A 288,358-nucleotide genomic window follows, 5' to 3' on the forward strand; every position below is an offset into this window, starting at 1 on the left:
TTAAAATTTTTACATTCTCTCTGTGGCGCCAAGAATGACCATTTCTTGCCTCCAGCTCAATGGTAGGTGAGGTTCATAACGCCAAAAGACTCCAGAAGCTGTGGCTTTGAAAGAAAGCCAACATGTCTGCCTTCTGCCATGCAAAACCTAAATGCTGCATATAGAATGGACTTTATATTATATAATCTTGACAATGAATATGTTTGTGCATTGTATCAAATGGTGTTTGACTTCCTTATGCCACGTGGTGCAGTTTTATTAATAGCACTGATTTTCATCTAATTTACCTGAAAGCTTTCAAACCTCTTGCTTGAGACACCGACCTATAGCTCAATCCAGATCGTACCTGTTTTAAACACTCCACGTGAATTTCTATCCAATTTCTATCTACTCCAAGCTTGCTGGGACCTGTCAGTGTTTCTACTTTGTTCTTTGCTGGCAAAGCATTGATATGACATTTGTAAACGTTGCCAGATGGATTGGTGGCCTGGGTTTGGTATATAATTCAGAACTTCAGTGTTTCAAGCCCTCTGAAGCAGCAGCCAGCACTGGAGCCAAGGTTTAATATCATTAGTGTATTAATTTATGTCAGCACTTGAGTCCCTTTTTTTTTTTTTTTTCCGCCCCGCATTTCACAGAAAATCTCCTTCTACCAGCAACTGATCAAACATGACAAGCTCCCTCTTGGCTATAGCCTGTGATATGGGCTACTTAACTCCTGTACTCCTTCCCAGAATGGAAACTGTGGCTTTTGGTGAAATAAAGAAGCTTCTGTTTCTCTGCCGCTGTCAGAAATGGAAATTCAGTGCAATCTTTTCATCAGCTTGAAATGCCAGATCAGATTAAAAACCCTTATGCCAAGAGGAGGGCATCTGATGCACTGCTTTGAACCGCAATTCTTAATGCTCTTTGGTCCACCACTTTGTAGGAGCACCCCAACCTTCCTGTTACTCCCATCATCAGAGCTGCCCTAAAGTGTTAATCATTAACAGAGGTTGAGGTCTTCTGGAAATAAGCCCCACTAGGGTGAATTCAATCCTGCTACTGGGCTGCCAGGCTAAGAGGGTTACCTACCTCAAGGAGGAAAGCACAGCAGTGAAGACTTAAACTCACAGGGTGCATGCAGAACACTGAATGGTCACATAAATTGGATGTTGTGACTTCACTGCTGGGGAGAGTGAGTAGCATGGGCTATAAAAGGAGCTAGGATCTGGCAGCCCCAGAGAGCAGTGTCTTTGAGTCACTTACTGATCTCCTGATCTTTGACATCTTAAGGTTGTGATAACTAATCTGCGTGCAAGTAACAGAGCCCACCACACCCGGTAACCTAAGAAATCATCTGCCATCTCCCTTAGACATTGTCTTGTTACAAAACTTTCCCTGCATTTCACACACATGGGGTGCCTGGTATGGAGTGTGGTGTTGTCATAATGAAATCATGAGGAATGGGATGGAAAAATGTGTGTTTGAGCACTCAGAGCTGGACTTGTAGACCACAAAACAGACTTCACAAGTAGAGGTCAAGGTGGCACCAATTAAGACAAGATTATATTTAATGGAGAGTCACCTGGATTGAATTAAGTGTATTTTCTTGGACCTAGCAGGCTGGAATCAGGATAAACAAACTGCTCCAGAATTCCTAGGTGACCTTCTAATAATTATGACCAAGTTTGAGTTTCAAGTCTTCCAATCCCCCAAATTATCTTTTATATAAGAACACACATTGCTACTCGGGAGGTCTGTTTGTTGTGATGAACAGAACATAAAATAAATCCCTCACACACAATACTGCAGGTGGAGGCTGCAAAGCAGTTTCTCCGACCAATAGAGCTAATGGGCCTCCAGTGTAAACCACATTTTTGTAACTCCCTTTCTTCAGACCTTCTTTTGTTGTGAAAAACACAATGCCAAAAGAACTTAATGGCTTTGTTTTCCAGTCCATAAACTGCTGACATGTCACCCGTGTGGTGGTCAAACATACATGGTAAGTCCACCAGAGTTCAAGCTTGTGATACAGCCAAGCACCCAGGGCCATTGCTTTTGTTTTTGTTGCCAGATTTATTGTTGTTGCACATTTTAAATGTGATAATGGACCTCTACATGGAAACACAGAAGAAAAATATGATGCATACACCTCTCGGTCTTGTGGGTTCAGTCTGTGGCATCTTTGCCCTTTGTGTAGACAGGATGCCCAGGAGGTAGGTGGAAAGTCAAACAATTAGGTGGACTCTAATTCCAGTATTTTTGCCAGTTTTGTGCTGTATGATCTACCTGTTCACATTAAGATAAGCACTGGTCAACAGTTTTTCACCACAAGAGTTTCTTTCGAAAACGTGTTTGTTTGGTGAGCTCCACTGATCTAGCCAAGATGTTTCAGTATCTACTTTAATGAGCCCAGAGAGAGGGCCACGAAGATGATCAGAGGGCTGGAACACCTCCCCAATGGGGTCAGGCTGCAAGTGTTGGAGCTGTTCAGCCTGGAGAAAAGAAGGCTCCCGGGAGAACTTATAGTGGCCTTCCAGCACCCGAAAAGGGCCTACAAGAAAGCTGGGAAGGGAAATTTTACAAGGGCTTGCAGTGATAGGATGAGGGGGAATGGCTTTAAGCTTGAAAAGTGTAGATTTAGACTGCATATTAGGAAGAAATTCTTTAGAGTGAGGGTGGGGAGACACCGAAACAGGTTGTCTTGGAAGGTTGTGGAGGTGTTCAAGGCCAGGTTGGATGAGGCCTTGAACAATCTGGTCCAGTGGAAAGTGTCCCTGCCCATGGTGAGGAGATTGGAACTAGATGGTCTTTAAGATCCCTTCCATCCCAAACCATTCTATGAATCTGTGTAGGTTTTTAGATCCACAAGGGGCATCGATTATTTGGATCCTACGAACCTGTGTCAGCTTCTTATTGAATATGCACTCTTGTCAATTTTCATCACTTTCTGTGAGCAGTGAAAAAGAGGAAAGCTTAAGTATCTCCAGCCAGATGCAGAGGAAGCTTCTTTAAAATACACTAGAAATACATGGTTTGAATTAAAAACGGACTGCAACATAATTTCAACTAAGTGAACCTTCATTGTGGACTTAAAGTCTTTTCATACAGGCTTAGCCCAACTTCCGACTTCTTAATAAACTTAAAACTATTGTCATAACAACATAAATACCACTCTCATAATATTTGTTTCAGTTGATGTTGATGTGAGCCTTTAAGCCTGAGGATCATGGTTTTGCCCACTAGGATTAGAAATACTGGTTTTATGCTACAAAAGAATGGGAAAACTGAGGTTCCCACATAGGATACAAAAGGTTTGGTCTTTCTCCTATAAAGCTGGCAATAAATCTAATACAACTCAGACAGGTTTGTACACATTTTTTCAATACGTCATTTCTGTATTTGTTCAGTTGGAATCCAGGGAGGTAGGGAAGCATATTTTAAAAGAGTAGTAATACACCAACATCAATAATGCTTAGAAAGTTTGCAATTTCTAAAAACGTTTAAGTGTGATGTACAGCTAAAGGTGTAATGAGGGTATATATGGTCATGTTTGGCACCAACTGAGTGTTTTGCAGCCTAATAATTTTTAAGTCTTTTAAATCCTCTTTCCCCTTAACTATGACCCCTAGGATTACTGTCTAATCACACTCCACCCTCATCTTAGCTCCAGGGCTATTGATACTCTCCTATGTCCTTTCATCATTTTTCCTTGCTTCATATCCTACTTCTTTCTTAGTCCTTGGTTCATGCTACAAGTGTCTTACCACTTCTTTCATACTGTTGTTACCTCGTTCCTCTCCCTTCAGCCCCACCACCCTCTGCTAGGTAGGAATTAAAGACAGCAACCAGATGAATCTCTGTAACACTAGGTCTGCATGAAGGCCAGAAAACCTGTGGGCTTGGGCTAACAAGCATGGTGTGAGATTTGCCTTTCCAAGTGGGAACCCATGACTTGCATCATCTGGTCATATTTTTGTGGTTGTGAGTAATGTAGCTGCTGCAAAAGGATGCTGAGAAACCCTGAGTTCTGCACCCTGTGCTCCTCCCCCAAGTAAAAAATGCATCTCATGCTCTAGCTACTGTATTATTATCAACGTAACTAAATATATTTTATGAGAATTATTAAATACTTCCCATCCTACTCCTTTGTCAATTTTAATTAATCTTATAGTGTCTTGTGGAGTTGTCACTGCAGTAGGCATATCATGTGCAAGGTAAGAGATGTGTTAGACATTATGCACAAGGAACAAGATATGTTTGGTGACCTTTGACATGAACTGAGTGAAATGGCTCCAAATCAGCTATTTCATAAAAAACTGACTGTGATAGTAAATCATATCAGATTCTGAGGTGGATTTGGGACAACGATCTGGGACAAGGATTTCCTTCATGAGTGACAGGGAACAAACTGGAAACATGTAGGAACATGAAGCAGTGACTGATGTTTTAGAAGAGACTCATCTTGAGAGTGCATCACAAAATTACAGTTTCTGTTTGTGCTGCCTCCTGCCACTCTTGCTCATTATTTCTGCCCTGAACTGATTAGTAACTCTTGTACCCTCTCCATCGAGAGTGTCTGGAGGACTGAGGATTCACATGGAGGGGCAGGCACCACAGAGCCCAGAGTCTGCCTGACTCCACCACTTGGTTTCATATATTTATTAAGAATTTCCAGCCTCCTACAGCACAGTGGCCCCTTCCACTGCATCTTTCATGACTCTACTGGGCACCACCACCACTCCTGCAAGTTATGGCCTGTGAACTAACATTTGGTCACTACCACTCTGAACTGAATTCAAGCTCGAAATTGCTGGCAATGCCAACCCGACTTCCTACCAGTAACCTTCCTGCTAGGACAGTCAAGTTAAATACTTTGAGCCCTCCTTAAGGTTTATGGGTGTGTGGCCATCAGCGTGAATCAAACTAAAGCCGACAGTCCCAAAGGGCCATATTAGCCTTCCCATGAAAAAAAAAAACAACAAAAACAACAAAAAACCCAAACCAAAACAAAAAAACCCCACAAAACACCATGAATGTAGCACTTCTGTCCCACACTTGGCAGGTTATTCATTTATTTTAATTTGCAGTAACCGTGACTGAGTTACATTCATCTTCCCAGATGCTGTTAGTGATGAAAGCTCAAGGAATAAGCTTTTTCTGCTGTTGATGTAGTGTGTGCCAAACCTCATCTTGAGCCCCTGGCTCCCGCTGTACTTTTCTTGTGTCTGTACTGCTGCTTTGTGATAAATGAGACTTGCAGAATCACACGTACTGTGGTACAGGAACAAGCATCTTGTCTGGGGAGTGGTCAGTGCCAGAGGCTAGAAACTTGGGTTATGTGTACATCTGTGGAGGCTCATGTAATAACTACAGCAAAGTTATTATAGCTAAAGCAAAGGTGCTGAGGCTTTGATTACAGATGTCAAACAAAATAGGAAACAAAGCAAGGCTGAGGAAGGAAAAGGGCCCTGTCCCTGTGTTCTCCCCCCACCTCATCACAACGAGATACTTTTCTGCCTTTGCTTCATTTGTCCTAAAAGCCTTTGCAGCCTTCCTTTCTTGGCACATTCATAGAATCTTGGGAAGCTCAGAGTTTACTCTCAGTTACACTGAAAAGCTCCAGATGGTATAAATGATCATTTGTAAGTAAATGAATAATCAGGACCAAAAAGCTCCGCAGAAACTCTCCACTGGCCTTTTCTAATTTTCCATAGAACGCCTCAGAAACAGATTGTATACTTCACCAGCTGACTGAAACAGCTATGCTACCAATTTATGCATGCTGAGATCAATTTAATTTCAGGTTTTTATTTCCATAGAGCTCCTTACCCCATCTTCTTAATCCTGCTGGAAGCAGAGCTGTGAGAGATCTCTGCTTCCAAGAGGAGACAGAAGGCATCAAATGAGCAGCCCCAGGTTTCCCACTCAAATAAATTTACCTGTGAAACTATCTATCTGTCACCCTGAATGTAAGACAAGCCTCCTGTATGGGTGACACTAGAACCTCTGCCTTGTCCCTGCTGTACCTTGGGGCTCTGTGTCTTCATCACCTACCTTTGTCCATGCCTGGGTGCTGTGGTGATGGTAGTGTTGTGTGCACGAATCAGGTCTCTTTGAGCGACCTTTGGCCCCTCTAAAGTGGGCCTATACTGTCCCCTACCAGGTGCACTTTGCAGTCAGGGCTCAGGTTGAACCCCTGCTACCTGTGGTGGGAGGTGAGAACACATCAGGTCCAGGGGCCACCATGGGCTTTGGGGCACCTCTTGAAGCACCAGCTCATGTGTGGGGCAGGCATAAAAGGAGTTTGAGCATTCATTTCCTCCCCTTGGCCTTGGCCTTGGCCTTGGCCTTCAGCATCTTAAAATAAAGGGCTTCAAAACTGCTATGCAGTTTTTGCATAAAACCTTGTGGACACCTGGCTCCTAAGGTTATCCCAGTAATGCTTCTAGTGCCCACAGGCATGAATTCATAGAGGCATCCCAACTATCTTTAGAAGGAGTTGGTCAGTACATACGTGCACATACACATACAGTGCAGGCGTGTGTGTGTGCATGTACAAATACATACGCACTGAGCAGGTTCGCATTTGTACTGCATGCCTATACATGATACCAGTTAGGCCTCTGACATCAGAGCAAATGAGAAGTCAGTTTTATCTGTTGGATAAAGTGATAGCTGAGGAACAGCTGTACCCTGCTCCTGCAGCTCCTGGCCCTCTCTTTCGGTGGTTCTGACACATCTCCACCTGCAGGCTGCAGGGGCAGGAGAGGAAGCCATTTTGCAGGAAATACTCTGTCCCAGCCTCAGCCACATGCAGATGGGCTCTGTGCCATGATGGCAATGAGGCAGTTTTGGACTGTTCCCTCTCCCAGTTCCTTGGACATGTGACATGTGATTGCATCAGCCATGATGGCTGCAGGTTTCAGCAGAGTGGCCACGTTTATCCTGGTGGAAAGGGCTGAGATTTTTCTGCCTCAAAATCAGACCCAGTGTGTCATCTAAAGTGCTACAATGGTTATTTTATTTATGCTACTTGCAGTAGTCTCTTTTCTACATATATGACATATTTAAAGAATGTATTTAACTATGCTTTTTTTCCAGAGACTACTGGCTGGAGGCAGAAAACACCTTTCCAGGGCAGCAAGCTTCCTTGTTTTCATTCAGTACCCAATGACAGCATTCAGCTATCAGCAGAGCCATGAACGCTATGCCAGAAGTGTCACATTTACGAACCTGTTGATCACAGGAAAAGGCAATTTAATAACTCCTCACAGACTGCATACCAGGGCCTCTTCAGAGCATTACATTAGTAAGAAACACAGAGGGGAGCCCATAATAAATGTTACAAGGGGAAATACCTTTGACTGATAAGAAGCTGAGCAGATGACAAATCACAAAAACCTCCAGTGAACCCCTCAGGAGCAGATAACCTTGAGACGTACCTGCATATAAAGATTAAACAGCAACCCGAGCTCAGCAGAGATTTATAGAGCTTTGCAAGCGTCTTGGTTTCACTGTTTGCTTTTGTAGCACTTTCTGGACTTTATTGTTAGTTTCTGTCTGTTAATATTCTGTACAAGCTCAAAAATACAGGCATAGAGAAGTCACCTTAAAAAAAAAAAAAAGTGAAATATTTTACAAGAAGATTTTATAAATCAATATCTCCAGTAAATGAGAAAGGTAACCAGGAAAGGGCACAGTACACCTGTGAGCAAGGCTGTGCAAAGATACAAACAAAAAACATGAAGGATAAAATATATTGACATGTTTGAGCTTACTGGCTAAATCTGGTTATTCATTCCTCTGTAAGTGGCAGTTCTAGTTATTATGGACTATATATTTTTGGTAAGACAAATACATGAGGCAGTAAATGCCTTCGTTAGTATGCTTCAAACAGGAAGGGCCATGGCTACTGCTGCTATTCAGGGCCTCTTAGGGAAAATACCCCTGGGTGGAAGAAAAACATGGCCAGTTATGGACTGGATCAAAACCTTAACCAGAGTGATTGTTCTGCCTAATGGATGAAGCCAGGGGATAGGGATCTGAAATGGTTAGGTACTCTTCTGAACACTAGGAAATACTTTGTACTGTGAGAGTGACTGGACTCCTGGCTATGGTTGACCAGAGAGGCTTTGGAGCCTACATCCTTGGAGATACTCAAGCCATGTGGACACAGTCCTGACCACTGGCCATATGTGACCCTGCTTGAGCAGGGGGGTTGGACAAGTTGACCTCTAGAAGTCCCTTCTAACCTCAACCATTTTGTGATTCTGTCATGTCTTGCTCACCTACTGAGTCCCTCCAGCCGATTGCCTTTGGTTCTTTGTCTATTAAAGGGGTATAACTTTGACTAATTTACAAGGATTAAAGGGTTGGTAAGGGATGTTTCCACAGTGTGCACCTCAGGCATTGTGTTTTTGTCCTTTGTCCTTTTCCTTTGGTAAGGACAAATAGTCAGTGACAACCAAAATTTGGCTCCTTTAGCCTCACCCTTTCAACTCAATCCAATCAAAACCTCATGCCACCAGGTCAGAGTACACCAGGATGGAATATAGCAAGTTCAGCCTATTGCAAGCTGGCAAGGAGGAACAGCAGACAGGCAAAAGTCTGCATGGGCAGAGGTCTGTCAGGGAGGCTGGCAGTTTCCTCAGGTTCAAGGATGATGCTGGTTGAATTGTTTACTGCATGTAGAGAGAAGACCATGCTTATCTGATCCAGCAACTCAGTGTGCAAAACCGAAGGTCGTTACCAGAACTGCTTCTTGCCACACTTGCAGAGAGACAGATGTGCCCTGCATGGTGTACAAAACACCATGCATCAACTTTACACTCCAAACAGACGATTCAGTGACAAAGGAAATAAAAGGGAGGGAGGGATTACATGACAATTGAGCTGTTGTTTGTGCAAGTGGAAGAAATAACTTTTCAGGAACAGACCACAGGTCAGGGCAGTGGACAGTGTGGGTGTTCATTGGAGAAGTCAGACTAAACAGGCAATGATGCATTTTATGCTTATTGCACTGCTGGGAGCAAACATGCTATTAAACACACACAGGACACTGAGGAAGAACAAACAAGTTATTGTGTGGAAAGCAAAAGTGCTTTGGAAGGGACAGTAGGACTATCTGAGTTTTAAATTCATCAGCAGTTTGAGAGCTTAAAGATCTATTCTAGCATGGCTTTGGTCTAGACACATCTCTTGATGAGGCTTACATGTCTCTAAAGCATATAACTTTACTTGCTTCTTCTCTGCCTGCAACCACGTAGCACTAGGATTTTAAAATAAATGCTCATATTGGTTAAAAGCAAATGATGTATGGAAATGCATCCCTTGGATGGAAACGCAAAGGAAAGGGAAAAATCACATTTAAGAACAAATTCTGACAATAAAGGTAAAAAAGCAGCTACAAGACTGACTTGATATCCCCATTTGTCCTGGCTCAAACACAAAGGAGGCTTCTTTGCAGAATGTTCAGGGGAGAAGCCCAGAGACCCTGACATATCCCTAGGAGCAATCACAAATACCAACCCTTTTCATTAAGTCTGAAGCCAGGGTTTTCAGTGTGCCATTGCCCTCCCTCAATAACTGTTCCCTTTCTTCATGTGCACACAGTGAACAAACCTTCTCTTGGCTGTGCTGGCACCTCAAGCACATTAACTGTGCCAGCTCCCCTACACTCAAGGAAAAGAAACAGAGACAGGCAGACATAAAACTCCATTTTGAAGCACTTAGGGAAGTCAGATTATGTAGTAATGCAAAATATTTTTATATCATCCCAGGACATCTTTTTTTTTTTTTTTTATAATACTGCTGAGTGCTATTTTATTTGTTCCAGCTTTTCCACAGATGCACAAACACTGTGAAAGGAGAAAGACTGTCTACTCTATATGCTGGCTTTCAAAAAAATCAGAAAAGCAAGTAAAATCAATTTCTTAAGCAAACATTCGATTTTAAAAAATCACTATATGTTTATAGAAAAGATTTTTTTAAACAAAGGTTTAATTCAAAAAAGTTAATAACTGTGTATTCCAGGAGCTTTGAGTCATCCACAGTAATAATTAGGGGGTTTGTTCCATACAAAATGCTTTATTTAACCTTCATGCCTCCATTCAGATAATTATACAAATGCATACATTTAAAGGTTTAAACTCTATTTCAATTCACAGCTCAATTCATAGGAAAGTTGAATACAGAAAAGCAATGCACCAACAAAATATGTCTGAGACACCATTAAAAACGATAACACTTGTTCATTTAAATCTTTGAGAATAGAGTGGAATAATCACCCTCTGACAGAATTTCATTAGGGGACTCCCTTTACATTATCATAGGGCAAAAATCACCATTTTACAGTAAGGAAAAAAAGCTCTGAGTATATTTACAATACATACACTATACATAAATACAAGAACAACACTTACATAATATTAATAAACTTATAACATAGGTGTTGCCTAAACACTACATAGTATATAAATGCAGAGGAAACTATTGGGAAATTAGATCTTCAGGTGTTTACTTTTAATTTCGAAGAAAGTAATTTTTGCATTTAAAAGCTGTTGAAAAGAAGGCGAAAGAAAGACTTAAACTAATATGCTTGCTGGCTAGCACTGGTATTTTTATTCCTTCTACGTGTAGGACCTCTATTGACACTATTATCTCTATGGGGTTACTGATAATGACCCTCCCTTTTGCATCTTATCTAGGAACCAGATTGAGGTGCCATACATGCTAATTCCATTGCTGTGAAGCTTCAGTTCCAAATTAATCACTTTGTAAACTAAGGGATGTTTTTGTATTTTTACACAGGAGGATCAAATGAACACTCATCAGTACATAAGAGAATGGTGTGATTAGAAGGAACAATTACCGGCCAAAGGCAAACCCATCCTTAGGGTTTCACTCAACTAAAGCCATAGGGGAATTTGCTTCTTCCATAAGTGACTTGGCCAAGAATGATATTTTTTCATTATTGTTGTTTCTTCCTAAACACAGCTGAAAGAACGTCCTGATTTAATGGTATTTTTGACCCCACATGTTGATAGCATTGTCCAATTCTCCATTTAAAGTGTATGAATGTGTGTCTGCTATGAATGTGTGTGTCAGTCTGTGTGGGATGAAGGTCTTAAGGCTGATGGTGCATGGAACTTAAGTAATTCATTACTAGCTCTCTGTATGTTCTATTGGAAGTGCAAATGGGAGGTTATTATTTTTCAGGAACAGACAGCAGGTCAAGAGAGCATACTCTGTAGGTGTTCAGTGGAGAACTTACATTACCAAGGAAGCAATGTATAGGGTGATAATGGAAGAAATAAACTGTAGGGATTTTTTAAAATTAAAAATAAAATGCAAATGTATCAGTGAAAAATACTTTTAAACCAGAATGCTCAAGATGAACTCTGAATTGTGAATAAGATTAGTTCAGCTATGAAGGTTATGGCTCATACTGTCTTTCGAAAGAGGATCTTTACATCTAGAAAGGTAAGGGAAGGAATAAAAGCAGTTTCTGAAGCTGTTTCTGTATTTCACAGTTCATGCTTATGACAATCCATCAAAGCCATTACCTGTGGTCCCCTACCAGACACTGAACTATTGTTTTTTAGATGCAGAGGTCACAGCATGGAGCAAGGTTTAGCAAGTCAATGTGTGAACCACCATTCACCTTTTATAACCGTCAGCATCTTGGCTCACTGCAACTAATGGGGAACTGAGGAAGATGCTGCAGGTCACACGTATGGACAACAGGATCTCAAACATTTTTTGTCTTAATTCACATGCCCAGTTTTGCTTGTCTGGAGGACTGAACAACTGTTTAATGAATGAGCACCTTAGTTTATCACATAATTTAAAATCAGTAAGCATAAGCTGCTATAGAAGTATGCTGGCAAATCAATAAAATCAAGAAAAAAACCCTATGTTTTTCAGAAAGAAGGGGGAAAAAGCCTGTCTTATTTTGGGATGGTGAAGTCAAGGTATTTTTTCCTATGCAAGAACTTAAATGCAAGGCTGGAGTCAGCCAAACTTCCTAACTCTGCAACTTTCTAAGGGTGCTTCCTTGTAGTGTTGCTGCTCCAGAACAAAGAACCAAACCCTTCTCTCCAGAAAACAGCTCAGGTACAAGGTAAGAAACTAATGCTTCCTTCTCCTACTGACAATACATTCCCTGGTGCCCTCCTAAAAGGCACACCATGAATTGTGTGATGTGCTTAGTACCTGGAGATGAAGCTCAGGATGACAGAATAAATATATGCGTATTCTGATGGGATTAATTCCGCTGGTGGCTAATGCTTAAAAATAAGTTGTTACTAAACTAGTGCTCTTGTCACAACTACCTGACATGCATAAAGGTCCAGTTTTTACATGCAAGTCCATGTGCCTTTTTTATTTGCACCTGCACTGTCTTCAGCATCTCTGTGCTACACACAATCCTGCCGCAGTGAATATAAAAACCAAACCTCCACCTTCCCAATCCAGCAGCAACTCACCAGTGGCAGTGAAAGTCTAGGCAAAACGTGGAATTTTTCAAGTCCAAAATGCTGCATGGATAAATTTAGAGAACAGAAAGCAATCTTCCTTGGCAAAGGTATTAGGTCAACCAGTTACGTTTTGATCTTCAATAAATTCATTCTTAGAAGCAGAAGAAGCAGGAGGGGTGGCATTACACTGCTATTTTAAGAACCCATTAGCAGCAGTTAATATTTTCTCTTTTACAGAGACCTAACAGATTAAAATAATAATTGTGAAAAAAAAGAAAAGATTGCAAGTCATAGGTGGCCGTTTTCTTGTAAGACCAATAAGTCTATCGACGAAAATCTCTTCACTCCATTTGAAGAATATTGACTTCTTGTTTGCTGTTCAAACAGTCTCTAGACTGACAGTCCCCAATTTTTCACTCATTTGTCCCCCCCCAAAAAAGTGATATATTTTGTCCGTTCCTGAAGTCCACCAGTTCTAAGATGATATTAAATACCATAAGCATTACATGACGACTATAAAGGAGACACAAGGTGTACTCTGTGTTTCCAGAGTTCAATGCAGAGGATTTTTCAAAAGAATCCCTATTCTACCATACACCCTAAAAATACTTCCACTGGGCTTATTGCTGGTTTTCAGATTATTTCACTAGAGAATACCCTGGACACGTGAGCACAACAGACATAAATTAGGAAGAAATTCCCTAAAACACTGCTTGACGACCTCCATACACACCTACCAAGAATCGATATGGATATGAGTAAGTTGTAAACTAAGAGTAATTTTCTTCTTACAAGTACATGACAGATGATATCTGAGAAAAAAACCTAAAACCTCTAACACAGTGTCTCAACATGTGAAAATACAAATGGCACTTTGTGTTTTGTTTCTGTGCTGCATTATTGTTCTCGGAGTAAAATGTCATTTTTGCCTTATCGTTAGCAGAATCCCGTTAAGTTATTGCTGTGTAAAAGTATAGGAACATCCCATCAGTTCTAATTACAGGCACTTTCAGTTTCTGTTTCATCTTTTAAAATAGATTTCAGGCTATCTTGCTGAAGTGTTATGTGCATTTTAAACATCACAACTGTCCTGCTACAATTTTGTCCACGTGTAACTGCACCTAGAAGACTAAACTACCCTGGAATCAGCAAAGAGCAGCTGCCTTGCAGCTCTGCAACCTTTATTCAAGACGCATTGCATTCAGGGAAATACAAGAAATAAAATCAAATGAGAATTTGCCGTTACTGTATCTGCAGTTCACTGTAAAATGCCAGGAGGGAAAAAACCCACACAACCCTCCCAAAACCTTTCATATGGTTCTCATTGTGATTGTTTTTTTTTTTCCTTTATACAAAGACATTCTGAGGGTTGACTTACTCGACTTCACTATATCGCACGCCATCTGCAAAACAGCAAAGAAGCGGCCGCTCCGTTTTGCAGAGGAAACATGCTCTGACAAAAGAGAACAATTTGCTTCTTATGTTTTGCGTTTAAGCTTTGCAAGGCATTATCTTACCAGTTTTTCTGGTAAGAAAGGATTTTTAAACCTGTACTTCATTTAACCTATTTACACCCCATGTAAAACTGTGAGTTTGAAAATACTTCTCCACTATCACATATATTACAGAATATTTAAACTGTTACAAGTGTAGTAAAATACTTTCAAAGTATTTTGATTTCTAAAGATGCAGTATCCTTATAGCTACATTTTTGTACTAAAACCTGATTTACTGTGAAAATTGATCAGAATGTAAGCCTTTTTAAGGTACCAAACAGCATGACTTCATAAGCATACATTACACAGCAACTGTTATGCTATAGCAGAACTGTGAAAATATAACAATCTTTAAATTTCTTGGTGCACTTCTCCAGCTATAAATCACAGGCAAAAGCATAATACAATAGCATCAGCTGGTTTAAGAAGGTAGCAATTTCTTTTACAGAGTTTATTTCTAATTCTTCCTTTTCAGATTTTTTTTTTAACAAATTTTTGTTACCTGCACATGGATGGAGGCACGTGAGAGTGTTGGGATATATATGGATGAGTGTATGGATGAGCAAGAGGGAGCAGGGTAGATTTACTGAATGATCTTAAGACTTTTCTGCTGTGGAAGATGCAATTTCGCACACTGACCTTTCCTAACCAAAGTTCAAAGTAAAAAAAAAAAAGAAGAGCAGGATATTAATAGTGAAATTTATTCCAGTTTTGATGTCCCCACCTTCAATAAAGGAGAAAGAGATTTTTTCCATTAAACAGCATTTATTATCAGAAGATAATTTTATAAATGGCAGCTAGAATACATTTTCAATGTGGCTAATGGAAATTGAGACTCATGATCACTGTTATTCCCACTACTAAAGGGGAGAAAGGTTGCCCAGCAATTTGTCCATGCTCTGCACTGTGATTTTGCCCCAGATATCAACATCACTGATGTAATCTTCAACACTGTTAATTCTGTTATACATTACTCCAGCAAATAATCATATATACAAGTCAGCCTAAATCTATTTAATTAATTGTGTAAGCGTGATAGAGAATAAGGAATACTGCATCTTCATCTCCAAGTATAAACTGCTGTTGCAATGAGCCAGTTTTACAGTGCTGAATAAAACAGGTGCTCAAAAATAATGATAATTTGAAATTTAAAAAGTTCTGTATCAAAGCTGCTTGCTCATTGCATTTTCCTTTAATGCTGGCTACTGAGATTACCTGCCAAATCCATTGGATCCTTTTGAAAACATATGAAATCTAACACTCTGTGGCACAGTTTCCCTTGTAAGTTATAACAGGCACAGTGGAATTACTCATACTTTACTCACATTTAAAAGCATAAAACTCTGTCTTCCTGAAAGAATGGGACGCTGTGTATTTGTCTCTCCCAACTGCTTAATTAACATAGCCTTGCTGTGTTGTGGCAAGATGAGATCTGGTATTTCTGCATGCTACATGTGATGTAAGCCTTTGCTGTGATTGTGACATGCCACTGATCTGCGGTGGGATACCAGGATTTTCAGGGAAACTATGCTGGAGCAATCACACAAACACGGAAGTTTGCTGGGTCTGAACTGCAGCCACTGAGGGAAGGACACCCTTAAAACCTGGGGCACATATGCTCCACATCCAGACACCCCTCTCTCACAGGGTAATTTATCTTAAAATTCTTCTGAAGGGAAAAAAAAAATAAAAGTCAAAGCAAAAACAACCTTGTAGAGTATTTGGAGTCAAAGCCTGTGTGTGTTGGTATAAATAAGAAAACTTGCCAAGAACCGTACTGGGTACTTGAAACCCAGTGGTGGACTGCTGCTGGTTGTGCAAGTGCTCTAGGAGTAACAGCAGCACAAAAAAGCCCTTATATGTGTCCTGGAAAAGTTGAGGATATACTTCCTGCTTGCGAAATAAGAAAAATTAGTGTACGCTCCTTCACCTTTGGCTTCACTCCGTTACCATCGACATGATCTGTGCCTACAGACCTTGATGTGAGAGCTGCTTTAACTCTGTACCGCTTTGGGGCTCCTTGAACGAAAGCAGACCCTCTTTCTGTTGCAGTATTTCCTAGGCATAAAGTAATAGGCAACCAGCTGGACACAAGGGACTCACACAGACTAACCCTGGCCTTGGGAGATGAGTCCCCAGACATATACTCCTTCTCGAGGCAGATCAGAGCTGAATATTGAAATTTAAGGCCTCTCAACTTCTCTCAGAGGAGCCTTCCCCTCTTTATTGACTGCAGGAGGAGCCTAAAGAGGACATTGGGTTCTCCCAGTTATACTCTGCCTTTGTGAATAACATCAGAAATGACCTCTTTCACTGCTCCTCTTCTGTGCTAACAGCCTTAAGAATTTCTGGTCAAACCAATTTAATTTTCTATGGGGAAAAAAAAAAATCACACAGTCTGAAAGGAATTCTATATGCAACTGATTCTTGAACCGAATTACTGCTATTCAAGTAACCAGTCAGTAAAAAGTTTTTGGGCAGGAAAATAATTTTATCGATTGACCAGACTTCTTTCCCTAAATGCTGAGTATGACAGATCCATTTAAGGGGATGATAAAAAACAGACCTCAGATGTAATCCATGAGCCATCTCATGCACAACATTGACAACCGATTTTTAAACCAACAGCAGCAACACTGATGGCAAAGACCCAGATCTGCTGTCCCTCAAAGCGTTGTGGCCTATCCAGGAGCCCTGATCCATGGCAGCCTTTTCACATACTGCACAGATGCTCAGCACCTCTGTTTCATTCCTGATTTGGTGCCAGATACCAAAGTACTGCCAAATTTGGTGGAAGTCGATTAGCAATGCAGCCAATGGGAATTGATAGAGGCATTTTTCTCACATGGCCTGCAAATAATTTGTCCTGGGTTTTCCTGATCACCTGGCAGAGGGGAACCTGAGCTCTTACAGTACTGAAGTTCTCTGAGAGAGTTGATAATCTGACTGGTACTGGGGAATACTGAATGCATTTAAAGACAAACTCTAGGGCCTGTGAAAGCAGTTATAAAGTATTACTCCAGTCATATTAATCCTCAATTAACTGTAACTGTTTTCAGCATCTGTATGGGTGTGCTGTTATTTCTTAAAAGATCACTTCAATTTCATAATTCTCCCAACATTACCACAGTTACTTCAGGATCAGAAATTAATTCAGACTGGTCAAACATTCAAAAATCGACAAGTGACATCACAAGTTTAATCTGTGCAATTCCTGGAACCAAATATTCATAATTAAATACATTGCAAAAGACTTTTACGTATACATCTTTCACCTCTAAGCTATAAAAATCTCAACACTTAAAAAAATCTTGCCAAGCCTCTTTGTCAAATCTAGCTGAACGGACAGATCCTTGTGAGGAAAGAGAGCAGAAATACACTATTCCTTTTGCATGAACAACTGATGACTAAGAGTTTCTCTCTTTCCTACATAATTCAATTAATACAAATTGGTTCACAATTAGAGGGCTGTATGGGAATGATCAAGAATTTCCTTTTATTTAATCTGAAAAGCCTTGGATTGAAAATCCCAGCAGAGGCTGCCACTGGTACCCATATAAAGGGCCATTTATATCATACTAGACAGCTGGCAAAATCTTTTTATTCCCTAATTCCCAGGGAGAAACCTAATGTCTTGCAGAGCACCACTACAGAAACATTTCTCCTTTCTACTTACAGTTCATCCACTGACTCCTCAACAATCAGCTCTTTCCTTTATCATTCTTGCTTTCCAGACACAAGTATTATGTTAAAGGAAATGAAAGTATTTAATTGTGGTACCTAGCAGGTCAGTGAAACCATCAGAAAGATTAACTCAAATGATCTTATGTGCTATTTCTGCATACCTCCCCCCACCTCCACCCCCTCTGTTGGTGTGGAATAAATTATTGTCTTGAGAGCCATTTTATTCATTATTGCTTTTTCCTCTGCAAGAGATGCAGCTGTTTCTTCTCTGTTTTGTTTTGTTGGTACATTCAGTTCTATTTTATGAATGGCTACACCACTAATCTTGGTACCAGTGAGTGTAAGATCTATTTCTTCGTGTTCAAATAATGGTCATGGGGAAGTGGATTAACTGCATGAAAGAAAACTGCATGTTGAGAATGGAGTAGTAGTTTTTAGATGAGCTCTTTCTATATGAATCAGGAAACAGTTCTGAATAAGCCCATGGTAAAATACAGATACTTAATATTGTACTTTCAGCAGAGATGCTGCTAAGCCTTGTTTATTTTACAGACTTCAACAATAAAAGGAAAGAAAGAAAGAAAAAAAAAAAAAAGATACAAGGTTAAATGGCTGGTGTCCTCCAGGGCATAATGACAAATTGTGGTACAATATTAAAATGCCACCATTGTTAATGCAAAAGTCTGCTCAAGCAACCCTTCAATTCCACAGTGGGACCCCTCCAGCAGAATCTTCTTGCTTACTCACATGCAGCTTGTCTGCAGCACAGCTTGGTCGTAATGCTGACACCGGCCAGATGGTATTCAAAAAAGGGGAAAAGATGGGACAATAAAGGTCTAGAGGTCTTGCTTTCATCATCATCGTTGGTTTGTGGTATCTAATCCTCCAATCAGCAGTGATTTTTCATGAACAAAATGTCTGACAGCTGAGAAAACATACAAGCTATAAACATTTTTTGTCAAAGGATGCAGCATGTAAAATAATGCCCATTCCTGTAGCATTTCGGCTGCTATTTCCCAGGTGATTGTGATGACACTTTCAGGGGGTAGCCATGCTAAGGGGCAGACGGCGTTAACTTCAGATGGTGAGGAGAAGAGTGGCACTTCTTTTCCTGCCTTTTTTTTTTCCCTCCAAATTTCTGTCATTTTTGTTTGTTTGTTTCGTTACGGACATCAAGGAAAGCCCTGCCTGTTAACACTGTAGAGGGGGATTCAGCCCTGCTGAATTCACTCCAGATAGTTAAGAGACCCAGCTCTTAAACTCAGCTGGAACAGGTAGCGTTTCTCAAACCAGCATGTGCCTGCGGCGGTGGAGCGCCAAGTGATCTGAGCGGGAAAAGCTGCGGTCACAGTCTGCACACTTGAATGGCTTCACTCCCGTGTGCTTGCGGTAATGCCTCGTCAGTTCGTCGGAGCGAGCAAACTTCCAGGTGCAGCCTTCCCAGGTACATTTGTAGGGTTTTTCTCCTGGGAGAGACAAAAGAAAGAGGGAAGGGGGGGGAAAAAAACAGGTGGTGATTTTCCCCTTGTTGCTTTTAATCCCTGCAACCCCTTCTGCATGCTTGCCATGAACACCCACCGCCTAGGGGTTGCTTTAGACCAAATTACACAATTACGAGGTACTGAATCTGCTGAATATAAGCAAAGGGCCTTGAGATTTACCGTTCCTGCAGCACTCACACAACTAAGAAAATCAACAGGATTAAGGCAACAATATAGATCCTACCTCGCAGGGGTGATGCAAGGATTAAAATCAGGACAAAGGGCTGTGTAATTATTCTCATGATTACCACAGAAGTTTGCTACTCTCATCTTGCTAGGCTACGCTTTTTTCAGAAATGGACAGATTACCTAATATTTCAGCAACTTATCACAGGCTGCTACAGTTTTCTAATTGTTTTAATGACGTTTGTGAAGGTTTCTAATTATTTGCATAAACAACACTGCAGGACACAGCAAGTGGGTAAAAAACGAACTACGATTTCCCAGTTAAACATAAACATTCGATCTGTGAAGTGTCCTCTTTATTTATTGCACTTACGTTCAGTAAAATTAATTTTGCATGTAAGACATTACCAGGAGTGGTGTTCAGTTTTTAAATGAATTCAGCTCTGGGACTTGTGCTGCACTGTGGATAAATACGCATTTACTTCAATGAGATCAGTCTTGGGCTAAGTGTTTGCCATGTTTGTAGGGTATCACATTTCTATCACCAGCCCTCAATGTCTACATGTTATATCGTCTTGGCAGTTACCTTGATCCCAGAGTCAAGCATGCACCAGAACTGAGGACGGGAAACTGCGTGAGGTGATTTTTCACCTCCCCTTCTGCAACCAACTAATCACAACCAGGACAGCCAAAGAGCTGCAACAACCATTTCCTTCATCACACACAATCGTTCTTCAGTTATTTATTATCTCTTTTGAATCATGAGCAGTTTGCAAAATACTATTTCAATTACGTGAACCAGTGATGCAACACTTGCTTTGTCGTAGGCAGCACCTCCCTCCGTGTGTCTCTTCAAAAGTCTTTAAATATTTTGCTGAAACCCCTTGGTTTCAAAAGAAAATTCCTGAGTAAGAATACCATCACAAAGTTCAAACAGCCTAGAAAAGTCCATCTGAAATGGCCAGAGGTACCTCTGTAAGGAAACTGGAAGCTATACCCACATGCTGGCAGGGCTGTCAGCAACATTTGACCCCCTTGGAGTTGGTACCTTCTGTGAACCATCTGGGCTGTGCTGCAGTTTTGATGTCAGATGCGGGTTAGAAACAGTTGCTGTGAGGAGAACCCAACAAGCCAGACTCTCAGGTGACCACAGCCTATAGCTGCAACAGCAGCATCTTAGCCTAGATAATTTTACAGTCCTCACCCAAGCACAAAGCACCAAATAGTGTTCATTGCTCTGGGTTCCCTGCATAGCTGCAGCATTAGGCACCTGGAATCTGGCAGCTGCTAGAAGCTGAATGGGCGCAAGCGACATGGTAGATGGAGGGTTGCACACTCTTGCCAATGAAACAGTACTACAAAATGTGCTCAGACTCACCACTGATCTGTCTTAGATACATATCCTTGCCACAAACAGTTGATGCAGAGTACCCATCAAATATAGCAGTACCCTGGCCCAACTTGTCAGGCCTACCCCAATGTCTCATCACACTACATCAACAGTTTCCAACTGGAGAGCTTGCCTCGTCCATCCTCAACATACTTCTAAACTCTCATTTTGTTTAGACTCTGGATACTTCCACAGTTGGTTTCTTCGACCACGGAGACTTCCAGAACAAAGTGTAGGGCTATTTCTTAAGCTTTGGATTCTTTTTTTAAAAGCATTTGAAATTCCAAGTCTCCCCAACCATGAGATCCTTCCCTTGCAATAGCCTGTTCAGCACAGAAAATCTCAGCTCTTTCCTTTGGTAGAAGGCAAATGGAGAACCTGATGCAGGAAGGGAGAGCTGATGAAAGACAAATACCAAAAACAGTGTGCTAATCCATTAAAACATCATCCCTTTGAGTAAGAAATGAAAGCCATCTGATGGAAGGACATATGTGCAGATCACTTGGTTGGAACTCCCAGGTGTTGCTTCCTTGCTCTTCGAGGAGCCCTGCTAACTCAGCCCCTATTGAGTTATGTGAAAGAGACAGGACTAACCACATTCCTCTCAAGTTATTTACACCACTGAAGGAATATCACTCTTAGGAGCTCAACCTAAGAAGACTTTTCATTATTTTCAATTGAACATACATATATAGCAAAAGGAGGCAAAAAAACAGGCTAAGCAGCATTGCTCTGAAGATGTTGACTCATATGCACCTTAAAAAAGGAAAATTCTCAAAGATACAATTTTTCGTTAGGATTAAACAAGAACTTTTACACAAACTTCATTTTTAATGAAAGAATAATACTATTACTTTTCTGTTTAACACCTACATTATCTGTGGATGGACAGGTGCTAGAAAAATAAATGTTATTCATAAGCAATACTATACTAAATCCTAACCTTTTGTTTGGTAACATCCAAGGCATAAAGACTAACTACTGAGTTTGTAAAAAACAGATCTAGGAAGTTGAAAGGATGGAGAAACGACCAGCAGGAGCAGAATTCCTAGAGCATAGGAAGTTGGTGCAGGGTATCACACATTAGCTTTGGCTGATGAGCTTGAGCACCCAATAGCAGAAATTTTCAGTACAATCAACAGAGAGGAGCAGCACCTCAGCAGCGTAGCCTAGAAAGTAGTTAGTGAGGAGGTGGACAAAACTAGTTTGTTATCTGGAAGAAACCAGCCCCAGCACTTGCATATCTCTCTCTCTCTCTTTCTCTCTCTCTCTCCCTCCCTCCCTATCTATCTAATCAATCAATCAATTTCCATTTCAAGATTGGATTGCAGCGAAGTTCAAGTCAAATAGCCATTTTGGCTCAGCCACTTCTGCCTCTGTGTGATCTCTTGAGCTTAAGTGTTTAACTTGGGTTCAATGCGTGGGCACATTTCAGCTCCTTCGATGGCTTGGCAGCCACTGGAGCAAGGGTGTGGAGTTACTGTCATGCACCCAGACACTGAAATTCTCTTTCAGCTCTAAGGAGAGAAAGCAGGTGATGGGTCTTGCTCAGAGTAGTGGAAATATGGGTATGAAAGTAAAAACAAAACAGCGCACAGTTTTTGGGAAATAGTAGTAAAGAGAGCTGCAGAAAGAGACTAAGAACCTGCAGTAATTAATGCAAGGAGAAAAACCTGGAAAACCCTGTTAGTACAGTCTTCTGAATCTGTGAAGTTTTAGACTTAAAGAAGCTACACAATTAAAAACAAATACCTGAAGCTGTGAACATTTTCACAGGAGCTGAACCTCTACTTTTGAACCTGTCTTTGAAAGCTCTGTTGTTTTGACCCCAAACCTGACTAAAAAAACTCCCAAAACAATGTCCCAAAATACAGATAAATTGTGTTCTGATGCTATTCTGTTGCTTTGTCTTGCAACACATGGATAGCAAACAGTATGCCACAAGAGGCATGATCCAGTGAGACTCTGTAGCATGAAGAAGTTCTTCTAGACAGTTCCCTGTAGAGCAAAAAAGTATTTTCTATTGTCTGGGGAAGTTAATTACGAAGTTTTGAAGGTATGACTCAATGCCCCAAATGAAACTAGTCATTTTTTTAATCTGTTAACAAAACATCTATTTCTAAGAGCCCTCCAAAACCTTGCCTTTTGTAGTCTAAATGCCACAATCCAAATTAGTTTAATTACTTTTACCATATAATTTTTCCTACCTTACTATAACTCCTTTCACTTAAGCACTTAAGAACACAGTTCAACAGTTACTCATTAAATCTCCCTGAAGACAAGCAAATAATGAATCAATAATGCTGAATAATGACCACTGTTCAACCAGTTCTTCCAAAATTTTCCACCTTCCTCAGTACCCAACATCTGTCCCCCCATGTTCTTATTAATGTACTTTAGCATCTGGAAGACCATTCACCTATGGAAATAAATCTTTGTCAGACTTCTACTTTACAACCCAATGACATTCATATATTCCTTAAAAAAAATCCAAACCTGTGCAGGTACCAGCAGGAGACCATGCCATGTAACAGAGGAAGGGACCACAGTCTCAAGTTTCCCATGCAGTACGTTCCCATCAGCTAGCTAGTATCACGGTATTTGATGCCAAACACTTCAAAGATGAGTACCACAAAACCACCATGTAAATAGTTATGGCTTTTTCTGCCAGTGGGGAAACTGCTCTGGAGCTCCAGGAAACAGAGCTGGGCTTATGTTCCCTGGGCAAGGAACTTTATTTACTGCAATTGCAGATACCCTGTGTACTCCTTGTGTACTTGCAGTTCCTTTTATTTGTGTATTATTTAAGCTTCCTTTATTCATCAGTTTAGCAGGCTCTTAGCAACCATGCCATTAAGTAATGATGAGCTAACGCAGTCTACTATCAGGACAAAATACAGCTCTGTGATCAAGTTCTAAGCTGATTTCATTCTCTGGCCTAAACTCACCTCTCCCTCTGGTACTGCAGGAGAGTTCCATCTCCCTTCTTACCTTGTGTCCTCTTCAGACACTCCCATCTATCCAATTTTTACGCACATGGAATTGTCACAGTGACTTTAAGTCACCACCACTTCTCCGTAGCGCCCCTTGCTGCAATGGTACTCAGCATTTTGAAACTGGTAACATTTTTATTCCAAGTAAGAGTCAGCTAGGGACTGTTCAGGGGCACAGGCTTGGCCATCTACTCAGAATTTTCTGTATTTAACCTTTCATCATTTTGTGAAAGCGGCACATGCTGGAATTCTGCTTTTGAGAAGGACAAGCTTATAAAAGCATATGGAAATGAAACTTGGTTTAGAGGTTTGTGTAGTGTTTCCAGAATGTGAGGGAGGGAACGTACGGCAGATGCTCTCCCTCGCTCTGTTCACAAAATACAATGGGTTTGAGTCAAACCTTCATGGTTTAGTAAGTGGCACCTGCCCAGCTCTGCTATCTACAGTCACATCTTTATACACTCTGTTTCTACTACCAGTACTCTTGGTGGAGTATTCCCCACATAAAACCAGAATGAGGTCCTAAAGATTTAGCCCATAACAAGTAGAAAGAAAATAAACAATCCAGCAAGCATGGTCCTGCCTAGTTTTTGATGATGTTAATTTTTCCAGTCCAGGTCAACAGATCTGCAGCTTTCCAGGCTTGAACACATCTGGTGAATCCATATATCTATATATGTATATCTACGGTGTAGCATCTAAGCCAGCTGGTGTTGGCTCCCATGTAAACACCAGAATTGTTCTGAAACATATAGAACAGTCACTCTGCATCCATACTAATGGGACTCTGCAAGGGGAAATCATAAACTGAAAAGCACCAATGACGGTAAACTAGATTTTGCATTTCTACTAAAAACAAGCAATTTCAGGCAGAAAAGAATCTTTCTACAGCAAAACCACTATCTGATAATGAGCATCCTCAGGCACTCCCAGAGGAAGAGGGCAGCTTAGCTTTCAGACACAGGGGAAAGGGAAAAAAGACAACTCTTACTTTTTCTGTGATATTTTTACTAGTATAATGTTTTAATGAAAATACATCAGAGCACTTATAAAGCACTTTCCAACTTCAAAGTGCCTTATAAAGCGCTTAAAAAAAAAAGTAATCCTTCATAAAAGTCTGTCTTTGTAGTAGCACTGCGTAACAATTATCATGTCCATTCTGCAGGTAGGAAAACCAACACAGTGAGGATCAGCAGCTTTCCCAAAACTGCAGAGAAAACAGTCACATGGAAAAAGTCACAGAGCAATGCTATGACTCACACATTAGGAACACCTTACTTTCTGTAATGAAACTGCTAGACCTCAGTTTCATCCCTTTAAAAATCTGAAATATTTTCAATCAGTTTGATGCAAAAATCCAATTCGATTATTTTGATCTCTGTTTCCAAGTTACTGCTTCACTGCGTCTCTTTGGTGAATGCAGTGAGTTTGACTTTTGTGTTTCAGAATTGTCAAGATATGCAAATAAAGTATCTGCCTGGGAAGAGATTAAAGTTTCGTATCAACTGAGCAAGCCTGGGAAAACAATTTCTATGAGTAAAACAGGAACATACTGTGCTGCCTGTGACACATCTTGAAATTCAGGTTTTTTATTCCTTGTTCTCAGCCTGACTTAGGGAAAGCACAGGAACATAGTTTCTTCATGTGAAATCGGGGAACAAAACAATTTCTTCAGTGACAATCTCTACTCTAAAATAACCTCCCAAAGAAACAAACAAACAAAAGTTCTAAGGGATAAGCTTTGTCTCGCTCAGTTGTCACAACTGACCATTTGTTGTTTGCACTGTGCTAGAAGGCAAGCCGAAGCAGAGACTGGAACCCTGGTGTGCTGGGCTGTCTGCAGAAACAGAGCACTGAAACCTCCTCCTCTTGTCATTAAAGTAAATGAGTTATGACTAGAATTAAACTTCCTAAATGAAGAGACGCTGATTTTTATTACCATAAAAAGCAGAATAAATATATATGTTATTAAAGAACAACTGACAAAAACACACATGACAAGAGAAAATACCATTAATGTGACCAAGATAGTGCTACATTTCATATCCTATGTGGAGAAAACACTGAAGTGCAGAAAATAACCCTTGTCCTACACAGGTGTCACCTAATTTTTCTCCTTTCCCAGGAAACAAGAATTTTTTTGTAAAATTTCCCCAACTTTCTACCTACTCACTTGCAAACAGTGAAGACTGAAAACACTAGCTTTCAGCCACTGCCTCTTGCTTCCTTTTAGCCGTGGAAAAATAGAGACAAAGAAAACCTGAATAAAGCACTAAAAAAAGAGGCGTTGTGAAGTTTACTTGCAGTTTTGAGTATGTTCCACTCTCAAAGACCATGTTTATAATCGAAGGCTGCCCTTAAAAGGACAGGGTGGGCACAAGCATCTGCAGACACACTTCCCAAAAGACACAGGGTATCAACCAGCAACAGGCATTTCAGTAGCAAGTTGCTATTCCTGTTCTCTCTGTAGAGAATTGAGTGAGCTGCAAGAGTTAACGTCCTTGGAAGCCCTGTACTGTGTATGTATTTACTCCTCCAGGTCTGGGTGCAACATCTGGGAAAGTATTTTGGAGGGAATGAGAGTAAAGAGGTCTTTCTTGCCTTCATGCCACTGCAAGGCTACATATGGTAGACCACAATCATGCCTGAGACCTTAGATGAACTACAGTTCTTTGGAGGTAGAATGTTAAGTACTAAAAGGTTTGCTCAGTGAAAATTTTACTCTGTGTAATGAAATTCTCATTATTCCCTTGTGCCACACACAGACAAAACACATATGCACCCCATATTTACAAAGTCAAGGAGCACTGTTGCAAATATTTTTCATAACCTGGAGACTGAAAGCAATCACAGACGCAATTAGACTTGCTTTCCCATCAAAGTGCCTTGGAATAACCACATGGGCACTCTTCCATATCGGCACAACATCAGACCTACAATGCAGAGGAATGATTCCCTGTGTGTAAGGTGAATTTGGAGCTCACAAAACGTGCCAGAAATGAAATAATTCAACTTTCCACGGAGCAGCTATTGGAAGAGAACTGGACGTACAAGCTCCTTGTGGTATGGACACCTGCCCGTAAGTAGCTGGACACAGACAACTTTCTCATTACACTCAGAGGTTCCCATTTCTGAACATCAGTTTACTAGGCTGTGGTGACACTGGTAAGCCTGCTTTTATACCCTGGTACATATTGCACCAGCAGACATCTACTTGTAAATATAGTTTTGTCCTAAAATGTGAACCCCATCACATCAATGGGAATAGGCTGAGGCTTCAGCTGAGGCTTCTACAGCCCCATTTATTAAATAATCTGTTTATATTCTAAATAGAAACTGCGTGAAGAAAGAGCAGAAAAGCTAGAAGTGAAAACTTCCATGAAATATACTGTTTTCCACATTGGAAAGCTCTACTGTTTATTTAAACTGGCAGTATATTTTAAACACTGAGAGAAAGTATTTCTTAAAAAATAAAAGCAGCACCCAATACAAATAGAACCTCCTATTTTACCTAAAGCAAATTAATTTTTAAATTGGCTTTGTTTATTTAAATTCCCAGATTCTGGAACACAGCATGTGAACCTGCTGTTGCAGCTTTTTTCACCAGACAGATTTACGTGGAGGAGGGAGAGCTCTGGGTCAAGAGCCTAAGGAGCACATGAGACATGAGAAAGAAAAGCTGGGTTTTTGGAGGGTGAGTCTAGAGGGTAGTTGACAAAGAGGTGTTAATGTTAAAGTAGGCCAAAGATCTACACAGTTCAAGTCAAAGCCAGAAGAATTATTTGAAAAATGTTGCTTCCTCCCAATATTTGCCTAAGAAGGGATTACAAATCTGTAAATATTTCACTGGAACTTATAGCTAGCAAAATGCATTAAACAAACCTTAAGAAAACAACAGGTAATGAATGGAGGTTTCAAACACAGAGCAAAAACAATTTTTTTTTTTTTTGGTGCCTGCATCTTCTTAAGTTCACTCTGAAACTGCTCAAAGGAAAATGTGAACAAAGACTAATGACAGGGGCCCTTTCATATTAAAATAATATATAGAGCAACAGTGAGTGAGAGGAATGTAATGTTTGAAAAAGCACAGACTAAATAAAACACTCATGTACTTGCTAGTCTTCTCTCTTCTAGGGTGGTGTCTGAACCCAGCTATAAAGGAACATCTTAGGGAGGAAATGCTGTCATTTTCTCTGGTACAAAATCGTATTTCACAGTATCACAGTCTATCAGAGGTTGGAAGGGACCTCAAGAGATCATCAGGTCCAACCCCCCTGCCAGAGCAGGATCACCTAGGATAGTCTGCACAGGAATGCATCCAGGTGGGTTTTGAAAGTCTCCAGGGAAGGAAGACTCCACAACCCCCTTGGGGAGCCTGTTCCAGTGCTTTGTCACCCTCACTGTAAAGAAGTTTCCCCTCATGTTGAGGTGAAATCTTCTGTGTTCAAGTTTGAACCCATTGTTCCTTGTCCTATCACTGTGTACCACTGAAAAGAGCCTGGCCCCCTCCTCCTGACACCCACCCCTCAGATATTTATAGACACTGATCAGATCCTCTCTCAGTCTTCTCTTCTCAAGATGTAACACCACTGAAGACCCCCAACACTGACAAAGAGGTTTCATTACCTATGTGGCAAAGGTATCTCATCTCTCAGGAATGATACTGGTGTTAATCAGGGACAAAGCACCAAACACGAAAAAATGCATTTGGCCCAGGGGCTGTATTCAGCTTGCCTCTGTAAATACCTAGTGAAGTAGCTGCAGCTTCTGCAGCAGTGGCACTGAGAAAAGTGATTCAGACCTGGTGCTAATTGGGGTTCACAGATGAAAAGCAGCAGTAGCAGCCCAGTATCTGAGCCCCACAGAGGGTGTTCTGGTTACAGCCCTTGACCTTCTTTTCCCTTTTGAGGCAGGAAGAAAGCTATGGCTGTGGCTGTATGATGCCCTACACTCATGGACTAAGTCCATTACCACTTCACGCCAACTGGGAAATGCCAAGTTTTTACTGCCATTGACCCCAGAATGCCACTGCCACGTTCCTCCAGAAATTTGTAACTAAAAACTGAAAAAAAAGTTTCAATAAATATGGAGTGCATATTACTCCTACAATAAAAGAAAATCCTATGGAAGTGAGAGATAGGCAACAACCTCTTCTGTTTCAGATGTTGTAAAATTATGTCCCACATAACCTTAAAGCAGGCATCTTCTTTCTTTATTACTTCTTCAGAACAACTCACACATTTTGAGCTCCATGGGCTTCTCTATATGGTAAGAGGACAGCCACAATGAGCAAGAACTGGATTTAGCTGTCAGCAACGTTAGATTTAAAATACAAGACTAACTGTGTAGTTGGTTAGATTTCTCAGGTCACTCTACATGCCAGTCATCACGTTGGGACACATTCACACCACTCAGCATGTACTCTGCATAGTCAGAAAAAAGGGAAGAGATTTAAATCTCCCTCACATATACTACCCAATATACGTGTTTCTAGACTCTGTGGCCTCCTAACAAACACCATAGTTTGCCTCTTCGTTTTGCATAGTATGCCTCAAATTTACATGCTCTTCCTATTTAAGAGGAGACAGATGATGTCTATGCAAACACGATCCAGGTTAACACAGAATATTAAATGCTAGGATTTGCAGACTAAGTAGCCTGTGGATGAAAAGTGAAAATAGCTTTCAGCCACCTGGTCAGCCATTGGGACAGTTTGCATCACCACATGTGTGCCCCAGGACATCACCCACAGACAGCAGCCACTGCCCCGCAGTGTCTCTGTTGGCAGCCAGAATCTGTTGTCTTTTGATGATCAGGCTTTTCATTCTTTAATAAATTAATAAGGCAATGGAAATTAGTATGAATGACAAAGGGTTTGTGTGTTTTTATATGATCACTGTCATCTATGCAAAAGGTATTTTCACTTTCTAATGTCTCCTTTGCACTGTTATGGCAACTAGCCCAGAGGGTACTGGATGTTTGTTCTTGTTTTCCCTCCTCAATTTCCCCAACACAGACTCCCCCATCCTCTCATGTTTCCATACACACACTTTATACACAACTAATATGTTGACTGTGACTATAATGAAATGCATTATTTCACTTTAGTGCCTTCCATTTGACCTCATAAATGACATGACCACAAGGCTTTACCCTGCTTACCATTTCTAGCTTACAAAACTTAGTTTATTATAGTGACAAATGACTAATAATGAAAAATAACGACTAGTCAAGTGAAATTTTGCAGAGAAATTTTCAAACACTTTTGATTTTTTTGCAGCTTTCCATTGATATTTCAGTAATGCCCGGGCAGCTAAAGAGGAAGTCAAGATGTATGTCCTCAATTTTATGGCAAGAAAATTTCTGTCTGCTTTTTGCCAAAATAATTGAAGTATTTAATGCATTTTACAGTTTCACAGACCTGTGATTCCCAGTTTCACCAGCTTCACTGATTAGTTACTAAAGTCTCATTTTAATAACCCATACCAGTCTCTCAATCTCTCAATGGTGTGATTTAACTCTTTGATTTGCATAAAACATACCAGATTTTCATCATCTCTCTTCAAAGAGAACTGAGTCTGTAGGTCTTTCACAAACTAGGGCTAGTGGAAAAGGAAACAGCAGTTCACTGAAATAAATATTTTTAAAATGAAATTTTCATTGGGGTGAAAAATCCATGACAGAGGGAACCATTATTATTTACTCTACAATGCTCAGCTGCCTTACTGGAAGTGTCAACGACAACTTCGGTATTGCCTAAAAGGCTTGAAATAGCCATTACACATCATTAAAAAATGCTACAGCTGCTTCTGTCTCCATCTTCAAAGTAAAAGCAGCAAACTGAAGAAGGCAAGTCCCACCAGGGCTGCACAGGCGCAGACCTCAATGGGAACCGCAGACACAGCTCTCACCACTCCTGGGTCTGACACCAGCACCTATACTGAGCACAGTGCAGACTGGGAATGCAACCCAGGGCTGCTGTTTTTTCTATTTTTAAAGATTATTCATTTGTAGAATCACACATTAGTAATTTTCTTTAAGTTCACTGAAGCAGAAACTAACTCAACACAACTCCAGCAAGCCTATTTCTCACAGTTACTCCTTGCAGGAAGAGTCGATCAACGTGAGCTGTGAGATCGCCTGTAAGCCCTGAAGGCTCTCCATCACACTTGATACCTCCTGATAGCTTTGTTTCATGATTTGGCAAAACAACAAGAAGCTGGTACTAGAAAGAGAAATTTAATACCAGTGCTTGTGATTTATGAAGTGCTCTAACTACTACTTGCAGTTTTTCTAGCTGGAGACAATACGTAATTCAAGCTCGCCCCCCAGTGGACTCCATGCCCACACCAGTACACTAAGCCTTGAGGATGCTGGTGAGAAGTACTGGGGAGCTAGATGATAGCATACTTTACACAACGTAGGAGTACTGGTAGAAGAATCAAATGCAACTGTTAACAGTTTATAATATGTTGCTTATATTTTTAATTAAGATAAAAGAAGTATACCTTCCAACCATGCTGTTTGCCCTGTCAAAATGCCACATTGTTTTTCCTCCTATATCCAATAGACTGCAAACTTTTTAGTGGCTATTAATATATATTAAATTAAAAGAATTTTTTTTTTTTTACTCTCAATCACATCCTGCTTAGGTAAACAACTGTCAGCAAGAACAGCCTGCTGAAAAAAAAAAGTCCAGATTATGCAATGCTGAGTTTCTGTGATCTTTTCTCAGAAAGTTTCCGACTGAAACTTGCTCACCTTTGCGTGCATAGCTGTCATACTTCATTTATACTTATCCAAAGCTGCACTAATTACTGTGGGTCATAGGTAAATAAGTAACTTCTTTTGCCTGAAGCAAAAGCAAAGGCCAAGATTAAAAAAATGAGATTAATACAGGGAGTACACTTGTGGCTGATACTATGTGCACATCTGAATATACCAACTTCTTACCAAGGTCTGAGAAATGTTCTGTGACAAATATGTTTATTTTTAACAACAGGACACAGATTTACACAGTGGAGCCACTGGCTAGGTTCAGTGCTCACCTTCTCTCTGGACTATACTTAAACTTCTTAATTTGCAGCAGGCATGAAGACACGACAATATAAAGTTAACAGCTGACCATTTAATGAAGATTTTTGATGTGATGTTATTTTTCTTTTCTAAAGGAATAAAGCAACACTCAACACGACTGCAAAATACTTCAGGCAGCTGCCTTTTTCAGCCAGATAACAGGCTTGCTCTGTATTCAGTAGCAAAAGAGAAGCACCTTCACAAGCCAATCCCTGGGTCTACCTGAAAAGGGAATAATATGCCCCAGAGGTGCCAATCCCTCTACTCTGACTGCCCAAAGATCCCAGACAGATAGCATAGCCTAGACACCCAGCTGCCAGAGAACCAAGGCTGGGGAGATGGATCCTATGATTACAGTAGGTAGAGGAACTCCCTTCATGCTTCTGGAGAGTTACAGCTGCAAAATCTGTAATTACCACTTCAAGCCTTCATCACCTAGCTTTGAGCACCCTAAGTGCACAGCCTGAGATTCAGCAGTGCAGACTATCTAACACTGATTTGGGTGTGTCACCCACAAGCACAGGTCTGCTGATCAGATCACTAATGAATTACAGACTTAGGACAAATGTAATTCTCAGAAACGTCACAGCAGAGAAAACCCTTCTGTATTTCTGGGCTAACTTGGGTGTGACATTTCTGAGGTTGTTCACATCTAGTTTCGTAACTGAGATCTTTACATGGTGCTTGCTTATACTCCTGGGCTGGCTGCCAGTCTTGCAGGCTAGAAAAGAGTGACCTCCCTGTGGCATAAGGACATAAAATAGTCTTCTGCTTTCTGCTGAGCTCTCTGCCATCTAAGGTGCTGCAGCCGTATAATGCTGAAAGGGTGATGCAGGCAAAAATAGGGACACAACTCAGAAATTAGGGCAGGGAGAAAGAAAGGGACCAAGTAGGGTTAGATTGACATAAAACATAACAAGAATTACAGAGAACAAGGTGGTAGGGTAAGGGTATATAAAATATATTGGAAGGACAGGGATGAAAGACCACACTGAAGACCAGAAAGAACAGGGGAAATGGAAAAAAAAATAATTAGGACAAGATATGGTAAGAGAAACGAGAAGGCACAAACACTAATGGGAAGATATAAAGAAACTACAGTAACTGACCTGGAGGGAAATTTAATGAAACCCCCAGACTGCTGTTTAAGGAAGGGGCTCTTACCTTACAGAAACTGGTTTAGTAGTAGGGTATTAGGATGAAGCCTTGTTCAGTATTCCTCTCAAAAAAAGTCCTACATATTGGAAAGAGTGATGGAGACATGGCCTTGTTTGAAATGGAGAAGCCATCACTTAATTTTTTTAAATAGTATCTCGTACCTTAGAGTACATCTCACCACAGAAAATGCCAGTAGATTCTCAGCAAAGAACAACATTGTGCTACATGCTGGACAAACACCATCTTTTCTCCAAGGAGTTACAAGAACGTTGAAGTACATTAAGAGGACAAAGATCAATGAAATCAAATTAAGCAAATCAGCAGCAGTTACGAACAGCACTGAAATGCTGAGCATTCTCTCCACTGCCTTTCTAATCATCCCAACGATCCACTTTTAAATTGTTCTTGATTTCAAATTGCTGCTCCACAATAAAATCAAAACAATTACACATCATTGCTTCAGCTACCCTTGCATGCTTGTCATATTGACCTGTAGCAGCCTGTGATACTAATGACACCAGCTATTGACTTAAGTGTTAAGGATTATCATCACTGAATGTGACGCAGCTCACCTAGGCACCACTCTTGCACCTCTGTTACAGAGAACTAGTGCAGCCTATTCTTATAAAGTGACCCCCTGCAACATGTGGTAGGTGCCTCTGAAAGCTTCCAGAAATACTTATGTCTTGAGATTACACTTGAACTGAAGGCATTTACTGGCACCTAGCATGCAAAGGCTACATCTGTAACAGCAAACAGTAGATCAATACAAGTAGGTCTGCAGAATGAAAAAAAAAAAAAAGGTGCTGAAGATTCATGTCCACGCTATATGCAATTATTGACCACGTTCTTTGGAATAGCTCTGGTTGGTCTCAAGCAATGACCACCCTTTGCTCATTGAAGCACAGTAGGTGTATCCCTGCAGGTCACTTTTCTGTCTAGTTTCATCTGAAAGGAGTGTGGTATGTGTTGACACCATTGTGATGTGAAGTGGGGATAAGAAGTGGGGATAAGCTCACTTCAAAAGCTTGCCCTTGATCTGCACCAGAATGCCAGTGCTGATACACCTCAGACATCTGTTATTTAGGTGCAGGACTTTGGCTCTTAGTTTAGGATGGTAAGATCAGTATGTCCAATACCACAGTACCTAAATCAGGCAAAAAGGAACCAGTTTGTCTTAAGTACACAGTACCAGCAAAGTCTTACCTGTGTGTGTCCTCCGGTGAGCCTTCAGGTGGGAACTTTTTGTGTATACTTTGTTGCATCCCTCAAAGTCACACCGATGGATGCGCCGCTTCCTGGAGTCTGGAGACTCAGACCTTCTCTGACGCCTTGTGCTCTCAATACTGAATGGTGAAATGGAACTAAAAAGCAGAACAGAAGCAAGAAAATTAAGAGAGAGCATGGTGTATATCCTGGGCCCCAAAAGATCGGTGTTAGAAGTGATCTTCATGATTAGCTAAATATTTTCTTTTTGACAATGTACTCTATAGCACATATTTGAAACAATTTGTGCTTGAACCACAGCAACCTCTGCAGTATGAAATACTTTAAAGTCTTGACTTAAAAGTGCTTATTGCCAGAGAAACCACCATGATACCTGAAATACTGCTCCAATAACGGAAATCGGACTTACCTGAGCTTTATTTCTATTTTACTCATGTCCACATCTAAGCTTTTTTAACGCTGCTTTCTAAACAACTTCACTATAGCCTCCACAATTTCTCTTTGACAAGTTTAAATAGATAACAATCCTGAAATCTTTTATGAAAAAATGTTTCCAATACCCAGATCTGGACTATGGATCCTCACACTTGGCCAAACATCTGTTGTTTGCTTGCATACAGATTGCTAACAGATCCATATCACCTGCAGCAGTGGTTTTTCCATTTCCTCATTTAACAATTCTCAATCTATCTTCTGCAAGTCAATGAATTTTACTTCCACTGATAAATAGAAAGATTAGCACAGAGGCAGCAAACAACCACCACCGAAACACGAATGCTCATCAAAGACAATTCATTTACAGCAGTGCTCTAAGGCCTATAAGTTATCCCAATTTTAAGGAATTACGAAATATAACATTGAAGTCGTGTTGCTTGAGTTTCTAAATACAGTGTGTTGTGAGTCCAACACCTGAGTAAAACTTGCTACAATATTGCAGTTGCCTTGGTTAGATAAACTTGTGTCATTAACCATTACCAAGCTGGTATGCCAAGATCCAAACCCTCACTGACTTCCATTAATTATATTACCCAGCTATAAATCATCATTAATTGATTGTCTTATCAATCTCATTATGGTTATACTACACAGCAGTCACGTCCACCTATGCTTATACTCCCCTGTTTAACTACTTTCAGTACTGGAAGAACATTGTCCTTCATCAAGTTTCTGGGGCTTCCCCCACATTCTTGGGTTTATTGACATTCAAGGTAAAAGATCTAGAGATTTGTCAGCCAGCTCTTTTAAACGCTTCAGATGAATGCTCCTGGTTCATCTGAAAGAATTAGTAACTGTCAAATAAAAATGAATTGCAGGAAAGGGCCATGAGGCTGATCAGAGGGCTGGAGCACCTCTCCTATGAGGACAGGCTGAGAGAGTTGGGGTTGTTCAGTCTGGAGAAGAGAAGGCTGTGAGGAGACCTTATTGTGGTCTTCCAGTATTTGAAGGTGGGAAGAAAGCTGGGGAGGGACATTTTAGGGTGTTGGGTGTTGAGAGGACTAGTGGGAATGGATTCAAGCTACAGGGTAGATTTAGATTAGACATCAGGAAGACGTTCTTCACCATAAGGGTGGTGAGACACGGGAACAGTGGCCAGGCTGGATGTGGCTCTGGGCAACCTGATCTAGTGGAGGATGTCCCTGCCCATGGCAGGGGGGAATGGAACTAGATGATCTTAGGGGTCCCTTCCAATTGTAACAATTTTGTGATTCTGTGAAAAGAAAATGAATCTGATCATGAAAAGAAGTAAACACAAACCTTGGGAGAAGCTAAGACACTAACAAAGGCATTTGAAAAAGAAAAACAAACACTGATACTGATGTATTTGCTGAGAAGCTCCTGTGTCAACATAAAATCATAAAATCAACCAGGTTGGAAGAGACCTCCAAGATCACCCAGTCCAACCTATCACCCAGCCCTATAACATCAGTTTGCAACCTTCTATTACAACAACCACTGCTGTCACAGCGATAGCTTCCCTTTTTAGAGATTTCCAGAACTTGCTGAGCACTATTTTTACTGGGTTGAAATTTTCCATAAGCACCTTGTACTGTTAGCATGTGATTTCATTGATGCTCCAATTCTTTGCACTACAGATCTTTAAGCCTTGAATGAATGACAAAACACTGGAATGGCTGCCCAGAGAGGTTGAGGAGTCTGCTTCTCTGGAAATATTCAAGACCTGCCTGGATATGTTCCTGTGTAACCTACTCCAGGTGATTCTTATCTGGCAGCGTGGTTGGACTAGATACTCTTTTGAGGTCCCTTCCAACTCCTAATGTTCTGTGATTCTGTGAATGGTAGTACAAATTATGCATTTTTCTTTTGTTTAAATATTTTTATGGTACAATTCTAAATTATATATAACTTTTTAAAATGAAGCACTTTCTGACAGACCTCTTTTTCTCCTAACACTTGAGATATAGAGATATAAATATTTCACCCTCAGGCAAGGAGATTTTCCAGATTAATTATTTTTGCCTATAATATGCAAATGAGCATGGAGGGAATTTCTGAAATGGAGAAAGAAATGGACAGAGGACTGTAACATCAATATTAACTAGAAAAAAGTAGTCCACAGGAGAGTAAGACACATCAGCACTTTAACTATGTGGCAGCTGCTTGCTCTCTCCTCCCCTCTTCCAGTAGAGTACAACTCATGGGTTGAGATAAGAACAGTTTAATAACTAAATTAAATTACAATAATAACAACAATAAAATATAATAGTAAGAATAGTAATGAAAAGGAGGATAACTACAAGAGAGAGAAAAGAAGGCAAGTGATGCATGCTGCAATTGCTAACCACCTGCTGATCAGTGCTTGAGTAGAGATTTGGCCTCCCTATCATCCAATTCCCCCAGTTTATATACTAGGCGTGACATTCTATGGTATGGAATATCTCTTTGGCTAGTTCAGGGTAGTTGTCTTGGACACACTCCCTCCCAGATTCTTGTGCACTGGCTTGCTAGCAGAGCATAGGAAACTCAAAAATCCTTAACATAGGATAAGTGCTACTTAGCAACAACTGAAACATCAGTGTCTTATCAATACTATCCCCACATTAAATACAAATCACAGCACTGCACCAGCCACTAGGAAGACAACTCTATCCAAGCTGAAACTGGGACACAGGAATACAGGTACATTTAGCTATCACAGAAATGGCTTAGGAATTGCATTTAAGCATCTGCATCTCAGGGCATATAAAAATCTTGGATTAGTTGATTCATTGAGAACAGTCTCACTCTTCCAGCTTGGTTTTTTTAACCTCCCCCCCAGTTAACATAAAAAGCAAACATGCAAATCAAATCTTAAAGGTCATTACTGAAGGTACAAAATCAAGCACTCAGGATCAGAAGATTTTTATCTTTCAAAATAAATCTGTGCATCGTTTTTTGCTGTATGTGGCTTATGAGCCATCTTAAAGGCCTGTTTTGTAATAGGGCATTCTGAACCTGGATAGTAGAGCTCATTTAAATGGGAGGAGGATCAGACACATAATGTTGCTGCAATTTCCAGTCTCGAGGCAAAATGACCCTTGAGCAGAGTCAGCATATCATAAAAAGCTATTTATCATGCACAAGAAAGTGACCTCACTTCTGGAAATGACTCTGTGCATTCCTGGGTATTTACACAGGAGAGGCTGGCATAACACAGTGCCATAAAGGTGGCACATGAGTGATGCTCCTGCTTCTTCTGACTGTGCTCTTTCTAAAAGATGGAAGCATCCCCCCTATTCCTATTCCATGCCAGGGAGAACCACTGAATAAGCCACAGAAGGCAGTGTGCATTGCCACCATTGCCTGAGATCTTCATAGCCAGCTCAGTGTACTAAAGAGGAAGGTTCCCACCAGCTGGAACCAGCAAATGTAACCTCATGCCTTCCTTCACAGCAGTGCAGGCTAAATGACTAACCAGCAGAAGAGATTCATGTGACAAGGAGAGCACACCTCCAAGGTGGTCTTCTTCTGACAGTTCAACTCCCATGGCACAGAAGGATCCAGAGTGCAGACACACTTACTGGTGGAAAAGGGAGTCAGATCCTACCAGGTGTCACCAGCTTTGTTTTAACCTTACAGAAGCTGTCTGATTTTTAAAAATGGGGATACCACAAGAAGCACTAAAAAGAGAACGAGTTGCCTTTTGATGTTTCTAAGGTTAGTCACAGTAACTTTCAGGTGATTTGCTTATGTTCTTTCCCTTGGCCATGCAGCAGTAAAGGGGCACCCTCCTCTTTCTGGAGCATTTCTATAAAATACCCTCACTGACCACAGAGACATTAGAAAACGTGCCCTAAACCATGTTTTGTGCTTTTTGAATGCCACAGAGGCTCTGCCAGGTAGCTCTGGTCATCAGCACAGGGCCTCAGAAACTGCTGTTTGATGGCACTGCAGTGGGCAATGACTTTGAGAATGGACATGACGGGAAACTCACAGATTTGGGGGTTTTTACTGAGCTTGTTTTCTTTTTGTTTACAATGCATCTTAAAACTATGTAAAATGAATAAATTAAAGCCAAATCAAACCCCTTCAAGTGTCTACCATAGACTGCCCAGAGTGAAGACTTGGAAACAGGTCAACAATCCAGAGGTACCAGGTCTCCAGAAGAGAAGCTGCCAGTTCTGTTAACGGCCAAGATCTCATGCAACCTTTAAGGCTCAAGGTGGAATTTAGCAATAGGACTGACACCATACCTAACACCCCAGTGAAACTGCAGGGTGTATCAAATTACCACTGATACATCAAGTTTGATAGAGAGATTAAATAAGAAGAAAACTCGGTTCTGACCAGTCAGCTTGAAGCTTATTTATTTGCAGTTCGTTATTTCTAAAACCAGTGCAATTTATATATTAATGTAGAAACTGTTAGACTAACAGAAAGCCTGGGAGGCTGCTGGTTGTCACCATGAGCAGCTGCAACACTTGTTGTCAGTACTGCTCATAGGGTGAATGAAACCAATATGAGCACTTAGGATGATTTACAAAACTTCATCTGCACTTTTTCCAGATAGAAGAGAAAACATGCAACTCCCACACAGCCAACGGCTTGCCTGTTACGATGCAGAAAAGTCTGCACAGTAAAATAAAGACTGGGGCTTCACCAGTAGATGGCCATCAAGTTCTGCTGAACGGGATCTGCGCTGGACATGGCAGGGATTAGAACAACCCTGATAATGCAGGATTATTTTTCCTTTCTGCAAATGCTGCCTGCAACTGCCTTGGTGCTTACCTCTGTTCTACAACAGACTGTGAAAGGCCCCTGGCATATGCAGCAACACAGTTAAAAGCACAGGTAGCAGGGCTTTTTGTACGGATCCTGTGTTTTCTGAGTGACATGCGGAGCAGAGCTGCCTGGGGACATGCTACATTCAGTGCTGTGACACACCAACAATGTGCCATGTGGTGACAAGTCACTGCACACTGGCTGCTACCCACAAACAGCCTGCTCACGTGCTCTCACTCTGTGCCAAACATGCAATGTTACCTTTGGTCACCAAAGTGCAAGCTTCCTGGTGCTGCCAGATTCCCAGCAAGCCAGGCAACAGTTAGCTGACACGGCCAGCATGGAGCCAGTGATGTGCAATGAGCTGTGCTTTGCTCTCTGCTGCACAAACCGAAGCAGTGTCCCAGTGCCGTGTATTTGTCCTCGTGACTGCTAGTTTTACTCTTCTTTGGCCACGCCACTGTGAGCTCAGGCTCTTTGGCTATGTCTCCCACCTGCCTGAAAAAGACCTTATGGAACACACAGTGACCCAGGGCTAACAGCTACACACCAGGTCGTGTCCCAGGTGCCCCTGATTTTACCATGCATTTCTCTGTGCAGCACTCAGGCTGTTATTTCCTCCCTAGCTGTAGATAAACAAAAGACTTGTGGCTGCACCTTAAACAACAGTACCTGGCTGCTAAAACAGACACTAACTTCACTTTGGGGTGAGACCCAGGCATGTATCAGCTGTGTCCTCTCCACCCTTCCTACCATGGAAGGACCAACAGACTGAACTCAGCACCATGCCACAACTGCTCAGCCCAGATAAGGAGCTTGGCAAGCCAGAGTCTGCCCCGCAAGATTGGCATAATGCAAGCCATGGTCCTCTTGTGTTTCTCAGGACATGGGCTGTTGATGGATGTGGTTTGGCCAAGGTGGCATACCAGGACAGTCCTGCTCCAGTTGTTTTCTCTTGTGTGGGCATGGCACTTGTCCGAGTCTGCAGTGAGCCAGCTCAGGGACCCACAATGATGAAAAATCAATTCTGAAAAAAACCACCCTGACCAACGTGCTTGCTTTTGCTGATTTTACTCCCCAAACAGTGCAGTCTGCCAAAAAACTGCACTGACACATAGTAGAGGATAGGAATCTGTGGCCAAGGGTTATGCGAGTGTCATCATCCATTTCAGTGGCAACTAACTGTGATTATCAACAATGCCACAACTTAAGATGGCAAGACAGATGTTCCAGACCCTTAAAATCATCCTCACAGTCCTCCACTTGATTCCCTCTAGTATTTCCCTGTCTCCCTTGAACTGGGAAGCTCAGAACTGGACACAATACTCCAGATGTGGTCTCACCAGAGTGGAGTAGAGGGGAAGGAATCAATACAAGGAACAACTGGAAAAATCTACCTTTCAGTCCACAATAAAGCTTCTTCTTGTGATACTTGTGCATGTAAGATGTGAAAATACTTAGCACACAAAACATTTGCAGATGACACCAAGCTGTGTGGCGTAGTTGATACATCAGAGGGACAGGATGTTATCCAGAGGGACCTGGACAAGCTGGAGACGTGGGCCCAGGTGAACATCATGAAGTTCAACAAGAGCAAGTGCAGGGTTCTGTACCTGGGCTGGAACAATTCTCACTATCAAGAGAGACTGGGAGATGAGGTGACAGAAAGAAGCCCTGAGGAAAAGGACTTGGGGGTGCTGACGGATGAGAAGCTGGACATGAGCAGGCAGTGTGCACTTGCAGCCCAGAAGACCAATCACATCCTGGGCTGCATCAAAAGAAGCATTGCCAGCAGATCCAGAGAGGTGATTCTAACACTTTGCTCTGGTAAGACCTCACCTGGAGCACTCTGTACATGTCTGGAATCCTCAATATAGGAAGAACATGGACCTGATGGAGAGCGTCCAGAGGAGGGCCATGAAAATGATCAGGGGGTTGGAGCCCTGTGGAGAGGGACCTGGGAGTCCTGGTGGACAAGAAGCTATCCATGAGATGGCAATGTGCCCTTGTGGCCAAGAAGGCCGATGGGATCCTGAGGTGTATTAAGAAGAGTGTGTCCAGATGATCCAGGGAGGCTCTCCTCCTCCTCTACTCTGCCCTGATGACACCTCATCTTGCATACTGCATTCAGTTTTGGGCTCCCCGGTTTAGGAGGGACAGGGACCTGCTGGAGAGGGTCCAGCGGAAGGCTACAAGGATGATTAAGGGACTGGAGCACGTGCCTCATGAGGGGAAGCTGAGGGACCTGGGGCTTTTTAGTCTGGAAAAGGGAAGACTGAGAGGGGATTTAATAAATGTTTATAAATAACTAAGGGCTGGGTGTCAGGAGGGAGGGTCAGGCTCCTCTCACTTGCTCCCTGTGATAGGACAAGGAGCAATGGATGTAAGCTGCAGCACAGGAGGTTTCACCTCAACACAAGGGGTAACTTCTTTACTGTAAGGGTCACAGAGCACTGGAGCAGGCTCCCCAGAGAGGTTGTGGTCTCCTTCTCTGGAGACTTTCAAGGCTCGTCTGGAAGTGTTCCTCTGTGACCTGAGCTAGATTGTATGGTCCTGCTCTGGCAGGGGGGTTTGGACTCGATGCTCTGTTTGGGCCCCTTCCAACCCCTGACATCCTGTGATCCTGTGAACTGCATTTCCTAGTTTCCAGCTCTCAACTACCTTCTTTTGTAGAGCTTTTCATGTAACATAATATCCTTTTCTGACATCCTGTATAATGTTACCTCTCCTCTCAGGACACTGGTGGAAGTATCCTTGTAAAAACACTACATATTAATATGTGAAGAATTATGTTATGGATTATTTTTTATTTCCATTTATAAAATTTCACCTAATAGTGATATGCCAAAATCATACTATATAACAACATAGTAGGTTGGGGTTTTTTTGCTGTTTTGTTTTGGGTTTTTTTTGCTTTAATATGCTTAAATATCAGTGTAATCTCCTGGTAAAGTCTTCCTCTCAAATATTTACTTACTGTTTGTTCTTTTGTTTTAATACAAAGTTTCTACTGTCTCTAATTCACAAACAGATGCACATGCATATATACATTTTTTTTCCTCCTCTTTGATTCTTAGATTCTAATTAATGTTTCATGAAAGGCAAACATCTGCCTTAGGAATGTTAGACATCAAAACATATCAAGCAGTACTTATGGCGATCATAAAAGGAAAATATGCACTACTCTTTTATAAGCAGTAGTTACTTCAATCAGTGCACTTTAAGGTGATGTTATATTGAAAATTATACTTTTTGTCAAGAAAGAAAGGAGGAATTAATCAGCATACACAAACACTACATGTATGAAATAGGAAAATCACATGGGTAAACAAGACACAGGTAAGAGATGATTTGAATACATCTGGTTCAGAAAGTGCCTGAGATGATGGTGGTGGGAAATTGTACTGGGGACAGACGGGATCAGAAGCATGGCAAATTTGCCCTAGTATGCTCTGTCCTAGGTGTCTGCTTCTGGCTGCTGCTCTGGCTCTGTATGACCATTCCTGTGCTCATACATTGCTCTCTTAGGTGGTCAGCAAACAAAATACCCTGCAAATGTCTGATCATGAAGCATTTATTCCCACCAAGACCAGCTAAAGTTACCTGAACTGTTGACCTGCCTTGCAATACCCAAATGCATTACAACACCATTCTGGTTGTGGTGAGACTGAAAGCATGAACAACACTTGACAATCTTCTGGCAGAGGGAAGGAGCTTTGAGGTTGTGGTAGTTTTAGGCTATGCCTTTAAAATTTTTCACAGATCTTGAACAGAAAGTAGTAAAATGTAAATAAATCACTACTGGGTGTAAAAAGGAAAATAATGATTATTCTAAGCAATCCCACTGGAGAGATAACTAACATAAGATTTGGTTCCCAAGACAATTTCTCTCTCTTCTCGCTTCTTCGCTCCGGGAGATACTAACTGCCTTTACTGACCTTGTGTGATGGTTTTAAAATCTGTCTTTTTAATTTTTCTTCTCAAAGTTCAAGCAGACAAAGTGAAAGAATGTAAATAAATCACTATTTAGTGTAAGAAAGCAAAAGAAAGCAAAAAGGGCAGTGCTGTCCTGGTGTCCTGGTATCCCAGCTCCACACTGGGCTGAGACCTGAGTACATACCATGTTCTCCTCTTTCACACTATTCCTCTGTTCCAAGTTTCTAAGGAGGTGAAGCTGGACCAGAAAGTACCTGAAACATGTTCCAGCATGTCCCCCAGATCTAATGACTGGAGAGACAGAACTGATAAAGAAAACTTGTAAAGCAAGCCTAGGATGAACTCTGAAATGCCACTAAAATATAACACACCAGAACTTTCTACCTACTTTACCGTTATCATTAAACCAGAAAATTTTACTTTAGAGAGTTATAGCGTAAAAGAACAGAGGAATTCACATGTTAACTGTCTTACACATAAGCATAGCCTACAGAGTTAAATGTTTATTCCTGGTTTTGGGAAAGTTCATGGTCACACAGTAACTTGCACCACATGCAGATCCTGCTGTAGAAAACAGAACTTGGGCAAGTCTCTAAGCAGAGACAAACTTATTCCTGAGCAATTACAACCAGCCATAGCCAGGCATGGGCAACAGCAGCTCCTGGACCACTGACACCCAACTGAAGGCTGCTACTAAACCAAGACAAACGTCACATTTCTCCTAACAAGGCAGGACATACAGAGCTTGTTTCTACCTGTAAAAGTTTTAGAAACTTTTGACAATAAGGCTATGATGTTTTACAGAGAGAGAAAATATTTCCAGTCCTTTAAAACACAATTCCTCTTCGCTGCCCCCTGTACTTCCCTTGGTTTGCATAGATGGACTCACATTAGGCAAGACACTTGACCTTAGATTTTGCCATAGATTTTGATGTAAGAAATGATGGGAGTTGTTTAAATATGTTTAGGAGAAATTATTATTTTTTCCTAATACATTCAAAACATGGCTGCATCACTGACAATCCCAGCTTGTCAGGATGGCTGAAGACAATGCAAAGACTACTCTGGATCCTAGAGCTCATGTTAACACAGCTTTTTGTATTGTGTCATATTGCTGTGGAATAAAAAGTAATAGATAAAGCTCAGCTGAGGAGAGACCACCTTTCTGCTCAGCAAGGTTAACTTTGGAGCTATATCAGACTGCTCAAGGCCTTGTGCTATTGAAACCTGAAGATGTTCAAAGACATAAAAAAATACATCTCTGAGGCAATATGTTCCAGTGTTCAGCCACACTCATGTTTTAAAGGGAGTTTCTAACGAATGCCTGTTTTTTCTAAAGAGCTCCTACATAAATATTTATAAATACAACTATCTACACATTACAATGAAAGATAACTGGCAGATCATGAGCTAAGGTAAGCTTGAATTTCTTTCTTAAGAAAAACAACACCTTACTTTACTTTAGCACAATATTCTTCTGCTGAAGTGGAAATCTGTGAAAATAAGGAAACCTCAAGCAGTGGGGAAAATATAACTTCACAGTGAACTTGCAGGTGAAATAAAGAGTATGAGCAAAGGTCTGCTCTTTGGATTTGAAAATAAAATGTATGTCTTCCTGAAAAAAGCAGGAATATTTCCTGAAATCCTGTATGCCAAACGTGCTTGATGCATGCTAGTTCAGGTCTGGGAGCTGAACCTGGACTAGCAGACAGAATGCATCTTACTTCATCCCTTGCTTTCAGACCTGGTAGAACAGTAGTGATCATTCACAGGATCACTAATGCACCAACTGTTCTAACACTCCTTCCAGACAGAGGCTGCATCAATACCAAGCTTGTTCTTTCTTTTTTGTCCTCTAGTTCTAAACAGAGCAGAAAAATGGGAAACTGAGCACCTCCAATTTGGCTTTGAGAGCACAGGGCCCTGCTTCTTACCTTTCTGTTCCTTTCTGATTCATACTTTTCTTTCGTATTTTTCTGGCAACACACACGCAAACAAACTATGGCAATGCTGGTATTCTCAGCAGAAGAAACTGAAAAAGGGAAATAAAGACTACTCTCCTGGAGCCATGGACTGAGCTGAAATTTCCAGCAAGGAAATTAGATTAGTATGTACATATTCATGTCTTTTACTTTTGTTCTGGTTACTTGGAGAAACAGCACAGACTCTCCACTTTCTAGCACAGGACTCACTACACATTTTACTTTGCTCTTCAGATTTCACTCTCTCCTCATATCTCTAACTATGATTTCTCACATCTGTACAGCATTGTTGTCAGTCCCAACTTCTGGACAATGATGACTCTCACCACCTCCTCTTGTTGGTCACATTAACAAATGTGGAACTGGTCACCACAGTGGTGATTAAAAATTCTTTTGTATCATCTGCTGAAAAATTTGCCATGTAACATCTTGCCATATCTGTAACGTTAAACGATGCTGTGTCCACTGGGACTGAAGCATGTGTCAAAGATCTTTTCTTCCTTAACGGTTCAGAAAGCTTATTATTGATAAATTAAATTATTGGTTATCCTGGAAACCAATGTGTAACACACTTATGGATAGTCATCTGTCATACTCTGTGTCATCAAGTAGATTTGGTAACTATTAAATAGTTGACTCCATTGAAGTGTACACCTTGGTACATATATATGTACATATATGTAAAGATAATCTGTCATCTCCAACAGAATGTCATCTCAAAATCCCCAGTTTTGCATGCCTCATAGACCTCTACAAGCTCCTGTCTGTGAATAAGCATTACAAAGAATTCATCTGTTGCAGAGATAAAGTAAGCATCATGCCTTTTTAATCTGTGTAGGGAAGCAGGGACTAAATAATTTAATTCATTTGGTCAAAAGCATTACTGAGCACAGGATCGTACTTCAAGGATCTAGGTTTGTTTTTCTAAAACAACTGATCAATAAAGTTTGAGATTTATGGCTTTTTTTTTCCTTCCAGAGCACCCTGTCCTAACGAATTTTTTATTAAAAAAACCCACAAGAGATATTCTATAAATCAAAATTGCTACTATACCCCAGAAGCCATATGGATTGTGTTACCAAGCATTTCCATTAACAGCAAGGAACCCTGATGTATTTGTTTTACAAGAATCTATCTTTTCTACTCAATATGCTAACTTGGCTTTACAGTCATGCATGCTGATGAAGTACCTCTTCATTTAGGTTACCGGAGCCTTGGTATGTGTTTTTTGTTGTTTTGTGTTTGCAAAACAAAATAAGTACAGCAAAGCCCAACACCATGAACAGAGTACTAATACACTACTGCAATGTGAAGAAGCTCCTCCCTGCATCTGTGGTTTACCACATATATTTATAATACAGTCTCAGCTAAAAACCAAGCAACATTCTGGACTCCACTAGGTCCAGCTCCTCAGCCTTTATTTTCCTTTATTTCCTTTACCTCTTCCCTCAGGCTTGTTGCCACCTCCTCAGCTCGAAACTGCCTCTCTAGAAAATCACAGGGCCATGTTTTGCCACTGAGTAAAACATTTACACGGGCTAGAATTTATATAGTTGCAGTTTCACCATAGTTGCTAGTACCTGAAACATTTTTAGTGGCTTTATCTGCACACTTGGATAGAAAGCATCCCTAGAAGTGGTAGGGAATCTCTCAGTCATGTAATTTCTGGCAATGAAACCCAGGACTACCATCGATGAGCTGGAAGAGTTATTGCACCTTTTTACTTGCCTTGCACAGATTGGTTGGACCATATGGCAACCCCTTCTTTATCACTGAAATCAACATAATTTTCATCCAACAAATACTCAGTCTGCACTCTGAATAATTGCAGGTAGGTAGAGTCTTTCCACTTCTCTTTCCACTTTTCTCCACTTAAGTCTTGCCATCAATTAGGCAAGAAGTGTGCACACACTTCTCACACATACCAAAAAAGCAAATCTCAACAATTCCTTCTCTCTCATTACACCAGTTCAGCAGTTAGATATTCAGCTTGGAAGCTAGCCTTGGAAAACTCTGTCAAAGCTGCCATTGTCTTCAGTGGAGTCAGATACAGGCTCTCCCAACAGAAAGAGGAAATCAGGGTACTGTGTTGTAATGAATTGGTTCTCTGAACACTTTCTAACCAAGGCAGCACTGCATTTACCATTTCAAGTGCTCATGGGCAGGGCAAGGTTTGATTAAGAGCTTAACTAATTCTGCAGGCAGACTGCATACAGCCACAAGGTATGTTTTGTACTAAGAAATCATAGAATGGTCTGAGCCAGAAGGGACCTCCAAAGGTCATCTTGTCCGACCTCCCCACCTTCAGCAGGGACATCCCCAACTAGATCAGGCTGCCCAGGGCCTCCTCGAGCCTCACCTTGAATATCTCCAGGGAAGGGGCCTCAGCCACCTCCCTGGGCCATCTGTTCCACCACACTCATAGTAAAGAACTTCTTCTTGATATCCAACCTAAATCTGCTCTTCTCTAGTTTGAAGCCATTGCTCCTCGTCCTGTCACTGCAGGCCTTTGTAAACAGTCTCTCTCCATCCTTCATGTAGGCCCTCTTCAGGTACTGGAAGGCTCCCGAGAGCCTCCTCTTCTCCATGATGAACAACCCCAGCTCCCTCAGCCTGCCCTCGCAGCAGAGCTGCTCCAACCCCTTGATCATTTTTTGTGGCCCTCCTCTGGAAACTCTCCATCAGGTCTATGTCCTTCCTATATTGAGGGCTCCACAGTACTCAGGTGAGGTCTCACCAGAGCAGAGCAAAGTGGCAGAATCACCTCTCTGGATCTGCTGGCAATGCCTCTTTTGATGCAGCCCAGGATGTGATTTGCCTTCTGGGCTGCAAGTGCACACTGCCTGCTCATGTCCAGCTTCTCATCCATCAGTATCCAGAAGTCCTTTACCACAGGGCTGCTTTCTATCACCTCCTCCCCCAGTCTGTATTGATAGTGAGGATTGTACCAGCCCAGGTGCAGAACCTTGCACTTGCTCCTGCTGAACTTCATGAGGTTCACCTAGGCCCACATCTCCAGCTTGTCCAGGTCCCTCTGCATGACATCCTGTCCTCTGCTGTATTGACAGCACCACTCAGCTTGGCGTCATCTGCAAACTCACTGATGGTGCACTTAATCTCACTGTCTATGTCATTGATAAAAATATTAAACAGCACAGGTCCCAGTACAGACCCCTGAAGGACACCACTTGTCACTGCTCTCCATCTGGCCTTCAAGCCATTAAGCACCACCCTCCTCATGTGAACCATCCAGCCAATTCCTTATCCAGCAAACTGTCCAGCTGTCAAATCCATATCTCTCCAATTTGTCAAGCAGGATGTTGTGGGGGACTGTGTCAAAGTCCCTGCAGAAGTTCAAGTCTAAGGAAACCCATCTCTAACAAACCTGCTTGTCAATTCAGAAATTCCTCCATTTGCACTCTTATTGCAAAGTCTCTATTCTTCATGATAAATGCCCTGTAACACCTTTTCAAGAGCATTGATCAGGCTGGTGACCACACAGGAACGAGGTGGCTGTTTGGGCTTGATCTCATGCTCCTGCACTTGAATAACTAGGTGATCCTCACTGTGGCTATTCCCTAGCCATGAAATACTACAGATGCCTTTAGGATGACAATACTCTGCCATCAAAGTGGAGGGCCAAGATTTCACCCTATGCTTGCTCCAGCCCCACTAAGGAAAAATTGGACCAAAGACTTGGCTTGTTATGTTAAGTATCATTTTATATGTGGGTTTATAGGAAAGCTCACATGTGAGGATTTAAATCAGGTAAGATTAAAGTCAAGTTGCCCCTTCAGGTTTTCTGGAAGGTAACACAACAATGTGTACTCCTGCTGCCTCAAGGATTTATGTCTCCCTTTGGGACATCACGTATTTCAAGTATTTGAGGAAAATTATTCTGCTATTTCCAACAGACATTGAATGTTTTTTTTCAGAAGAGGATAAAATCATGTGAACAAGCTTTACAATGGACGGATTTTTGATCCAGCCCTTCCCTGAATGCTATCAACAGGAAAAACAGCATGTTTGCAGGATTTATGGGATAAATTTTACTTAGCTTAATCCCACAAGAATTATTGAGATAAATATTTAGAAACAACATTGCCCAACAAAAGAAAGACAATTACTAGTAGATTTGTAATTGAATGGACACTTTTTTCATAGCGGGCTGACTAGCCACCGTTTTCAGATTAGCAGACTTTTTCCATTGATTTGAAAATGTCTCAGGAATGAGGAAACTCCATTTCCATCCAGTCAGAAACATCACCCAGACACCAATAGGACTTCTTGCAGATGCCTTAGGAATGTGTATCAGACCTCCTTCATCTACATGACACTCCTTGTCCTGTTTAGTGCTAAAGAATACTCCTACGGCCTTGATACTACTTGGTGTATTTATCTTTTACACTACTGTCACTATAGTTTCTTTTCACACTTGGAAGCACACTCACATTACAAAAGAAACCTTGCAAAGAAGTGGATCTGTCTAGCTGCTCTCTCTGAAGCTAGCACATCCCTCCTGACTGTGTCTCCTAGAACACTGAGAATCAAGGGACGATAATAAAGGCCACTCTGCTCACCTTGCTAATTTATGCATGTTGCTCATTAGTGCTCTGCCAAGTGTAGTTTTTAAGTCCCAAAGATAGGTCAACAGATCTGAGTGGTGAGAAGAGAGTGCTCTGAATTTCAAGCACCTTAAATGTGTGGTCAGGAGCACCAGTTTAGGACCAAATGATCCCTTGGTGTGTCCCTTGGTTTCCTGCATAAATTAGCCCAATCCAATTGTGCTGACCCAGGATCCAGTTCATCTCTGGAATTTCTATTGCTTTCCTGAAACAGTCTTTCAAATCTTCACCAGCAGGATGTCTGGCTTAATGACATAAATTCGCATCAGGCCTACTTCAGTTGTACATTTTAAATTTCCTTTTCAGAAAAAAAAATCTTCAACACCCACTCCTGGATTTGTTTCCCTTCTTAATCTGTTAAAATCTCTTGATTGTTTACTATCTGAGATCTTACAAACAGTCTCAGTCATGAAATAAAGCACCAACTAGTACTGCCAATACAGTAATTAAGAGCAATCGGCGTGCTTACGCTCAAGCTTGTACTGAAGAAATCAGAGTCTGTTAAAATCAAGCAAAACTCAACCCTGCACATATGCTGTTTTGTTTTGTTAAATGGGATGGAACATACCAGAACTTTAAAGATCTAAAAAAACCCCCATAATTTCTTAAAACATTTGGAGCTTTTGCATGCAGTTAAAAGGGATAATTATCAAAACATTTTGCAGTCACAATTTTTTGTTTGGAAGAAGTACAGAAAAGAAAACCACTAAACCAAATCCAGATCTCCCAGCATGCCAGAATGATGTAACTATAACTATGGTAAATAACAAACACTGTTAGGCAGGTGGAGGGAGACATCAGTGCAGCATTTGGCATAAGATCTGAAAAGACAGCCACGACCATCACCCGTGACTGCCCTGGGTAAGACAAGCTAGACCTCTCACTGTGGAAATGGGGTTTCATGTACAACATGCACTGTGGATCTGCTCACTGCTTTGGGCAGGCATCCTTGCTGACACCTCCTGGGAGGTGAGGAGAGATGGAAGAAAAACAACTGTCATCACAAGACTGAAATCAAGTTCGGCACAAGATCACAACTTAGACCCACAATATCTAACTTGATGTGCCTGTATCCCCTTCTTTGAGATGTACTGCTGTAGGAAAGCAATCCACTTCACCTACACCCCTGAATCTTTGCTCTTTGGAAACTGCCATTTCCACGACCACCTCCTCTCCCTTTGCCTGGGTAAATGGAGGTCCATCATGAATTTCATATTAACTGAACAGCAACAGCAAAATTCATTTTTTATTTAAGCTTCACATTTGGCCACTCAAATGCAACTCAACTTGTCACAGAAATGGAGGCAGAGAAGTCTTGAATACTGATACAATGGATTTTGTAATAACAAAAATGTTACGTGTGATGTGTGAGCATCTTGTGGCACAACAATCCACAAAAATCCCTCTCCTGTTGTACAGGAGCTGGGTGGAAGATGTGGACCCTAGTGCTTACCCTGCAGAAGGCACAGAATAAATAAGTAGTGCTTCTGCCAATGCATTCTTTCAAGGTAGCATTACAAGGCCATATTTGATGGCCAGTCCTTTCTTTCTCTTGTTCTGGTCTTTCCTATGAACATGGGATGTCAGCACTTCAATATGTTTTCTGTCCAGTAAATTACAATTATTTTCAAAACATTTTTAACCTTTTCATCAGCCAGAGGCCTCTTGTATCTTTCCATACTACAAGTCTGACAAATATCCTCCAGAAAAAAGCAACACAGGTAGGGAGATGGTATGGAAAATTATAGGATATCAACCAAAGCAGGAGTGCACATTGTACTGCTCTCTGTTGAATATGAAGATGGTAAATTCCACTATCTCATTTCTGCAACAACAACAAAAAAATGAGCAACAACAAAAAACAGCCCAGTACTCATCTGTTTTTTTGGCAGGTAGCTTTAATTTTAATTTCTGCACTTCAAAGAGCAGAGACATGGTTTCAGATGGATGGGCTCTGGGTGAGCTTGATTTTCTGAAGGGCTGAAGACCAACTCTACCCATCTGAAAGCATTGAATTTAAAAGCTGTTTTGAAGGATGACTCTGTTATGAAGTCTAACATTAATTCATAGCTTATCTGACTCAACAATACTATTTGAAAATACACCCAAATTAAATGTTTCTCCTTAAATCAATGTGTTACATTCAAACAGTAGTAACTATCAAGAAACGAAAATAACATGGCTTGGGTCTCCAGAGTGCTGCAGCTGATTTCCTGGGTATCCTTTGTCTTGTCCCTTATTATTTTTGTGGTTTAGTTCCTGATTAGAAAAGTGTGACAATACTATCCTTCCTCCTTTTCTCCCTCAACCTTCCACTACCTTAGGTAGACACTTCACTTGTAATGAAATAGGTGGATGGCTGGGCCCAAAGAGTGCTGGTGAATGGAGTTAAATCCAGTTGGTGGCTGTCACAAGTGGTGTTCCCCAGGGCTCAGTGTTGAGTCCAGTCTTGTTTAATATCCTTATCAATGATGTGGAAGAGGGGATTGAGTGTTCCCTTAGTAAGTTTGCAGATGACACCAAATTGGGCAGGAGTGTTAATCTGATCAAAGATAGGAGGGCTCTGCAGAGGGATCTGGACAGGCTGGACTGATGGGCCAAGGTCAGTTGGATGAGATTTAACAAGGCCAAGTCCCAAGTCCTGCATTTGGGTCACAACAACCCCAGGTAACACCACAGGCTTGGGGCAGAGTGTCTGGAAAGCTGCCTGGCAGAAAAGGACCTGGGGGTGCTGGTTGACAGCTGCCTGAACATGAGCCAGCAATGTGCTCAGGAGGTCAAGAGAAGGCCAACAGCATCTTGGCTTGTATCAGGAACAGTGTGGCCAGCAGAGGTAGGGAAGTGATCATGCTCCTGTACTCAGCACTGGTGAGGCCATGCTTTGAGTACTGTGATCAGTTTGGGGCCCCTCACTCCAAGGACATTGAGATGCTGGAGCATGTCCAGAGAAGGGCACGGATGTGATGAAGGGCCTGCAGAACAAGACTGCAGCTGAGGGAACTGGGATTGTTTAGTGTGGAGGAGAGGAGTCTAAGGGGAGACCTCATTGCTCTTTATAGCTACCTGAAAGGAGGATGTAGTAAGGTGGGTGTTTGTCTTTCCCACCTAGTATCGAGTGATAGAATGAGAGAAAATGGCCTCAAATTGCACCAGGGGAGGTTTAAATTAGACATTAGGGAAAAATTCTTTACTGAAAGAGTGGTCAGGCATTGGAATAGGCTGCCCAGGGAGGTGGTGGAGGCACCATCCCTGGAGGTATTCAAAAAATATGCAGACATGGCTCTTCAGGACATGGTTTTAGTGGCCATGGTGGTGTTAGGTTGAAGGTTGGATTTGTGATGATCTTAGAGGTCTCTTCCAAACAAAACAATTTTACAATTCTATGATCTTTTTGGAAATTGGTTGAATCACACTTGGATGAACACAGACATTTTCCAAGCAGAAGTGTGAATGCTAGCACTAGACACAACTAACAGATTTTGAAAATATGCATTACAGAGGATCAAAATATAATCTCTCCTCACTTTCCAAACCTGCTAACAGTCAGCAAATGCTACTTATGATTTGCCTCCTTACTGTAGGTGTGTATTTTAGATGAATATGGTCAGGGAGATATAAATGCTATGTGTTGATCTGGTCTATGGTCATAGCCCGCCCTTTCCTGCCACATGCACATTGCCAGACAAAATGCAAGCCAAATACTGGTATGGGATTTTCCAAAGATCTCAGAATAAAATGTTTGGTTTTCTTTTCCTAAAGCAAAAATCACTGAGTAAAGCAAGTTTGTGATCAGGCTGCTCCTGCCCTGCTGGCAAACCTGCCGGTAACTACAGCCTCCCAGTTCAGGGACAAGAGAGCCATTATTGACCAAATGATCACAGGAACACAAAGCTGCCTGCTTCATGTTTTGGCAAACGTCCCTGCAAAAGGTGGTGGTGCTGTGATTTATGTGCCATTCAGTGTTGTTTTCAAGACATTCACTGAACTGAAGAAGCACCATTAGAATACGTCAAGTACACGTCAAAACCCATCTAAATCAACAGGAGTTGAAAATACATCATGTGCTTGATGTACAACAATTGACATGCCATATTATGTTTGACATTTCAAGGACAGTTGTGCTTATTCAAATGGATACATGCTAATATAAATATTTTTTAATGTGAGCTAACTAAAATCTAATAGGACATCTCGGTGAAGAGCTGTTCAGTATCTGGAGGAAATAAAAGAATTTTTTTAAACAGTAAAATCTCTAGTGGCTCTAATTATGCATTGCAGAAGAGCCAACTTACAAGATAACTCTATTAACACATCACTGTCTTCGGGGGGAATTCTGGTCACACTGGCTAGAAGCTTCCCACTGATTTACATGGAGCCATAATTTTACCCATCTCTCCCTGCTCCATTTGCATCTCTGCCTGGGTTTAGGCCTACAACTAACACTGTCCAGATTATCCACATGACAACTGATATAGAAATATGGATTATCATGATAGGAGTAGGCATGCACACAGCATGGGACAGAAAGACAAACTGCAACAGAGCAGAATTTTGAATTACATGTGCTTCACCTGACACCTCATCCTCCCTCCTGGAGGCAACTACATGGGGACATCAACAGTAATAAGAAAGGTCCTACAGGACATGTTGACAGGAGACAGGTAGTATAAACCATCCAAAGACGCAGCAGCCATGCAAACTACTCCTTACAGTAGCATTAGGAGATTCTCCCACATTTAACACTTCTTTTGCTTAACTTAGATATTCTCAAGGGCTTCTTCTACTATATGTTGTGATGCACTAGAAAGGTACAGGCAGAAAGATTTAAAACTGAGTGTTAAACAGATTAAAATAATCTGTTGCTGCTGCTTTTATCTAATACTTTCATATACAGTTTTAATTGATTCTTTCTTGTTCCACCTCTCCTTTACATTTCCAAGACATGATCCTACACTACAGCCAAGCTATAGGTATTTAACTCCTTCACTCTCTACTTTTAGCTATCCCCTCCAGCAATCTAAACTGGTTGCTGCTCCTCTCAGGTCTTGTTCAGATTTGTAAATGTACTGAATGCAGCACAGTCCCCTGAAATAATCTTATGTTTTCAATGAAGAAGCATGACAATAGCATTTGCAGGATGAAAACTACATGCTGTATGTGTGATCTAATGATATTTTACTATGTGGATGTCATGTACAAAAAGCCATTGTAAATAAGGGTGAGTGGAACTGCTGGCAAAGAGAATGAACCAAGCATGCAAAAATCTAAACAGCAGGTAAATACCTCCTGTGCAGATCATTCTTCTCCTCCACGCTTTCTTCATGTAAAACTCTGCTTTGAAGACTGCAAGGATTTTTTTTAACGACTAAATGCTCAATCTGGCAGAGAATACAAACAAACTAATCTACCTTCCTTTCTTTTTTTTAAACCCAGATCCTGCTCATAAATTCAGAGATGGTTATGCCCAAATAAGAAAGTAAACAGAAATGTTGTGTTAGTTTAAAGCTCTATTAAACCAGAAGAGGGAAAAGAAGATTGGAAGAGGTAATCATGTTAGACCAGTAGCAGAGAATTTTAATCCTTCCCAAAAACCCTCAAAAAGTTTTTTGGTGAATCTTCTTAATTGCAACAACTACAAAGAAAGCTAGTATGAGTAATCTGTCGTAAGTCTCATCCTACTTTCAGAGCTAAGGAGAATTTTGCAAGGTAAAGCGAAAGATACGGTGCCAAGGTTTCATTTTAGACCTCAAATTAAATACAGAGATCAAGTATTTCAAAGGAGATGAAGGAAAAAAGAGTTCACATACTTTCTGAATTTAACTTCTTAATAGTTGTGTCTAGGCTGCAATAATAAGACAAGAGGATACTGGGAGAAAATGGAAAAAGACAAAACTACTATCAAATGTGAAGTTATTTTCAGGACTCAGAATAGGATAATTCAAAGAAATGAGAACAAAAAGGAAGAGTAAAACCACAAAGTGCCTTTTGATAGCCTTCTTTTTAAAAAGGGGCTGAACAGATTTATCAAAGTGTATGAAATGTTTGATCCTAAGCTGAACTTCCATGAAAACAGAATCAGATTCCTTTCTCCTTGGAGGTCAGAGAAAAGCTACCAAAGCCAAAGGAAAGGACAAAGAGCATTTTCTAATTTTAAATTAGGAAGTGCTGAATGTACAGACACAAATGTCTCTCTATATATAGCTAAAAGGTAGTTGCCAAACACAAAGTGTGTTTATACACTTAATTAACTAAACCACAGAGATCAAAATCTGAGTAACTGAAAATTAAAATACTATCAAATTATGCAAGTGAGAAGGAATCTAATTGAAACATTGTTTCTGTACAGAGAATGGAAATATGTAAACTTACTCAAAATGGTTTTGCTAATTAACAGCTACATCTAGGCTCTGGAAGTAGGATGCACCAGTGATGAAAAGACATAAGGATGCTGTAATGGCAGTAAGTATCCATTCTGAAAGCACATCCGTCACAAAGTACTAGAGCACAACATTGTGAGCTTGTGCATGTCATGCTGAGTCCAGCCTTGCCCTGTTCCACCTGATGGCTGTCCTCCTTCCCCTGCCCTATCTGCAACTCACCAAGGGGAATGAGGCTGTTCCATCATCCTGCAAGCCACACATATTAGGGGTAAGTATTCAAATTGGGACAGTCTGTTACCCTTTCAGCATCAAATACCATACTTCTACCCCTTCAAGCACACAGAGAAGGAGCATCTGCTTGCCCCTGAGCAGGTGATCAAAGGTAGGTACCTGGTCTCATCAGCAGTGTTTGCTTGTTCCAGAAACTCAGACTTTGGTGAGGTACTGCCTTGCTGGGAGAGAAGAGACTGGTCTTGGCAAAAGAAGGTTATCCTCCCAGAAGGACCCATTGCTGGCTCTTTGCTCAGGACTGTGAAATTGGACAACCAAGCACAGAAGGACCAGCGAAGAAGAACCTGACAAGTGAGGGCACCAAATGTGATACAGGAGAAAATGTGTCTGCCTTTGTCCCAGTTCAAGGTCCTACAAGCCTTCAAGTAATCCAGACTAAAGTCACTAATTCTGATTCCTACTTGCAATTACAAAGGGAAAAAGTTTACATCAAACCAATAAGTAAGGAGCTCTTATTTGTGATTTCCAAGTATTAAGTCACAGCCTTACTCCAATCTGCTTTGCACTGGATCTTCTCCACACATCCTCCCTCATATGCTTTCACCTGCTCTGAGTGTTAACTCCCCAGTACAAAGTTACACAGAGGACTAAGAGGCTGGAGCTGGAGAAATATCTGAGGGAGACAAGGGGGATGAGAGAAGCCCACAGTGGCAACAGCCCCTCTGTATATGCTCCTTTACACACAGGTTGCTTTTCCAACCATACTCCTAGGATACTCCGCAAGCTTTTGCAAAGATGAATGCAATCAACTTGGAAAACATGGAGAAGACTTTTAAAAGCAAGTTAAAAGAAACAGAAAGATGCCTGTCAGTTAAAAAGTCCTAATACAGACCACAATTCTGATAGCACCTTTACATGTACTTTTCTAAATCTAAATTGCTTTCAATGCAACTACTTTCAGGAATACAGCCAGAAATGGCATAGAAGGGTTTAAAATTCAGGTCAGATGTCAAGCTGGTCAGAAACTCAAGGAGAGCCATGTCACTTCAACAACGTAATTTATTTTTGAAGTCTAAAAGCAAAGCAGGATGCCACAGTAACTTGTTCACATTTGGAAATTATCTTTAAAAAAGTATGTGCTTATTCTATAAAAATGGAGAATTTAAAAAATTAAACACATTTTTATTCAATTAGTAGCTGCTTGTCTTCCTAAATCTCTCCAGGCTTTGAACTCATGAAACCCAAGTAATCTGTTTTCTTCCTCTCTGGAGATAAAGCTTAGCTTCTAACCAACTTGGCTGGATGCTACACATAACTTTTTTCAGGCTGATCTTCATGTTGCACAGCTTGTGTTCTGAATTAATATTTTAAAGAAAGCTCAAAACCCCTCTATGACTTGAGGGTCAGGTGAAGTTTGGGATTTAACAACAGTATATTACAAAATTAAACATTTTTAAAAGATGAAAAAGAACCCCAACACACCCTTACACCTTGCTGCTAAATATTCCAGCATATGCTAGTGATATTGTGAAGAGGAATGAAAATTGTGTTGTATTGAGCACAACATCAAAGAAAACGTTTTCAGTCTCATCTATCTGTACCCAGCTTGGTTGCAACCTTTTGTGCCTCCTCTAAACATCTACATGTAAACTGTCATTCTCCTTTTAGCACTATGTGATTTCTTAGTTTTTATACTTTAATCACGTTATACCTAATTACCTGCAGACAAAAACCCCAACAAAACAAAACCAAAAAACCCACCCAAAAAACACTTTACTAAAAACCAAAAATACTTTTAGAAGTTCCTATTATTCCCACTGAAATGAAAAGCAAAGAAAGCAATTCTATTGCTCTGAGGTGTTTTCCTCTACTATTGTTTTCACATATGTACTAGTGAACGCTGCTCTTGGAAATGCAATCAAACATTAAGTATCGACTCTAGATGGCAGCAGCCTCCTTTAGCTTTTAGTTTTCTCCTCAGCATCCTGGTCTTTGTTCCTGAGCCCCCAAAACAATTCTGTTCTCCCATTTCTTCCCCCAAAATAAAGACTTCAGTGCTCCAAGCTGCACAGTTTGGAGAAGATGACTGGAAGGTGTTTTCTCTAGAAAAAATCAGGCCATTTCTGCAGTTAAGCTACACGATTCTTCAAAGCATACTGAATTGAGGCCTGAAGTAGGGAAAAAAAAAAAAAAAAAAAAAGGAAGATTCTTCCCCTCCCCCTATCAGTCACCTGGAGAAATGTTAGAAAAATAGTCTTTTTGTCTAACAACAGCCCTTTAGATAGAAAGGGAGGGGGCAAAGGACAAAGAAAAGAAAGAATCACAGAAGAAAGAGAACAAAAAGGAGCCATTTCATAATGGCTTTGTACTGGGAAAAAAAGTCTACCTAAGAATGGCTTTAAAGCACTGACCAATTTTACAAGTTTCTCTCTTTGGGCACACTGTACAGATACAGTGCTGGCAGAGTTTATTAGGTGAGCCAAGACTACTTTATGTATCATAAACTTAACACATAAAGAAAGGTATTGCTCAAGCTAAAACTACTTGCCTGAACCCCTTTCTTTTTAACCTTGCATTTAGTTTCGCCACTCAGCTACCACCAGTTTTAGCAAGTCTCTATTATACTCTATTATTCTGCATATGTACTTGCTCCACTCTGTTGCTACTGCCTTCTGCCACGTGTATTAGGTAGGGTACTGTACCTCCTCCAACTCTGGCATTTCTCACATGCTCTTTGACACAATCCTATCTGACATTCACATGAATCAAATGGAAATACAGAAATATCTTACACAGAGATTTCTAAAAGTCCATGCATGCCACCATTCCTTAACATCTGTGAACTGTTGCAATTAGAGGCTGATTCTGGAAGCTCTCAAGCACTTATCAATGTTATTTAGGCAAACAATTCTAGTTCAGCTGGATCAGTCTCCTCTGCACTTTCTCATAAATGTGTTTTCAAAACCAAGCTATTAAACTTCAAGTTGACATTTATTATCAACATTTTCAGGATTTCTACATACATGTTGTCATGGTGTTATTTCTACATATGGTCTTATGTCCCCCTTCTAAAGGGACACACAGCGTCATAGGAGACAAGTTAGGAAACTGCCTTTTGGAATAGTTACCGCTGAGGGGTACTTAATGAAATCCTCTAATACATCAACGTGTTTGCCTTGTATTCAAGGGTTATGTTTGTGCTCTCTTCCCAACTTTTATATGTATAAACCCCACACAGTTCAATCCCCAACATGCCAATGACCCCCAAATATCCAAAGGCTTGTGAAGCTGAAGTTAAGAAGCATGGACATAGCTGTCTTGCTGCAAGACATACACATGGTCTTGTGGAATGATAAGGGCTATACAAATCAGAAAACTAACAGGTATCTTCATTTTCACCTTCACGTTTCTCCAGCTGCAGTCAGAAAATGCATTTTTCTGTGATAGGCATAGAAACAAGAGAAATAAGGATTCTGAGAACCACGGATTTAAGACTAATAGACTGACTATAAGACTAATAAGTACTGTAAAAAACACATAAACACTTAAGAAACCAAAAATGTCGAGTTCAACTTCTGAATTAATCTCTGAATCACTCTACTACAAGAGGGAATTATAAGACATCTGAATATAGACCAGGCCTGTTACTAGATTCTACTTGACCACTGTTACTAATTATATGCTCATTATATGCCTCACAGTGTGGCTTTACCATACACCTGAAATTATATAACCACAGGCATCTAATAAAGGCAGCAGTTTTGCTTTCTTCCCTCTCCATCCCAAGCTATAGGCACCTCTAAGCCTATGGGAGAGCAGGTTAGAAAGCTAATGTGTCACTGCCCTCGGCAGCAGGATTCACTATCACTTGTCTGAACTTTGGTACCAACAGAATAGAAGCGACAAAAACCTTGGGTGGGAGCAAGGATTTGAATCTGCCTATTAGATTTGTCCACTCTTCTGTGCAATAAAGTTATCCCTGCTACCTTTCTTGATGTAACTAATATCACCATTGCTAAATATTTCAAACACCAAGTCAACAAGTGAAGACTTCCACTAATACACACTTCAAAACTTATCTTCCTTGTCACATCACAGCTGAAGCATCCCAGACAAAGTGTATTCTAGAAGACCACACAAACACTACACCAATTTTAAAGAGATTTTAAAGAGAAATCCTTGACTACTTAACACTGATGTATGTATTTCAGGGTTGTGTTGGGAGGTACAAAACTGAAATTGGTGGATCTAAATGATAAATCCCACAACTGGATCCAGATGATTGAATCTGTGTCCATATGGGGTCCTGCAGACGATAAAGACATTCCCTGATGGTGCAAGGGGTTGCTTACATAAATGTACTTGCACCACTGGGATGAAAGTCCTACATTTGAGTCTAACAAAGTCATGATTGAGAAATAACATATGAAACATAAGAACTTTAAAAATTGTATCTCAAGGGCCCAAAACAATTTACGAGAACATCAGAAGTCACCAGTGGTCTCACCTGTAGGACTACAGTAATGAACAATTCATTTTCATGCTACTAGAGGGAACGAAAAGAGAGCAAACAAAGCAGTAAACCTTCCTCTTCCCTTCTTCTCAATTGTTACTGGATTTATCTATAATTCATAGGTTTTATTATGAGAATCAACATAAAACTGAACAGAGCTTAGATTTATGAATTTATTGTCTCAATATCCAAGTGAGGCTGATGGATGTTTTTACTGCCATTTTTCAGACAAAGGAATGACACAGAGTAATTAGCTGCCTTTTTTTTTTCCCCTTCTTATTTTTATAAAAGGAATAGAAAATATGGGTGACTGAGTCCTCCTTAAAAAATCAGGGCATAAGAAATCCAGGGTATAAGAAATCCAGAAATAACAAGGGTGGCATATGGCAGATAAGAAATCCTGAGTCATGGTCCCATATACCTACTGAATGCAAAGGTGTATGTGATTCTAGATAACTCATCTTTCATTTCATGAAGTCTGTTTCATGGCATTTTCCTCCAGGATGGTATTTTTACCTTACACCTCCTTTACATTTATGCCCACTTGAAAACTTCTTCTCTTTCTCTGTCCTTAGTTAAATGGTTTGCTTAGACTTCTTCGATGATTAAAGGAAAGTCAAATGTAGGGAGCAACTGACAATTCTTGTGATAATTCACCTTACATACCTTAGATGTATCGGTTTTTAAATGGGATGGAGATGTTCACCTCTTTCCACTGAATGCAGAAAGAACTCCTATCTGTTTTACTGGTGAAAGGTGTCATACCACGAGAAACACTGAATATCTATTTATCTAAGGTAGTACCTTTAGCTGTCATACTGAAGGTGACAGATGACACTGAGAAATCAAAGCAACTATTTCCACAGCTGATAAAAAAGGGTGCTCATTTGTGAAAGGTGTTTAAGAGCACAGAAAAAAAAAGGGGGTGGGGGAAAGACTAATTTGTTTTACAAGTTGTTTAACTGCCCAACAAATTGCTTAGTCGTTTGTCTACTCATATTTGCCCTATGCATACATTTCTGAAAATGCAGCCTGAGCAAGGGACCACGGAGGTTGTCTGGAGGCAACATAGGGCACACTAATACACCCTTGACTTTAATGCATCAGACTTGTAATGAGGGACTAATTTGGTTCTAAGCACTAGCTTGGCAGAAACAAAATACTTATAGACTATTAATAGAGAAACTTTTCACAGAAGCTGTGACCTTTATGACTTAGCATGGTTTACAGCCCTACCTCTGTTACAATTAAGCAGATCCTTGCTGCAAAGTGACATGTTTGAGTGTTTTTCTCCCAGTTTTAAGTAAGGGACTCTTAGAGCAACTGTTTAGTATACATACTGATGCAAAGCCTTTCTGCAGCACAAAGGTGCACTGAAATAAAGTAGGGGGAAATACAGGGTTTACAGTGCTCTGAACAATAATGTCCCCTAAAAACTTGCCCTCAGCATCAGCAGCCACTCTAATTTAATACCTGCGGAGATTTGAAGACAGGGATCTCTATAGTGTGATAATAAACTAATTAATAGGAGAAAATATGATCAGCCACAATGTTGCTGTGGAATGGGGGGCAGGGGCAGAAGTATATTGAAATGGTTACTTCTCTCCCTTCAAAGACAGACATACGCAATAGATTTCTAATGACTTTGGACTATAATTAAACATTTAAAAACAATATTGCACATGCCTGATGGAAAACAGTTACGAAATACATCAAAGAGGACAGTCCATTTACTATTTCAGCCTTTATTTGTCAAGCTCTGTGTCAACAAAAATACTGGTTGTTAAGGTCACTGAGACTAGAAAACCAGGGAAATAACTGTATCAGTCTCATTTTTAACACAAGTGGTTCAAGTCTAAAAATCACTAAAATATGTAATGCAAAATGTACATTTGCATTTTTAGAGCCATTAAATCAACTTTTTTTTTAACCATAAAAGATACTCATCCATCTGACTCCATCTGCTCATTGCTGTAACTCACAGCAGCACACAGAACATTAGAGAAAGGCCATATAGTCTAAAAGTAGCAGGTGCATGGGATTAAACAAAGACATAAACCAACGTAAAAATACAAAAAATTAGCTGCAAAAATACAAGTTAGACAAAGAAATTTGGAAATAATTAGCACAATTGGTACACTAATCCTAGTTCTTCCTGGCAATGCAGAAATGAGCAGCTCTACAGGGATATGTCAATAGCTCGAACAGCAGAACAGCAACCAGCAGCATTTTGTCACACTTTAACAACAGAGTTGAACAAGCTACCAACTCATTAGAAGCAAATGATGAAAGCAGCTAAATGATTGGCAGTTCATCGTTGCACACTTTGTAACTATTTGTGCCACAAGAAATGAATTGTAGTGATGTTCCAAATGTGAAAAGTGATAGAACAGTGCAAGGGAAGCCTGTTTCTTTCATTTACCCTATTCTTAGTAACAGATTCTAACTACGGCAGATCTAGGATTAATTTGATCTCAAGGAGAGAGCACAGAGTGAAAACTCTCCCTGTGAAAATTATTTTAGCCACATCTTTGACAGCTGGCCCACAGCCACGCTACCCTGGGAATGCCAAATTTGTGAGGTAACTGAGGGGAGATAGTGGAGCTCTGCACAGCCAAGAATGTAATGATAGGAAGTGATTATTCACATTTTTTTTTTAAGAACTGGAAGTTTAAATTGAAGAGAGGAAAGAACTTCTGTATTTTTTTGTTTTGTTTTGTTTTATTTTTCTTGTAACACATACTTGGAACTCATTGCCCCTGCATACTGCAGAGTCCAAGAGAATAAATGGTCTCAAAGGAGGACTAGACAAGTTTACAAAGGGCAAGGCCATATATGGATATTAAACATTAAGACCAAGCAACAGCCTCAGAGGCTGAAAGGTCATAAACGACTGACTTTTTAAAGCTACAAAGTAGAAGATGGAGGGAATGTAAGTATTCCAGAGGAAGAATCATTCTATACCAACCTTGTTTTTCTGCTGTTCTTGTAAACACCAGCCAGGTTACTGGGTTCACTTGGACTGACTCAATAGGAAGGATTTTAAACTTTGGTCAGTTCTTTCTACACACATGCTAGTGAAACATGCCCTTTTGAAACCAAATGCCAGCTTTCATGAAGGACTCCTATATCAGAGGAATAGGTAGGCTAGTTCTTATGCTAGCAGGACTAGGATGACCTTCAAACTACACATTGATTGGGGCATTTACAAACACATGGCATGTGCAACAAATGACAACTTTAAAAGCAGCAGATCCAAGGAATCACATTCATCAGAAAAGATTCAGAATTGTAATATACAGGCTATCTTTCAGCCTAATATGGGAGAGTTCTTTGCTGTACATTAATCATCGTTTGGTTAAGGCTGAATCCAGATGACAAACTGATCAGTTGATAGTACCATTTCCTATTCAAGGCTATTTTACAGTCCCGTAAAAGACATGCCATCTTCTCAGTATCATCTAGCCCAGGACGCAGGTGTAGGAGAGCATGATGAAATATTTAAGGGTATGTAAGGTGATGGGAGGGCTTCCTGGTCTTGGTGTGAGAGGCTGGAGGAAAGGTGAAGTGCCACTGCCAAGGCAAATGGGGAAAGGACAACACAAAAGAACATGACATGCAGGCTGCTGAAGTGACTGAGGCATGCTGGAAGCAGCAATGGGCCGTCTGAAAGGTTAAGAAGTGGTGGAGATTTCAACAGCTAGCTCAACTAAACAAGACTCCTTGATCTAAAAACAGTCCTACTCTTGGAGCAGGGTATCTTAACTTTTGCTCATCAGATCTGGTGGTAGAAGTACCAATACCATGGAAAGCACTTTAATTTTCCCCACTGAAGTCATTGTAGCGCGTAGTGCTTGCACCAAGATCATACTCAACAATATTTAATGATATTACCGTGACACAGTGAAGGAGAGGGTGGCTAGGAAAGGGGAATCTAAAAAAACCCAAAACACAGCAAAAAAATCCTCCACAAAATTGCCTGACGAGTCATTTTTGTCAAAAGTAATTTACACAACAGTTTTATAGAAAAGAGAATTATGCAGTTAATCGACACTGCTGGATAATTACACTGTACATGAGGCCTTGCTTTTAGGGGAAAATATAAGCTAATAAAGAGAGTCAGACAATCAGTAATGGCAGGGCTTTTGGGAGATACAAGACACACAAAGCTAAATAATTTAAAGCTACAACTATAATGACTATGAAACTGAATTATTTTAAGTTTACGTTACTTCTCCATCCAATTACATATCTAACATTAAGTCCACAAGCTAGAGAATTCCCTTTGGCTGCAAACAACCACAGCAACAATGAGAAAGCTGAGAGGATGTGATCCCGAACATGACCAGACTTTGAATGTGTTCTTCCAACTGCTGTGTACATCTTTAATATTCAGAGGTCTGCTAGAGAACTAAAGCCAGTTCACACTTCCCTCCAGTTACTGCTGGTTCAAGTAAGGTCTCTCCCTAATACAGTCAACTGCAGTCAATCAATTTTCTTTGTGGTGCCCTTTTTGTACCTTTCAATCGCCAGCAGCAGATGGCTCAGCCTGGCTGCCTCACTGCCACATTCATAACGGAGAAACCAGTGAGAAGTCAAACAACACTGAATCAAGAATGAAAATGATGACTGGTGTAATGAGAGCATTTCATTATTTTTGCTTTGTAAGCAATTTAGCCCTGATTATTACTGACCTTTGACGGTAACTGCATTTTACCCCGCAAAATGTGCCATCCTAAAGAAGTGTGGGCATACTGTACGGCAGACACTGCTTCTGAGTGTGTTCATACATAAACCAGACCATTTCCCTTCCTGTGTTAGACGTTTACCTAACAGCTGAGTTACCAGCATTCAGTGGTCACCCTTATTTTGTGTCTGTGCAATAAACAACACAAGAACAACTCAATACCGTATACCTGGCAAATAATAATAATAATAATTACTATTACTTCTATGGCACCCAAAAGAGCACTAGGTACTCCACAAAGTACTTAAAAAGACAAACTATGTGCTGCTGTGAGCTAACACTTAGTGAAACAGTAGAACTACACGAGGTGGAAAAACAGGAGGAGGTGGTGTAACAAGAGGAAGTATATGGTTACAGGAATAATATTAACCAGTTACTAATCTGGGAGACATGAGGTTCCTGCACACTGCCTATTCTTATTCTACATGGAGTGGAATCCCTGTGACTGGACATTTTGTTAGCACACTTTCCAAATCTATTGGTTTTTCCAAAAGTGCTGTTTGATTGCATGCTAATCTGCATCTTTCTTCACTTTTAGATTTTGGAGCCTGAAAGCAGATACAATGGAAAGTTTTGTCAGTTCCAAACTAAATATTAAGGAATTATAGTACAATGAATGTCAGCCAGAAATTTTGAAGTTTCCACTGATTTCGCAGTGATGGCACGATATGGTCTGTGACTTTGGGCCAAGGCACACCTGACCAAAACCAACTCACTTCCCTCAAACTACATAATGCACCAACCAACAAACCACACTGAAGGACTCTGCACACTCATGGTACATGTTAAAACTTGTGACTGACTCGCTGCTTTCGCTCACTCTTCATCTCTATCTGATTTTTAGGGCTCACTTGTCAGGGGAACCATTCAGCCCACTAGGTCTAGCCAATGTACTCCAACTAAAGTGCTACAATGCCCCCTAAGCCTGCCGCTCCCATGCACCTCCATGTCTTCACAGCACTGCCTTCCTGTCTGCCAGAGTGATTACAGCATCCTTCACCTGCTCAGTGCTCAGTGGGACAGCCCAGGGAGGGAAGGGGAAGAGAAAAACTGCAGTGCTTGTTACCGAATCCATCTACCAGTACAAAAACAATTGCCACACAGTCCCCCGCTCGCTGGGCAGCTGCATACCAGCCAGAACAAAGCACGCTGTTGGCGCCTCCACATTATTAATAATAGTAAGGTATGTGCTGCAGCAGGAGGGGAGCTGCGAGGGGTGGTGCTCCACAGGGCTGGCATAAGGAATGGATCTGCTCCAGGCTGCCTGCCAAAGGCACTGGAAAACTTGACTTTCTGGGGGCCACCAGAGGATGCTTTTGTCCCGCCTGCAGTACCCTTTTGGAGGGTTTCAACTTCAGGCTGCACTGAGCCAAATGCAGGCGGGAAGTATTCCTGCTTGTTCTCCAGCCTCCCCAGTAACTGGCACTGCTGCCTCATGATAAAATGGAGTCACTGCTCCCTGACCAACTGACAGATAAAAGCTTCAGGCTGCCATGCTCATGGGAGTTTATAGAGATCACTGGAGCCAGTGGTGAGCATCCTCGAAAGCATTCCCACTAGCCCCTCAATCCAAGGGGAAGCAAGAGGGACAGCAGAGCCTGCCAGAGGGAACATTCAGGTTTGTTGAGGACCCACAGCAAATGTAGGGATTTGGACAGTCTCACAAGACACGGAGGAGAGAAGGGAAAAATCTGTAATGTTTTGGTGGAAACCCCCCACTCTCTGCCAACAGCCTCATATGCTATAGGTATTGTAAGGGTAGAAAGGCAGCAAACCAGCACTGAGAAAGGAAGGGGCACAATGGAGAAAAAAATAACTGAGATGCTAGTGTCCATCGGTGCACCATTTAGCATTGGGACACATGTCCAAGGGAAGTAAAGTGTGTGTTCATGAATAATCTGTTGCCAGTTCCAGCCTTGGATCACCTTTAGGTTTTCACACATCTGACACACCCCTGAGATGCAATGTATCCTCACTATGGCCATTTCTTCCCACTCAGAGGGCTGACAAACTGTAGAACAATGCACAGAGAAATGATTGCTGGCTTAGTTAAAAGGACTGCAGTCAGCTAGCTGCTAGAAGCATTACTAAATATGTTGATGTTTCATAACTGAGTTTACTCTCATCGCTGTGTTTCTGGTTTGCATATGGCAGGAAGGCTCTGGCAGGGTGAATGCTCTGCTGTGCAGATCTGCTGCAATACCTCATTTTCACCGGCAGAGATGATCGAGGCTTCCCAGCTCGTTTCTCCCGGCTGCCTATCCTTGCTGCGGAGATGAGCTGTGACGCATTGTGAGAGTCCAGCTCTCTACAGAGGTGCATGCAGAAAATCTACACCTTGTCTATACAGAACCTTCAGCTTTCAAACCACTAGCACCGACTCCACAGGAAGGAGAGGCAATTTGGCTTTCATGTGTACTGAGCAGAAACAATTTGAGATATCATCTATTTTGCAGAGGATTAAAGCTACCAAGTGTCTATCTTAAAAAAATCAGCCTGCCTCACAAATACAAACATGCAGTTAGGGTTTCCAGGGACACATTATCTCATATTATGGTATATGCCTGAAGGTTAACCTAAGCCTGAAGCTGGATTTGTTAAGCCACTGTAATCACCTAAAGATAACTTTGTTTTCATTAAAAAAAAAAAAAAAAAAAGAAAGGAAAGAAAAGAAAAACAAAAAGAAAGAAGTCTTTAGGGGTTTCCTCTGGGGGAAAAAAAAAAAAAAAAAGTTCTTTGAGGCTGTCTTGAGGATTCCTGGAAGTTTTTTTTATGTGTTCTAAAAATTACCCCTGTGAAGCCCTGCAGTCATGCCTTCGTGGTACAGATGCCCAGAGAATGCAGACCCTGCACATCTCCTGCACTGCCTGCCCTCAGCTCTACAGCTCAAGATGGTGCTTCCTGCCCAGAGCTAACTCTCTGCCCAAATATTTTCCACCTGACTTCACAAGCTACTTCTTGTAGAGAAAAACTTAACTGAATTATCACCTCATTCCAGACTAGTTCCTATACAAATAAGAAAGCCCATGAGCACAGTAAGGAAATCTATTGCAATGCTTATTTTCCTACAATGGCTGACAGAGGGTACCTCACTTTTCAGCAGCTAATACAATTTTGCTCCTGTTGCTATAAAGGACCAACCACAGTTTCTAAGGCAGAGCACACCTATCGCACACCTATCGCACACCTATCGCACAGACGATATTATTCCAGGACTCTTTATTAACGTTTTGCCACAGCTGAACTGTTCTGCACAGATTTTCTGCTCAGTATGGGGGACTGGGGAGGGGGGCATTAATTATACAGAAAGATGGAGCAGGGCCAGGCAGCCCCTCTGGTGCACTGTCTCCTACATGCACAGCCTCCTTCCTGCTGTTTTGCAGCTACGAGGATCACCTGTTGGTCTTGGCGCTTGCCCAAGCTGGGGCCTAGCGGAAATGACAGAATCAGCTAGAAATGAGAGCCAGCTCCTATTCCAGCCACCCAAATGAGGGAAATACAAAAACAGATGATGGCAATGTGATCTAGCTGCTGAACCTGGGAGCCAAGAGGGGGTGGGGTAGAGGGGAATGGAGAAAGAAGTGGTATACACTGAAAAAAAACAAGAAGAAAAAAACCTAAAACCACTAAAAAGAAGCTTTTCTCCTCTTTTCATATTCAGCACAGCAAAACCAGGAGAGTTTTTCTCCACATGAACACCTGCCAATAGGGAGACGTACCTTGTTTTTGCTCCTGCTGGGTATGTTGGATGCTTCCGTCTCCCACATGAGAGATGTCAAAGGCATACCCAGGTATGTGGCAGAAACAATCTGCCTTTTTCAGACTGGTTCCTCTCAGCACTGCACGGTGACACACAAACTGTTCAAAGATCTGTGTCAGCAATTCCCTTCTCCCATAACAACAGTGCTCAGCAAAGCTTCCTACTTGGTATTTGGGTGCGATGCAATGCTGTGCAGCACGGTTAACTATCACTTGCCGCTGATTTCATTCTTCTGGGCAGAAAAGCAGCTAAGTGCCCCAGCAGAAAAGGCAATCATCACTAGCAGTATTTAAAAGAAAGGAATGCTGCCTTTAAATGGCAAAAATAAATGCTAAAAGTAAAATCTTGCATTTCTAGATATAACTAGTTTAATACAAGACCTTGGAATCCATGCATACTTGAAGAAGTAAGTACCCTAACGTCTGAAATGTCTTGTGAAATTTCTCTGGAACCCTTGAGTTTAGTAACCCAATAAATGCATACTCTTTCATACAGCTTAATTGGCTTTAAATGATCTTTCTAGAGATTATTTTTTTAAAACAATTTTTAGAAACAATAACAATAAAAGCAAGAAAAACCTAATTCTTAAAAGGAAGTTTAACCCTCTTAAAGAGCAATAGAATGGGTCCCCAAAGCTTACTTGTTCCTGAGAAAACACTTCATGAATAATCAATGCACAGGCCAACCTCTCAGCAAGCACCCAGGCTTCAAACACACCCAGTATTCAGCAGTCTCTATGACTCTGGCCTTTAGACTGTAACACTTCTTGCCTTGCCCTCCCCAGTTTCCCAAGCTGCCTTTATTTCTATTCTTTCTATCAACTAGGTAGGTAAGCAGAAGCAAAATTTGAGCAGTGGGAACAGGCTGGGGATAATTTGCACCTTATGAATTATTCAGGCCCTCCTGATTCCTGCACCTGCACCAAGGCAGGAAGCTTATGAGGAACAGTCATTACTCTTCTCTTGGGTCTGCACAAGCTCAGTTACTGCTCAGGCACTTTGTTCTGTAACCAAGAGCTTCAGGTCTTGTATTAAGCAGGGGAAGTAGGGGGAAAAAATAGACTTACATTGTAAATCCCTTCCCCTGTCCCCTGCTGCCCCAAACCCAGGATAATCACTCAACCCCTTCTGAGACAAATGAATTGCAGTTTGTATCAGACTGCTGAATTCATCTCACATATGCTAATCCAGATCAGAGCATCAGCAGAGAAAAAACTGATGTGTGCATGAGCTACTCTCATCAGATATTTACTCAGCTGTATTAGACCACATGTTTAACTTTTCTTTAGCTCAGTAGGGAATATTTCACCTGCATCTACAGTTTTACATCCTAACTTGATCGTTAAGGCATCCTTCTCCACAGATGCAGCACAAAAAAATCCTCACTCTGTCACTGTGGCTAACATCAGGAATACTAGCAGTTTAACAGAAGAGTCTACACCATGCTTTCAACATGATGGATTTAATGAACAATTTGATCTTTGCCATCCTCATCTACTATTATCTCGGTAAACAGAACGTGACACCTAACTGCAAATCCAGATATGAACCATGAATCTAGAAGCCATTAAGAACATTTGCAGAGAGCAGATACAAACCAATTAGCACTATGAACATTTTAAGATAACAGTATGTTATTGAGCTAATATGCTAACGCAAAAAGATCTAAAAGTATTATGCACATCCAAAGCAGCAAACACAAATCAATCTTTACTGTATCTTATGTCCACAGTTGCACTGAGTATCTTTGGATCGTGTCCTTTATTACCATGACGTCACCAAGAAGTTCTCCACTTATAAGATCATCTCATTAATCCCAAGCAGCTAAGCATCATGCTTTGATTGATTCAGTAAAACAGATCTGCAGCAACTGATAATGAAACCTCCTTAATCTCCTCTTCCAAAATAATGAGTCAAACACAAGGTTAAGCATTCAGGAAACTACAGTCAGTCCTTATCAAATCTTTGCTCTTCTTCTTTCTATGCTTAAAGAAGTTAATTCATTTTCCTTTCAATACAGAATGGACAATTGGTCCTAGCTGCTCATATCTCATTCCTATCCAATAACAGGTACTCTGGCTCTTTTCTTAAGGTATTTTAATCGGGCATGTAAGCACATTTTATTCTTTGATGCTCTTTCATTCAGCATCATTAATCCCCAGCATGAAATCAATAGACTTAAAACATTTAACATGTCAAAATGCTACATACTAATCTACAAATAACTTCAGCTCATCACGCACTGAATAAATAGCTTGCAAGATGGAAACTCTGCCATCCTTTTGCCTTGGGAATCAGCAAACTCTAAGCCAGTCTTTCACTGAAGTAAACAGATTCTCAATTCTCTCTCCGAGTATCTGCCATTAGAGGCCAAAAAAAAAATAAATATGTTGATAAACAAAACTTGGTGTTTTCCATTTGCTCTGTCACCTTTTCTTCATCCCTTGTGGTCACATTGTCCTTATGAGAAACACTTGTTTTACCACAACCTCTTGACTGCAAGCATGCTCAAAAAAACCTTAAAAACAATTACAGTAACTGGGTTACAGATTGTACTGGATGGTAAGGGAAGGGAAAAACATCTTTGCAGTTGTTTATTTTCCCTGTTGAAGAGCACACATTGTTTCTCTGCTTGAAAGGAATGTGTAAGAGACAACAACCACAGTTGCTTAAAAAAAAAAAAAAAGAGCAAGAAAGAAAGAGAGAGAATTTGCTGGACTTTATGTATGATTTACAAAGCCACTCAGGTATAGAAAGTGACAAGAATCTCTTTAATGGCAGAAACTGTGTCAGAGATACAAAAATTAAGGACAGCCAAGCACATCCTTTGATAGGCAGAAGGGTAGAAACAGGTAAACAGGAAAAAGTAGTACTCTAGCTAATGGAAACACATCTTAAATTCTATTACATTAAAAAGCACCGAAAGCTTTCTCATTTGAAAGGACAAAATGTAGCTTGGGAGGTGAAATGCATGGATAAAGTGTGAGAACTGGCATGCTGAAACCTTGATTTGGGAGGAAGGTATTATATGTGCATGACTGCATTTCCATCCGCTGCCCCATGAACAGCATGTCCCTAAATTCATGAGGTCCTCCACATACTCATTCTGGTAGGTGCCCATTTCCCACCTACAGCAAGGCAATGTCCTGAACTTTGCCTATGTCTTGTGAAAAGTCCTAAAAGGCAGACAGAGTTTTGATGGCACTAGCAAGGTGCTCTGTTGTATCATTGCAGTCAGGACAATCTGCCCAGTGTGGTGGGTTGAAAATTCCCCCAACATTAAATTGCCAGACCAGCCCAGCTGGAAGTAAATGAAGTTGTATGTACAAGCAAAACTACAATCTACAATGAAATGCGATGAATATGTACAAAATACAAACAATATTTACAGATATTTACAATTTATAAACAGCACAAGAACCCCTCTGGCCAAAAACCAGGGGAGCTGATAATAGCTTTCCATTACCTGCCCCCTCCTTCCACTCTCCCCCCAACCCCTGGACCCAAAGAGACAAGAGAAAAGAGCAGAGGGTTGTTTCGTTAGGATACTCAGCCAAAACAAAGAACACAGCCAAGGTCAAGCAGAAGCAAGTTAGTGTCTCCCAGAATGAAGAAGTCAAAAGAGAGAGAAAGTTTACATATCTAAGTTTTATGGAAGGTATCTGTCCAATGGGATTTGTTTAGAACTTATCATTATTGTTCAGTTTTCGGCTCCCCAGTTCAAGAAAGACAGAGAACTGCAGGAGAGAATCAAACAAAGAGCCACGAAGATGATCTGGGGACTTGAGCATCTCCTCTATGAAGAGAGACTGAGAGACCTGGGGCTGTTTAGTCTTGAGAAGACTGAGAGCAGATCTCATAAATGTGTATAAATATCTGAGGGGTGGGTGTCAAGTGGACGGGGCAAATCTCTTTTTGGTGGTGCACAGTAATAAGACAAGGAACAATGGATTCAAACTTGAACATATAAGACCTCACCTCAACATGAGGAGAAACTTCTTTACAGTGGGGGTGACAGAGCACTGGAACGGGCTCCCAAAGAGGTTGTGGAGTCTCCTTCTCTGGAGACTTTCAAAACCCACCTGGATGCGTTCCTGTGCAGACTATCCTAGGTGATCCTGCTTTGGCAGGGGGGTTGGACCTGATGATCTCTGGAGGTCTCTTCCAACCTCTAATATACTGTGATACTATGATTTTCCTTTTTACACCCAATGGTAATTTATTTACATTCTACCATGTTCTTTTCAAGATCTGTGGAAAATTTTAAAGGTACAGCCTAAAACTACCACACCCAGGGAAGGAAGGACTTTGGTTGTAGGTCCTTCTCAAACTGAAGTTTGGATTCAGCATCTCCGCTATCTCAGGAACAACCTAGCTATAAGGACTCACGGTCTCCATATAAGTGTCCATGGAAGTAAGGCAACTCTGCAAGCAGGAACACTCTTTTTACACAGTCTACTTCCAATTCTGTGACTTCTGTGTTCCTGTCCACACAATGGCCTGTCAGCAAGAAGGGAGAAGACAGACTCCACTGATCCACTGTCAAGGATCCCAATTATTAAAACACCCCTGCAGTGCTTGTGCTGAGAACTTAAACCTCAGGTTCCCGAGTTTGTGGAGAAGCTAGTTAATGAAGCTCTCCTGCAAAAGATGGGAATACTCCGGTTGCTGTTTCCAGCTTGTTTTTCAAAAGAATCATCTCTGCTCTGCTATCATCTACAAAGAGCTATGCAGACTGCCTCTGAGTAAATCAGAAGCTTTATTTCCTGCTGGTTCCTGATACAGTCTGTAATGACTTACCTAATGCAACTGGGCTGTGTTCCTATGGCACCACCTACGTTCCACAGGCCGACAGTGAAGAGGTAGATGGGTAAGATCTCCTTTTTGGTTGCTTCTGAGACATACAGTTCTCTCTAGTGATTATAATGGGGAATTCAGGTGCTTTTCCTCAGATGTCAGACCACCTTGCAAAGCTTAATCTTAACATACAGGCAGAGAGGTTCATGTCCAAGTGAGGCACAAATTCTATTTGCTTAAGTATGCAAAATTTTTTTTCTGAGTGTGTAACAGATTCTAGTGCCTCCCGTGTACTACAACATACTCTCACTACAGCTGAGTGAAGGAATGAAAATTTCATAGCAGGTACGACTAATCTGTACTTTTCTGTAAATATCCATAGTCTTAGTGACTTCCTGTTTCTGCAGTTTTTCCCATTGAAAGTAATGTTTATGCACTCAGCTGCATGGAGGAAAAGATGTAGATTAGGGAATTACTTCAAATGCTTTGGCTATCCTGGATGCATTAATTTTTCAATATCTCATTTATGAAAAAAAAACTACCAACAAAAAACCCGAGGTAAAACTAAAGTATGTAACGAGGACATTCCAAATCAGGGAAAGAGAAGATGAAGCATTTGATTCTGGCAGCGCTCTCAGTTATTACCAGTAACATCCTGTTTATCATAATCATTATTATTTATTCTTTTTTTCTATAAAAATGATATGGACTGTCTTTGCAGATGTGTATTTTTCAGCAGAGGCTAGATTTACTCATGGGTGAGAACAATTAAAGTTTAAATATAAGAAATATATATTTTTTTAAGCCTGTGTTTAAAAACAGTTTGGCCCTGCAGATGAATTGCTAGGAAGACTTGGGCCTTAATAACTGAATGGAAATCCTAACAGGTGAAAGTGTACTTTGCAAAGTTTACTTTCTTTGTGAATTGGTGACAAATGAGAACTACTGCTTTGAGTTAGTCTTACAAATGGCAGGAATAAGACAAAGTGTTGTGAATGTTTTAATTTGAATAGAGGAGAGTCAAAGCAAACTAAGGTGAAAATGGTGTCCAGCAGGGTAATTCAGATCAGGAAAGGCATCCGACTCCATAGCAGCTTAACCCTGACATAGCCCCAGAGGCAGTGGTACATCTGGCAGCTAAACAGCTAGCCAAGAACCCAGCAGAGGTGCAAGCCAAGAAGCCAGCCATGAATGCACATGCCAACACAGGAAAGCTATATGCCAGAATTCAGCATCTGTGTCCTCCAGCTGCCAAACATCTCCCATTTGGCCAAGACTGTAGATTGAGGTGTTAAAAAGAACAAGGTAAATTGTACAAGAGCAAAAGCACTACAACTGGTGAGACACCAAGGATGAAGAGGTGTGTTGTGCCTTCCAGCATCTGAAACTCAGTGAAAGAGTGCATCAGGGCACTTCTGGATCAGTGGAGGCACCATGGACAAAATGCTCAACATTATAGAGGACATGAACTTCTAGACATGTACGAACCAGACTGCCAGCCAGTGGCCATCCACAGAAGTCAGCAGATGTAGAACATTTGTGCGGAACTGGGTTTCAGTAAAACTTACAGCTTTTAGTAGACTTTGTGAGCCCAATGAAAACAAAGGGAAAGGAGCCTACAAAAAGGGTTCTTCAAGATTGTAATCTATTCTGTTCCTCCACCATGACAAAGAAAATTAAATATCTAAAAATATTTCTTTACTTTCATAACTAACACACCATACTTTTGAGAGTAATTTTATGGAAGAATAACCTTCTTGAAATTTAGTGGAAAAAAAATAACTTGAAAAGCCCCAAAGCTTGACAGGTACAAAATTTCCTTCAAACTAAATAAATACGGTCACATAGCTGTACTTAATTGTAGCAGAATTAATTTCTGAGAAGCAGTTACTGTTTCTAAATTGTAATAGTGCCATATTTCAAGAAGCAAAACCAGCTGCAAGGAATATTCCTAGAAACTGAGGAAGAAGTTCTTCACCATGAGAGTGGTGAGAGTTGTCCAGGGAGGTGGTTGAGGCCCCATCCCTGGAGGTGTTTAAAGCCAGGCTGGATGAGGCTCTGGCCAACCTCATCTAGTGTGGGGTGTCCCTACCCATGGAAGGGGGGTTGGAACTAGATGATCCCTTCCAACCCTGACTGACTCTATGATTCTATGAAATGTGAGCAGTTTTAAGTGCACCATAAGAATTCATATTTTCAAACGATATACTGACTTAAATATTCATCTCATTGACCTAATTCCCACCTTTCACTCTCCAGACAGGTCCACATGGCCTAAACAAGGTTTGACAGATGTGACTTTCTTGAACAATTTTGTCTTTTATTAGAAGACACAGACGGCCCTATATATCTCTTTCAAATTTACGTTTTTGTTAGCAGCCATTGCCCCACCAAAATACTACATTTCAGTCTCATCTCACTCTATTCAGAGCCAAATAGCTTCCAGTGGTTTGGAAATGGCACACAAAATGACTTACTCCTTCATCTGCATCTAATCACACATGTTGTTCAGGGGGCAAGATGGAACACTGGAGGTTCCATGTAAACATAAAGAAAATCATTTTTCACTGTGAGGGTGACAGAGAACTGGAACAGGCTGCCCAGAGAGGCTGTGGAGTCTCCTTCACTGGAGACATTCAAAACCTGCCTGGATGCATTCCTGTGTGACCTGCTCTAGGTGGTCCTCCTCTAGCAGGGGGGTTGAACTAGATGATCTTTCAAGGTCCCTTCCAACCCCTAACATTCTGTGATTCCGTGATTACTAAGATCTCATAATCATTGTTACTGTATGCATAAACTCTACACATAAATTCATGAGCAAGTTTTTTGAGCAAAATATTGAAAATATTAAATAAAAGAGCAAAAAAAATTACAACATAAGCCTCCTTGAAAATACTTCCTGTAGAATAGAAGCTAATACAACTGCTGATTACACAAAGTATTATTGCTAATTTCAGCTAAAGGAGCCTGCATTCAAAATTGTATTTGAAATTCAACTTTATTTTAGAAAATATTTTGGGAGACTACTACATTCTTCAGAATAATTTCCATGTTCCACTGATAATTGCAATCAGATCAAAGGAAGTTTTAAAGATCTTTTAAAAATAAATATATCATCTCAGTTTCATACCAAAGGAAACCTTATAAGTTTTATATTGGTTTCAATAGAGAAGTTGCTGCAGCTGCTGCTACTTTGAAAATGTTTGAGTAATAAGATCTTGCAAATTTTTAATATAAATATATTAGTTGTAATGCAATTAACTGCAAATTAGAGATAGCAGTAGATTTGAGGAATGATTTCTGTATTTGACTACTCATTAGCAATTTAGAAGTGTAATTGCTCTTAAACATGCCATCTTCTTAATTTTATTATGAAGTTTAGCTCTACTTGTAAATGTCAAGAATTTATTCTGCAACTTATTAGATTATACTGATTGTGTGAAGTTGGTTTTCCTTCTCTACTCCACAGACTGATGGCCCACAGATTACTAAGAGTAAATAAAGCAGTGAGTTGATGGTCATTTGTGACACGAGTAAGACTCCAATGGAATCTTTTTAGGAGCCCACAAAACAAGTAGAAGAAGGAGGGAGGACAATGAGGCGTGCAAACACACTGAGAGTGGACATTTTCTTGCACACTGCTTTAAAACCAAGTAAAACAGCAGCAAATTACAGGAATGCTGTAAACAACAAAACCAGGAAAGCTATTAGCACTGGTACATCCCTTCTGCCACACAACATCATTCCTAGTGAGGTGAGCTTGAGGCACCTTATGGTATCACAGCGCTCACTGAAACCTCCCAGTTACCCCACCACTGAATTTACATATAAATTCTGCACTCTAAAGCGGGGCATCTACTAGGCTAGCTACACAATAAGGTTTTAAAATGTTTGCCTCCTTGAAATAAAAGCAAGGAGATGTTTGTGAAAACCTCTTCCTACATTTTACAGCTTTGCTTGTTAACTGTTTCATGGTAACTGTCAATGACTTGTTATAACATGAGCTATGCTGATTCACATTAACTTTGTTACTCAGCTTTAGTAAACTATTTTGAACATTTTAAACTACTTTAACAAAAAAGATTTTTTTTAATTTTTATTTTTAGTCATTGGGAGTTGTATAAAACTTTTGCAGCTTTCCCTTGATGCACATGACCACCCTTCCCAGCTCCAGAATACAAAAAAGCAATAGCAAAAATCAATTTTGGACCTTGACCATCCCCGCATATCCCCCAGCCATAACATAAAGAGGAAAAGACAGCTGAAAAGCACTGCTACTACACTTTGTCAATAAAACAGAACATTACATAATACACAAAAAAATGCTTCATACCTGGAGTTGAAAAAACGAAAAGGGTTAACAGCTGACCTGGCACAGCCCCACATGCTCTCTCTGGAAATTGAACACAGACAATTAGGAATTTTAAGTTACCCCAAACAATTGCAGGGGACTTAGACAAGCTTGAGGAACACTTACTGCAAAGTAAGCACATAGCCTCAGTGTGGAAGGGACTTTAGGATTTTCCCATTCGTTTAAAACTACTTTCTTAAACTGAAATTGCTCTATAGAGGTCCCTACTAATGTCAAGCAAGTCATTAGGAGCTCTGCCATTAATTTGCATGAGAGCAGAGTCAAACTTTAGGGCCCAGGTGTCACCCAGTGGTAATTCTGGATCACGGTGGATCATATTTTCTTATTAAAAAATAATCAGTGAGCAAGAGAAAAACATGAATGAGAATCTAGAGCAGGCAGACACTGCACAAAGATGAAATAGAGGCTGGAGTGAACATCCGCTCCCAGAATTCTGCTGCTTCAGTAATATTATTCCAAACACATCACTGAAAAACCTACCCTTTAACTCTTTCTACTTAAAACTGAGACTCGAGGGAAAATGGATTATTATTTGAAATACTGAACAACACACATGTATGATGTCATAGCTGTATAAATTTCTGGTTTGGGATTTGGACTGTGTGGAATGCTCCTTTTCACTAACAAATTCTGATCTACTGCATGTGCTCAAACAAGAAGCATCAAGCAGTTGGCTTTTGGAAATAGTTGCACAATGTTAGGGAGGGAAAAAAAAAAAAGAAAAACCTGTAGAAAGCCAAGTCCATGAAAAAAACCCCTTTCAGTCCTCTCTGTGGTTTAGACCTCAAACATACCATGACATAAGGCCAACGCCCAAGAAACTAGCAAAAATATTAGAATAATAACATGAATCACGAAAATATTCTAGCACACTAAGAGTTGAATTCATTTGTACTGGAAACATTTTGGATCCTTTGTAATGCTCAATTAAAGTGGCCACGCTGGCACAGTAATTGTTGAAAGTGAAAAGGAAATTTTCGAAGCAACTTCTGTTGATTTATATAATTACACTTTCCTTTGGTCCTTGGAAACCTATGAATAATCTAATTTTTTTCCAAGGTTTTGCACTGCATCTTTCAAACCTCTCACATTTACTTGCTTTAAATACACAGTAAACATTGGTCTTCCTTCTGTTTGCTTGATTTTGCTATTTGATAAATGTTAAATTGCTAACCTAATAATACAAAACAATGTCAAGAACTTTCAGAATTTAAGTTTTGAGCTCTGTCACAGTCTGACACTGTTTTTTTCCACCCTCTTTTTTTCTGCTCTCTGTGTAGAGTCTCTTCCTTCCTCAGAGACACATCTCAGGTACCTATGCAGAGATTTTATTTCACAATTTTGTCAGTACCTAAACAAAGGGCATAGAGACAAAGTCCCTGCTACCCCGTCAGCCCTTGGTTGAAATCAATATGCATTGGAAAAATGGCAACTGGAAACCAAAATACCAACTGCTCTCTCTCATGTCACTTAATTTGTCATCACCTCTGTGTCTTATTGGAAAAATATTTATTCTCAAACTGATACAAACAGCCAGAAGCACTTACTTTACATTTTCTACACTTCTCATCAACATCCCTTTTTAAAAACTAAGCAATTGGGCAGGCAAAAATACAGTTGCTGGAGGATGATAAGTACTTGCATACTGAATTTTGTAAATGGTAGACTTAGCAGACAACTAAAACTCTGGTTAGAACCTACAGTATCCAGGCAGTGAAGTGAAAGACACGCAGACATCCTCCAACCAACCTCATAGACGCCTAAGATTTGCCATGTTCCTCTCTGCCCTGAAAGCCAACTGGCTGCAGTCTGCCACCCAGCCTCTGCTCCGATCCAGAAACTGTGGGGAGAAATGCCCAACCCTTGCTTCAAGGGTTTGAACCTTATCTCTGCTATGACAATGGCTGAAACACACCTGGCAACATGGATTCAGCATGAAAGGGATCTCCAGTAGTCATTTCCCAATCCAAAAATAAAATTGTAGAAGAAAAAGGAGAGGAAAAGGACCACTCCAGGACACCTTTTCCATCCTAGTCTTCTGTTCCAGAACTGGCAAACGTAAGTGTCTATTTTCAGTGCTCTACACTCATTTTTTCATGCCAGATGTGAATGGCTACGCCACTGCTGCCTCTGGCTGTCACATTTTAACCAGAGTGAAGGCTGGAATGAAGAGAACAGGTAGAAATACATAAGCTCAGAACAAATTATTCGTTCTCTTATTTTCCACAATAGGAAGTCTGGAATGTAAGCTGTTTGGGGTTTTTTTTTTTTTGTTTTGTTGTTTTGTTTTGTTGTTTTGTTTTGTTTTTGTTTTGTGTTTCCCCCTGCCCTCCAACTTCATTTTAATGAACAAATGCAGGTCAGAAGCCAAAGCTCCAAAGAGAGCAGAGATGACTCATAGCCACATACCTAGCAGGTAAGCACAGCCTGCTCTAAGAAGCTGGCTGCTCTGCTGCCCAATGAACTTCAGAGCATTTAATCCTGTGTTGACTATAGTGCAGAAGTGTTGATGCCTTGTACAGGTGCTCTGAAACACTGCTGGAGCCAGTCATCTATTTTACAACCTCATGTCTCCACCAGACCCCCCTGAAAACAGGCAGCTTGCACGTTGTCTCAAATGCCTGTGTTGTTATGGTGGTTCTGTACACTCGCAGCATTTCACATGCTGCAAGCATATGGGGATAGTGGTACCTCTATGTATGTGGTATATTGACAAGGATGGACCTGCTACAGAACTGCCTGTACTTGGTAGTTCCTCTCAAGCAAAAGGAAAAACATTTTATTTTGACTGTGCCTTAGTAGTGGCTAAGAATCTCAGAAATAACGCAGTGATACAGACAGCAAGTAGTTCAGAAAGCAGAAATATTGACTGCAAAGGGAACCAACCTGTTCAGCTGAGTACATAATATTCAGCAAATAACTTATTATACAACATTATCCTGTTACTCTGCTTTTGAAGCTTTTATGACTGAGATTTTGGTCATTATTATTCTTCCTGCTGTGGACTTATTTATAAATGGTTTGACCTTCTGGCTTTGATAAGCAACTGATCACAGAAATAGCAATGGCCATCAGTTTTTAAGAGAAACACCATGGTGACTTCTACGTGATCCAATCTATCTGACAGCATTGTGTGTCACTGATTTATCATGTGGTATCCCAGCCCCATGCTAAATATTGTATTTTTAAAGCAAATAATTGAGGGAGATGTTTTGACAGGATTGAGACTCCTGCTGACTTTTAATGAGTATATAAACACACATATTTATTTTTGTGCCTGCTGGCAGGTTCTGTTCATTTCCAGGTTATTTTATTTTTCAGGCTCTGTTGAAATGCTATGCTGGAGATTTCTGCCATCAGTTAATACTTCGGGCTTGCCTTAGGATGAACCCTTTTTAAGCATCCTTTGACCTCAGTATCTGGCAGCCTGCTCCATAGCACCTGAAATTAGGGATAAATGCTAGGCAAAAGTGGTTTGACCATTATTGCCTCCTCTGAACCACCCTAGTCTCTTCCTTATTTTCTGCCTGCCTCAGTTTTTCTATTTTTTTGCACCATTGTATCCTATAGCAACTCAGTATATCCCAGAAGGGTAAAAAAATGAAAATGTTACCCAGAACTTAATTCTTGAACCATCTTTTGTTTGTCGTGGTTATAATGATGAAGGTGCTAAGCTTGACTCTGAAACCTGTTGCTATCATTACTTCTGACACACCTCAGGATTAGATGTTATTATCTCAGCCAGTGCATTGCTTTACTCCTTGCTTCAGCCTTCAGTTCATTTTGGCTAGAGTAACTTCATAAATGTGGTGGCTTTAAGCTGCAATTATCCTTTCCTTGATGTGTCCAAAATAGTAACAGTCCTCAGTTACATACATGTGGAGAACGACTCCTCCTTGGCACACTGGCTCAGCACAAAACCAATCCTCCATACCCACCGTCCAGGAGCTTGTATTCCCTCCTCTGCATCTCCAGCCTAAAATACACTTACAGTGAGAAATAAGGTTGTGGTGGAGTCACTACTAGTGAAAAAGGATTGAACTCATAAAGGAGAAAAAACCCACCATGACCTTTTCCCATTGTGCAAAAAAAAAAAAAGTTTGGTGTTTTTTTTTTGAGATTCCTGTATTCACATGCTCTCTCAATTATGCCTTGCTAAACCGTGTTCCACTCTTAACACTGCCCTCCTCTGCATGCAGTTTACATACCTGTGACCTACACAACTTTTTTGTGTTTTTGCATGCATTGATCTAAACACTTAGGAAACATTTTTCCACATGTCAGTATAAGACATAAGTACTAAGATTTAATTGTGCTGCATGTTTGTCTGTCACAAAATCACAGGAACTACCTTATGGAAAAGGAAAGATAAAGACTTATCTGATCTAGATAATGAAAAAGGAAATAATTTTGGCTCAAGTGACAGCAGAGGACAATGTTCTTTCTTTTTTAATTATTTTTTTTTAAATTCAAGGTAGTAGTTCACTGAGGTAGTGTTACCGTTGCTTTTTCTGTCCGTGTTCTGCTACTTAATCCACACTGATGAGTATTTGCTACAGCTCTGAATTTCTTAATGCACACAGCTCTGCCTCTGCTTTCTGTGCTGATTTAGAAAAAAACCCAAAAAACAACCAAACAGAAAAAGCTGAGTAATGACTCACTGGGGAAACAGCTGCCAAATAGATGTACAAACTGCTAACTGGATAGCAGTAATACATAATATTATTTATAATTCATTTTTTGGTGTCGTGCTCTTCAAGGAATTACACAATGCCTGCCTCCCTATCAATAAAATGCATTTCACACAGCTAATCACTAATGACTTGAGCTTCACTCTGGAGCAACACATTGTAGTGGATTAAGCATGGGACTTAGAAGGCAGACATTCCTGATCCTCTGCTTTGCTGCATGGCCTTGAGCAAGTCACTAACCTGTGGGTAATTATAATATTTGAACACATAGGGGACCTGTGCAATTTAATTAGTTAATGTTTACAAAGCACTCCAAAGGTAAAAAGTGCTATATGAATTATAATTATAGACTACTGTTTTGGGGCATTTTATTCCAAAGCACATTTGCGTAAATATGTTTAGTAACGTAAAATCCCAATAATGGAAAAGTGTGATAAATACCTTGAAATGATTGGCACTTCTTAGACTCAAATTTAAATTAACTAACAAATTTAATCTATTCTTGAGAAGACAATTATATAAGGCATTTAAATATATACAATGAGCTGGGAAGCAAGATCTTTGAAAGGCTGCATGTGATAGATAAAGGTAATAAAAGAGACATACAGAAAAGTATCCAGGAACCCACACGCTACAAACACTGTCTTGCTGCACCATGCTGGTCTCCAAAACAACTTAAGTGTTGGTTACCTTTTTTTTTCTCTTTAGCATCCAGACTTTTGTAACAGTTTTAAGATTAACCGTTAGACCCAATGAAGTTAATCATAAAACTCCTCTGGAATTTAGCAGAGCCAGGATGCCTTGCTTCCTCCAGCTCATTATACACTTAATTTAAATATTTCTCTTAAAAGGAAAATATTACTCCCAGCAATGGACTGATAAAAAAAAGTAAAGAAGAGCAATGTCTAGCACTTCAAAGTGATTCAAAAGAAGAACAGACATCCTAATGGCAATATGTCCTTGCTCTAGATTCATGTACTCAAGAGTCATGGTAACTTAATGTTATAGGGCAGATAGGAAAACGTAATTTTGTGTAGATCAAGCTAAAAGCACTTTTATTTTCAAATCAGCTTTCTTCAGGGAACAATTTGACAATATCCCTATCTCCTAATATACTGTCATTTAAGCAATACCATCCATTCAAAGCAGACAGCGATGTCAATTTCTTTGTAGTAGCTGCTTTTGATTTACAGTTGCTCTCCACCTGGCACTTGTTCCTAATGATCACTGCAGGATGAGAAATCTGTTACCCTGGCAAAAGGCTCTGGGACATATACTGGCAAATTTCCACACCAAAAATCCTAGAATCTCTGTGCATGCACAGAATGGCATCCTTTGATTTTACTGCCCAACTGCCAAGTGATTAAACTGTCTTTTGGAGGTAAAATATTACATATGAAAAAAAAAAAGGAAAAGAGAGAAAAAAAAACAAACCCCAAGCTTTTAAAAATAGTACAGGTTCATTGGATTACTGAAACCAAAAGCTTATAGTTAGTGCCTAAATGGCAAATCCCAAAGGTATATTGGGCTTTCAAGCTCTTGCAGTAGAAGACCGTAGTACAACTTAAGGCACATCCATTTTTATATACAGAGGATTCTGAGACCTGAAATCCTATTAGAAGAAAGTTTGTAAAGAGTCATATAAATACCCTACAGAAAAAGTCTCTACCACAAGTAGGTAAGAAAAATCACACCTGGATTAGTTGCACAGACCCTAAGTTTAGATGCATTGGTTTAGTTTCTGCTTGAGTCACAGGCTTCCAGTATGGCCTTAGAAAACAACGTAGAGGGGGATTCCTCATATATAACATCACCAGTGCTAAGGTTTATCACTCTTCCTACGTCATTTGTCCGAGTTCCTTTATAAGCATTGGGAAAGGCAGGCACCTCCAGAAGGTAGATGATCACACATGATGAGATCATAGAATCATAGAATGGGCTGGGTTGGAAGGGACCTCCGAAGCTCAAGTGGCCCAACCCCCCTGCAATGAGCAGGAACATCCTCCATTAGATCAGGTTGCTCATAGCCATGTCAAGCCTGATCTTGAATATCTCCAGGGATGGGGCCTCAACTACATCCCTGGGAAACCTGTTCCAGTGTTCCACTACCCTCATGGTAAAGAGCTTTCTTCTAACATCCTATCTAAATCTGCTCTTCTGTAGTTTGACGCCATTGCCCCTCGTCCTTTCACCACAGGCCTTTGTAAACAGTCCCTGTCCAGCCTTCTTGTTGGCCCCCTTCAAGTACTGGAAGTTGCTATTAGGTCTCCCAGAGTATTCTCTTCTCCACGCTGAACAACCCCAGCTCCCTCAGCCTGTCCTCTTAGGAGAGGTGTTCCAGCTCCTTGACCATTTTTGTCACCCTCTTCTGGACTCACTCCATCAGGTCCATGTCCTGCCTGTGCTGAGGGCTCCAGAGCTGGATGCAGTACTCCCAGTGAGGTGAGATGGTGTATTCCAGGTGAGATGATTGGACCTAGCAGTATGCACATCTCTCCACTGAGAAAATAAAAAATACTTGAGCTTAACTTTTAGACATATTATATTGTGAGAGATGAACCTTGCTGCAAGCATATATCCAGACCAGACAATCTAGTACTGCCCAGAAGTTCCCTAAGCTAGCTGAGATGCAGCACATTCTTTTGACCTGTTTCGGTGCCCTCGTGTCATTAGCCAACTTCTGACCCAGCAACATTTTCCACTGAAGAAACCTTTTCTTTCCTGCCACAGGACACATATCTGAGACTGCTGACAGAAAATAAAACAAACCTAGAACAGAAACATCCCCAAAATAGCAACACTGTGGTGGCATCAACCATAATACAGATGATTGTCTGCCCTATAGGGCTCTGTTTCACCAGTATCTTTCACTTACATACCTGCACGCACACTTATTTCAATATTACTGTTTAATTTAAAGTCAGTTCAGTTTTGATAGTGACTCTGAAGGAGACTGAAGAGACGCTCCACCACATAGTGTGTGGGGAGGTGAGAGGACCACAGACAGTTCTGTTTACTGAGGGGCCCCATTTCCACCAGGAGCATTGCAGCAACCGCACAGATTTCTGCTCTAAAGCCTTACAGCCATGGAAAAGCACATCCCAGACTTGGGAAATATTCTTAGGAAAAATAAAATTGAAACTGATATATTCCCATAACTTTGCTTTAGACCAATTAGCATTCTCCAGTGGAAAAAACATCTGAGAAATTCTGGGCCAGCATTAGCAAGTGCTCCATCTGTAAAATCACCATGCAATTGTATGGCAGTTACAAAACAAGCATTTGTTCACAAAGAGCAGATGTAACAGAGGAAAGAGATGCAAAAGTCACACAAGTACAACCAAAACACCCTTGCTTATGTTTCTTGGGACACTCAGGACAAAGTACATTGTCTGCAAGTAGAAGAAAAAAATGGGGTGAAAGCTCCCTGTAAGGAATAGCACAATGGTAGCAACGAGTGCAGCTGAAGCAGGAAAACAGACAATACCAGCGCAGAAAATGAATGGCTGATGGGAACACAGTTCTAAACCTCAAAAGAGATGAAAAACAGCCACAGAAGTTAATTTACATTGAAGAGGAGATCTAAGGAGAAAAATTATACTTGAAAAACACCTATCAACTTAATAGAGTACATTGGTACCATGGCTACACTGTCAGTCTGCTGTGGAATTTCTTTTTTCACTACTATGGTATCCAAAACTATCTTCCACTGTATTGCAATAATAAAAGCCAGTAGAATTTAAAAATAAAGACCATCACATTAGCATCAATGTATCAATCAAGTAAAGCACCCAAAAAAAAAAAAAGAAAAGGGGTATGGTCAAACCCTCTAATCTTATTTTTATAGAAACACTCAGTAGTACTCAGCTCAGCACAAAGAAGAGTTCACGCTATATGCCACCACGGTCACATCCAAATGACAAACCACATTACTATGAATTAACTGAAGCTATAACTACAAGTATTCAGGATTTCTTCTTTGAATTTTCATTCTCTTCATTTTCCCAGAAAAAACAGAGGGCTACCTAAAGCATCACCAGTTTATATGCATAGTTTATAATTTCCTTGACATTATTTGAAAGAAAAAATGGTTTTGCCGAAGGTGTTCCCTTCACTTATAATCCCTAAGGAGAAGGAAGTCTAGAGAGAGAAGGGGGAATTTCTGAATCTTTGGATTTTTACCAACATATTGATCAAAAGTTGTAAAGTAAATAAACTGCTAAAAATCACCTTCTGCCTCTCCCACTTCTAACCTGAGCTTCCGCAAATGGGAGATCTTACGTTGTGCATATTCAGGGAGAGACAGGTACATGTTGTAAAATAATGTATTTTACTGTACATGTGCGCAGAGAAAGGAGATAGATAATGCTCTGTTCAAGGTTTGCATTACTGTGTACCATGGAAGTGGCTCCTGAGCCTTGCTGCAGCATGGCTGCCTAGGGATGGAAGGGCTGCCAGGCTGAGAGAAAAGTATGTTGCCTTTGAGGTGGCCCCTTGAAAAGTTTTAGTGGTCTTCCAGGGCTTCACTAATGGCTTGTCTTCCCTTGGCTTCATAAAGATTTCTAGAGCATATCTGAGATTTGACCCTGAATATATGATGCTATTCTTGCTGTGTAATAAGCCCCAGTGGTGTCTGGCATATAGAGGAAAATCTGCTCTTTGTTAGAGAGCTACATGTCAAAATGAGTTTGTAAAACACACCATGAAAAGGATGAAATGCTGCTTACAATGCAAAGCCCAGTGAAATCTACATATTGCTGCAATATTTATTATCAGCCAGAGCATATTATCTGAGATTAATAAATTATTCTTAGTCCATTTTATGGTAAGGCACAGCAACTACCATAAAGCAGCACTGTCACATAAAGAAATTTCACCAAAGTACCCTGCTTGAAATAATGACTTTGTTTATCTATAACTTTACTTTATTGATTGGGTTTGCTGAACTGAAGAAGGGCTATGAAGTCATTCCAAAAGAACTACTGAGAAGTCTGCAAGCTCAGCCAATATAAACCTGATAGCAAGAAGGCAATTTCCCAGCGAGAAAATAGTCATACTTGGTTATTTTACAAATATGCAAGTAAATTTTCACTGTGTTTGCATAAATAAAAACCTAAAGCCAAATACATGGCTCTTAGTATCTGATTGTCACAATTTTTGCTGGTAAGATTTTTCCTTGTGAGGCTATAGTAGACCTGAAACAAAACTGCAGGTACCTTCCAGTTTTAGAGGACCCAAAAAGCAAAGCTTTCACACAGGCATTCCTAACTATCCTGTGACCCAGCCACAGAGGTAATTTCCAAGACAATAAGCTTTAAAATAGCTGTATCAAAACAACTGTGCCTCCCCAAACACCAATATGTTGATTTCCTTCATCTCGTGCTTCAAACTTTGACATCGCTAACCCCACCTGGCAGATTTAGATCCAAGAGAAGATGCTGAAGCATTCAATATTGTCCTGTCATTCCCAGCTTCTGGAATGCTAACTCCTCGGTCAGGTGCTGTGGGGATTGCTGTACCCTCGCCTCAAACCAGAGATGTGCAGTGTTGACACATGTCCCTGGCAGCTGTTTGCACTGCCTGCAGTCAGTGGAGAGGAACGGGCATTCATGGGCTTGAGTTTCTCTCTCTCCCTAAATCAGACAGCTAGAATAGGTCAAAAGAATCACCACCTGGAAGTACCAACTGCTACCCAGCCTATATGCAGGGAGGTGGGATAATTGGCTTGGATGCAAATACCTACATTGCAGATTTCTAACTAAGAAAGATGAATCTGGAGACCCACAGACAGCACACAGCAGAAGTCAGGAGCCTGATGAAAGCAATACCCCACAGCCTCACACATTGTGTGAGGTGCTGCAGAGAACCAACCCAAAGCACATATCCACCGTGGGATATTATAAACTCCTTTGCTGCTGGAGAAGAGGTGGCAAAAGGCAAATCTCTCTGTCTGAAAAAACAGGAAAGGTCAACTGTTGTCTTGCACCTTCCACTAGTGTCTACAAACCTGGCTTGGTGTTTTAAAAAAAGAGAAGACTGCACAATTGCAATCTTGTACCAAAGGAAAGGGTGCTGCCAGTCCTTTGGAGCTGCCATGTTTTTCTTCCTATCCAGTTATGTGAAAGGATTTATTTTTTGTTGTTAAGAGTATAGCTATTTGTAAGAAAGAGCCTACAAGCTCGCTTAAGTATGAACACACTCTGTGGAACAGTATTCTAGACTCTCAGGTCCAGCCTGCCTCACTTAGGGCACTTAGACTAACACTTTACTGCCTACTGAAGCATGCATGCCCCTGTGCTTCCCAGTTATTCAGCAGAACAGGAGAGGTTTTTCCATGTCCTCAGAGGAAAAGCCTCTCTGCTAAGTTTAAATGCTGAAACTGAGCACACAGGATCTCCCTTTGGAAGGCTTCAAAGGCACTTTCCTCTCTGCAATAAGGGTATGCACAATGTAGGGTTTTTTTTCAGTGGACTGTTTTGCTGTATCTCTAAAATTAAGTTAGATGCCTAAAAATTCAGACTAGAGCCTGCCTGTACAGCACACTACATTGCAGACCAAGAAAGAAGCGGATTGAGGTCGGTATAATGCGCAAAGGTCTTCCTTCAGCTCAGCAGCTGGATGTGTGGTGTTTATGACTGAGAATGAAGTAAAGAAGAAGACAAATCACAGATCACAGTCAAATTAGATTTTCCTAATAGGGCTTTTGAAATAAACTAACAGATTACTGTTTAAATAAAACCTGTAACAAGGATGAGTTGATGTTACATTATTAAATTTCTTAATTTAATTCTTAAGCTCCAGAGCCAGCCAAGTAATAGTCAGCACATTTACCTTCACCAACTGTGGAATGCACTGTGGAAAAGCTAAAGAAAAAAGGCTTTTCAAGGTTTGACCAATTCTCTAAGTGTTTAAGCAATATCAAGCCCAGCGAACAGCATCTGCTGGCCAGTCACATATTAGAAGTATTTGCTAGCATTCCATGCTTTCCTCCTTTCATTAATTAGGCAGAATAATTTAGTGCAAAATCATGATGGGTTGTTTTATTTTTCTAGCTTATTATGTGTGCTATAAACTGAGAAAAAATACTTAGCACTTCAGGGCCTGGTGTTGTATCAGGAGAATTCAAAGTAAGTGCCAAGGCTTGCCTATCAAGCAATAGTGTCACTGGTGAAGAAACCTTCCCTTCCTTTCTCACTGTTGGAGGAGGAGCATGCTAATCTCAATGACAGCCAATGCCTTGCCTTCTTCATAGAGACCTCCCTCTCTGCTTAAGGGGAAAATAGGTGTGAGGATCACAGTTTCTGTGCTTGACTAGAAGATAAATTAGCAAATGTCTGGTGAAAATGCAAAAGAAGTAGTTCCTCCTCAAACACAGTTTAGAAACATCAGCACTTTTGGGTATTGATGGCCAAGAAAACAGCAAAATATAAGTACTTTTAGATACCACATTAAGACATTTAAAATGCTTCTATAATAAAGTACATGGTAACAATGTCTAATACTCTGTATTATCTCTCTTCCTATTTAATAATGTCCAGAATGCCCATATTTTGAACCTTTGAAATAATGTAATGTGTTTTGTGGGTCTAGCACAGGCTTCAGTGCCTGGAGACGCTAGTTCTATTTCTAGCTCTGCTTCAGACCTACAGGGTGACCTTTATGTGTAACCTCATTTTCCTCACCTATAAAATGGGAATATTAATACTTATTTACCTCACAGTTGGTTCCCTTCCAGATGCTACAGTGACTGAACAAGCTCATGCATCTACAGAATTGCTAGTGTTCATGATAAACTGTTTCTTTTTTTTTAAAGAAGCAATATAAACATGAAAACAAGAACTTATTTGTCCATCCAGTGAGTAAAAGTACATAGCAAAATAACAGCAACGGTAAAGTTTTTCAAAGCCTCTCCCTAATTTCTTCTCAGTGACACTGTCCTTCAGGAGAAATGTAGGTAGTTCCTATTTAACAGCAATGAGCATGCATTTCTTGACGCAGTTTTCAGTTAAGAAAAAAATTCTTGCTTTTTGAGTGAAAGTCTAACCTGGTCTGCCTTTGGAGGGGATATAAAAAACCACTACTAGCTTTGTGAGTAAATAAAGGGAGATAAACAATTTCCATTTGAAACTTTACCTAATAATGGAGGTAGAAATGAAAAAAGGCATAGAGAATCAGAGAGCGAGAAGAGAGAAAGTCATCTCTTCCCGAAGGGAACACAGAAGAGATGCCGGCAGTTATGCTGGCCCACAGCTGGGGAGACACCCTTGCAGCACCACCGAGGCCTGTGAACACCTCAGCAACACTCATCTCACTCTGGGAACGTGATACTTACTCTTGTACTGCTCTGGCTATGGAGAGCGCTGTAGATCCAGTTTCATTAACGCTATCTAAGGTCACATTTGGCAGGTCGTCATCATCACTGTCACTTTTAATTTGTCTGGGAGATAGGCCTCGGGGGTCCATTTGTGCTGGAAAGAGACATATAATGGATTAATATGAGCGTGCTGACATTAATCTTGTCCCTGAACAACACCAGGGCACGCAACACATCCACTTGCTTGGGCTGGATGGCATCGCTTGTGCTGAGCTTCCCAAATCAGGTGATGGATTGGCAAAGTCAGCTAGCGGTGCTGCAGCTGCATGTGGGTGTGTGAACACACACAGGCCACACCGACGCGTTCGGCAGACCTGAAATAGAACTGTGCATGTAGTAACTGTCAAAAACTCAGTCTTACCCTCAAGTTATTTACTCTGCTTGTCTTCACAAAGTGAAAAGGCTACATATGCTTTGTACAACACAACACACTCGAGAGTAAATGTTACAGCAAAACTTCAGGAGCAATCTTTGATTCTGAGTATCTTTCGTGAGATACCAGGCTGGGACCCATCTCACTCCAATTCAAATCTAGGCATCTGATCTAGGTCCTGATTTCTGACTCAATTCAACACCTTCAGAGGGTAACATTGGAGTCTTCCCTCCATGTAACATGTGGCAAAGCTGCTGCATTTGATTTCACACAGGCAACTAACTTTCAGGTGACTAATGTCAGGTAGGCTTAGTCAGATTTTTTTGGAAAGTCACACAGTCTCAGATCCTATGAACATCTGAAGACCAGGAACTGCAGGATTGTTTTGTCCATCTGCAGCTTACAGTATCCGTATTGCATGGCAATGGTGGAGGTGTCCAAGTGCTGGCAGCACAGGTCTGCAGGAGTGGCCTCTGTGAGAAGACACCAGTGTCACCTGGCTGTTGCCAGACACTGCCAGTTCCAGCTGGCTCCAATGGACCCACTGTGGGGCACACCTGAGCCCAAGGTGGCACCTTGGGGAAAAACATATTTAAGAAAGGGCAATAAAAATAACACACAGGCAGAGCGAGGAAGAAAGTACAAGCAACAGCCCTGCAGGCTCCAAGGTGAGAGGAGGGGGGGAAGGAGATGCTCCACGGTGCAGCAGCCCCTGGAGGAGGCCACAGTGGAGCAGGCTTTCCTGATAGGAATTGCAGCCTGTGGGAGAGCCCCACTCTGGAGCAGGGAAACAGTGTGACGATGATGGAGTGGCAGGAAGGGGCTATTATGGACTTACCACAGAGCCCATTTGTCATCCCCCTGTGGTGATCTTGGAGATGTAGCTAGAGGACTCAGAAATGAAGGAGTGAAGTTGAGCCTGGGAAAAGGGGCTTGGGGAGTGGTAGTTCTCACTATCCTAATCTACCTTTAATCATCCATAAATTAAATTAATTTTCCCCATTAAGTCCATTTTGTCTGTGATGGTAATCAGAAAGTGATCTTCGTGTCTTTATTCTGACCCATGAACTCTTCCATCTTATTTTCTCCTTCTGCCCTGTTGGGGCGGAGGAGTGTGAGAGTGGAGATGTGGGCATCTGTCAGCCAGCCAAGATCAACCCACCAGTAATATTTTGTGCAGAAGGGAGAGCAGAAACATACTTGCCTTCCTTTTTATCCTTGCTGCTCCCCTCCAAAGGGATAAAAGTATAACCCACGTATGGGTAGGTGAGAAAATCAGGAGATGGGCATGGTGGGGACTACGGGGCACAAGTGTCAGCTGAGATAGCCCCAAGAGAAACTAGGGATTGCTTGTGTCAGGAGACAGACCCAGAGACAAACTTCAGAGGTGATGTAGACAGAGACATTCCTCCTCACTCGTTAAATATCATGTAGTATTAGTAAGTGCTGAGAGACACCAAAAGCAGCTGGAGTAGAGAGCAAAACTGGAGAGATGCCTGATTCTGCAAGGGAGAAACGGGAAGGGGAAAGACAGGCAAAGAGATTTATTTAAAAGTGTGTTTATTTGTTCAGGTGAAACAGGGGAATCCAAGATTATTTACAGAACTAACTGTTGCAGTTTATTACCTTGTGCTCTCCTGTGTTGCAGTGTCAGAGATAGGACACTTTCTAGGTCTTGCAACATGCTTTTCAAGAAAGGTTGCTGCCATTCCTATGCAGCCCTGGACAACAGGTGTCACACAATGCCTTCAGAGATCATAAACAATTCAGCTCAATACTAGGTCCAAGAGTCACAGTTAAGATTACTCATTTTGCCATGTTTTTTATGTTATCAAGTTCACTAACTCTGGAAAAGGGACTGAGTTACTATGAAAGTTAGGAGGGCTGTAGATAACTCCAGCAGCTGTGCAGCCATAACAGCAGAACTGATGGATAGATAGCTGAGCTCTTGAAAAGCAAGCACTCCCCATATGAGTGATGACTTGAGGAAACATTGGTCTTAAATTTTAACTTATGTGTTAGCTGTGAAACATCTGAGTAATAGAACAGTGAGTAGTAACTACCCTTCCGCTGCATTTTTTTACATTAAAGAACTTCATAAAGAAGATACTATTAAAATATGTTTGGTAGGCTGATGCAACAACCCCTTCTGAAAGCACTTCGAGTGCACAGTACAACTTCTATTAGCATTCTACTACCTCAGTTTAGCTCTCTCAGAAATACTGGCTACGTTTGGACTGCTTATTTCTTCATGTATGGTAAAGAAAACACCTTTGCTCATCAAAGCAAAGACTACGACCATCAACAGGAGACAAACATACAGCAACTTAGAAACATTTAACTGTTTTAGGTAGAATGAACATTATCCTCACTGTGTTTCTTAAAATGGCAACTTCTGTATCATGGTATTCGATGCATACCTGAGCATTAGGGATGATCTGATACATGATCTAAGAACACTTGAACCATCTAGTCAGGTCATTTAGCCCAAAAAAAGCTATTTGAAAAGAAGTGCTACTTCTACCTTGTTCCCCAGTGCTCCTTCTTAAACGCAGCTTTAGGAGTTGCATGCAAGTATGGGATTATTATTACTTCATTACTTCTTCCGTTTTTCTTAAAGTGAATCTTGTTAACTTGTAAGTTACATGTTTGTATCTGCCCAATATTTAAATGCCATATGTGGTGTTCTTCTGAAAGCTAATGTTTGTAAACAAACCAAAAAGATATGTATGCAATACTTCCTATTGACTGTGGTTCAATCTGACTTGCACTACAGCAAAAGTTTTAAGTAGGAAATTTTGTAAACTTTCTTAATATTTAAACCTAAGACTAACTTGAAACAACAAACGATGTTACCTCATTTAGTCTGCAATACAGTTATTACACACCAATTTTGATCACTTAAGCATGAATATTCCTACATAAAGAGAGATGATGTAAATGTATATGTTGTTTCATTATTATTGCAAATTGCCAGCTCTTGAAGATTCCTCCTTACAGTGAGGGTGCAGAGCACTGGAACAGGCTCCCCAGAGGGGTTGTGGAGTCTCATTCTCTGGAGACTTTCAAAACCCACTTGGATGCATTCCTGTGTGGACTATCCTAAATGATCCTGCTCTGGCAGGGGGGTTGGACCTGATGATCTCTTGAGGTCCCTTCCAACCTCTCATATACTGTGATACTGTGATGATACTTGGTGTTGTTTCAACACTACCCGAGGAATGTGCTAGGATGAAAACTCTCAATTATCTTCTTTTTGTTTCTGCTTGTGAGGTAAATCCAATTCCCTGTAATCTTAACATAGCCACGAAGATGCCAATGGGGCTGTGCTCTGGCACCTAGGGATAATTTAGCCCATTGGGAATCGTTTGCCCTGTCAGATGCCAATGTCTGAGGACATTATGATGTCCTGTGACATGTGAACATGATGAAGACAAAAGACAAGGAACAGAAACATCAGCAGGCAAATTCAAAGACAGGCAATCCAAGAACATTTTTCGTTATGTATTTGCAGTGAACCTAACTGAAGTTGATAATGAAATTACAGAATGGTCTAGGATTTGTTCCCCTATTTTTTTAATATCAGCCCACATATACATCGCTTTTGCCTCCCTTTCCATTTGTGATCTCTTCTCAGCTTGTAGACTTGGGTAGCCAAGGCATTGAGGAACCGAGGTGACTAACCAGGAGGCTGAACTTCGCTGTTGCCAGCTGGTGTACACTGCCCTGTTTTCTCATCAGCATGGCTGCAGCTGCTCCAGGGAATAACAGCCTTTAAAGGTATTCTCCTCCTCTAAATGAGCCATGTGAATAACCAGCTGGACGAAAGCCTAACCGTTATCTCCTCCTCAACACTCACTGCAGTGTGCAAACTGCAGTACAGGGTTTTTATACATACAGAGTTCATGACTCCTACTTATGTCAACAGCTTTGACTTTCTCTTGGACATCCAAGAACAACTGTCCAACTGCTGGCACCAAGGTTTATAAATACCAGCAGAAGTTCATAAACATCAAACTAAGAGTAATTATGGGCCTAACAAACATTAAACTGGAAAGAATGAAGAGATGCAGACAAGAGATAGTTTAGCAAATGAGATGAAAAAGGTGGAAGAGAAGTGAGTAATGGAATGCAATTGGCAAGCAAGGTAAACGTACAAAACATGCCAGTGCATTTTAACCTCCCTTCATTCTGTACCTTGCTCTGACAACCAAGATTTTCCTTCAGCTTAAGACCCCAGGTCCAGAAGGGTTACTGAATCAAGTCCTCCCTATTACAGGCAGACACATTTAATTAATAAAGCTCAAGTCTTAAAAATTAGCTGGATTTCTTGTCCTTGCTATTCCTCCTGAAAGGCAAGATTTGTCTGACAGAGCTATCTGTTGATTTTGTGAAGTGTGAATAAGGCTAAGGCGAGGCAAGCAAAAAGAAACGAGTCAGAGACTGCTTTCCTGGGACAAAGGTGTCATTGAAAGAGTGCACAGGAGCCAGAGAAGTGAGCTGTTAGCACTCCATGATGAAAAGAGTGGTAAGCCAGGGAAGTTATTTAAGAACGTCTGCACATGCTGAAGGCTGCAAGCAGCCACGTCGCTTTCCATCCTTGTTGGCTTCAAGAAACAACGATTCTTTTTGCTAAAGAAAGTACAGAGAGTTGCTCTGGATGCATGTACGTATATGCAATCACTTCTCAAAGCCCTCTTTGCCAAACTGTACCAAAACCAGTTTCCTTCTTAGCATTTAACTCTTCCCACATGTTTTAAGGCAAGATGTGCAAAGGGGTTTCACATAAAATGCATACCAGCCTGTAAATATTTCAGAACTTGGTCTACCATCATTAATATTTTATCTGCCAACTGTCAGTTGCCAGTAGGAAAAAAATTGATCTGGATCAGATACAAGCTTGCTTCTATTTCTATCAAACTAAACAGTTTCTTGGCTTTAAAATTTATGCAGGCTGTGGGGGCCAGACAATACTCGATCCTGTTTCCCAGGACAAAAATGCCTCCTTGTACATTGCTGGAACAGTTTTAAACTTGCACAGCAACTTTCTAATGAGCACTGATTGAATTTTTGCTTTCTGGCACATGGCTATGTCATTTCTGATATGGTACAGGATTAGCCATGTCATGGAAGCAGTATCTCAAGGAAGGATCAAGCTTGCTAGATCCTCCCCCTCTGTCTTATCAGGGGAATAACCTAAGCAGAGGGCCACATCATCAGGCTATTCTTTTCCTTCTCCACTGTCTAAACCTATGCTTCTCTCTGCATTGGGGAATCTCTTGGTGGGGGCACAGATTTACATCTCTCCAGGCTGACAAAAGCTCAGCATGCCACTGCTCACTTCTCATACAAGTGCTGGTGTTACCAGGCTGTTGAGTAAATGCTATTCCCTGTCTGTCATATTTGGGCTGCACTTGAGTATGCCCTAGTTGCTCTGTTTCTTTCCAGTGATTATTTAAGGATATGCAGCTCAAGTACTCTGACCCGGTCAGGCAAGGCCAAACATAGTCAAAAATCCAGAAGCTGGATGCCCATAGTAGGTAGCCTGAATCTGGGCTCTCTCAAGGATGAAAAGGGCCAGAGACTAACACACTGCTGTCACCACAACCTGATTTTTTTTCATTCCAGTTAAAATTCCTGTGAGTGAAAGACATGAAAACTCATCCAATCAGTAGGCTCATGAAGACCGACTAAAAGTAATTTCTTGTCTACACACCAAGTTAAAGGCAAATCAGAGCCCCCTGGGTTACATATTTAAGAGCATGAGAAAATAAAGCAACCGCCGGTTTTGCAAGCCATACTATTAACTACTGCTGAAATGACTCATTATGAGATGATCCTTGCTGGCGTGAACTCAGAGAGTGAAAATTTCAGCAAATTGAAATATTGAAACATCTCTTATCTAAACACCTCAGTTTCTTGCATTAACTTGTCTGTTAATAACTTTGTAAACATACATACATGTAGGCCTGCTGACACATCACAATATAATAAAAAGTGAATTATGCTTAGTCACTCTTTTAAAAATCTGTTTCTTCTTTTTGAAAGGATTTCCAAATTCAGAGTCCATTTGCTTTTGTTTCACTTATTAAACTTCCCACACTGGTTTCTCACAAGAATGCCTAATATTAAACCCACTAATCAAAATGATTGCTCCCAGTAAGAGTTCCAGGTGGCCATGACATCCACCCACTAGACTTGCCAGCCATAAGAAAAGTTACACAGGTCTGCAGTGGGAATAATAATTCCAAGACCTGTGTTAGGTCAGCCATCAGTCTGGATGGCGGGGAGGCCCTTGTAGCCTTGCTAGTTTTGATCCATGCCTGAGTCATGTGTTTGCTCTCACAAACACAGCCACAGGTTTTTGTTGCAGTGGAAGTTTAAATCATACAGAAACATGAGGTACCCCAAACAAGCCAGAGTCGTGTTTGCTATTGCCAAATGTCTTTCTTAGAAGCTCTTCTCCAGCTGCTTCCAGTGTATGCTGGCATACAGCAGGTAAAAATTGTTCTCTCTAGCTGTAAGCGACAGTTGCTTTGCACTTACCTCCATTAAGAGCAGAAAAATCAAACACTACCCTCCATCCCGAAAGTAAGTTATAAGAATCTTCTTAGTACTACTGTTATGCATGTGTATGTCTGTGTGTCTGCAGAGCGTGCAGGACTGAAGTGACAGAGTGACATTTGGTGCCAAAGTGTTAGAAGGATATTGGATTACAGTATTAAGAAAATTACATGGCACTCATACTTCACAATACACTATTATCTGACAGTGACCAAAACACTACGAAAAAAGTGGTTTGAACCTCGTAATAATAATCTGCCACTTGCAATTACCCCATGACCCAGCAGTAGTTGACAATAGGTTTCCATCAGCCACCATCTGCTCTCAGAGCCTTCAGTGACAATGGAAAGGGAAGGAAGTGCCTCCCACCTCCTGTCTTCAGGCACCTGCACTGCAAATACACCTCAACACTCCCACACAGCCAGTGGAGGGAAACAAGTGCCTTCAGGAGCGCAAAGCCCACATATGGTATCTCTATGGACTACCCGGGGAACTCAGCAGTGTGAGCCCCGCCTCTCCACTTGTCAGGTGCTGGGGCACCAGCCCTGAAGAGGAAAATGGCTTGGTGCCTCCTTGAGCCACTGTGGCTCTGCTCCTTGCTGGGAAGAGAATAGCCTTTGCCACGCCACTCTGTCACGCTTTGGTTTCTGGGAAAGTAACAAGTGTCTTGAGGATCTCAGAAAGTGCCTGAAGATGGGACAATGGCAACACCGCTGTGTGGCCTCACTTGCTCCTGCTCTCTCTTCACCAGCCACCGTTCACTCAATGCTGAAGGGATGCCTCAATCCCCAGCAGCAATGATGAAGTAAAAGATCTTTGGCCTCAGGGCACTAGTGAGCAAATTTGGAAGATAAGTAATTCACAGAGGGGCACAGTAATCATCATTAAAATCAATAACCTTCCAATAGTTAGGAATTATATTTTGGGCCTCTCACTGCAAGAGGGGCATTGAGGTACTAGAGTGTGTACAAAGATGGGCAACAAAACTGATGAAGGGCCTAGAGCACAAGTGTTATCAGGAGCAGCTGAGGGAACTGGTGTTCTTCAGCCTAGGAAAAGGAGGCTCAGGGGAGACCTTACAGCTCTCTACAATTACCTGCAAGGAGGCTGTAGCCAGGTGGGGTCCATCTGTTCAACCAAGTAACAAGTGATAGGACAAGAGGACGTGGCCTCAAGTTGTGCCAAGGGAATAGATTGGATATCAGGAAGAGTTTATTTACTGAAAGGGTTATCAGGTATTGGAACAGCTTGCCCAGCACAGTGGTGGAGTCCCCATCCCTGGAGGTATTTAAGAGATGTCGTGCTTAGGGATATGTTTTAGTCAAGGACTTGCCAGTGTTGGGTTAATGGTCAGACTTGATGATCTTACTTTGTCTTTTCCAATCTAGGTGATTCTGTGATTACTGCAGTGTCTAAACCGTAACTTTGGTCTCTATGTTTGGCATACTGCACGGTTTGGTACCTGAAGTGTTGCAAGAGGGAAACTGCTGGCTAAAAGTGATTTCTTTCACTCTTTCTTAAACTGCCCCTGTTTCAAATAACCCTGACTGAAAAAATGCACCTGGCTGGATCACATGCCAAGTAGAGGGACCAGCTTTTCTCCGTTCTTCTCAGTTACTCTTGGAAAATAGGTTTTACAACTTTCAAGCCCAGCCTTCCACCATAGCTTGATGTCCGAAGCAAATGAACATCCCTCTCCTTGGTAGTTTTTTATTTTCAGAGAAGAGGAGCCCAGCATGGATTTCCCCAGGAGAAGAATGTCAAAGGAGAATGTCACAGACACTACTGTATGTTTTAAATGGTGGAAGCAACACTTCCAGATGCAGACACAGGAGCTATTTGAAATTATGCCCTCAGTGACTATTATGCTCAGAGTTACTTAATATGGTTTAGGAAACCAAATCCTGGCTTTATGGACCTAACAAATGCACAAAAATCATAGAATTCATTATTTTCTCCTACTAAGCTGGTCCATACTATATGAAGCACATATACAGTATTTTTCTTCCTGTTTGAAGTTCATTATAAGTGCTTTATGTGTGCATCTATCAGATTTTCAATCAAAGCAGGCTGGTGTCTGTAGGGGCAGCAGAATTAGGTCGATCTATTTCATAAAACTTTATGTACAAAGCAGCAGTATCCATGAACATAATGGTCAGAATATAGAGTCTACAGGGCTAATTTTTATTACAATTTATAGCAAGATTACCCATACTCCACAGTTTTCAGATTTTATTGAGATTTTATGGGACTATGTGGCTAGAGCAGTTAACTGTACCCAGCACAGCTATGGTTCACAGAGAATGGGAATTGGCACTGAATGCACAGTGTAACTAATCTACCAGAGAATATTAATTGCTATCATCCAATCAAAGACAGTATTTAAAATAATTTCACAAGTCAAATAATTTGCTATAAATCGGTAAAAGAGTAGCTATTTGGAGAAACACAGAGGTAAAAGTGATTGCATGGATGTAATATATGCACGTATTTAAGCATCTCTGTCACTGGGTTGTATACATAAATACATAACAACTTTTTTTTAAAAGCAAAAGAGTTTTCTCTTTCTAAGCTATTTGAATACCACGAGACCTCATCTGCACAAAAAGCCAAACTACTGAGACTACTAAAATTTCTACCTTGCTGAGCATCCAACATACAAATGTTCTATTACTGAAAGTAAACAGGGAAAATAATGACGGAATACCTTTAATATTAAATAAAATATTGCAAAGCCACTACAAAATGGTAGCAGATTGCAACTTACACACTGAAACAGTCTAGAGATATTTTAGATACTAGAAAGTTTCCATCAGGTTGGTCCAGGAACAATAAAACCCAAGGCAGGGATAAAATAAATGAGAAGTTTTATGCATGTGTTTTTGCTGGATCCAAATTTGTGGGATAAAAGCAGCTAGAGCAAAGCTCAGCACCGGTAAGAGTACAGAGCTGAAGGACCAGAGGCAGTCTTGGCATGGAAGACAAGGAATTAACAACTTCCAAAAGGTGCAGGGACTCAGGATATGTTGAAATGGACTTCCTCATCCTCCTTAGACTGGGCTTCACAAATAAAATTGGAATACGCATCTACCTCATTCTCATCCCCAAACCTTCTCCTAGTGAAGAATATACATTATGCTAAATCCACTGTCGATAAATCTTAGAAAAGCATATTATGGGGAACTCTAAAGATGTCATTAGCGAGTCATTAGAAAGATGAATTTTCTGGAGATTTAAGTAGAAGTCTGTTCAAGGGACTTCCCATAGTTAACCCAAGCTATTCCGTCTTCAAGCAACCTCCTTCTCAATTTCAGATACCACAGCACACCTTGTAACCTGTGTTTTAACCCTAGAATCTGGCAAAAACTACTATTTACTCTGTTCTTAAATATACGCACTCTCTCCAGTAACATAGGCCCCACCCTGAATGCAAGACTCTACTCTGTCTGCTTCTCTTCTTGGCTAACCATTGCCGGCGTGCTTCTTCATTCCAAGAACCATTACTAACAATCCTTTCAGATGAACCAAGCAAAGAGGGGAGAGAGATTCAGCATTCTGAGGAGCAGGAGGGTGGAGGTGAACAGGCTGGAATATGTACAGCAGCAAATGATTTTTGTGCGTAACCGCACAAACGTTACAGCTAAAGAAGAAATTCTCTGCCTCAATGCAACTCAAATCCAAAACAACCATCCACTAAGATGCAGAAAGGATAACCACTTCACATCAAATAAAAAAAGACAACACTGCTGGTTTAATTTAAGTCTTTTCCATAGCACCATTTAAAAAAGAGACCACATAATCTGACCTTTAAACATATAGAATGGTTCTCTAAATGTCTAACTTTGTACTATAAATTGTGTTTATTTTTGTGGAATAAACTTCACAGTAGACAGAAATAACAGGCTGTACTTTTAAAACAAAAACAAGGGCAGTGGATAATATATCTAGTGGTACTGCCTGGTTTCTGGTTTAAGTCACAGAAAATAGTAGGAAAAGGAGCTACATTTACTGATGCACCCACAATGAGGAATATGGCTCATGTGAAACTGTGAAAAGACACAATCTGTGTATTGCTGCTAGGTCTATGCACATACACAGTAATATAAAAATAGGCCACGCCAATGTCATTATGGATGTTTACTCTCATGGGAAACAGATGAAGTTCAGTTGGCAAATTTAAATGTATAATGTTCTGACCACTGGATTTTGCAAGTGGTTGTGTCTTCTGAAAACTTTTAAACCCAAGAGTGAGAACCCAAAAACCGAAACCCTAAGCCCCAAAAATATCAAAGTTGCACGGGTCCTTGGTGCATCAGCATCAGGAGACAGGTCCTAAAAGGCCATTCAGTGAATGAAGTAACTCTTCTGAACTAGCAAAACCATTTAAAAGAACATATCTTTGGCAAAGCCTGCAACAGAGATGATTTGCCAGCAGTATTAATGGATATCTTGAGAAAGCAAAGCAATGGAAAGACTCAGGCCAACAGAAGCAGATTTTGTAGGGGAATGTGCTGCTGCATGGTAGGCCCTTTCAATCCTGTCCATCCAAGCCTCTCCTTGTTCCCCTTCACCTTGGCCAGATCTCCTTTCCACTCTCATTTTTCCTCTTCTCCCTTCCTCTGTCTCCAGTCCTGTCCTATTTTCACTCCTGAACATGTTCACACATCCATAGCCATCTCTCCACCTCTTCTTTTCTTCTGCCTTCCCTTTCATGTTGCCCCTTTCCCCACTGCCCACCTCCTTCCAAACTCCTCCTTGTCTTTTTCTAGTCACTATTTATTTTGCTTTAAGAGGACTTTTTTTTTTTTTCAGATTTCCCAGCTTGGCTTGGCTTGGCTTCCACAAGTGCTTACGAAGACACAAAAAAAGGACATCGGTCCAAACTAAACATGAGGTTCATGGCACAAAACTTCAGAGGTTCTAGATTTTTTTACCAAAAGACCCTGGAATAAGTTTTTCAATATGGAAAATGATATTTTTTTTTCCTCTAGGCTCAGTCTCAGGAAGAGTAGAATTGTTTTTTCTTGAAACTTCCCTCAAAAAGAAAAAAGAAATAGCCTGAGGCAGGAATGCAGCATGGAAAATGTTAGCCTAAATGGTGAACATATAGACAGACTTTGAGCAACTGAAGACAGGGTTTTAAGGGAAATGATCAGGCAACCTTATCTAGAGGTGCTTCTACCTGCCATGCCTCTAATTACACCTTTTAACAATCCTCACCATTGCTCCATACGGAGGAAAAAAAGGAAAGAGTTTTTCATGGGATATTAATGCTCTGGAATACTTCAATGTATAATGAAGTCTAGTGATTACCATGTACTCCATCATGCGGAAGAAAATGTCCATGGTTGGCAAGTAAGCCTGCATATGATTCTCTGTGTGTGTGCATGAGTGTTATGGTATTATAGAAGTAAAATTTAGAATGTTAGAAATCATAGGAATTTAGTAAGATTTTGTGTTGTAGTACTGATACTGAGCATAATGTCCACTGATTACATTCTAATTCTATGTTATTAATAAATTCCTAAAAAATGCTTCAATCCTGTTAAGTTGCACTAGATACACTGAGAGGTTCTTATCCTGCAAAAAGCATCAACCTGACATGCTTTTGTAGCATGATACTCCTGGCTTCTGTGACCCTTCTTGGGGTGCAGTCCATGGCATAGGATGCTGCCAGCAGCTCATATACGTAAGAGCTAATTCTCTCCAAACCCATCTGGTTTTCGATGCTGCAGAAAGAGTCTGATTTAATGGGAAACCCTGCAAGTGAAAAATAGGATAGAGGAGACAGGACAGAGAGCAGAAAGAAGTAGCATAGTGGCAGGCAGAAAAAGAAATCTGAGAGTTTCCCGAAGGAAGGTATGATGGAGAATGCCAGGAAGAATGATGCCATGTAGAAGGATGCACAGCAACAGAGGAGGAGATGACAGTATAGGTTAGAAATTGTAACAGGTATGGAGGGAGAGATGATGCAGAGCTGTTGAAACTGAACTCAGAGAAGTCAGATGGGAAAGAGGTTTGAACTTACTTCTAATGACATTTTCATTAATTCTAGTAATGAAAGTATCTCTGTTGAGGAAAATGCCTAAGTCTCATTTAATGGAAAGGTCTTAGATACAGGTTAATGTAAAATGTAACTTGCCCTGGTGAGACCTCACCTGGAGTATTGTGTACAGTTCTGGGCTCCCCAGTTCAAGAGGGACAGGGATTTACTCCCAACGGAGAGCTACCAGGATGATTAAGGGACTGGAGCACGTGCCCTGTGAGGAGAAGCTGAGAGACCTGGGGCTTTTCAGTCTGAAGAAGACTGAGAGGGGATTTAATAAATGTTTATAAATATCTAAGGGATGGGTGTCAAGAGGGAGTGGACAGGCTCTGCTCAGTTGTACTCTGTGATAGGACAAGCCACAATGGATATAAACTACAGCACAGGAGGTTCCACATCAACATGAGAAGGAGCTTCTTCACTGTGAGGGTCACAGAGCACTGGAACAGGCTGCTTAGAGAGGTTGCAGAGTCTCCTTCTGTGGGGACTTTCAAGACCCTTTTGGATGTGTTCCTTTGTGACCTGTGCTAGCTTCTATGATCCTGTTCTGGCAAGGAGTTGGACTTGATGATCTCTGGAGGTCCCTTCCAACCCCTAACATCCTGTGATCCTGTGAACTTTAAGTGCATCCCAACCACACCCTGGTGAGGCCATATCTGGAATACTGTGTCCAGTTCTGGTTCCCTCAGTCCAAGGACAGGGAACTACTTGAAAGAGTCCAGCACAGAGCCACAAAGATGATTAAGGGAGTGGAGCATCTCCCTTATGAGGAAAGGCTGAGGGAGCTGAGTCTGTTTAGCTTGGAGGAAACCGAAGAGTGACTTCATTAATGTTTATAAATACATGAAGGGTGAGTGTCAGGAAGCTGAGGCCAGGCTCTTCACAGTGATGTCCACAATAGGGCAAGGGGCAACAGGTGCCAGCTGGAGCACAGAAGGTTCCATGTGAACATAAGGAAAAACTTTTCAGTGAGGGTGACAGAATACTGGAACAGGCTGCCCAGAGAGGTTGTGGAGTCTCCTTCTCTGGAGACATTCAAAAGCCATCTGGATGTGTTCTTGTGTGACCTGGTCTAGGTGATCCTGCTCTGGCAGGAAAGTTGGACTAGATGATCTTCTGAGGTCCCTTCCAACCCCTAGTGTTCTGTGATTCCATGACTCTGTGATCAACATGGCCTCTGATTTACCACTAAAGCAGCAAAAAGGCAGAGATTACGTGATGAATGCTGCCTGTGGATCAGCTATGTTTCAGCATGTGTATTTTTTTTTTGTTTCTGAAAATGATCAACAATCCTGTAGAAGTTGAAAGCTGTGACTCTAGATGACTCTGAACCTGCTCTTCTTCAACTGATAGGGAATAAGCAACCAATTCGATTTGACAGCAAGGTTCTGCTAGCATATGGGTACATTTATTTCTTGTTTTCAGTATGACAGCTGACCACTGAAGGGAAGTTATTCTGTGCACATAATAAAATTATTTCATCAGTTAATTTGTGCTGACAAAAGAGAACTGCCTACAGTGGATTGGTGCCCATAACTCTTCTGTTGTATTTATTCAGTATGTTCAACCTGAACGTTTTTATCAGAAGAATTTGTGGTAGCAAAATGGGTACAACTGATGTGAAAAAAAAAAAAAAAACAACAAACAAAGAATGCTTAATCCCTTATTTTTCTTTAGCTGTACATTAATAGGTGCTGCAAGGCTGGTTAATGATCTCTGCCAATAACAGCACAAAGGAGATATTGTCAGGGCAGCTCAGGATGCCTGGAGCTCATGGGCAGAAATCCCTCTGGCACATTAAATTCTCGAATTTTGTTGTCGAAACCGGGGTAGTGAAGTTCCAGCTTTACAAGATGAGGAGGTGCTTCCTATAGAGGAGACTACTACAAGAGCCAACTAGTACCTTTGAAAAGAAAATAAATAGGAAAAACTCTATATGAGCTCAAGGTCAGTTGCAGCTCAAGACTCCAAAATCAAAATACAGACTAAAACTTTCCTTTTTTCTTGTTTTTCGCCAGACAACACGTTGAAAAGTTCTGCTTTCATTCATCATTGTTTGACATAACAGCACAATGTCCTAAAATTACATCACTGTATGAAGTGCAAGGATATTTCTTACACCATCATTTTGAAGCTTAGAACAAAACCCAGAACAGCTGTGAGCTTGTTTTCTATGTCCAAGCCTGTTGAGATTACACATTCTGCACTCAGGTACCAACAGAACAGGAGGAGAACCAAAGATTTATGGACAACAGGATGCTACCAAGCATCAGAATGACTCATCACTGTAGTCCTGTACAATAATACATGGTTGCAAGTATATAAAAAAATAGACATGAGAGTTGAAGAAAAAAGGTCTTTTAGTTGTGAACCATTCCTTATGCAATTAGGTACACAAGAGATGTAGTAAGAATTATTATTAAATGTCCTGTAGTCCCATAAACCCTAAAGCAAGGTTATCTGTCAGTACCCTCCCTTTTTGCCTCAAGTAATATCTCATTTTAGGGGAGGATTAGTTATATTTTACTCACTCACCTGCAATGAACCTCAAAATGAGTCTCTCCCATTCCTTTGCTCATGTTCCCACCTCTGCCACTAATGCCTTCTTTATAAAGCTATGATTTCAAAGTATCTGGGCTCATCTATTCTCCCTTTCTTCCTCCACCCATCATGTCACCATCCCTAACAAGCTTTTTTTTCCCTCAGCACCTGTTATGTTCTCGTTTTTTCTTGCTCTCCAGCTCCACTTTCTATGTTCTTTGGATACCTCTCCAAGAGTGTATCTGTCCTTCTGCCATGTGCTTTCTTCCTCCTTTCACACCAACTTGCACCTTTTCAGGTCCTGTGTCTGCAGAACTCATTCTTAACATATGCACTCTGTGTGGCTTCCCTTCCTTCTGCTGTTTAATCTGGAAGAAGAAACCTAATTCAAAGTATTAGATTCCCACTCTGAGCTTAATAAAACCCACCTCTGCATCTGCTACCACTCCTTCGTGTAAAAGCCTTTGTTTTGCATGCTCCTACAGCCCACTGAGTGCTTTCTCTTTGCATGGAAATAATCCCTCTGACATTCTTTTCCTTGCCAAATCTGTATCACCTGGTGGGTCTTCCATGTTCATCTGTGATATTTTATATATTGCCACTATTCCAAAGTCCTACTTTTTCAGTTTCTGGGGAGGATTTACTCCTCTCAGGAAAAAATGTGCTCTCAGTTGCCTGAGCTTTTAGCACCACTGCTGGTTTCATTCTTTATGAAAATCTTAAAAATCTTTATCTTAAAAAGCATCTTGGGCAAGACTTTCAAAGGTTCTTCTCAACAGCGTAAGTTACATGTCTTTTCAGAAAACAACACAGTAAGTTTGGAAACTAACAGCTTTATAATGGGGTTACATTTTCCTCATGCCAGGAACGGTTCTAGAGATGCCACAGATGCACAAAACAGGTTCCACCTTACCTTTGACGTGGCTTCTCCCATCTTCCAACAGTGGTACGACTATAGTGTTGTTCATATTCCCAGGTGATCTCACAGCTGTATAGACAACAGGTACCGACTGTACCACCACAGGGATACGGTGCACATGACTCATTTTGTTGGACTGCAAGTTCATGGGGCTTGAAGGTGGTACTGGATGGATAATGTGCAAAAATTGCTGGCCTCCAACACCAGATGCAGAGGCCACTAGGGGACCTGGAGTTAATACTGATGGTACAGATGCCGCTGAGGATACCGATGTTATTACTGTGGGTGATGAAGCTGGACGACTAGAAGAAGTAGAAGTAGAAGAAGGAGAGGAGGCTGATGCTGTCATGGAAACTGGTGAAGATGAAGCTGCTGTAGGTGATGACCTGGCTTTGTTTATTGACAAGTCCACTGGTTCAGTCTGTGTTTGGAAATGGTCTGTAGATAATGAATCCTCCACGGGATCTGCCTTCATGTTGTTTAGTAACAAGGGTACAGCTTCCATATCTGGGTAGTTGTGGACGTTTGGAGACTGTTGAGGAAGGACAAAGGGACATGGTTACATATTTGGCTAAAGATGACTTGCACACCCAATTGCCAATTCACATGGTCATAAAAGCCATAGGATTTGGCTATTCTTGGGTCTGCTCATAATTTTACAGGACAAATCATGCTAGAAAGCAAACACTTGTTCAGGTTGAAAAGAATATATAACAAAACGTTCTACTCCCATTTCTTAGAAGGTGGCAGGATTAGCTGTTCATAATCACAAAATAACAGAATCACAGAATCGTTTTGGTTAGAAGAGATCTTAAAGATCATCCAGTCCCACCCTTAACCCCACACTGCCAGGTCACCACTCAACCATGTCCCTCAGCACCACATCTACATGACTTTGAAACCCCTCCAGGGATGGGGACTCCACCACTGCCCAAGGCTTAACCACTCCTTCAGTGAAGATGTTTCTCCTAATGCCCAACCTAAACCTCCCCTGGGACAAACTGAGGCCATTTCCTCTTGTCCTATTGCTTGTTTCCTGGGAGAAGAGACCAATCCTGCTCCAGCTCCAACTTCCTATCATGGAGATGAATAGAGGCAGGTCTCCCTACCTCTGCCTTCTCAAGTCCCTCACACTTGAGCACAAGACTTGAGCACAAGACTTGTGCTCTAGATCCTCCATCAGCTTCAATGCCCTTCTCTGGACATACTCCAGCACCTCAATGTCCCTTTTGGACTGAGGGGCCCAAAACTGAACCCAGGATTCAAGGTATGGCCTCATCAGTGCCCAGTACAGGGGGGATAATCCCTGCCCTGGTCCTGCTGTTTCTCTGCACTAAGCAAAGCCACCAGTGATGAAAAAAAAAATCTTCACAGGAACCACTATTTATATTGCCAGAACATTTCTTCCCAACACCCACCTTTAAGCTTTAACAGACATGAAGAAAAACTGGTTACCACCTTAGCACTCTAGTTTGCTTTCTGCAGAAATCTTTGCAGTTTTGTCCACATCACTTTTCACAAGGTGCTGCCTTAAGCTACACACAGTCCTTCAGTGTTTGGCTTTCTGCATTCTGCATTGTTACTGATAATGAACTTGCAGGTCAGTACAGACTCCATGTTTGTATGGGTGCCCTGTAACTGGCAGTAAGGGCTACAGTTATTTGTTATTCTGAATAAGCACATTAAATAGCCTCCTCCAGTTTATTTATTTTAATTATCTTCCCATACTAATCAAGAACAATTGTCCTGACTTTGCAAAACAGTTTTATATTTTAGACCAACTTTGTCAAAGCTGGTTGGTCTAAATTTATTCTAGACTTGTGCTATCTGCTATTTTTATAGTTTTACTCCTTACTTCCATCATCAAAGAGATTAATAGAATTTTTGAATAATGCTAGGCCAAAGATAGATCTCTGGAGAAGCTCATTTGATATAACTTTTCTTTTTGACAGTACATTATTAATAACTACGCTTTAAAAATGTTTTTTCAAGTAATTTTCAATAGGCAGAGCAAAGAAGGAAATGCCCATCGATAACCTGGTAAGAAGACAAAGCACAGCTCTCAGCTAAGGACTTCCATGGCACTGCTCTGCAGCAGAGCTTCTCTGTAGGCACAACCACACTGTTATGCATTGTAGTACAGAAAATCAACCTCACTAAAGCACAAGCTACTTCAAATCTAACTTGACCTAAAGCAATTATTCTATATACAGATCCAATAAGCATGGTACCTATGCATCTCTAAACGGATTCTCTCAATCTCTAGTTTATACGATTTACTAATTATCTAAAAATTAAATCAGAAATATTTAAGCCACAAATACCTCAGTTTGCCTAAATAAGCTAACAATCAAGCAAGCTGTGAATTCACTTTGGGATTTTTACAATCAACTATGTTAAATATTTTCATGGAGAATCCTCTTGGTTTTGAGTTAGAGCCAAATTTCATCAAGAAATGGAGTTCTACTGTAAAAAGAAAACAGACACACTAATATTAAAATTTGTAATAATAACAGCCTGAGTGGATGTTGTCCCAGGCATGCAGAAAGATTAGATGTTCTAGTGAATCCCATCTATTCAACTGATTTAGACTGGTTCTTGGATCTGACATTTTCCACCATTTGAAAGCAAGAACATCTCTCAACAGGAAGTCTCTTCCTCTATTCATACACAAATCAACTTACAACAAAGATACTTCAATTCATCCTGCTGTAATACAAATAACAAAAGCAAAAAATCCCTTTATACAGACAACAGGAAGCTGCCCAAAAGAGAACACAGAGTGAAGAACAGGTTACTTTTCACAGCTCACAACCAGCTACAAGATACAAGATTACGAAAACTTCTCCCTCAAGAAGGCAAAACTGGTTGCAATTGCCCAACAGTAACTTCTTCTGAAACACCTTAACTTGGCGATTATCAGCAACAACACGCTGCATTAGGCATACCATATGTGCCATGATAAAAACAAACTCATACACATATATGACACAAGCAATTAATTTGTTAAATTTTGACAAAACTTACATACAAACAGACTGGTTCTGCTGAACTGAAAAGATTGGTGGCAGAGTGAAGGCAAGGCAAAGGGGGACAGCCTCCACAGGCTTTACCAAATCTTCATAAGGTCAAAGGCAACATCTTCTATCCTAAACATTTGAAAGAAGGGGGATAAATGAGATGAATTCATATATGAGGGAAATGAGGGATCCACTTGTGCACATGGCTAGGCAAGGGTGACCTAGAGGCAGTACAAATCACCGGCTCCATCCACAAGGCAGATAAATGTGCCATGGAGGAAAACTACATATTGATGCACTTCCAGGCTTCCCCTGAGTGCCAGAGGTAGATTTCAGGTTGACTCAATGCTGCCTGCCTCAGCAGCACAATTTATTACTTTGTGAACTGAAGCATGGATTACCCTGCTGTTGCTGTCTTCCATCGCTCTTCAGAGTGGCCTTAAGTACTCTGAGGGCACAAGGAACTTGATGTACCCAGTGTATGCATCTCAGATGGCTCCCAGGAGTCTTCTGATTTCTGGGATCCTTCTGAGACTGAACACAAGGGATCCATACAGACCTTGAAAGCAGTCCATTTCCAAACAGAATGCAGTGTGGCCCGAAGTCCTACCTGTCTTTGCAGCAAGCAGCACCAGGTCTCTTACAGGAAAAGTAAGTAAAAACCCAAAACTCTTATGTGGCTGATACCACACAATATATGCTCCATGGATAGAGTCAATTGTCTTTGAGACAAATCACAACCCATGACTTACAGATTCTTCTAGATTGTGCTAAGAGGCCTTTGTTTTACTACAGTAATTACAGCCAGTCTTCTGGGACTAAAACAAAAAAAAAGGGGGTGGGGGGGGAGGAATTGTGCAACTGCATACAAATCATAGAGATCATTGTCTCTTTTAATGGCTATTCTGAATTTACTTTTGTACTGTTACATTCCTCACATTGCATCTACCTTTCTGTAGGTATCCTCTTCTTGTCCAGAGCTGCTGGAGGGGCCACACAGTCTACATATGCTATGATAATACAGTTGATAATATTTCAGTCTTCAGTGGAAAAATTAAACTTGAAATATTTACAATCCCTTCATTAATTTCTCCAAGCAGGATGAAAATTGATATGCCCTTCAAATACCTGCTTTCTCTGCCAAAACTCTAAGACTAAGAATGCTGCTTCTTTGGTGAATTCAGGCTGTGACTGATGTCACTTGGCAGTACAAAAGCTCTTATCAAAATAGGTTTGTACATCCTGTAGTTAAGACAAAATTTGTACCAAGTGTTGCATTTTGTTCTAGTGGTGGTGAACAAAGAGAACTACCCCAACAACTTATGCTCCCTTACAGTGACCAGCGAATAGTATAGATGTTTCTCCATCATCTCAGATTTTATATAAGCTGCCAAAGATTTTTCTAAACTGTATCTGAGTAAAAACACTGAGCATTAAATTGTTGTTATTTTCTGAAAATGGACAGTATGAGTAAACCTTACCCAATGACGATGACTATTTCACGATTAGGACCTATGGGACGAAGAATAGCAATAAAGCCAGAAGGAATAGCTGAATTCTAAGCACAGTCTTTCTTAGCATCTCTGCAGAACATCATAACTGAGAATTAACTGCTCATTTCCCTAGATGATCACAGGGTCACAGGACGTTAGGGGTTGGAAGGGACCTCTGGAGATCACAAAGTCCAACCCCCCTGCCAAAGCAGGACCATAGAAGCTAGCACAGGTCACACAGGAACACATCCAGATGGGTCTTGAAAGTCCCCACAGAAGGAGACTCCACAACCTCCCAGGGCAGCCTGTTCAAGTGGTCTGTGACACTTACAGTGAAGAAGTTCCTCCTCATGTTGAGGTGGAACCTCCTGTGCTATAGTTTATATCCATTGCACCTTGTCCTATCACAGGGTGCAACTGAGCAGAGCCTGTCCCCTCCCTCTTGACACCCAGCCCTCAGATATTTATAAACATTTATAAATGTTTATGAATGTTGCAGTTAGTTTTACCTAATAGAATTGCATCTTTTCTTACCAAGAAGATCATAACACTATTGCTGGGACATTCAGATGTATACTTTCAGCCATTCTCTCAGTTCATGAAGTCAGTTGGATGAAAAACAAATGGTTGTGTGGGGGTTTTTTTGCCTCCTCTCTATTATTCTTTCCACCCTCCCCTAGTGAACTGGGCTTCTTGTGGTGTTACGGGCTTAGCTGATTGCTGGTTTGGGTTTCTGAAGCAGGTTTTGTCCTTGAGGTCCCTAAATGCATCTGTGTCAGTTTTGCAAACTTCATTTTGGTTTTAGGGGTCTAACCCCTGGTGTTGAGAATCTGGCAGTTTACAGAGCAAATGGTGGCTTAGAAAGGGTTCAGCCTGAGGTCCTCATAACCAAGTGGGCTACCTTGGCTGCCAGCCCAGCCCATGGAAATACAACATGGAGGAGTACAGCTCCTTGCAGTTTCTCTTATCTCACTGTTCCTGCCCACTGGTACAAAGCAGAAGGACAGCTTCAGCCCTGTCTTCAGCTGGGACTCAGGAGGCAAATCTCAGCAATGCCTCTCTCTGCAGCACGACTGTCACATCCTTATGCTGTTCACCATCCACGCAAATCTGGGCTGAAACAGACTGAAAGGCAGGTTAGGATGCCTCCCTGCTAGAAAATGCTTTTTGTATAAAGCTGCAGCCGCTATTAATTAGTGCACTTGGTTCATGCTTTTTGTGCCTGCCTTTTAAAGCTGCACACCAGTATTCTCTGCAGTGCTCTGTTTCATTAGCTTGACATTAGTAAACGCCACCAGGCACAGAACACGTGATTTCCCTATTCACAAAGGTTTTTCTGGCTGTGCAAAAAAAAAAAAAAAGAAAAAGAAATTCCTTACTGCCCTTTTCCCTGACCATAATAGCAAAACAACCAGTCAGCCAAGCAACCAGCCACAAGACCCTCAGCAAAGCACATTGAAGTTATGGCTGATGGATAGCCATCCTTTCCTGCACAGTTTTACTTCATCTTCTTTCTCGCCCCCTGAAGTCTACTTTCTCTTAACATACTTGGAAGGAAATTTTTCAACAGCCCCTTTCCACTCACAAATCTTCTCTGTGTACCAGTATTGTCTCACAACCCACAAAGAGCTCATGGTTTCCACACAGATGAGGTTAAAATCAATGAAAAAGCAAAGATCATTTTATTTTCAGCCACTTGTCCTGATGTCTTGCAGTCCATCAACTTCACAGGGTACTAAGCTTCAGTGAGTCTTTATGTGCTTGTGCAGTTTTATTGCTTCTACACAACACAGGTTACAAACCCCCAACAACCAGTTGTCAGCTTTTAAAGTGTTCTTCCTTTCTGGCAGCACTCTCCCAAGGTCAAACAATTTATAAGAAAGCATACCAAAAAAGCTGTCCTTGATGACGGAAATCGAACAGACTAAATTTAGCATTTATAAAATAAGCTGACTTTGAGGACAGGAAGTTAAAAAATAAATTGCTAAATGTTTAACTCTTCAGTCAGATCACACAAAACCCCTTCATGGCTGTCATTGTGCTGCCCCACCTCATTCTGCTCTGGTAGGATGACTGTTTTGTCAGAGTCACGGGAGAGTGAGACAAAAAAAAAAAAAACCTTCTGAAAAGCTACCCTCTGTTTTAGCCATGTTGTTGCCAGTGCCCTACCAAAACATCAAGGCTCAAGTGGTACAGTCTTCTGGGTAAACAGTGCAGAACTACAACCACCTAGAGTAGCTTTCAGCTCTGTTCATTGTGCTTGGTGAGTGAAATCTAAATAACCAGGACTATTTTGCAAGTTACATAGAAACACATGCTACAGTTGAAATGACAACCAGCAGAAGTAATTTTGCTTCTGCACAGTCCACAGATTTGCTTGTAACTCTAATGCCATGAGATCTGCAGGTGGATTTGGCTTAGGATATAGTATGCTCACTTTGTTTGTTCGAATGAAAACAGTATTCAGTAATCTTTCCTGCAGATGGGTAGAAAGCTCATCCCCCCAAAACTGCAGTTCTGTAGGGGCTTGCCATGAGCAGTATCTGCTTGTATTGGCTTTTCTCCTGTCACACCTCAACTAGGCATTTGTACAGTATGCGAGCATGCCACACAGCTAGCTTGGATATGTAACAGCTTGGGCAAGTAGCAGCTTGAGCACTTCAGAAAGCCCTTTAAATTATGACTCAAGTACCCAGCACTTCAGTCAGAGACTTTTTTGGTTTATCTTGCTAATCTAGGAGTCAACTCTCCTTAAAAATTACAGGAAGAACTGTTTTTGAAAATGCCTTCCCATCACAAGAGAGTATGTTCACAACACTCATGCTTCCACCTGAAAATCTCCACGTCAACTAAAGGAGAACACTAAAAAAGGAAGAAGTAATACAACCTGAAAAAAAGATGAACTACACAACCTCTACTTGCAACATTCTGCTATCCCTCTGAAAAGACACAGCCAAGACTCAACTACACTCACTTTGAAATGTGGCTATCATTATAAATCTGTACATAGTGAGTGCAGCACTAGAGTCAGGATAGGCAGCTGCATACACTCAGAAGGGCAACATGTAGACAACTGAAAACAAAGTGTATTGGGTTTGGCTGAGATGGAGTTAGTTCTCCCCAGAATATCTTTTGTAGTGTTGTGTTTTGTAATGGTGGCTGGAATGGCTACTGCTGAGCAGCAAGGCTGTGCTTTTCCAATACCCTCCCTCACCCTAGCAGTAAGCTGAGAGATGGGCAAGATCTTGGTAGGGGACATAGCCAGGCCAGCTGACCTGAACTGACCAAAGGGGTACTGCATACCATATGATGCCAACTCAAATATAAAAGCTAAGGGAAAGAAGGAAGTCACAGGATCCCAGGATGTTAGGGGTTGGAAGGGACCTACACAGGTCATCAAGTCCAACTCCCTGCCAGAACAGAACCATAGAAGCTAGCACAGATCACACAGGAACACATTCAGATGGGTCTTGAAAGCCCCCACAGAAGGAGACTCTGCAACCTCCCTGGGCAGCCTGTTCCAGTGCTCTGTGACCCTCACAGTGAAGAAGCTCCTCCTCATGTTGAGGTGGAACCTCCTGTGCTGTAGTTTATATCCATTGCCCCTTGTCCTATCAAGGGTGCAATTGAGAAAAGCCTGTCCCCTCCCTCTTAGCACTCAGCCCTCAGATATTTATAAACATTTATTAAATCCCCCCTCAGTCTACTCCAGACTAAACAGCCCCAGGTCTCCTCAGCCTCTCCTTATAGGGCACGTGCTCCAGGCCCTTAATCATCCTGGTAGCTCTCCGTTGGACTCTCTCCAGCAGATCTCTGTCCCTCTTGAACTGAGGAGCCCAAAACTGGATACAATATTCCAGGCAAGGTTTCACTGGGGCAGAGTAGAGGGGGAAGAGAACCTCCCTTAATCTGCTGGACACACTCCTCCTAATGCACCCCAGGATCCCATTGGCCTTCTTGGCCACAAGGGTACATTGCTGACTGGTGCAGATTATTATTCCTTCCAGATGTACGACTCTCCACTTATCCTTGTTGAACCTCATTAGGTTCCTCTCTGCCCAGCTCTCCGGTCTGTTCAAGTCTTGCTGAATGGCTGCACAGCCTTCAGGTGTGTTAGCCAAGTCTTCCAGTTTGGTATCATTGGCAAACTTGCTGAGCAGACACTCTGTCCCCTCACCAATGCCATTGGTGAAGTTGTTGAACAGGACCGGACCCAGCACTGATCCCTGGGGGACTCCACTAGTCACAGCTCTCCAGCTGGACTTGGAACCATTGACCACAACTCTTTGGACTCTATTGTGTAACCAGTTCCTAATCCATTTCACTGTCTGTTCTTCTTGCCCTTTTTGAAGACTGGAGTGACCTTGGCTTTCCTCCAGTCCTCAGGCACCTCTCCTGTCTGCCAGGATTTTGCAAAAATGTTGGAGAGTGGTAGAGAGACATCAGCCAGCTCTCTCAACACTCTTGGGTGCATCTCGTCAGGCCCCATAGACTTGTGAATGTCTTGGAGCGCTGCTTCCCACGAGTGACTGATCATCGCTTGCTGATGGGAAGCAGAGAGTAACATCTTTCTTTGGTCTTGCTTTTGCACGTGGCCTTTGTTTTTGCCCTATTAAGCTGCTTCTATCTTAATCCATGGGCCTCTTGTTATATTTTCCCTCTCCTGTGCCCATCTAAGAAGGGGAATGATAGAGAGGTGTTGGTGGGCATCTGCCCCCAGCCAGGGCCAAATCAAGACTGAGCAAAATACTTAAAAAATTGTGTCCAAATGCAAAAGCACCAAGTGAACAGGCATTTGTGTCTTTTTGCTTGAGGCTGCTGCTGCAGGCTTTCTCAGGCTGACAGAGCTGCTCAGCTTGGATGCATTGGACAAATTCAGGTCACACTGAAGAAGAGAGAAAAAAAACGCAAGACAGCTGGATCTTCTCTTTTTTTTTTTTTTCTGGGAGCATAAATTGAAAAGTGGCTAGCTTTCAGTTTTTCAAGAAATAGTTTCTCAGGATCAAGGTTAAATTTGTGCTCCAAGGAAGAAAAGAGATTCCCAAGAAACAGCACTCTCAAGGTGGAGTCAGACACTGTTACAACAACTCCTATTGAAGCTTTTCTAAAAAGCATCAGTTGGCACCAATAGAACAGAGGGTAGAGTACAGGAATTATTAAAACAAAGAGATTCAATTAAAATGTGTTTAAACAAATTGGAATCAATTCAATAGGAGAGCCTAAGAGATATCCACTTTAATGTACTTGGGATTCACTTAATGTATCATTATCTCCCCATAACACTTGGATGTTTGATTTCAAAATGAATCTTTCCAACTCTCAAGGCCTACAAATAAAATTTCTGCTCTCTTTGTGAGTCTGAAGAGGAACAAGAAACTGCACACAAGCTATGAGGAACAGGTGGCCTTTGTTAGTGGTGTAGCTAGATGTGAGGAATCTACAGAAGACGTCCCAAAATTAAAGAGAATTAACTAAGAACTTCAGGGATCAAATTCAAACCAATTATTCATAGACAAGAAAAATTCAAGATCTAAGGCTGTAAATATTATCTTTCAACTTCTCTTGAACAGTCACACTATGGTGTTATTCCACAACTACTTCAACAATGAAAAAGTGCTGCAACCTTTAGTAACAGCTCGAGTTAGGACTGGGGAAACGTGCTCCAAACTGAAGGAGATCCCTATGCAAACAGCATTCATTTTTAAACATGTTTAACAATGAACGCAAATACATCCAGTGTGAAATGGCTTGTTTTCAAATAAAAGATTTGGAAAGGCAGAGTAAGCATTTAACTATCCAGTCCCAAAGCTGACAGGTTTGCCAAAGAGTTTCTCCAATGGTACAGAAGGAGAACAAGTGATTGCAGACTTCTACAGCCCAATAAACTAATTAGTCCATGTACTATCTGAAACATAAAAATGGCACATTTCTTTAACATGAAGCCAAATTCTCAAACTCTGCATGGGCCTGCCACGTTTTGGTGGGGTTTTTTTATTTATGAAAAGCAACACAACCTGTCCCATTGATCTCTAAATCATTAATGGCTTTAGAAAACCAGATGTTCAGCTTAGATGTTATTTATATTGGGGCAGTGTTACGAGAATGCTCTATCAAACGAAAAATCTGTTGAAAGATACCAAGTTACACCCAGCACTATGACACAACTCTTCAAGAGAAAGCAGTGGTGTGGAACAACACCAGTCTAAGACATTGCTTGCAGCATTACTTGTTCAAGCGTATAAAGAATATTGTGTTCAAACATATAAAGAATATTGATAATACATTTTAATTTCTTGTACTAATCCTTTTTAGACTTGAGAATAATTTCTGAACAGATGGCAGATACCTAAATTACTGTTAAAGCGGAAGCAAAATACCATGAAAAATATCTTATTGCCTTCAATTCAGAATTGGGGGATTTTAAAAGTTATTTACAAAACCTCAGACAAGAATTTCACGCATGCACTTAGCAGTGCTCTCTAAGTTTCCCCACCGTGTTTTTGAGGTAATTCTTCCCCTTTTTGATTTCACTTATTTTTTTATTTTCTCTAGTCCAATTTTAAATTGAAATCTTTCCATTTGCTTACTCAAAAGTGAGAGTTAATAAATTTAAGCTCTTGATGTTTACATTAGGAAACAACAAAACAAAATATATTAGGCACACTTTGGCATTTTAAAACAGATTTTCTTTTGTCTATCTAGACTAGTTACTTAAACTGCTGTGGAATACATCAGGAATTTTCTGCAAGCAGGTTTGCTGATAGAGAGGTCCAGCAAGCTTGTAATCCTTACTGAAATTCATTTTTTGAAAAAGTATTCAGCAACATCTACATTTCGAGATGAAAATATTCAGATTATACTCTAAGATTTATTTTTCTCTAACATGAAAGCATTCAATGCTTCCAAACAAACCAGCTTGCAGTGAAAATCAGTAAAAGCCCAAAGAATTAACTTGCAGCCAACAGTTTGCTGATGATCCGAAGTTAACATTCTGATGGAAAAATTGGTAAATATTTTCCTATTTTCACAGAATCACAGAATTACTGAGGCTGGAATAGACCTCTGAGACCACCCAATCCAGCCTATGACCTAACACCACCACACTGACTAGACCATTTCACACATCATCACAAAATATTTATAAATGCATTAGCAAAAAAAGGCTACAAGAAAAAATACACTAAACTATTATTTATACCTTTCAACTACCTGCAAAAGCTCTTGTCCACCTCCATAGAAAACTCAGCCATTTTCCCACCAGCTCTGAACCTCATCATTCACAAACTGATTTGCACTTCCAAGTCATTTTTCCTTGTGCAAGCAGTGCCAAATGTTGCAAAAGGACTCGGTGCACCTGGTAAATATACCTGATGTGGAAAAGGCATCAAAGGCAGTTCATTCTTTTCAATTATTCCTCATTACTCAGTCTTGCTCACATGTTCTCTGAGGTACAAAGGTGCCTATGAATCACTTCAACAATTCTACAGCTATCTGATAAATACATCGGGAGCGGTGGTGGTGGTGGTGCAGGCACCATGCCTGAAATTCACATCTAATACATTATCCATACACTGCAACTGAGGTTTTTGCTGTCTCTTTACGCCTGTCGTTCTTCATCTTAAACTCCACCAGAAGTATTCATTTTCCCAAACAAACCTCTTTCTGTTTACGGTCCTTCAAGATGAAGGCTTTGACACAATCTTCTTTACTAGAACTAAGTATAGTTAGTTCGGACTGAAATTAAGCCATTTGGTGGTTTTGGTGGAAAAAAGTCCAGTTTACAGAGAAAAGTTTAAACAAGCACTAGCACTTTACAGTGTCTGTTCTTCAAACAGACTTCCAGGACCACCTACCTCAGAACTGGCCTAGTTGGTCCTAGTGAGACAAACATGCCCAGTACTGTTTGCTAGCACTGACAGTCCACAGCCTGATTTCATGTAGGCAAAACCTCTTATCCTCTGAGCATGGGTGGTTCTACCCCAGGCTCATTAAACTGGGTGCAATGAGCTCACTTCTAACCCCCTTCTGCTTCCCACTGCTGTCCCACCTCAGGAAGCAACAGCACAGAGGAGGGTATCAGCTGACTTCAAAGAAGGGAGACAAGATTTGGGATAATAGTGACACTGGCTGGAGAAAAAACTCTACAGAGGTGCACAAAATGCAGAAACTGGGTCTGCTGCTGTCTGACAGAGGAAACTGATTGTCAGACCTAGCTGAGAAGGCTGGGATACACTCAGCTAAAAGACCTGGGCTCCAAGGCATCATGCTGTGGGAGGGCGGCAGAGGGACTGTTGGCAAAGGCCTACAGTGATGGGACGAGGAGCAATGGTTTGTAATTAGAGAGGAGGGGATTTAGATTGGGTATTAGGAACAAATTCTTTGCAGTTGTAGTGGTGGAACACTGCAGTGGTTTGTCCAGGGGGATGGTTGAGAGCCTGTTTCCTGGGGATGTTCAAGGTCAGGCTCTACAAGGCTCTGGGCAGCTTGATCTAGTGGATGACGTCCCTGTTGTCTGCAGCAGGGTTGGACTAGATGGCCTTTAGAGATCCCTTCCAACCCAGACCGTTCTATAATTCTATGATTCTATATGAAACAATTCTGTGAATCAAAGAAATCAGGCACTTAAAATCCTAAGCAAGCCACTAGGTCACATAATGCAACCTCACATGCAACTGGGAAGACTACAAGATGAAGATGAACATGGGAAGGAAATGGTGACCATCTCCCTGTGGGGGTTCACTGGGAAGACCATGGAGCTTGGCTGGACATAAAGAACAGTGTCCTAGCCCTGAGGAGAGGAGATGGGTCAAGCTTGGAGTGGCCAGACAAAGGATTTGCTCCAAGTAAAGCAAAACGCCCAGCCAGCACCTGGCAGAGGACCCGAAGCCATTGAGGTTGGCCATTCCTCTGCCATCAGCAGATATTGCTGAAACCCACCAGTGAAACATCCTGTCCCTCTGCAGTTCCCATCCCTCCACAACACCCACCCACAAAATCTGAAGACAAAACGTGCATATTGCAGCAGCTGCCTGCTAGAGGCTCTGACCGAAGCCAGCACGGACAGCCCTCCTCCTAACACTGCCCAAAGGCAGACTGCTCCACCATTCAGCCTTACTGATGTGCTTTGAACCTGGCTTTCAGGAAAGAAGAATTGGGATGGCTATGTCTGACTTTTTCCCCTAAACGTGAATGTGCTCTTACACAAACTACGAATATGAGTATTAGGAAAATTAGTTTTTAATGCCTCTGGAATGGATCTTGATTCAACTCACTGCCCTCATATGTCACAGTACTTACAGAAGAAAAGACCAAGAATAAAAACCTAACACTTTCTGTGCACCTTCTCTGATTCTGTATACATGGTAGAAAAACTATATTAAAGGCTAAATAATTAATAAATAAATAAATAAAAATATATTAAAGGCTAAATAATAAATTGGTTCTGCTCTGGCAGGGGGGTTGGACTCAGTGATATCTGGAGGTCCCTTCTAACCCCTAACATCCTGTGATCCTGTGTAAATAAGATAGAACATGAATTATGAGATGGACAACCCATTGACACCTTACCTGGAGCAGCAGACACACACACAGGCACTGAACATTTAATACAATTCTGTGGAATTGCCTGTGGAGACTTCCTTCTTTTAGTTATTATCCTATGGCAATAACAACCATTTACTGACTATTGCAAACTTCAGTCTTCAGAAATCTCCTTTAGATGGGGATAATGGAGACTGCTTCCACTTAACAGAAGCGAAAACGTAGTTTTTCCAGTACTAAGATACCAAAGTTTAGAGTTACAACATTAGAGCTAAAATGTTGTAATACTAAAAAAACCCAAAAACAAAACAAAACCAAAAAACCCTACAACCCCCCCCAAAATTAATTCTAACCATGAGCCCTACTTATATTATTTTATTCTTTCTGATTTTAAGAGTACTGAATATAAATAGCATATGAAAAAAATCATTATTTATGATCATTTTATTTCAAAGTCTGCAGTATCTGTAATTCCTCTCACTATTTGTAACTATCACACCTGAAATCTGAGACAACTGTCTTTATACCTTAAATCTTAAAAAAAAAAAATCTATCTCAGCAACTGAACTAAAATGAAAAACTGATCTTTTTTTTAATAGGTAACAACCACAGTGATTTTTGTTACACAGCAGAAGAAATGAGGTATTTACTTTTTTTCTCAGAACAGAGTAACATAAAACTAATATAATCACTGTGTTACTAGTTATGGATGACATCACTCTAAGTTTGTTCCAGAGGAGTAATTGTTTTTAAACAGAAGAAACATCAATTTTCAAAGAAGGTGTTTGTAACTCTAACCTAGTAACTTTTCATTTCCTAAGCTTGTATCAACTATGAAACGTGACAGTCTCTAAAATTAAATTCTGTTAGAGACAAAATCATTGGGTTTTGACAAGTAATACATATAAAATACCAGATTAGACACCTGAAGCTAAACTGTAAGTAAAACAATTCTCTTGAGTCCCCTTTAAAGCTACATATTTTCATTTAATGAAAACTGTTAAATATGCTCCCTGTGGTGAAGACAGGGGCAACAAGGCACAAACAAGTGGAAAAAACAGAGAAGAAGAAAAGAATCCTTTTGTTTTGGTCCACAGATTGTTTTTTAACAGAATGAAAAGTTCTATTTTCAAGGTCTTCAGATTTTTTTTTTTTGAGAGGGGTGGCTGTTTGTTTTGGGGTTTTGTTTGTTGGTGGTTGTTGGTGGGTTTGAGGCTTTTTTGTTGTTTGTTTTTTAAAAAGAAAAAAAAAGAAAGAGGGGTTGAGTTGGGAGGTAGATGTTAAAATGAAACATCCCTGATGATGTACATTGACCCATTTAGTATTTTGGCAGTCGAAGAACACACACCAGTTATCTTCTGATCTTTTTGTTATTTCTTTCCTGACTATAACAGCCAAGTGTATTTGAAATCAACTCCCAAAAGTTTTCAGTTGACCTAAATCCCCTTTTGCTGCCTTCTCCCCACCCCTTCCCTTTATTAACAAAACAACATCTTGTACAAATTTTACCCTTGGCTCATTCACTAAGCCAGACGATTTGGGCTCAACTCAAGCCTAAGCATAGGCATGTGGTGCCATCTGAGACCTCCTGGAGCATGGAAGATGGCATGGAGTTGGGTAACAAGCTCTGGCACCCTCATGGCACACAACCAAAGCACAAGGTGACAATGCTGGGAGCTGTGCAATTTGCTACCTACACACACCCCACCAAAAGACACACAGAGGGACAAGAAAAAAAAAAAGCTCATGTTTTCCTTTGTGCTGGAGTAAGAAGGTTCTGTAATGCAGAACGGGGGTAATGGGTGGAAGTTGAGGCATATGAAGTTCCACGTAAACATGAGGAAAAATTTTTCAGTGAGGGTGATTGAACACTGCAACAGTCTGCCCAGGGGGAATTGTGGAGTCTTCTCTGGAGATATTCAAAACCCGCCTGGATGTGTTCCTGTGTGATCTGGTATAGGTGATCCTCCTCTGGCAGGGGAGTTGGACTGGATGATCTTTTGAGGTCCCTTCCAGCCTCTAACATTCTGTGATTCTGTGATTTGATTTTTAGTACAGAAATAAACAGACTGCCTGCAGTGTGATGTGTAGCGTCATAAGAGAAAGGGTAAGCACTGTCACACACACCCAGATTGGATGCAAGAGAACACAACACCTGGTACTGGCTATGAAGATGATGTTCTGCAGCAATTGCTATGGTCACAGAAACAAGGTCCTTACCTGTGTGTGTCCACTGACTCTGAAATTTATTACTGCATATTTAGATGCATAAACAGGCACATGGATGTGCCCTACTCAGCAGCCAAAGCTACAAAGCATTTCCAAATAGTCTTTCTCACTGTTCAAGAAGCACCATGGTTTAAGGTGCAAGAGTTTTATCTCTGCACGTGTGCTACTTTGCTGCTCTGACTCAGAAGACTCAAGTTACATGCAAACCTCTGTGCTTATTTACTTCAGGAAGGGTCAAGAGGTAACTTTTAAAGAATCATTCTATTTTTCCACTAGCCATTGTTACTGTCCACAACTAAATGATGATGAGCAGACCAAATCCATCTCTGAGTAGACACTCAAGCTTCTGCATCTCCTGAGACATAGGCATTATTACTCTTGTCAACACATGGGCCTTAAGTTTAAGCTACTTTACAGCTCTAATTAGTACTGACAACTCAATATATTACATATTAAATGGGAGAATTCATAGTTGGTTTTTTCCCCCATTGAATTAAAAAGAGTATCTCTATCTTAAATATATACATAATTGCATGTTACAGACATGAAAATCTAACATGAGAATACTAAAAGCTGTAAAAGTGCAGCTGTTTCATAAATGGTTTGGCTTCTCACAAGTTTGCTTCAGCAATTCTCAAGGCTTCTGCATTCAGGCACGTGCTGGGTTAAGCCCAGTCCAGGAGGGGTGGGCTGGAAGAAACCTGACCCCAGGTGGGCAGAGAGACCTGGCCCCCTCCCAGAGAGACGGGACCCCAGGTCAAAGTTTATTCCATGCCCACTTCCTGTCCACAACCCTATTTAAAAGGGATATTTCCTGCCTCACTCTTTCCCCTGCCTTCTGCTCTCCACACCCTTCTGCTGTTGCTGTGAGCTGTTAACCATGTGGTCGGGCCTCTTCCATGTGTCCCAGACACCTAAGGGGACTGCATCCAAAGAGAATCCATCTTGCATCTAGAGAATCCTTTGCCAGATGCATCTGGTTTTGTATATATTTTTATTTATCCCTTTTCCTTATACCCTTGTAACCTTCTGTTTACTGAAATGCCTTTTTTTTTTTTTGTTAATCTTACCTTTTTACTTCCAAATTGATTCCAGACTGTTCTTTCGGAGTTTTACCTCTCTCTTCTCCTCCTGCCTAATTTTTTTTTCCTACTGGAAAAAGGGGAGAGTGGAGGCAACCTAAATCTGTTCCATTGGGCTTCTGGGCTCTGGGAAAAGCTTAAACCACAACAAAGCAATATAGAAGACAGCTTTTGACACAGAGCAACATCTGAGCGGATAGGGCCATCATTTCTTTGTGGTGCTACCTGGGGCACAGCCACAGTGTAATTGTGCTAGTTAGCTCAGGTAGCCTCTTCTGAATGTCATTCACCACTTTTGCTCCACTTCACCTCTGCTATCCTTCTCACCTGCATAAAAACATATCACGGAATTGTGAACCTTCCAAGGTTATCTAGTCTACTCCCTGCCATAGACAAGGACAACCTTGAGTACCTGCAATGATGAGGCATGAACAGCTTCTCTGGGTAACCTGTTCCAGAGTATCGCCACCCTTGTAACAAAACATTTCTTCTGTATGTCCAATCTAAATCTAGGCTCCTTCAGTTTAAATCTATTTCCTCTTCTCCTGTCAGTACAGGCCCTGGTAAAAAGACTTTCCCTTTCTTATTAGTCCCCTTTAAATATTGAAAGGCTTCAATAAGGTGCCCCTGGAGCCTTCTCCAGGCTGAGAAATTCTAACTTTCAGTCTTTCTTCACAAGAGTTGTTCCACCCCTTTGATCATTTTTGCAACCCTCCTTTGTACATGCTCTAAATGTCCTCCCTATAGTATTCTCAGTCTACAAAAGAGATTATCCTTCTTAGGTGGTACAGACCAAACCACTCCATCACCTGCCGAAAAAAAATATTACAGAGACACAGTGATAGTATAAATGAAAATCTTACTCTGATGGCATATATTATAACACCCCTTTGCAGTAGTCTCCTTGCTGCTTCAACAGCTTGTCTGGCCCATGATTTGCAATCCATTATACAGGAGCAAGTATGCGACACATTGCTCGTCTTTACAGATACGTTAGCAATGACAAGGAGCTCATCTTGTTCATAACTTCACAAGCTACGAATTTCACAGCAACCACAGCAGCAGCAAAGAACAACAGGTGTGCCACTTCCATTCCCAACTGTGAACAGGCCAGTTTTCCAAAGAAAGGTTGAAGCAACTACGAAAAGCAGCAGGTATGGCAAATTCCGACGATGAGGAAGGTCTCCTATGCCCTCATTAATAATAGACTAGAGAGAACTTAAGCATGTGAGATTAACTTTGTGAGGAATAAATAAAAATAAAAAATTCCCAACACATAAAACCATTCACACTGAATATAAACCCACCCAACTTAGGTAGCAGGGAAGTGGTCTCCTACAGCAGCAGAACATCCCACTGCCTTTCTTGCTGGTGCTGGGCTAAGCCACCTAGCATCCTCACTACCTGCTACCAGACTACAGCACTGGAGTCCTCTTCCATAGCCCTGAAATCACTTCTGAAAACAAAGAAGGTGCTGTTGGGAGACCTGACTCCCATACTGTCCTTTGTTTCACAAAGCAAAATAATGACTGTTGGGAAAATAATGACTATTCCTCAAAGAGGACACACTGAGGAGGGAGTCTTGAGTTCTGGTCTCATGTTATTTTAGATAAGCACTGGAAGAAATTAGCGAAGGATATTTTGTAAGCAACATGTAAGACAGTACATGTCTGCCTTCCTCTAACACAGCTGTCAGAAACCTCTGGCCTGCATTCCAAATGTGGCATGTGGGTAGAATGCAAATAGCACACAGCAGGAATTTTATGCTAAAATTGTCTGTCTCTCACAGAATCAAGATGTCATGAATTACCTGTCTGGCAATACATGCCTAGTTAAGAAAAAAATCCTGTTGAGAACACTCTTGAAAATTTGCCTAGCTAGTAAACTATGATTAAAATATTGTCTCTCTCCCCTGTTCTGTACATCTTACAACCTGTAAAGTAGATCGGTTTGAAAAAATTTCATCATAAGGATCCCATCTCAGAACAGCCTGATAATGGCACCTCATAAGCTGTAAAAAGCATCATAAATAGACCTCTTCTTAAAAGTGCAGGAGACAGAACTGGATCTCTTCAGGCACAAACTGAACATGGGTCTTCCACATCCTTAGTGGTTAAGTGATTCATGCTTCTAGGTAAAAGAGAGGCCAGAGACACTAACTGCTATTTCTATATTTTAAATACAAGGTTTCAGGGCATCTAAAGCAGAGTTTTGAGTCAGTCCATCAGAAGTTTTAACATCTCAACCATCAGGTCAGATGCCCTCAACAGGAGGTGCGTAAGATCACCTCTCTTCCTAGTCCTGATTGGATGCATACATCACTGAGCTGCTCTGCCTTTTAAAAGAACTACATACACACTACCAAGATTTTAGGCCCTAAGTAATGTAATATATTATTAAATATATCTATGCACTACATTCCTCCAAATTTTTGTGGTCAAACGGAAGATTTGAGGATTTAAGGTTTGAACTTAGGCACCAAAATCCCTACTGATGTTCCACTCTGGGAACAGATCAATGCCCATTTATTTTGCTGTGTAGTGAATTAGGAGAAAAAGAAAGTCAGATTCACACTTGTGTGTGAATGGGTGACCAAGAAACTAGCTGACATGGGCATCATTTAATGCAACAACAGCGCTGTGAAAAGACTATTTATAACCCCATTACAAGGTTTTAGTAGAATGACTCACAGTTAATATAAAACCAGGTGGTCTTCATAGGCAGATAAGGTACTTCATCATATTACACGGTAACAAGAACTTTGATATACTTTGATATTCCTCAAGTGCACTAAGTTACTTCCGAGGACTCTGATTAACTCTACAGTTTAGCCAGCAATTTATAAGCAACTACTTACTAATCTAGAGGTTTATAAAGGTTTAGAACCTGCACAGGTTCTAATTGATAGCTTTATTGCTTTATTATCCTGCTATGTAATAACAAGTTTTATCACTTTTTTTTCCCTCCCTTTTAAAAAGTGAGTTCTTACAGAGAAGGAAAATTACAGTTACCTTTTACTGTCTGTCACAGATTGCAATTTTATTAAATTTAAAGTAATTTAACAATCACACTGAAAGGCCATCTCACTTGGACTTTTCAAAGCCAGCAGTATTAGCACAAAGACTGACTACAGTGGCTGTGCTATGTGGAGGAATACAGTAAAGCTCACACACTTATAGACTAAAGGAAGCAGATTTTGCTTGACAAATTTTACTTTTGTTTTGTACGTGAACTTATCACCCTCTAAAATTTGCTTATTTTGTCTGAAGATGTATTATCACAGGATCACAGGATGTTAGGGGTTGGAAGGGACCTCTGGAGATCATTGCCAGAGCACGACCATAGAATCTAGCACAGGTCACACAGGAATGCAACCAGATGGGTCATGAAAGTCTCCAGAGAAGGAGTCTCCACAGTCTCTCCGGGGAGCCTGTTCCAGTGCTTTGTGATCTCACCGTGGAGAAGTTCCTCCTCATGTTGAGGTGGAACCTCCTGTGCTGTAGTTTATATCCTTTGCCCCTTGTCCTATCACAGGGTGCAATTGAGAAAAGCCTGTCCCCTCCCTCTTGACACTCAGTCCTCAGATATTTATAAACATTTATTAAATCCCCCCTCAGTCTTCTCCACACTAAAGAGCCCCAGGTCTCTCAGCCTCTCCTCATAGGGCACATGCTCCACTCCCTCAGTCATCATGATAGCCCTCTGTTGGCCTCTCTCAAGTAGATCCCTGTCCCTTTTGAACTGGGGAGCTCAGAATATTCCAGGTATAGCCTCACTAGGGCAGAGAAGATGGGGAGGAGAACCTTCCTCGATTTGCTGGACACATTCTTTTTAATGCACCCCAGGATCCCATTGGCCTTCCTGGCCACAAGGGCATATTGCTGACCCATGGATAACCTTGTCCACCAGGACTCCCAGGTCCTTCTCCACAGGGCTGCTCTCTACCAGATCACCTCCCAAACCACCTGGTGTGCAAGCTCTGCCCACCAAGACAGCAACTGCCCAGGGGGTGTGATGGACAGTGGACAGCAAGGAGGGGCGGAGGCTGCTTGGCGCCGACCCTTGCAGACACATGGGAAGACCCCCTGGAAGTCCACATATGCATTGTTAATGTGGGCCAGGTGGAGCTACAATGAATGAACCAAGAACCTAATAAAAGCTCTGGGCTATGCCAGCTTACTAGAAGGAACATCACCATGCTGGGAGTGGTAATTCTGTCTCCTGCTCTCTCCTTCTTCCTTCTCTTTCTCTTTCCCCTGTATTGTCTACAAGAAATAAATAGTCTTGAAATATGACCTCATTTGTGTCTTAATTTCACTCAGGGGAATGTTCAAAAGAACTGCATCCCCTTCCTAACTTCCACATTGAGACAACAGGGAACGAGAACAGTGTTAGACGAGGTGATCTCAAAACCACAACTAGCAGTGAACTTTCTTTCTCCAAACAAAAACATATATGCAAACAATAGCCCTTTCAAACACAAAACTCAGAATTAATAGTCTGTTTATAATATCATATCATGGTATGTCTGATATGTTACTGCTACTGCTGGATTAATCTAGACAAACCCCCTTCCTTAATAGATAAGTAGTTTATGAAAATTGAGAGGCACTTAGTTACCAAATATTATTCTCCTTATGGTACTCATGGGCCAACACACCTCTTGAAATCTTGCTATGAGTTTTCAGTTCACTTTAAGTTAACAACCAAATAAACTCAATAAAATACTACAGCTGAAGCCAGTGAATCAACACACATTATACAGAATAAAACCCAGAAAATTTACCGATGGAGAAAGTAGCACGTCAAACTAGTTTTATTATGACAATAAAACAACAAACTGTGTGTTAGACTTAAGTAGCCTTTATGAATATTTCAAGAGAATGCACTTCCAATATTGTAAAAAGAAAGAAAAAAAAAAGGAAAAAAGAAATAAAAAGCAAAACCAAAAAAACCCCACCACTGACAAGTGTCATCATAGTGGTGCACTACACACGGGTTTCAGGCAGGGATAATCTTCCCTGCTCCTGCACTTGGATACATACAACGTACTTGAGCTCTAGGAATTTTGTCTTTGCCTATAGTCAGTAGAGTCAAGAGAGGCCACACAGCTCTGGGGCTGAGCACAGCTTCCTTGCCAAGGAGATCAGCCCTCTAGGCATCCAGCAAAAAAGCTTCTCCTTGTTAAACAGGTCCAAACATCAGCCTACATACACACACTGAAATTGGCTAAAGCTAAGGCAAGAAAACAGACCACTAGCTAATTTTTCTAATATTACCCATATAAAATGGAAGAACTGCCCTAATTACAACATACAAACGGATAAGCAAGATTTCAGATTTGGGAGCTGTCTGTTTAGTCCTTTCTAATGGATAACTGTAGAACCCACTCTGCCAAATGAGTTAAGTAACAAAAAAGTGAAGCAAAGTGCCTCAGTAAAAGGGATAGCCTTGTTCAAAGACCTGTTCTGATTTCTTCAGTCTGCCAATATCCCTTTTGTTTGGACTAACCTTTGGCCAATCTCTGGTCAGAACCAAGCTGAAGAAAAAACATAAAGAGCACAGCAGGAAGCAGAAATTGCCTGATACTACTTATCCAGACAAATGGAGCTATAGGATGCAGACTTCTTCATCGAAACAAAGCACCGTTTATACCCTCTTATGAGGCACTAGACTCAAAATATGTCCCAAATACTGAATTTTAATTTCAGCCTGGTTTTCCCTGGAAGGTTATTAATACCTTTAGAGCAACCAAGAGAACCACAGGTATTAAGAATATTTATTACTAAAAGCCAGTAAAGTGGTTCAATTTATTCTCAACAGAAAACTCTGAAGTGACCAGCACAATGAAAATACCCATATAGTAATGAATGGCTTTGATAAAATTGAGTAAGATTCATTGTTTGCATTTATGACAGAGACATTTTTGAACAGGAAAATTAACAACACATAGAAGATTAGAAAGAATGAGTAGGGCACATGTGAATTGCTGTCCTTTCTGTTTTATAGTGCATCATAAAACTACTGAAAACTAAGATATTTAATCTGAGCTTGTATTACTGAAGTCACAGTGTAACCTGATACTATTTGTGATTTACATACTATTACTGTACATATAAAACAAACGGAAAGATAATAAACACACTTCTGTGGTTGCTAAATGGTACAGGTGCCTGTGACCAAGTTCAGTTTGCAGCTGAGTTTGATGAAGTGAATTGGCTCACCATACGGAATAACAATTTCTCAGGATGTAGTCTGCAGACATGAAAACCAAATTTTATTTTCCATTAATAGAGACTAAATGAAACTGATCTCCAAGAACTACAAGCTATAGCTTTTTGTTTGCTTAAACTACCAAGATTACTACCAATATAAGAACAAGCATTAACGTGAGGACTGCAGACTTGGCCTCAGATGTTCCTAAAGCCTTGGGCAACTACAAGACTACCACTGCGCTCCACCGATGACTAACTTCATCAATGGTTAACTCTCTCTCCCAGCCATCTGCTTACACCACAGTCAGAGAGGTGGTAAATGCTTAACAGGGAGGAAATTGATGACTGAGTATTTGGCAGCTACAATAAGCACAACACTTATTTTTAGGTGATGAGTCACCACTTTTATCCCAGCCGCACGGTGATGGTACATTCACTGCGCAGAAAGCCTCTTTTATGGACGGGGCTGGTGGCAGGGCAATGAACACCGCTCAGTGCAGAGCCACATCAAGTGGCTGCTTTGGACAAACCAGATCTGATAGTCAAAGGTGGCTGTGTGCAATACTGCTCACTGTCATTCATCAGCCACACACTGAGCTCTAGAAACACAGTACCACTTCTCTGGAGATCCCCAAAAGTGTTTGTAATCAATAAGGATCATCTTTTCTTTCACTGATTGATGCAATGAAGTCAAACCAGGTGTCAAGGACAGCACCCAGGGCAAAAGCTGGCTCCACTCCCTTGTAGCCTACTTGTATTAAAGTGATGTCACACAATAACACTAATAATTCAAGCTGACAAAATCCTCAATGAACTCACAAAAATCGTAAAAAACCTGACTAAACAGATTTTGACACATCTCTGAAATCCCACTCTCCACAAAGCCCTTTGGCAGCCTCACCTCAGGCTGCCTGGGACCAGGGCCAGGAGACCTACTTGATGTTGTCACAGCCTAGAAATTCCACTCCAGCTACCTTCAAAGCCCACCAAGATGACAGTGAGGTGAAGCAGCTTTACTTGGCACTACTCTTGGCACGCTTTAGTGGTGCTGTAGGTTGTCAAGATTTCCCCTCCTCCCCTTGCCTCTCATTTGAAATTGAAGACAAGTTCAAGATGTGACCTGGCTTTTGGTGCTTCCTCTATGGCCTCACGAATAGATATTTCCACCACAGCAGAACTCATAGTCACAATACAATTACATATAGGTCAGCAACTATGTTCTACAGCATATCAGCTCTATCACAAATGACATTCCAATAAAATGATAATAGATCCACTGACATTTTGTCTCAACATTTAGAGATGTGAGAAAGTCAATGAATGCATCACACATGCTTCCAGGTAGTGAATGGGTCAGATCAGTGCTTCTGCTTTAGTATTAACTTCATATTCCACCAAACTAAGCAGATTTCCAAACCCCAAACCCGGCATCTCATAATGCAAATAATGCCTTATTGAATTATTCTGTCTTTTTTATTATGCCTTTAAAGAGAGATCTACAAGTGCCAAGGCTTTTTATATAAGATCAGTCCTGAGAATGCATCTGTCTATATTAATATCCACCCCAAATCCTTTCATTTTGGCATCCATCAAGAACAGTGGGACAATAATAACTCAGACAGAGATACACACAGAGAAAGTATAAAATATAATTAGAATATTTGAATACATAATTATGTATCTATAGTGTATGTTTGCATATATATAAATATATATATATATGAAGACATAACTGTGAAGACAACTATAAAGACATATACTATGCAAACAATATTTTTGAGACCAGGGATGTTCTTTGCATCTCTGAGCTTCTACTCACTGACCTGCAGAACAACTGAAAGATCAGCATAAGACATTGACTTCACCTGTGTATCCCTTTTCCTCTTTACTTTTTCCCCTTTGCAAACTTTTTAGAAAAAAAGAAACTAACAGCAGTTCTTCCTTTTCAGCCAGTTAGTTTTTATTACTATTGCCCTCAATATCCTAATGAACTCTTTGTCTGAGAATGTCCACCTTCCTTCTGCTTATGACAGTAGGTTTTACACCAGCACAACCCTAATGTTGCCTCATCAAAGATCAAAGGAACAGAGAGAGTATTGTAATAAAATCAGCTCTAATTCCATTAAATTTCAAACTGTGCTTATGAATCGGCTCCCTGGGGGGCAATCACTAAAATGTCTCTTTCAGCTCTGGCTTCTTATTTTTTTTTTATCATCTTCAGAAATTCAGTATCCACTCATGACATTTAGGAACATATATATTTTTGTAGTGTACATAATAGCAAATTGCAGTGACTATTACCTAGAAACAGGTCCCTAGTATACGCTGCATAAGCACTTGTTGTAACTGGACTGCAATCCTTCAGTGTGTAAAACAGACCTAAAGCCACAAGGCAATTCCTACTCCTCATTTCCACTCTCAGCTCGGGAGCACAACTGTAAATCGATCGTTTGCAATGCATGCATAATTTAAAGGGTATCACATCCATGTGTCATACATCACTGTGTAAAGCAATGATGTTTACCTAAAAACCTATCTGTCAGTTGTAGTGAATATGTATTTAAGCTCTATTCTTATTTTTCAACTATCATACACAAAAATAGCAAATTTTTCAAACCCCAAAGTTCCGCATGATGCCATGGGACACATCAAAGTTTTTTAGAACAACTAATACAAAAATCTTTACTTCAAAGCCACAATAGAAATGCAATCGGGTGTTCCATACTGCAAACTATTCTTTCAGTAGCATAATAACACTTTCCAAAGTAAGAACTTAAAATAATCAATATTCTCTTAGTTTACTGTTAGCTGAAGACAGTTAAAATCAAAGGTTTCAGTACAGTCATTCTTTAAGAGCCTGCAACACAACTCAGCAGGAGTGTCCAATAGCATAAAGAATGTAAATTTGTAGAAATTGGTTTTTTTAGGTTTACATATTGGTATAATAGGACATGCAGAGCAATATGGGGGATTTCAGGAAGGGTTATCTCTTTGCTGTGGAATACTGAATTTCAAAATTTCCATAGAAATATTAAAACCTTTTTGACATGCTATCAGGCTAACATCAGTTGCACTCTTTGAAACACCTGAGCCCGCATCTATGAAACTCCTTCAAATCCTTTGGCTCTGTATCAGAGTGAGGGTGCTGACACCTTGGCATCCTGAGCTATAAAGCCTCTGAATTACCTGCCTCTGGGACTACATACACGTCTTTAAGATACTGATAGAATTAAAAACTTGATCATACCTAGTTAGGTACCTAAATCCCCCTTTTTTTTTTTCAGTTGGAAATTGGGAACGTAAGCACTGTAGTGGATGTGAAGCACAGACTGCTTGCTACAAAGCAGAGATTTACTTCAAGTTCTGCACATCTGTCCTTTTTGCTATTTTCCCTCTTCTCCTCTACCATGCCCATTACTACCACCAATGTAAAAACCAAAGGTAGATCATTTCTCAGTGAACCTGTCAAACAACTGCTGCTGCACCATAGCTGGTTAATCAAGTGCGTCCCTTTTGAAATGTACATGCTGGTACTTTATCTGCCACATTAAATTAGCAGCTCTGAAAATCCAAGTCCATTTGCAAAGCATGGCCTGTCCCAATCCATTATCACATGACACTTGGTCAGCAAGCAGATTGTAAATTAACATTTCCATCTTCTGCTGTAGTCTTTTAGTCATAGTAATTACAATAAAATCTCATTAATCAGCAGACTCATAAAATAACCAGGACGGATGTCTTTTATTTGAGGAAGACCTTGTGATACACATTCTGTCACCAGCTGCTCAGGGACAATATCAGGCTTTGCTAAGGTAGCAAAGCAGGAAGCTCTCTCACGCTCAAGCTAGGACCAGCAGTTCTTCACTGATGCAGTGCCTTCTGTTGCAATTAAATGTAAGTATCAGACATTTCCATTTTTTTCTTATATTCTCAGTGTATTTCCGACTAAAAGGATCCCACCAAACGCCTGCAAATCACCTAAGCAAAGACAGACGTGCTCCTGTAACATCATTTCTACGGCATTCAAGGCAGCCTTTTCAACAGGGCTTATAATTAAGAACGCTTTTGATAGCAAAATTGGGCCTCTGCTGTTAATCAAAGGACCAAAGACACCCCTCAGCATGCATAATTCTGCACCTCTTTGTTTCAGGAAAATCTTGACAGGAAAATAATGGTTCCTTCCATTTCTTTCTTCTTCATCAGTTAACCAGGGAAGGTTATTCTACTCCAGTCTCCTAACTGCTGCAGCATATATTACCCACGGGGGAAAAGAGTCAGAGGCACATACTTCCCAGGAAACCTTTTGCATGTGTTTTGCACTGGGGGTAAATGAACTGGTTTGGGCAAAACAGCCTTTGCCAGAACCTACATGTATAACCCAGAGCCAATTCAGAGCTCACTTAAAATTCAGGAAAACTGCAGCCAGCTGAAACAGTCTGTCCCTCAAACCAAACACATTTCTCCTTCAGATTTCCCCAAATATGATCTCATCTCAGACCCAGCTAGCCTCAGAGGCACAGCACTGCCAAGACTCTTCAAAGCCTTGAAAGACCTGAAAAGAAAACATGTCGTATTTTTGCAAAGCTTCTTTGTTGAAATGAGGTCCACCTTAGAGAAATCTTCCAAGGTTACCAAGTGCTTGCACTTCTAGGGAAAATTCCTAGGTTTATAGGACACATCTGAGTTTCCAACTTTTGGAACTAGTCAGTACTCAATGCACATGAATTTCTAGTGACAGGGAAATAAATCAGAATTAGGAGTTACACAAAAATAATGGGGAAAATATATACAAACAGGAGAAATCTAAGAGTCTTTGTTCATAATCTTCAAGACAGGCCAAACAGTTCCTGATCCTGCTTTCCAGTGTTTTCATCCTGTCATTTATCCCCCCGAGAAAGTAAAGAAGTTTAATCTTCAGACAGATATTGAAATGACTGCAGCTAAATAGGTAAAAAGAGCTCTCAGAAATAAACCATCTTGGTTTGCAAAAGCTTTTTATACTTGCAGATTCCATTAATCATTCTTTCTACAATGTGCAAATTCAAGACAGTAACTCTAAACCATTCCTAAAAATTATTAAACTGACAAAGATAGGGGTCCTAGGGCAATCTTAAACATGAGTTAACTAGTCCTGTGCTGCTTTCTTAACATTACTGGCCAGCAAGGCTTCTAAGAGGCAGGCATCCCCTCACCTTGTCTGTATCCCCTCTGAGCCACATCCATGTGCCCCCCCCAAGCAGGACATTCATAATTCACTGAATTTACAGTCTTATTAGGAATGGATCTGTTTAAAGAAAACTCCGGCATGAATTTTACATCAGTTTGCTCCTTTGGGTATTCAACATTCTTCAAAGAGAATGTGTCAGTAATTAATGCAGGTTCATACGTTTCTTCCAAGGAGTTGGCCCACGTACTTATTTTTGTCCAACAGGACACGTCCCACAGCAAAAGCCTGAGGAGCACTGGGACCACTGTTAGTTCTCCAGTGAACCATCAGTCACTTCCATGGAATTGTCCAGAGGTCCTTCTGAAAGAAGCAAGTTCTTTATTGTTCAGTGTTCCTGCAGAACTTGATGTGGTTTAAATATCCGCTTTCCTGACATAGCCTATTTTTACTGGCTTTATATTTCTTCTATACTACCCAACTTGGCATGAAAAGCCAAGTTAAAAAGTTCCAGAAGTAACTGAAATATTTGTTTTGAGAAAATGTAACGAGGTTTCTGGAAACAACATCATTACTATCTTCCCACCGGAACCAGGTAGAAGTAGTGGGAATTGAAGCAATTTCTTTCTGGTATGCAGTACACTGGGACAAGAACTGCACTCATAACAGATGTCATAGAAAGATATTTGGGGACAGAAAGGTCAAAGAAGAAAGAGAACCTGAGATAATTAACAGATATGGTATTACCAGTTACAGCAACAGTTAAAGCCTGTTCTATCAAACTTCATGTGGCTCTTACAGTAGACTTGAGGGCACAGTATTACAAGGTATCTTAGAGGGCTGCATCTAGTCTTATTTTTAGTTTTAAATCAGATAGCATTCTAAAGACTATGTCCTTAAAGGCCATGCCCACACACTAAACATTATCTCCTGCCACCCACAGAGATCATGGGGCACAGCCTTTCCACGCTGTACTTTGCACTCCATAGTTAAGCAAACCATAACAAAGGCATCTTCTTCTCAGCAGTTCCTAACCCCCTGCCCCCAAAACCACCTTCTCCTCCAGGATTACTGATTTATGCTGTTATGCAATGTATTCCAAAACTCACTTTGACTTTCTTCCCAGACATGCTATCCCAACCACTGCAACAGCAGGAGGGAGATTAAATTTGATACCAGAAATGTCTGCCAAGGAGAAGCCAGTTTTTTTAAATTAGGAGCTGTTTTTAATCACTACCAACACTCTGTGGGCAACAGGGGTTTATTCTTATCTCAGCTCCAGTCACAGATAGGAAAAAGAGCTATTAGTCTGGAATGGAAAACTAAAAAAAAAAGGATCTTTTTTATACATAATCAAATGTTTTATCCACAGTCCTGGTCAGGGGATGAAGTCAATAAATTTCCATATTTAAGTCAGAAAATATACAATGTTTATACTGAAGATTCAACAGCAAACATTTTCAGACATGCTCAGAGTCCTGGTGAGTTGATCCAATCAAGTCTATTCATCAAGATTCCAAAAATAAATAAATAAATAAAGGCAATCCAAACCCAAAAAAGCTTCCATGGACTATGCTTGTTGTTTAGATTCTCACAACTTTTCTATGCCAAAGGTGGTGTACAGAAAAAGAGCAGAAAGTGTCCCTGAAACAGTATGTTCAAGACTGCAGGAAAATTTGAAAAAATAAAAGCAAGTAAACAAACAAAAAAGCCTCAGACATCTTTTCCATATACAGTAGAAAGCAGAGCTTCTTTCAAAAAGAAAGCAGTGTTATGAGATATGCTCCTCAGATTGCTTCTTCTAGGGCTCCCCATCTTTGTTTCCTCCCTGGTAGCACAGCAACTTTATACAGGGTCTTTGTAAGAGAAACTTACCGGTTCCACATTTTTATAGTACCTTCCATTAGCCAATGTTGGGGGTTTCTTTACTACTGTCAAACTAAATTTTCCTTGTAGTACAGCTACAAATGAATATATCTGGGCTTCGAAACTTGCGCCTCATCCTTGCAAAATCTAATTTATGAATTCAGATTAACATGATATGGCAAAGCCTGCAGACGTGTTATCTCCCTGTCTCTTTAAAAAATGTCATTTTTCCTAAGCACCAGTCACAGTTCAGGCACTTTCACCTGTCTCTTTGCAGACTGAGCCTGTATTTTCCTTTCAAAGTCCTTTTCACTACTACTTTCCAGTAGAAATAAACACAGTTCTTTCAGATAACAGCTGTCTTGTAGCTTGACACTGTTCAGAAACCTATTAGATTGACTGCTACAGGACAGTATCTTAAAATCAGGCTAGACTTTCAAACTATCTAAGCTTTTAAATGTGAGTGTATGCAGCTCATTTCTTTTGTAACACTTGAAGCCAAGCAGTAACTTCTAACTGACCCAGTGAAGAGGAAAACGCTGAGCAGTCTCTCTCTCTAAGCTGGGGATGCATAGCCAGCATAGAGAGAAGGCAAAACAGCAAGGGCAAGACAAAGCACTTAGAAGAATAATTATTTTGTTTGGTTAGTTTTGGTTAAAAGCAGTGACCACATTGCTTGAAGCATCTAAAACACAACAGCAGATCAGAGATTGGTGAAACAGGATGCTTGCCACAGTATTCCTGTTTTAAAAGACCTTACTTAAGTGTCCAAGTGTCCCAGGCTCTGCAGTTTACTCTAACACTACTCCATAACACTGCTACATGTTCGTAAGTCCTACAGAGCTGAAAATGCAAACTCCACATTGACATTAACGAGCAGACCAAATATTTTTTTTCAATAATTATTACCAGGACATATCAACAGGGTGTGAAAAACAGGTCTGTTTCTCTAACTCCCGTGAACTACAAGCAATTAAGCAATGCAACGTGTAGCATGACATTCCAATAGCCTGGTTTTGGTCATACACAACTTCTAGACATAGCAATCCTTCAGAAAAGCTCTCCTGCACCATTATGCACACAATTGTAGGGAGGTATGGAGAATTCAAGTAAATATGGATTATGTGCTGCAACAATTTTCCACATCACAATGCAGTACAAACCTAAACTCCCATGGCAAGCCAGCTAAGGGAGGAAGGACTGTACAGTTGCATGACTTTACTCACCTCACCTAGAGATGACAGAGATTATAGCAGCATCAGCCATTTACTGTATGCTTGCATAAGGCATAGAGACTGAGGCAGGTGCCTCCTTCCTTCTCCATCTAGTTTATAAAAAAAAACAAACAACAAAAACTTTATATAAAAAGCAGCTTTTTAAAAAATATTATTATTATTTCTATGAAGAGTTTAGCAGATGACTCAGCCCTTACAGCATAAATGTATTCAAGCATAAGACATAGTTAAAAAGTAAGTACCTTGGCTTATCATTCAACTTGGAGTCTCAGATTCTCTCTTTTCTCACTTCTAGAACTGAGCAACTATCACTGTCTAATTAAAATAAAACAGACCCCTCCAGAATCTTCCTGTAGCTATGGCAAGCTGCAGGTAAGCACAAAATAGTTGCAATGCAACAACAGAAAAAGAAAACAAAACAAAAGAAAAAAAAAAAAAGAAAAAGAAAAAAATTGTGCCTCCCTGATATTATTAGGGTGTAACTTGATAAACAGTAAGAAGATCTTCTCCAGAAGATGCCTCAATATTGACCAAAAAAAAAAAAAAAAAGGAAAGCAAAAATATTTCCTCAACTGTATATAGCTTCTCTCGCTGGTGGTTTTGGGGCTTTTTTATTATTATGTGCAGAAAATGCTATAAATGTATTCAAGACTGCTTCTAAATTTTTGTCAGGATTCAGACATTGATTAGAGATTGGCAAAGTTCTGTAGAAACAGGCTAGCTCTAAATCAAAGGTTGATTTGCTCTTGTCTTGAAGTGCACAGAGATGTCCCTCTGTTTCTTAACAAGATTTTCCATGGCTGGGCCAGTGTATGCTTGTTCCTGTCTCAGCTGAGATTGTGTACCACACAGTCATACACAAAACGCCTCACTACCAATATTAACAGAGGAGCACTGCACCATATTATTCATGCAAGATATTATCAAAAAATTATTTCACAAATCTATTTGCTACATTTCTCCTCCCCTCTTACTCGCTATTTACTTAGCTGCCAAAATCACTATATTTCGAATGCAGACGTGAACCTTACCATGAATATCAACTAACATCTTCTGACTGAGCTACAATTTAAAATGTCAGTTCCAGGCAAACAAGTGAGCCAAACTCCTGAGGGCATAATTTATTAACACTGTAAAATGGACTGCTGCTAATTCTTTTCCTCTAGTAATGACAGAGTTGGTCCCTAATCAGTTGTGCACACACTACAGGGTGTTACAGGATCACCCTAATTCTGCCAGCTGATTCAGGTTTTCATATTTTCTTCAGTTCTTAATGAAAACCAGTTCTTAATAAAAACACTGAAGAAACATATTTTACAACAATGATAACAGACTACATCCCCTCCAACAAAGAAAAATCCCTTTGTAGACGATCACAGCAGTACAGAAATGTAAGGCTGCACGTGATATTAAGGTAAAAACTAATTAATTATGTTGTCCTAAAAATCAATCCAGGGAGATTTAAAAAGGTTTGTTCAATTTCTTGTTAAAACTTTAAGAATTAGAGGTTTACAACCTCAGGAAGCTGACTGGTAGAACACTTAGCTATCACTGAAGTTACACGTTTTTTCCTTGGAAATTAAACCTTCTTGTCATAGTCTCAGGGAATATGAAGAACAAATGCTTATTGTGCTGCCTATAAACAATCTGTTCAAAAATTTAAATGCTACCCTTTTTTTCTCCTTTCTAGACCAAGCAAATGTTTGTCCACCAATGCTTCTTCTATCCAGTTCTTTCATGCTATGCATTTATTAACTTCATTTTCCATTCTAAAACTACTTGGTCATTTTTCTGTACTGATCCTCATCGTAATGATTCTGGATCTTACCTCCAGTTTACTGATTTTAATTTGATCTTCTAAAGCACTTCTTGTCCTGCTTGAAGTTTACAAGCTTTGTTAAGTTACAGGGAGAGAGGGCTCAGAAGGGATCTAATCAGTGTTTACAATAAACACCTCATGGGAGGCAGCTGAGATGATGCAGCCCAGTCCTTCTCAATGGTGCCCAGGGAACAGAGAAGCAGCAGACATGAAATGAACTACAGAAAACTCCATTTTAACAAGAGAAGAAATTCTGTACTATGAAAAACTAGAACAAGTTGCAGAGAGAGGTTATGGAGCCTCCATCCTTGAAGATATACAAAAATAGACTGGATACAGCCTTGAGAAACCTGCTTTGGGTGGTCCTGCTTGACCAGGGGATTGTCACTCCAGTCTTCAAAAAAGACAAGAAGGAGGACCCAGGCAACTACAGACCACTCAGCCTCACCTCCATCCCTGGAAAGATGATGGAGCAGCTCATACTGGAGATCATCTCTAACCACATGGAAGACAAGAAGGTTATCAGGAGTAGCCTACATGGATTTACCAAGGGGAAATCTTGTCTAACTAACCTGATAGCCTTCTATGAAGTTATGACCAAGTGGGCAGATGAGGGCAGAGCAGTGGATGTCATATATCTTGACTTCAGTAAAGCTTTTGATACAGTCTCCCATAACATCCTCATAGGAAAGCTCAGCAGATGTGGCATAGATGGTTGGTCAGTGAGGTGGATTGCAAACTGGCTCCACAACAGAGGTCAAAGGGTCATCATCAATGGCACAGAGTCAGCTTGGAGGCCTGTGGCAAGTGGTGTCCCCCAGGGATCAGTTTTGGGTCCAGTTGTGTTCAGTATCTTTATCAACGACCTGGATGAGGGCATTGAGTGCACCCTCAGCAAGTTCACTGATGACACAAAATTGGGGGGGTTGGCTGACACCTGTCAGGCTGTGCAGCCATCCAACGTGACCTGGACAGGCTGGAGAGCTGGGTGCAGGCAAACCTCATGAAGTTTAATAAGGACAAGTGCAGGATCCTACATCTGGGGAGAAATAAGAACAGGTACCAGGACAGGTTAGGGGCTGCCCTGCTGGAAAGCAGCTCCACAGAGAAAGAGCTTGGAGTGCTGGTGGACAGCAAGTTCTCCATAGAACAACAATGTGCTCTGGTGGCCAAGAGAGCCAATGGCATCCTGGGATGTATCCAGAAAGGTGTGTCCAGCAGGTCGAGGGAAGCTCTTCTACCTCTCTACTCTGCCCTGGTGAGACCACACCTGGAATACTGTGTCCAGTTTTGGGCTCCCCAGTTCAAGAGAGACAGAGACCTGCTGGAGAGAACCCAATGGAGAGTCACAAGGATGATTAGGGGACTTGAGCATCTCCCCTGTGAAGAGAGACTGAGATCCCTGATGCTGTTTAGTCTTGAGAAAACTGAGAGGGGATCTGATCAATGTCTATAAATATGTGAGGGGTGGGTGTCAGGTGGATGGGGCCAGGCTTTTTTCGGTGGTACACAGTGATAGGACAAGGAACAATGGGTTCAAACTAGAACATAGAAGATTTCACCTCAACATGAGGGGAAACTTCTTTACAATGAGGGTGACAGAGCCCTGGAACAGGCTTCCCAGGGGGGTTGTGGAGTCTCCTTCTGTGGAGACTTTCAAAACCCACCTGGATGCATTCCTGTGCAGACCATCCTAGGTGATCCTGCTCTGGCAGGGGGATTGGACCTGATGATCTCTTGAGGTCCCTTCCAACGTCTGATACACTGTGAGACTGTGATACTGTGACTAGAAAATCACTGTAAGTGCCTGCATGTCCTAGAATCATATAGTTCTGACCAACTGTGTCTTACCATCCACAAGCAAATAACTCTTCCTTGATTTATGCTTCTCTACCAAACAGCGTTCCATCACCATATACTCTGTCTGTGGCCATCCACACAACGGTCATCTTACATACACTGCAAATCTCCAGATTTCTGAGGTGACGCATATGACTTTAACCAAAGTCCTACTTGAAGTCAAGAAGGAACACTTGAACTGTTCCACCATCCCTGTTCAACTTCACTGTCATTGTCACTAGCTCGAACAATACTTTTACAAAGACTTTACAAGCTCATTGTATTCTACCATTACATTTGGGTTTGTCCTCAGTACTGTAACCAGGAGACATTAAACCTATGATCTCTATTACAAAAATGTCTTAAAATTTTCATCTTATACTTATTTACCACAAATGTGACACCCACCTATGAGAAGGCCCAGATGGAGGACTCAGGGAACTATAGACCTGTCAGTCTGACCTTGGTGCCAGAGAAGGTCACTGAGCAGATCACCTTGATCGCCATTATGCAGTATGTGCAGGGCAACCAGGTGATCAGGCCCAGTCAGCATGGGTCCACAAGGTCCTGCTTGACAAACCCGAGCTCCTACTATGACAAGGTGACCTGCTTAGTGGGTGAGAGTAAGGGAGTGGATGTTGTTTACCTGGACTTCAGAAAGGCATTTGACACCATCTCCCACAGCATCCTCCTGAAGAAACTTTTGTTTATAGATGACACCAAATTGGTGGGACTGCTGATCTGTTTGAAGTTAGGAAGGTTCTGCAAAAGGATCTGGACTGGCTGGATCAATGGGCCAAGGTCAGTTGTATGAGGTTTAACAAGGCAAAGTCCCATGTCCTGCACTTGGGTCACAGCAACCCCCTGCAACGCTACAGGCATGAGGGAAAGTGGCCAGAAAACTGCCCAGCAGAGAAGGACCTGGGGTGTTGGTTGACATGATGATGTCAACCTGGATGAACCAGCTGGATGAACATGAGCCAGCAGTGTGCTCAGGCGACCAGGAAGGATGACAGCATCCTGGCCTGCACCAGGAATAGTGTGGCCAACAGGAAGAGGAAAGTGATCATGCCCCTGTACTTTATGCTAATGAGGCTGCACCCCAAAATACTGTGTTCAGTTTTGGACCCCTCACTACAAAAGGATCATTGAGTTGTTAGAGCACATCCAAAGAAGGCAAATGAAGCAGGTGAGAGGTCTAGAGAACAATTCTTAGGAGCAGCTGAGGGAACTGGGATTGTTTAGTTTGGAGAAGGCTGATGAGAGACCTCACTGTTCTCTACAATTCCCTGAAAGGAGGTTGTAGTGAGGTGGGTCTCTTCTCCCTAGTAACAGGTGATAGGACATGAGGAAATGACCTCAAGTTGTGCTGGGGAAGGTTTAGATTGGCTATTAGGAAGAATTTCTTTACTGAAAGAGTGGTTGGGCACTGAAACATGCTGCCCAAGGAGCTGGGAGAGTCACCATCTCTGGAGATGTTTAAATAAAAATGTAGACATGGCACTTCAGGACATAATTTAATGGCCACGGTGGTGTTAGGTTGATGGTTGGACTTCGTAATCTTAGAAATCTTTTCCAACCAAAACAATTCTATTGTTTGCTTTTCAAGAGATGCACATTTGAACATCTTTCATGGTACCAAACTTGGTTGATGGTCTACAATTTTCAGGATCTTCCTTCTTTCTCTATTTAAGAACATACTCCTTTGTGCCCTTTTATGGGATCTCACCTGTCCTTTACAATTTTTACATGGTAATTGCCCATGGATTTAAAACTGTTTCAATTAGTTGCTCAGGTAGATCAAAATAAACTTCACCCAAAGCTTACAAACCTAAAGAGATCTAACTCATGAAAGCATTCCTTAACGTGTTCTTTCCTTTTTCTGCCCTGTGTTCCTACCTCCTTGCTGTTAACTTCAATTGTGTTGATCCAAATTAACCTTCTTCATAAAGACAGAAGCAAGAAAGGTCAATCCACACTTCAATTTCTGCCATCCATTATCTCAGCTTCTTCAGGTAACACTCCTTTAGTTTTCTTTGTCTCCCTCCACTTACAGAGGCTTTTTGCTATTTACAAACCCTTATTTTACTGTCCATCACCTCCTTTACTATCTGTAGCTCTTCATTTTTTAACTTGTCCAGTATGGTTTTTATGTTCTTTCATCTTTAATAGTCATCATGCCAAAGGAGTTTAACAACATTTCTCTCTATTCCCCCATACTGTTGTTCAGATGCTTCACTCTTACCAGCCAACAGTCTTGAATTAATTTTCATCTTACCTGAAGAGAGAAACTTCTAAATGATTTCAGGTTTTTAATATTCTTTTGTAACTGTATTTCAAAGCTGTGCTAAACAGATCACCCTGAGCACATCAGCCATGCAGTCCACCCACGTTCACAACCTTTCTTTACCTAATGGTAATTACAGATTGTACTACAGACAGCCTTTAATAAACAGCATCAAGTTTAGAAGGAAGACATCTGTAGGGATCTTTCTGTTGCCATGGAAATATCTTCAGGCCAAGCTGTCTTTAGCTCCACACATTACCTTCATATTAACCTATTATTATTATGCTTTTCTTTGGGTATTAGTACAAATCATGGACTAACTCACCCCAATCGGATTATCATCAATGATATTACGTCTGACTTTGAGGGATTCCAAAGAACGAGGAGCCACAAATGCTACAGGAAAAGGTAAATTCCTCAACTTCCATACAAACTGAATATTTGACTGATGTTGCGTAGATTTTATTTCACAAGGTCTCGAATATTTTCAGCTTCTCCCAGTAACTGGGGTAAATCATGGCTTCCAGCAAGGGACCGAGCCCTGACTTCATAAGGAAACAAGCAACCAAGCAACCACTGCTGCACTTTCTGAAGGCTACTGAGCAAGTCACAGTTAACTTCTTTTTTGTATCACTGTAAGAGTTCAGATTAAACTTAAGTTGTGCCAGCTCATAATAATAAATAGATGACAACTTTTTAAGACTTATACATGAATTAATAATCATGCAAGAAGCAACAACAAATGCTGTAAAACACTACAGTGATGGGAACAATAAATGTGTACAATACACTCTCACATGGAGGATCTTTCCTTTTGAAGGGCCCCAAAACATTTTGCAACTATTGTACACAAACACTGCTGCAATGTAGCCATCTCAAAGGGTAGAACATCTCAAGCAACTTCCGAACAGCATATAGCATAACAGTGAGATCTTTAACACCCACACAGAATAAACAGGATTTCAGTTTTTCAGATCTCATCCAAAACACACCCACATAGCCAAGGGCATGGTATTCAGTTTTTTTATTTCATAGAAATGAAAAAGAAAATAACCTCTACTAAGTTATGAACCACTGGTCTCAAAGAGAGCAAGGGATCCAAGCTTAAAAGTTAGATTTTTCATAATTAACAATGACATTTTGACTCCTCTAAATTAAATACAACATAATTGAAAAGGTTCCTCACTCTGACAATATTTCATACTGTTAATAACCTTTAAATACAAAACCAATCAGAAGTTTTTCCTACTGGCTTGAATTGAAATACTAATTTTTTTTCAACAAGTACTTAGTGATAACACTTTCAAAGACTACCATTAAGATTACTGTCCACAGAAGCACAGGCAAATTCTTAAGCAGGAACCAAACAGCATAATACAAAACCAGTGAAAAATAATCTTAAAGTGAATGTGAGCAAATACAAAGATAAGGCTGGTGGCACTTAACCAGTAGGAATTCCATCTGCTAGTGAAAAGGTTTTAAGAGGAGTTTCTTAGATAAAGAAAATAGTAATATGATTATTTTTTATAAAAGCTTTTTTCCTGCATTTTTCTAATATGCTCTAACTGTAAAATGAAAATAAATAAACAAACAAACAGCCTGTTCAGAGTGTGAAGAACAATTCAGGATCTACTTTTGAACTGCTGAGTAAAAAGTCAGCATCCATGGACCCCCAAAAAAAATCTGTAATGGTTGCTCAGAAGTAACACTAAAGTTCAGTCACAATTAAAAACATCTGGTTTTATAATAAAAGCTAAGCTTTCCCTATTCTTCCTCATGTCTTTCTTTCAGTCTTTTTATTGTTTTTGCTTGATCTTATTCCCTTCCAAATGTACTCTTTTAGGAAGCAAAGTGATATGGTTTTATGCAGACTGTAAAATTACAAATACGTGACAACAGGCTTTCAGGCTGAAAATCTTCATATAATAACAAGAAGTGGTCTAGCCACCACAAGTACAACTGACAGCACCACAACTAAGGAATTAACTTGTCACCTTGATCTTTCTGAGTGCAGCATTTGCACTACATCACCATCCCAAAGTCAATGTAAACTGGCATTAAACCCTAGTGTTACAAGAGCCAGCAACCTCAATCCCTCTCCTGTCCCCAGTTTGCCTCCTCTCTCATACTGCCATAGGGACTTGCACAGCAGCACCAGGAAAATAAGCACTTTCTCACAAATAGTGATTAATTTTTACAACATATTCATTCCTCAAGCCAAGAAATGGATATACCAGTGTTATGGTATATTCATTCCTCCAGAAGCACTTCTGTTGTGATGGGGAAGGAGCTTGAGGTCAACCATGTCCAAACAAGAAGACAAGATGGGAGGATGTCGTGTGTTGGCAGCAGTACTAGCTTAATACCATGAGACAGCAATGATGAAATCACGTGGTGTTGTAAGGGCAATGCAAAAAGGGGCATTGACAGCTGCCCAAGTGGTCAGAGTCCTGTATAATCAACCCACATTCAGTGGTGCCTTCTCCTGTCAATAATCCCACTGGGATTAGCAGGACCATACATGGACAACTCTGCCACTGTCCCTGCAGTGTCTCCCCAGATGTTCACTTCACATGTTCACATACTTCCATTTGTGCAAAGGTCTTTATCCCATGAGCACTCATTATAAATGGCCATCAGTGAATGAAATACGAGGTCATACTTGTTATTCCACTGTCACTGATGACTGCTTGATGCTCTGTTTTCATTTGGAAGACGGTTCTCAGATGCTTTAAGTACCATTAACAGCTAAATTTCCCACTACTGTAGAGACCCAACAGCGAGGCCTCAACACTGTGGAAAGCAGAAAACTTGCAGCTTAGAGAACCCTGTGCCTTCACAAACTCCAGTTCTGTTCCTGGAAGAGTGCAGGAGATCTGTACTACATGCCCTGCCAGTCTTCCACTCTAGAAATTCTTCATGTGAAAGTACCACAGGGGTGAGGCTCCATGGATGTGAAAAACATGGTCATCAAAATAAATGGACCCAAAGCAGATGGGGCAATAACGCTAAGAGTAAACTGTGAGTGGAAAAAAAGGAGAACAATGGAGACAGGCACTGAGCATCCTCCTTTCTATGCTCTAGAAGGGGAAGAAGTTAGAAAAACAGCTGAATAAAAGTGGAAAGTCAATCACAAGGCTTAATTTAAGTTGTATTACATATAAACGATCCCTGATGAACAGCAGGAACAATAAGCAGGTCAGAAAAAGTATTATTATTTTTTTAATTAAGAGAACACCAAAGATCTCTGCAGATCCTAAGTTCAATAAAGTTCCAATTAAGAACAATGAGATAAATACAATCTAGCAGCATTTAGCTGTAGTGCAAATGATCTTTGCTAGCATTACTGGCTTCACTAACAATGTATTTGCCAAGAACAACACACCTGTTTCAAGAAACAACCAATAATTTCACTAACACTTTGCATATATGAAACATAGAATCCTGTGATCTCTGAGATTTTTTTCACATTTCAAAGTAGATGCAGATTTTTTTTTTTAATATACTTTCCATTTAATCAAACCCTGGCTCAAGGAAAAAGTGGAAGCAGTAGCAGCCATAGCACAACCTGTGCCATCTCGTAGATAGGAGGACTTCACACTCAGCAGCACAGTGAAGAGAAAGAACTTGCCACTTGACATATAGCAGTTACGTAAGTAAGAAGACCAGTGCTAATGAAATCAAGAGATTCCCACAAAAGGTCATGTTATTTAATATGTGGTATTCTTGGGCCTTTAAAGAACACTTAACATATGGCACTTCTTTTTAAGTCACATTTCAGAGAGGGTTGGGTGTCAGGTAGGAAGGGACAGCCTCTTGTCACTTGTGCCCTGCCATAGGACAAGGGGCAATGGATGTAAACTGCAGCACAGGAAGTTCCACCTCAACATGAGGAAGAACTTCTTTACTGTAAGGGTCACAGAGCACTGGAACAGGCTCCCCAGAGAGGTTGTGGAGTCTCCTTCTCTGGAGACTTTAAGACCCGTCTGGATGTGTTCCTGTGTGACCTACACTAGATTACATGGTTCTGACCTGGCAGGGGGGGTTGGACTCAAAGATCTCCAGAGGTCCCTTCCAACCCCTAACATCCTGTGATCCTGTGACTCTTCTCATATTTGTTGTATCAGATTTCCATCTATGAAGAATTGCAGACTGAAGCTGCAGCACTGAGAGGCAAGGCAGTAACACAAAATGCATGTGGGAAAACTGACCCTTACCCTGCGTATACAGTGATGGCCTGTAGACAGACTGCACATGTCACAGTAACTGTTCTGGTGGTATTGGGTTACATTACAGTAGCTCTCTTGGTAAGTTACTTCTTCAAAGAAAATTCCAGGTTATGAAGTTAAAATATGCAACACGCTCCTTTAAATGCTGCATGGAAGACAAACATTGTCAAAGTGGTAATGACCTCCTATCTTTCAAGAATGAACTTCACTTGAGACTTGGGTTAAATTCCCTTCCTGTTTTGGGCAGGAGCTGAGGGAGGGGGATTAGGTATCACTTTTGTTTTCAGCTATCCACAACCTAGAGCATAAAAATTCATTGTAAATTTTTATCTCACACATATAATGATGACAACACAAATAGCTCAAAAGGCCTTGAAGCAACTGTGAACATCTGCCTGAGAACACCAGCTCAGCAGTGTTTGGGTATGTTATCTATCACCATTATTTGTCAACAGTCCTGGCTAACCGAGGAGGTCCCAGTTGATTGGAGGCTAACAAATGTGACACCCATCTACAAGAAGGGCTGGAAGGACAATCCAGGGAACTACAGACCTGTCAGTCTGACCTCAGTGCTACAGAAGGTAATAGAACAGGTCATCCCAAGTGCCATCACACAGCACGTACAAGACAACCAGAAAATCAGGCCCAGTCAGCACAGGCTTATGAAAGGCAGGTCCTGCCTGACTAATCTGATCTCCTTCTACAACAAGGTGACCTGCCTAGCGGGTGAGGGAAATGACACAGACATCATCTACCTGGACTGTAGGTGCTGTCTCCCCCAGCATTCTCCTTCAGAAACAGATGGCACATACAGCATTCCTGTATGTCCCCTCCAGACACTGAAATGTACTTATAAGGTCTCCCCAGAGCCTTCTCTTCTCCATCCTAAACAGCCCCAATTCTTTCAGTTTATTTTCAAAGAGGTGCTCCAGCCCTCTGATCATCTTGGTGGCCCTCCTCTGGATCTGCTCCAGCAGGTCCCTGTCTCTCCTGTGTCAGGGGTCCTATGGACTGAGAGAAATAGAGGCTGTTTTAGTCTTGAGAAGAGAAGGCTGACAGGGGGTCTTACCAGTGTCTACAGATACCTGAAGGGTGGGTGTCAAGATAAAGGTTATAGTCTCCTTTCAGTGGTGCCCAGTGATAGGACAAGGGAACAACAGGTATAAGCTAAAACACAGAAGTTCCACCTCAACACAAGGAGACACTTCTTTATGGTGAAGGTGATGGAGCACTGGAACAGGCTGCCCAGAGAGGTTGTGGAGTCTCCTTCTCTGGAGACTTTCAAAACCTGCCTGCATGCATTCCTGTGTGGCCTGCCCTGGATGATCCTGCTTTGGCAGGGGGGGGGTTGACTTGATGATCTCTAGAGGTCCCTTCCAACCCCTAACAGTCTGTGACCCTACCTGAGCGTGACAAAAATAGACCTTTGACGTGACTCACCAGGGTTTTTATAGTGGTTCTGAATAAATCAGCCCACTACCACCTCACTCCACATGAGCAGACTTAAACCATAAACTGCTTTAATGCACAGCATGTTTTATCACATGTCCATAAAATGAAGGTTTGGATTGTTGTTGTTGTTTCATTTTTATTAGATGTCAAGTTAGCTCCTTTGTGGATATTACCACTCAAAATCTCATGCCATGTACTGAGTCTAGTGCCATTTGGATACACACCTAAGGAATAGGTCATCAATCACAGAATCGCAGAATTGATTGGTTGGAAAAGACCTTTGAGATCATCAAGTCCAACCTATGAAGCACCTGTGTTGTCACATTCCCAGTAACAAAGTCATGAGAGATGGTTTGATAATGAAGCACATGATGAAGGAAGAGTTTCTTCCTTCAATACAGGTTTGTATTTTTCCTTGGTTACCCTGAGCTTCCAGAAGCACCAGGGTAGGACCATTACTTAGCTTATGCAGGCTGGAGGCAGGATGTGATGGTTTTGAGACTGTCTTTTTAATTTTTCTTCACAAAGTTCAAGCAGAGAAAGGAAAGAATGTAAATAAGTCACTATTGGGTGTAAGAAATAATAAGCAAAATAGCAAAATAATGATTGTACTAAACAATTCCATTGGAGAGGTAGAAATGTTTAAGAATCTCTACTCAAAACGAAGTTGAGGAGTTGGGCAGTCTCAGCTTGCTTGGCTTCTGTCTGCCTGCTGCTTCTTTTCTGGCTGAATATAACACACTGACCTTGACAAGCTAAGTCTAACAGCCTCTCTGCTTCTTGACTCTCTGCCTTCTGCCAGGGAGGGCCTGGGGGGATTCCTTCTGGCTGCGTGGGGAAGGTCCCTTGGGGGAAGCAAAGGGGGCTTGGTTGTGCTTTTCTGTTGATTGTACATATTTGTAAATGTTGTGAATAGTGTATATTTGTACATATTCATTGCATTTCATCATAGATTGTAGATTTGCTTGTAAATACAGCTTTCATTTGCTTCCAGACTTAGCTAGCCTGGTTATTGTCGGTGTGGGAGGGGGATTTCAGCTCTCACACTGTTACACAGGGCTTTCCCAGTGGCTGAGAGTTCAGCAGTTACCACAAAGCAACAGTTAACTTTCGAGACTATGGTAATCCCTCACCACTGCCTCCCAGTCAGACTATCTGATGTCTTGCTGCTGAAGTCACCCAAGGCATCAACCAGCTAACAGATCTACAGAATATTTATTCTGGGGATGAAGTACTAAAAGATGAGAGTTCCACTTGGATTTAAAGAAGCACAGTGAAATACACAGTGTTGATGGTTAGAGTTTGAGCACATTTTTATTTTTAGACCAAACCAACATGACACCGGGGTCAGTACATTCATCTCATCCTCCCAGAAAAGAGCAACAAACAAATACCTGTGTTTTGCAAAAGGCACAGGCTCCTTGCTCTTATCAGGGCACAATGGAAGCAGTTGTTTTCCATCTGTTAATTCTTTACTGACTTAAGAGGCTGGTTAGCCCAGATAAACTCTCCTCTATACATTCTTCCTTGACAACTGAACTCAGATAAAATCCATCTAAAATCTGACCAGATTAAGATGTTCAGGCATCTGTGACAAGAGTGCTTTCCTTGTCCTAGCAGAGCCTAACCTTCTTTCTTCCTCTCCCTCTACACCATACTCCACCACCCCATCAACCCCCCATTGCCAAGCTTCTGAGGATGATGATAAATTCTTTTACTTCCTCAAGGTCAGGCTTGAAGTGGTGGGTAGCAGTGAACTAAATTATTTACTTGGGAAGAGACACACTCTGAATTCAAAATTACGCTTAGCCTTAAACTGAAGCTGGACTGCAATGAATACATTTATCTGTATCTCATAGGAAGAGAGGGGTTTTTGAAAGCCTCCATTCAGGCACTTTTTGCCTAGAGCAAATTGATAACTGAACATTAAGAAACACATATAGAAACACACCAATGTGCTACAGATAAAATACTGAGGACAAGAAATGCATAGGGGTAACAGTTTTATGCACACTGAAGCTCACACTGAAAACCCTGGATGCTGCCAATTATTCAAAACCTTTATGCTGCATGGAACGGTAACAACGTCCAAGCAAGAGAAGTATGATTCATATGTTCACTGATTTTTAGAAGCCGATCTGACCAAGAATTTCCCACTATTAGCATATACCATTCACTTTTAAGCCATTCCAGTAGCACCAGGATCTATCCAAGTTAAAATATCTCAATTCAAAGCTTGGTGCATCACTTAGAGGTTACGAAGCTTCTCATACAAAAATGGGGAGCTTATTCCTTTCAAGATCCTTTCATGGGATATATAGTGAGATTACATTAACACTGCATTAGTACCCAGTAATAATAGTCCCCCAAAATAATCCTATGACTGTAAACCAAACAGAATGATGTCGTGGGTTGTATCTTGAGCACGAGCCCAAGTGCAGACTCCTGTTGTGTCTGCAGACAGCAGCAACTGCTGGTTCCTTACACTCAGAAGAGAGGGAATACATTGTGTGGAGCTTATTCTTCCTCCAGGTCTGTAAGGAAAGAGATCAATCTTTACATTTCTTCAGTGTAAACTTCCGAGTTGTCCTCTCAGGGGATTTTCTGTCAGGTTTTACAGGAGCAAACAGAAGCCAGAAGGAGAAACCGTTCCCACCTACAGAGTCTCACTAACTCACAAATGAATCCATTCCATCGATAGAATACACTGAAGAAGGGAACATGATGTAGGTCAAGATTTGCTCCTTGAAATTACTATCTCTAAAACTATGTGAAACAAAAGACCTTGCTGCTAAGGATGCCTTGGCTCCCAGAAATGTCTAGGGCAATCAGCAGGGAATCAGAATAAATAATGATACTCTCACACAATTGTTTTTGCTCAGTCATGCCAGGACAATCTTACTGTTTCACATGAGGTAATGATGCAATAAATCTTAACAGATCTGTGCCACTGCACTCTTTTTTTTTTTGTGTGTATGATATGCTCCCAAGATTTCTAGCATGCAGATACATCACCTTCATAAATAAAGGCCTTGATCCTGTGAGTTGTTGTGTGGCTCAAAAGGTTGATGTACTCGATTACCAGAAACAGTAACAGCCAACAAAGACATACTACAAACATGAGTCTCAGGCATAACTCTCCACCACATTTGAAAACTGCTGTTCTTTTGCATGTGTGATCCCTCATGCTCAGAAAGACAGCTTTAAAAGCAAAGCAAAATGAAACACTTAGGATGTCACTTAGACATCCTTTGCTAGAGTCAAGATGCTTGCCTTGTTCAGTCATTTAGCACCTGCAAACTGCACAGCAAAGCCTGAACTAAATTTCATCCATGTGGCATGACCAAAAGCACAAGCTATGAGTTTGGATAGCATACATCCAAAAACGTATTGTCACTCTTCCCATTCTCCGCACATCTCCCTTCTGCTTTGAGTCTGATTTGGCATTTGCTTGACTCCTCAGAAAGCCAAAATTACTGTAATTTTTTTCCCCTGCCTACTTTTATGCCGGACACGCAAGATGAACTGGTTCATCAAGCGATCCCACAGATACCAAAGATGGTGGTTGGGAAGTCAAGAAAGGGAGGGAGCAGGAAGAGCAAAAGAATGGGACAACCACTTGTTAAGACTGGTGAACACTCATCTTGCCCTTCTGGTAGTGCAAGTCTAGAGAAGCCACCACACTCCTGTGTTTGGCCATCTTGCTAAAGGAACACCTTACCCTGCCAGAAAAAGCAGAGGTCATCATTGAAAGCATCAGCACAGACAGAAGGAAGATCGTTGTTAGCTGATGCACTGTGAAGCTGCGTCTCCTTTAAAGTCAGAAGATTTACAACACTACAAACCAAATGTAAGCAGCACAGGTCCAACTTCCAGGACACCTGGCTAATCAGGGTTTAGAAACAAAAATTTTTTGTAAGAAATGCCAGTGTTAAAAGTTCTTCTCCTCTGAATTTTCACACTGTTAGAAAAGACAAAGAAGAAAAAAGTAAACGTGGTAGTGATTTAAAGGGAAGACTTGAAACACTTATAGGGGAGGCAGACTTGGTGAAACTTTCATTTGGCTTCTGCAGCTGCTCAAAGAACAACCCATTCAGGGCTTGGGTCAGCCTGTGGCTGCAGGCTCAGCACTGGCCCCCACCACCATACAGTAAGCAAGCACTTCCCAGGTCAGCAGATGGGCACAGGAATGTCTGGTACAGAATGGCAGAAAGCTCCAACAGAGAGACTCTCAGTGCAGGATTTCATAGCAGGGATGGCAAAGGTCAGTTATCAAAAACGTCACCTTTTGGTTTTTCACCAGGCAAATTTTTCTCTTCTAATTCCCACTCAGCAGTTATTCAGTACCTCCTGTTAGAGAAATTACTTGGTTGCCATGGCAACATGTTCCCACCTTGGATTTCTATCCCTGCGCCTCGCTTCAGCTCCTCAGGACTGTGAACGTCACCAGTTCCAGTTCATCCTTTCGTGCCATTAGTGTCCATACCCTAGTCCTTCACACAGACTTTTAATTAAGTTGCATCTGGCTTCCATAGACATGCTGAGTCATCTTGTTCCCTGTCAAGAACAATCTGCAGTTGAGTTGGGGACTGAGCTGCACTTCAGGGACACATGATCAATGTAAAGAGCAACTCCTAGGCACACAGGGGAAGTTACTGACCTACATCATGCACCTTTTAGATGAAAAAGAAAAAAACTACTGCTTGGGAGAAAAAGGTTTTTCCCCGGTTTTGAAATGAGTGAGCAGAATCCATGTAATGGTACTACCTCATTAGGGCCTAGAGCACATGTCCTGTGAGGAGCTCCTGAGGGAGCTGGGGTTGTTCAGTCTGGAGAATAGGAGGCCGAGGGGACATCTCATTCTCTACAACTACCTGAAGGGAGGTTGGAGTGAGGAGAGGGACAGCCTCTTCTCTCTGGTGGCAAGTGACAGAAGTAGACGAAATGGATGCAAGCTGCACCAGGGGAGGTATAGGCTGGATATTCGGAAGTATTTCTTCACTGTGAAAGGGTTATCAAACATTGGAATGGTCTGCATAGGACAGCAGTGGAGTCACCATCCCTAGAGAGGTTACAGTGGTGTGTGGACTTAGCACCTAGGAACATGGTTTAATGTTGACCCTTCAGTGCTGGGTAAAAGGTTGGACTAGATGATCTTGGAAGTCTCTTCCAACTAGATATATTCTGTGGTTATGTGATATGTGAAAAATCTTTAATCAGAAATCTATTTTAGTGTAACGTGCTCTGACAATATGTATCTTTTTAGAGATTATATGGTTCTTGAAATCATTTGAATGGAATTAAGGAACATACTAAAAAAATCAGGGTGTACAATCAGTAATAAACTCTTTCTCCTACACACTTCACAGCATCCTTCCTTTTGATATGACAAAATTAGTCCATAAAGAATATTCCAAATTCACTTCTTCACAAAACCTTCCCTTGTTGTAGGATGTATTGGAAATGGATTTGCTTACTATTAGGATTAAAATACAATTAAGGATAAGCATCAGACCTGGGATGTAATCAATTACTCTGCCTTATAAAGTGAGGAAATTTAGAACATTTTTAAGAAACCAACTAAATTAAAGACTTTTATACACCTCAATGGTTCTAGAAATTACAATAGTAGCTTTTATATATTTAAGGTTCCTGCATGGTACCCTGTCCCCAAGTTGGTGACACGAATAAGTAACAGAACTCCTTCTGTTCTTAAAAACTAAGCAGATACACACATTCTCTGCTGGATGCTGAATACTCAGCACCTTTCAAGAATAAGTCTAGAGCATACTTTCCACTGTGGACCAGCTATTTCATACTCTGCATATGTGACTTAGATTTATCTTATTTGGAGCACTGTTTGTTTCTTTTTAACCTGGAGTTTGCCAGAGAGCAACTTCAAATATCAATTTATGGGAAGCTGCAAGTTATGTCTCCATAATCCATTTAAAGCTACCAAATTTCTTGATAAACTAGCTATTTTATTGTTCAGCCTTTGATAAATATTTATCTTTTTTCTCACAACAGTAACATCCCATTATCTAGGCCAAGAAATTGGAATGAAACTCAAGGAGTGCTCTTGGGTAGAAGGAGGCTAGCAGTATTTATGGAATTTTAAGTCATGAATAAATTAATGCTTGTGTATTAAATAGTAAGAATGTGCATATTTATTTTATGGTAACAGCTGTCTTAAACTGGCACCTTATCCCATTGATACTATGAATAGTTATTCAGGAAAAAAAAAATTAAGCATATTTCATGCCCTAGGCAAGTCATTCAGCCTAAACCCATTCATGAAAACTAACATGCATAGCAACAAAGGAAACAAACTCAAGCTTTAATGAGCCAAGCTATGAACTATTTTCCAAGAGCAGAAGACTTACCTTTCCACTCTGGATTTTTTCAGTTTAGCCTGTACAAATGAATACAATTCAGAAGTCAACTAGCATACCTTGGTCTTAGAATCATAGGATCATTTTGGTTGGAAAAAACCTTTAAGAACATTGAGTCCAACCATCAACCTACCACCACCATGGCCATTAAACCATGTCCTGAAGAGCCATATCTCCACATTTATTTAACACCTCCAGGTGTGATTCCACCACTTCCTTGGGCAGCCTATTCCAATGCCTGACCTTTCAGTAGAGAAATTTTTCCTAATATCCAGTCTAAACCCACGACCACTTCCCTACTTCTGCTGGCCACACTCACTATTCCTGATATAGGACAGGAAGCTGTTGGCCTTCTTGGCGACCTGAGCACACTGATGGCTCACGTTCAGATGACTCTAAACCAGCATCCCCAGGCCCTTTCTGCCAGGCAGTTTTCCAGCCACTCCGCCCCAAGCCTGTAGGCATTGCATGGAGTTGCTGTGACTCAAGTGCATGACCCAGCACTTGGTCTTGTTTAAACCTCATCCAACTGACCTTGGCCCATCAATCCAGCCTGTCCAGATCCCTCTGCAGAGCCTTCCTACCTTTGAGCAGATCAACACTCCGACCCAATTTGCTTTCATCAGCAAACTTACTGAGGGTGCAATCCCCTCCTCCATGTCATTGATAGAGATATTAAACAAAGCTAGCCTCAAGATTGGTTTCTGTTCTGTCTGCTATTTTTGAAGTTTCCTATAATGAAAAGAAATAATGTTTTCTGTTCCATGTTTGCACAGCATGTTTTAACTTGCAAATCACACAGAACTGTGGATGTTGCTGATCTAACACTTTAATCAGTTTATACCTACAACCTAACTTGGATCTCTGAAATAACTTGAATTTATGATTTAGAGCACATCCCCGCACACATCTGAGCTGGTACAACTACAGAAGTGTAACAGTGGACAGGAGCTTCCCAAACCAATGTTCTGCAATAAAAAACACAGCTACTTCCACAGAGGGCTTTTTTCTGTTGAAAGTCATTAATGACATTAGTACCTTTATCTGCTTTTTATGCAACAAAGCAATGAGATATTAGTATACAAACGCAAAGTACCTTATTGAAGGTTTATAGTCCCACAAAGTTACTACACAGCATTGCTCTACAATACCCAGTACCTAAAGGAACAAAAAAATCTCTTGCACATCACAATGTTCTCAACATCACAGCTTCTGCTCTCCCAAGAAAACACATTGCATGAACTCCCCAAAAGTTCGTAATTCTGTTCTGTCAAAAGTAATGGGAAAATAAATCAAGAGTCTATCAGAGGAAATGCTCTCTTTGCCACTGCCATCTATATCATCAAATCTTAAGCTCTTACTGTAGTCTCAGGATGGCAGTAGGCAGGTGCAAGTAAATTTAAGGTTTTACAGGTCAAAATCAACATCATAACCTCTGGTAACCAGGAAAATCTCCATGGAGGTCAAAGAGCAGTGACAGCTTGCAATACTAAAAGCTCAATATCTGCTCAGTCATGCCCAGTCTGCCTACTGACAGATAGTACAGAATGTACCAGGGTATTATTGTTGTATGCTTAACTTTATGCTTCATCTTTCTGTAGTCATGTGCTATGAGCTGCCATTGTATGGGTATGAAAAGCCTTTCATCTGATCCACTGTAGTCACTCTGGTGTTCTCAGTGTCCTAAATGGATGGAATCAAAATGACCACTGTTTGTGTGGAAGGAAGAACAGGTTGGAGATGTAGTAATCAGTGGTAACCTTGGTGTAACCTTTAAGTAATAGAGTTTTGAGACTCAGGAACAATAACAGTGACCTCGTCTAGATTGACCTAGGCCCTCGAATGTAGGAGATCAGAAGTTTTCAGGGAAGTAAGTGGGATCCCATGTGAGGTAGCTCTAGAAGGGATAAAAATCACAGGAAAACTTGAATGTCTTGAAAGACAACATCAAAGTGAAAGCCTAGTGCATCTTTTGAAGAATCTTTGAAAAGCAAGAAGTATCAGGGAACCAGTTCACCAGTTCTGCTGATGGAGTTCCAGTGCAAAAAGGCAGTATACAGGAGGAGGAGCAGGTGCGGCTGGGCCACAAGGTATGAACACAGAAATAACACACAGGCACACAGAGGTGATGTCAGGAAAGCCAAAGCTCAGCTGGAGTTCAGGCTTGCAGGGAGTACCAAAGGCAACATCAAGAACTACTACTACTACTGCAACAGCAAAAGGCTGGACCAGGAAAAAACGTGGATCAATGGCCAAATGAGGTGAGCTACTGACAGTGAACACTGTTAAGGTCAAGGTACTCCATTGCCTTCTCTGCATCAGCCTTCACCAGCACAGCCTTCATGCTTGGAGACAGGGTTCAAAGCAAAGAACCACCAGTCATGAATGGGAATCAAATTCTGGGGATTACCTGAGAAGACTCAACCCACAGATGCCCATGGGACCCACTTGCCTGCATCCACAGGCACTGGGACACCTGGCCAGTGTCCTTGCAGCACCCTTCTCTACAATGCTTGAAAAATCCTTGGAGACCATGGAAGATCCCAGATGACTAGAAGAAAGCAAATGGTGCACTCCTCCTCAGAGAAGTACAGAAGGGTGATCTGGGGCACCACAGACCACCCATCCTCCTTTTGATTGATGGAAAAAAAACAGAGAGAGAGTCCTCTGGAAATAGACTTCTGGGCACCATGAAAGAGGAAAAAGTGACTGGGAACAGTCAGAATGGATTCGTCCAGGGTTAAAAATTTTATATTGCTAATGACACCAAATCCTACCATTCCTTCCTCAGTCAATATTTGCCCCCTCCTTACCAAGAATTCTGTGTTACACAGTGCAAACCAGAAACCCACAACTGTTCTTTTTTCAATTTATACCTTTTCGTTCACAAAGATCTGTTCAGTATTAAAAGAACAAAGCCACCAAAGAAATTCAGCAAAGGGTTAGAATCATAGAATCAGTCAGGGTTGGAAGGGACCACAAGGATCATCTAGTTCCAACCCCCCTGCCATGGGCAGGGACACCTCACACTACATCAGGCTGGCCAGAGCCTCATCCAGCCTGGCCTTAAACACCTCCAGGGATGGGGCCTCAACCACCTCCCTGGACAACCCATTCCAGGCTCTAACCACTCTCATGCTGAAGAACTTCTTCCTCACATCCAGCCTGAATCTCCCCACTTCCAGCTTTAGTCCATTCCCCCTAGTCCTATCACTACCTGATATCCTAAAAAGTCCCTCCCCAGCTTTCTTGTAGGCCCCCTTCAGATATTGAAAAGCCACAATAAGGTCACCTCGGAGCCTTCTCTTCTCCAGACTGAACAGCCCCAACTCTTTCAGTCTGTCCTCATAGGAGAGGTGCTCCAGCCCTCTGATCATCCTCCTGGCCCTTCTCTGGACACGTTCCTGCATGTCCATATCCTTCTTGTAATAGGGGCTCCAGAACTGGACACAGTACTCCAGGTGGGGTCTCACCAGAGTGCAGTAGAAGGGGAGAATCACCTCCCTTGACCTGCTGGCCACACTTCTCCAGATGCAGCCCAGGATCTGGTTGGCTTTCTGGGCTGCAAGTGCACACTGACAGCTCATGTTGAGCTTCTCATCCACCAGCACCACCAAGTCCCTCTCTTCAGGGCTGCTTTCCAGCCAGTCACTGCCCAGCCTGTATTTGTGCTTGGGATTGCCTCGACCCAGATGCAGGACCTTGCACTTGGTCTTGTTGAAGCTTATGAGGTTGGCTTGTGCCCACCTCTCCAGCCTGTCCAGGTTGTTGACAAGAAAACATTCAGAACACCCTGGCACCCAGCACTTGAGAACTACCAAGACCCAGCATAACCTGGCTATTACCCAAACTACCTATCTGGCAAAAAGTTGAAGAAAGTGGCAAATGTTGTGGAAGAGCACCTGTGGTATCAAAAACTTAACTGAATGGAACTCTGGAACCCAGACAGGAGAGATTGATGCTGCCATCTTCCAAGGACAAACTGTTGTGACTGCTAGGGAACTTCCAGTAACTCATATACCTCAATGACATAAACTCCACACAAACCATCACAGAAGAAGATCAAAGCTAATCAGTGCCTCAGTATCAAGCTCTAGTGTAAATGATGAAAGCAGGCAATGGACTACAAATGCCATTGGAGCAGCCTAAGGAGGCAAGACGCAGGTGACACCCACAGAGCTGGTGTGCCCCCAAAGAACAAGGGGAGTGGAGGCATTTGGAGGTGACAAGGCTGAAGAAGCTGATCTGATGTCAGCTTTTCCATGAACAAGCCTCACTTGGGAAGCCCTCCTGCCCTCCCTCCATTGCATCCCCAGCATCTCTTCTGCTCTGCCAGCCCCTCTCTCTCTGCCCACCCCAACAAGCTGTGGCTTCATGGAATACTGTATCAAGTTTTGGGCTTCCCAGTTTAAAAGAGACAGGGATCTACTGATGAAAGTCCAATAACGGAGAGCTACAAGGATGATTAGGGGACTTAAACACCTCTCCCATGAAGAAGTACTGAGAGAACTGGAGCTCTTTGGTCTTGAGAAGGCTGACAGGGGATCTTATTAATGTCTACAGATATCTGAGGGGTGGGTGTCAAGATGAAAGGACAGTCTCTTTTTGGTGGCACCTAGTGATAGCACAAGGAACAGCAGGTATAAGCTGCAACACAGGATATTTCACCTCAACATGAAGAGAAACTTCCTTAACGTGAGGGTGATGGAGCACTGCAATGGGCTGCCCAGAGAGGTTGTGGATTCTCTTTCTTCGGATACTTTCAAAACCTGCCTGGATGTGTTCCTGTGCAGCCTGCCCTAGGTGATCCTGCTTTGGCAGGGGGGTTAAACTAGATGATCTCTGAATATCCCTTCCAACCCCTAACATTCTGTGATTCATCACAGACGTGGGCCATGTAGAGCTGCTACAGGCCTGGCCATCCTCATCTACCTGGGCTCCATTCTTGGGCAACGGCAAGCACAGCAGTGCCTTTATGCAGGCTGGGAAGGATGAACACTGCTTTTCATTGCTGATGGCTTTTTTGTGTGTGGTTCCTATGATCTGGTGTGTTAAAGCAATGCACTGAGCAATAACAATATTTGTAAAAAGATGTCTGTGAAGGCAGATACCCCCTCACTAACAGTTTATTAAATACTCATCCTCCCAGTGTGAAACAGAGCAAGGCAAAGGGGGTGAAAAAAGGGAATTAGAAAGAAAAATAAATAAGAAATGACGAAAACAGGATCCTTAAAGTAATTTATGTAAGGACTCATCTCCACAGGGAGAAATAAGGAAAAAAGCCAATAATGCTAAAAAATATACAGTTCTTTCAGACTTCCCAGCAGGATACAGAACAAGAGTAAAATATACATTAAAAAGACTATTTATAAGACAACCTCACAGAGAAAAAGAGCGTTAAGAGAACATCAACAAACAAGTGAAAACTAGAAGTAATACCTTCTCATAACAAACAACAAAGATTAAAATAATTTTGGTACTATCATAACATAGTGTCATTTTTCTCATACTGCTGAAGCATTCTCTGACACTGTAAATTACTGAGTTACATTGGCTTATACTTATTTTTTCTTAAGCTAGCCAGTATATAATAAAAATGTAGTAACTATGCACATTTACACAATTATTCTCACTTCAAGTCTCCCAGTGTCCTTAAAGAAATAAATTATAGCAATTATACATGTGAAAACCAGGAATATAGAAATATTTAACTTTACCCAGAGCCAAAACAAAGGGAAAGGATAAGAGCTCAGTTCTCTTCCACTCCAAACATGCACTATTGAGAAAACACAGACCATCATAATGAACTGGCTTCTCTAATAAGCACTATTTAAAAAGTAAAAAAACAAATAAAAAAGAAAGAAAGAAAGAAAGAAAGAAAGAAAGAAAGAAAGAAAGAAAGAAAGAAAGAAAGAAAGAAAGAAAGAAAGAAAGAAAGAAAGAAAGAAAGAAAGAAAGAAAGAAAGAAAGAAAGAAAGAAAGAAAGAAAGAAAGAAAGAAAGAAAGAAAGAAAAGAAAGAAAGAAAGAAAGAAAGAAAGAAAGAAAGAAAGAAAGAAGAACCCACAGCACCACAAAAACCCAAACCATTAAACTCACCAGTAAGCAGAATAAGATGAAACACAATTATTAACTTTTCTCCTAGTGAAATAAAGATTTTTTGAGTTGCAATTGCTTCATTGAGACAGGAAAATATTTTAACCATGAAGAAGTTACCATCCATCAGCAGATCTGCACTACTCATCTACATTCATAATCAGGGGAGGTTTAGGCTGGATTTTAGGAAGAAATTCTTCACAGAAAGAGTGATTAACCATTGGAATGGGCTGCCCAGGGAGGTGGTGGACTCACTGTCCCTGGGAAGTGTTTAAAATAAGACTGGATGGTTTAGTTGATTAGATGGTGTTAGGTGATAGGTTGGACTTGATGATCTTGAAGGTCTTTTCAAACCTGGTTAATTCTGTGATTCTGCAATCACATGCTGAGGTAAATGTGAGGTTATTCAAGGTAGCCTTCTTGTTAATAAAAGCAGGATTACCCAGCTCACTCTCATCTGTTTCTCCATAGGAACAGACAGACTACATTGGCTTGGAACCTATTGAATTTCAGTGCAGTTGCAGCCTGGATTAAACTTCAGATGTCCTACCAGGTAAGTCACCAGATCAGAAGAGTAACTGTATTTTAGAGACCAATAACTGTTTTACATGAAGCCTAAACCTCACATTACCGTATCTTAGAATTGCATCGCGCTGTGACACAAGACACCTGTGTTGAGCATCCCCACAGAAGCGCAACAGGAATTTAGACTGTAGTGCCACGAAGCTGTTGATAATGGCATGCTCTGTGCTCCTGTGATTATAGAATTAATACCTTTCTGACAGGATGAGAAGAGTGGCAATCTATACCTCTCTGGTTCCTATCAAGCTTACACCTAAGCTGTGAATATTAGATTCCCAGAAGATACAGGTCATGGAACACACACAACAGTCACTGCAACTAGGATTATCAGGGGGAATGAAAATATTGGGTGGTGAAAATATTTCTTACACAGTTTTTTTTTTACACTTTTGAATGAAGTAAAGGAAACATTGGCCTTTTGCGTCTCTATAAAACAAACAACTTTCATCACAAAATATGGATTTAGAAATTAGTAATAATGAACACATACACATCTTGCAGGTATCATTCCTGTTTTTCTTTATGGCTAGAGTTTCCTAGCTGAATAAATCTTCCATGAAATTCCCATCATCAGCTGTGGTAGCAGAGCAAGTTGAGAGGTCATACATCATCAAAAACATGAACTGGCTTCAAGGTGAGCTCACAAAATAATTGACTGGGGATAGAAGGGATCCAAACTATAATCTCACAATACACTTCAGCACTATGCTCAAATCAAAGGGTCAACTTTCCCTTTCCCAAAGCCAGGATTATTTTTTCAGTCCATATCAGGATTATTTTTTCAGCCCACTCAGAACTGTTACCGACTCATGTATTTATTGTGTAACATATTGTGTAACTATCATTTTTCTACAGAGCTGTAATGATATTAAGTTATGCTAATTTCTGGGTAATATCACAAATTCTCTTTGCATCTTTTTCCAGTCTTGCAGATGAAATATTATCCTTCACTACCAAATATAACCTCATAAAATCTAATTTTTTAGTAAGGGAAACGATATTCTTGGCAGCCTTCTATCATTATAGATATGGTAAACCTACTTCTGGCATGGAGCTGTTAGCTAAACATGAGCTGTCTGGAGCAGAGCTCTTTCTCTGCCTCACTTCTTTTAGAGTTGCAACTATATTCCCAAGATGCACAACCATCTGAAGATGCCCATTAAAACAGTGTCTAAACACAACTTCTAATTAATTAAAACCAGATATCCAGAGACTCCCATTTACTTCTATAGCATATAACGCAATTAAGTGCTCACCCACAACTAAAAGTCTCCACATTGCTGCCGTACATACAACAAACACCACCAGACAGAACAAGGAATATATTCCCTGCAGTGTTCTCTAACAGTCAACTTCCCTGCTTAGGAAAGAAAAGGAATGGCAGACAGCGGTCAGTAAATTAAGTCTCAGAGGATCTTGGATCCTTGTTTCAGTGAGAATTTCAGACAGCATCATACATCTTGTAACCCCACCTGCATTTTCTATCTGTAAACTCAGTTAACTTGGCAAAGAGACTGCCTGGCAAGCATGATAGTGAGTGTGCTGACTGAGCTGGTTAAGTTATTTCCTATTACTCTTAGATCTATTACTTTTTTATTGCACTTTTGTGTCTGATTCCCAAGGGGGGGGAAAACCCAAATAAATAAACTACATCTACAACCATGATGAAAAACCCCCTTAGCTCTCCATTCTATATGAGGGCTAACTTCAAAAGGAGTAAGTAACACGCACAACACTGTAAATAGTCTTTGGCAAGGCAGCAGCACAGATATACACAAAGTAGTTTGGGTCCCAGAAGCAGTAAAGGTGGCTCACAACGTTGTTTCAGATGCAGTTAGTCATGTCTAACTACAGGTCTTTGTCAATAGCAGCACCCACAATCTTCCTCCCACCCTTCCCCTCTCCCTAAGATAGATGGTATCCATGATTTCGTAACAGCATGACTGCAGAATGTATACAGTCATTCCCTTTCTCCTGTCAAGTTGTGTTTTCTTGGATCAGTGATCAGTCAACTCAACTCTTCTGACATAATTCAATCACTCGTAATGGATACATTAGGAATACCAGGCTGAGAGCAAAGTTGTAGGAATTGGCTACCTTTCGTTCCTCAGGTGAGCTGCCACTTCAATATTGTAGGTATTGTTTCCTGTTATCAGCTTGCGGTGCTTCCCTTGGCTTAATCAATCCAACTGATGTAGATGTGGTGCACCTCTCTGGGATGTGTCTTGCACCCTTCTGAACTGCAAGAATATCCTTCACCAATGCTTGGGAATACTGCTGTGTTTCCTTAGGTCTATCTCACATGGATTTGCATAATGCCCTGTAGGTTATGTCCTTACACGTCTTTGGGATCAGAAACTGATCTCTTTCTGAAGAATGTCATATATTTATGGCACTGTAAAGCAACTAATGAATTGTATCAGCCGTGTTTCTAACACCTCAATAACACTTCTCAAGTATCATCTCTTGCAAGACTGAGAAAGTCAACAGGAAGAAGTGACTGATACATGTGCGCTGTGTGCCGTTTGCTTCCCCAAATTAGTCATGCTAAACATTAAGTAATTCAGATGAAAACTAATTCTTTGAATGAAGCAGAGACTCACAAGTTGCAACAACAAATACCACAAATGCTCTTTCTTCTAATAATACTAAGAATGTACATAAACTGAATCAGTCAACATGAAACAGTTCCCCATATAGTAAAGGAGCAAGCTTTGCCATCGAGATTGTTCTCAACTGTATTTCAATAGGTATTTCCATAAATCTTTGAAAATAAAACCATCACTACTACCCAGGCTAAGGCAGAATATGTTTATGTATATAATAGCATAAGCATGGATGGCATTCTTCAGACACAAGACAATAATATAATTTGGCTAGAGACAAGACATACAGATCAACATGGGCTTGTTAAAGGTTTGTGTCATCTTAGTTATTCTATTCATAATTCATAAGGCATGGGAATGAAGATGGAACAAGCAGAATTAGCAGCTGAATCCAGAATAAGATATATAATCCTCAAATAATTTGAAGGGACAAAATGCAGGCACAAGAATGGATGAGACTGCAGATCTGGAAACAAATAGGCTGATGAAAATTAGAGGTTCATCATTCTCTGTATTTGAAGATTAATTGTGGTACAAAAGTCCCATGTCCCTATCTCCTTTTAACAAAAGGTTATGGCTCAACTTTGTAACTACTTGAGAAAGTGTAATTTCATGTGCCTACGTCAGACACATTTACCAGTTTTTGGCAACTGGGCCACATCCTGCAATGACCCACATGATTTGTCTTCACAATGAAACAGTCAACACTACCCATCCTAACTTCTTTATAGTAGCCAGCAGCTAACAAATTCACTGCCCAGTCTGTATAATCATAGAATCATCCACAAGGATCATCTAGTTCCAACCCCCCTGCCATGGGCAGGGACACCTCACACTACAGCAGGCTGGCCAGAGCCTCATCCAGCATGGCCTTAAACACCTCCAGGGATGGGGCCTCAACCACCTCCCTGGACAACCCATTCCAGGCTCTCACCACTCGCATGGGGAAGAACTTCTTCCTCACGTCCAGCCTGAATCTCCCCACTTCCAGCTTTGTTCCATTCCCCCTAGTCCTATCACTACCTGACATCCTAAAAAGTCCCTCCCCAGCTTTCTTGTAGGCCCCCTTCAGATACTGGAAGGCCACAAGAAGGTCACCTCGGAGCCTTCTCTTCTCCAGACTGAACAGCCCCAACTCTTTCAGTCTGTCCTCATAGGAGAGGTGCTCCAGCCCTCTGATCATCCTCCTGGCCCTTCTCTGGACACGTTTCAGCATGTCCATATCCCTCTTGTAATAGGGGCTCCAGAACTGGACACAGTACTCCAGGTGGGATCTCACCAGAGTGCAGTAGAGGGGGAGAATCACCTCCCTTGACCTGTTGGCCACACTTCTCCAGATGCAGCCCAGGATCTGGTTGGCTTTCTAGGCTGCAAGTGCACATTGACAGCTCATGTTGAGCTTCTCATCCACCAGCACCACCAAGTCCCTCTCTTCAGGGCTGCTTTCCAGCCAGTCACTGCCCAGCCTGTATTTGTGCTTGGGATTGCCTCGACCCAGATGCAGGACCTTGCACTTGGTCTTGTTGAAGCTTATGAGGTTGGCTTGTGCCCACCTCTCTCCAGCCCATCAAGATGCCTCTGGATGGCATCCCTTCCCTCCAGCATGTCTGCTGCACCACACAGCTTTGTGTCATCAGCAAACTTGCTGAGGGTGCACTCAATGCCACTGTCCATGTCACCAACAAAGATGTTGAACAAGACTGGTCCCAGGACTGAGCCCTGAGGGACTCCGCTTGTCACTGGCCTCCACTGGGACATGGAGCCATTGACAGCCACTCTTTGGGTGCAGCCTTCAAGCCAGTTCTTTATCCATCTAGTGGTCTACCCATCAAACCCATTTAAATTTACCCAGCCTCTCTACATTGTAACAATGAGGAGTATCACTTTTCAAAATAGTCTTTGGCACTGCCAAAGAATTAAGGTTTTTTTCCTGCTGAAACCCCATCTTTACCTATATCGGGAGGAACCACCTTCTTCAGGTCCTTCTCTGACGCTGGTTACTGACATAGAAAGATTTTACTGCAGACCAAAAGATCTAAAGCTGTAGGTCACTGAAGGATAATAAATGATAAGCAAATTCACATTTCTAAAGTAATTCTACCAATTTATTAGCAATGCCAGCTCCTGTTCCACAGTAGGGTAGATAATAACAAAGCCTTGTTAAAGGGCAATGTGGTATCTTTTATGAAATGTCTTTTTTTCAGTTGTGATAAAGTCATTAAAACAGCACTGTGTCTTCTTGAAGCCTCAAACAATAGCCTGCCTTAAATCTCCTGTGCAAAACTAAGGACAGTTGTTCACTGGAAAAATAAGCATCTCTTCTTGTTAATGCTGATGGCCTTCTAAAAATCATTAAACTATTTTAAATTGATGACAATAAAACAAAGTAGAGCTGGTGTAACTTTCCCAAAGCAAAGAGAAAATCCATTTCCCTTGTAAATACTTGTTTCAAACTTCCCTAGAAACACACACCTCATAAGGCACGTCTCAATCACAATCTAGCTTGAACTCAGTGTCTTTTAAACCCAGGTCGGTAAGTTTGTCTTCATTGCATCAGTGCCATTGCAGCTGATGAGTCCTGCTCGCTTTTCTAGCCACCGGCTCAAAGGAACTGGTACATGAGTCACTACTGAAACACAGGCATCATCTCCAATTTCCTTTTGGCCTCAGCTAGGGACTGAAGTGGTTTGCAGTGGGAGTAGCTCACACAGCTTCATTCTCCCAAGGCTACCCTAATATTTCAGCTGGACTGGAGTGTCTGTGTTTGCTTATTCTTTCTGCTGTATTTCATTTCAAATGCACCTTTGCTTGCCCTAGATATGTAACATTTCTGCAGTGTAAAAACTGAGATAATGTTTAAAAATACTTCTTAAAAATACTCAGAGCTGTCAGGCCAGATTTGGACACTGAGCACCCAAACACACTGCAAGACACAGATGAATCACAGTATCACAGTCTCACAGTGTATCAGAGGTTGGAAGGGACCTCAAGAGATCATCAGGTCCAACCCCCCTGCCAGAGCAGGATCACCTAGGATAGTCTGCACAGGAATGCATCCAGGTGGGTTTTGAAAGTCTCCAGAGAAGGAGAATCCACAACCCCCCTGAGGAGCCTGTTCCAGGGCTCTGTCACCCTCACTGTAAAGAAGTTTCTCCTCGTGCTGAGGTGAAATCTTCTATGTTCAAGTTTGAACCCACTGTTCCTTGTTCTATCACTGTGTACCAGCCAAAAGAGCCTGGCCCCCTCCACTTGACACCTACATAAAGCAAACCAAAACCCCTCCTAACATTAAAGATCCTAGATGCACACATGGCAGAGAGGAGCCTTATGTTACACTCAACCTCTCTTGCAGAAAAGCTGAGGACTCCAATATGAAAACGCTTTGCTCTGTTGTCCTGATTTTCATCTACATCATGGGTGACTTCTACCACCACCACATGTAGTCAAGAGATACCACCTAGTGAAGGGCAGGTTACTTAGAGCAGCACAGGGAAGACAAATTTGAAATGAATGAAACACACAACCAGATGGTACCTACTTCACCACAGCAGTACAACACAAAAGGCAAATGAAGAATCAGCTTAAGGTTAAAAGCTGGTGCTGTTTACAGAAAAATCCACACAAAAACTGTTTTAATTTTTCTCCTATTGAGCTTCCATTTTCATGAAGTATGTATAAAAATGAGAGTTACTGCTTTCTAAGCTTTTTATTTCTATATTATCAAGTCACTGCACTGATTATTGTTCACTTCACCAAGGTTGCTAAGCACTGCTATTTTCTACTGCTCAAGTCAATAAGGTTGGTGGGTTACTAGTTCACAAACTGTAAAGAGACACATTAATTTGAAAAAAAGGCTTTTAATGAAGCTCCAGGATACATGCATATTGTTTAATCATTAAACTCATCAAATTATGAAATAAATTGAAGTCTTGGAGTAAAACTGGACTCACTGTGATCATATCATCTGTTGAAGTAATTCACCAAGCCCACAACATACACATAACACCACTGCAATTCCCATTTGAAGCAGGGATGTAGGCGTTTTGCTCATCTCGCTGTGGTCTTGCAGCCAAACTCAGAATCACAGAGGTTCGCTCTGGCCCCTGTTCTTTGCCAGTAATCCAGTACTGGCACCAAGAAAATCTTCACCTTCGCCTCCCCGACAGCAGTAATGAACAGGACACCCCAGGAACACGACGGCAACGAGGTACACTGGTAGCCAAGTCAGATTTGACCCAGCACCAGCCTGACACCTCTCTAAGCACAAATACTTGTCCCCAGGCAACAATGGCCTAGGGTGCAATTAGACTTTCGTCTAGTGGCTGCTCTCTCACCAGGCCAGGCAAAAGCCAGGTCAGCGGGAAGGACTGGCTGGGTGGCCCACACAGGGCTGCATACATGCATGGCCAAACCATATCCACATTCATTCAGTAAGGTCCTTTCTGTGAATCCTACTTTGGAGGTCATGAATGACAGGGAACACCTAATCAAGGCACAATTACTGAGGAAACACCTTTCCTGGCTGACATACTCACATGCCCTGAAGAAAAGCATTCAATATCCCTATGAGAAGTAGACACATATCCTTGGAATCAACAATAAATTTAATCTTAATTTCAATACAGTTTTGCAGTAATTGCATTGTAAATACTCATCATCATTAATGCAGAGGACCTGCCAACATTGGGCACATACAGCAGCTTCTCACACTGCAACAGCAACCCAAGGAGCAACTCCTCCTTGCTTCACCACACTTTGTATGGCCTGGCTCTGAATGGGCTAAGTGAGATCACCACATAGCACTGTGAGGGAATTTTTCTGTTGCCACTAGAAAAGGCTGGAAGCTCATGATAGATAAATTCAGATTAGAAACTGGGTGCATGCCTTCACAGTAACAAAGGGTAATTACTAACACAGCTGAGGGAGGTTCTTCATGGTGATCTGTTTTTAAATCATGATGTTTACTTGAGATAGAGGCTCATTCTTAAACAGGAGACAATTCAAAGTGGTCTCATAGCCCTTCTCAGAGAAAAGATGATATTATCTCAGATAATATTATCTCAGCTTCTCCAAAGCCTCATAAGAATCATAGAATTGTTCCAGTTGGAAAAGACTTTTAAGATCCTTGACTCCAACCTGCAACCTAAGACCACCATGACCATTGAACCATGTCCCAAAGTGCCATGTCCACAGTTTTCCTGAACACCTCCAGGGACAGTGACTCCCTGGGCAACCTATAGAGAGCTATGAAAACTCAAGGCTCTCCAGTCTGATCACTCAGTGCTTCACACACTGACTGAAGGCCATTGATGCATCAGACTCTGTTGGTTTCACTCCTCCACAACTGACATAGCCTTTAGAATCCCCTAGCCACAGATGAAAATTGCTTTTAGCAACTGTTAAACCACGTCTCACTCTTGCCCTTGCAGTAATCCTAGAGCCAATAGCAGATACCAAGCAGAACATCCAAAAAAAAAAAAAATCCATCTGTCTTCCTGAAGGTTTTGGGAAAGTTTGCCTAGTGATGGTTGATGTTCATCATCTTAAGCTATGAAGCTCTGACCGTTAGTTTCGTAAGACTCAAAACACCACACAAGTTTGCAAATTTTCCAAGTGGGAATCTCATTTCCCTGTATACAGATACACTGCAATGGAGGTGCAATTCCAGGGGCTTAGAGCACTATAATAATGCAAACAGATACTGCAATTTCAAATTCATACTACTTGGATCACACTTAAGTTCCCAGCCCATGCTTCCCAGTCATGATATCCATCTTCCCAAACAGCTCCATGTGCTGATTTTGGTAATCACATCCTTCAAACACTTGTTCCTGTTATGTCTACCAACATCTACATATTCAAAGCAGTCTCTGAAGCACATGCTAAACATCTGTTTCATCCACCTTTCTCTTTAGAGTTTAAGCTGTTTGCTGGAAAGTTGCCATCCTAATGGCTAGCTCCTCTGTTAGTGAACTGGAGAATTCATTTTGTATTTATTGATTGTTCCCTAATGAAGAGTCATAAAGGTGCCAGAGATTCTTGACCAGACACTACTTAATTAGTACCAAAGCACATAAAATCCCAAATCAAACCAGGCTCTTTGTCCAAACACCCAGTCACTGAAAAAGATTACATCATCCTCTGCTTACAGAGAACTCTGTAAAATTTTATTTTAAAAACCCAGAGGAAATTAAAAAAAAATATATAAACTCTTCATTTCCTTCCAGTCCCTAAGACACCAAATAGGTCTTCCAGAATCAAATCACTCTTTGTGAAAGAAGTACTTTTCATAAAGGACCCAACAACATGCATCACGCATAGAACTTATTTTAAACTAGACAACAGCAAGCATCAATTAAATATTTGTCTTCTGAACAAAACGGTTTATGTTACGTGCAAAGACATAATGCACAGCACCCAGAAGACACTAAAAATTACCTCTAATGGATGTGTCTTTTCATTGTCATGCCTCGTACAATTTTCTGATGGTACTTTCTCTCAAGAAGGCAGAGATGAGCAAAAACTCCATTAAACGTCAAGGGTTTTTTTCTCTCAAAGCCTCAAAAACATTTTGAATAACTGATATCTCCTTGCAAGTCTTTCAAATTAAGTCATCCTGAAAGTTAATTCCCTCTCTTCCATGTCATTTAAATTCTCAATTAAAATAATTGAGAAAATAGCAGGAAGGAAAAAAGCCAACTAACAGAAGGAGGCAAAATCCCATCCCTAAATGGCAGGAGCATTGCTGCTTCTGTTATGCTCTCTGCTTGTTGATGGCATCTGTCTCCAAAGTAGTAAGGTGCCATGGATTTTTGGGGATAATGTAAGACGCACAGAAAGAATCAAAAATTCATGATAACACAAAATCCATTAAATGGAGATGCCCACAGATTGATATCCCTATCATATGAGTGAGAAAATACTCTTAATTTGACCAAAGCTGCGGGCTTCCGTTTTCCTAAAATCTGCCACTCTAATGTCAAACACTTGATCCACAGAAAATTCAAAATCCTATTCGAGATCTCTATCCTGTGTTTGGCAGTCAACATGATACCAGCTTTAACCATCTGAACCTTCTAGCCCCCTTAATCATAAACAAGTGTATTCCACCAGAAAGTGAGAAGGTTTACACAAACATAAAATGGAGCAGTACAAGCATGTAAAAGGCAAAACCACTAGAGTACGGCAAATATCCAAAGAAAGTAGAACTGCATGTACAGGCTTCACAGATACATGATTTTGGCTTTGTTATCATAATCCATTATTCTTTCCTGGGTTTTTTAACTGCACCTTTTTCTCATCATCCTGAAATTACACCAACAGCATCTCAGCTATCCTAGGTAATTTGGATAGGTCTTCCACAGAGTTTTGGTTTGTGTTCCCAGCAGATAGGCCTAGATGATCATCAGTATGTCTTCCAAGAAAATGGACTTCAAAATGACAGTAATTAAGAAAATCGTAGAAAAAAAAACAGCAATACAACAGGAGGGACAGTTAACCACAGAGGAGCTCAGGAAGGGTCATCAGTGTGCTGCAGAGTGAGGTCGCACAGAAAACTCTGCTTACCCCTTGCTCAGATTCCAACAGCTCTGTTTTGACTCTGACTGCCGGCATCCCATCAAGCATTAACATTCTGTTCTCAAAGGCGCTGGTGTCCTAAGGCAGAAAAAGCACAAGGTTAATAAAAAAAATTACGAAAAACACTTGGTTTGATTCACTGGCTGAGTTCTATGATATTGTAAAAGTAAGTAAGCTTCTTTCAGTGTAAATGAAGTTAACAAAGATGCAATACTAATTTCAAGAAGAAGCTACCACATTACCACATCTGATGAAATAGTAAATTACACTTTTGCTTATCCTTAAAAGAGAACTAAGTCCTTGTAAGCAACAAGGGAAAATTGTCTTCAATTATCCTTTTTGAATTTGAAATTAATCATGCAGGTGAACATAAAGAAATTTCTTGCTTTAAAACTGAAAATAGCAGCAATGTCAAACAGCTTCAGGTTTTTGGCAGTATGCTTGGGTGTATTTGATTTCAATCACAGCAGTCTGTATTACCTGAGAAAGCATATGCTTGAATTCAGAGAAGGTATAGTGAAGACTTGTACACATACACCCCATAAATTAACACACCTCACATTAATAATTCATTATTCTGAAAAGTCATCAGATTTGCCAATGACAATCCCCAACACACTCACCTCTGACAGTAATTTAAAAAGCATGTTAAAAACACATATTGTCCTTGTAGTAATGGGAAATATAGGCTGAGTTTCAGTGAGATCTGTAGAACTGTGGTTCCTTCTATCAACATCCGTTGAATGTCTCACCCTGCTCTTGCTGGCACCATTTACATAGATACACAAAACAATTTCTTGTGCCTTCACTTCAAACACTACCTCAACCTGAGTCAATCTTCTATTCCAGCCAAGGCTCAAGGCTGGTATTTGAAAGCTAGCCCCTTCAGTTGCCGTTTAGTTTCGACAACACGGAGAGAATAAAAGGTATTTTATCCCTCAAGCCAGAATCTGACCTCACGAACACAGACACCTTGGTGAGCAGTACAGAAATACAGAGACATCACAGCTACGTTTCAAATAGCAAAACTAGAGCTTGTATTGCTTGTGAGTGACTCATTCATAGCCACTTACTTATCTGCAGCCCCATCTGGAAGGCAGCACTTGAGACTGGAAGCTCACCTCTGTTCTAACCATTAACTCGTAGTCCTCTTAGAGCCGCACTGTAACAGAAAAAATGCTTTCCTTCTGTTTCATGGGCAGCAGATCTGTGAGGTGCCATTATTCGTAAGGATTATGTTCACGGCTGCTCCAAAGGAATTTTCAGAAAAATGCTCTGTCCTAATGGAGCTTCCAAAGTACATTTTAAAAACTTCAACTACTTTAAACATTTTCTTTTTTTCCAGTTAATGCACCTTGTCCTAGGATCTTCGTTTTCAGGGATATAAATATTGCAGCAACTGTTTATTTTTGCGTACTCCTGTATTGTAATTTAAAGAACATGCTGAAAAGCACAGAAAGCAATATGCCCACTCTCCAACAAGGTGCCACAGGCAGAGCAAATGACCTGCTTAAAATCCCCATCACACTCACTTTGAACTCAGTATGTTAGAGCACACAGAGTTTTGTCTTGATACTATAGGGCAAGCAGGAACTTCATGTTAAAGCACATAAGCAAACGCAACAGTAAATACAGTCCTTTTTTTTCCTTTTAAAAGTAAGGCTTGGATAGTTCAAAAAAATTCAGATAGTTACAAAATTTCAGCACCTCTGCATTCAAATACATGGGACTTGAATGACAAGCAACTGAGATGTCCCAGTCAATGCCATGCTACCACTGTGTTTCTACTGTATCTTAAGCTTGACGTAATAGACGTAATTAAGAAATGAAAGCTCTTACTCAATTTTCACTGCAATTTCTTTTGTGCATCTTGACCTGTATTCAGTGTTCAAGGCATGAGGTCGGGAAAGAGCAGGAAGGAGTGATGTCTCCAAACAGCTGGCTGAAATTGTTCCAGGCTTTACATCCTTCTTCCCAGAAAGGGTGGCGCACTGTTGATTTATCAGAAGTGGATCTTGGGCATCTCTGAGCTCCAGTGCTTTGGATGTGGTTTGGGGTGGAGCAAGAGCAGGAAGGAGTCTGGCATTCCTGGCTCCCCCAGTGCCTATTCTGCAAGCAGAGAGGTCCCTCTCACTTCTTGATTTATACACAGCACAGCTGAGTTTTACAGCAAGACCAGGAACACACCATCATCAAGTATCCCCTGGGCTGTTTAGTTCATAGACAAAGAAGGATGAGCTGATATTGCTTCATGTCCCTGAGGAGGTCTCACCTGCCTGAACGAAGGGATGAGGTTGGCTTGCACAGGAGGCACAGGCAGGAGTGGGAGGGAAGGGGGAAGACAAAGCACCACTGAGGAAAGGCAGGTTTAATGAACTGTTAGAATCTGATTAGAGGCTAATGTCCCTTTTAGTGCTTTGTACCAATTTACAGCTGATATACTTGAACCATTTTTCCCCACTGGCTGTGATAAACTCATTAGTTTTAAAAATGCAAGCTAACCAGAGCCTTTGAAGTTTAAAACGGATAAATCACGAAAACCTGACTAGTTCATGTACCATTTAACACATTTACATTTAACTAAATTTTCATAGACCTTCCTTCCCCTTTTGTTCTATAAAATCACATTTCTTAAAAGCAGCACTCTGCCTTTTGAGGTCTGAAAAGTGAGTGCAGTGAATAGCTCTGGCTTCTGGGTCATTTATAACTCAAGAGTACCAATAATTGCAGAAGTAGATTCTTTCTAAACTATTTGATCTCTTGTGCATTTACAACTGGAAGGACATTGTGTGACGCATCCTGAGAGGCCATTGCCTGGTAATAGCAGAGTAGGTCCAGTCTGTATGCTGTACATGTATATGCCATACGTAGCACATCACCCAGAGAGCTGATCTTTCAAAACTGCCATGGCCAGCACTGGCACTACAGTACGTTCAAAGCCATTCAGAAAACAGTATCATTGCCAAGGTTTGCACACAGTTGGCAGTCATCTAAGGCAAAGGAGCTTGACTCATCTCCACAGGGCCTGCAGATGGGAATTAAGTTCTCCCAGGAACCTCTCTGGTCAGCCAGGCAGATGGAGCATACACACCTGAGTGAGGCCAGGCTGCTTCAGTGCCCCATGTAAATTGATGACACTCAGGAGACTCACCATTAGAGTCTGCTGATAGGAGGTACTGAGTTGAGGCATTTTTCGGGCTGCTGTCCCCTCCTGGCTCATTCAACTCTCATAATTGACTGTGGCAGCTATCTTCCAGATGCCAACATTGCCTAGGTAAAGGTGACCTAAATTCGTGTGACAACCCTTCCTTCTCTCCTCTAGTACCTCCCACCCCAACCCACCTGGTGGATTCCAGTCACCCACCTTTGTAAAACACATAGCAGATATACATTCTAAACTGGGCATAAAATCAAGCCAAGTACTGCATGACTTTACCAAAACATCTGATGTCTTGGATCAATAAGCTGATCCTAGAAGTTATCAACCTCTCTTTGCTGGTGCCATCCACTGGAGCTTCTCACTAATTGCTTTTGGACATTTATTCCCTTGAAAGACTAATTAAAAACACAAATCATATCCAGGTCTGCATGGGCTATTAGAGCAGTTGTTGGAGAAGACAGGTAAATTATCAGGATTACAAACTCTTCTTCTGAGAAGCTATGGCAATCAGTCCAGTAACAAGACTCTCCACCCTCCAAAAAGGTCTACATTTTCAGTACAGCACCACAACTGGCATTTGCTTCATGCAGAAGAAAGTCTGTTGCAAGTTTTAATCAACTTATCTTTTCCTACTTTAAAGGAAGAGAAAACGAAACACAAAATCCTATCTCATCCTACTAGAAAACCCTCCATCATTCTGTAGTGTTTATTTAATGATGAATTACACTAATACAAAACTTGTATCTGTCCGTGAGAAGGGCTATGGGTTTGTAGCCAGGTTTTTAACTTAGCCAAGCCATATGTTTGAGTATCATGCTCCAAGTTTTTAACAACAGGGGAGCTGCTGCCACCACCACGCTCTAGTGCTGAGAAACCACCAAAGACATCCCTAAAAGCCCTCTGTAACTTTTTCTAAGTGCAAGATAACATAAATTGCACATCTCCACCTCATACCACAGTTGTGTCTCCTACACTCCCAAGATTTTCCCATTTTTCTGCTTGATACCAAAGCAACACACAGGAAACTACACTCTCCCAGATCTGGCCAGACTGAGATGGGTACAAGTCCATGCAACTCCAGCAATAAAGTGGTGAGCTCTGGCTTCAGAGCATCCCGAATCCAGATCTCACATTTCCTGCATGGATCAACAAACATTTACACCCCTGTGCAAGACAGTCTACTCCTTGTGTCATCCCATGAAGGCAAGAAATTGACAGAAGTAAGGTGATGATACTAGTTGCTGCTGTCATTAATGAAGGTAACCAGGCTTACTTCGTCATGCTAAAGAGCTGCACATTGGTAAAACAAAGCCAATGATATTTCTAAATCATTCCATGAGACACTGACAATTCAGTGCTTCTGAATTCTGTGAGCTGACCTTAGTCAGCTGCCAGATCCCCAGCTAGCCATTCTCACACTCCTCCTTCTCAACAGGACAAAAGAAGAAAATAAGATGGAAAAGCTCATGGACTGAGACAGGAAGATCATTTATGACACAACGTCATTCCAACTCTTCTATACAACTTTAACGTCTAACATGACATGCTTTCACTTTTGAGAAATTAAGTATCAGTTGAGGGAAGAACAATCTCAAATTCAACATTCAAGCTATAGTAAAAGGTTTCAAGATTAAGGGGAGTTAGGTTTGAAAAGCTATGAGCCAAGAATAGACCTTAAACAGTCTTTCCATCTCAAACCTATGACTTACAGCTTTCTCTGTCTCATCTACCACAAAAATGATCAGGGGGCTAGAACACCTCTGCTGTGAGGACAGGCTGAGGGAGCCGGGGTTGTTCAGCCTGGAGAAGGAGGGTCTGGGGAGACCTAACAGCAGCCTTCCAGTACCTGAAGGGGGCCTCCAGGAAGGAGAGACTGGGGAGAGACTGTTTACAAAGGCCTGCAGTGACAGGATGAGGAACAATGACTTCAAACCAGAGAAGGGCAGATTTAGGTTGGATATCAGGAAGAAGTTCTTCACTATGAGGGTGGTGAACACTGGAACAGGTTGCCCAGGGAGGTGGCTGAAGCCCCTTCCCTGGAGATATTCAAGGTGAAGCTCAACGAGGCCCTGGGCAGCCTGATCTAGTTAGGGATGTCCCTGCTGACTGTGGGGAGGTCAGACTAGGTGACCTTTGGAGGTCCCTTCCAGCCTGGACCATTCTATCATTCCGTGATTCTATGATCTTCTTCTCAATTTTACAGAAGTTTTCTGCACATGCAGCAATTTAATTCTGCATTATATTCTCATTTTTATCTTCCATAGTTCCAAGTAATTTTTGTGAAAACAGTCTTCTTGATACCTAACAAACATGAATTCAAGTTTTCCTTTTCCTATACAGATTTCTTAGAAACATCACTGAACTAACCTGAAATAGCCTATGCCCCTCATGCACCCCAGCAATAAGATTACCTTGTTGATTTTTCTGAGCACGAACATCTAAATTCATATTATTCTCATTACTTACATTACTATGCTGAAGTTATTCATCAATCAAAGCAAATGGCAGCATAAAGCCTCAGGGTGAAAAATCTGAAGTGATCCATTCAAGGCAAAGCTTTTGAAGATATGACAGATCCTTTTATGGAAATGACTAGTTAAGATTTCCAAAGTTTGAAATATTTTTTTCTCTTTGTTTCAAGGGATAATAGAAGAAGGGGAAATTGCCATCTTTTCTTAAATATATCTCCATAGGTAGAGGAAGTCAAGGAGAACACCTTCTTCCCAAATTCTCACAGGGGAGAATCACTTAATTGTCTACTACCTCAATCTCCTTAAGACCTTCATTTCCAAAGAAGTCCTTTATATATCATACAATAAGAATCTTAGTGACTTAAATGTTGTTATCTCTAGGGTGAAGCATACCAGTTAGCACTGCTACAGTATAAGAGCAATTCATTCCACAAAGTGAAGGAAACAACTATCCAACAGAAAATAAAATTAAATTTATGTGGCTAGAAGATAATCACTCAACTGGGAGTTCTGCCAGGGAATCAGGGTTAACAGCCCATGTCTTGCCATAAGATCTTCATCATATGTAATTATGTCTATAGTTGTGTGAAACGTTCATAATGAAAGCAGGGGTTGTGGTAGTTCTGCATTTCACTCAAATTTCAATTTCCAGTCAAATTCACCAGAAAATAAAAGAATCATTTGCATCTATTGATGCTTTAAGGAAAACCAAAACAATCTCTTAAGAACAAAGTAGAGAGAAGTCTTAAACTTCATACTGTTTTCATGTGAAACTCTGAGGAGCTGAGTTTGTTCTAATTCAGAATGAAATCCCTCTAGTGAGAGGAAAACACAGAGTTTGCAGATTCCTGGGAGAACAATATGGATATAAAGCTGCTACCTTTAAAAAAAAAAAAAAAAAAAGCACTACCAAACAATAAAAAAAAAATCAACACCCCAAAATTTAAAACACCAGAGCAATGCACTTCTGGAAATATGCTAGGACGGTAGCTCAGCACAGGAGCGTGAAGAATAGTTAACTACAGCTAACAACAAGGTTATTTCTCAATGACTTTATATAGCCTTTCTCTGATCTGCTTGTTAGCCCTGAACAGAGGTCAAGGTGAACTCAAATGGAGGGCATGAAATTCCATATATCACCTCATGCTATAGGAGGCTGTGGGACAGCAGTATAGGTATAGATGTATATATATCACCAACATGCATCCCCAAGGCATCCAATGATCACTGAGGCATCAGAGCTCTACGCTTTCCAGGAAGGGCTCTGAGTGTGGCCTCCAATTACAACCACGCATGCCAGGTAGGGTCCAGAGCTCAACAGCAGCTGCAGCTTGATGCTGTCAAAGCCTGAGAAGCATGTGCAAAGGTTGGCGCTCAGCTCATGTTGTCCTGCTGAGATCCTCACCTGATACATCAGCCCATGTCCGGCTGTATCCTGCTGCTACCAGTACAAAGATGTACACATGCAACACAAGCTTCTTGAATTCCTATGTCAGTGCCCACAACCTTCAGGGAAAAAAAAAAAAACAACACTAATTTTGCAGACAGCAGGCTTCCAAAAGCTGTTAAGTAGCCAAATCCCTAAGGATGTAGCTATGTTGTAATTTGCTATATATATTTACAAATTTGTCTGCTGGGAAAAAAATCAAGTCCAGACAATAGTCTGTGAAGAGAACCAAGATCTCTTGTTTTGCTCCTAAAGCCTTTTTTATTTGTTTGAGCTTAAATTAGTTTTAGCAAATATAAATAGAACCAAACGGATGTGGTCAGCTTCCAGGTGACAGAAGAGCGTCAAGTGTATTGGCAACTAGAGGCCAATCTGCTATTTCTCAGACTCAGCAAGCAACCCTGTCAGCTTAGACTGCTTAAAACCCCTTTACATCAGCTCTGCTCTCCTGCCACTTTTAGCTGTCTCTAGAAGAATTACTGATCATTCCTATAATATGTTACAAGCAACAGTAATTACACTAGAGCCATACATTTAACTTTTATCAGCTTCATTGTTTTTCTTCTAATGCAACATTCACAGAATACTTGATAAAAGTTTTGTGAATACCAAACAATTCATTGTGTATTTGTGGATTTTCTTTACCTTACACTTAGAAGTCCTGCTTAATTAACAAAAGGAAAGGAGGAAAAAAAAAAAAAAAACAAACCAAACCAAAAAACAACAGAAAGATAGAAAGCAGGAAAAAAGTGCCATTTTTTAGGCAAGACATATTCTAGTGCAGTGGGCTGACCCTGGCTGGATGCCAAGTGTCCATCAAAGCTGGTCAATTGCTCCCCTCTTCAGCAGGACAGCAGAGAGAAAAGGAAAGGCTCATGGGTCATAAAAAGGTCAAAGAGAGATCATTCACCAGTTACCATCATGGGCAAAACAGACTCAACTTGGGAAAATTAATTTATTACCAATCTGATCAGATTAGGCTACTGAGAAATAAAACCAAGTTTTAAAACCACCTCCTCTCCACCCCTCCCTTCATCCTGAGCACAACTTTACCCCCAAATTTTCTGTCTCCTTTTCCAATCAGTGCAGGGGGACAATGCAGGGAATGGGGGTTGTGATCAGTTCATTGCATGTTGTTTCTGCTGCTGCTTCCTCTTCAAACACTTCCCCCCTGCTCCAGTGTGAATCATTTGCAGAGGGTGCAGTCTCTCAGGAACAGTTTGCTCCAATGTGGACCCCCTATGGGGTCACAAGTCCTGCCAGCAAACCTGCTCCACCTTGGTCTCCTCTCTCAATGGGGTCAGGTCCTGCCAGGAGCTTGCTCCGGTGTGGGCTTCCAACAGGGTCACAGCCTCATTTGGGCTCATCCACCTACTCCAGTGCAGGGTCCTCCAGGGGCTGGCTGCAGAAGGGCATCCTGCCTCACCTTGGTCTTTGCCATGAGCTGCAGGGGAACCTGTGCTCTGGTGCCTGAAGTATCTCCTCCTGGTTCTTCACTGACCTCTCTCACAACCTCCTTTCTTCAGCTGCAGTTTCTGTTGCATAGGGGTTTTTACCCCTGTGCTGGTTTGGGGCCAGACAGATCGTCTCTTGCCCCGAAAGGGACAAAAGAATGAGACTCACACAAACGGATTGGAGAGTGATGGAAAGTTTAAATGGAAAAGCAATTGGTGAAGCTACAGAAGACTACAAAGCATAGTGGCAAAGAGTATCCCAAAGCATACAGAACCCCTCACAGAATTCCCAAAGCTTCCCAATCCTCCCTTCCTCCCACCTGAGGGTATACCCAAAACCCCCAGGGCTCTTTCTTCCTCCCCCCTCCCACTGCTAGGCAAGTCTCAGGCTGGCCAGGTCCGAGACTGCCTCCCCCTCCATTCTCCTCCTGGCATTAGGCCTAGACAGGCCTAAGAGGCCTTGAGGATACTCCCCCGGCATTACCCAATAAGAGAGGACATCTCCCATAGGAGCAGAGAGGGAAGAAAGAGGAAGAGAATGACTTTGCAGATGGCCTTATAGGACGCAGGATTTATGGGTAGAAATACGTCGTTTCCTGTGTCCACCCCAGTGGGTGGGCACCCAGGACACCAGAGGTGTATCTCATGCAGCAGTGGCAGGGGGCACCCAGCCTAAACTGCCACAACCCCTTCTTAAATGTATTATCACAGAGGTGGCTCACCATCACTGACTGGCTCAGTCTTGTCCAGCAGTGGGTCTGTCTTGGAGCCAGCTGTCATTGGCTCTATGTGACACGAGGAAAGCTCCCCACGTAGCCACACCTGTAGCCCCTCCACTAACAAAACCTTGCCACACAAGCCAAATACATTAAGAAAAGGTACATTTGGAAAAAGCATAAACTGCATTTATCTTCACGCTAGAACTAATTAAAAAAAAGAAACACTAACAACTTTTCATAACACTTCAGGGTGCACAACAATAAAATAGACACTTGATAGTTTACTTTGGATTTTTAAAGCACAGGCAAGTAGCAAAGATTGCTATTAAGTCTAAATTCATTACTTTCTCCATAAAAAAACCTTGGTAATCAACTTAGATTGCCACTTTTTCTTGACCATGTTACAAATTTAAAAATGACTACTCAATTTCCAAAGTACTTTTTGGCTATCTTATGTCAATTGCCCTTGAGTTTTGAGAAGAATCTGAGGAAAGAGTCTTAAATTTAAAACAAACATCATCACACTTGGGTTGCAGCACATGGCATGTAGAGGAGAACCTCCTTTACCCAGAAGTCACTTGCTCATTCCAGCTCTGCTTGTTGCACTGGCAGCTACAGGGACAGAGCAAATTCAGTGCAGCCCTGACAGGAGGAAGAGAACATGCTCGTGTGCAGCTGCACCCTCCAACACCAGGTATCATAAGACGCACCTGCAAGGAGTGCACCCAGTTCTCACAGGGTCTCGGAAACTCTGCCACTGTTCACATAGAGACTCATGGATATGATAGACAATAAGAGATGGAACAAAAAACGTTCTTTTAAAGGCTCAATTCCATCTGCTGGGAAAGAGCTGTAACCGCCCCAGCGGCTCCACCACAGCAGAAGCACTGCCAGAGCGTCAGTGTTTGCAGCAGTGCACCTAAAGACCATTTGATTCATGCACATGCCAAAAATTACAGAGGAATAATTAAATAAAGCTGAAGGACAGCATGCTCAGATGAAGTCAGACTAGCTGCCAGAGGCTAAGCATTACTTCATTACCTTTCTCTGCACCTTTTGCACAGCACCTTACATGCATGTGGAAGAACAGCAATTGCTTTATACCCTTCCTGCCATGGAGCAAATGAACTGCTTATTCTGACATTTCCCAAGGAAGGCTCAGTGCTCTCATGGAACTCCCAAAAGGCAAATGTTTAACATCCTGTCACAATCCAATCTCTCTTGTATCTAACATATCTAACATCAGTCTGAGGTTCTCCTGCCTCTCAAAGTCTTCAGTGCAAACCTGCAGCAAAACATTAATACTGAAGCTGGTGGGTAGTGCTTGTTACATTTTTTTTAAAGGGCAAATTCTGCTCACTTAGTGAATGAATTACCAAGCACCTCATTTTATGAAGGAGAATTTAATAAATATACACCAAAACTGTGGGGAAAGAAAACCTGTCTAAAATAATGTATTGCCCTCAGACTGCTCGCATCGACTTCTAGATGTCAGTTGATGCTCACATTAAGTGTTTTCTTACCCAAGACAGGATGACCAAAAGGCTTATGTACAAAACTGTCAAACTAGATTCCACAAGCAATAAATTACTGTGGAATGAGGGTTCGCTTTAAAGGCAATTCTAATTAAGCTTTAAGAATTTCTAATTAAAAGTTTCACATGATGCCAACATGCATTTCCCACAGATTCTCAGAGAAGTGATTCCTCCAACACATTTGGAAAACTATACTGCACATGAACAGACCTACTGCCAATAACCGAAATAATTGAATAACTTCAAGATTAAAGAGAATTTTAAGTAACTATTGGTGTAGTCATAAAAATGGGGGGGGGGAATCAGGAAGTGACAGATGAGTAGCACATAGAGCACTACTAAAACAGGTAATATGAACTTTCCTTATAGCATTCCTAAAATCCAGAGACAACAAATTCACTGCATTTAGCCCAGCTGGGCATACATAGTAATAGAACAGTGTAAAGAAAATCCATGAGTGTGTGTCCAGGGAAAAGGCAAGATAAACAACTGATGTACAACGTATCAGTTTACAGCACAAAACATTACGTTACCCTGGAAAAATTCAGGACACCCGTTAGGGTTGGGGTTTTTTTTTTGCTTAGGATCCTGGGATAATTCAGGTGAGAAAGACGTCTCCTCAGGATATCTCCAGTTCAACCTCCCGCTCAAAGCAGGTGAAGCTCAGAGGTCTAATCAAGATGTTCAGGGTTATGTCCAGTCATGTCTTTACAGCCTCAAAAGATTGAGATAGCACATCCTCTCTGGACAATCTGCCTGACTGGGAGACAAACCCTATAGGGAGGAAAAAGCGTTTTCTTCACACCCAGCCCAACCTGTTGGTTTTCATTGCGTTGCGTCTCGTTCTCCCACTGCATACGGCTATAGACTAAGACCCCCTGAGGTCACACATCCGACCAGTCTTTACCCATCTGCCTATGCACTCGTCCACGCTGTAACAGCCATAAATCAGATACAAGAATGTTGGTGGAGACACTGTTGAGAGCGTTCTAGAAAGTCAAGTGAATGGTGTTCAGTTCTTTCACCTCACCCACTATTCCAGTCACTTTACATTGCAAGTGGCAATCAGCTCAAGGCAGTCAGGCAAGCTTTATTCTGGGTGAAATCACAGTTTGCAGTCACCTTCTCCTCATTCACAGCACCCAGAAGTGTGTTCCCAGAAGATTCATGCTGTGATTTTTTTTTCCATGGACTAAATAGAGGCTGACTGCTCTATAGCATCCCAGATAGCCTTTTTTGGACTTCTCTGATGAGGAGTACACCACCTGTTTCATTCTAGTCATCAGGGTCTCCCACAGTCTCCAGGACCTTTCAAGAATGGTAAAGAAGAGTGGCATCAGCCAGCTATGTCAGCACCTGTGGTGGGTGACTCTCATGAGCTTGTGTGGGCTGAGTCCTTTCAGGTTATCCCTGAAACTTGGTCCTCCTTCGTAACTGGTGGTTCTGTTAATTGAACTTCATGGGTTGAGTCCTTTCAGGTTATCCCTGGGCCTTAGTCCTCCTTCGTAACTGGTGGTTCTGTTAATTGAACCTTGTTTATACGCACAAAGGGCTGTAAGAAGGCCATACAGATGAAGGTTGAAGCAGAAGGCAACAATGGAGTACTTCAGCCTTATAGGCATTCATCCACACCATTCCCACACTCTTCTTGTCCAACCTTTTACTGCTAATGTAATGATAAAAGCTCATGTTGTTGCCTTTGGTATTTCCTCCAAGCTGAACCTCAACTGCACTTTAGCTTTCCTGACATCATCCCTGTATGCCTGCACAGTATGTGTGTTCATCCATCATAGCCTGTCCATGCTTCCACCTCCTGCTATACACTGCCTTTTTTGCACTGGAATCCATGGGGTTTGCACTAGAAGCAATGATTCCCCCACTTAGAGAATTTGATTGCCTGACAAATCCACTTATCTGATGAGCTGGAAATTGGTTAAAAAATTATTGGACTTTTCCACCCATCTGCAATTGACTGTTGTTAGAAGCATACAAGGTAGATGGTCCTTTGCTCTGACAAAACAGCAATCTTTATATTCCTATACCTTTTCTTTAAGTATAATACCAAAACCATGAAAGTTAAACCAGCTCTAAACCACAGAATTCCTTTTCCAAGATTCATATTCAAGAAAAAATTCACATTCCTCTGCCAAGTGCAAAGTACAGATCACTGACAAAAAGTGACCTTAAGCTAGGTGGGACACTGTCTGTTCTTCTGCAGCATTTCACTCCCTGTGATTTACTGCAGAGGTAAAGGACGGTCAACGCATGGCATCTACACCTTACCATGGACTTCCAATAATACCTTCGGAGCCCGCTTCCTTTGTTTTCCCTCAGTCATTATTTGATCACTGAAAATGCAGCAATACAGTCTGACCATGCATGGCACCATTCCAGGATGATTTACAAATGATAAAAAAATCACAGTGCCTGGCGAAGTACCCGAACATTGCAAGTTACTGTTATTCTCACTGAAATATACAAAAGTACTACACCAAGCTATACAATAAAACTATACATTCCTACCTGCTGCTAAGCTCTGTCCTGCATCAGATGTGCCTTATGCAAAAGCATTTGGCAGAATTTTGTGTGACTGCTAAATGTGCCCCTGCTGAGTCTTTAAATCCTCATTAGTGTTCTCCAACTCACTGCACCTGATCATACATCTTGCATCAGGAGAATCTAACAAAGCATTGTTATTTGTATCATCTCTCATAACCCAGCATCATGCTCCCATTAAAAACATACAGTGACCTTACCCAGGTCAAGAAATAATACACTGAGATAATTGTTTTTTTGGTGCCATACACAGCCTTTACAGCACATGTCAAGCCCTGAATCAAACCAATATCTTTAACGTTTCTCATCAGGATATAAAATTGTGCCTGTATAAATCACATATTTATTCCCACCACATGGCTTAGTTACACTGTGTAAAATGATGACAACGATTTCCTGTCCACACTGGGCCACATCTCACATACAATAAAATGCTTTTATTACATTTACTTTGCACCACAAGAACTGGAGGGGTTAAGCTGCTCATATTTTTAAGCAAAGATTTCTGCACAGCTATAGAGTGTTCTGTGTACTGCATCTTTCCGAAGAGATCTGGACCTCTAACATTAGTAACATGACAAACCATCTCCATCGTTATTCTGGATGCTGAAATTCAATAAACATTACTGCAATATTCTAACCACTAAAATCACAGCCACAGTAGTTTCAAGGACAGTGTTTATCAGACACTGAATGATGCTGGACACAAATCTGGAGGGTAATTCCCTCAGTCAGTGTAGATGATTCACAAAAATGCTTTTCATGTTGAAAGCTCATGCCAAGCCAGCAGTTCATATGTAAAGTGAAAAAGAATAGTAAGAAATCTTTCAGGAAACTACCGCTTTTCTTTAAAAATCACCCCTCACAGGAATTCAGCTCAAAGAATCTGTTAGGTACCCAATTCATGTTTTGTGTGGAAAAACCATGTCATTGTTGGTGCTGTTTCTTAAGATGTCCATCAAACTTTTGTGTATGTCTATGCATTAAGTGTACTTTATATTGTCCATTCTTAAAGCAAAAACGGTGAAAGTCTATCATCATTTATTCTTAAATTAAAAGCAGTCTCTGAAACATGCACGTAAAATACACTAAAACTGAGAAATCACACTGCTGACCAACTCTGAGGAATTACTCACTAATTCCAGAGATCACTGCTAATACTATTATCTAATTATCAAGCCCTGCAGACCCCTAACTCAGGCAAAGCAAGCCTTTTAAAATACCTTACCGAATCCTTCATGTTCTTACCATCATCAGCTGCCATACAACTCCTCTCAGGTCGACAGCTTTTGCTGAAATTTTGCATGGTAGTTGCCAGTTAAGTACTTCACATGCTGAATAGAATCATAGAATGGAGTCTGAGGGCAGTAAGCGAGAGTCAGGGGTGAAATCAGGAGCCCAAGTGAAGTGCATGTACACTAATGCATGGAGTACGGCTAACAGACAAGAGGAGCTGGAAGCCTTGGTGCAGCAGGAAAGCTATGAGGTAGTCACCATCACAGAAACATGGTGGGATGACTCATGACTGGAGCACTGTAATTGGTGGCTACAGGCTGTTCAGGAGAGACAAGCTAGGGAGAAGGGGCAGAGGGGTGGCACTGTACATTAGAGAGGCTCTAGACGCCATAGAAATAGAGAATAAGGACGATTAGGTTGAGTGCCTGTGGGTGAGAATTAAGAGGGAAGCCAAACAAGGCTGACATCCTGGTTGGAGTATGTTATAGACCATCCAGCCAGGAAGAAGTTGATGTATTATTCTATAAGCAGCTGGAGGCTGTCTCAAGATCACCAGACCTTATCCTAGTGGGCGACTTTAACCTGCCAGATACCTGCTGGAAACTTCACACAGCAGAGAGGAGGCAGTCTAGAAGGTTCTTACAGTCTATGGAGGATAGCTTCTTGTCACAGCAGCTGTGTGAGCCTACAAGGGGTGAGGCTTTGCTTGACCTACTCTTCACAAAGAGAGAAGGGCTGGTGGGAGATGTGGTGGTTGGAGGTTCCATGGCAACCAGTGACCATGAAATAACTGAGTTTTCAATATGCAGTCAAACTAAGAGGGGCACCAACAAAACCTCCACTCTGGACTTCCAGAGGGCAGACTCTGGCTTATTTAGGGAACTAACTTGGAAAGTACCTTGGGAAACAGTCCTTAAAAACAAAGGGGTCCAGAAGGGCTGGACCTACTTCAAGAAAGGAATCTTGAAGGCTCAGTAACAGGCTATCCCAATGTGCCAGAAGATGAGCCACTGGGGTAGACAGCCAGCCTGGATGGGCAATGAGCTTCTGAACGAATTAAGGGGAAAAAAGAGGGTGTATCACCTTTGGAAAAAAGGAAAGGCAGCCCAGGAAATGTTTAAGGATGTTGCTAGGTCACGTAGGAAAAAAATTAGAGAGGCAAAGGCCCATTTAGAACTTAGACTGGCCACTGCTGTGAAAGACAATATGTAATTTTTTTTTTAATATATTAATGGTAAAAGGAGAGGCAAGAACAACCTCCACTCCTTAGTGGAGATGGATGGGAATATAGCAACAAAAGACGAGTTAAAAACAGAGGTACATAACACCTTCTTTGCCTCAATTTTCAATAGTAGGATAGGTTGACTTCAAGACAATTTGCCTCCTGAGCTGGAGTCAGGGAGCAGTATAGTCCCCCTGTAATCCAGAAGGAAGCCATTAGAGACCTGCTGAGCCACTTGGATCCCCACAAGTCTATGGGACCGGATGGGATCCATCTTAGGGTAGTGAGAGAGCTGGCAGATGAGCTTGCCAAGACACTCTCCATTTTTCAACAGTCCTGGCTCACTGGTGAGCTCCCAGATGACTGGAAGCTGGCCAACATGATATCCATCCACAAGAAGGGCCAGAAGGAGGAGCCAGGGAATTACAGATTTGTCAGCCTGACCTCAGTGCTAGGCAAGACTACAGAACAGGTCATCTTGAGTGCAATCACACAGCAGCTACAGGATGTCCAAGGGATCAGGCCCAGCCAGCATGGATTTAGGAGGGGCAGATCCTGCCTAAGCAACCTGATCTCCTTCTATGACCAGGTGACCTGCCTGGTGGATGTGGGGCAGGCTGTGGATGTAGTCTACCTGGACTTCAGCAAGGCCTTTGACACTGTCCCCCATAGCAAACTTCTGGCCAAGCTGTCAGCCCATGGCTTGGACAGCAGCACTCTGTGCTGGGTTAAGAACTGGCTGGAGGGCAGGGCCCAGAGAGTGGTGGTGAATGGTGCCACATCCATCTGGCAGCCAGTCACTAGTGGTGTCCCCCAGGGATCAGTGTTGGGCCCAATCCTGTTCAATATCTTGATTAATGATCTGGACGAGCGGATTGAGTAAATTTGCAGATGACACCAAGTTGGGAGCAGGTGTTGATCTGCTAGAGGGTAGAAAGGCTCTGCAGAGGGACTGTGCCAGGCACAGTACAATGGCATGAGATTTAAGTGCCAGGTTCTACACATTGGCCACAGCAACCCCATGCAGTGCTACAGTCTGGGGACAGAGTGGGTGGAGAGCAGCCAGGTGGAAAGGGACCTGGGGATACTGGTTGACAGTAGGCTGAACATGAGCCAGCAGTGTGCCCAGGTGGCCAAGAAGGCCAATGGCATCCTGGCCTGGATCAGGAATAGTGTGGCCAGCAGGACCAGGAAAGTCATTCTGCTCCAGTACTCAGCACTGGTTAGGCCACGCCTTGAGTACTGTGTCCAGTTCTGGGCCTCTCAACTCAAGAAAAGTGTTGAGTTGCTCAAATGTGTCCAGAGAAGGGCAGCAAAGCTGGTGAGGAGTCTTGTGTGGAACGCCGGCGGCGGAGAAAAAAGACAGACACTATGGTGAGGCTCAGCATCAGCAACCGCTAACAACTTTATTAACACACATCATGGCTTATATATCATCCTTATCTCCTACAGTCTGGAGCACAAGCCCTATGAGGAGCAGATGAGGGAGCTGGGTTTGTTTAGCCTGGTGAAGAAGAGGCTCAGGGGAGACCTTATTGCTGTACAACTACCTCAAGGGTGGTTGTAGCCAGGTGGGGGTTGGTCTCTTTTTCCAGGCAACCAGCCACAGAACAGGAGGACATAGTCTCAATCTGTACAGGGGGAAGTTTAGGCTTAATCTCAGAAAGAAGTTCTTCACAGAAAGAGTGATTGCCCATTGGAATGGGCAGCCCAGAGAGGTGGTGGGGTCGATGTCCCTCGAGGTGTTTAAGAAAAAATGGATGAGGCACTTAATGCCATGGTCTAGTTGATTGGTTAGGCTTGGTTGATCGATTGGACTTGATGATCTTGGAGGTGTCTTCCAACCTGGCTGATTCTGTGATTCTGTGACCTTTACAGGTAATCTATTCCAAATCCAAATAGCTTACTAAGAGATTAATAACAGGCAGTCATGCAGGGTGAAATCTTGGCTGGCTATACCTGGAATGTCCCCCAGGGTTCAAAGCAATCCAAGCCAATGCAGAATGGAAATGTCCAGCTTCACCACCCACTAGCAAGGAATATGAGGTTATCACTTTAATCAGCTGTCTTCAGTTGCCATTTCAGAAAAAACTGAACGAGGCAGACACTTCCCTGCTATTACAATGCAATAAGCAGTAGATGCTTGCTCTCTTCTCCCTTTTAATAGCTTGTAAAATTTCCAAATTGAAAGCTTCAGGATTTTTAATTAAACAATCAACAATTTAACAAAACAACCACAGCCATGCTAGGGGCACTTAGATTCCTTTGCAAACGCAACATTCTCTCAGTCATACATGGAAAATATCTTTTTTTTTTTTTTTTCCTGACTTACTAGATATGCACATAGGCAAATACTTAAAGGTCACTTATGTTTGGATTAGAAATGAAAGACTTTTCTCTGAGACAAATGTACACACATCCCAAAGTAGGGTAAACTCTGAAGAAGAGGGTCTGAGGAAGCTGTCCTAACCAAAGGACTCCTTCAGACAACACAATTCTTCAGGATCCCCTTCCAGGTCCTTAGGGTCTGGTACTACATAGTGTGTTGGAAAATCTGGAAGTTGAAGTGAACTTTTCCCCTCGCCTGCCTTGCTCATACCTTATTTAGGATTTTAGTGCTGTTTGGGGAACAGTTACAGACACTTTAAAATCACATTTGCTGGTATGATCTTTTATTTATTTACTCTAAGGATTCCCACATGGGAGAGTTCAGAAGCACTGTGGTAGAAGAATTTCAATGTTTTAAAATGCTTTCTGATGAAAACAACTCTGTCCTTATAAAAAATTCCTTCCTCTCTGATCCCACCAGGCCACTATGTGGACAGACCCCAGCAAATACAAGCAAACAGGTTATTGCTTTGGTGTCTTCCCTTGCATACTGCAGTAACACTTACTGGCAGAGATCTATGACTAGACAAAAATAATTGGTTTATTAGAACCCCAGCCAGAAAAACAAATTGATTAAAAAAAGGTTTGTACAGCAGATGATAAATAATAATCACTATCCAACATATAGATTCTATTTGGCAGATCTAATCCAAATCTGCACCCTGGAATTAAAACCAGAGCACAGCGCATTTAGAATACTGACTAGGTGTTCTCCGTCACTACCAAAAATCACTGGAAATATTCTAAGTTTTTTAATTTTAAAAAGAAGAAACTAACCATGCTCATGGAACACTGCATTCATGAAATTATCCCTTTTATCCAGTCAGCTGGTTTAATGTTAGGCAAATAAATACCTAAGCTGTGCAACACTGTATGATTAATTACTTGCCCAGACTTTTCTAAAAGTAGCAGCAATTGACATCAGGTTGATATCAAAAGATTCTGAAGTTGCATATAGCTCACAGAAACTAGAAACTAAGAACATCATTCGTTCTTTTGGAAACCTGCTATGCCCAACAGTAAATCTTTTCCTTCAGGCCGAAATGGTTAAGTAGTCTTGATCTTAACTAACTTTACTACACACTGAAGAGTAATGGCACATTTATATTCAGAGTAAAATAAGAGTCAAACTCTTGCTTGAAGCCAAATACACTGCTGAGAAGCGCACAACAACAGTTGGGTGTTGTTATTACCGTCTACGTGTAACTACTATATTTCTCCAGTGTTTCTTTGTCCATTTTCTATACTGAAAAGGCATCATCAACTGAGGTAGAAAAAAACCACCCACACGAACCCAAGTTGGTGAACTGGTTTGAGTAAATTAAAGCCTGAAATCTCTAAATGTTAATATTAAAACTTCTTTCCAACATACACCCGCTTTGAAATTATGAAGGTTCTAAAACTTTTGAAATTACTATTATTACCACTACAGAAATAAATAGCAGGTGAGGTTGGTTTATAAATGCTTTCCATATATTTAAATACGTAGCAGTTAGGATAATTACACAGTCTCTTATGAGCCTCTTTTATCAAGCCATGATGGTATATTTTTACTACATAAAAGCCATATTTTCACAGAGATGCATCTTGCTTGCAGCTCCTGAAGCGCTTTAAAAGTCCTGAATAAGATACTGAGACAGTTAAAAGGATCCAGATTATTCAAAAGAAAGGTTAGGTTCCTTTTACATGAATAGCCAGGATATTACAAGCTCTCTTGCCTCTTTCTGCAAATAAAAAAGGATTATCCTTGCTTTCTGCAGAGATTATTAAGGCAATTCACTTGTTTTACATTCTGCGATAAAATAAACTCTACTGCCATGCTGCCTAGAGCTCCTGTATCTCATCCATTATGTAAATCTCCAAAGAGTAGTTCAGCAAACATCATCACAGTTCCACTGCACTTAATAAGATGACCTACACATCTTAGTTAATTTTCATCTTCCTGAGACCAACAGAAACTCCTTACTACTTAATTTCCAAGCGAGAGTCTCACTGTCATCTCTCTTCATAACCAAAGCCCAAGTTCATGAAGTTTTAAATGAAACTCAGACTTAACTCCAAATTTGGGGGGTTTGGGGGTTGCGTCATCTCCAAATCCAAGAAAATACAGCCAAAGAAAAATAATGTCTTGAATCTCACTATTTCTAGGACATCCTTTTTGATGTGCTTTATTTGTTGTTCTTTTTTTTCCTAATAAAAAATATACTGAAACATTTCTATATTGCTTGGAAATTAAGGTGGAAACTGAGTGTGTGTTTACCTATACCACTTGAAAGGCAAGGCTTTTGTTTTCACTTGAGCTATGCCTACACGTCCATCACAGCTGACTGCAGCAATTGCAGCTGCAGCATACTGCTATCAAACTGAACTGAAACAACAAAAATCCCTAAGCAAATAGTGAAGTTCAAAAGAAGGTGACAGCCTCAAAGCAGAAAACTTGCCCCTTCCTGACTCATCATGGAACACATCTGACCTAATGAATCACCAGGAGTACACATGAAGGACCATGTAGGAAGTGTAAGTGTGGGTCAAGATTCAGATTAATAACAGCAGCTTATTTTCTCTTCTAGACACATGTCCTTGGGTACATGAAGTACCGTATCCAGTGGTACCATTGTTCAGGTCTGTTAGGAGTGCTTATCAGTATTAAAATAACTGCCTTCTCCTTGCGTGCTAGCTACTGAATTCTAACACATTCTTCCATGCCTTTCATATCAGAAGTGACAAATTGCCACTGCTTGACATTATTCTCTCCATGGCATGTCAAAAATACTAAAATCCAAATACATTTATTTATAGCACTAAAATGTTTATTGTCAGACAGGTAGGAAAAGGAAAACAAAACAAAACAAACCCCATATGCAGTATTTCAGTTTCTACTTCAATGTATCTTAATCAGCACAACTGTGCAGATCAAGAACCACAGGGTTTTTCCCTTCTCATTGAGACACAGAGCAATTCTAAAATGCAGTTAGCTGTGCCAATTCATGATATTGTGCATTAATACCTTCCACAACAGATGTATCTTTTTTTCCATGCAAACTTACATCCTGATAACTAATTACCAGGTCATTAAGAAACAAGCAGAAGTCGTAAGTCCTGCAAATCTCTGGTTTAAACTTGCTTTATTTGATGGCTCATGCCTAACAACTGAGAAGTGTTCAGCTTGTTGGAAACAACATTACAGTATGAATTTAAACATTTTTCTCCCCATTAGGTGCTTTGGAAACTTGTGTCATACTTCTGAAAATACACACATTGAAATGGTCTTGTCAAACAGCTTTGAAATTAAATGCCTTGTGCTTCCCTCTCTGGAGTAGTATAAATTTAGTCATTATTAGAATTAGTATAATTGTTCTCTAAGTGCTCTAGGAATAAAAGGTGAAATGAGCTCAGTGACTGCTCTTTCAATTCCCAGGAGAACATGCAACGAAGTCAGACCACAAGAGCAAAGATGCTCGGGGATGCTTTGAAAACCCAAGCACTGGAGAATGACTCCAAAGTGGAGCATGGTGTACTCACTATGTCTGTGCTAGCATAGCTGAGAAGCAGAGATGTCTGTTCTTCCAGGTAGGACATATAAATCCCATAGGACAATGGGAGATGGCTACTTGCTGTCTGCTGCCTAGTGGATGATGGGAGCCTGCAGCAAAATTATTGAAGTTGAAAGGAATGGATCCAGGCCTTTGAGATCTGGCTCCCTGTGGACTATGTCCCATTACTTGTAACTAGTCCTCACCAGGAGTATCAAGGCTGAAAGAGAAATTGAAGAAGCCAGTCTGAAACAGACACAGGTTTGGAAACCCCACTAAACAAAGAATGGCATCAGAGTCTCAACCACGATGTCTCTGAACCTAGCAGAACCAAGAGTCTGAATCTCCCTCAGCAAGCATCATTGTTCCAACAGGAAGGGATCTTCTCTGTTTAGCTGAAGACAACCACAGCCTATGCCTTTCCATAGCCCATGAGAAATCAGAGCAGGTTAGACAAGCTTTTTGGAACACATGTCCTAGTTTGGTTTCCTCCAAAAGCCACCTTGCTTCCACAACCCAAGACCATGCTGTGAGGTGAATCAAAACACACCAGGCCAGGACATTCACAGAAGCATTTCCTGATCTAAGTAGAACCAGTATACTCAGCTCACACCCCAGCTCTAGCCTGGACTGCTTCCTCCAAAACCGAAACTGGCCTGTGGTTTGAGGGACTGATCCTTCCAGGGTTGTCTAGTAACAGTGTGGACAAACCTCTACTAGTTTTGACTGGTCCTATTGACCTCTCCAAGCCTGCTCCTTCAGATCCCTGCACACAGCCTCACACCAAAGCCCACAAAATTCAACAGATACTTTCATGGCATGAAAACATGACACTGACAGGCTTCCAATTGTCTCCAAAAGCACTAATGAGCAACAGCAGCAGCACAAAAGGTACAGGAGGACACACATACTCCTGTAGCAAGTGTAGTATGGAGGGTGCTAATCCTGGGCAGTGGGCACACAGGGCACTGGTATGGCTCACGCCACAGCCACAATTTGCTCCCTGACGTGGATGCGCTCAACAAGGCAGATACAGCCAGTCCTACATTTAGGATTGGTAGTCCCAAGGTAGTAAACACAGCTGCAGCCACAACTGAGGAAATGCTCACGTCAAAATTTCTCACCTCCCATAATAATTTTATTTCATATAGCCTAAAACATGCATTTTGGAGACTGGAAGAGGCAGTGGCATCTGTTTCTGCTCATCCCAAGAAGTAGGCACTCTACTTCTAACAGGGAATCTAACCTCCTTCCCAGCACGGGAACACTGACGCACCACTCAAATACCAGAAATGGGAACCAAGGATGCCTATGCAGGCATTAGAAATCAATTTGTTGTTTTATGATCACAGCCTAGTTTTTGCTATCCTTTTTCTCATCTCTGTCTAAACTTTCCAACAGGAAGACTCCCATTTATAAAACTTCAAAATACGAACAAAAATTCACCAAACTCCCCCGAGATCCCCAAGCTTTAAAAACCGAAGCCACAGTTACAGGTAGACACTCACCACAGGCAGAGTTTAAGCTGTGCAGGACTTAAGCCAATTAAAAGATAAGTAATCACACACCAAGCCTTACAATCAACATGTTTAATAAGATGCCATTATGTTTACTAATAAAAATTGCGAGAAGATTTATCAACTTTTAGTGGTAGTTTAACAGGCACTCTACTGCACTGAGTTGCATAAATAGGGGTGGAAGCAGGCCCTTAAACACAGCTTTCACCTCTATCCACAATTTACTAGTCATAGACATCACCATCGCCTATCTCTTTGTGGAGAAGTGATCTTAGTGACACCAGCAAGATCTGCCTTTGCTTTAAAGTGACATTTACTAGTGTCAATGACATGAATCTGAAAAGAACTCTGGTATTTTAATATTCTACATTTTCATCACATTTTATCAAGTCTAGATTAATTACTCTCCTGTGAGTTGCACTACAATGTGGGCTGCCTTACTCCTACATACATCACCTCATATGAAGGTTCTGCCATCCTTTTTTATGCAACTTTCCATTCTTCCCATCTCAAAAAAAACTGTTTAATAAATAGGATTTTAATTCAAAAACTACTGCAAAATCAATGTACCTGAAACATCCCACAGCAGCTCCAAGCAGAAGTCTGTGCAGTCACTGGGATGCAAACCCTGCGCACCACTGCTGAACCAGAAACATTTCTCCCGATTCTGAGCAAAGCCTCTTGGACAGCTCTGCACTGACTGCTCAAAAAAATAACCTTAGTTACTGTATTTAGAGAGGTTTGTACTTATTGATTTTAAAGCCTCAAACTTTGCTTCAACAGCAAACCAGGATTTGACAGGGAAAGTCTAACCCAAGCCATGCCTACCTCCATCGCCTTCCTGTAGTGTTAGTGCAGAAAGCCCACAGCTATCTTTAACCATAAAAGTAATGCTTCTGAAATATATTGTATTTTTAATATATGAAACTTAAAAGCAATGGCTGCAATACACACTGTCAGGAATAAAGTACTAGGACAAAACACTCAAGATCATAAATAAACTTGATTTAAACAGGGTCAAATCAGAAGCCAAGCACTAAATATGATTTGACTCTAACTGATGAAGTGATTTTGTGCCTCTGTGTGTATATGTGTATGTGCTTTTGGATACCCACCCCAAGCCAGCTACTGAAGAGCACAATACTAAAACAGTTGGGAAACAAATGGAATGGAGCCAAGACTCAGGACGCATAAACAAGAAACCATTTATACTATGAAAGCAACAGCCCAGCAGAAGTGAAGAAGTGGTGTAGAACAAATTTTGTACCGTTTTTCATAAGAAAAGCCTAACAGGAACACCCAAGTCTTCTCAGAAATCAGTCATTGACTTTACAAAGGCAAAGGGAAGAACAAGCTCATATGTCACACAAATGCGTCAAGCTGAAGGGGCTAATTGCAGGTAAATGCCTTTTTCTCTTTAGAAAAGATCAATGTTGAAAAGCCCCCCAGCAATTTTTCAGCTATGGGAATCAGTTCCAAGACCACCTCCCAGCACGGCTGAGCCAGCAGTAAGCAAACCTAGAGGCTACACCACTCAATGCATGGCCCTCCAGCAGACCATCAGCCCCACCAGTACCTGACAGGAAAGGATGGGAGTAAGAGACAGCAGTCAGTGTAAGGAACAGAAAAAAAGAGAGGCTTCTGCCTCTTCTGAATATAAGACTTGTGGGAAAGTTTTCCTCCCAGTCTATAGTTTCATAAGTTTTACATCTTTCAGTGACAGTAAGTAAAAACAGATCTCTCACAGAATCATAAAATATCAGCTTGGAAGGATATTCTTGAATGATGCCACAGTCCAGCCTTTCTTGGGACAAGCACAGTCTAGACCCTATGAATATGACTGGGCTCCAGAAAACAAATTGCATACTATCTATTTACACTGTGAAATATTCATTAAATATCAACCACCAATTGACTGTTAAGTGACCCATCTTGATAAATGCTAGACAACAGAGGAAACGAAAAGAACTTCACAGTCTCCCTGCCTTGCTGAATGGGGCCATCAGTCATTTTTAAATGGTCATTTGTCACACTGTTTTATCCAAGATATTTATAATCATAATGAATTGAGACAAAACATCAAACTACAGTCTCTTTGCCTGAGAGTAATCTAAACTGAAAAGAACATGACAGAAAGGATAGATGAAAGGCTAGTGCAAAATAACTCTCTTGAGATTAATATTTTATCCTGTTGATGTTTCTAATCATAATTATACTCCAAGAACCCACTGAATGACATCAGATGTGAAAGACCACTTAAAAGCAGTGACTTTCTAGGAAAAATGCAATTGTTTGTAATAAATATGGAGGAGACAGCTGACAGAAAAACCCAAATGTATCAGCACACTGTAACTAATATTCTCACAATCACAAAACTTCCTCAAAATACACTCCAGCCAAACAAACATACAAAGAAAAAACAGGGGGAAAAATTTATCATGAACAGACTTGAAAATCACAGAAAAAGTAAAGACTGAAAGTCCATTGAGTCCAAATGCTATCCAAAATGAGGGTAGCTCCGAAGTTAGATGAGACGACTTAGGTGGGTGGAATGGTTCTACCCCAGAAGCAGAAGCTTTTCCTTAGCTGAACTTGATGAGGTCCCTGCCAAGGTCATCCTGAATAGCAGCCCTGTCCCTTCATTGCATCAGCTGGGTACCCACTGTGCAACACCATGTATCTAGCCTGCAGCTCAGAAGACCTGCACCCTCCTACACTCAGCTCCACACAGGGCTCATCAGAGGTTGGGAGAACATTGAGAGAGGGTTCGAGTAAAACTCCCTTCTATTAAGCCCCTCCCTCTAAACAGCTTAGCCCAAGTCTGCTCTTTTTTTGGTTTGTTTGCTGTTTATTTTTAGAGAGGACACATGAATAATTGTAAGACAGCAATATTTCCTGGGCTTATGACGCAGTGCTCTTTGAAACAATAAGCAGTTATCTCCTAACACCACTGAATTCAACACACTTGAATGTTCGAAAGACTATAAACATCTTAGAATATCATTAAGCCTGATGAAACGAGCCATCCAGTAGCATTTCTACAAGCTGTTCATGAAACCAGTATGAGTGGGAGACTGCAACCAAGACCACTTGTTAAGTACAAGCCAGATATGCCTTTCCAAGCTGAGGAACATCTTTCCCTTTAATTTCACTCTCTGACCTCCTTTCAGTTACTTGTTTTTGAAGTCTTGATGTTTATTTTGCCTGAGATTTCCTCATCTCTATTTCCTCCTTGCCAGTTACCCATTTGCTTAACAAGTCCTACTCTGCTCTCACACAGAATCACAGAATGGTGGGGTTGGAAGGGACTTCTGGGGATCAGCAATCCCAACCCTCATGCAGGTTTGCCTAGACTAGGTTGCACAGGAACATGTTCAGGCAGGTTTTTAAAGTCTCCACCGAAGGAGACTACACCGCTTTTCTGAGCAGTCTGTTTCAGTGTTCTATCACACTGAGAGTAGTTTATCCTTATGTTTAGAGGAACTTTCCATGTTCCAGTTTGTGTCCTTTGCCCCTTGTCACCTCACCAGGCATCACTGAAAAGAGTCTGGGACCATCCTCTTGGCACCCACTCCTTTACAAATTTATAAGCATTGACAAAATCCCCTCTCAGTCTTCTCTTCTCTGAGTTAAACAGGCCCACATCTCTCAGCCTTTCCTCATAAGAGAGGCACTCCAGTCCCCTAACCACCTTTGAAGCTATCCATGGGACTCTCTCCAGTATCTCCCTATCTCTCCTGAACTGGGGAGCCCAGAACTGGACACAGTATTCTAGATGTGACCTTACTAGGGTAGAGGTGGAGGAGAACCTTCCTCGACCTGCTGGTAACACCACCTCTCACCTCCACGCATCTGAATTCAATCACTGTAAAAAAACATACATTTTAAATGTCAGATTCAACGGAGAACTGAACCTCTGGATTCAGTTACTGTTATTATGGAAAAAGTAGAAGGATCATAAACTACATGAATTCAATATATATGTATGCCATCAGGTTTATTTTGCGTATTTCTACTTTTTCTGGGAAAAGATTCATCTGACCTCATGAGACAGAAAAAATTATGTTCAGATTTTCTTCATTAGTTGCATATATGCTTAGATGTCAGTTATTTTTATAAAACCACATTTACATATATTATGATATGGTCTGAGGCACACCAACAAAAACCTAAAATACACTAACACAGCTTACAAAACTTGTTTGGGTTTGTTTCTTGATATACCAAGATACTCATGTTAGCAATGGAAAGCTTTGGGTGCTGGGTGAAATCCAATCTCTTTCTTGTTGGAGCCAAAACTTTTATCAACTTATAACAGTGATCACAGAGGAGCCTTCTCCACCTCTATTACTTAAGTTTTCTGGAATCAGTCTTCCCAGAAAAGGAATTTTCAGCCTTGGACTTGGAATTTCTCCACGCAAATTTTTTTTCTCGTTCAGCAATATGATTTCATTATGGTGCTCCTCATATAAAGGATTAACAGAGCCCTAGGTTTGCAAAGACTGCTGAACAGAAAACACGTGAAGAAATAACTCAGTATCCCCTTCTTTATTTGCACATATTTTGTGCAGCTTCCCCACGATTACTGAAAGGTGTTATTAGCAGGGCATGAGAGAGTGGAACTATGCTTTGGCGTGAAAGAGGTCACCCTGTTTGCTGTTCTTCCTTTTGCCACTACTCTGCACTGAATGAGAAAGGCAAAAGGAGGGAGAGGAACAGAGATACAGAGGTAGCTAGCACTGCTGCATCTCTCAAGCAAATACAGTCTTTAAAAAAAAAAAAAAAATAGAGAAGAGGCCACAAGTTCAGGAGTCTTTTGCATTAGCCAGATCTGGATACCCTCCCTCCTGTGTGCAGACTCTGGTTATGACAGCCTCTCTCAAGGACCTGACAAATCCTTAACTTTTTCTGCCCTGGTGTCATTTTCCAGGCCAAATACCTAAGACAGTACTCTAGTATCTGCAATACAGTCTTAGCCTAGCTTTGTTTCTCCTCAATTCAGTGTAAAAACATTACCACACTATGAAATTACTGCTCTGTGCTGTCTTCTGGATAGCATGAATATTCCATTGTAACATAATGATACCCAGAGATAGCTTAGAGGTAATTAGTTTGATCTTTGCTCCTTTCACATTTTCTGCCAGCAAAGAGCTTCTCCAAGTTTGTACATACAGGATTTTATCAATCGCAGCTCTGAAAGACATAAGAAAGGTTTGGATGGTACCATTTTTTCACTCTGCTATTCACAAACCAGGAGGTTTGAGTGGGGAAATGTTTGTTACTGCTGTTGGTATGGACAGCAGACACCCATACATCAGCAAACTAAAGAGAAATTCCTTAAAATAATGTGCTCTTGTTTTAGCAGGCAACAGTTGCTGGTTCATATCTAGACATCTAAGTCACTGATTCCACAGAGAAATTGTGTACATCACTGCAGAGATCCTAATACAACTCACTGTCTCTAAGGGTTTGGTTCCCGTAGGCTTGAGGTGTTTCCCAAAACCTATGGTATAAAAAGTAGATGTGCCATGGATGCTTCTGAACTAAAGATTGTTTCACTGACTGTTATTTTGGGAGACTGGATTCAAGAATACAGAAGATATGTGTTCTTCAGACTCTAAGTACTAGTGAATCTGAAAGTAGCTAGGATTAGCATGTCCACCACCTGTTGTAAACTCTAAAAGAGCATACTCAAGAAGGAATTAAACTCTTCCATATCCAGGTCAGTTATTGGTAACTGTAAAACTTCTGAACCACTATAAGATCAATAAAAACCAAATTATCACTGAGAGAAGAACCTTTGTCCTCCTGACCTACTTTGCTCAAATTAAAAGAACTACAGACTCACACTGCTGATATTGAACTAGCACTGAGGTTTTGAAAAAGACCTGGAGGTCTTGAATTTTTTTTTTTGATTGCTCCTACCTCTGACTGGCATTCAGAAGTTGAAGAAAGCTCTCTAGGAAAGAGGTTTTCCACTGTAACATATCCCTCCTTGACTAGTAGTGTTTCCAAAATGCCTTATTTAACTGAGTTGCTGTGCAGCATCCCGTTGGACTGCATGCACCCTGTAACGCACTTCACCACTCCCTGCATTTGTCATTGCAATTCATCTGCTCTGGTGCAAACCCACAGGCACCATCAGCATTGTTTAAATGGTACTGGCTGGAATTTGTTAACGTACCACTGCAGCCACAGCCTGTTGTTCACAGGTACCAACAATTCAGATTGACAGATGTCAAGGTCTACAGAATTCATCATCTTACAAAAAATAACAATAAAGTCAGGGCAGCATGGAGGACCACTAACAGCTGCTTCCTTTGTAACCAGCACAGAAAAAGCATGCTGTAAGATAGCCCTCTCTCTATGGTGAGAAAACAAAGCACCAAGCTACATCCAAAGGTATCACATCCTATTTGACTTCTTAAACAGCACTTTCAAAGTGGCATTTGAGTACCACTCGACAACATATTAAGCTTCATAGCCTGTAGCTGTAATGGAAGACAATACATCTCCCACTCCCCGCTTCATCCTTGCAGTTAAGAATAATGAGCACCACTCTGCATCAGCCCATTCAAACACCTGGCTTCAAAAGAATGACCCATTTTTTTAACATACTATTAAATTTTCCTTTGAACATTCACGTTGGTCAGAAAAATGTTAAGTTACAGCTGTGTTAAGCTCTAGCATTCCCCTGCCTGAAGAACAGTATGTCACATGAAGCTCACATCACTTATTTCATCTATTACATTTTGTAACATGGTACAAGTTTTTGATAATAGCAGTAACATGTAAAATGCCTATGGCTGTAAAAATGTCAACCAACTTTTATGGCTTTCCTCTTCATATGAATATTCAGTCAATCATTCGTCCCTAGCTCCACTTCAATCCTGAAAAAGAAAAGATGAAATAAATTAATTGATGTGTTTTTTAAAGGTTCATTAGTTTCTCAAATATTGTTTTATATGTAAATAAAATCTAACCATGGACACAGTAAAACAGAGGTCATAAGAACAAAGTTTAAAAGAACTTTAAATAAAACTGGATAAATATGACAAAAAGTGCATTGGAGAAAGCTTTGTTCCCTCTTAACCAATTATTTTAGTCACTGCTCTCAGTGCTTCTAACTCCTGAACTGCTGCTTCAGCTCACTAAATCCCAACTGCTTTAATCAGTCTTCAGGGCCCATTCTATATCAGTACCCTGTGTTTGTACAGGTAAACTTTCCAGCAGTTACAGAGCATGAGTATTCTCTACTGGTATTTCAAAATGTGCTTCCCACATAAAATACGACAGATCTGGACAGTAACACATTAAAAGCCAAAATACATTTATTAGTGTGCTCTGTCAGCACTGCAACCATGGAAAATAACTGTGCAAGACCATTAAAATTTTGAATACTTATTTCCTAAAAAGGTTTCCTACGGAGTATTTCAGTTATGTTTGCATGTGAATCTATAAAAGAAAAATGTTTATAGAGATTAAAATACTGTATTATACTTTTGGGAAGTTCCTTCAGGTTTAAGAGAATATACTAAAAATCCAGCAGTCTAACTTTTTTTTTAAAGCCTTGGTGGGGGACACACCCTTCAGATGTCCAATATTTACGTATTTTAAACATCTTGCCAGATTATGTGTACAGATCTGGAGGCAAACGCTACTTACATATGTCTCTCTTGACAATAGAAATAGTGTGAAGTCAAGAATTTAAATCCACTGTCAGAGTTATTATATAAACAATCTGCTGTTATTTTTACATCATTCAAAATAAGGTCATCCTTCAAATCAGAGTGGAGCAGCACCTGCCCACTTTTAACCCACAACCTAATATTTCATTACTGCTGCATATACAACAACATGACTAACAGGTTTCCAAACACTAAACAAACTTCCACACTGAAAACAAGACAAGAAGCTCCCTTCAGCACTAATAGTAAATATTCATATACTATGCTACTATTATACTGACTAACCACCATGCTCTTCATTCTAATTCTAATAAAATATTAAGGTTAATAGAAATATCCGTATGGATCATAAAAGGTTGCAAAATTACCACAAACACTGAGCTAATTAAACACAAGTAAATCTCGTAGGTTTGAATCATGCAAAACTGTGTGACCATTTGCCCCATCTCCCACATATCTTGCAATGCCTTTCCTTTTTGATGTTTAATCTCTCTTGGCACTGATGGTTTTCTTGGTTTTGTTTGTTTGTTTGTTTTGGATTTTGTTTGGGTTTGTGGTTTGGTTTTTTTTTTAATTGGATACTTTAAGAACCACCTTTGAGTTTCTAGATTCTCCTTTTCTGTGCTAATGTTCAAAAACGGGGCAAGTGCACCAGGTTTTCCATATGCTGGACTTACAGGATGTGGTTATCCAACCTGAGCAGTCATCAAGTTCTTTAAAATTAAATGCAATGTATTCAAAAGCTTCATGGGGTCTCTGCCTGAGAAAGACAGACTCTGACCTTTAGTTGTTTCCATTCTCTAGGTTTTCTCATCATTACACCTCCCTATATGCACACAGATACACATGCTCCTACAAAGCAACTCAGCTTCAGGTTACACATGAGCACAGAAGTCCTATTAGATTACCGTGGCTATGGTGATAGAGCAAACATGGGGGTGTGTTTCAAAACGTTTCACACAAGGCTCTCCACTCAGCCATAGCCACAGCTGGTTTTGTGTTATTAAATCATGTATAACAGCCCTCCCCATGAAAAATCTACTTCATTAGCAATGACAAATAATTAGTTTTGCATATTAATTCTCTTCAGATTTGCACAGTTTATCAAGCACTGAATCGCCTATGTTCTTGCATTACTGGGGAGCTCTCTTCCATGGAAGAGTTCTTGCCTGTCCAGGGCCACACCACAAGCTCCAGCAGAGCCATTGCCCCACAGCACTGCTCCACTACAATACAAGCAGTTTGAGCATAGGACAGGGGTACCCCTTAGCACTCACCATCAGGGTTATTTACAGTCAAGGTACACAACACACCTGCCACCCATACAGGTCACAGGCCTCACTGGAACTATTGTAGGCTGCTTTTGGGGTGTAGATGAAAAGCAAACAGTTAATCTGAAAACAGCATTTAACTGGCAATTCCACAAATCTGTTGCCTGATTTTCAAAACAGCTGAAAAGTTGCTTCTTCAGACAAACGACTCCAAAATTCACATAAAAACCAGGACCACCTGTCCTTTCAGATCTAGTGCATCCATTCTGCTACATTTTCACCAGTGTGCAACCTGTTTTGGACTTGCAGCTTATTGTGAAATCTCGGTTTCTACTGTCAGATAGATAATAAAGAATGTTGGAAGTCCAAATTGAAGCACGTCAAGTGATTTTTATACCAAAGGAAAATCTATGTGACACTTCCAACCAAAGGTTAACCATCACCTTAAAATCCTGTCCTTGGACTCCAAGAGTTTATAACATATGAATGCCACCAAACATCCTTCTCCTCCTGCAGCAAGAGAAAACCAAACAGAAATTACAACACCTAGTCCATTTTGAAAACCTGTCTTGATCAGAGTAAATGCCCTGGTAGTCCCACCCTGGCCAGCATTTCCACCCTGCAGTGGAAATGAGCCAGAATCATGGACCAGAGTAAGGAACATGAGAGGGATTTCAGCACAACCATGCTGAGCATATTTCTAGGCAAATACATGCCATGATATGTGTACAGGTACCCTTGTTTCTACAAATAGAACATTTTTTTAACATATAAACCCACATTAACCCAAAACCGAAGTTCACCCTCCTACGACTTTCACATCTCTTTTACATACTATTAATTTTTAAGTGAATTCCCATTAATGCAGTCCTATTCCTTGTGCTGTTATCTCCCTTCTCTAATTCAGATAGATGTGGGAACATATATTTCAAAAAGACCAACTCATTTGCAAAGTTAATTCATTCCCTGAATCAGGGTTTATTAACTTATCTCCACATAGCAAACCTCACATTTGAGCACAACTGTGTTTCTCAATCACCTTCTTGTATCATTTATTTTTCCTTAAAACTTTTCTTCTTAAAAGCCCTTTTATCTGCACCTACACTTCTGCAATCCTTTTCAAGGGCCCTGAGTCACACTACAGTTCTCCAAAGATGGAAGATGACTTCTCCCAAATTCATGAAGGCCACCCTTAAGAACAGGTAAGGCAAGATTCATTGAAACCATGGTTTCAGTAGCATTCAGAAACAAAGGAACACAGGTTATGCTCGGTCCAGGGTTAAGGATAGCTACTTTCGTATTAATAGTAGCCACATACTTGCCTTGCCCTTTTCCCCTATGTTTCCAATTTATGCAGGGAAATTCATAAACTCCATAAAGAAGACATTCTGCAGAGGCTAGAAAGATACCTTAGCAAGAGCTACAGATTTGCAACAGTCCTTGACATTCAAAATTGATAAAAGAAGGGACAGGCTGAAATTCAGTGCAGCACTGCACTGAAACAGAATACCCAAAAATCCACCTAAATTTACTTTGAGTGCCTCCTTTTCTTGCCTTGAGTCTAGCCCCCAGGATCTTTGCATACATAACTCCGTACCACTGTAGTTGAAACTGCCCAAAACACTTTGCCACAAACTTGTCTGTAAAAAGAGTTTTTAAAAAGTTTAAGGAGTTTAACTCCCATGTAAGCCACTGTCCCACCAGCAGCCATCACAAGCTGCAAAATGAAGCAGGTAATACAGCTTAAAATGCATTCACTTTAAGTATAAGTGCTATATATTTAAAGACCTCGTAAGACCAAAGAAGCACTTGCTGTGCACTCTGTTACTAAATAACTGGTAGCACAATCTTCATTCTGTCCTCAGCTAAAGTTTTTGCTAGTCTTTGATTGTGATTTCTGTTCAAACAAAGCAAGCAGAGTTACTTGAAGATGCCAGCCCCTCCCCTGCCCCCTGCCAACATCTTTGTTGCTCTGACAGCGTCATAACAAAAATATCTTAAGCTGCTCAAAATATTTCTGAAAATTAATTTAATACTTCAACTGGTTTCCACTGGTATTTTAATAAAACTAAAGAGAAGCAGGAGGCAGAGAGTGGGATGCTTGTTGCTAGGCAATACCTAGCTCTCCTGAACTCCTACAGACTGAAATATTTATCCAGACTCCCACGAAGAATGACATCTAGCATAAAGAAGAGATGCACACACTTACTGAAGTGCATCATGATTCAAGGTAAGAAGCAGCAGCTTTGCCACCAGCTCAGTCTCTGGGGAACCAAAGATGAGGGAGGAGGCTGAAGTCTGGGATGGGAGGGGTGTGATGCAGCTCCTCCTGAATGTCTACCCTGATTTCAGCTGAGCCTTATAGGATGATGCCTCCAACACATTTACAGCAAACTAGAATGATCTCAACACCACTGGGCTCTTTGGCAACTCAAGAAAATGCACCCTGTATTTGCCTGCCTGTGTAGCTGTTGGTTTTCTTCTATTTGCATTTTTTTCCCCATATCACTACACCCTCATCAACAGGCTTCCACAGGAAAAAAAGTTGGACTCGATGTGGACAAGCAACTCATTAACTGAACATAAAGCTTTCACATCATGCTCCTCCCCATTCTCCCTTTAAAAGATGTGTTCAAAGATTAAACTTTCAAGCACTGCTTACACAGTCTTTCAGTAGAGGCTTAAAGGAATAAACGTTTTTCTTTACGGGGTCTTTTATTTGACATTACTTAATTATCTTGAATTAAACAGCTCCAAGGATAAATCCCAGAAAGTCTGCGACCTAAAGATGAATTCCAAGAACTCTTTGTTCTCCCTAGAACTTAAGGGGCTGGTTTGACAAAAATATATAGAAATATGCTACATTTCATTATTTCAGAGAACTATTACTCTGGGAAAGATGTCTTTCAAGAATATTTAAAACTCCCTGCAACTGTATGATTGTACACAGATGAAGTTAGAAAGTTTGTGTGTATTGTAAATGTTTAAAAAAAAGTCAGTTAAAACCTGAGGAAGTAATGGAGTCCTCAAGTGCCTGGATTTAGGTAATCATCAGTGGTCAATCCTGAAGAGCACAATAAATTGCACAGAGCAGAAGAAAACACTCTTGGAATTTCATTCAAAATTTCACTTCTATTCGAAGATAACTACTTTTAGAATTTCTGCTCTAAAAGTAGTTATCCTTGACACCTCAGTTGTTTGAATGGATAGCTCTGAAAGCTTGATATTCCCTTCACAACTCTAGTTTAAATAGAATGACTAGTTTTCATCAAATCTAAATAAAATTTTGATGAACCGAGTCACACATCAATTTGGACAGCCTGTCTGACATAAAGAAATGTTCATGTTACAGCACACACAGTGCAAGGTTTCTGATTTCACCACCTTATCCTTGCACACATTTCAAACTCCACACTAGAGTTAAAATTTTATTTAATTTACTAGTCTGTGCACAGAGTCAAAGAACTCAGTGGGCCTTTTCTTGTAACAAGAATTACAGCCATATATATATATATACATAAATATAATATACATAGATGTGTGTGTGTGTATATATATATATGTGTGTAATCACAGTATCACAGTATTATCAGAGGTTGGAAGGGACCTCAAGAGATCATCAGGTCCAATCCCCCTGCCAGAGCAGGATCACCCAGGGTAGTCTGCACAGGAACGCATCCAGGTGGGTTTTGAAAGTCTCCAGAGAAGGAGACTCCACAACCCTCCCTGGGGAGCCTGTTCCAGGGCTCTGTCATCCTCACTGTAAAGAAGTTTCTCCTCATGTTGAGGTGAACTCTTGTATGTTCAAGTTTGAACCCATTGTTCCTTGTCCTATCACTGTGTATCACTGAAAGGAGCCTGGCCCCCTCCTCCTGACGCCCACCCCTCAGATATTTATAGACACTGATCAGATCCCCTCTCAGTCTTCTCTTCTCAAGACTAAACAGCCCCAGGTCTCTCAGTCTCTCTTCATAGGGGAGATGCTCAAGTCCCCTAATTATCCTTGTGGCTCTCCGCTGGATTCTCTCCAGCAGGTCTCTGTCTCTCTTCAATTGGGGAGCCCAAAACTGGACACAGTATTCCAGGTGTGGTCTCACCAGGGCAGAGTAGAGAGATAGAAGTTCCCTCGACCTGCTGGACACACCTTTCTTGATACATCCCAGGATCCCACTGGCTCTCTTGGCCACCAGAGCACATTGTTGTTCCATGGAGAACTTGCTGTCCACCAGGACTCCAAGCTCTTTCTCTGTGGAGCTGCTTTCCAGCAGGGCAGCCCCTAGCCTGTCCTGGTGCCTGTTCTTATTTCTCCACAGATGTAGGATCCTGCACTTGTCCTTATTAAACTTCATGAGGTTTGCCTGCACCCAGCTCTCCAGCCTGTCCAGGTCACGTTGGATGGCTGCACAACCTGACAGGTGTCAGCCAACCCCTCCAGTTCTGTATCATCAGAGAACTTGCTGAGGGTGCACTCAATGCCCTCATCCAGGTCGTTGATAAAGATATTGAACAAAACTGGACCCAGTACTGATCCCTGGGGGACACCACTTGCCATAGGCCTCCAAGCTGACTCTGTGCCATTGATGACGACCTTCTGAACTCTGTTGTGGAGCCAGTTTGCAATCCACCTCACTGACCAACCATCTATGCCACATCTGCTGAGCTTTTCTATGAGGATGTTATGGGAGACAGTATCAAAAGCTTTACTGAAGTCAAGACAGGGCAAGTAGGTGATTGCCAGAGGTTTCTTCCAGCCACTGCCGTTCTATGATTCTATGATAATGCATGTGTGTGTAGAAATATGTGCGTGTGTACATATTATATACATACACGTATATATTTTTATGTATATATATACACACATATATACATACACATATATATTTTTAATGTATATACACACACATATATACATACACTTTTTTATATATATATATATATATATATACACACACATATATTTCTACACACACACACATTATCACAGAATCATAGAACGGTAGGGGCTAGAAGGAACCTCTGGTGATCACCTAGTTGGCCTCCCCTACCAAAGCAGGATCACCCAGAGCGTTCCACACAGAAATGTATCCAACTGGTCATTCATGTATATGAATATAAAACATTCTGCACTCACAGCCTCCAACTTTTTGGTGAATTGATCAAACAATTTTTCTAAATAATTGTCTTAAAAGAATCTGCCAAAAATCTACTTTCCAATGTATCATCAAAACAACACAGGATTTTCAGCCAAGCTGCAAAACACAATTATGTTTCTGAATCCATAAAGAACAGGCATTTTAAAAAGAAGTCCTCTTTTCCCCTGATCTTCAGACTTTCCTTTTCCCTTTATTTTCAGACATTCTTCAGCAAAACTGTACATATTAATCTTCATATACTGACTATCCAAGATCTCTCATCATAAGGGCTTATGAGCATCAGAAAGAAATTATAAAACAGTAATAATTAGAATCTATTTAAACAAATGTGAGTACTTAAAAAAAAAAGTCAAAGTGTGAAATCAAGGAGGAAGGTATCCCACAGGAAAACTGCTCATGCTTCAAGCAAGACAAGAGGGAAGAGACTTGTCAGTGATTCTTCCATATGATCACAGTAGGGAAAGAGATAAAGATAACCCACCCCAGCAGATCTTTCATCAAAAGACTAGACTTACTATAAAGACTGCACAAAGAAAGACTTAACCATACAGGTTTCACATACTTATTTTGCCCTGCTAATAAGGATAAGCATTAACAACTGCTATCCCTCTTTTAACCTTTTAAGGTTTAATACCTTTACTCAAACTAGGTTTAAGCTCAGTCCAGAATTGAGCCAGCTCTTCATGCAGTACAGACAGCAGTACTGACACTCTTTTCTCAAAGCTGCAAGATTAATCTCTGTTTATATTCTAACACATTCAAGAATAAAACAACAATTTTCTTTATTGTCCTGTGAAGAGGCTGCTGAATCTCAGAGACCATCAGAAGAACAAGAAATCCTTGAACTTGTATGCAATTACAAATCAGATAACCACATCTTAAGGACCAGCTCACCAGTTTCCTTAGGACAACTGCTGGAGCATCAGTTTCTGTGTGGACCATGCATGTGATGTTTCTCATGGTGATGCCAACCTCTCAACTACCTGGTCTAAGGAAGGGTGGCTGAACACCTAAGACTTCATGCTACAAGTCCAAGGAAACAAGCACAACTTCGTTGCAGACTTGTGCCAAAATCTGCTCTTGGTCAACCTAGCTATAGTGACTTGTAAAAGAGCACAGGTACCGTAGATTTACCCTGAAAGCCTGAAAACACACAAACATCCAAAACATTAATTCTGCCTCAGATGACAAACTACCCTTATGCAGCTCAAAACTTTTGTACAAGAGTCTCCTCATAGCTGCTTAATGAATGCAGTGATGAAATTCACTGTGGGCTGAGGAAAGGCAGTACTAGGACCTCAACATAACTACCCACTATATAGAGCACAGGGCATTCAACTGTTGACCCTCTCTCGCTCAAGAGAGAACACCAGGACAATGGAAAAATCGTAGTAGAAAGAAAAAAATGTAACACTGTTTATATGCAATAGCTTATATAAACCCTGGCATGACTTCTCCTTTTACACTCTGCAAAGTGTTATAAAGAAGTTAGAGAATGGCACTAACCATCATCCCACTGCAGACAAAATACAGCACGGCTTTCCCCTTCCCACAGCATCAAGTGCACTCTGCCAGTGTTCACAGCAAAACCACTTAAAGAATAAACAAAAACAGAATAAGCTGTACCCGCTAAGCGTCTTTCCAACGAAGGAACAAAATTGTTCCCACAAGTGGCAGAGAAAGCTAAACAAGCTGCAAGTTTATACATTACCAGAAGGCACTCGTAAAATCAGTATTTATATCCCCATGGCTAGCACAGGCAGCAAGAGCCAATGCTTTTTCTTCCACCAAGCTTCAGCCTGGAGATGGCCATCTCCTCAGAAGTGCCCAGAAGTGTCACCTGAGTCCCACCACACTCTGTCAATCACCACAAGGTAAGTTAGCAAAAAACCAAACAAGTTTATTTTGTGCCTCCAAAACAGGAGGTGGCAATAAGCATGAGGTGGTGTTGAGCTCTCCAGCTGGCACAGAGAGAGAGCAGGCTTCCACAATTCACTCCCCAAGCTGGGAAACATGAGCAAAGAAAATCAAGCAAAGGCTGTTCCAGGTTGTAACACACACTGAAGAAACCCAACTGTGAGCCCATTTCTAGGCTCACAGTTATACTTTCAAGAGAAAGAGTCAACAGCTGAATGCACTCTGCTCTATACAGCAGGTAGTTATGTTCAGCTCCTACTCCTGCCTTCCTTCAACCCACAACAAATGGCATCACTGTATTCATTACATTTGGACACCTTCTTTTGTTTTCTGTTAGAAAGGTACCAATAAAATGCCTTTTTACAGAAACAGCATGGTATCTATGTATGTGAAAGTGTGGGTATATATTCAGGATTTAACCCAGCAGCACTATGTGACAGCAGTGATACTATTAATCAGGTTAAACAGTCTATGTGGCTGGCATCCTACAAATGTGGCTGATGAGTGTCTACTTTAATAGGAAGATACACTTTCTAAAGTTGATCAATTGACCACGAGTGTTTTCATCAATAACTTTTAATGTCTTTGTCCTAGCCTGCCCTTTCTTGAAAGTGTAGGATAGCATTATTAATAATTATCCCTCAGCATATTGTAGGTAAAAAAGCTCTCACACTGTTACACTCAGAAAAGGGACAAATTCCACATCTATTATACAATGTTCTCATCAAGCACTGACCAGCTCAAAACAAACCCACTATCAGATCCAGTAGCTACAATTTTTTTAATAACTTGATATCCAGAGAAAGTCATTGAAGCACACTCGTGCCCTTAATGCCTTTGGAAGGAGCAAGAAGTAAAACAGGCCCCAGTACTGTTCCCGGAGAATTTCCACTGGAAACTCTCCATCCCAGCATTTCAAACTTTCCTGTTCAACATCTTCATCGACGACATTGATGAGGGGACAGAGTGTCTGCTCAGCAAGTTTGCTGATGATATGAAACTGGGAGGCTGTGTGGCCATTCAGTGAGACCTGGACAGACTGGAGAGCTGGGCACAGAGGCAACTAATGAAGTTCAACAAGGGTAAGTGCAGAGTCCTGCGTCTGGGAAGGACAAACTGCACCAGCAGAGGTTAGGAGGTGATCTGCTAGAGAGCAGCCCTGTGGAGAAGGACATAGGAGTCCTGGTGGATAACAATGGTGGTCAGCAATGTGCCCTTGTGGCCAAGAAGGCCAATGGGATCCTGAGGTGCCTTAAGAGGACTGTGTCCAAGAGATCGTGGGAGGTTCTCCTCCCCCTCTACTCTGCCCTGGTGAGACCTCACCTGGAATACTGCATCCAGTTTTGGGCTCCCCAGTTCAAGAGGGTCAGAGATCTGCTGGAGAGAGTCCAACGGAGAGCTACCAGGATGATTAAGGGACTGGAACATGTGCCCCATGAGGAGAGGCTGAGCGCCCTGGGGCTGTTTAGTCTGGAGAAGAGAAGACTGAGAGGGGATTTAATAAATATTTATAAATATCTGAGTGCTGGGTGTCAAGAAGGAGGGAACAGGCTCTGCTCAGTTGCACCCTGTGATAGGACAAGGGGCAATGGATATAAACTACAGCACAGGAGGTTCCACCTCAACATGAGGAGCAACTTCTTCACTGTGAGGGTCACAGAGCACTGGAACAGGCTGCCCAGGGAGGTGATGGAATCTCCTATGGAGACTTTCAAGACCCATCTGGATGTGTTCCTGTGCAACCTGTGCTAGATTCTATGGTCCCACTCTGGCAGGGGGGTTGGACCTTCAGAGGTCCCTTCCAACCCCCAACATCTTGTGATCCTGTGGATAGACTGTAAAGCTCATTGCAAGCCACAATTAACCTCAGAGAAAGGTGGATGTGTTTGGAGATCTACCTGATAAATACTTGGTCATATTCCACCAGACTGCATAACCCTTGTCCTTTCTCTCCTTGTACTAATAGCCTTCGTATTTTTGACAGGAGACAAGGTTACTCTGGTTCTTTTCTTGTCCTTGCTTAAAAAGAAATACATTTGCTTCTGCCCTATCTCATAGTTCCTTCATCACCCAGAGGTTTTTGTGGGGCAGGGGGTCGTTTAGAAATAATTCAATGTACTATTTCATGCAGTATTCCAAGTGGGGAATTAATCTGCAAATGTGATTACATATTTAAGTGCAAAAACCAGAAGCAGTCCAATTTCCAAAGGTAATTTGTACTTTCCAGTCTCCTACTGAGATCACTGCAGCAGTCTGCAGGACTCGCCATCTGTATGCAGTAAGCCAGTGCCATTTTATCTTGCAGACCAACATGGACAAACAACGCTCTTAGCCATGGCTCAGCAACTATTCACAGTCACAGCCCAGAAACTGTAACCTGAAGAATAACTTTAGTAGATAAAAGTTCTTCTTACCAGTTGGTGGGTTCATCTCACCTACCTACAGACACCTGCAGCTACACTAGCTGCCCTTCACAGCTCTGTAGTTAAGGGAAAGAGGCAGCACAAGGGCATGAACTACATGAACTACACTCATCACTTCCCTGAGGATCAAGTTCAGCAACCCCTCAGCAATCAAAGCTTTCATTTTCTATCAACTCCCTTTGATTATTTTCTTCATGTTAACCACAAGGTTAACATTTCACACAGTTCATGACTTAAATTGTTTAACAAAGCAATTTAAATTGCAGTAGGAGAAATGTGTTAGCTGAAGATGCACCTGGGGCTATATCTACCCTCAGTTTACTGCTAAGAATACACCTTCCTGATATTTTGAAAATATGATGAAGCTCCTTAATTGCATTAACTACTGAAAAATATTCCTGTGATTAAGAGACAGCAAACAACTTTTGCTGTTAGAATTATACTGATTTCAAGTGGTTGCCCCTCATTTTCCATCAGTATCACAGAGTTCCCTCAACTACTCCTTTTGTTTATACCTTTCAGCATTACCCAACACAGAAACTCTGTAGTTGTCCAGATGTTAAGCATCAAATATCCTCCCATCTCTTTCAGGTTCACAATCCCTATGGCTACCCTTGAGAGACAGCCCCTGCCAGACCTGCTCCCATTGACAATTGACCCAGGCAGGGGAATCCTTCCCTCTCAACTTCCTTTTCTACCTCTCTCACTGCCAGGGCAGGCTTCTGAGAGGTGAGTCAGCATGGCAAGGTAGCAATCCCTCCAGCTCAAGCACAGTTGTCCCCTGTGCACACCCAGATGTTGGTGCTACAATTGGCACTTTCAGTCACAAACTTTAGGGGGGCTGTGATCCAGACCACCCTGTTCTCATTCCAGGGAGCAAGCAGTGCCATTTCCCACTCTACATTCAGTGGCTTCAAAATAGTTTATAATTATAACCTAAAATAAGGCAGTAAAGAGTTTGTGAACCCAACACTCCTCTGTGACTTGCTCCACCTACCCTCATCACTCCTCTTACTGCATAGAATCAACCAGGTTGGAAGAGACCTCCAAGATCATCCAGTCCAACCTACCACCCAGCCCTATCCAATCAACTAGACCATGGCACCAAGTGCCTCATCCAGTCCTTTCTTGAACATCTCCAGGGACGGCAACTCCACCACCCCCCTGGGCAGCACATTCCAATGGGCAATAACTCTTTCTGTGAAGAGCTTCCTCCTAACATCCAGCCTGTACCTCCCCTGGCACAACTTGAGACTGTGTCCCCTCGTTCTGTCACTGGTTGCCTGGGAGAAGAGACCAACCCCCACCTGCCTACAACCTCTCTTCAGGTAGTTGTAGACAGCAATGAGGTCACCCCTGAGCCTCCTCTTCTCCAGGCTAAACAACCCCAGCTCCCTCAGCCTCTCCTCATAGGGTTTGTGTTCCAGGACCCTCACCAGCTTCGCTGCCCTTCTCTGGACAAGTTCCAATACCTCAACATCTCTCTTGAATTGAGGGACCCAGAACTGGGCACAGTATTCAAGGTGTGGCCTGACCAGTGCTGAGTACAGGGGAAGAATAACCTCCCTTGTCCTGCTGGCCACACTATTCCTGATACAGGCCAGGATGCCATTGGCCTTCCTGGCCACCTGGGCACACTGCTGGCTCACGTTCAGCCTACTATCGACCAGCACCCCCAGGTCCCTTTCTGCCTGGCTGCTCTTCAGCCACTCTGTCCCCAGCCTGTAGTGCTGCTTGGGGTTGTTGTGGCCAAAGTGTAGAACCCTGCACTTAGCCTTGTTAAATCTCATCCCATTGGCCTCTGCCCACCCACCCAGCCTGTCCAGGTCCCTCTGCAGGGCCCTCCTACACTCCAACAGATCAACACCTGCTCCTAACTTGGTGTCATCTGCAAACTTACTGATGATGGACTCAATCCCCTCCTCTTACTACAGCTCTTGCTTCCATCCTCTTCCCTGAGTATCCTTCCTTTTGCTGACTATTCCAGCAACAACCCTCAAAGTTTCACTGACACTGGCTTTATTCCCATAAAAAAGACAAATTGTGACTCCATCCTCCCGCTTAACCCATCACTAACTATGAAAGACTTCAAGGTTGGATTTTGTTTTTTTAACATAAAAAGTTAATTATTTCTTCTATATGCTAAATTGTACTCCTGATTATTCACTAGATACCAATATTCTCCTCATTGTATGACTCTGGTCTCTGTATTTTGAGCTTTCAATAACCTGAATTCACTGCTAGCAACACAGGTGACCAGTACTACTCCAAGACTGAAACCAAACCTGCCTTGCACTGTGCTCACCTATGGAAAAGGTTTTGTTATCAAGACTGAAGCAATTACAAAAACATTGCTACAGCAGCAAACTTCAATTAATAACACCACCATACACAAAGTACTGACAAAAGCCCAGAGGAAAGCAGCAAATATCGCTGTATGTTGCAACATGAAGACGTTCTGAGGACAGCTCTGTTAGAAGCAGAGGTAGATGCAAAAGTCTTTGTAACACACATAAGGAATACCGCAAACAGCCAACAGTCCCACAAGTGGCAAATGCCATCTTCCTAATGGTAACCCCTACAGAGATGCATCCTGTTATCACAAGTAAGATTCTGTAACAAATGCCCATTACAAATATCTATTTTTAATTAACTGTAATTCAGTCTTATAAGATGAAGCAGGCTATAATTTGCTGATTTTTATACAACAATGAATTAAGGATTAGAAAACAAAAATGAATGTTCGTCTCTTGGAGAGAAAAAGGAAATCAAACCAATTTAATACACGAGCAAGAAAATAATCCAAACCAATAAAAATAAAAAGCACAAATTTTCATTACACACATCAACTTTTGTGGATAAAATGTAAACCACTAAAACTAAATCTCCCACGAGTACACATTAAAAAAACCAACCAAACTAAAATCAATACAAAGACAAAACCACACACAAAAAAAACCAAAACAAACGAACAAACAAAAGCTGGACAACAAAAATCAGTGTTACAGCCCTGAAGTTCATAGCAAATAAAATACAGAAGTAAAAACAACGTCTACATATTGCATCAGGCTCTTCCAGATCCTTCAAGGGTGAGCTGAGGAAAAACATGAAACAAAACAAAACAAAAAAGTGTGGACACATGCAGTGAATGCACATCAAAGGATTAAAATCCAAACTGCTCTAACTAGGGCTACGTTCAGCACAGGCTTGTTACCAGCCCTCCCTGGCCTATTCGGTCTTGCTACTGAAGACTTACAGCTGGGGAGGGCAAACAGAAGAAGGCATCTTGCATTTAAGGGCCGTTTTCACCAGCTGCTTCGCTTCTGTTCTTAGTTCTACTGATGCATTATGGTCAGATTATTTTGCTTTACCACCTTCATTTTGCCATCTAATGTACAGAGGAAACCCACTTTTCTTATCTCTCTTTCCCTTATCAACTGAACAAGTGACAAAACCACAAGATCGGTCCAGTGATTCATCCACCTGTCTGCATTCACGTCCTGCTGCTCACAGCAGGCATGCTAAAATACAAGTGTCAAGCAGTCAGGAAATCTCGACAGGCCCCTAATCTTTAGGGTATCAAATATGGTAAGTCATCCTCTTGCATGGAAAAATCTCATCGACTAGGGCCAGAGGTTTAAAGGGCTTTGACAGGCGGAGAAGGATTAGAAAAAGCCAGCACCATTTCAAAATGAAAAAGCAGTGAGGTCTGGCTTCCTAACAAGTAAATTCAATAAAAAGCCACAAGCTTAACTGGAAACATCTTAACCTGCAGTATGTCAGCAAATAGAAGCACACTTTTAAACACACAGTGAAAGAAATAATGTTGTCTTTTTTTTTTTTTCCCATGCTATTTTTTCTTATCAGAGGTTTGAAAATAGCCCATAAGGAAACACTACATGGAATGAGTTCAGGAGAAGCATATTATCTAAATACAGAACCACATCTGCACTAATGTCCTGGGATGATATTCACAAACATCTTGTTATTGTCTTCCAAACGCCTTCAAAGTAGACAAGCATCTGTAGGCTGTACCAGGGATGAAAAACCAGAAGCTTGCTGAAGATCAGCACAAGAGTCATGGCAACAGCAGAGCCAGCTGTGTCTTCTGAGATTTTCCACGTTCTGCACCCAGCACCCTCAGATGAGGGCAGTTTCTGGGTTCAGGAAAGAAAAGGAGAATAAATGAACATGATAAAAGACTGAGCAGACAGGTGTAATATGCCCCCCTCCCCTTCATCTTGAGGAAGGCAATGAAAAGAAGTAGCAGTGTTGAGCTCTGTTACAGAGCTGGAGCAGTAGGTGGCAAGAGGATGGAGCAACACAAACCTCCATACACTGGATCATAAAAATGTCCTGTAGGCCTCAGAAAGCAAGACAAAGCCCTGTGCCGGAGAAGGCTTTCTACAGATCTCAACAAGAGACCCCTGCTGTGCTGACTCCAAGGCTGAGCTTCCTGCCCAAGCCATCCTCTCCCCTCACCTCTCCTCCTGTAAGCCAAGCTAGATCAAGACAGAACACCTCCTCCATAAAAGCGAGGGGCATTAACACTGAATTAAACCAAGCTCCAACCAGCCATTCAACATTAGCTTGAGCTTAACCTACAACCACCCTGGAGGAAAAACCCTGCCAGACCATGGTATTTTCCATGCTGTTCCGAAACCAAAACAATTTAGCAAGAGGGGGTGGCATAGCTAGGGCAGCATCTGTCCTCCTCCTCCTCCTTCAGTTGTGCTAGAAGCATGCCAGATCAGGATGCTTACCACTTGGCCATCCTCTGCTTTCACAGCTTCATTTTCTCTGTTGCCACCTGAAGAGCCATCAATGGAAAACTGACACAAATTCTAAAAACTAGGATGGCAGAAACCTCAAGAGATCATCTAGTCTCTCCCTAGCAATTCACACCACTGTGATTACCTCAAAAATCATTACATCTTTATTATATCCATTATAGACAAGCTCCAAGAACAGAATCACTGGACCTGCAAAGAAAAACTGCCTGTAGCACCAAGACTCATCCTAATTCACTCTGAAGACAAAACATCTGTTTTAAGTTACCACCAGGACCACAAATAGAACAAAAATAGTCAGTGTATGTGGGCTGGGAGTTTGCCAAGAGCTCTGATACTTACTTCAATTGTTCCAATAGACATCTAAAAAGTAAACATTGTTCAATGGAAAATGAGGATTGAACCCCATACAAGACATGACTAATTCCAATAAATTCTATACCTTTTAAGGATGTTTTCCAGATAAACTATCACAGATTATGTCTGCAAAATGTTTTAAAGATGAAAAGCAGTATGAATTACTATCACAGTTTTAGCTGTCAAGAGCAAGAGTGAATGTAAGAAAAATACGTTTTCATAACTTGGTATGATACGAAATAATACAGTAGTCTTTAAAATGAAAAAAAAACAAACAATAAAAAGAGCTCATACACAATAACAGTCAGTCCTCCAATTCTGACAAACCAGTTTTGTACCCATGTACTATGATCTGTGCCCCACTGAGAAAACAGTAGTGGCAAAAGGCAGATCCTTCACACACAAGCCCATGCTCTCCTGGCTAAATCTATCTTCTGAAAGAGGCAAGGCTGTTGCCAACCATAGTCACACAAAGTTTCTGGATATCGCTGAACTCTCTAATACTGGCACATCTGGGTCAACATAAAGGTCCCTGGAGCTGATAATCTAATTGGTTGTGATCCCTAGTGAAATATTTTATTTCAATGCATTTCAAGGTATATAAGGACGTAATAAAGCATAAATCAGTACCACCAAACAGGCAATACATTAACAAAAAATAGTAGTGAATGCCCTCAGAAGAACACTATTCTCACCACTAAAATATAAATCCTCTTAGTACAGTAAAAGGACACATGGAAATGTAGACACCTTTAAGGTAACCACATACAGAAAGTGTTATTACTTCACACAGACACCCCTAAATACTTCTGATTTCTTGTGATTTGATTACATCCAATCAGTCACAGCCAGAGAATCACCACAAATAATACCAGGATTTCTTTTTCTATTTCATACACAAAACCTTCCAAACTACCCTATTTTTAATTAAAATCCAATCATGTAATACTAATATCATTTTAGCTATGAGATTCCTGGTCATGATACATAGTCTATAATTGGTAATGGTCAGACAGAATGCTTCACCCCTGTACTGCACCACAGAGATGCATTGTCTTAAAAAAGGTACTATTGTTATCATAAGCATTCATCTATACAGAGCAATTAGGTAATTTATAATTACCTTCTCTTATATGGTACAGTCACCTAGGAAAATGATGTTGTTAAAAGCACTAACAAACATCAATACTCGCTTGAGAAAGGCAGACAAAGAAAGAGAAGGGAGAGAACTAAAAGATTCAAATGCCATTGAAAAGTAGAAAGTGGAAATGAAAACATTTACTGCAACTCACCTTGCTGCATTTGCATTTTCTCTGCTTCTCAGAAACGTGGAAAAAATCATCAAGCCCTAGGCTGTAAAACCAAGGTTCTACACAGCATCTCTTATAAAAAGACTAAAGAACTCTAAAATACAGCAGATGGGAAAATTGTCCTTTACATTCCTTTCACTCTATTGCTTTCTCTATGCAATCCTAGTAATTTTTAATGAGATTCTTTCAATGAAACAGCAGATGAGTCCAGCAACTGATTCATTTGTGACTGCACAGTCCCATTAACTTTAAAACAGGTGTATCTACGAATTTTTGCCTAGTTACTCACACTCCAGTGCCCCAGCTTTGCCATTTTTAGTAATTCCTTCCTGTGTGAACAAACCCAAGCATCAGATTTTCTTTCACATGCCAACAGGAAGCCCTGCCACCAAAGCTGCAAACAGCGTACCAAGGAGAGGCGCAAGGTAGTGTCAGGAAGAACAGATTTTCAGATTAATATTTTAAAATAAAGCCATAAAAATGAGATAATAGGTGTGAGGTCTAGAAGAGTAAGGATCAAAATTGCTATCTAGAGAAAAGCAAAGAGGGAACAATGACAAAGAAGAAGTCTCAGCATATGATAGAAGTAAAGAAGAACAGAAAAAAGTACGAGTAAAAGGAAGCACAGAAAAAAGTATGAGTAAAAGGAAGCAAAATATCATGACCTTCAAAAGCCAGGACTGTCTCCTATAAATATCCCAACATGCAAGTTTTCTATATGTGAAATACAGGGGAGGAAGGCCTGTGGGAACTTACGAAAATATAAGCTGAAGGAGCACTTTGCATATGGTTGACAGAAAGAGTGATTGAAATAAAAACTCTAAGACTGAGGGAACCAGAGGGAGACAGAATGAAGTATTTCTTGTAACTGTACCTAAAAATATCTGTGATATTTGAAAGAGAGAAATATTATTACTATGAGACCCACATCATTTATTATGTACACCAGAAAAATTGTCCTTTAGCTCCAATTGCTGGTCTACAAAGCAGGCAGAAAAGCAGCTGGACCACTGGCTTCAAAATATATTCACCAACTACTCAAGGTCCCAATGGTAGTCAGATTCTAGGTACCAATACCATACAGAGCATCTCTGTTAATACCCAGTGTGATGGGCCAGAGCCTGCCCTCAGCAGGTTTGCAAGAAACAAAATTTGGGCAAGTGGTCAGTACACTCAGACACTAAAGGGCAGCGCTGACATTCAGAGAGATCTCAGCAAACTGAAACGGTTTGGAAGAAACATTGTGAAGTTCTGCAAAAGTAAACAGTAGGTGTTGTATTTGGGGAGGAAAAACAAGCTGGAAATCCTGTGAGACAAGCTGACCAAAAATCAGCAGTGGGCCCACGTGACAAAGGTGGCCAGCAGCATCCTGGGCTGTGTTGGGAAGAGCACCACCAGTAAACTGAAAAAAATTATTCCCCCCATCTCTGCCCAGCGCAGATGTGCCACATTTAGAGTGCTCTGCACAGTGCCAGGCTCCCCAGTACAAGACAAGCATGAACACACCAGATGAAGTCTGGGATAGGTCACAAAGCTGCTTAGGAGCTGGAGCACACAGCACTTGTTGTGAAAGCTGAGGCTGTTCAGCCTCAAAAAGGCTTGAGTGGGTCTTACAGGTAATCTGCAATTACCTAATATGGTGTAAAGACAACAGAGTCCAACTCCTCTTGGAGGTGTGCAGGAACAGGACAAAGGACACAAATGCAGCAAGTGATGAAGGAAATCAGAAAAGGATTTTATTATAAAAACCAAACACACTGCAAAGGAATGCCTAGAAAGGTCACAGAACCTCCACCCTTGGCCATGTTCAAAACTTGATTACACAAGTATTGGAGCAAGCTCACTGAGCTTAGAAGTTGGAATCAACTTTGAATTTGTCTCTGCTTTGAGCAAGCATTGGACCAACTGAACAGCCTCCAGATATTCCCTTCAGTTTATGACTGTTTATCATTCTGAGATTTCCCCTGTGTATGTTAGGTTTCTTCACCCATTATGAGTTTGGCAGTATAGATTTTTGAGAGTATAGGAAGATCCCACTGCAGTGACACAAATTCTTGAGACCAAAAATTAAGGAAATAATCTGAACTAGGGAGCATCACACAAGTTTTAGCACTCCTACAGCTGGAACAATAAACACTCCAAACTCTTATTTTCCTTAAAAGTTTTTAAAAATTAAATTAAATTTTTCTTAAAACTCCTAATCCTGAATATGCACACCTGTGCATACACAGAAATATATATTGTGTATTTATACATATATACAGGCCTATGAGTCTGACCTTAGTGCCAGGAAAGGTTATGGAACAGGTCTTTCTGAGTGCCATCACACGGCACATACAAGACAACCAGGAAATCACGTCCAGGTAGCACAGGTTTATGAAAGTCAGGTCCTGCCTCACTAATCTGATCTCCTTCTACAGCAAAGTGACCTTCCTAGTGGATGCAGGAAGGTCCATGAACATTGTCTACCCAGACTCTAGTAAAGCCTTTGATGCTGTTTCCCACAGCATTCTCTTTCAGAAACGGATGACACAAGGCTTGGATAAGTGCACTCTGCACTGGATTAAAAGCTGGCTGGATGGCAGGGCCCAAAGAGTGGTGGGGAATGGATTTAAGTCTGGCTGGCACCCAGTCACTAGTGGCATCCCCCAGGGTTCCGTACTGGGGCCTGTCCTCTTCAATATCTTTATTAATGATCTGGATGAGGGGATTGAGTGCACCCTCAGTAAGTTTGCAGATGACAACAAGCTGAGTGGCTGTGCCGATCTGCCAGGGGGTAGGGAAGCTTTACAGCTGGGCCTGGACAGGTTAGACTGACGGGCCAAGGCTAATTGTATGAAGTACAAGGCCAAGTGCCAGGTCCTGCATTTGGTTCACAACAACCTCACAGTAACCTACAGACCTGAGGATGCATGGTTGGAAAGCTGCCACTTGGAGAGATAGTGGGGGTATTGGTTGATAGTCGACTGACTACGAGTCAGCAGTGTGTCCAGGTGGCTAAGAAAGCCAATGGCATCCTGGTTTGCACTAGAAACACTGTGGCCAGGAACAGGTAAGTGATCATCCCCCTGTACTCAGCACTGGTGAGGTCACACCTCTAAGACAGTGTTCAGTTCTGGACCTCCCACTCTAGGAAGGATATTGAGGTGCTGGAGCATGTTCAGTCAGGCTTTTGAAGGGCCTGAAGCACATGACCTACAAAGAGTGTCTCTGAGGGAGCTGGGGTCATTCAGTCAAGAGAAGAGGAGGCTGAGGGGAGACCTTATCACTCTACAATTACCTGAAGGGAGGTGGGAGCAATGAGGGCAACAGCCTCTTCTTGATGACAAGCAAAATGACTAGGGGAAATGGTTACAAGTTGTGCCAGGGGAGGTTTCAGCTGAATGTTAGGAAATACGTCTTCACTGAAAGGGTTATCAAACTTTGGAATGGTTTGCACAGGGCAGTGGTGGAGTCACCATCCCTGGGGATGTTCAAGCAGCATGTGGACCTGTTGCTTAGGGACATGGTTTAGTGTCGACCCTTCAGAACTGTGTCAAAGGTTGGACTTGAAGGATCTTAAATGTCTCTTCCAACCAGATACATTCTGTGATTATTTGCTACTACATCTTGTGTCAAGACTTGTTCATGGCATTCTGAAGAGGTAAAAATCCCAGGGTCCATATTTAAGTACTATGCCACAGAAATACAGCTCACATAGTTAATTCTCACTGTTGAGAAATACTCCAGCTTTCCTATAATTCAAACAGAGTTCCTGTGTCACAGGTTTCCTGTTCTTCCCATGTGATGTCCACTAGCATAAGAGCTATAGCCAAGGCTCACTCAGACACCAGAAAAGTGACAATATGTTTTCATCTGAAAAGAAACATTTTCATTACTTGATTGCCAAATCATATGCCATACTGTTAGACTACACCTAGGGGACTGCTCTGAGAAAGACGCTGCAAACTTTGAAGATATGAAACACAAAGTAATAATAATTCCACCAGTTGTTTTGTTGTTGTTCTTGACACACATGGTATGTTTGTGTAAGCATGTTATAATCCACCTGAGACAAAATATCTTCCAAAAGGAAATTTCAGGGTTTGCATTTTTATACACAAACTAAGAATATGAATCACATGATGAAAACAGAAGGAGGAACAGATTTCTGTAGTTTCCTATCATCTGTGAATGAAGCATCAGGACACATACATGATATTAATCACCCAGAACTCCACAGATTGCGTCAGCAGAATTGCATATGGAATCCATGATTATTATTATACTTTGATGCTAAAGTTAGACTGCACTCAGTACAGAGGACTCAGAGGACACATTCAGTTCCTATTTCCCTTCAAAACTGGTATAACCTCAGACGATATCATTTCTCCCTTCTAGAAAAGTAACACACCATCCAAGTTGTATCTCGGTTCTAAAATACTTAAAGTCACACTAAAGCAGTAGTTTTCAGCAACATCTGTAATAATGTTTTTGCAGTGGTGTAACTGATTTCGTTTAAGAGTAGAGAGAAGGAACACAAAGCAGACTGGAAAATTTTGCCTGCATTTCAACTGTAAATCATGAAGGTCATGTCTGGTTTCAGGCCATGGGACATATCTATCCTTAGGAAATATCTGGAAGAAAGTGAGGGAGCTCTGCCTGGGTCTGGCTAACTATGCATATGGTGCCTGAAGGCACCTCTCTAGAGCACCCAGCACGATCAGCAAAGGATGCTCACCAGCACAGCTTTCCCTGAACTGCACTGTCTGATGCCCACAGCAAAAGCCAAAGGGTGAGAGACTGCACCTTCCTCCCTGTGGTGTAGCACACCAGGAATACTCAGCAGTTTTGTGAAAGCAAGAAGCAACAGAGCAACTGGCAGTACTACACAATGAATAAAAAAAAAAAAAATAACAAAAAATTAAACCCACAGTTTGCACCAAATATCTATCTCCCTGCCCCAAAACCATCCCTGCACTGTAACTGCAACTTCAAAGAGAAACACCATATTATTTTTTAAATAATCAACTTATATGCTAAAGAAAATACAAACAAAGCAAACAAAAAAGCAAACTACATTAAAAAAATACCACACAGCACAAAAAATAAACCAAACAAACAAAACCAAGTACAAAAGTAAAGCATCCTCTTTCTCAAAATATAGTCACAAGATTTAGATGTTGTAACTTTTAACCCACATTCTCCAGGGATAGAGAGGGATAGAAATAGAGGGGATAAATGAATGCTGCCTAAGAAGACTTAGCAATTCAGATTCACTGTTACGCTGTTGGTCATAAAACACAAAGCCAGTTTCACCCTCATGGATTTTGAGGTGGGAAAACACAGGGGATTTAAGTTAATTATTAGACCGGCAAGTCATAAAAGTATTAAGAGAAGCATGGCAAGCAGTTTTACTTGTTAGCTCTCACTGAGAATAAGAGGAAAAAGCCACAAATATTTATGACACACTTGATTATAGCTACACTGTAAAAATACAGCCTGAGGCAAGGAGAAAAAAAAAAACACAAAAAATAAAAAAAAAAAAGAGTCAGACTCAAATTTTTAACATCATACATTTGTAGCTAATCCTTCCAGATAACGTATTAGTGATTTTACAGATACAGTATCTTCCTGTCCTATACACAAATATCTGACTCGACTGTGAGAGGTCAGTCAATTAAGTTGGGTTTCAGTGCCCAGCACAAGTTTACTCACTGTCTCCAAGCATCAGGTCTCATTGTAATCACTGTTGTCATGGAATGTAGCACTAACAGTTTCTAAAGCTTTGCTTTAGAAAAATAACTAGTTTCATTGTTTATTTTACTTTTCGCATTCCCTAACTCCTACTTAATATTCTCTTTCTTTCAATCAAGTTAAAAATCAAAGCACATTAAGGACCGCAGCGTCCTAGCAAGGAATAACCCAGATCCAGCACAAGCAGCCCTCAACTGTAGTTTGTATATCATGCTGCAACCACCTAGGAAACCCTTTGTGCATCTCAGTCACAGCTTCCTCAGCTGTAAAGCAGAGCAGCAATTCTTTCAGAAGACAATCACGTTTCTTGGTGGAAGGCACAGTTAATCAAAACAGACAAACCTATCTAAAAGCATGGTATCACCAGGTTTTTCCTTCCCAATCCCCACTCTGGATTCACCTCATTGACTCTTGGTTCATGAGAGGTTCACCACCTCTGATGTTCATCTAAATACTTTGGAGAACTAAGGTCACCAAACGGGCAAAACTATAATTAATTTTCAGCCAGATTAGTGAACTGAATCTGCTTGCCCAGAGGCCAAATCAGAACTGGAGCCAGCACATGGAAGGGAGTACAAATGGGAGCAGAAGGGGAGATCAAGACTACTGCTTCTGGCATAGCAAGGTGGCAGGGCTTGCTAAGTCTGTCTCATCACAACCGTATTTGCTGGATAAATGGGACAACAAGCCAGCTGCTGAGTCTAACTGCAGAACTTGACACGCTTTCCAGCATTTTTACTTTCTTCAACAGCAGCAATAATTTTGCACAAAGCTTTTAAATAAGACAACACTTAAACTTTACATTGGTGTGTTAAGATAGAGAGATGTCAGGAATTCATCAGCAAGTGCTGTTTGGATCGTGTTCCATGGCTCCATAACCGTTTCATTTTTCCCATAATTCTGGAATCATCTCAGGACTCATCTACTGTTGACAGAGCTATACATTTTCTCATTAAACTTCAGTGGGATCAGTCCTTAATGTAATTGCACTCCTGAAACAGTGAGCAAAACATAAAGAGAACTCTCCATAAAAATGAGATGAAGAGTCCACAGGAGTATATTTATTTCTCAACACTCCTTCTCTTTACGTTACAGACATGCTTCAAAAGAAAATTAAATTAGCCCATGAGTGCTATTTAACTGTCAGATATGATGCCAATGGGCACTTTAACAAAGACCAGATAGTTAGAGACAAGAGGTAGGATATGCTGCAATGACTTTGAGTACTTTGCTTCCATACAAATAAATGTGTCTTTATCTGTACCGTGTCTCATGGCAGGAAGCACAAAAGGAATATTTGAATTCTGTGTTTGTTTATAGAGGCAAAAGAAAAAAAAATATGATGAAACCTCCAAGATTTTTGACTGTAGGTCCAGCAAATCAGAGAAGCATCCTGGACTCAGTTGCTAAGCCAATGGAGTACATGTTCCTACATTCATCTAGGAATACTTCATCATACTATCTATGGACAACACTTTATTTAAGAAAGCTGACCTCTCCAAAGCAACTTAAAGCTACCACTATTACTGGGCAATGCCTTAACTCCAGCCATGTAACGTCCATTAACTTTTTCTGGACAAAACATCTTTTTTTTATTATACAGCAGACTTGATTGCAGTGTAGCACTATGTATCTCCTCTGCTCCTGATCTTTCCATAGGCAGCAGATAATTTATCTCTCAAGTGACTTTGATATTGTTTTTGTTGAGATATCCTATGCTAAGTTTCTTCTCAGAACATTTACAGCTGAGAATTATCAGCCCCTGAAGACATGGATTTCCAGTGGAAGAAATGAACATATTTAACTAGAGATGCTAAAGACATATGGGTTTCCATCTACTTAGTTATTATCAAAATCCTTTACTGTAAGAATATAAAAAGAAATGGACAGTTCAAGGTAAAACATTATCTACAATCACTTCTATACATGTCCTATCTTTATGACTTCTGGCTGCAACCTTTTTAAGGTCTTTTCACTGATAGTGCTTATCTCAGCTTTCATTTTAAAAGCTTTTTTCTTCCTTTTTTTTTTGTAACTTCTTGCAATGAAGTATCCTTCAAACTACAGATCTAACTGCTTGACTTTTACTTTTTCCCAGTAATTTTTAACCATCAGCTATTCATAATCCCACCTATCTTCTAATATCAGGACCACAAACAAAAAAGTACCATAAACTCCGACATTTAGAAGGGACAGCTACTGAGTTTGCAGAAACTGAGCATTTCTTGGCACCTACAAACAGACCTGAAGATCAGATCCAGTACATAGCTATGTCCACACATCCTCCACTGCAGCTTACAAGCACTCAGTCCTCAAGCTCCAGCACACAGAATCCCATGATAGAGGCTTTGTGCATGGGAAGAGAGAGGCAGTTCACAGCAAGATCAAAGCCTTCTTCCATGCTTTTGAAGAGCTAACCAGAATTAGCAAACTGCTAACACAAAAACAAAACAAACAAACCCCCCCCCCCAAAACAAAAAAAAAAAAAAGGCTGATCTTAAACCCAAACCCTCTATGCAAGGTACAGATCTGTGGTTCCTGCAACTGAAGAACAACAAAAATAATTCACTTGAGAAGAGCTGACAATGTTTCATTCTACTTGGCCAAAAAAGAGCAGAGGCAACAGGGCGTTGGCACCATTCTACATACCCATGAGCAACTGCAGAGATGACTGCATTGCTCCTCCTGGATCAGCAGGGTCCAAATCCACACTCAGCTTCTCCCAGTCAGGAACAAGAGATTTGCTCTTTCAGAAGGCACAGAGAAGCCCGGGGTGGCATGACCAGTCATGTGCAGGATGCAGTCCCAACTTCACTAAAGCACAGAATCATAAAATGTTTTGGGTTGAAGGAGACCTTTAAAGGTCACCCAGTCCAACCTTCCTGCACTTTCCCGGAGTTGTTTCATGCATGTAGATAGTCCCTGAAGAAAGCTGCTCAAATCCCTTCTTCTGCCCCATCCCCACACGCCTTGTATGACCCTCATTTGCAGATATCAGGTGACCTTGCCCTTCTCTCCAGTTAGACTAGATCCTTCTCTGGGGCTCCAAAAACGGCCACTGGGGTAGTAATTTCAGCAGTATGTAAGAATACACTAATTTTAAATAAGATTTAAGCACTCCCAGACTTTCTCTCTGAAGGAAGAAACATAATTCCGCAAGAGCAGAGGAATTTCCTCTTAGTCTGCCACGAGCAGAAGGAAGCAAAGAGAAGGACATGACAAGTGGGAGCAGACACTTTTAGGGTGATGAGAAACAGCAGCAGTATAACCTCCTCCCGCAAAAGGAAAAGGATGAAGAAGCAAAAACTGCACTAGAGGGATGAACATGAGGAAAAGAACTGAATACACAAAATAAAACATGGTGGGCGAAAGGAGACAGAATAGGACAAGTAACAGAGAGAAGAAGAAATACGAAAGAAATGGTGTAAATTTCTCTTCCAGTATGAAAATTTTAAGTACTTTAAAAAGTTTCAGAACACTCCTCTGAAGGAATAATGTCATTTTTTGTTGTTGTTTGACTGGGTGTAGTGGAGTTTTTCCCACTTCTCTGTTTTCCCAGAAACTGTTCCATGAGAAAGCTGAGCAAGTTGACCACTGTCTGGAAGTAAAACGAAGTCATAGTGACAAACTACGTCTACTGATTTTTTAATGTTTTTAAATCTCAAGAGCATCTTTCATATGCATATTCATGAGCAAGAAACCCGAATGGAAAGAGGCACAAAAAGGTGAGTGAGCCACAAAAAGAGAACATTAGACGAGTGTGATTAAGATATGAGTATGAAGGTAAGTTACAAATGCAAACAGCTAAAAATTTTGTTCAAAAAATTTGGGGATAGTAAAATTCAGAAAATGGAAATTTCAAGCTACTCAAGCTTGTGGTTTCCTTACTTTTAAATATACGTCTCTGTCACTGTCATATATTTATAACAAAAAGGTGACAGGACTGGTAGGAGTATTTTCACTATATTAGCATTTCTGGCTACTCTGAATTTTACCAAACAAACAGCAAGAGGAAATAACCTCAACTGCACCCATCCTAAAGCTCTCCAGGAGCATGGGAGCCAGAGCTCCCACCATGCAGGCTTCTGCTGTACTTGAATATCATGAATGCACTTTCAGTTAATGGCAACTACAGAAACCTCAGAGAAGGAGTCAAATTTCACAGCAAAAAAGGACTCACACCATCCCATAGATTTTCCCAATTTCTCCAATCACTACCTGATCACAGCCACGTCATGCTGATAGATTGCTTTTAAAGCCTAGGGCTAGTTTTATTTTCTCTGCTGTTTACCTCCCCTAGAATTGGAGGAAGGCTCTGGGTTCAAGTACACATTTTTTTCCTACTCTCCAGCTAGCAACAATCCTGGTTTCTTCCAATCTCTCTGTTTTCCCACTCAGATGCATACATATCTAAGAAAGGGATTCCCCAGAAATGTTATTCTGAGTATCTATAAAGAATCATCTTTTCTCCCTCCCCATTTGTGTTATCTTCCTGCAGTCTTGGTCAAGAAAGTTTCACAATCATAACACAACCTTTCCTCAAATGACAAGGAAAGGATTCTTCCTGCAACAACTCCCCATCATTAGATGCACCAGCTTCACTTCACAGAGAAGTTGCACAGCCAAGAAACTGCCAAGGAAGGGAGGGAAACACGTGACTAAACTGCAATTTCCAACCACTCTACACTGCAACGTAATGTGTAAACAACTGAGGGTTTGAGCACATCTCCTTCAACCACCACTGCTGAAGATGCTGCCTGCTGCTGCTGCTGAAACTGCCTTTACCAGCAGTTACCCTCCTTTCAGATCTGATACTCCCCATTAGACAACAGTAGTACAGGGAAATATGCAACACGCTTGTGCGGGAAGCAACCAGTGACGGGGCAAAGTCGAGGCAGCAGGTTTTGGAGGATAGTAGCTGAAAAAGAACATGTAGTGAAACCCAAAGTTGCCTTGCCTGCCTTGCACAGTCCTATTATGGAGCTCCACAAGTACAGGAACACGTGGTCTTACGTGGTAATTGGTTTGCAAGGTAGACCTCTTACTGGTTTACTTCAGAAATCCTTAAGTATTAGCCTGAGAGGCATTTCAAGATCATCTCAGCCATTCAGACACATCCCATTGAGAGCCAGAGTCACATTTAGTTGTCTCAGTCATTCAGACAACTTGAAAATCCTACCTCATGGGCCCTACATCATGGCTGTCCTGGGTTTGGCTAGGATATGGGTGGAGGTTTTTGGAGGGTGTTTTTGTTTGGCTGGGTTTTTCCACAAGAAGCTGGGAAAGGCCACCGCCAAGATTGGCAGCTGAATCAGTCAGTGGAGTATTTGATGCCATAGCGAGGTCATGGCCACTACACAAAGAGAGGGCTGGCCAAGGACAAGGCAGGCAGTTGCAGCACTGTGGGGCAGGATCAGGTGGACAGGTCAGGCCATTATGGTCAGTGCTGTGTTTTGTATCACCTGCTTTGTCTAGTTTTTCATTAGTATTATTCCTGGTTGTTCCCTTTCCTTTTTGTGCTGTTCTGTTAAATTTTCCTTGTATCAGCCCAGAGGGTTTTGCCTTTTTCTCCCAATTTTCCTTCCCATTCCATCAAGGGATGCAGGAACATTTTTATGAGAGGCTACATGAGACCCAGATGCTTGCTTGGTCTGATCTGTAAGAGTGATCTACATCAGCCTCTTCCTAACATTAGGCATCTAATCAAAACACCCAGATAGACATTATTCACAGCCCACATGAGAGTTTTTTACCTCTCCTTTGGCCACAGCAGGAGCACTGTGCTGACTACACTTTTAGTTGAGCAGAGTGCCTCCATTGAGTGTTGAAGTTAAATGAAATAAGCCTAGGTCACCTTCCCTTATTGTTCTGTTTCAGATGCATATATACACATCCATATATAAATTATACACATGGATCTGTACATACAGACATGCATATATAAACATAAGCAGATGAGCATTCTTCATTCAGGCAGCAAACTGCTCTTGCAAAGAAATTAACTGATCCAATTCAGAAGAGATTCTTATTTCTCCCCCTCACCTTTACGGCTTTAGTGGGTGTGGGTGCATCTCCCAACACCATTTCGTACTGGCAGAGCTGGAGTCATACACAGCAAATAAATTAAATTATTTTTTTAATATTTTTTAAATGCTAGGAAAAAAATAAGTGCTGTAGAAAACAGCGATGAAGATATGTAGTTTTGCAGATCTCTCATGAACCTGTCAGTACATTCCTAATGATCACTTCTGCTTGCTCTCCTAAGATGCCAACAGAAACAAGACCTAGCAAATGTCTGTTTGCAAGTGAACCCTCTGCTTTTGCAGAAATTTAGTAAGGAAGGAGTCTTTCACAATCATTGCACATTTTTGCCTACTACCTACCAGGATAAGTCTCCACACAAATAGGTTTGTAAGGTAGCACAGCTCTCACACAGTTAATGCTATTACAGCCACGTTTGGTAACATGAAAGTTAAAAATAGTAATTGGCCAAAAATACTCTATTGCTTTTGTTTTCAACATTAAAAAAAAAAAATGTGACTCTCCCCTGCATTACAGTGGACTGCACCAAGACAAGATAAGGGGGTCTTCTGAATTACACCTGGGTCCCCATCTGTATTTACCAGACCTCATGCAGATAGTACTGCAAAGTCAAAATTCACCATTTCTATTTAAAATATTGGACATGTTTCTGTGGGCACTCTCACCATCAGGTAGCCAGATGGAATCACAGTCTGTTGAAAAGAAACAAACAGAGATCAATAACTACAGTCTGATTTGTGTGCTTTAAATATTGTCAAAACATGCATGAGGAAAAGGCTGGTGGACTTCACAGCAAAATCTTGATGCACTCCAGTACTCCCGTACAGGGGACTAGCATCCACAGGAGTTAACTGCAGAGGGAGAAATATCTGCAAGCTGACAAGTAAATAAATAAATAAGGACAGGGAGCATTTCACATTCTTTCAACCATTTATATTTAATGATCTCTAGATGACACAGTCTACAGGTCTCCAATAACAGAGCCACGCATCATGTGAATGAAAACAGGAAAGCATGAACTCAGAGATCAAACCCCAACTCCTCCGGCTTTAAATTGAAAATAACAGTCCTTTCCCTATCGATTTTTTTTCTCCTCTTTCATTTGTGAAAAATTGATTTCTCTTGCCTGTGTTTGCTGAAGTGTCCACACCTGCAGCTCACTGCTTGCTTTAATCTTTGTATTTGTTCACACATACCTCCAAGTAAACCATGTCAAATAAGCACCTGGGAGCTACTGTCCCACACTCACTGGTGGTCTGGGTCTTACTAATTCTCAGAAATCCTATCCCTCCTACCTTACAACCAAAAAGATGAGGATGCTCAGAGGCCCCTTTGGCAGCCAGAGTCACCCAGAACAAAGCTTGAGCCACGTTTTTTTGCAGGCTTTCTCAGAGCGGCACCAGCACCTGAGGAAGATACAACAGGAGCTCAGGCTTCCTCAGCAGCTCTTGAGAAAGCAGCACAGTTACAACCCCTGGCTTGCCAAGCCTGAACACCCTCAAGAAACCTGGCACACAAAAAAAAGAAAACTCTGAAAGAAGAGAGAATTTTGGGAGATTAAGATAAAAAAGGCAAAAAGCACTCACACAATAAAACCCTCACCACAGGTACTGACCATTTCTCTCACACTTTCAGTGATGGGCTTAACAAAGCAGCCCACATCACAGGTTGCCAGCGTACTCAGTTCCCACAAAGACAGACATAGCTGGAAAAATGCCAGACGACTAATCTTTCAAATCCGATGGCTATAAAAACTTTAAAATTGTAACAAGTACTTAATTTTTTTTTTAAGTTTGACTGAAATTTTCCCAATGAGAATGAATTAAGAGATTAATCCAAATAATCATTGCAAAAATAATAACTGAGGCTAAAGCTGTGGTGCTTATGAAATACTAATATTTTAGCACTGAATCCCTCCTGTGAAATAAAGGAGCTCTTAATTCTCAAACCAGGCCAGCCTGTGCAGCAGTATTTGCAATGTGTGCACATGCCCACCCTGAACATGTATTTCACTTTTGAGCTGAACTAAGACTTGCAGATGTGAAAGGCATTAATCCACTCTGGCAATCAGTCTGTTCCATGCTAAAAAACCCTGCATGTAGCACACAAAAACAGTAATTTGCATGCAATAGTTTAAGGTAACTAGCCATGTTGCAAGTTTAAGCATTTCAAAACCTAGAATATATTCCTATTCCAGTATCCTTTGAGCATTAACTGTTTGAAGTTTGACCTGAGTCAAATTATTTTGAGCCATTTATAACTGTTGTCATCATCTTTCCCCAGCCAAAGGCACAAATAACAGATTATGGTGTAAGCCCACAATTATACAGAACTACAGCTCATTTATCAGACTGGCAAAAGAAAGATGGAGTGATAGTGACACCATCAACAGATACACTAAATTATAAAATACATCTAAACCCTTAATTACCTATTCAGGATTCACTATAAGGCAACACATCCTACTTGTAGGCTGTGAGAAAATTAAACGTCTCTTCAGGCGTCAAAAGCAAAAATCCCCCAAGTGAGGGGACCTGGGCCAACTGTCCTCTTTATCCTAGATAGCCAGCTTCCACATGGCACATTGCACTCAGACTTCCACAGTGACATCCTCCAGTAGACAGCAAGGCGTGATTCGCCTTTTGCGTAGGTATGTCCTATTTGGTTGAGTTTTTTACACAGCAGAAAGTCCAAAGGAAAAAAGTGCAGGCTCTGCCACAATACTACTCATTAAAAACCGAAAGTGTCTCTCACTCTGTGCAGAGATGAATGATTCATCCTTGTGCCCTGAGGAATACCCATACCAAAGAAGGATGTCAGATATAGAGACACTCACTCCACCACAAACTGCAGAGTAAATAAATGAGGCCTCTTCCTTTTCTTAAAAGGGAAAGAAGGATTTTTCTGTGAATTTGGGTCCACTCTAAACTTCAGAAAATTTAGTGTGCAACAGAACTTCAATTGAAGAAGTGACTGAGGACAGAGTTGCAGCAAGATAAACAACTCTGTGGCAAAAAGAGCAGTCTTCTACTACTCTTCAGGTGCAGCTGAGCTTTACTGCACCTAAGCTCTAAATGCCAAACTAGCTCAATTAAGGAGTGTTGTGACCGTACGTTTCAAATGTAGTCAAATGAAGAGAGAGGAGGCTTGAACTGCCCCTGAAAATCTTTCCCTCCCTGGAAAGATCTTGCAACACTGAGACAACCTCTGTACCTGCATGTTGGCTTGGCCTATCATCTTACCCTGGTTTCCAGGGCAGCCACAATACATGCAAAATAGGTTGCTCTTGAAAGAAGCTAAACCAGAAGTGCCTCTCCAGCTGCACATCGAAAGCATCCCAACCCCAACAGGGTCATAAGGGTCTGCAGTAACAACTGTTTTCATCATTTCCATCTGCTCTTGCAGACATAGCCTCTACCACAGTTAGGTGAGACAAGTCCAAATGTAGTAAAGATTCTGCAACTGCTTCGAATCCCTTTTCAAGCAAATTCACACTGCGTGACACAAGACATATGTTTTGCTAATTCTCCCAAATCGGTATTTGTTGGATATACATGGATGTATTATGACTCCTGCTGCTTCTCTGACCTACCTTCCACTATTTTCCATTGGGGCAGAACATTTAATTACGTTTAGAAATAACGACAAAATCATGCGAAAGAAGCTCAAAGGCTGAAGTACAGAAGCTGACACGTTTGGCAGTTTTGACCCTGGGAAATAACAGCAGATGTGCTGAGAACATCTAAGGGGGACATTGACAGACTGCATAGACCTCTTCTCATCAAAAACACAGGTACCTGATCAGTGGTACCCTTTGGGCACGTGCACATCTGGAACCATCACCCAAGGCTTCCCTTATTATCAAAGAAGTGGAAGAGGAGCTTCCAGAGCTGAACACAAATCTCACAGCAATCTTCCAAGTTCATTGGAACGAATGACTACCCTCAAATTCAAAACGTTGGATCAGGTCATTGCAAATAGGTGGCCCTTGCACGTACATCACATAAAACCACAAAGAGTGCTGGATTACACAATGCAAGATTCTTTTCCCATTTACAAGATTAATGCTTAAATACTAGTATTTGCTTGGTGGCTACAGCACTGACACACACTGGTTTCCGATATATTTACTGATTAAATCGTCTTACTTAAAAGGCAACATACTACATTCCTTTGATTCCTCCTCTAACTTTAAAGCATTTTCTTTTTTATTTTCAATTCACATCCCCTACCATCCATCTGGAATTTATACAGAATAATACACAGAAAAGTTATTGAAGTATTTGTTGTCAAACATACATTTTTTCTTGCTATTATTTTGTGAATTTAAATACAGTCATTCATACCTTCATGGTCTGAAGATGCTCTTTGCTTTAACTTATTATTTTGTTGAACAGGCAGCACAAAGTGGAGTATTTGGAATGATCTAACCAAAAATTACTTCTAATCCATAAGAAGCTTTGAAACAAGACTTTGGACTTGTTCCTGCCTGACCAGCTCTTATTCATCAGCTCCCTGCCTTGAAGTATGCATCATGTCCATTAATAATGGCTGAGAATAAAAAGAAACACAACTAATGTATGCTGAAAGCCAAGACAGAAAAGATATAAAAAGCAAGTTGTAAGCTGCTCCTGTAAAGCTGTTTTTTTTTAACTCTAAAAAATTAATAAAAGGCCTTCTCTTCTGGATAGTTGTTTCACTGTTGAAATGTTGGTGTTCTGTTTATTTTTAATGAGGTATTAAATACATATATAGATATATAGATATCTTATCCATAATCCATCAATAAGTATCTGGGGTTTATGTATATAAAAATATGAAGTTTGCATAAGACCATGCAATGATCTTCAAATTGAACGAATATTCAAAGCAATGACTTCCAGAGTATAAACATTTCAAATGACTGAAGCATACAGTGAGGTGTTGAAGAGTTGAGCATTTCAGTTGCTTCCTATAGAAACGTGCCACAGAAGGAATAATGCATCACTAGCCTTCCAGCTTCTTGTCCTCAATCAAAAATATAGCTTCAGACTTTTTCCAGCTGAAAACTGAGCTGCTTTGAAATCAAAACAAATGCCACAAAGACTAGCTAACAACTAAATTGAAGAAATGCTTTGGCATTAAGATGCCAAATCTGTGTCACAGAAATTTTAGGTGATTATTTTGTAAAGAGTTTCACAACTGCAGAGACAAATGTACTAAAAAGAAAGCCTCTCTTAACATTCTGGTGCTGCTTTTTGTGTCTGTGTGCATGTTCTTAGATAAAAGAAAATAACAAAAGTCTCAAAAAAGGTTACATGAATTATTAGTGTATTTAAATTGTTTGCTCTAGGCAGGAATAAAAGATCATGCAGTTATAAAACAATCTCAAGCCTGCCAACCATAAAGAAAGCAAAATGTAAAAGGTATGAGGATATTGAAACAAATGGAATTGATTCAAGTCCTTTACTCTAGCATCTGAGCATCTTCCAAAAGGACATAAAGAAACATAACTAACATCTGTCATCTTAAGCTTAGTCTCTCACAAATTTTTCCTGGGAAAAACCACATGTGCACCACAGTGTTTGGGAGATTTAGAGTTATTTCATTCTTCCTTTTGTCCCCCACATGCATCTGCACATTTGTTTATCCTTAGTCATGAGAACATGGATGATTTGAGAATGACCTCAGGGAAGAGAGATGGAGCAGCAAGATCTAGAAGAGACTGAGCATGATTAAGGAAATCGATGGTCTGTAGCAGGAAATCAGGAAAGAAAAAAATCAAAGAGGAGAAAACAGAACATGCAGTTCACCTTATACAAGATGTCTTGGATGTATAAAAATTAACACTGTATATATATCTTCAGTTTTCTAAAAGACTAGGAAAAGGAATGTATTGGGGTGATCTGGCTTTTCTACACTTTTCTAAAGGTTATAAGGTACAGTCTCCTGAACATGTTCCTTTCATTTCAACCACCTCTCACCATAAAAACAGTTCCCTTTATTTTTTCGTTAGTATTTTAAGCCAATCACAACCTTGTTATCTGGAAAGGTAGCTCAGAGTTTCTACATTGCTTTCCACATACTACACAGAGTGCTCTGCCTCCCTTCTGCATTCTTGCTGTTCCCGTGTGAGTCAAAAACTGACACTCTTCAGGAATCCTCTGTGAATTAATAAAAAAAGTTATGAGAAGTCTCTTGCTGCAATTGCACCATGTTCAAACAGGAAACAGCCCCAAACAGGAAGACACAACCACAAGGCATTTGGTAACAACCACCAGCACCACCTGAGGGGGACACTTAGGCTTCATTCCGTCTTTCAGGCAAGGTAGGTAATTTAAAGAGAATACGACTGTTAATTTGCTATCCTACCACAGAACCAAACACTTACAGAAGAGATACTTACGCTCACCAAGTAAAAGCAAATTTAATCTCCCTGTCTTCAGAACAGAAGAAAAGCAAGAAAAAAATTAAGAAATGCTACTCACAACAGAGTGTTAATAGTCACCCAAGCATTGTCTCACTAACTCTCAGTCACTTCCCAAAGGAAGCTCCCACCACTCAGCATCAGATTCCATGCTTGGGTTGTGCCTGGAAAGGAGCTTTTGGGTTGGAAAAGACTGCCTAATTTTGAAGCTTAGAAGGAGGTTAAAAACCATATCCAGAAGCCAATTCCTCTTCTCCATCACCACAACTATCATCATCACCACCAAAAAGGCCTTCAAAGACTTCCCTCCACCTCCCTCCTACCCCCCCAAAAGCCCACATTTCATCTACACTGGTAGACTTTTTCACATAGCTACACTCGTATCCTAGAGCTTTCCTTACCATACTTCTGTCTGTTTGCCCATCACCTACACTGATTTGGCAAATAGCTTGTACCTTTCTCATCTTTACAAAGGCTCTTAAGATGCAACGTATTTCAGTCCCTAGACTTTAGGGAAGGTTGAAGTCACTTTGACTTTCCAAAATTCAAGTCCTGTTCTTGTCTATCAGCCCACTTTTAAGTTCTGTATCTTCATGCCACAACCTGACAGCCTTTGAATGTCTTTTGAAGCTAAATATCAAAACAGGAAGTTCTGGACAGATAGGTGGGGAGCAGTCAAAGAGAAATTTATCAGAAAACTTGACAAATTTTGCCTAGGAGGAAAGAAACACCTCTTGCAGGCATCTATTACTTCTAAAAACCATTGGCTTGTGCTCTTATAGGCAGCTGTCACCTGCTTTGTCTGGATCAGCAGTCTGCAGAAACTGCAAACCTCTTTATTCCCACTGGAGGATGTCTAGAGACATGACACAGTGCAAGATTCTCATGCCATGTGGTGTGCTCATCCCTCCCCATCACCTATTTCCCACACCCACTCAACATCCCTTCGTCACTCCAATGGATCCGTCCTCCTGGCCTGCTGATTTCTCATCTCCTCTGATCCAAATGAATGCCACCAGGTCTTTGCACTCAACCACATGTTATTTGACTTGTCGTCTAACAAGAGAGAAAACCCAGGCTTCTTCACCCAGGCAAGGTGCTTCACCAAACCCTTGGTGCTGTGCGTTAGACAGAGACAGGCATGGAGGACAGAGGGCACAATTCCCACTGGACTTCTACTTTCCCCATAGGGCTCTCTCAGGCCAATGAAAAGTCTCTTGGCCTCGTTTTGCCACTCTACAGAAAAAAAAATAAAAATTTAAAACCAAACACAACCTGCACTGTCAGCCAGAATTTTCAGAGGAACCTGGGCTTCTCAGAAGTTAAGCATCAGACTCAAGATGTCTTAAAGCAGTTAGATACTACAAGTGCTATGTCTTAAAGCAGCTAGGTATTATGTGTGCTATTGCTCTCTTAAAGATTGCCTTTAAGGCTGGGAAGCACATAACTGAGAAACCTAAGAGACTCTTGTGGCTTTCAGGAGGCGTGGGTGTCAATGCAAAACAGCACTCTGAACTTTAATCCTTCCGTATAGACATTACGAGACTAATTTGTTGTAATAGATATAATGGTATCACAGCCCCCTACATATTTGCATTACTCTGCAATATCAAAGTTTTCCTACCCAGCAGCTTCAGATCTGTATCACAGGGAGGAGTTTAAAAAAAAAATTATAAAAGACCCACCAAAAAAAGATAAAACACACAGCAAAACAGAGTTCTAGGCACTTACACTGCCTCATAAATTTACAAACACAAGAAGGCAGCTAGAAACTGTTGACTGAACTCCCCAACAGACAAAACCAAATCCTTCTGCTAAATTAATTTCTTAGCACACAAATTACAATGCTCAGTGACCCTCTATGTTCATAAGACTGCTAGGGACAAGGGCACTGTGCTGTGTTCTACAGTAAACAGAGGTCTGAGCAAATTCACAAAGTTCAAACTCCAAAGCTCCCCGTGGAAAATGTGCTGCTAATAACTGTCTTTTAACATACATGGGACTCCAGCTTGTGCAATTTCTCTCCTCACAACAGCAGAGGTAGCAAAGGGAAAGAAAAAGGGGGTCTTAAATTTGTTGATTCCAAGAGATTTATTATAAGATATGCCAAACAAAGCCACATAAAAATAGCATGTAAGGGAATTCCACATTCTCTACAAAGACATCACAAGACAGGAGATTGTTGTCACCACCTCCTTAACCCATCAAGACATTTTATGAGAGCGACTGCTACACTTAACCACGTCAACATGAATCTAGACCATCTGTAAGTGCATGTTATGGTTGTGTCAAGAGCAAGGTATGATATAAAAAGAACTAATCTAATTAGTTACAAAATGAGGTGCAGACCAGCCAGATTCAAGCTCTTTGTTCCTCCCTCCCCAGCTGGAGAGTTCATCATCTGCCCACCAAACTACATGCCATGCTTGCAATTAAACCCCAGCAGTGACCAAAACAAGCTCAAGTCTGCACTTTCCTGACCTCTGAGGAAGCAGATAACATCAGTCAAGTTCAGAATTAACTATCTGCTAAGTTTCGTCAAATTTCCCTCTGTTGGGCGATGCCAAGAAGTACCAAATGAGAACCAAACTCTAAGTGTGCAGCAACTTACCCTGAGCACCCTCCCCCCCGCCGTCCCCGTGCTTTCCTTTCTGCACTGATTTCACGCACAGCTCTTACGCAATTCATCAGCTGAGCTTGTGGCAGGTTAGCAAAGGGCAGCAGGGGCAGGCTGCCCTTTTTCTGACTCCCCGGGAGGGTTGAGAAGAGCAAGGAGTGATGCCACAGGCAATGCAGAAGCAGCACAAGGCACTAAGCTTTGGCAGCCTGGTACCCAACCCTACAACGATCGAGTTAAACCTGGCTCAGAGCTACAAAATAGCACAGATCGCATAAAAGTCTGTATTTGCATGAACAACAGGCAGGACTGAACCTGGTACCACAAAGGTTAGGCATCCTTTTAAGCACTCACAAGTAACACACCAGAAAAAGATACCCAGGACTACAAAGAGCAAAAAATAGGATGCAGAGTGAAAAGCTGGCAAAGAAAACAAAACTTCTTTTCAAACTTGATTAATACCACCTCTTATGGAATAATAGACAAGATTAAAAGTGAAATACATGCCTCCAACACAATAGATACACAGATTTGTAATGGGAAAACTTGGCCAAAAATCCTTAACGTATTTTTAGCAATTTAAACTATTTTCACAAAAATGATATTGTGAAGGCAAAATTGACTGACACTTTGTTTCACAGTAACATGTCAGCCAAAAATCCTGGCTCATATGCCTCACTTGTTATCATAGCCAGACTGGAAACTTCACTTCACTTATGCTTTATGCATAAATATAATCTACCTACACTGGAAAACACACATCACATTGGGATACATTCAACCTTGACTGAGGGATGTAACTTCTACGGATTCCCCTTCACATTGATGCAAAAATGATACCTTTCACAGTAATTTTTACTTTGTACAGCTTAGGACTTTTTTTCCCAGTTTCACTGTAAATTCCAGGTCATGCTGGAAATGAGATGTCTTTGTCTGGTATTCAAATTATTGCAACATTATTTCAGAAAACATTTTAAAACAAAAACAAACCCACTTGATTTCTCCAACAGGCACAATCAATGACAGGAGAGGTCTTTTAACCAATTGAAGCGAGCAGAAGACCGCAAGGATCCTCTCCATTTCTACTGAAAGCGACCACAACAGTGGCACTCCTCTTTCCCTACTTCTCCCTGACATCAATTTCACCTTTAAAAATAATTAACCATTGGCGTGGATTTATTTGATCTTGGGTGCTTTTTTTTTTTTTTTGGCCTTAAAACAACAGCAAGAGATGTAGAATCAGAAAATATCCTTGTTATAGGGAGGCAGAACTCACATCTCCTTCACACAGGGTCTTCCACCAGCACTTAAAATTTTTTAACCCACGTTTTCAGCAGCTGTGCCTGCTATTCATAATGAAAAGCCATGGTGGAATCTTTCAGGGCTGCCGGCAGTTGTGGTTACCCAGCTTCTCATAAACACGGCAGCTTCCTGCCAAGGCTCCCCTGCTACATCAGGTTGAATCATGGCATCCTTCACCATCGTGACCCTCGAACGCAGTCATGCCACAACTCTGTCTACTTCCATTAACTACACTTCGCAGTGAGATAGCACTTCTGTGCCTGCCTCCAAAACAGCCTGCCTCTTCCCTAAGCCAGCTGAGAGGATGCCAGCACACTCCCTCAGGCTGCCTGCAGTTAACACTACTTTAATGTTTCAGAAAGAAAGGTTTTCACTAATTGCTCCTAATATGGAAGTTCATGGTACACCTTTAAATACACTGTGGTAGCAAATATGTAATCCTCAAGGCAGGATCCTATAGGGCACTCACTCTTCTAACCCCGGATTATGTGAACAATAAAAAGCCTCAAGTCGCTTTTGTTCTTTAACTAGGTGAAGAGAATTAAATCCCAAGCAGAACATCTTATCACTCTTTGGTGATCCTGTAGTGGATACATTTATTGCACAGCAGGATATTAAATGTGTTTTCTTATATGCTGATAAATTATAAATTCTGTGTACTATTCCTGGTAGCACCACTCCCCTGATCATCTGTTGCAGGATCAAGTCAGCCAATAGCAGCTTTGGTATTTCTGACCTTTACTTGGTCAAAAATTTTCCATTTTGTTTAAATGAAGGATTCAGACTGCAGCCACTGATGGTCACTATTTTACCTACCCATGGTGACTGAATCAGTTCAACAGTGGCATCACAGCAGCTTGACAATGAGCCACACACGAGAGGCCGAGATGAGCTTATTTAGATGACATGTTGAGGTGTCCCTTCAACACTTCTAGCTGAGATGTTTCCAGCCCCTTCAGATCACTCCGTCTACTGAAACCTCAACAGGGTTGAAAAGGTGATGCTGTCAATCAGAAAGAAAAATATTCTGCTGCTGGGGAAGCACAGAAAACTGAAACCCATCCTCCTTCCCTCTCTTGCTCTGTGTCTGCACCTCCAGCTGCCTCAATGCACTGTGTCCGTGGATGAAAACAGACGGGCTTGACAACTTCACTGACTCTCTCAAAGAGGCTAGTAGGCAGAAGCAGCAGTCTGCTTACGGATAGAAAAGGGTGGGTTTATTATTTCCTCTCCCCTAAGTCTGAATGTTCACTTTCATTTTGACTACAAGGGGAAAAAAAAAAAAAAAAAAAAAAAAGGAAAAAGTCTCTCTTTTGAAGATGAAATCAGAAAAACCCACACATTCTCCCATGCCTGGCAAGTAGGAAAACCTTCATAAGCATCATCTGGTTCTGCAGAGCCTAATCTTCCCTATGAGGAAAAAGAAAACCTAAAAGTTATGACTGCAGAGACAACACTCCAAACACAAACAAGTGTATAGTGAGGCAGTAAGCTACAGAAATGTCCCCAGTACTGCTGTTGTAACTTGCCATGATGCTTCAGAGCAAAAGCATTCCTTTCCAGAAAACCTGGGAACAATCCCAAAACTGACAAGCAAGCCTAAATTTCACACTGCTGCTATTCTGCCATAACGTAAGGAGACTCTGGAGAGAAACTAGTAAAAGAAACGTAAAGAGCTATAGGGCACACCAAAATCCAGCAGGACAGTTAAGAAAAGCTTGCAAGAGTGGAAGCACCCAAAACACCTGTGATGCACCCAGGAGTTAAAGGAGATGGAGATTCAGCCTGATAAATGGTAAAAAACAAACAAACAAACAAAAAAAAAAAAAACCCAAGAAGATTCCTTAAGTTAAATAAACTTTCTTAAGTTGGTAAGCTTTCCCATAAATCCCTGAGGAGTATTTTAAAATGTTTTACATCTCAATGCACAAATCAGCACAGAGTGCAAGGACCTGTGATGCATCACAACTTCTCATCTCTGCCTCCAGATAAAGCCCAAAGAGCAACGCTTAACACAGCTGCATCCCTACCCTAACCCAAGCTTGCAGAGCTGCATTTCAGGGTACTGCAGCACCTCACTTGTGCCTGGCAACACTAAAGGAGTAACCTGGAACTGCATTTATAGATCAGCTGGCATAATCATCATGCTTTTCTGGCTCAGGACTGCTCCACACCTTTTCAGGATCAGATTACCAAGAATGTGAGTCATCTGCCTAAGATTTCAACGGAGACCCAGGTGTGGTCACTATGTAGATAGAAAACTTTGCTGTTCTGGTAGCAATCATCAGTGCCAATGCAAGAGGAGTTGTCATAAGGCAAAAAATTTGAACAGAAACCTAAATTAACCCTCTCAGTACCATTCAGGTTATTTTCCAAATCACCTCTCTATTTCAGATGGTTCAGAGCCAATGCTAAATGTCTGGAATTTATTTCTCAGTGTCAAAATGACTAAGGGGCTTTCAGAAACTTTAACTCATTATTTATGTGCTGTTCATTTTTTAGACAGAGTTATTTGTTACATACAGGTGTCAGAACAAAATCCAACATACATCACATGGGAACAGCAATTTTACTATGGAGAGGAAGCTGAACATAATCAGAGAATCACTGAAACGTTCAAGTTGGAAAAGACCCTCAGGATCACCAAGTCCACCTGATAACCCTACTCTACAATGTTCACCCCTAAACCATACCCCAAAGCACCAAATCCAAACAACCTTAAAACACATACAGGGTTGGGCTTGGACAGGCCTGGAGTTTAGTTTCACCACTAGTTCTTATCAGGTGTAACTCATCTTGAGCATCTCCCCCATGAAGAGAGACTGAGATCCGTGGGGCTGTTTAGTCTTGAGAAGAGTGAGAGGGGATCTGATCAATGTCTATAAATATCTGAGGGGTGGGTGTCAGGTGGATGGGGCCAGGCTCTTTTCGGTGGTTCACAGTGATAGGACAAGGAACAATGGGTTCAAACTAGAACATAGAAGATTTCACCTCAACATGAGTAGAAACTTTTTTACAGTGAGGGTGACAGAGCCCTGGAACAGGCTCCCCAGGGGGATTGTGGAGTCTCCTTCTCTAGAGACTTTCAAAACCCACCTGGATGCATTCCTGTGTGGACTATCCTATGTGATCCTGCTTTGGCAGGGGGGGTGGACCTGATGATCTCTTGAGGTCCCTTCCAACCTCTGATATACTGTGAAACTGTGATCTTGGTAGGAGTTTTCTGCCTGTGTCCCATATTTGGTTGCATGGTGTTCCGAGCTTTTCATTCCTTAGCCTTCGAAACCCCACTTTTAGAGGGAATCAAGGTATTTGGAGGAGGGCTGTAAGAGAGAGAAAAAGCTCCTCAAGGTGAAGGACTGAGAAATGCAGCACTGAAAGACCAGGAAGCCAAGCAAGTCCTAGATCTATCAGCAGAAGCCAGGAAGTAGGAACTGGACACGGAACTGAAGCACAGCTGGGATGGACATGCCAGAAAGTCATCATCATCACAGCAGCATGGCAGGGTATTTGGATCACCTATCTCATGGCTGTATAGGCCTTCATACTCCTTCCTGCTAAAAAGGACCCTTAAACTATTCTCATGTTATTACAAAGCAAGTGGGACTAAGACAACTGTGGACAGCACTTTCTTTCTCTTGTTTTGCTATGCAGAGTGGGCAAACAAATCCAGTATCAATAACAATTTAACCACAATCAGCTCAGAGGTCCTGGCCCCCAAGCTAGCAAAAACTGTTTCTGACATCCTGCCTCACACTGAATGACATGTAATCATGACAGAGGTAGTGACCATTTGAAGTTATGAATTAAGGTCTGGGTCTACCAGCAGTGCGCTTAAACTGTGGTGGAAGCCATCTGTCTGCACAACACCAGTGGGGTGCCATGTACAGGGAAGCTAGCCACGCTAGGGCCTGACCAGATGGGATCTGGGCTGTGTTCCACGACTGCTCCTCCTGACTCGTGAGAGCCACAAAAAGAGGGCTCTTTTCTACCCCAGATAAGCCATTTGCAGATCTCTGACAAAAATAAACCAAATAAAGCAGGTTGCCGCACGACATGAAAAAATCTGTACACAGATGACCAGAAAAGCAATAGGAAGATCCTCAAGTATAGAACTGCAGGTTGGAGATAACCCAATACATAAATGAAAAGTGGATGGAGCTTTAGACTCAGTACAGCTCCAATATATATGGAAGAACTTCCATAGGAGGAAATCCCATGTTAATACTTTAAAACGTCTGGCCTACACAGAGCAAACAGACAAACCTAAGTGAACAGAGCAATCACCTCAATTTATGCTTACAGGTAAACCTCCAAAAAAAGGGGTTTCTAAGAAGATACTTCTACTTTTAACAATGGAGCCATTACTCACCTTAAAGCTTTTGAGCTACCCTGTGAGAGCAAGCCTTTGCATAGCTGCTGACTTCTGTGAACGCTTTCACAGGTTGTACCTTTTCTATGAATACTACTGAGAGGTTTGTGCTACAAAAGGAACTAAACCCAAGCTAATGGCTTAACAGCATAGGTGGAAATTCTAGTAGTAATTCATTTGGTAGGTTATTTGCAAAGAAGGGCTATTCAGAGACAGAATAACCACAGCCCAGAACATAACAAAACTGCCCAGGTGTCTCCAACCATGTGGGCTGTCAGAAAAGCACTGGATCAGTGCAAGACTAAGGTGAAGCAAGCTCTGTAAACAGCCTAGAAACTACTACTACAGGAACACACACACAGGGATATCAGCAATTAAATATTGCAAAGGTGCTGGAAACTGCCCAGTAAGGATTGATTTCACACCAGTCATGCCCACAGTCTGCTGAAATGGTTCAGTGGTACAAATGATGCCAGTGATACAACCACAGCCTGACGTTCCAACTGAGATACTGAATATATAGGTACTAGCCAGGGAAAACAAGCAACACTTTCTCCAAGGGCATAGACTCTGTTGGAGACTCATCAACCACCTACCAAACAAAAGAAGTCAGTGGCAAGGTTTACATGCCTTTCACAGCAGGAGAGAGAAACACAGAAGCAGCAGTTGGAAAGCAATACAGCTGCAATGAGTGACAGTACTCAGAAGAGGAAAGAGAATTCCTTGGTGGGTAGTAAGTCAGTCTGGCCAACCTTGCCAATCTCACATGCTTTGAAAAGCACAAAACACATACCTCACACCTTGGAGGAGCTGGGGCAAGATGACAAGGATGTCTGGAGGTGTCTCTTCTCCAGTGATGGACACAACACTGTGTGAGGGGGTCCACCAGTGTCAGCCTAGGTAGCGCCTGTCGGCTTGCCTTCTCCTACAGCTGTGCATTTAGATCACCCAACCCTCCCTGTGGTAGCACAGCCCTGTTTCTGGATGCATCATGCATTTGCCTCACAGAAGTTGCATGTCAACCATGTATGCTGATTCAATCACTTCAGTACAATGATCTATCTTCTTGACACCTGAAACAGCCCAGTTGAAAACTGGTGGCATTGCATGGAGGAAGGGATGATTTAGGTCCTTCCTGCAGTCAGAGAAAAATTTAGTTACATTTTTCAGATGACCTTCAATGCATGAGTTTGCTCTTGCTCCGACCAGAATACCAAACCCACCAACCATCTGGTACTGGATTACCTTACTAGGTAATTCAGAGGAGCATGAACACAAACTTAAATTATCATTTCAACAATGCTCTAAGAATACATGGGGGTGGAAGGTCCATCCACAGAGAAAAATAAGCTATTTAGAAGAACAATACTCTGGCAATCACTTCACATTCACTGCAGTGGGAAAAGAAATCTTATCCTTTACAAGCTGCTCTTGGAAATAAAGGAAATTCATGAACTTGCCAGATAAATTTTCAGAGGGAGGAGAGGAGGAGACTATTTCATGCCCCTTGTCCAGTCAAGACCGACTACGCTTACGAGTGGGTGAAGGGAAAACATGAGGGAATAAACTTAATTGAGACAGAGATAGATCAGAGGGAATGGGAAAGAAATTCAGAGAGAAAATAAAATTAAGTATTTCATTGAATAACTCCAGTAAATCACAGGACTGGAATTCAAAGCAAAAGGAAAGAAAAGGGTGACTGAAGATGCATGTTCATGTGCTTCTACCTCAGTGCCTGACTGCTTTGATAACCAGTGGATTTCAGCTAACATTAGTTATCAAAACACTCTTAACTAATGCTAACAGTCTGAGGCTCCCTCTGTAGTCAAGGAAAAAGACAGCTACCTCCAGCCAGCAATTTATCCTCTTTCAAGATCCTTGGCTGTCGCTGATGGGAGGAAACATCCTCTCTGTCTATACCACTGGTAGAGGACATCTAGACAACTAGGCTAAACCAGATGTCTAGCTGCAGTGGCTGAACATCAGGGAAACAACTTTCACTCTTGCAATCTGCAAGGTGACAGAGCTACCTGGCACTTGGAAGAGAACAATCCTGAGGAAACAATATACTTACACAATATACTTAGAACTTCGACTCCTCAGGGGACAAAGAGGAGGAATGCGGACACAGGTCAATGAGTGCTAATGGAAGGATCTTTAGTATTTATAACTAAGGACCATTCTTCAAGTCAAAATTAAGTAAAAACCAAAGAGGTTTGATAGTTTCCTGGCAAATCGCACTTGGCACAATGTCTTTTCTGATGTTTATGAGCACAGAGCACAGTGAGGGACATCTGCCACCACCAGCACACCTTCCTGTGTCTGCACAGGAGCAACCAGGGGACTTGGCTCCTGCTGATCCCTACTGACCACATGAAGCCTTCAGAGAATGCTGCAAAAAGCTCAGTGGAAGAGGATGATGAAAATTGGTGGAGATTGCAGAGGAAGATAAAGGAGAAATATGTATTATCAGACTCAAAGTATTTCCACTTCTCTGCAGCATGCCAGGGGTACTCTTGTGTCAAAGAGGGAAGGATGAAGCTGATGGGCAACACTCAAAGTATTGTGATTTGATACAGTACTTTTAACAAACTGCGCTCCATTTATCTTCGCTGGCTTCTCTCCATCACATTTTATCAACTTGTTCAAAGTGAGCATTAAAAGCTCTTTAGTACCTTACTACATTTGTTACTGCTGAACAGAAGTAATTGCCAAGTAAGATATCTATCTGCCAGAGCCAGCTCATGCCAGAGACAGTAGAGGTCATGTTCTGGAAAAGTTCTACTTTGAATATTTCCAACTTTCTAATTCCCACTAAAGTTACACACTGGCATAAGACAACTGAACGTCACAAAAATAGAGGTAAAAATCAGATGCTGCAGAGCTGCCACCTGCCCCAGAACAAGTTTTACTTCTGAAACTATCTGAGCAATTTTAGGAATTTGTTTGACCAAATTTCAAATCATGCATCTGGAAAACAAAGCTATCACTTACCATCAGTGAAAATAAGTGATCCCTGAAATGCATACTGGCCCTTGCATGCCCAGTGCTGCCTCCCCTCTCCCACCCGCTCCCTCCCTCAAAGATGCACGGAAGTACCAAATCCCATTCAGAGCTCCTTGAGGAAATTCTTTGTCCGTGATGTTTTCTCTAACAACAGTCCACAACCAACTTTGTTTTTCACTTCCAACATAGCGGGATTCAATATCAGTGCCCCAGCTGCTGCTAGTGAATCAGTAGGAGCAGGCTTTGAAGAGCAGCCGCCTAGCAGGATGCTGAGAGCTCCAGCACACAAAGCACTAGCACCAAAGAGCCACAGGGACCAAACCCTTACAGCACATCACAGAAAAAGCCTCGGGCTATGGAACCAGTCCTGGGCCAGTCAGTCTTGCCTGAAGACATCCTTACACATGCAGTAATGCGGCCAAAAAAAAAAAAAAAAAACACCACACCAAACCACAAGCATTTAACCCCTTTGACGGCACTTTCAGACAAAAAAAAAATAACTTGAAGAAGCCTACTTTTTACATTGCTTTTTTGGTTACACATGCTACAGCGTAAGAGTTAAGCACCATGTCAGTAGCTAATGTCACTTGATAGCCTAGTAAAGCTTCATTAAGCATGGGGATTTGCATGGTATTAATAACAACACCGTAAACTTTCCAGACTTCTGTAAAATCCTCCTGGCTGCCGTTAAACTGTTAACACTGTTTTTTCCCGTTTCTTTTTTTTTTTTTTAATCTGTTATCAACCAGACAGCATCACATTTTGCCCTTCGTGATCTCACTACTGCTGCACTGCTTCATTAGGTGTGCTATTCCATAGCCACCCAAAAAAACCTCCCCTCTTGGCCACAGGGCTGACACCCCAGCAGGACCAATCCCACCTCAAGGATGCCTCTCATCCACAGCGCAGGCTACAGCACCAGCACAAGAAGAATGTCAAAAGCACAGTGGATGCCACAGGCATAGTTGATGTGCTCTCCCATTTCCAATGGAAATGGAAATGCTTACATCAGTGCCTCCCGTCTCCTACCCTCACCTCTTCCCCCACCTTGCCCAGGGTCTTGCAATTTCAAGTCTTTTTTAGCTTTTCCTCATGGGTTGGTTAGCAGGTGGATGAGTTGTGGGGGTTTGTTTGAGCTTTCATTATTAGGCCAAACTTCAGATTGGACCTTACCAAGGAGGACTCAAACTCTACAAGGACAGGCATAATAGAGAGACATAGAGATCAGAAGATACTCATCACACAATATGGGAAAAAGTTCTCTCAGAAAAATAGAAAGTTTAAATAAAGATGACAGATTTGTATGCATACAACCTCTGGGCTGGATTCCAACAAGGTGAAACAGAAGGAAAATGAATGGCCATAACAAAGAAGAAAAAGATGTTAAGAGGGAAAAAAAAAATCAATCATAAAGGGTTTCAAACAGTAAAGAAAAAGTTATCTTGATACATCTCAGGTAGATTTAATGCAAGGAGTTGCTCTGAGTGGCAAGAAGAGACAAGAGTAGGTCAAGAGCTGCAAAAAGCCAGCAAAAGCAGTGAACCATCACTGCTGTGCAAGCACCAGTTGTAGTGAAGTCATATAAACACACAGGGATGAGCAAGGCAGTTGATGTACAGCACAGCAACAATCAAAAGAAGGGCAGGTGAAACACACAGAAAAGACTGTGTATTTTTATGTATCCTTAAAAGTACAATTATTATTTTTTAATACATGTAATACACAGAAACACACGTTATAGTGCATTTTACAGTCATTTACAAGAGGCATTTGTTCACCTTCAAACTTTCTTTCCTATGATGCCGATGTATGGAAACCTGAGCTGTTTTTTTCTACATGTTGGGACTTGGGTTGGGTTTTGGTTTGGTTGTTTGTGGTGTTTTATTGTTCTGTTTTGGAGTTTTTTTCATTGGTTCTTTTTTGGGTTTTGTGATGTGTCCCCCTCATTGCTCTCCTGTGTGTTCACTCATTAGTCTGCTTGTGTCCATCTATCATCAGCTGCCTGACGACTCTTCTGGATCACCTATCAGAAAGGTATCTTGACCCACGACCAGGGCTTGTACAAATAAATTATTTGAAAGTGAAACATTTATGATGCATTTGCAGACAATATTCTCCAACAGACCAGGAAAAGCACAGATGAACTCTGTGATGATGCAGAACATCTGATTAACATAATTGAACAGCTTTTGCGCTCTCCAAGCAGATTAAACAATTTACAGTCACTGAGTCTTTGGATAGACCCAAATGAGGAGATCAGCTTCTCTTCCAACAGACCACCCATGTAGTCTGTTATATTCCGTGGCCTTCTGATCAGGCACTACTGTTAGCAAAACTGAAGTGTGCTTCGGGTATTGATTTAATTATAACAAGCCTGTCTGAAAGATCTCAGCAAACAGGTTGATCATAGTATTCATACACTTCTGAGAGACTTACTGAACAGTAATAATCCATTTGGATGCACTGTAACTCTGATATAATTCAGTATAAAGACCGAAAAGAAATATTTTTAAACTTCACTTTTCTAATTTAACAGAGCACTGATGCACTAAACACAAATACAGTACCTGGTCATGTATTTGATAAATGGAAAGATCAAAACCGTTCTTCCTCATACACTCCCCAAAGTCAGCTTCTCCAAAATTGCAACTCCTTGTCACTGCTATTCTACAATTTGCAAGAGTTACAACCTGAATCACAGTTTCATCTGATTGAAACCATTACACAGGTAAAAGTCATAATTCTTTAAGGTGACGTGATGTGAGGTACATTTCACACCACTTCCCGGTTTTGTACAAATGATAACAAAAGGAGCACATTTTGAAAAAGGGTAACTACTACCTTCTTGGCAGTGACATTAAACCAAGCTTTATACTTGAGAGCAAAAAGGCAAGGGATGCAAAAAGCTAATAATTTCCTAGGCTGCCTCTCAGTTCATTCCCAGATGTGGAAGGGTAATGATTGTCTCCTCCAGTTACTTACTTACACAAGAACTTCTACGAAGAGCCACCTATAAAGAATGCTTCTTGTAACTATCCTATGTTTATTTACAAGTGCATGCACATAATTTTTCAATGATAACTAATGTATGAAAACTCAATATGAAAACTAATACCAGCAGCTGAACTGTTTCAAATAACAGACTTTTTTGGTACCCAACTTCATATATTCTGTGGGTGAATTTTCAGGCTAACTTTACTATTTCAGCAAATGAGCTGAAACAACTCTGCACCTCTGGACTGCACCCAGACTGCCTCAAGCCAGTCTAATATAACCTCCAGTGTTATTACCTTTATGAGAATGCTCTTCTCCCTCAATATTATCACCAATATTTGAATAAGAGAAGAATGAACATTAAGACAGTTTCCCAGATTTATACAGACAACCTGTACAGGTACGGAGAGGGAAATCCCCCATCCACACTCCCTAGTCTTTATCTGCATGTGATTGCACTGTTAATTCATACTGGTGATGGGAAAGAGAGGCTAGAGGGGAAGTCAGCCACTGTAAAGTGCATTTGGAAAAGACTGTTGTCCAATTACCTGGTTAGGTGAAAAAGGAGAAAAATTATACACACAGAGACTAATTAAGAGGGAAGAGCTGGCAACAAGGCAGAAGGAACTAAGTGCTAAAAAGAACACGAGTGTAAGCTTGAATCAATAGTTCTTTTCACATACTATACTCAAGCAAGGTGAACAATGCTAAGTTCCTGTATTTTCCTGTTTAGCAGGATTTTTTTTCTTCCCATTAATGTTTTCTATTCTCTTACACTGAAATAAAAGCAGACAACACACCAGAGTCTGTATTTCATTCCTTTGGTATCCCCTGCATTTTTTAAGACAATGCACTTACACATGTGAATGGAGGAGTCTACCTGCTGCACTTTTATTACTGATGAGGAAGCAATCTCAAATTTGAAAGTATTTCAACAGGAAAGAAAGAAAAAAAAAAAAGAAACTTTTTTTTTTTTTTTTACCTTGAAGACCAGACACAACGATAAACTATGCAAAACAGCAATATGCATGCATACAACTATGAAGGAGTAACTTCAGTTTAGCTACAGTGACATGTGGGACACACTGAATGAAGTAACACACACCCCATGCAAAAAACTGCTAGCAACAGAAGTGGATTTCCTCTAGTATCAGGATTGAAACACTGCTATGCAATGTTCCTGCTCTTTGCAAACTAAAGTACTTGATTTTTTAAAAATTATACTTTTTTAAAAAAAAACCTTGGTGGCTGTTTTAGATTTTGGCATGCACTGGTTTATTTCCTTTAATAGATACTCATTTATATACTATGCAAACAATGAGAGTTTCACTGTTTAAACTTCTAGTAAATCCATGATTAATGCATTTTTTTTTTCCTCCTATACCACATTTTTTTGTATAGTACCACTCCATTCCAGTGCCCAAGAGCTGTGCTCTCTAAACCTCCACAAGGGATGGAGTTACTTCTAGTACTGAGTGGGAAGGGAGACAAAGCCAGGAGAAAAGGACCAGATGCTGCATGGGGGCACACCTCTGGGCAAAGAGTTGCTCTTACACCCAAACCACACAGGCATACACAGGCCTTTAAGTTGTGAATTCTGAAACCCACTGACGCATATTTTCAGTATTCCCATGGCCCACTCCACCTCCCATTAGACTCACACCAAAAGACACTCCTTTGCTCTTCCATCAGTTTGGGCTACTCCCCTTTTCTGCCAAAGACTGCCTTTCTCCTTAAAGACTGATTCTGCTCACATTTAAAAAAAAAAAAAAAGAAACAACCACAAAACCACATCACAGCAACAACACAACTTCAGCTCAGTAAGAAGCATATTGCTCCTCTCCGCCCTCTCACTCCACTACACACAGAGAAACGCTCACAACAACAACAGTTGGCCCTGCCATGGAAGGATGTCTTCCACTAGATCAAGTTACTCAAAACCCCATCCAACTTGACCTTGAACACTTCCAATGGGGACTTCAGCATCAATGTGAAGAATGTCTTGTCATGGAGATGAAAACAGATGTCTCCAACTTCCCCCTAGCAGGACTAGCTCTTTCTTTCTTTCTTTCCTCACACCAGGCTACAGAGAATTCAAGTGCTGTGTTCAAAAAGCTTTAACACCTTCTAGCTCTCGTGTCTGGTCAGAAAAAGCTGATAGTCAGAGATTCACAAACATTGCAGGCCAAAGGCAAGAAAGAAAGATAACTACTTTCTACTTGAATTGGTATTTCTCTTTATCTGTGACTAATGTTCTCTTCCACTTCTTTCATCACCTTACTCCCAGAAGTCAATTTAACCTAGGGTAAGAGCCAACACTATCTTATGACCAACATTGATGCTGTGTTGGAACTGCTTCAGAGTCACCACAAAGCTGAGATGCATCCTCCAGTATTATACAAGCAACAGCTAAATTCATAACTGATTTTAAAATCTACCTATATTTCCTAGAAATAACAAGGTGCTTAAAGCTCAAAACAGTGTCAGTATTATGCCAGAAAAAAAAGAAAAAGGAAGAAAAAAAGGCTGCATGCCTTACTGATAAGGCTACTATTCTAATGAATCAAAGTGAGCAATATTTGGAAAGCACTAATCATATTATGAAATAACCCAAAACAACTAGCTCTCTTAAAAGCAGTATCACACTGCCATCTCATACATTTACACCTTCTATTTTCATATTCTGTTAATTCTCTATAGACTTTCACTTCATTTGATCATCATAACACATCATACCTCCTTAAAAACTGTCTTGCTATCTTCTTAAAGCCACAAACTGTCACTACATCCAGCAGACAAACATGGGTGGGATGAGCTTTTTCTCCAGGAAAACATAAGATCTCAGCTCAGCTCTGGAGGCACTCCTCTGGATTAAAAACACTCAGGATGCAAGGCTGTCACACTCCTAACTTTGGGAATGGTTAGAGATGCTCTTCTGCCAACACTGGTGGTGTCCAATCACCTGGCCCACTCTTGCATAGCCACAGCTGTTTTGGTGGATGAACTGGGGAAATAATCTGAGTTAAGAATAAATAAATAAAAACCAAGAAGTAAGGACAGTTTCTTGATCCAATCCAGTCCACTTACAGTGGATGCAGTATGAGAGACAGGCACCACAGAAGATGAGTGGCAACAAGGACCACATAAGCCAGCACTGACACTATAAGAAGTGTAAACAAAATCACAGCTAGCAACACCTCAGTTAGACTGACTGAACCAAGACCAGTTCCTCTCAAATTTGGACGTAAAAGCAATCTCTATCCAGTCTGTACACAACTCATAACTCATATAGAACATAGCTGTATGCTTTTTCTCCCATAGGATGCCTCCTCCTTCTACCCCCAGAGTATGAATCCAACACCAGCTTCAGGATAACCTGACACCATGCTGAAGGAATAAAGAAGCTTTTGTTTTTAAAACCTTAATGAGCCCAGCAAGACCAAACCATATTCAGCAGTGTTTAAAAATAAGTATATATGGAAATTCCTATACAATAAAAATATATTATCTAATAAATGTCATTCACTTAGCCTTACCACTCAATCTCTTGCATAATCATAACAAAGAGCATTCAAAACACCTTCCATGGAGTTTAGAAAACTTTACAAGACATGAATGATGATTTACAATGTCTAACTTCACCAAGACAAAAACATTCCAGGTTGCAGTACATCAGTTTTGACTAAGGCACTAATGACATTATTTTTAGAAGCATTCTTTTGCTGACTCCAGTGGGAGATGGATTGTTTAATAAGGGTGAAACTAGAGACAGGGATCCCAGTTCAGTGCCCCTTATCCAGCAAAACCCTCACAAATTTTCTCCAGTCTTCCAGCACCCAGAATTAACAATTACACCAAGAAACACTGAATTATTATAAATATCATTTCATGGACATGTAGTAACTTTCAATATAGCCTAAACTCTTCAGAGATATTAATTTAAAAGCCTGAACCAATACTTTAGGATTTCCTCTAAGCTGTAGCTTTCTCAAGTCAATATTTGTAAATCATGTTTCACGTTTCCAAGGAAACCAAGTGGGTAATACTTCTTGCAAACAGCCTCCTTCAATGTACTTTTCACTTCTACGGGGCTCATGGAAGTCAGGCTCTCAGTCTGACAAAGGAAAGAAGTTACACTTTTCCATATATCTTCCAAAAAATCCATCAGACTACTGGAACAACACATGCAGCAACTATCTACAGAAATCCCTGTAGACTTTGCCGTCTGAAGCATACATATAACCACCCTCGTATTACTTGAATTTCTATCACAGAATCACAGAAACATTCAGGTTGGAAAAGACCCTCAGGATCACCAAGTCCAACTGATAACCCTCCTCTACAAGGTTCACCCCTAAACCATATCCCCAAGCATCACATCCAAACAACCTTTAAACACATCCAGGGTTGGTGACTCAACCACCTCCCTGGGCAGCACACTCCAATGCCTGACCACTCTTTCTGTGAAAAAATGTTTCCTAATGTCCAGCCTAAACCACCCAGTCGCAGCTTGAGGCCATTCCCTCTTGTTCTATCACTAATTACCTGTGAGAAAAAAACAGCACCAGCCTTTCCACAACATCCTTTCAGGTAGCTGTAGACAGCTATGAGGTCTCCCCTCAGCCTCCTCTCTTTCAAACTAACCAGCCCCAGCTCCTTCAGTCACTCTTCAGAAGATGTATTCTCCAGGCCCTCCTCTGCGCTCACTCCAGCACCTTGACATTTCTCTTGTCCCGAGGTGCCCAAAACTGAATACAATACTCGAGGTGTGGCCTCACCAGACCTGGGCTATGTATTTTTTCCAATGGTGGATGTTAAAGCACTCAGGGCAATCAGCATTTAAGGCACTTCTTAAGTGATGTTCAAGTTATCAGCCAGTACACCACCAATATAGGTTCAAACATCTTATCATCCTCTTTTACACATCTCACAGTAAAGTTCAAGTATTAATGAAGACAGAGACCAAATCTAGGGACAGAATAGCATGCGGTAATTGAATGCTGCTTACTTTTTGTTGTTTGGGATTTTTTTGGTTATGTTTTGGTTTGTTGTTTGGTTTTTTCTATTTTTTTCTTATTTGACAGATATTTAAATCAGTTTAAAGCATGACTAGCTTACTGGAACCTGCAGACAAAGTAAGTAGTGAGGAGCACAAAAAATATCAAAGTAATTTTGTTGATGGGACCTTTGGACAAAGCAGTATTACGAATGAAGCAGTAATGACATAATATCTCTATCTGAAGAAGGAAAAAATAAAGCCTGACATTAAGTAGCCATAACAAACCTATGAAATCGACTTTGATTAATGTGATGATTTAAAACTTTAAAACAAAACTTTCACAACAGTATTTTTGTGCTCTTGCACACTGAAGATATATCAAAGCAACAGAGAAATCAACTTTCCTGTCTATTAGAATTTGTTTCCACAAAGCTGGGTAACATGCTTTTAAATTATATATTTGAAGAGCATTGTATGTCCAAACATCCTTGCTCAAAAACAGAGACTCTCAAGTTTCATCAGAAGAATCCAGGATAGAAAAATACACATCACACTTTGATATCTGCTCTCATCTACCTCAAAGATGCCCTTGACCATTGTTTAATACACAAAACATATTCAAAATTCCTCAAAGTGATGCATTTTGTTCACCTGGAGAAACTCGACTCTGGCTAAGAAACAGAAGCTCTTTGGTGGCTCAGGGTAACAAAAGAAACATTAGCCCTTCAAGAAAGCATCTTAACCTTCTCCTGATATAACAGGCTCCGAGACAAACCCATGGACTTTCCCTGTAACAAAACTCACAGCTCCACCACATAGCTGCAACCTACAAAGATCCACATTGAAGAGCAATACACAATATATACCAGCAGCTTCTCAATAAACCTTGGAGTAGCAGCCAGGAGACTCTTTTGACATTACAAGAGAGGGTTGTTCAAACAACAAAACTGAACCCATCACAACAAAATCATTTTACACAATGCACCAGGCAGGCATCACATTAGCTATGGAAACTTTTGCCATGAGCAGTGAAAACCAATTTCTGTCTTAGAAAACATCTCAAAGTTGTCTCCTCTATAAGAAATACCATTCCAGAGCTGATGACTGAGATATTAATGCTACAACAGAAGAAATTCACATTGAATGGGAAACACATTCAGCGGCAAATAGTTTTTAATAGATCTTAAGTCACCACTGAGCAAAAATGGGCTTTCCTTTTGCCATCATGTACTAATGAAACGCATGCACACACACATAATTACTTTTCTTGGACTGTTTGTGTCCTCCCACACACCTTGAGTAGTTTCCCCTGTAACCTGCTATCATCCCAGAGAAGGGCAACTCACACGGAGTCCAACAGCACAACCGAGAAACATACGGGAACGAGCAAAAATACTCTCCCAAGACCCTGGAGCCAGAAGAAATATGAGAACAGGTACCAAAGGCAGTCCTCACCCAGAGTGCAAGGAAAGTAAAAGGCCCAAGGAACCCTCCTGCTAGAATGCATGTAAAGTCACGGTCACCTCAAACCTCTCATGTTCCAGTTATAGAAGAACAAGACACAAAAGGCACCCTAACAGTCTGACCTAAAGAGAAGAAATGGAATCACTTTCCACATGGCAACTTGTGAGGTAGAAGTTTTCCCAAAGGTAATGCAAGACAGCAGCACCGAGATGTCATGAGCAGCTCCAGCCGTCTACTAACTCAGAAACCAAGGGGTTACCGCTTCACCGCAGTGTTCTCAGGAATCACTGCAATAAATCATCAGCAGGAATTCAGGGCTTCAGGGACCTGTAACATACTATGTCATCTATAACATGAAAATATACATTAAGGGATGGCTGGTTTATACATTTAGAATTGTGAGCAATGGAAACTAATTCTGCATTTAAAATAATAATAATGATAATAACAACAACAATAACAACAATTTTAATAATAGTAGTAATACAAAAGCCAACTCAGAAGTTAAAAAAAGGCTAATAGACATTGCATGGAGAAAGTAAAAGTTATGCTTCTGATGAAGAACAACAAACAACAGATAAAAATTCCACTTCAGTAAAAAATAAAATTAATATTAGCCTTTACAGAGAAAGTGTTTTAAGCTAATGACTGCAAACGCTTTAGTCTCACATTTCCTCTTTGCCATGTGAAGAGCTGTACTCAGAAGACAAAGTTCAAAAGCTCCATGGAGAGCTGTTCACAAGCCTCACACACCACTGCTGGACTGCAAGAGCTATTTTTTAACAAACTGGTGGTTCATGAAGAACATAAAAATCATGAATAGTACTAAGCCCAACAGCCTATTTCAAGCACCCCACTGCAAGACTAAATGAAAACATTGTAGCATGCGCTGGAGAAGAGACTGTCAGGAGAAGCAACCAGAGCAAACGCTGGAACTGTAACAAATGACCAGAGGTCAACCGGGTTTTAGGAAGGTGATGTTTCCCCACAGACCAATTAGCTTTGTGTATGAGATGTGTAGGATCAACTTTACAATATACTACACGTTCTTTTTTTTTTAAAACACAGATAAGTAAAGACCCATTTGGACTTCTCTCAAGAGCATAAGGAGATACTCTTTTGCCAGAGTCTCTATTGTGCCTAGATGTTATTTCTAGCATTCTTTACCTGGTTCAATTTCCTTGGGCAGCTGGAATAAAACTTTTCTTCTGACTGCCACTTTTCAGTTTTCTGACTTGCTGCACAGGGCTACACTGCACAATGGTCGTTGTTCCCAACCTTGATCCTTCTCACAGGATCTGCACTAGTTACGTCAACGTCCAAAAAGAAAGTGACACAGCCAATGAACTTCCCTTTCCCTCTTCGAGAACGAGGAAGGGAATTACATTTCCAATTGTACTACTTCTGGACACACCTGAATCCTACATTATTTTGCCTGGCTCCATAAGAAATAGAAGTACAAATGGGGTTATAACACTGAACGTAACTATAAAATGAAAAAGCTGCAAAAGAAAGAAAAAAATCAATACAAAGAAATCTTGCTTTGGCCTTTAGCTGATATTTCAAGAAGTTAAGGAGAAGGGAAAGAAACAAAGGAGAAAGGTAGCGTAATTTTATGAGGAAATCAAATTAAAGTTGAGCCTAAGATCATGATTTTAAACTCAGAGTATGCAGAAATTAAGACTTTTTTTTAAAATGTAATTATATCTCCCTAAGAAGACTGAGGAAATAGAGCACCATATACATAAGCATGTAAGAAAGTCTCCAAGAACAACAGAATAATTACAGGGAATAGCTTCAGTTTGTTCAAATACCAGTAGGACTTCAATGGTAAGATCACTGTGGAAGAGCAGAGCCTCCCCAAGTCGAACAGAGCTCAGCAAAATCACTTGACATGCTTATTTTTTTACAACTGATACGATTAATGAACAGCAGTTACTGGGGAGGGGGGTGGGGGATGAAGTATCCTAATAAAAACTTCAGTGAATTTGAAATCATCCTGGAAAAACATAGGGAGAAAAAAAGAATGCACAAGTGACAGACCTGCAGTGTAGCACAAAGTAAGCAGACCTGAGCCTGGACAATTCTGCTCAGCTGGTACCTCTAGCCAATGAGCACCTTATTTCATACTTTAGATACAATACACTGATAGACATGTCTGAAAAGGCACCTGAGAAATGGGGTGTCAGTGACATCAGCTGAGAGTAAGTGAAATATTTTAAAAAGTTATTTTTATAGGCCACTTCACAAAATGACAATCAATGGCTACTCCTATCTTTTAATAATATTTAATACTCACAGAGGAAGCAGGATAACCAACAGCACTACAAAACCTATCTGGCAATGAAATGTCTTTTTTCTGTAACATTATTATATGTTCTAATGAAAAATTCTGACTCTTATTTAAATTATTCAACAAAGTTATATTTGAAATTATGACAATGATTTACATTCCTTCTTTCATCAAGGCTCATGCAGTACTCTTTTGCTGCTGAAGCTTCAAAGAGCCTACTACCTTGATTTAAAAAAATCACAGGTTAAACAAAACTGAAATGTAGTAAACTAATCAATGAACAGGTACATAATGTAGTATCTTCTTTCTTATGGCTAGCTCATTCAGTTCATCCACAAACCAGTAACTATGCTTTACCAGGAGCAAAAGAAACTAGGTAAATATGGGTTTTTTTCCTTCCAGTCTTAACAGCAGGTGATACCTACTGGCTTTAAAACTTTCAAGGATACTTTAAACAGAAACTACAATTTTCTCTTAATAATCAAGTGTTATTTTTCCTTAAATATAAGTTAGTTTTAAACACAAATACTTTAAGATTTTTCAGTAAGCTGGCACACACACACACAAAAAGTAATAAAAGTAATTTCAGTGATGTTTCCTACAGTTTAGATGAGTTCCAATTCTAAGTATAGCTGATAAAGTATATAACTAAATTAAACCATCAAGTAGATAAGAAACACATTCATTTTGTAATATTAAATATGCAAAAATTAGAACTCAGTATATTAACATTAACCTCACAAACTTAAATGATATAGGTATGCATATAATGCATTCTCTTAGGTAAAAATGTGGGTATACTCTACATAAATATCACTTACTCAATGGATATCACCAGGAATGGAAAATCAGTAAGAACAGCAGAACTCAAATGAGATTTAAACTGATTGTTTAAATCAAGTTTTCCTATCCACTACTTTAAACTCAAAATGATTTAAATCAATTCACCCTCTTAACAGCTGCAAAGCACTGTTCAATTATGCAAACTCTGAAAATAAGACAAGAGGACAAATTGACAGGAGACTGCTTGACCACTCACTTAAGAGACAGAGGTATAACAAGGTTAACTGCCTGGAAGCCAAATATATGGACAAATTCAGGGTGCTAATAATGCATAGAGATTAGACTAATTATGACCACTGGAGCAGCATACCCAAGATGAGAGTTGATTCCCTATTGCATGAAGTTTTTTTACGTTACAGCTGTGTATTCACAAAACGTCCCAGCTCCAAGAAATCATAGAGGCTTCCTGCAGGCCAAGGTGATACTCCACTGATGGTGTTATTTAAATTTAATTAGATGATCATAATGGTCTTTTCTGGTCTTCAAATCAATGAATCTACAATGCGATTCCATGCAAAGGCTCCTTATTTGTTCTCACTTCATTAAGTCCTGTCCCCAGTGAGTGCAACTTCATTTGACTTCACAGTACCTTCCTTCTGCTATCTACTTAAATGCCAGCACAACCACCACCAACTCTGAACAGAAATAGCCATCATTTGAAATCATCTTTTGGGATGACACTGAACCCAAAATGTAGCTTTATTCTTCCATGAAGACCTAAAATGCACACTTTTCAATGCCTTTTCACTAAGTCATTGCAGACTTGAACTATATTTTACATGCTACTCTAACATGTTCTTTACCCTACAACACAAGCAATTAAATCCTCCTCTCAACATGAGGCTTCATGGTTAGGCAGATTTCCGTACAGAGAGCTAGGAAAGCTTCTACCAGCACCAAGAGTAAGGGTGAGAGTTTCAAAGTAAAACAACCTAAAAGTACTTCTAAACCACTGAATTACGAGATCAGTTTTAAACTGCAGGCCTCCTACTAGGCATACGGTGCTAGATGGGTTCCCAAAACCAGGGTCCATGTAACAAACTGGGAGAACAAATTGAATTCAGCATCTGTAGCTAAATTCAAACTTGTTCATCGAGGCAGAAATCCTTAAAAGTCTTTGCAACTTAGGCACTGGTTAGATATGGCTTTCTAGGTTTCTTTCATGGCACTTGCAGTGCTGTTAAGATGCTTTTAGGACACAATTCCCACACTTGACGCAGTCGCCAATCCTCAATCTTTGTAAGAGCTGAGGTCTAGTCATTCAACTTTTAAAGTGAAAACACTATGATGTCTGACAAATGCTGACTGGAATTACTGTTTTAGATCATATCAAATGATTGCTGCAGCATGTATCTCATTTCTTCTCCCTCTTAAAAAAAAAAAACTACTTTTACAGATTCTTTGATCTAGATAAAAAAATTTCAGGTTTGCTGAATTAATTTTAACATTGACAAAAGAATACTTCCACTGACATATTTCAACAGTATGAAAAGGAGACTTTTCACACTGCCCTCACATTTCTATTTACAGTGTCACAATAATATCCAAGCAGCCAGCCTGGATGCAGGACTGACTCTGGCTCACTCTGGGTCTGCTGAAAGGCACTCCAAATGAATGGAAGCACCCTCACCCTACCCACCGTACTCTCTGGTCAGGCTAAAGCCACTACAGAAAGCCACACTCATGAAGGCAATCCTGCCCAGAAAGCTTGCCAGTTAGGTGCTGAAAAAGGGAGAAAATATACCTTAAGCAGAGCAAATAGCAATTTTAAGTATGTATGTATTTACAAATATAAATATATATATATATATATGCATGCTATAAATAGCATTAAGGGCCACTGGCTTCTTCATTCAGATGGGCTGAAAGGACAGCAATACAAGTAAAACACGTTTTCAAGAAAAGGCAAGGGAGGGAGGGGAAGAGTAGTTTAAGTTGCTATACTTTTCACAAAATGAAGGCATCTTCAAAATAATCCAGGTTCCAGAAAACGTAGCTGGAAATAACAATTAAAATAAACTTTTTAATGACAAAAAACTGTTTCACTTAGGTCAGTAGCAGAAGCGTTACCACAAGAAGAGGATGTCAGAGAACAGCACTCTTCACGCAAAGAGGGGCAGGCAGGGCAGTGCTGCTGGCAAGAGGCAGAAAACATCACAATAGCTAAACATGTGGGGGTGAAAACTGATAGATGGGAACATGCAACACCAACTGCAGTCAGAATTCATCACAAGAGGCTTTCTGCTTTCACTTCAGTTCCTCTTGGGGATTTTTTCTTGTTTGTTGCAAGGGGCCGTTTGTTTTGTTGCATGTGGTTTTGTTGTGATTTTTTTTTTCTTACATCAAGAAAAAAAGATGTGTTGATGAAAACCACAAGTAAGAGGAACTTCAACATTCATGAGGGATGTTAGGGTACAAGTAATTTTAATTTGTGTTGGTGGTCTTCAGGCTATGCCCACAGAAAGACTTGAGTACCAAACCACTAAGCTTGCAGCGCTGTTCCTACCGTAGGAAACCACAGCCTGGCCAGGGGTGCCTGCTCTTACAACACAAGGGGTAAATTTAAATGCCAAGCAAGGAAAGCCATGAGAAATGCTCACAGAAACTGCTATCTGTTCCTTACCATCATCAAATCCCACAGGGCCAGGAATGCTTCTCCCATAAATTCAAAGCAGGTCTCCTCTCGCCTACCTTTCAAAAAAGCATATGGATCTATGTGTGAGCTAAACACCTGAGAATTCCTCTACTGCCAGCCAGCAGAGGTTCTCTGATGGTCTTTTGACCATTAGAATGATTCTGGTTTCATGATTTTAGTACACACCTCTGAGACAAGGATGAGCTAGGCTCCTCTTTTTGGGAAAGGAACATATTTTATTCAAGCTATCTGTCAGAAATTACTTAGGTAAGTGTCTGTGATTGCTATGCATAGACTCAAACCTCACATCCCTGCCTAGCCCACATGCTTCTTTAACATTGCAATGGAAAAGAAATACTGTCTCCCCAAATCCAGCAACATGTGAAACCTAAAGGAGAGCACATCTCCAGCAAGTATAAAATAAATCTATCTTGGATACTGGTTGGGATGCAAGGAAGAAAAAAAAAATGTACAAAATCTCATTATTTTTTTATTTGTGCTATCTTTAATTGTTCCATGTGACTATTGCAAGCTTTCTCAACAGCCACAAGCAAAAATTACAAATCTATTACCTTCTCAAAATAGATGGTCCATAATTATTTATACGTATTCTTTAAATAAATGTCAAAGACACTTGAGCAAAATGTTGATTTAGCTGAATAGAGATTGGGAAAGTAAAAGTGAAAATGGCAATGCTTTTCAAAATAGCAGCCTTCAAATCTGACTGCTAACTAGATTTAGTTTACATGCTCTTCCTTTTCAGTAGGGGAAAGAATCTACTTTTTCTCATTGTTTCCTTTCAAAATTCAGTAGGACACTGTTACGTACAAGAGATTTCCTTGGTTAGATGAAACTAGTGGAAAATTAAGTTGCCTTATAACAACTGCCTATTTATAGCAACTGAAAAGGAGTATTTTTTTTTTTAAGAGAAATCTTTTCATTTCCCACTTAACCCAAATTTTCTTGCAATTGAAAGATTCTCTGAAAACGGAACTAGAAGAGCTCCAACTACTGTCCAACACTTAAAAATATTTTAAAGTGTCATCAATCACAGCTCTTTACATGCTCTTCTTGAACACTGACAACCCATACTTCAAGACTAATTCAAAACTGGTTTATGCCAGCATTGCACACTACGAGATTTATAATTAAAAAAAAAAAAAAACCACAATATTATTCTGGTTTCAAGTCAAGTCCTGCTCAGATTCATGTCAAACGTTACTAGATCACATTCATGGCTGTTATCTTTCTTCTTTTTTCCTAGGAAAAACTGGCAGCTGATGCCATTAATCTTAAATATCTCAATGGCTACCTTAGATGACAACATGTTATCATGTCTGCTGTAAAAGGTATCTTCAATTTTTAGCAGACCATCTGAAAATGACGGTCCTGTGGCAAAAGATGAATAATATCCATGGTAAATGACAACAGTCATGGTTATTCCTTGAAGTTCAAGTTACACATTCCTAAAATATAGCATTATTCCATTTTCAGCTGAAATTCTGTGATTGCCTCTGCAAAATTTGATTTGAAAGTTTTTAAGAACACATCAGTCACTTCTGACAATTTTAGTAGTGGAAAAAGCAGCTAAAAATAATTCAGAATATTTTGGTTGGGAAGATTCACCCTCAGGGATCCACAAAAAAAGAAGACAGAAATTGATGGGATTAGATCATTGTCTTTACCCATGCCAATGCCAGCCTGTCAAGACTCAAATAAAGCTTTTGAGAATTATGGTTCACCCATGCTCGGGAAGGCTACCAGAACTCACTGATAGCATCTCTGACTCCAAGGGACCTGAACTTATTTCCCACTGACCTGAGCTCTTGGTACATCACCTGCACTGGCCCAGCACCACTGTGCTTCACACACTGTCATTAGGGACTTACAAGGCTCCAGAAAAGAGACACAACACCACCACCTAGAAAGCCCTTCTTGTCCAAAGCAGAGAAAAAGTAACTATTTAGGTAGTCGGTGGGGGGAATCAGCATTTGCACACATTACCCCATGCTCTTTGCAGCTCTCACCACTGGACAATACCCCACACTAACTAGGAACTAGAGCCACTGCTTGTCACCTTACAGGGAAGGTAACAAAATAGTTATCTTAGGTGACATCTGACAAAACCAAGACCAGAATTCAGGTCTCCCAACATGATGCATCATCTGATTAATTATTCCTTTTGTGGCACAGATGTCCAAGGTCATGCATTTGATTATTCTACACCTAAAGTCCGAGAACACACTCACCCCACAGCCAGGAACAAAGCTCGAGATTTTTGAGTCCCATCATTACTTTGCCATGTTGTAAATACCATGCCAGCCATTAGCAAAGAGCGTGCTTCATTCCTGTCCTGGAGTCTGGTTCACAGAGAGGACAAAAGCTTGCTACTGCTAACCAGACATTCCTTAACTCAAGTGCTGCTGATCTGCACTTCAACTCCAAAGCCCGTCAATGCCAGCACTACCAGCAGCCCACAAAAGAATAAACAACATTGCACATGAGGGCATTTGTCTCCAGGAAAATAACTAAATAAATAAATCTGTGAACAGATAAATCAGGAGACGCTTTTAAAAAAAGGCATTGCTAGCATTGCGTTCAGAGGGTATGAAATCCCAGTGTGCAATGGTTTTGGCAAACTTTATTCAAGTAAGACTGAGTACACATTTTTAGTATTTTTTCATCAAGACCTTACCCTTTACCATAATGCACACAATTTTAGTTCTTATATTTTGCATCTTTTGCTTTTTTTTTGCATCTTTTTACTTTTACTGGGAGGGAAAAAAAAAAAAAAAGGAATAATCAGCAAACCAACACCTGGATAAGTCCTACTCTTGTACTTAAGAGTCGATACATACAGAAGTAGAGTGCATGAAGAAACACAGCAAGTATGAAGCATACAGTCCCTGAATATATTTCACATGACTTCATATATTCACTCCCAAGTTCTACCATATACTTCAGCTGAGAAGCAGTGGGATGTTTAATGCCACCATCCCTTCCTAAAAATGCAGGAAATGACAGAAATACAGGACCAGAGCACAGCATAAAGTTGTCCTCTCCAAATCAAAACACATCGTTCAGCAGTAGCCATAAATGTAAATACTGTTTGAATATTATAATTTTATTTTGGTTTAGATCAAAGTTTAGATCATGTTTTCTAATTAACGAGATTTTACGATGAACTCAATAAGGAAAGTCCACACAAGCTCAGTGTTATGTACAATGTAGATAAACTAACTTTTTGGCAAAGCCACATTTGTTCTCCTTCTTCCTTCTGTCTCTTAGCATTATTTTAAGAACTCTCTGCTGCCAAAATGTAAATAACATTAAAAAATTCTCTACCATTTTTGCATTACAGTTATTGCTTGGGAGCACACACCAGAGCACAGGCTCAGAAGAAACTCCAAACCTACCTCTCACACCAGACTTTGCAGAAGTACGAGAAAGTTCACAGGTTTTTAAGGCACCAAGTCTAAGCAGATCTTCTGCACAGAAAAGAGCTTCCAAATGCAAAGAGCATCACTAGGACAGGTTGGGGTGGCTGGTTTTGGGTTTTTTTTAATATATACATATCTGAATCAAAAGAGACTGCATGACTAGACTCACATTGGTCTAGTTTTACCCACTTTTGCAACAGTGCCACATACATATATTAGGTCTAGTCAAGATTCCAGACAAGTTTGTCAGCATAGCCTCTATGCCTAGCTTTAAACCAAACCAGTCATTTTGACACTGAATCCTCAAATACAATTTTGCATTTAGTAATGACTTTAAAAAAAAATATTCAATTGAAGCAAGACGGCTGTATAAAGTTCAGTTGTTGAACCTATAGGGTAAGGTTACACTGAGCTTTTTCCACTGATGAACAATTTTGAAAGTGTCTTTAGAACTACAGTGAAAAAGCATTACTCCTTCCTAGTGTAAGCATGCATTTAATGCTAAAAATATTAGTTTATTTTTTACTGCATAGCAAGCGTAGTCATTTCATGCTTTCACATCTGCACTTCCAGGACTCAAAATTCATTTTACAGATAGAGCACACCTTGCATAAAAGGAAAGAAGCCACAAGCTGATTGCTTGATACTTTTCTTTACATCTCACTTTGAAACGGCATGCTCTTTATGTTTTCCTCCTAGCTGGGGAAAGTGAGCATGCTAGTGTTCACAGCTCCTCCTCTTTCAAAGACGCACAGCTGCAGCTGTAGTAAACAACCACTAGTCAGGAGCTGAGAAGGTCAAAGTCTTGGTGCTGCATCCATTTCAGCTTTTCTAAAAATGAAATTTCCATTTCAATAAATTAATTTTGTTTCATTTTGTAGTTACGCCAAGGAACAGCAAACCACAATCATCCTCCAACAAAATAGAACAAGATACAATACTTTGAAAGCCACAAGCAAAACACCAGTATAAATATTTGCCCAGCTTTATTAACATACAAACACCTCATTCACAGTCTCGTATTCTATTTGATTTGAACAAAGACTTGGTCAAAAGCAACCTTGTACTGATGAGACCTGTTACACAATGCAAATGACACTAGGGAACAAGCAAGAAGGTTGGCCATCCTCAACAGCAGTGCCAGTGACCGCACAAGGCTCACAGAGGTGATGCAACAGCCTGAAGCTCCAGCACTGCAACTTTAGGAAGGCTAGCATAAGCAGTCATCACCCACCCAGAGATAAGAGGCACACACTTTCCCTTTGTTTTATAAACTACCCCAAATCTATAAACAGCAGCATGCCCTTCTAGCAATGAAACCTGCACCGAATTACACAGAGCTTCTGCAACTCCACAGTGTGGCACACAGCTCCCCAAAGACCCGGGAAAAGTATCAATCACTTTCCTCAGAAACATGACTTGTATGGTACTTAATTATCACACACCAGCTTGGGCTGGGTGAAGAGGAAGATGGTTTTGCAGTACAAGCCCATCAGTGACCTCACTCTGCCATGGTTCAGCCTCATGTTTTCACTCTCTTTGTCTGAAGTAAAACTCTGCTCACACACATTCAGGTCTGGCTCATCCCAATAGAAACAGCTGGCAGAGGACTCTGAGATTAGCCTGTCCTGGAATCTTAAAGTTTATTTTTAAAAGTTGTTACACACAGTCTTCTTGGGCTCCCAGGGGCCTTTCCAGCCAGGTTTTTCTACAAGAGGGCACAGGAAGGCCTGGAAATATTACCACTAAGTACTGCTGGGGGAAAAAAAAAAAAATAATAAATTGCAAATACCTCATTTCCCATCCCCCCTTCTTTGCACATCTGATATTACCTCACATCAGAAGCAGAAACGAAAGAATATCTCCCACATCCAGAACTCCTTCCCAGTCCTTCCAGCACACATTCAATCACTCATAAAATACCCCATGGAATATCTCCTCCTCCAAATGGCTCTTTCGCCCCACAGCTGAGGGACAGAAGGTCCTTCGAGCCTTTATTTTTTTCCCCATCCCTGTTTAAATGCTATCGCATGCCTCCATAAACTAGGGGGAGGAAGCAGGGGTGGGGGGAAGCCAAGCTACCTTGCAAAGCTTACAGTATCCTAATTAAAAGATCTGCCTAAAAAAATGTGCTTCCCAGATTGTCTCCTGTTTCCCCCACTTCCTCTCCCCCTCCTTCCCCTCCTTCCCCCCCGAGTTCCAGGTAGCAGATACAGGAAAAGAAAAGGAAGGAAAAAATAATAAATGGGGGAAAAAAGAATGAAAATACCACTACTGTTGGTCTGGATGCAGCGTGGGTGAGCGGGTGGGGGTGCTGGCCCCAGAAGGGGTGCGCACGGGTGCTGCTCCCCGGCCGCTAAAGGAGTGATGTCATCCCACCAGTCTCCAGTCCGGGCACCTGCCGGCAGCAGCGCAGCAGCGGCAGCTCCAACCGGCTGCCAAAGCCTCAGACAGCACCGGGAGGGGAAATTAAAAAAAAAAAAAAAAAAAGAAAAATCCGCAATGTTTCTTTCGCTATGCGTGGTCGACTTGTGACGATAGGTGACACGCCGGCTTGCAGACAGCGGTTTCAAGTTGATTACGTCCCATTAGAAAGATATTCCCCCTCCCCCCGCACAAATATCATTTAAAAAAAAAAAAAGGGCAGCAGCAGACTGGGTTTATGCAGCCTTACGTCATCAATAAAATGCTCCTATCGCCCCATCTGTGACCTATTCAGCACAGTTACTAATCCCACGCTACGACCACTTTGCTGTTCCTGTACATTTCAGAGTTGTAGACCAACCAGAAAGCAGAAAATGGAGCCCATATGCGGCCAGCGCTATATAAAGCAGCCTTGCAAAGTTGCCGCGGAAATCTACCTGCCGATTTTCCGTGATACCGTGGCAAGACAAAAAGGGAAACGGGAAAAAAAATTAAGAACAAAAACCCCACCACCATGGCGGGGCGAAGAATACCTTTATTTCATGACGGATAATTAAAAACAATAAACTGGTTCACTTACTTATTCAGGGGGTAGGGGACTGCCAAAAGGTAGCAGGATTTTACAAGCTCGATAAAAACCCCGACACAAGTGAACTTCTCTTCAGTGCCTCCTACCAAACTGCTGCTCCTACCTGCTCCCTGAGCGCGTAAAACATCGTATTTTCCATGCAAGCCACGCCAAGATCCAAAAAAACCCGCTGTCTGGAGCCGAGCATCACATCCCTGCAAACCATGGCGGGGGAGAAATATAAAATAACCGATCTAGTTGCTCCTATCTGCCTTCCCCAAAAGCCCGCACCACTCTAACGGGTGGGTAGTGGGGGATTTTGGGAGAGGCAGATAGGAGTCCGGATTTCATTCCAGCGCGTTTAGCCGGCTGCACTAGCAGCGGAAAGCTTTCGGTGGGCTTCCCAGGGTGACGCCGATGCCATGGGGCACGCATCTCCCGTAGCTGCTGTGGGCGCACGCTTTTTAACTTAAATACCAGCGGTCTGCTCCCCGGACTTCTAGAAGTACTGGTTTTACTTACGATAACTGTTTTTGTAAAAAATAATATAGCCTTACATTCCGATTTTTATAACACACACACCCGGTATAGCGTTAACTCTGATTTTTTTTTCCTCCCCATGTAGCATTACACTCCGATTTACATAGATATGTTTATATTTAGTTTAATATTATTTTTTATAATTTATATATTATGTTTTCCCCAACCCCCTAAAGGAGCAGGAGCACCGGCGGCCGTCCGCACCCCGCTGCCCGGGGCCGGCAGCACAAAGGGCTAGGCGCTCCCACCTCGCTGCTCACCGCTTAACGCTTTTTATTTCACCCCTCTCCACGTTTGTTTCACGGCTCCCCACAGCCCCCCACCAAAAGCCTCTGCGGGAAAGTTGATGCAAAAGTTCGGGCCGGCGGCGGCCCCCAGCACCCTGCACACACACCCCTCCCCCCGGCATCGCTGCCGCCGGGGCACCGAGGAGGGAGGGAGGGAGGGAGGGAGAGAGAGGAGGGAGGGGAGAGCACCGCCGTTAACCCTGGCTCGCCCCGGCGGCGGAGCCCGCCCTGGCGGTGCTGAGGAAAGGAAGGGGGAGTGCCTTGCCCCCTCTTTTCTTTAAAATTATTTAACTTCAGCATAGGAGCTTTTTTTCTTTTTTTTTAAAGCAAAACTGACTGGGACAGCAACAGCAAAAAATACACACGTTAGCCGTTTATTCCGGTAAGCAAGGGAATAGGCACAGACCTGAGCAGAAGCGACAGAGCAGAAGAAACTGCTCCCTTCCCCTGACACAGGATCTTCGTTCGCCCTGTCCCTCTGCCCGCCCGCCCCGCTCTTCCCGGGCAGTGCCACACGCACGCACACTCACACAGCACAGGCGCAGGAGGTAACCGGCGGCCGGGCTCGCCGCCGTCCCCGGGAAATGAATGGGGACAGCCCGGAGAACCGCGGCGCTCGCCGCCGCCGACTTACCCGCGTCACATGATGAGCCCGGGGCAGGGTGGGCCAGGGGTGGAGGCTCCCGGCGCCGCCTCGCCTCACGGTGGGGCCGCTTACCGCGACACCCCACCAGCCGCTCAGACAAAGGGCCCGGTCCGAACCGGTGTCCCCCTCCCCAGCTCCCGGCCCCTGCTCCGGCCGCGGCGGGCGCCGGTGGCGTCGCTGGCATGCGGCGCGTCCCCGCCCCCACCGGCAGCCGGGCGGGGGGAGGGGAGGGGCCGCGCCCCCGCCCCTCGGCCGCCCCACCGCCCGGTGCGCCGCCTGCCCCGCCCCGGGGGGGTGGGGACGGGAACGCCCGGCCGCGCCTCCCCCTCCTGCTTGGCCCCGGCCTCGGCCCCGGCTCGCCCGGCCGCGGGGGGCAGGGCAGCGGGGCCTCCGGGGGCGCCGCGGGGAGGGGCAGGGCGGGACCGGCAGCGGGGGCGCCGAAGGGGAGGCCCAGGGCGGGGGGGGCGCTGAGGTCAGGCAAGGCGGGGACAGGTTAATGAGTTGACGAGAGAGGCTTGCTGGGGTGCTGGGCGGTGGGGTAGACCGGGCAACGTGAGCTCTCAGGGGAGGCCACAGGGGAGCCCCGGGGGCGTCAGGGCTATGCGGGCGCTGAGAGGAGCGCCAGCGGCACATGGTTATGGGGGCAATGAAGGGAGTCCTGGCGGGATAAGATGATGAGGCGCTGACTGGACCACGGCGGGACAGGGTTATGGGGACACTGAGCGAAGCCCTGGCGGGACAAGATGATAGGAGCGCAGAGGGGAGTCCCGGGGGTACAAAGCGATGGCGGCGCTGAAGGGGGACGGCGACACGGGACAGTGGCGGCGCTGAAGGAGACACGGTGGAGACTTGGTTGTCGCGACAATGAGGGACGTCCCGGGGACGGCGACACAGAGCGATAGCTAGGGTGAAGGGAGCCGCGGCAGGGGAAACGCGAGGAGTCAGGGCACGCAGCTTATGCGATAAGCAGCGGGGAGTGGGCGGAGGAGACAGGCGGGGACCGGGAGGGAGGAGCCGGGAGGAGAAGGCGGGTCCAGGGCCCGGTCCGGTGCGGTGTGGCCGATGGGGACGTTGGGGCCGTCCCGGGGGCGCGCCCCCGCCTGCGGGGCAGAAGAGGCCGAGCAGTGGGGACGGTATTCGGTTCCCTGCAAATCTCGGCTTGTCGTGCCGGGTTACCTGTGGGGTTCGCAGGGGCTGAGCCCTGAAAACCTTTTATTTCTTAACGCAGGCACACTACGGCTTGTGAGAGGGATTTGTGCATAGAAGTCAGCGCGTAGGTCCGAGTCGCGCCTCTGCACGCCGAGAATTTCCTTTGTGGGAAGAGTTTTCACACCTAAGGGCTGCAGATAATGGGTTGTCAAGGCTTTAATAACAATGTATAGAGAAACAGGTTTCAAAATCTTAGTTTGTTTAAAACATAAACATTTTTATTACATGCATGTTTTAAAGAAGAACTATAAAGTCTTACGGAAAGATAAATCCTGAGAGTCAATGTTGAACTTTAAGAAGCAAATCTCAATTTGTTTTCAAAAGCGTTCTCATAGGTTCATGTTTACACAGTGAATATTTTGGTGGAAAGATGCCGGCCCATGCCTGGCCAATGTCAAAGCTATTAGAACTGGCCTGACAGGTTACCTAGGGATTCCCTTGCCTTGGAGAACCTTATGTTAATATGAAGCTGATGTGGCTGTTTTCTGCCTCCTCCCCTGTGGTTCGTGATGCATGAAGTAAACACGGTATGGCCCAAATGCAGCTGTGGCTGCTAAAATGGTCTCTGGGCAGTGTTGGGGAGGGATTAAATTTAAGGAAGCTTAGTAGCCTTCTGAATAGTCAGAATGCCCAGCTGGACACTGTCAAAAGCCATGGTCAGAGGCAGGTAGAAAATGACAATGATTTAGGAGTCCCCACCCCTTGCTCTCCTCAGATTCAAGTTCAACTCAACAGCTCCAGAAGATCCCACTTGTAGCAATAATTTGGTAAATAGACTGCAAAAGGAAGGATCTAGTAGGTTGGCCCATCATGTGAGTGTGTTTGTAAAAGCTTGTATGGCTTGCATATTTATGCAGAAAGCCAGGATGAGCTTAGGTAAATAATTACTGCTAAAACGATATTACTTTCTGTAAATACAAAGTAATGTTTGCCACTTTATACAATGTTTGCCAAGGAAGCCAGAAGAATCAGAACATTTGTGCCTTTAGAGGATTTCATGCAAACTGTCTGAAATACATCTACACATGCTTCGTGTGTTCTCCCTCTAACTGGTCCTCTGCCATCTTTTGGCATAAATGGTTTAGGTAACGTTTCTCTCACTATTTGTCGCTGCATCTTACCTCTTACTTTGTTTTGATTTTTGTTTCTTTTTTTTTAAATGGCAGAATAGCAAATAAGAAATGTTAAAACGGATATAAACAGAAGTCTCTCTTGCAATCTATATAAATACTTGTATCCACAAGCTACAAAGGGGATTAGGTGTGATTTGCTGTTATAATTTTTCCTCTGGTGTAACTGTTTCCTTTGGAGAAAAATTAACATAGAGTTAAAGTGCAGTCTTAGTGACCCAAGCAACATTGTTTCCTTATATTATTACTTCAGATGCAGAAACAGTTCCCACAAATCATCATAAATTACATATGTGATACGCTAAATTTCCAAAGATTTTACCCAAGTAAAAAACTAATGTTGTAACACTTCTTTTGAAAGATAAAATACGCAGTCTTATAGGAAGTAGTCTACTACAGAACATGGTTAGAAATATTCCCTAGCTAGATACATAGCTTATATTCAGATTTATCAATAAAATACATGAGTATTAACATTCATCCTTCTTAAACACTTGAAACAAGGAGCACTGATTTCCCTGCACTGAGTGGTTTCTACCTACTGAGGTAAAGGATTAATGAAAACTTGGCTCATGAAAAATGAATAGTGATAGCTAGAAGAAGATTGCATGTGGACAGTGTGATAAGGTGCGTAAGAGAGAAACATCATGTTACACATGTTGCTGTGCCCTGAGAAGCAGACAAAGCTCATTTCCATTGGATTTCAGATAAAATATTTTAAAATATAAATATTTATTTTGTCATACTTAGAAATATTTTATGCATTTATCTAATATATCTAAGGAAATCATCTAGAAGAGGGATTGGCTGGCTGACATTTGGTGATAAAAGTTGTTCTCCATGATCTTCATTATGTGCTATGCTGGCTGTTTACATGGTCTATTGCCTGCTACTAAAAACTATTTCCCATATGCATGAATTTGCAGGGTAGTATCTAAAGCAAAAAATATATATTTACATTTGCAGGAGAAATGTATTACATGATTATATATCAATAGATTGATACAGAAGTAGGACTATTACACATTAGTATTTGATACATATCACAGATTTATAGAGCGATGTAGTTCTCAATCACATGCTTTTATGGAAAACCTGTCCTACTAAATCACCATCTCGGCTCACTCCATATACCTGACCTCTCTGTTTCCATTCTCATCCAGCTTAACAAAGCTGAACATGCATCGTCTGTGTGAAAATGTTCTGGCTTACATTTTAACACAGAAATACCTTGAAAACATTGAGAATTTATAGAAAATTAGAAAGTTTTCTTTTTCTTCTTTTTTTTTTTTTTTTTCTTCAAGGAAGGAACTTTAATCCCATTCCCTGTTAATTAACGTGACTTTTCAGAATGCTATTTTTTCAGAAACAGGAACTTGTGTGTGTTGCCACACACAATTTAAAAAATTAATTTTTTTTTTTTTAACTCAGGAGAACAAATTACCCACAGAACATTTTTGGTTACTTACTTTTTCATAAACTTGAAAAGTGTGTTTATGTGTGCATTTTAGACTTTATTCATAATCCTTGTCTACTTCTGCCATACTGCCTACAAAACAGTAGCAGTCATACCCATTTGTCAAATCCCATCACTTACAATCCCAGATGGCTCTTTCCAGTCTTCCTGTAGCTGTTCTTCCTTTAACAGAGTTTCCAAAACCCTAGTAAACTAGAAGGTCCTATAAAATCTCCCCATAATGTTCCTCAGCCTCTCACCTCTCCTGTATTTGTGTTCCACTGATAAAGAATTTTCTTCACTATTCTTTCTCAATATTCACTGTTCCATTTGCATTTTGTTTCAGATCCTAACCTAGCAATTTTGCAAACAAATAATAATTTTGAAAGCAGTTTAGTGACTTCTACACTTAACTTGTGCATGTTTAACCTTTATTGTTATTATTATTTATTTTATTTTATTTAATCGTAATGAATCAATCATTTTACAAAATGGGGATTGGCATCACCAGCAGAGAGCACACTGGAACCTCAGAACAAAAGAAAAACAGAAAATCAATAGCGTGTTTTAACAATGTAAACCTGAAACACATAAAGATACATCTGTAATAAATCAGCAATGTGCTGAATATTGAGGGATTTTGTCATTTAAATTAACACCAGTTACCAAAAAGAAAAGAAAAATATAATCATTCTTAAGTGTCTATTGTTTATTCCATTTCAGCTTGTGTTTAATTTTCTAACTCAAATAAACTGCAAATAAAAAAAAAAATCAACCTTACTACCAGTAACTAAATGCGTTTTTATTTGAGATGCATGGTTAGACAAAAGCTTTAACAAATTACGTGATATATTTTAGAAGACAGATTGTGTTCATTTGCTGAACTTAGGGAAACCTTTGGGCTGACAGATAATCAATTCAAATACCTGCATTTGAGGGATTGTGTTACTAATTCCTTTCACAAGCCTTCCCTTTTGGATAGAGGAAAATAAACAGGTTTTCTTTGCCAAGCAATTGACCACATCAGCAGATACAGCCTTTTGGGTACAGTTGCTGTCTTGCAATCCATGCTGTGATCATCTGCCAAGTGCTTCCTCTACTCCTTCTCCACTCAAATTGGTGTTAACATGAATATGTGGTCCTTGTTGCTTTACTTGTCATCTGCCATCAAAGAATGAGATTGCAGACGTTTTGGGGAAGGATATCATCTTCCGTTTCTGTGAATCTACTTAGTGTTTCAACATGCACAGCAGTCTGCCATCAAGTGCTAGGGTTTAGAGTCAGCTTCTAGGTGGCCATTAACCAAAGTGGTCAATCTAAAACAAGCACAACTAACAAGTAGTGCTATCATCTTTCATGTGACTCAGTGAAACATCAGCAGTTGATACTTTGCGTATGAACATCAGAGCTTTTGTACACCATATTTTCTCTGAACTTTGTGTAAGTCAGTTTTTTATTCTCAGACAGGCTCTCAGTTGATCTTCTCTTTAGCTTCCCTTCCCTTCTCACTTCCTTCATTAAAAAGCCAACAAAACCAACCCATCCAATGCATCAATGGCAGTGTTGGTGTACACAATGCAGCCTCTTTGATACAACAAAGTATGTAATGGAGTTCACAAAAGATATAATAGGTGCACGTTTTTCTCCAGGGACAAAGATCAAAATCTTCACTTTAGCAGATTTAGACTAGCAATGGTGCCAAGATATTTTCCAGGAAAGTGGGTCCACTCAGTATTAATACTACACTCCCTTGATCCAAAAGCTCTGTGCCCTCTCTAAACCTTGGATTGAGATCATGCACTGTGTTTTCTTGATTTTAAACTTGTCTTCTTTTAGCAAGAGCCCTTGAAGGGTTATAAACTTATTTAAGAGGCAAAAGAACAGTTCCTTATTTAGTTTAATCCAACACTGGCAAGAGTTAATAGGGAGCAGGAAATCATCAAGGAACATGTTCTGGGAAAGAAGGGTTCAGGGTTTGTATCTCTCCAATGTTTCTGTAAGAAAAATAAGAAAACGGAGACAAGCATTTCCCAACTCTGGACAATCTGCCAATTTGACACCCCGGAACAGAATGGGATGTTTTGGATTTTCATTTCAAAAAACATAGTTTGTAGCTGAATTTATGGACCTAAACATCTCCCTGAGAACATTTCTTACATCATTTTAAGCTTCACATTAAATTCTATTATCTCAGGTACTCTGGTTGAATACTGTGTTACTTTGTTTATGAGAGAAAAAAAAAATCTCTAAACACTACTTTATAAAGAGAGATGTACTGTATTCTCATGTAAACATCAAAGCTACTATGTTTCTTCTGCTACATTAGAGATATGATGTGGGACAGTCACACATATGATGTGGGAAAGTTCTCACTGTAACTGTAAAATCATGGCTTTAACCCCAGCCATAAACTAAGCAACAAGCAGCCACTGACTCCTCTCCTGTGTGACCTGCACTAGATTATATGGTTATATGGTCCTTCTCTGGCAGGGGGGTTGGACTCAATGATCTCAGGAGGTTCCTTCCAACCCCTAATATTCTGCGATCCTGTGATCTCCTACCCTGGTGGGATGGGGAAGAGAATCAAAGAAACCTCAAGTAAAACTCATGGGTTGAAATAAAAACAGTTTACTATATAAACTAAATTAAAATGCAATAGTAACAGTAGTAACTGAAAAGAATTATAACAAAAAGGGAGAAAAATAAATCCCAAGAAAAGACAAGTGATGCACAATGCAATTGCTTACCAGCCACTGACCAGTGATGCCCAAGCAGCGACTGGCCCCTCCTGGTCAACTCATCCTAGTTTATATACTGGGCTTGATGTCCCATAGTATGGAATATCCCTTTGGTTAGCTCAGGTCAGTTGTCTTGGCCATGCTCCCTTCCAGCTCTTTTGTGTACCTGCTCACTGGCAGACCATGGGATACTAAAAAGTTCCTGACATGGGGTAAGCGCTACTTAGCAACAACTAAAACATCAGTGTGTTATCAACATTGCTCTCATACTAAATCCAAAATGCAGCTCTGTACCAGATATTAGGAAGAAAATTAACTCTATTCCAGCTGAAACCAGGACAGACTCTGGCTGTGTTGTGTTCTCTATGGATCCTGGGTATTCTGTGTTCCCCTGTGTTATTGCAAAATTGGTGATACTTATTTTTTTTCCATGCTCATGGGTTTCATCGGCTACAAATGAAATTCTGCACAGGAAAGACCTGGACAAGCTCTTTCAAAGCGTGAAGAAATGTTTCAGAAATGGGTGAGGTTTGTGTATGGGAGTCAGAAGTGTTTGGCAGATAGCTTAGCAGATGAATACATTCAGCTGGTCATGGATCAGATTTTGTACCTAGCAGGCAGCGAAAAACTTCTGAGGTGTCTTGTTTATAGATATTATCATAGCAGTCTTTCACACTTTCCTTGACAGGTTTCTGGGATAAGAAATATTTTCAAGAAATTTTGGCATTTTTCCAGTTGTTTTTAAGTCAGCAAATTTCTTTGTTCTCCATGGACATATTAAATAAATTACAGAAGTACAGATCTCCAAACAAATAAGCATTTAGATGCCTTTTCTTTACTCAGGCAGTATCATCCTTTCCTGTCTTCCACCTTGTCTTACAGATGCTTTCCTGTGTTAGTAAGGCATTCGTGTTGATAAATGTTTTGATTTCAAGGCCAAGCAACTTGGCTTTTCCAGTACCAGAATTTCACTTATTTGGGATATATTTAACCAGCCTCAAGAATGAAAAAAAATCCAGAATCAGATTGTAAATGAGATACATTGAAAAAGGTTCTTTACAACACTTCCATTATTTCAATAGGTTGGCTTGAGATGCCTGGGTTTACATCTGGGCACCATGGACGTATCGATGGTTGTGGTGATTTCTGGATTGTATGCTTTCCAGATTGAAAGTTGACAGCTCACAAGTATTAAGAGGCTTCATGTGGACTCAGTTGTACATATCACATTTCAGATGAGCAAATTATTATTTTTCTAATGAGTTATATTTTTTTTTAATGGGGAATTTCACAGATTATTAGCCATAGTTGTGCCACTGGGTATCAATCTAGCAGCTGAAAAACCTAAGCATCGTATTGTAGCAATTGCTTACTTAATGTCTGGGCTTGTTTGTGTGGGTTTTGGTTTTTAAACTAAAAGAATGAATTCATTTGAATGTCTGCAAAGCTCAGTAAATACTAGTTATCAATTCTCTTTCTAATGACAACTGATGACATGATTTTTACAAATGGTTGAGCACTTGGCAAATGCTAACCGTAGAAATCGAATGAGCTGAAAGAAACTCTGGTCTGCCCTATTGTCAGTACTGAGCTGACAGATGGGAAAAAGAGGAGGAGGTTGTGATGCTTTCACAGAAGCCCAGGGGCACACAGCAAAATGACTGGTGGAGTGTCTTGAAAGGCTGTAAGAGAAGCAGATTTCCAAAAAGCAGACAGCACCTATGTTTTGCTTTAAAAGTTGCCCTTTCTAGCGCAACCCTCCAAAACAGGCTGACCAAATTCTCTACAGAGCAACTAGCATCAGAGCTCATTTTAGCCTCGGCACTGGGGGTAATACTGAATTTTCACAAAGGAAAGAGGAGCTGGAACCATGCTGCCTACTCCAGCAGCTGCTGTGAGAGTGGGAAGGCAGGGCTACCATTAGAGATGCCCCAAGCAGGTGGCCAAAATGCCAGCATCTGCTGCTGCCCAGGACACTGTCACCTGCCTGGGCACCCTTATCATGGCTGGGACGCCCTAGCCTTCTGCTGCTGCGAGCAGCTGCCCACTCTGCCAGTGCCTAAGCAGCACAGGGAAAATCCCCTGATAGTTGAAAAGCCCTAAAATAAGAATTGAGAAATCAGTGGTGGCAAGATGTTGAGAATCACTTGGCCCTGCTTTTCCTTACCTATCTTTATTACTACTATTATTATTATTACTATTAATATTATTATTATGTCTAATGTGTCTCCTTTGGTTTTGTAAAAAAAAGTGACTCAAGAAGTTAGCAGCACCAAACTTCAGTAGCTTCACCCATATGTGCTGCGCGCCTCAGGCTAGACTGCACATATTGGTAGCCAGACTGAGAAGAACATTTACCACATTACCTCTTAAAAACTCACTTTATTTTTCTTGTTGAGCTGGCTCCCATCCAATGTGACACTCCAGCATAAGCCATGCAGTGACAGCAACAGCCTCCATGGAAACACACCGGAGCATGAGGCCAGTCGTGGGGTAGAGAGAAAGGCAGCTCTGTCCTTTTCCTTAGTCTGCCACATTTTTTTCTGTGAATAAGCTGTGTTCTAATTTTTAATGTGTTACTAGGAGCACCTCTCTTATGCCACTGTGTCTTTGGTATGTCTTGAAAACCTGGCGCTGATTGCAAGGCATTACTATGCCATAGGCCCAGAATTAGGGACTTCCACTCCTTTTGTTTACATGTTTGTGCCAGGAAGGAAACTTACCTCTTGCAAGCAAGACGCAAATAAATGCCATTCGGAGGGTGGGTAGAGGTTTGACAGCACACTGCAGAGTAAGTGACTCTCATGGAAAGTGCCTTGCCAACAGCCTTGGCACTGCTGCACTGAAGGTCCTGCAGACTGAACATCTTTTTTTCGCAAAAAGGAGGTAGCAAAGGGAAATAGCATCTTAGAAATCTTCTCAATGTCTTTCAGAATTTTACATACTCCTACTTTGCCCAGAAACAGCTGTATGGGAAAAAAAGGTGGGTGGAGGAGAGGTATTAAGAGTAACTGGGGACACTTCGATGGTCAGGATGCCCTGAGGAAGAAATCTCTCATCACCATGAGAGCTATCACTGTTCTTGCTTCTCCATCATATTGAAAACTCACTCCTCCATCTAATAGCAGCATGCAAAATTGCTTTATGCCATTATGATATACTGGATGATATAATTTTCCCTTTAATATTTCACTGAAATTCTCCTTTCCCCTCTCCCTGTTCAGCCCTACTACCTTAAAGTAAATCTCTTGGCCTGACTATCCACTGTTCAATGCAGACACTGAAGCAGGTTGCTGTTTGGCATTGTTCCAAGTGTTTGAGCATTTCACAGGTGACAGGTTAAATCCAACAATATTTTTTAGCCTACAGGCTAGCTGCTGCTGTGCTTAACTTCTAGGCACCTGGCTGTACATCCACAGACAACATGACAATACTGAGTTTCGCCACACATCACTTGTAGGCTCCCAGTACCTAATTCATTCCGTGCAGTGTGAAATCCCCATTCTTTGTGTGTCACAGGGAGAGCCAGGTGCCTGAGATTCACCATAGCCAAAGCACTGAGCACAGACCATCTTAAACTATCCATGAATCATGGATCACCTCTGCTGTGAGGATAGGCTGAGGGAGCTGGGCTTATTCACCCAAGAGAAGAGAAAGCTCTAGGAGGGTCTTAGAGCTGCCTTCCAATGCCTGAAGGGATCCTACAGGAAAGACACAGAATGACTTTTCATAAAGGTGTCTAGCAGTAGGACAAGAGGGAATGGTTTGAAGCTGAGGAAGAGTAGGTGTAGACTGGATCTTAGGAAGAAGTTCTTCAGTAAAAGGGTGGTGAGACTCTGGAATAGGCTGCCCAGGGATGTTGTGGATGCCTCCTCCCTGGGGGTGTTCAAAGCCAGGCTGGATGAGGCCTTGAGCAGCCAGGCCTAGTTGAGAGGCATCCCTGCCCATGGTGGGGAGGTTGGAGTAGATGATCTCTGAGGTCCCTTCCAACCTGAGCCGTTCTATGATTCTACAAAGAACAACTGAAACGAGTCCAATAGGTATAGTCACTCCATCTCAGCACCTAACGAGACTAAGTGCAAGCTGCAAGACAGTAGCTTGATGGAGTTGTGAGTCACAGCCTGGTAATCTCTCAAACTCAGCACTTTAGCCATCTTTTCCAGGGGCTGAATTAGATCACTTTTTAAAAATTAAATGGTGCATCAGCACCCTGACAATAACACACACGCACACACTATGTACACAATATGTAATAAGCATATTTTAATGTATACTACTTTGATGCATGCGCAGCAGGTATACCTAGGTGATGTATCTCCCACTCTCACCTCCCAGCACTGTTCTTTATACTACTTGTGTTTGCCTAAGGGACTGGGATATTTCTGACTAAATGTGCACTGTGGGCATGTACATCAGGACCAGCCACCCCTGCTCCCTTTCTAATAGAGAAAGATACTCACCTTTAGGGTCTGACTCATCTCCTCCTAAAATAATTTCTAAATTTTACTGTCATTGACTGTGGTGGGTTGAAAATTCCCCCCCCCGCCCCAGCATTAAATTTGCTAGTCCAGCTCAGTTGGAAGCAAATGAAAGCTGTATTTACAAGCAAAACTACAATCTACAATGAAATGCAATGAATATGTACAAAATATACAATATTTACAACATTTACAGGCATTTACAATTAATGAACAGCACAAGGATCCCCCTGGTCAAAGACCAGAGGTAGCTAATAGCTTCTCCCTCCCTGCCCCCACTTATCCCCTTGTACACAAAAGGGACAAGAGAAAGGAGCAGAGAGAGATTTTGTTAAACTTAGCCAAAACAATGCAGCCAAGGTCAAGCAGAAGCCAGTTAGCATCTTCCAGCCCAAGGACAGCGAGAAGAGAGAAAGATAGTTTTGCACACTAGTTTAAGTCTGTTATCTTCTCCAATGGGATTGTTTAGAACTATCATTATTTTCCTTTTTACACCCAATAGTGATTTGTTTACATTCTACTACTTTCTGTTCAAGATCTGTGGAAAAAATTTTAAAGGCATGTCCTAAAACTACCACATTGCCAGACATCATTTTTGAGGCAAGCACTTCAGTGGACATCAGGAGCACACTTGAGTTCAGCAGGCACTCCATCTCCTTTGACACTGACCTTTGCTGTCCCAAACGTTTTAGGTGTTTGTGGGTAACACCTAGGCTAATTCTGCTTTGAGATCTTTTAGGCATAACAAACAGATCTTTATAAATCTGGCCACCCTTCCCATAGTTAAATTTACTCACAGGACTTTTTGTCCCTGTGATGCTTCAGACACACAGAAAAACTAATTGCACAGCAAACCATCATAGGAGAAGCCAAACTCCTGGTTTCCTAAGTGATAGTCTCTGATCTACTGAAATTCCTTCTCTGAGATTGCTAAGGGCTAGAGGGCTCCAGTTAACATCCCTTATATCTATTTTCAATGAATGAGATCAGGTACCAAGCTGATGTCAGTTTGAACATCTACACTGAGTTAGCGGTCCTGGATGTGTTTATCAAGCTGCAGATGTGGCCTATGAACTCTGTGTATCTTCTCAAGATCTTTCAGATCACTTTTCACCTTTTCTCCTTCTTCTCATCTATCTCCAAGAGAATCTGATCATTTCTGCACCTTTATAGTGTAATACATTAAAACCAAATTTTGTTGGCTACCTTTAAAGCACTTTATATCACTTTAAATCACTTAACACTACCACAGCAATACTGCAAAGAATGCCATCTAATTTACATGGAGTCACCCAGAGGTTAATTAGGATATGGAGGTAAATTTCCAAAAGAGTGCACCAGGAGGAAAAAAAAGCAGCAAAAAGCAATTCTTTCCTTAATTGGTTTTGTACACACACCTCTCATTCTTTGTTTTACAAATGTACTCAGTAATTTCTGTCTTCATTTTCTGGGAAGATTGCATGTCAGGTAGAAAGGAAGTCTGTCATTGTGTCTGTCTGAGTGGTTACTTGCTGACTTTTTGTTGTGGGATAGACTATTTGGAAAGGTTGCCATCAGACGCCATCGCAATTGCATGGTAGGCACCGTAACGCCGCACTCGCGTGCATCCACTACAGCGGAACAAAGGAAATAATCCCCAGGT

At 41.2% G+C, this 288,358-nt stretch overlaps 1 protein-coding gene across 1 annotated transcript; it reads right to left on the bottom strand.

Annotated features, from left to right (window-relative positions):
* Positions 1-30,748: 30,748 nt before the first annotated feature.
* KLF12 (KLF transcription factor 12) lies at positions 30,749-174,998 on the bottom strand. Its single transcript, XM_054384605.1, has 6 exons — positions 174,933-174,998; positions 108,217-108,754; positions 91,738-91,873; positions 78,676-78,735; positions 34,118-34,289; positions 30,749-30,877 (listed from the first exon to the last, which is right to left on the bottom strand). Exons 1-6 carry the CDS (start codon positions 174,996-174,998, stop codon positions 30,749-30,751), a joined length of 1,101 nt encoding a protein of 366 aa, XP_054240580.1.
* Between the last annotated feature and the right edge of the window lie 113,360 nt (positions 174,999-288,358).

Source organism: Indicator indicator, chromosome 1 (assembly GCF_027791375.1).
Source record: "Indicator indicator isolate 239-I01 chromosome 1, UM_Iind_1.1, whole genome shotgun sequence".
Classification (NCBI taxonomy): domain Eukaryota; kingdom Metazoa; phylum Chordata; class Aves; order Piciformes; family Indicatoridae; genus Indicator; species Indicator indicator.

Coding starts and splice junctions, on each gene's coding strand:
- KLF12 (XM_054384605.1), bottom strand. CDS start 174,998: ATGTTAATGCTTGATGGGATGCCGGCAGTCAGAGTCAAAACAGAGCTG. Junction 91,874..108,216: donor TGGGAGAAGCCACGTCAAAG/GTAAGGTGGAAC, acceptor GTCTCTTTCCAG/CACAAATGGACCCCCGAGGC. Junction 30,878..34,117: donor ACACAGGTAAGACTTTGCTG/GTACTGTGTACT, acceptor CATGAAACAAAG/CTATCAGGAGGTATCAAGTG.